General features: G+C 45.0%; 10 protein-coding genes and 1 non-coding gene across 20 annotated transcripts; 5 read left to right on the top strand and 6 right to left on the bottom strand.

The window, feature by feature from the left end:
* Window positions 1-9343: 9343 nt before the first annotated feature.
* On the bottom strand, window positions 9344-38791 carry MEP1A (meprin A subunit alpha). 3 transcript variants are annotated; one of them, XM_065587556.1, is made up of 14 exons: window positions 38702-38791; window positions 38595-38619; window positions 38435-38488; window positions 36732-36772; window positions 36546-36621; window positions 35153-35270; window positions 27099-27274; window positions 20847-21068; window positions 19627-19776; window positions 16794-17009; window positions 14234-14707; window positions 12917-13090; window positions 10302-10506; window positions 9344-9715 (listed from the first exon to the last, which is right to left on the bottom strand). In XM_065587556.1, the coding sequence occupies exons 1-14, from the start codon at window positions 38768-38770 to the stop codon at window positions 9568-9570; spliced, it is 2148 nt and encodes a 715-aa protein (XP_065443628.1). In that variant the 5' UTR covers window positions 38771-38791; the 3' UTR covers window positions 9344-9567. The 3 variants fall into 3 exon arrangements, with proteins under 3 accessions (XP_065443628.1, XP_065443629.1, XP_008161308.3); XM_065587557.1 differs by lacking the exon at window positions 38595-38619; XM_008163086.3 differs by lacking the exons at window positions 36546-36621; window positions 36732-36772; window positions 38435-38488; window positions 38595-38619; window positions 38702-38791 and adding an exon at window positions 35388-35523.
* A 28740-nt stretch (window positions 38792-67531) lies between these two features.
* On the top strand, window positions 67532-68488 carry LOC101931684 (taste receptor type 2 member 40-like). Its single transcript, XM_042848663.2, has one exon. It carries the CDS (start codon window positions 67532-67534, stop codon window positions 68486-68488), a length of 957 nt encoding a protein of 318 aa, XP_042704597.2.
* Window positions 68489-73313: 4825 nt separating this feature from the next.
* Window positions 73314-87896, bottom strand: ANKRD66 (ankyrin repeat domain 66). Its single transcript, XM_005297371.4, has 3 exons — window positions 87334-87896; window positions 82126-82354; window positions 73314-74380 (listed from the first exon to the last, which is right to left on the bottom strand). The coding sequence occupies exons 1-3, from the start codon at window positions 87470-87472 to the stop codon at window positions 74200-74202; spliced, it is 549 nt and encodes a 182-aa protein (XP_005297428.2). The 5' UTR covers window positions 87473-87896; the 3' UTR covers window positions 73314-74199.
* On the top strand, window positions 84655-124333 carry PLA2G7 (phospholipase A2 group VII). 5 transcript variants are annotated; one of them, XM_008163088.4, is made up of 12 exons: window positions 84655-84792; window positions 110450-110589; window positions 113294-113418; window positions 116354-116504; window positions 117199-117292; window positions 118160-118228; window positions 118888-119035; window positions 120437-120550; window positions 120802-120893; window positions 121375-121545; window positions 123303-123451; window positions 123960-124333. In XM_008163088.4, the coding sequence occupies exons 2-12, from the start codon at window positions 110499-110501 to the stop codon at window positions 124070-124072; spliced, it is 1317 nt and encodes a 438-aa protein (XP_008161310.1). In that variant the 5' UTR covers window positions 84655-84792; window positions 110450-110498; the 3' UTR covers window positions 124073-124333. The 5 variants fall into 5 exon arrangements, with proteins under 5 accessions (XP_008161310.1, XP_008161313.1, XP_065443627.1 ...); XM_065587555.1 differs by lacking the exon at window positions 84655-84792 and adding an exon at window positions 94908-95102; XM_008163087.4 differs by lacking the exon at window positions 84655-84792 and adding an exon at window positions 95539-95816.
* On the bottom strand, window positions 98290-98408 carry LOC112058905 (5S ribosomal RNA). Its single transcript, XR_002888078.1, has one exon. It is a non-coding gene; the product is annotated as a 5S ribosomal RNA (ribosomal RNA).
* Window positions 104723-106209, bottom strand: IMP3 (IMP U3 small nucleolar ribonucleoprotein 3). Its single transcript, XM_005297370.4, has one exon. It carries the CDS (start codon window positions 106049-106051, stop codon window positions 105494-105496), a length of 558 nt encoding a protein of 185 aa, XP_005297427.1. The 5' UTR covers window positions 106052-106209; the 3' UTR covers window positions 104723-105493.
* Window positions 124334-128908: 4575 nt separating the features above from the next.
* TDRD6 (tudor domain containing 6) lies at window positions 128909-143308 on the bottom strand. 4 transcript variants are annotated; one of them, XM_065587554.1, is made up of 5 exons: window positions 135036-143303; window positions 134395-134543; window positions 133430-133519; window positions 132492-132552; window positions 128909-129668 (listed from the first exon to the last, which is right to left on the bottom strand). In XM_065587554.1, exons 1-5 carry the CDS (start codon window positions 141796-141798, stop codon window positions 129589-129591), a joined length of 7143 nt encoding a protein of 2380 aa, XP_065443626.1. In that variant the 5' UTR covers window positions 141799-143303; the 3' UTR covers window positions 128909-129588. The 4 variants fall into 4 exon arrangements, 3 of the variants coding, with proteins under 3 accessions (XP_065443626.1, XP_005297430.2, XP_005297429.2); XM_005297373.4 differs by having other exon boundaries at window positions 134395-134513; window positions 135036-143293; XM_005297372.4 differs by lacking the exon at window positions 128909-129668 and having other exon boundaries at window positions 131590-132552; window positions 134395-134513.
* Window positions 143309-146629: 3321 nt separating this feature from the next.
* On the bottom strand, window positions 146630-175595 carry SLC25A27 (solute carrier family 25 member 27). Its single transcript, XM_005297376.5, has 9 exons — window positions 175305-175595; window positions 172142-172333; window positions 167216-167300; window positions 158873-158995; window positions 157017-157129; window positions 152875-152959; window positions 149050-149142; window positions 148480-148582; window positions 146630-146758 (listed from the first exon to the last, which is right to left on the bottom strand). Exons 1-9 carry the CDS (start codon window positions 175417-175419, stop codon window positions 146687-146689), a joined length of 981 nt encoding a protein of 326 aa, XP_005297433.2. The 5' UTR covers window positions 175420-175595; the 3' UTR covers window positions 146630-146686.
* A 7338-nt stretch (window positions 175596-182933) lies between these two features.
* LOC101942552 (24-hydroxycholesterol 7-alpha-hydroxylase-like) lies at window positions 182934-204445 on the top strand. The gene is made up of 12 exons (XM_065587553.1): window positions 182934-183116; window positions 188211-188346; window positions 189857-190031; window positions 190521-190658; window positions 190737-190830; window positions 191425-191520; window positions 196016-196106; window positions 197074-197207; window positions 199299-199394; window positions 199793-199881; window positions 200591-200723; window positions 203346-204445. Exons 1-12 carry the CDS (start codon window positions 182934-182936, stop codon window positions 203415-203417), a joined length of 1437 nt encoding a protein of 478 aa, XP_065443625.1. The 3' UTR covers window positions 203418-204445.
* Window positions 204446-209493: 5048 nt separating this feature from the next.
* On the top strand, window positions 209494-268389 carry LOC101934897 (24-hydroxycholesterol 7-alpha-hydroxylase-like). Its single transcript, XM_005297377.5, has 12 exons — window positions 209494-209823; window positions 237304-237439; window positions 240479-240653; window positions 243577-243726; window positions 244576-244669; window positions 246067-246165; window positions 251952-252042; window positions 254361-254494; window positions 255326-255421; window positions 257998-258086; window positions 264526-264613; window positions 265941-268389. Exons 1-12 carry the CDS (start codon window positions 209641-209643, stop codon window positions 266010-266012), a joined length of 1407 nt encoding a protein of 468 aa, XP_005297434.2. The 5' UTR covers window positions 209494-209640; the 3' UTR covers window positions 266013-268389.
* LOC135982167 (uncharacterized) lies at window positions 210236-217193 on the top strand. Its single transcript, XM_065587552.1, has 3 exons — window positions 210236-210288; window positions 214306-215646; window positions 216571-217193. Exons 2-3 carry the CDS (start codon window positions 215097-215099, stop codon window positions 217032-217034), a joined length of 1014 nt encoding a protein of 337 aa, XP_065443624.1. The 5' UTR covers window positions 210236-210288; window positions 214306-215096; the 3' UTR covers window positions 217035-217193.
* Window positions 268390-272898: the final 4509 nt, after the last annotated feature.

Raw genomic sequence — 272898 nt, 5'->3', positions numbered from 1 at the left:
TGTAACGCCCTGATTCTCCACAACTGTGTCTAACGTTATTGGTCCACAACACTGCAGTGTACAGTTCAGGGGAGTTTGGAACCAGGGTTTTGGTTCAGAACCATTTCTAGGGGTTGGATAGAAGCCTTGAGTGAGTCCTATTCCTCATGCATAGATAGGATCCTAGTAGGTAGCGATGGGAAACACACAGAGATCTTTGAATCTGTCTCTCTACAAAGATAGGCTATAAATCCTGCTCTGCAGAGCGATGTAAGCTGATGAGATAACTCAGCAGTTTGTAGCAGGGCCTACCTTAAGCCAGACAAATATACCCAACAAACCCCTCCCAAGCCTGAGATTTATCCATACCGGGGGAACCTGTGGAGGGGCAAGCAGCAGGGGGGCCTCAGAGGAAGAGGCAGAAAGGGCAGGGGAGGTCTCAGGGGAAGAGACGGAGCTGGGCTGGGGCCAGGGTCCAGGTGCCCCCCTACTTCTAGGGAGCTTTTGTCACTTGCGTGTAAGCCTCCCCAAATGGAAGACTCATACGCCGCCTATGCAGACCACCATGAGTGTCTCGGAGGATCCTGAGACAGAAATGCCTGGATGAACAAGAAGGAGCAGGAAGAGGAGGGAGAACAGGTGTTGTGCAGCTTTCAAAGGCGAGCCTGGGAACTTAAATTCATAACTCTACTAAACACCAAACCCACAGACTTCACAGAAACACTGGTTTTCTGGCTCATTACAACAATTTAACACATCACACTGCCTGCTACCCATATTTACCCATTTCAAACCCTTTATGCATAACAGTCTACCCCCCAGTTGCCCACTTTGTTTCAGTTGACCACCTCCAACATGTAATACCCTTTCTGCTTAACAATCTGTCTCTACTTCTAGTTATAAGAGACACTCTGCTTCCTTCCCCAGACCTGAAGAAGAGCTCTGTGTAGCTCCAAAGCTTGTACCTTCCACCAGCAGATGTTGGCCCAGTAAAAGATATCACCACACCTACCTTGTCGCTCTCATAGAAAAATAGCCCTTTCTGTTAATATACTCCATGATAAGGTGGGCTGCATGCCAGCTGTCACCGCACTGCTGTATGAGAACGCCATTGCTGCTAATCCATCCACTATTTCTTGCCCATTGCCAAGAGTCACAGTTTTGCATAGCAGAAGACAATTAATGGCCTCACATTTGCATGACAACAGCCCCAAGTGTGGCTCTTCCTTCCAACTCCAAAATGATTTCCCAGTAACCAGAAGCAATCCGACATTGTAAGCTTCTCGAGTGCTGTCACCACTCGCTTCTCCCATCAACGCAGCTCTCATTCTGGTGTCCCTGCGCTGGAGCAAGCTCAACACACAGGTCCAGGAATGGGGCCTTTTGGATCTGAAACTTCTTCAGCCACTGCTCGTCACCCCAATCCTGCACTGTGATGCACGCCTACTAGTCTGTGCTCATTTCTCAGGCCCAGAAGCAGTGCTTGACCAGCTGCAACTGTTCCGTGACCATCACCAACAACTTTGAGTTGTTTTTCCACTATGCCTCTCAGGAAACTGGCCTCAAAGATATCCTCATGGCCCTAGTTGTTGTGGTTCTTCTTGCAATATTCATGAGAATGGTGCATACCTCTGCAGACTCCTTATTCTGTCAGAGATGACAGAGACTGAAAAGTGCCATGCGGGTTTATGGATGTTTTTAAAAAATAGCATGACAATTATAGGATATGGCTGGTATTATGGGATGGAGAAAGTTACATACTGGGAACTTGACCCCCTAGCTCCCAGAGATCCCAGGGCAAGTCATTACTATCCCATAAAACATTGTGAAAGTGCCCTAAAAGGTAGTACACCAGATGCTGGTGCATGGCCCACTGAGATACCTACGTGCAGCGCACAACGCTTTACATTGACACCTGGTGAGTATGTGGTTCCAACACAAGCATGCATGTGCCCAAGTGGCAGCTATATTCCTATATAACTTGTGTCAGCCTTGATTTGTAGTGTAGGCATGACTTAAGACCAAGCAGTTGCTAATCAGGTTACAGTCGGGATCCTATCTCTGAGCCACATGTAATAAATATCCTGTCTGATCAACAGATTTATGTGAAATATCAGGAAGTTACTGATCACGTAGACTTTGTCTGCAGTAGAATTTTCTACATAGCTTATCTCCTTCAAGCTGCTTTAAAAGTTATCATAGATCACACCCGCTTTATTAAGGCTGATAGTGTAACAGTCTCCATCACCATTTCAATTAAACAAGATTTTATCAACATTACTGAAGAGTGTCTTCCCACAACTCAGTGAACCATTGGTCTGAAGCAGTAGCTCTCTGTCTCACTTCTCTGTGTGTTAATTTTCACCTTAGTCTTCCTAAACTTCAGGGGCTCAGATCCTTGTTAGGGAGTGTGAGGGGCTTTCCCTTCGCCCCTCCCCTGGTTCGTGTCACACAGACAGAAATCAGAAGACCGGGGAGGGGTAAGGAGTGAGGTTGTGCTTCGGTCAAGGACAGGCATTTCTTTGGCTTTTGGTGTTTCTTATACCTTCTCCCCCATCCTCCTCGCCCCTCCAGACTGGTTACTTGACCTTATCGTGGGAGAGGAGTTGAGGCAGGGTTGTCCTTCAAGTGTATGCTCGTATATGAAACTCCCAGTCTACCCAGCAACACTTTAGCTCTACTATTCCTTCTCTTTTCTGATTATACTAACAAACCCATCTGCTTGTCTTTGTTCTTTGCTCACACTTATTAGTAAGTGTTGTCAGATGCTACCGGTGTGGTGCTTCTGCTTTCTTCTGTTGATATCACTCGGCTGCGTGCGTGTGTTCCCTCTATGTGCTGCCCCAGCTCTGCGCAGATAGCTGACACAGCAAACCTGACGAGAACCCCCAATAACCACAGAGTCTAGTAAGGTACAAAGGCACCTCGGCCAGGTTTATTGCGATCTCGGACACAATTGCAGTTCCCCGCAGATTACTTAGTCTACGGGGCATACTACGAGAAAGTGCCTCTTGGCAAGGACCCGGCTCAGTGGTGGGACTTTCCACTGCCCCCGTGGCCGGACAAAGACACCACCCCAGGGATACATTCTTATACACAGGTACAAACAAGTTACACATCACTCCTGACGTATTGAGGTGCAACCCCCCTACGTAGCAAGGTGCCGCCTCTCACCTTGTACAGATTGGTTCGATCAAAACAACTCTATCCATCATTTTACTCTTTTGCCCCTGTCATTGGGATGGGTCGGCCTGTTCCATGTTATCTGTGGAATGTTCCGGTATAGTGTATCTTGGTACCATGTTTATACTTTAACTATGCGAGGTGAATATATATTTATGCAACATCAGCCCTTTTCTTGCCAGCTTCTGTGAGCAGGGCCTGCCTCTTGCTCACAGCTTAACTTTGCTTTATGTTAGCATAGTCTTGAGCATTACTTTAGTTTGGTTCAGGCCTCAGGCCTCATACTGGGCCTTCACTTACTACAGTAAGGATGTAAGAATATTAAAAAAAAAAAGTCAAACCCAAAATTCTCTCTCAGGCTAACAAACAGGTCTGTATACTAACCAGGGGTCTCTGTATTTGGATTATGTAGCAAAAATTTCCCACCACAGCTATCACTTCATTGGTGCGAGCAACAGTGGGAGCACTCATGTATACAGGTCTCCAGGCAACCACCAGCATCGGAAGCCTCAAAGCAGGTCTACATGACATATTGGTTAAAAAGCTTGCCTATAACAATGCTTCCACCACTGCAGCAGAGCCATTGATAGCCATGGGGGGAAACTTTTGACTTTACCGTGACTTGTATCAGTGTGGAAGAAATAGTTAAAAGGAATGAAAACAGAGGCCAAATCACCTTGGTTATAGGCTACTTGTTAAGTTTCCAGGCCCTTTCTCAAGGGAGTGTCCATGGATATACTCGTTAACATAAGGGTACTAGAATAAAGCAGGTTAATGTCATGAAATGCCCTGGCTCTTAGCCAAATGGTTATTAGTTCACACACATTGCTCCACACTAAACATTTCACTTTGGGGCTCTGAAAGTTGACGGTAACAAGTGCCTGCCAGTTCAGCAGCTGACGCAAAAGGCAGAGTTCACAGCACAGGTCCTGATCCTCAAGGAGGGCTGAGCGGTTCTTGGTGTAGGACCCAGAGACGGGTGGCAAAGGTGGCTGAATGCCACTTTTGTCCTCCCCATGAGCTCTTTGGATATCAGGGGATAATTTGGCCCCCGGTGTGAATTAAAGCTCTGTGACAGAATGTACCCCTGGATCCTCGCCCTACACACTATTATAATAATCTTTGTACAAAGTATGCCTTGTAAAGTAGCATTGGAAAACTCAGAATTTGCTAGTATTGTCCTGGCAAAATATGTGTGGGGCAACATTGTATGTGACATTATAACATGCCACTGTCTGGTGTTAGTAACACACGTTCCAAACCTCACAGCCCTATCCAAACAGAGGCTGGCAAACAGGTCTATCCTAAACAAAGGAATGTGTGCTCTGCTTATTGGCATTTAATCACTAAACAGAGTCATCAAGCAGGAAGGGAAACAAAGAAAACCCAAGCAGGTGAGAAAAAGCTAGCAGGAAACGTCCTTCCACATAGACTCCTAGTGCCTAGCTGGAAAGGTTTTTCCAAGAGAGGGAAAGAAACTAAAAAAAAGTGGGACAAGCATCCCAGGTAAACCTCTCTCCCCCCAACCCATCGCATTCACTGCCCATGTTGTGACAAAGGAAGCATTCATTGGACTTTAGGGGCAAGGGCCTGACCTAGAGGGTTTGGTTAGTAAGACTGCTCAAAGCTTGACTCTAATATACAGTAGAACCCGATTTATCTGAGCCTTCAATATCCAACTCTCCCTATTAACCAAACCAGGCAGCCGGGTTCACGCTGACAACCTGAGCCCCGCCCATTCTCTTGATTATCCAAATGTTTGATTATCCGACCTGGCCCTGGTCCCAGTTTGATCAGATAAACGGGGCTCCACTGTAGTTTAAATTAGATATTAGAAAATGTCTTGTCTTTAGTTTTCTTGTAACCATTTCTGACTTAGGCCTCATTCCTTGTACTCACTTAAAGTCTCTTTGTAGTTAATAAATTCGTTTTACTGTTTTATCTAATCCAGTGTATTTAAACTGAAGTGTCTGAATAATTATTTGAGATAAACTGGCATATTATTCCCTTTAAAGAATAACAGTCTTAAAATATTTCATCCTGTCCAGGAGAGGGCTGGGCAGTGCAGGACATACATTTCTGGGGGGATAATCTGGGGCTGGGGGTGTTTTGGGGTCACCCTGCAGTATAACCCAGGCTGGTGAGAACCAGCGTGTAACCCAAGTGTGGCTGGTTGGTTGCCATTACACACACAACTCAGGGTGTGGCTGGCCTGCTGGAAGGCTGTTTGTGAGCAGTCCAAGTGGGAGCTACTTCAGCAAGTCACTGTAAGGCACCTCAGGTTGCAGGGAAGGGGTGACACAACTGCTTATTAGTCTGGATTGTACCTTGGTATGTCACAAGCACCCTTCGGGCTTGTTCTCCAATAGCATAAAGCCTTCTGGAAATTTGATAACTACAAACCAAATTCCCAGTGTGTTTTGCACTCATGCCAGGCTGACAGTGAACCGTGTATGACCTCTGTTCCTGGTTTCTGTGGGAACGGATACAAATAATTGGTACAGGTGCTAGAAATCACTGGGGAACTAGAAAAGCGAAAGGAAAATAAAGGTCTGTAATAAGACAGTGAAATCTGGTATAAGCATGAGTCAAAATGAGCTCAGACCTTTGGAACAGTGAAAATGTAAGCTGCAAACCTGTTCCCGGATTGGGTCAGGTATTACCCCATTCTGTAGAGTGCTGATCTATTTTGGGTTAATAAACTGATTGAGCCGAGTCAGCTGATGGCTCATTGATCAGTAATTTAAATCAAACCTCCACAGGCTGCTCTAACTTACTCCATCTTGTAATGGCCCTCAAGGAATCGCTGGAACACGGTGCATTCTGGCCAAGTTCCCACCCCAACATCGCCCTCACTTGCTCCCTAGATGAGGCGCCTGGAAGAGGGTGGTGCAGTGCTGAATAAGTTAGAGTTCTTTTGCATTGCTGGAGTGATTCCAAAGGGCTGTATTGCAGGCCTGGAGCATGACCTGACACCTTACACCTCCCCTCTTATGAAAATGGGACAGAATGCAAAGCATAGGGGAGCCTCACATATCCTCCTACGGTTACCATTCAAATTACACTTTGCCTACCAGAGAAAACAAGCAAGCAAACCTGCCGCACTGCCTCCTTCCAACTCCAACCAATGTAATGGTCTCTGTCCAGTTCCCAAGTTTCCATATTGGAAAGCACTGTCATTGCTTTGATCACATACGTAGGGCATGATGCTGCTGCTCGCTATGGGTGGGAGCCGCAGCCTTACAAAAATTAATCCTTTTTAAGGATGTCATGTGTACCATAACTTACAAAATTCCCAGTACGATGATGTGACCAAAAGGCCAAGGTACCAATGAAATCATACTCATGGCAGTACTTAAGTGGAACATCACTAGTGGTACTTCATAGGCCTTTATGCTGGCTCTCTGCATGGGGTGAATTTCACCTGAGTGTATTGATCAGGGAGGTAAGAGAAAGTGAGGGAACAACAAGAGAAAAAGAGATTTTTGCAGAGGAAGAGGATCCCTAGAGCAACATCACAAGGGGCCCTCAAATGGATGCAGGCCCTGAATGAAATAGTGGCAACTCCTCACATCATACTTGCAGGTAGTCTTAAAAAGCAACAGCTTCTGATAATTTACAGGCTGAGGAGAGCTTTTCAGTTCTAACAGATTTACTAGAAATGCCATGCCATATCGTTTGATCAGTCTTTGAGGGGGCCTTTTATTCAAAGAAATAAGTCATTTCTTAAGTAGCTCTTTATATTTATTGCCTCTTTATCTAGGTGGAGTCAATCATCTAACCTGAGGAGTTGACAAATGGTAATTGCATTTGTATATTATCATAAGGTGTAATCTCAGGCCCAGTTGGATAGCCAATGGTGAAAAGTCTGTTAAAACAATATTTGTTTTGATTTAATTCCAAACCAAGAGAGCAAGATAGATGGGGGAAAATAAGGAGAGATTACATTTTATTACATTATTACATGATTTCTGTTTTTCATACCAGGGATTATATTTCATCTCTTAACTTCTACATACGCTCGCAGTCTTCCCCACCATTTATTTACTGATAATGCCCTAATCATATACATGTGGTTCTTTAAGTAACCAGTCTTTATGTACAGGAGCAATTTCTGCTCCCTCTTACCCTGCAGTAAACTCCAGACTGAAAGCAAGTGTAACAGAGTAGAATCTGGCCCACCACATACAACCCATTGCTCACACAGTAGTTGTGCATGCTTGTGATGGGGGACATTCACCTCTCATGAGCACCGCCTGTTGGCTGGGTGTGGTGCTGCAATCTTTTTTCCTGTAGGTTGTCGACCTCACTAGGCAGGTCTTCAGTGTCTCATCTCCCTGGTTAAGTCACACTGTTAACAACAGATAAACCCCTTCTGGGGTAGTCAAGTCCAAAACAAAAACAAACACAAACAAAAGTCTTCCAATCCCTGGCTCAAACTGGACTCAGTCCCTCCTTTCTGAGGGCACCTTCTCTCTTCAGCCACTCTTGGGCTCCTCTAAATTCAGCCTTCTGCTCAAGCTTCTGAAGGAAACTTATCCCCTTCTCCAGTCTTAGTAAAGAGTGACACTGGAACTGTCGGTCTATCCTCACCAGGGCCTTCAGCTCTGTCTCTGGGCCCTTTTAAATCTAGCCCCTTTTCTTGGGCTTCTAAACTAGCCGTGTTCCCTTTCTGGGGCTTAGACCACTCTGGCACTGGCTGCTGGGAGGTCTCAGGTCCCTACAATAGTCTGGGTCCCAACCCCGGGACCCTATATATATCAGACACATATTACTTCCTTTACTGGATTGCTGCTACATTCCCTGGTCCTCTTCACCTCTGTCCACTACCCTAGGGCTAGAGGTCTCATATCCTCTTGCTCCCAGATTTAGCAAATACAGCCCATCAAACTCCCTTTGGCCAGAGCAGAGCCACCTTCCTCCCCTGCTGACTCCAGCCAGGAACTGACATGCTCCGCCCCTGCAGCTCCTTTTAGCTGAGCCTGCTGGGCTCTGATTGGCTGCTTCTATGCAGCCTCTCTAGGCAGGCCTGGAGGACACACCTTCACCGCTCCTTTCCTGGGGTGGGAAGTGGCAGCACCCGGGGCCTCCAGAAGGGGGTCTCGAAGGGTCAGGTACACCCCATCACAGTGCTCCATTTCCCCTTAGCTACAGTTACTCTTTCAGGTGTCCGATAAATATTAGGTGGTGTCATTCCAATTGCTATTGTCTGAGCTTCCATTGTCTTCAAAAGTTCTGTATTCTGCCTACGTGAAATTGCTCTTGGATGAAACTTGGGAAATAAAGTCTCAGATGTGGAAAACAACTGGAACCCCACCTTATAATATATGATCCTGGTAGGTACTTAACACTTCCTACCACCATCAATAGGAACTAAGGGTGTTCAGCATTCACCAGATTCACTCAGCACCTCCCAGGATCAGGACCCACAGTCTCCTTTATAAAACATTCCCACCCCTCTCCCATGAGTCCCTGTTCCATGAAACAGTGACTTTGTTGTGTATTTCCATTGCATTTGAATTTAGCACTAAGCACTGAAAGGCCAAATCCATCCCTATTGTAATTCTGTTGATGTTTTAATGCTGTGTTTTGCTCATTAAGGCCTGATCCATTGATCCACTAAAGTCATTGAGAGTTTTTCCTTTGCCTTCAATGGGCATTGGATTGGACCCACAGAGAAGACCAGCACTGAAATATTTGATAACTCCATATGGAAGGGTCCTATAGAATTTAATAGAAAATGATAACTAGGATTTAATATAAAATTATATCCCGGATATAGAATCCATAGGATGGTTCAAAGATTCATAGAAAGGAGCTTATCTTCTATTACATGCGGTTTGCCAGCCTCTCAGCTGGTCTCAATCAGCATAGCTCCATAGAAATCAGTGGAGCTACATCAAGCTACACCAGCTGAGTATTTGGACCAATAGGTTTTTAGAGTAATTGCTATAGAGGTTTATTATATTTCTAAAGAAGCCCATTGGGTCTGTTCCTGTTGAATTCTATGGGCTTTTTCCATAAGGGAATTTCTCTCAATCATTTAAAAAGTTCTACCAGTTACTTTATCTGAGTTTGAACACTGGCTATTTTTCACTGGTTAGATCAAATGCATGGGATCTCCTCATTCCTGCTTGTCTTAGAATAAACAACAATCTGATAAAAGGACACGCAGAAAAGATTCTCTAGGTTGTTCTCATGTTATAAACTTTTATTAAAACAGAAGTTCTAGGTGAGCGCTCTTTAAATGCTATGCCCTGCAGAGCAAAAGCGTTGTCACTGAAATTTTAGTAGAACATTTTCTATATCCATATCTTGAGAGTTTCTACATATTTTATTCCTGCATCTGTTTTCATTAAAAACCAGATGCTCCCAAGCTCCAGGAAAATCATCATGCTGAAGCATTTATCTTCTAGTTAGCATGGAAACAATTATGATAATTAATACTATTGTTCCGGCAGCTCCACCAACCATCATTCCAAGGAGATTCCCATGGACCAGTGCCGCCTGGCATCTCTCACCTGTATAGAAGAAGGTGTTGCCTGAAGGACACCTGGGAATAAAAGGCAACAAATGTAAAGCCTTGGTGGGTATTTTCCTGCCCTGCAGGACCATTGCAAGATTATCCATCTACATTCAGAACTCCAGAAAGAACTAAGGGACCTGTCTGTTGTAGATTGAGGACTGTTTGGTTTGAGAGAGGATGTTCTATCTAGACACAACCCTGAACAGGATCCAATGGGGAGCCATCCCATCCCAGAGCTGAGAAGGAGAGGGAGCTCAAGGAGGCTTTCCCCCCCACAAGCTGGCTGGGTTGCATGGGGCAGTTCCCAATAGAGGGGTTTGGGCCAAGTCTCCCACATCATCCCCACTTCCTTTAGGGTAATTGACATCCCCTGGGAGCACCCACAGAGGGAGCAGTTTCTGCACTGCCCTGAGGACTGCTAGTAAGAGAATTCCCAAAGGCTGAGCAAAGGAGTACCGTGTTCCTATCACTGTGCCTGACAATGTGGAGGATTTGATATTAATGTCTGTAGTGGTGATCTGAGAGTCTTATCTTCTCCTGAGCTGAATGTTTATTAGATGCATCAGCTAGTGCATGAGAAAGCGGCGGCTGGCAAAAAAGGGGCCCGTGGTACCTGCAGCTTGCTTTCCCTTTCACATTCACACAGACTCCATCATTTTGGCAAGGATTTGGGTCACACGGGTCTCTCATGTAGGATGGCCAGTCTTCAAGGGGGCCAGTGTTCAGGGCTGATCTCCTCTGCCTTTCAAGAATGAGGCCTTTGGTGATGGATTGGGCCGGTTTAATAGGGACTTCAGTCTTTTTGAGATAGGTTAGATCTTTTAAAAAGGAAATAAAGAGAGAGACAGCGGTTAATAGCGACTGACATTATTATACATTGCACTTTTCATCCCAAAGGATCTCAACAATGGCATATTATCTCTCCTTGCTCCACATAGGGAGCTCTCACTGGTATTGGAGGAAGCTCTGCATGTATAAAAAGAGGAGAACATGCCCCTGCTATACACACACACACATATATATATATATATATACACATATGCACATTATATAATATATATATAATGTGTATATGTGTGTATATATATATAGAATGGACCAAACTCAAACCTTAGAGCCTGGGATGTTTGAAATCCAGATCCACATTTTGCAGTCTGAATCCACCACTAACACTCATAGGAATCACTTCACCAATAATTGAGATTACTTGGCAAATGACTTCAATTCAGAGAAAGCTACCATAGAAGCCTTGCAATGTCCTCACACAGGGCTAGCTAAAAGGGGAAACTTCAGGGTTCTAATACATGGATGCCAAGATGGCATAAGCAGGAGGAGTTTCATTTTATTAGGCACTGGGGAATTTTCAGGCTATGCAAAAGGGACAGGTGCCAAACCTGGAACCAAAGTGGAACCAGACTGCTGGCACAGAAAGTTGATGAAGTTTGGAGGCACTCTTTAAAGGAAGATCTTAAAGCAGAAATAGGTGAATTAGAATATAAAGGGCTTTGCTGAAACATGGTGGAGTGACAAACATCAAATCCGTATGGATACAAGTCTCAGGTAATAACAATAGAAAGATATTAACAGGGTTGTTCTACCAGCTTCCAGATCAGGGAAAGGTTATAATTGAGTGCACAGTGCTGAGGGAGGTCAAAGAAGTAACCTATTCTAATAAAACAGTAATCAGTGGTGATTTCAGTTAGCTGGGTATAAACAAATTAAATGTCCTGATGGAACAAGGTTTAGAGTGGCAATTTCTCAACACATTAAATGACTGCTTCTTGGAAAGAGCATGGACGAGAACAGAGGACAGGCTAGTCTCATCTTAGGGTGCATCTACACTTAAAACACTGCAGCGGTCCACAAGCAGCATTGTAGCTGCGCTGCTGTAGTGTTCAAGTGTAGACAAGCTCTTAGTAATACACTGGAGATGGGTCAAGAAATTAGCTGACCCCCAAGACCAGTGGTTCTCAAACTTTTGTACTGGTGATCCCTTTCACATAGCAAGCCTCTGAGTGTGACCCCCTTTATAAATTAAAAACACCTTTAAATATATTTAACACCATTATAAATGCTGGAAGCAAAGCAGGGTTTGTGATGGAGGCTGACAGCTCACGACCCCCCATGTAATAACCTCACGACCCCCTGAAGGGTCCCGACCCCCAGTTTGAGTACCCCTGCCCAAGACAAAAGAATGGAAATTAAAATCCATAGACTCAGGATGGAGGCTATTCAAGCAACCTGCGCAGAGTGTCCCAGAAGGAATGCATACCCCTAAACAGGAAAGGAAGCATGCAGGCACGTAAAAGAAGATTGAAGGTGAAATTTTCAAGGGTCCAAGCAACATAGGCGTTTAAGTCCCATTTTCAAGAAAATTTGAACTCTTAGACGCAGATCCTCAAAGGCATTTAGGGACCCACCTCCCACAGAAATCAGTAGGCATTAGGTGCCTAAATACCTTTGAGGATCTGGGGCCTAGGAGCCTAAGTCCCATTGAAAGTCAACGATTTAGTCTTCTGAGGATTTTGATTTCCTTTCCATTTAAAGTCAATGGAACTTTGGATCTTTTGAAAATGAAATTTAGACTCCTAAATCACTTAAGCTCTCCTGAAAATGTTATCCCAGAAGATTAAATGGCAAGGTTCAAGAGGCTATTCAATCAAAGAGAGATCCTTCCAAAAATGGACACCCAAGCCAAAATTAAGCAATCAAGACATAAGACGGAAATTAGGAGCGGGGTGATTATTGAAAATATACTAGCTCATTACGTCAATCAATGATACATCCTTACTTGGAATACTGTGCTCAATTCCAGACATCTTTTTCCAAATAGACACAGCTGGCCGTATTTTTAAAGGTATCTAGGCACCTAAAGATGCAGATAAGCACCCACTGGGATTTTCAAAATGCCTACATGCCTTACTCTTATTGAAATCAATGGGCGTTAGACACCTAGGAGCGCTTGAAAAAATCACACAAGGTGCCTACCTGCATCTTTTAGGTGCCTAAACACCTTTAAAAATCTGGCCCAGCAAAATAGAAGAGGCTCAGAGATTGATGACAATCATTATTGGAATACCCATCTGAACTGACATTGAAAGAAGAGCCTGTTCAGTTTGATTTAGTTGGGGATTGGTCCTGCTTTGAGCAGGGGGTTGGACTAGATGACCTCCTGAGGTCTCTTCCAACCCCAATCTTCTATGAAGAGAAAGAAAAAAGATTCTGCACCTTTAAATTCTGCAAAAATAATGAGGTCATCGTTTTTCAGGAAATTCCTCTGTCTCAGCTGTTTGTGAGAGATGAAATTACTCCACCCCCAGTCTAAGCTTCTGTTACAGTTGCATGAAGGGTCGAATGTTCCAACAACAGATGGTTTATCCCACATTGAAGTATCATTTTTATCTGCAAAATAATATGATTATGCATGACTTGGTTTTAATCAGCAAAAAGCCTAGAACCAAATGTTATTCAGCAATAGATGTTAAATCATTACAAGGACTTTTTCTGCATTAGTAAACTAGTGGTGAAGTCATGCCACAAAGTCAGATTCAGATTTTGAATACCTGTGTGAGAGTTTAGAGGTTCTGGATTTTATCCATCATTATTGTTCTGTGAAAAATCTTTGTTATTAAAAACATTAATATAGAAAAGATCATACTGAGAAAGGTATGGTGAGATAGGGACTCAGCTGTTGGGGTTTTACTTTGACATCGAACTCTTTTTTCTTATTATTATTAATTTGCATTACAATATCACATAGGAGTTCTAGTCATGGACCAGGACCCCACTGTGCTGGGTGCTGTACAAACACAGAACCGAAAAACTGCCTCTTCCCCAAAGAATGTATAATCTAAGTGTAAGGCAAGAAGCAATAGATGAAGACAGAGATATGGATGGGGGAGGGATTACTGGATATGCTCTGGATGATGATAACTTAGAACTCCCACAGATTTCCAACTACTTTATTATTTATTATTAAATAAACTGCTTTGGATGACAATCTAAATGCAACCAAGCTGTCTCTATTCAAGTTCGCCAAACTGCAAAATCTGCACATTCAGTTGGTCAGTGCATCACGGGAAGGTGATGCTCTTGTGGTGTTGCAATGTCACATTGTGACACACCACTCATCAGATCATCACTGGCTTGGAAGTGTTCTGACCTCCCTGAACCCATTCTAAGAACACAGGCAAAATTCTGGGTCTTGACCTGGTTTGGAAGAACTTTATATATTTAGAGTCAAACTCATATCTCTGGGCTCATTCGCCCCTCTGATAATAAATAATAATTATTAATAAACACCTAACACTTCTAGAGCACATTTTTATCCCAGGTGAGCTTGTAGCACTATTCCCATTTTACAGATAAGGAGCCTGAGGCCCAGAAAATGGAAGGGACTTGCCCAAGGTCACCCAACAAAGTAATAGAAGAGCTGGGAATGGAAACTAGGCCTCCTGACTCCAAGTCCCATGCCCTCTCCACTGGCTCACACTCCCTTTCCCTTGTGCATGCTGCTTCAGTCATTTTCATGCAGAAGCCACTTACCCGGCAAAACTTGGCTCTTGTCTGTTGTGAAGCTCCTGCTCGAGGACATCCTGTTCCTGATGTCAGGGTGCTGGTCTAGCACCGTTATAATAGCTCGTCTGTTCTCAGCAGGCCATTGCAGAACATCATCATTCTCTCCACTGCACAAGTGAAAAGAAATGCGGGCGTAATCTGAAAAGTAGGAATTAGATGTGCCACGAGGATACAAAGTTATACCATAACCATAGCCCTCAGAGCTATAAAACCGGGGACTACGCATCACAGAGCCTGAAACAGAAGTCTGGAGAATGTAAGTGAAGTTCCGAATGAGCCATACAGCACTGGGGCACGGTGTCTCAGTTAGGGTGACATCATCAATAAAAATTCCACCAGATGAGCTGCTGTGACTGCCTCTGAGTCCTTGGAAGACGTATCTGAACTTCTCTTGAACATTGAGGGTTACATGGGCAATTTTCCAATTGTGGTCGCTATCTCCTACGGGAAGAAACGAGAACCAGAGACACAATTAATAACGATATACCATAGGCTTGGTCTACATTACAGAGTTAGGTCGGCACAAGGTGGCTTACGTTGATGTCAGTGTCTATACTAGAATGCTGCTTCCACTGAAGTAAGTAGCCCACTATGGCAACATCATAACTCCACCTCCACAAGAGGCATAGCACTTATGTCAATGTAGTTAGGGCCTCACCCCATCACTGACCGCCCAAATTGTTAGCTACCTCCACTCCCACCCTGGTGTGACAGCCTGAGCTGTCAGCCAGGCACGTGGCTCACCTGGTCCCTGGCTGACAGCTCGGGTTGTCAGCACCAGGGCAGTGGGGCCCCCACCTGTGAGCCCGGCATCTGCCTGACAGCTAGGGCTCTCAGCACTGGGGTGGGGGAGGGCCGTCTGTGAGTCCGGCATCCAGCTGACAGCTCGGGCTGTCAGTGCCAAGGTGATGTGGGGGGGGGGGAGAAGGGGGCAGCTGTTACCCCAGGCAGGGCTCCAGATTCCAGCTCTCAGTGTCCCACAATGCCCCACTTCAGTCAGTGGATGCTCCTGGTGGGGACACACACCACCAACAGAAGGAGTAAGTATGGACGTGAATTACGTGGTGTCTGTACATTGACTTAAGTCAACTTAATTTTGTAGTGTAGACAAGTCTTTAGTAGCACATTTATTGTTATCCAACCACTTATTTAAACCGCATACTAAGACATGTGGATTTCCCCATAACCCTGAAGGGTGGAGATCTCAGGTTGTTATTATTACTATTATACATTTATATTTCAGTATCACCAGAGGCCAGTTAGGCCAGAGGCCCATTGTGCTAGGTGCAGTACAAATATTTAGTAAATGGCAGTCTCTAACCCAAAGAGCTTACACTTTAAAAGACAAGATATACGAGGTCAACGAGACAAACAAGAGGCTCTGGGAGTCTGGCACCAGCTGTCCCAATATCACCCTGATTTTGCTAAGGTACAATCCTTCATCCTGAAAATCCCACCTGCAAGATATTCATAGGTCCCCAAAACTCCCTGGGTTTTGCCACCACAACAGAGCCATTTCACGGTAGCTGAGTTTGTGCTGTTGAGCAAACCCACAAAAGTGGCAACTCTCATCAGTGTTTGGTTTTGCATTTTTTTAACTTGGTCTAAAGTAATCTCAAAATAAACCACCAGGGTCAGATCCTTCGTTCCCTGAGGTGACTCGATGGCAGTCGTTCGAGTGACACAGGGGCTGAATGTTGCCCTTTCTGTTGTAGGAGAGCCGGATTCGGATACCTTTTCTCACACTGAATAGCACATGACTCCTTGAGAAGTCCAATTGATTTCTACATGTCAGGTGCATTGAAATCAGTGGGATAGCTCTTGAAGTCAGGTGTTATTTAGTATGACTGACATAGTAACAGAATCTGGCCTCCTAAGTCCTTGACTTTGTGTGGTGCATATTGAGACCATTTGTTGGCTACCCCTTCGCCCTTCCCTATTATCCCAGGGTGACCCCAGGATGCTCAAAGTGTTCTCTGTTCAGACACAAGTTTAAAGTTTGATGTCAAAGCACTTGTATTAGATGGTGCCACTTTAAGTTCAGTGACTCATTGGAACCGCGTTCCACTGGCAAGCAATGAGGAGTTGATGAATTTTCTGCATGGAAAATGCTCTAGAAGCAAATACATGTGCAAGTGATCAGGAATGAAAGCTCTTATTTGCATTAACAATGCCGGGGATCATTGCTCCTATTTGCATGAGCACAGTGATTAGTTACCCCTCGTGGTGCAAATGTAAATCTTTTACGGGCCTGATTTGCTCTTACCCAAAGCATTAAAATGGTGACCTATATTGTTTGGGACCATCCGAATTTCACCATCCAGGGCTTGTAAACAGCCATCCACGTAGTAGGTATGTTGTGCTCTGATACCAGAATGCTTGCCTGGATAGCAAGATGCTGACCTGATTGGTTTGGGAAAACGCTTGTGTTTCTGAACCAGTTTGTCTCACTTCTGAACACACTAGGATGTCCTCCCATCCCCCACCCATACAATTTTTTGTAGTCGTCTAATATTTTCAAAAATACCTTGAAAGGTTTTGACTTTAACCAGTGTGTTAACAGTCCCGGTGCCATTGTCCTTTCTAACCCAGATGACAAGCTTGTCCGAGGGGCTTCCGGAGATCTTATAGAAGAACTGGAGACACTGCTGAGTTCTCTTTGGGTAAAGGATCCGGGATTCTAGGAGAGCCATATCGTCTGCCTGGCCAGAGCTAGTGTTGAAGTACATGAAAGAACCAGCATCTACAGAGAAAGTGGGCATCAGTTATTGCCTCTTCTTAATCTTTCTGCCTGCTGCATATGACTTGTGGTGGCATAAATGTATGTGCAGTGCAGAAGAAACAGCTGCATGTCTAGTTAGTGGTGCTTTTCTTAAGCCTCACAACACCACTATCTTTTTAGGTATTATCTCATATCCCCATGTCACCAACGAGGAAACTGAAGCACAGAGAGGCTACATAGAAGACCCAAGAATAATATCCCGGGGCTTGACCCTAGCCACTAGACTGTACCGTCACACAGCCAAAGTCCCTTTAGTTACAACTGTGAAATAAAAAATGGGGGTGACATTTTGGGGATCACACACACTGCCTGCCTTGTAACTTTGGGTGCCTTAATGCTATGCTGCTGTAGCTCTGAGCTCCGACACCAGCAGCCAGCCTTCAAGCAGAAAGGGCTTCCACCCACCTAATTACTCCTTGTAGGGTGACCCCAATAGCCCTTCTGCTCCCGAGTCTCCCCATATCCATCTCCTGAGTCCTTAACTACCAGACACTTGGACTTTTCCCTTTGGGATCGTCATCCCAGAAGGAGTGCAACCTGCCCCCCCGTCAACAGATAACTGCTTAGGGTAAAATTAAACAAAGAAAGTGTATTTAATAGAAAAATCACAGATTCAAAGGTGAAATCAAAAGGAAAAGCAAACACATACGAGTTACACAGAAATTAACCATACAGATGCAACCTCAGACTTTACACATCAATATTAGCTATATCCCCTTCTCTAACACAAGTTACCTACTGCCACTGAACAGTTTCCCAGCATGCCCTCTGTCCTAGAGGGGATCCAGTGTTTAAGAAACAGCACCTTGCTTAGATGCTGGCCCTCAGTTTCTGAATAGCCTGCACTTCAAACTCCTTCCCTTTTAACTCAGGGAAAAAACTGCAACCCCCCCACTTTCTTTCAGGCTATAGGAATTCATGGTTACAGAGAGTGGGGAAACACCTTCCTGCCTTAGTCCACCAACCATCGTCTTTCCCTGGGTTGCACAATGCCAGGTGCTTGGAGTTTGTTTCATGTAAACAGCTAGCCTGGGAGGTGCCCTCCCTGCCTGCCTGGTGGGAGGTGACACAGCGGTTGCACCTTTATTACAAGTACAATGTTCTACACATATCTCCACACATACATTCATAACCATAACCATCTGAAGAAGTGAGTTTTTTTTACCCATGAAAGCTTATGCCCAAATAAATCTGTTAGTCTTGAAGGTGCCACCGGACTCCTCACTGATCTCCTAATGACCAACAAGTTTGGGACATTACATGTTTTCATGAAAGACCATACTTAATCTACAGTTCTACTCTGTAACATTGTGTAGAGCCCGTAGATTCAATTGCTTATCCATTGGGGTTCAGACCCCCTGTTCTCTCCTGGGGGTGTCTGGACTTTGATTGTCACAGGAGGGGAAGAATTCAAAGAAAGCCTGCAGGATGTTTTACTGGTGACCCTTGGATTGCTTCCAAGTATCATTTCCCATTCCTAGTTAAAATTGTACCTGATCCTGTGTAACCATTCCTGAGAGAGTGAGAGTCTCGGTGTCTTCTTCACTTTAGTGGCTGGTCCACATAAGGGGATAAGAATGTACCACCACTGCCAGCAAATGGAATTGCTCCTTAAGCTCAAATGATAGTGGCTCATGGTTAGGGTCATTATACCTGCACTTCTTTAGGCAAAATTCCCACTGAAGTCATATTTTCCTGAAGTCTGAGGGAGTTCTGCCTGACTAAGTAGTGGAAAATCAGGCCCTTGGTTGTCAAACAAGCCTTTGAGAATTTCTCTTTACTTTAATTTGTGAGCAAATGCTTCCTGGACTGACACTGCCGGGCTCTGTCACTGGCTCATACTAGGGACTGACCTTGCATTTTTGTGATTCTACTAGTTTGAAAAACAGAAAACTGGGGATTTTGTGTCAAATTATCCTTAAACACTTGAATAGAAGGACCTTAAAAATCATTGTTGTTTGATTCTTTAAAAAATCAAATATTGATCTAAGACTGTTCCAGCCCCAACACACCTCACACTTCATTTATGTTTCAAATGTAACAGTTACCAGAGATTTGTGTGCAACTCTTCACTCTTATGTTGTGCTAAAATCATTGTTAATCAAACTGAGGCAGGTACGGTAGGTCACATTCATTCCAGCATCAGCATATATTTATTATGCCTCTAGTACATAATACATGTTCTTTGTCCTCTTCTAAATTGCTGAGCTGGTCTGGAGAATATAGTGTATGTTGCAAAAAGGTTCTGATTTGGCACTGGTAATATCAGCACCTTTGTTCCTCATTATCAAAAGAAAGCACATTGCCAAGGTGCTGTGAAAAGGGAAAAGGGTGTTAGCGTGACTAGAGTCATAACAAACAAGCCTTCTTTAGAACGGTATCCTCAAAGATAGTTGTTCTTTTCCTGGCTTTGAAGTACTTTTCAGTTTGATCAGCTGCCAAGATTTTCCAAGTGTTGGCTGCAATGTTAGCTTCTCTCCGAAGGTAAAACACAGCTGTCACCCTCGCTAAGGCATGAACAAAGTGACCTTTGGGGTCCCTAACTTTTACTCAGGTACATATTTATTTTTTATTTTACCTTTGCAGCGTCCGAGGAGCGTGTGGTCTTCTTGTCCTGCGAGGCTGCTCTTCTTATGGACCCAGTCTGCGTCATCTCCGGTGCCCTGAACCATGCCACAGATATTGGCAAACTCAAAAGCACACTGGTCCAAAAGGGTGTGAGTTGAAGCTGAAAGAACATGCATATAGTTAAATCCAAAGAAGCCTCTAGTAAATAAAATGTGTTTTAAGGAAGACTGGGATAATGCTGTTCAAATTGTTTTTCCCTTCTGTATGCTTTTCCTGATGGATACGTTTCTATGCAACACATCATATGGCACATAGAGAATCATAGAATCATAGAATATCAGGGTTGGAAGGGACCTCAGGAGGTCATCTAGTCCAACCCCCTGCTCAAAGCAGGACCAATTCCCAGATTTTTACCCCAGATCCCTAAGTGGCCCCCTCAAGGATTGAACTCACAACCCTGGGTTTAGCAGGCCAATGCTCAAACCACTGAGCTATCCCTCCCCCCAATTAATAATAATGGAGATATCCTATCTCCTAGAACTGGAAGGGACCTTGAAAGGTCATTGAGTCCAGCCCCCTGCCTTCACTAGCAGGACCAAGTACTGATTTTGCCCCACATTCCCAAGTGGCCCCCTCAAGGATTGAACTCACAACCCTGGGTTTAGCAGGCCAATGCTCAAACCACTGAGCTATCCCTCCCCCCAACCTTTACCCTCCCTGAGTATTCCAAATGATTCCTTAGGGAGCTATTACACAACTTGGTTCCTGAAGGTAGCAAATAAAATCAGCTATCCCTGACTGATGCACAACCTGACAATTGGCTGATTTCTTGGAGCTGTCACAACCAAGGTGACCCTCAAGCAAGGATCTGAAGGAGGAGAAGGTTAATTCATTGAGGGGGATCCCTGAATAAAGCACAGCATGGAAGGAAGCATAGAATTGGATGAGGGTAAGTCTTTCATTCACTTACTGGACTGCTTCAAAAGCAGTAATGGTTAGCAGAGACCTAGAGAGGGATTGGGATGGGGGAAATAACCTGCTCCACACATCACTCAGCCCCATTAGCACTGCAGTAAGGTAAACTGAGGACAAGTTTTCTATAGTTCCTCCCGGTTTGGATCTCTCGTCTTTTTATTTATTTATTTAGACATAAAAATTAAGGGGGAGCAAAGAAATCCTGTTAAAGTCCAAAAATGCGGCACACTTGACAATGGCTCAGTGTGGACTTACTGCAGTTGTACATGCGATTGAGTCTTTCTAAGTCAACGGAGCTGAAATCCAAGCGCTGCCCAATAATGTCATTAAATGCTGGTATCTTCGCAGTGATTGTTGGGGCACTCTCGTTTTTGTTAAATGAGAACGGCTCATAATGCATTACGGATTCATAGTCGTAGGGGGTGTTCAGGTCGGAGATGAATGTGGCATTGTACTTCACAAAGTTGTGAGATTGGCCTGGTGAAAGAACAAATGAGTGAGTCATTCTTAAAATGGTCAGAATCTTTCCCAAGGCAAAAATGTCCCTGGGATGGACATACTAAAGCTCAAAAGTTACAACATATTAATGCAGAATGGAATCAACATGGTGGATTCAAAGACAAGTACCAGATGGTTAGAATTAGAATCTTACATTCTTGGTTTATGAAGCAATTTTGACAACAAAGTCCTCTTATTTTAGATCCCAATTTTCATTTCATGTGCCTTCTGCTTGTGCACATTTAAATAACTGCCAGACGCAGCTTTTGAGTGCTATCACTTGTGAAGGCAAATGATGGAATTTCCATGCATGAAATATATTTGTGCGACTGTCACTCAACTTGCACCTATAAATAGAGCGTAAGAGCCAACTTTTGCCCTAACTCACACTTATGTAAATTAATTCAATGAGAGCAGAGTCTGAACTTGTGCACATGTGTCTGCATGCACTAGTAACAGTGCTCAGAAATGATGCACGTATATATAAGACCACATTTTGAAAAAGTGTTTCTGAATGTCTTTTCCTTTTCTGAAGGTCCTCAGGCATCTCCTCATTTCAGTCTCATTTGCTTCCCTTCTCTGCCTCCTTTATGCCTCACATTACAGTTCGTCTTCTTCTAGCTATGGCCTCGATCCTGCAAAGTGTGAAACTCTCTGGCTCCAATCCAGCCAAGCATGCATGTAATTGCTCAAATTTACTCATGTGAGTGAATCTATTGGCCTCAGTGGGACTACTCATACGCTTACAAGTTAAGTCCAAACTTAAGTGTTTTGCAAGAACTGGGACGAGGGTGCTCAGCACCTTGCAGGATTAAGCCCTAAGGAATGATGAGCATGCCTCATTCTGGAGCCTTTAATTACTGATGCAAATATTTGCCTGGGTATTTGTTTCACTGTAGAACAACCAGTGGTACTTCTCCTCAGTAGGGGGATGCATGCAACATGCATCCTTATTGTGTAGAGTGCTCCCAGCCCCCGCTGGCCTGCCGGACAAAAGACAACTTCCATTTAGAGCTGAATGAAAATGCAGTTTTGCCACACTACATATTATAATATTTGCTGCAATTTTATCCATTTTCACATCCCTATGACACTAAAACGGTAATTTGGCTGCAGAAGCACATGAAATTGTAACATTTCCATTGTTTTCCTGAAAACAATGTTGCTATAAAAAAAAGGAAAGACCTATTTTTTCAATGAAAATAACCCCTATTTAGTGCAAATAAATCACAGAAGGGACCAATTTCAAGCTTGCAGAGTTTGAGAGAAAGAGAGAGAAAAAAATTAACATTTCAAATTATACCGTGAATGTTTTGGCTGCTTCTCACTGCTATTAAAATTCTTATTCTCCTCAATTAGAAATAGCCTGTGGCTGCACTGAATGAACCATTACTACTAAATAGCTTCAGTTGTACTATTTCCCAGTGTAGCTTATTGGGGTAAGCAGCTACATGCTCAACACAACGGTCTGGGATTCGGCGCTGAGGATTGTCTGAAAGTTAATGTTTATTTCCATTTAGAGATTTGAATTGAGACTTTGACTGGATTCGTTATCAGAAAGGATGTCACTCCTCCCAGTGTAGCACTCTAGCTTTTTACAGCTCGGAGGAAGGTGGTCCATGCAGAAGATCAGTTATAACTTCTAGATGAAGATCTGTTCTAAGAAGACCACGGCACTAGCGGCCAATAAAAGATGCAGCTGGCAGGTTGTACAAATCCAACCTTTGCTGACACCTATTGCCAGTGATTCAGAGCCAGAGATGATCCAGTCTTTATGCAGATGCAAGATATGAGGAGGGCATGTGTGGAACCTTCCACTGTATCCTCCATGCAGTGCCCAGCTGGAGTTGCAGTCTCTCAACTCCCCTAAGGCCTGGTCTACACTGGGGGGGAGGGGAGGAATCGATCTAAGTTACACAACTTCAGCTACGTGAAGCGGTGTCTTCATTACGGTGAGTCGACTGCTGCCGCTCCCCTGTCGACTCTGCCTATGCCTCTCGCTGAGCTGGAGTACAGGAGTCGACGGGAGAGTGCTCGGGGATCGATTTATCACGTCTAGACTAGATGCGATAAATCGATCCCCGCTGGATCCATCGCTGCCCGCAGATCCGGCCGGTAGTGAAGACAGTAAGGCCTGCAGGATTTATCTCAGTGGGAAGTGGGATCTATAGCTTGTAATGACACCTGCAGAACATCGTACCTGCAGTAAATTTACGCTAACATGCACTTGCTATATTTTTTCCTTTTTTGCATTAGGCAGGAGAATGTTATAATGCTCCCAGTCAATTACCGTTTTATTATGTGTGTCATATTTGGGTTGGGTGAAGGCAGAGAGGGGTGTTATTGATCATATGAAAAGAATAAAGAAAACTGATGACTGGGTGGCTCCAGGGATTAAGAAGGCGGATGTGTTTAATGCCTATTTTGCTTCAGTCTTCACTAAAAAAGTTAACGGTGATCAGATAATCAACACAATTAATATTGCCAACAAGAGGGAAGGAATGCAAGCCAAATTAGGGAAAGAACAGGTTAAAGACTATTCAGATAAATTAGATGTATTCAAGTAAGCAGGGACTGATGAAACTCATCCTAAGGTACTTAAGGAACTAGCTGAAGCAATCTCAGAACCATTAGCAATTATCTTCAAGAGCTCATGAAGGACAGGTGAGGTTCCAGAGGACTGGCGAAGGGCGAACATAGCATTTGTCTTTAAAAAGGGGAACAAAGAGGACGCAGGAAATTATAGACTAGTCAGCCTAACTTCGATACCTGGCAAGATACTGGAACAAATTATCAATCAATAAATTTGTAAGCGCCTGGAGAAGAACAGGATTATAAGAAATAGCCAGCATGGATTTTTCAAAAATAAATCATGCCAAACCAACCTAATTTCCTTCTGTCACAGGGTTACTGGCCTAGTGGATGGGGGGAAGCAGTAGATATGACATCTCTTGATTTTAGTAAGATTTTTGACATAATCCCACATGACAGTCTCATAAGCAAAATAGGGAAATGTGGTCTAGATTAAATCAGCATAAAATGGGCACACAACCAGTTGAAGACCATAGTCAAAGAGTAGCTATCCCTGGTGTGCTGTCAGAGTGGGAGGGCATATCTAGTGGGGTCCCACAGGATTCAGTCTTCGGTCCTGTACTAATCAATATTTTCCTTAATGACTTGGATAATGGAGTGGAGAGTATGTTTATAAAATTTGTTGCTGACACCAAAATGGGAGGGGTTGCACACACTTTGAAGGACAGGATTAGAATTCAAAATGACCTTGACAAATTAGAGAATTGGTCTGAACTCAACAAGATGAAATTCAGTAAAGATAAGTGCAAAGTACTATACTTAGGAAGGAAAATTCAAGGTTATTGTTATGCACATGCACAAAATGGTGGCTAGATGTCAGTACTGTTGGGGGTTATAGTGGATCACAAATTGCTTTGAGCAGGGGGTTAGACTAGATGACCTCCTGAGGTCTCTTCCAGCCCTAATCCTCTATGATTCTATGAATGTGAGTCAGTGTAATGCAGTTGCCAAAAAGGCTAATATCATTCTGGGGTGTATTAACAGGAGCGTCATATGTAAGACAAGGGAAGTAATTGTCCTGCTCTATGAGGCCCTGGTGAGGCCTCAGGCAGAGTAGTGTTCAATTCTGAGTGCCACTCTTTAAGAAACATGTGGATAAATTGGAAAAGTCCAGAGGAGAGCAACAAAAATGATAAAAGGTTTAGAAAACCTGACCTATGAGGAAAGATTAAAAGAACTGGGCATGTTTACTCTTGAGAAAAGAAGACTAAGGTGCGAACCTAGTAACAGTCTTCAAATCTATTAAGGGCTGTTATAAAAAGGACGGTGATCAGTTGTTCTCCGTGTTCACTAAAGGTAGGACAAGAAGCAATGGGCTTAATCTGCACCAAGAAACATTTAGGTTAGATATTAGGAAAAACTTTCTAATTACACCTCTACCTCAATATAACGCTGTCCTCGGGAGCCAAAAAATCTTACTGCATTTTAGGTGAAACTGCGTTATATTGAACTTGCTTTGATCCGCCGGAGTGCGCAGCCCCGCCCCCCCAGAGCACTGCTTTACCGTGTTATATCCAAATTTGTATTATATTGGGTCGCGTTATATCGGGGTAGAGGTGTATAAGGATATTAAAGTTCTGGAATAGGCCTCCAAAGGAGGCTGCGGAATTCCCATCATTGGTAGTGTTTAAGAACAGGTTGAACAAACACCTGCCAGGGATGGTCTAGGACTTGGTCCTGCCTCAGTACAGGGGACTGCATTAAAGGATTTCTCGAGGTCCCTTCTAGCCCTACCTTTCTATGATTCTATTGGTAATGGGTTGTGGAGCCTTTCAACACATCTGAAAAATGGGGATAATTCTACTCTCTGGTCTGTCTTGTCTATTGTAAGGATCAGAGACAGTTTCTTACTATGTGTTTATTCAGCGTCTAGCACAGTGGAACCCCAAACTCAGCTGAGGCATGTAGGCCCTATATTTAATAATATTATTATTATATTATACTGCTGGTTCAAATCCAGCCCAAGTTAAAAGCAACTGAAAATTACTGCCATCTGATGACTGTTTGGTGACCTAAGTGAGGCGAGTTGTTCTTAGTTCAGTTTAGTGATGAAAAACATGGTGTGTAAAGCCCCCCATCAACAGTTGGCCGTCTCAGTCATGTTGGCAGTCCCAACACAGATGTTAAGGAAGGAATGGGCATGGATGTTCAACTCCTCTCTCGCTTTTAGAGACCTTTCTGCCACCACCCGGGTCAGACACATGTTGGGGCAGAGCTGAGTGAGCATGCATACACTACTGTTACCCGTTCGGCACAAAATGGCAGCTATTTGGCTTGGAGGACAGAAAAGAGTATTTTTACCATCAGTTAATTAGATAACTGAATTATTCTGGTCCATTTTCTTTCTGTTTGTCTTGCATTTATTTAGTGCTTGTGAAAGGTGGTGGGTGGATAGCCATGGAGATTGAAATCACCGTTTATCACATATACCATGCAGCAATGCTGCAAGCTTCCCTATACAGTCCCATCAACGTACCTCAACACTGAGCAAAAAGAACCACCTCTAAGAGTAAAAGAGTGGCTCATGGTCTTGGTGCTGAGACTAGCAATAAGGATGCCAATGGAGGGGACATTTGTTACATGGTCAGATGGGACAGGTTATTGTTGGACCTCAATTCTTCCATTCTTCTACTTTTATGTATGCATTTTCCTTTTCTTATTATTAATATCACATTAACGTCTAGCACTAGGACCACAATCAGGGGCGGCTTTATGTTTTTTGCCACACCAAGCATGGCAGTCAGGCGGCCTTCGGGGGCACGCCTGCGGGCGATCCGCTGGTCATGCAGATTCGGCGGTGTTTCTGCGGGTGATCTGCTGGGCCCACGCCTTTGGCGTACCCGCCGCCGAATTGCCACCGAAGCCGCGGGACCGGCGGACCTCCCGCAGGCATGCCGCCGAAGGCTACCTGACTGCTGCCCTCACGGTGACCAGCGCACCGCCTCCCGCGGCTTGCCGCCCCAGGCACGCGTTTGCTGCGCTGGTGCCTGGAGCTGCCCCTGACCACAATGTGCTAAGTACTGTATAACTCCATAGTAAAACACTGCCCCGGCCCCAAAGAGCTTCTAATTCAAAAAGAGAATACAGAGAAATAGGGAGAGGGAAAATAGAGGTGAAGAGACTTGCTTATGGGCTCCTGACATCTAGGCCAGTCCCATTCACTAGGCAATGCTGCCTCTCTGATCTGTGTTATCCTCAGGGAAAAAGGTAGAGCTGAGATAAAATGATGTCAAACTATCTACTACATCTAAACGTGCACAAGTATCAACTTTTAGAGATGCCCAATGCTGCACCCTTGACTCTCATCTGGCTCTAAAATTCCATGTCAGGAGGCTTTAAAATCTAGTGTATTAGTGAGAAAAATAAAATACTTTGTCTCTGTATTTCCCAAAATCTGTATTGGCATTTAAAGCTGACCTGGAAGAATTTCATCCCACCAGATGTTCACGTAATCATCCCGGTCTGTCCTTGACTGTTCATGATAAAATCCCATTGCATGTAAGAGCTCGTGTTCTACAATAGCTTTATGGTCACACCGCTCCCCAATGGAAAGGTTTTGTCCAGTCTGTCGATCACCCACCATGGACCAGCACCTGAGAAAGAGAGAGATTGCACAGTCATATAACCATAGAAGTGTAGGACTGGAAGGCACCTCAAGAGGTCATCTAGTCCAGTCCCCTGCACTCAAGGTAGGACTAAGTAAAACTAGGTGTTTGTCTAACCTGTTCTTAAAAACTTCCAATGACAAAGATTCCATAACCTGCCTAGGTATTTGTTCCAGCGCTTAACTACTGTGACAATTAGGAAGTTTTTCATAATGTCCAACCTAAACTACCCTTTCTACAATTTAATCCCATTGCTTCTTGTCCTATCCTCAGAGGTTAAGAAGAATAATTTTCACCCTCCTCCTTGTAACAACCTTTTATGTACTTTAAAACTGTTATCATGTTCCGCTGCAGAATTCTGCATCCAAGGGTGCTAAAGGAGTTGGCAGATGTGAGTGCAGACAGGGGCGGTGAGTTATAGGTGCCCATGGTGCCCGTGCTCCAGCAATATTCAGGGCACAGGGGCCCGGCTTCACCAACTTTCGGGGCCAGGTCCTCCTCCCTTTGGCCTGCTGCCCTGGTCCCTGCCTGTGCCCTGAGCAGAGGGCAGCTGTCCCCTGCAGCACCTGGCTGTGGTCTGCCGACTCCCAGCATCAACTGCCGCCGCAGGGTCCTAGCGTCCCCCACCACTAGTGCCAGGACAGGTTGACCCAGGTTTACCCTGCCCTTCCAGCATGGACGGACAGACCCATCCCTTTTCCGACGGGACCCTCCACCAGCACAGGGGACACCTCTGCCTGCAGTCACCATTCCTGCCCCACGCTGGGCAAGGGGCAGCCCCATCCTCCACCCCCAGTGAGGCTGCAGTGATGAGCAGCAGCAGGGGAAGAGGCGCACATGTGATGGCAGCCCCCACACCCACCACAGAGGAGGCGAAGGGGCTTCCTGGACCTGAGAGGGGCTCTAGGAGCACATGCAGTGACAGCGGTGTGAGGTGAGTGTGCTGCCAGTAGGGGAGAGGACTGCGGGAAGTCCTCTCTGGCCCCAGCCAGAGGCAGTCTGCCTGCAGCCTGGAGTCCTCCTCCCCGGCCCTGCCCCACCCCAGAACCTGCAGCCCCAGCCAGAGCCCTTACCCCACCCCTCACCCTAACCCTCTGCCCCAGCCCTGAGCCCCCTCCTGCACCGTGAACCTCTCATCCCCAGGCCCAACCTCACAGCCTTCAGCCTCGCACCCCAACCCTCTGCCTGAACCCCTCCCCTACTACAAACCCCTCATCCCCAGCCCCACCCCAGAGCTCTCACATTTTTACATTATTTTAAAAAATCTATATTGGCTTACAAGGCAGGTATGTGGGGGCGGGGCAGGACTTGGACCCCATTCTGGGCACCACCAAAAATTATACAAACTGCTGCCCCTGATTGCAGAGCCATTGGCCATTATCTTTGAAAACTCATGGCGATCGGGGGAGGTCCCAGATGACTGGAAAAAAAGGCTAATGTAGTGCCCATATTTAAAAAAGGGAAGGAGGAAGTTCCGGGGAACTAAAGGCCAGCGAGCCTCACCTCAGTCCCTGGAAAAATCATGGAGCAGGTCCTCAAGGAATCAATTCTGAAGCACCTCGAGGAGAGGAAAGTGATCTGGAACAGTCAGCATGGATTCACCAAGGGCAAGACATGCCTGACTAACCTAATTGCCTTCTATGAGGAGATAACTGGCTCTGTGGATAAGGGGAAAGCAGTGGACGTGTTATTCCTTGACTTTAGCAAAGTTTTTGATACGGTCTCCCACAGTATTCTTGCCAGCAAGTTAAAGTAGTATGGATTGGATGAATGGACTATAAGGTGGATAGAAAGCTGGCTAGATCATCAAGCTCAACGGGTAGTGATCAATGGCTCCATGTCTAGTTGGCAGCTGGTATCAAGCAGAGTGCCCCAAGGGTCGGTCCTGGGGCCGGTTTTGTTCAATATCTTCATTAATGATCTGGAGGATGGCGTGGATTGCACCCTCAGCAAGTTTGCAGATGACATTAAACTGGGAGGAGTGGTAGATACGCTGGAGGGTCGGGGAGAGGGACCTAGACAAATTAGAGGATTGGGCCAAAAGAAATCTGATGAGGTTCACCAAGGAAAAGTGCAGTGTCCTGCAGTTAGGACGGAAGAATCCCATGCACTGCTACAGGCTAGGGACCGAGTGGATAGGTAGCAGTTCTGCAGAAAAGGACCTAGGGGTTACAGTGGATGAGAAGCTGGATATGAGTCAACAGTGTGCCCTTGTTGCCAAGAAGGCTAACCACATTTTCAGCTGTATGAGTAGGAGCATTTCCAGCAGATCGAGGGATGTGATCATTCCCCTCTATTTGGCATTGGTGAGGCCTCATCTGGAGTATTGTGTCCAGTTTGGGGCCCCACACTACAAGAAGGGTGTGGAAAAATTGGAAAGAGTCCAGTAGAGGGCAACAAAAATGATTAGGGGGCTGGAGCACATGACTTATGAGGAGAGGCTGAGGGAACTGGGATTATTTAGTCTGTAAAAGAGAAGAATGAGGAGGGATTTGATAGCTGCTTTCAACTACCTGAAAGGGGGTTCCAAAGAGGATGAACCTAGACTGTTCTCAGTGTTGGCAGATGACAGAACAAGGAGTAATGATCTCAAGTTGCAGTGTGGGAGGTTTAGGTTGGATAGCAGGAAAATCTTTTTCACTAGGAGGGTGGTGAAGCACTGGAATGGGTTACCTAGGGAGGTGGTGGAATCTCCTTCCTTAGAGGTTTTAAGGTCAGGCTTGACAAAGCCCTGGCTGAGATGATTTAGTTGGGGATTGGTCCTGCTTTGAGCAGGGGATTGGACTAGATGACCTCCTGAGGTCCCTTCCAACCCTGATATTCTAGGATTCTCCCCTCTAGACTAAACAAACCTAATTTTTTCAATCTTTCCTCATAGGTCATGAGTACCTTTAATAATTCTGTTGCTGTCGCTTAAGAAGAGTTTGCAGGTCTGTATTTAAGGACTATCTAATTACATTATGTATTTTCAAAATCATTTTGGATATTTAAGTAGCCAATGTTATTATTTATTATTTATTAAGGTGCTAAGAATGTGCTCAGTGTTGACCAACACAAAGAAAGAAGGCAGTCCCTGCTCAGAAGACAAACAGAGACATTAGCACAGGCATTAGGCCAGTATATGACATACTCCCCGTTAGACAAGCTCATTACCAATGTCTTAGGTCAACAAGAGTTAAAAACATAAGAATGGCCATACTAGGTTAGACCAATGGCCCATCTAGCCCAGTGTCCTGTCTTCTGGTAGTGGCCAATGCCAGGTGCTTCTAGCAGTTGAAAGTTTAAGAACACCAGGGCTGGCCTTACCATGAGGCGAACTGAGACAGCTGCCTCAGGTGCCAGACTGTGGGGGGCGGGGAGTGCCACTAGGACCCAGAGTGTAGAAAATTGTGGCTGCTGCTGGTGCATATGTATTCTCTCTGCTCTACATGCACAGAGATGGTGGAGTGCTGTGCCGGAGGAAGAGACGTAACAGGCAGGCAAGTGAAAAGGTGAGAGGGAATAACAGAAAGCAGCAGGAGCTGCAGGGAGAGAGAGGAGGAGGAGGAGCCTCTTATGTACCTCTCTAGCACCCCCAGGAGCCTGGACTGATTAACACCTGCTTCTCAGGGAGCTTCCTGTTTCCTGCTGCTTCCCTGAACCCACTTGAGGAGAACAGGCAGTCAACTGAAGTAGTAGGAGCCAGTTAGGCCCTTAAGATGCTTATATCTTCCCTCACTCAGGCCCTGCTACCAGCCTGCTTATTTGTCCCCTTCAACTGAGTGTTGAGAGCCACTATAGCTGGACAGAACAGCAGTCATGAGTGAAAGAAGAAAATGCCCCTCTGGGGCAGCATTCAGAAAAAGAAAGAAAGCAAAGGAAGCTTTTCTATCTAAGCAGGAAGGAGCTCTCCTGAGATACATAGACACAAATGTTCCCAGTGAGCCTTCAGGCCCCAATGAGGATGTGAGTGGTGAAGAGATGCCTGATCTTCCAGTTAGTCAGAGTGCAGGTGACCTGGCAGCTACTGCAGCATCCATATCTCCATCTCAAATGGCTGTAACCATGCACATTCCTGAAGAAAAGTGTAGATCAGAGAAGAGTGTGGAGGAGGCGCAAGAAACAGCTGCTGCTGAGTTTAGTTCCTTAAGTCTAGATGATCCAGGACTGTGGACTTGAGCAGTAGCCCGAGGGACTTCCTTGTACTGCACGGGCCACAGCAAGTGAAAAATTTCATGTTCCCCAAAGACAATAAAAATAGAAGTTTCCATCCAACACATTACTGACATGAAATCCCCAATGGTGACAAAGTGGAGAGGCCATGGCTTATGTACTCAAAAACCCAGAATGCTGCATACTGTTTTTGTTGAAAACTCTTCCAGTCTAATGTTCCAGCCACATTAGGTTCTACAGGAACAAAGGACTGGAAAAATCTGGCTCGAAATCTGGCATGCCATGAGAAGGCAGCAAATCACCAGAGAGCATTCCATAGGTGGAAAGAGCTTGAGATGAGACTAAGGTTAAAGGCCACCATAGATGATCAGCATCAAGAGAAGATTGCATCAGAGTCTCTTTTCTGGCAAAATGTTCTGAAAAGGCTCATTGCCATTGTGAGAATGCTTGCTACCCAAAACCTAGCACTGCATGGCACTTCCGATCAGCTGTATGTGCCAAACAATGGAAACTTGCTTAAAATTGTGGAGCTGATGGCTGAGTTTGATGCTGTACTCCAGGAGCATCTAAGAAGAATCACCATCCAAGAAATGTACACACACCACTACCTTGGAAAAACAATTCAAAATGAGATCACACAGTTACCGGCAACAAAAGTCAAACAGAAGATTGTGGCAGATCTGAAGTCAGCAAGATATTACTCTGTTATTCTGGACTGCACACCTGACATCAGCCATACGGAACAAATGTCTTTAATGGTGCATTTTGTAACAACAACAGAACCTAGTGAAAATGTCCCTGCAATGGTGATTGTCAGAGAGCATTTTCGAGAATGTATTGACATTGATGATACTACAGGAGCTGGTATGACAAATGTGCTTCTTAAAAAGCTGGAAGAAACGGGAATTGCAATAGCTGACATGAGAGGTCAGGGCTACGATAATGGTGCCAACATGAGAGGAAAGAACAGAGGAGTGCAGACACGGATCCGAGAGTTAAACTCTTGAGCTTTTTTAGTCCCATGCAGTTCTCATTCATTCAACTTGGTGGTCAGTGATGCAGCATCAGCTTCTAGTGAAGCTGCTAAATTTTTTAATGTACTTCAAAGCATCTATATTTTTCTCTGCATCAACTCATCGATAGCAAATTTTGAAGCAACATCTGGGAACATCCTCTCTGACACTGAAACCACTTAGTGCCACACGATGGAAAAGTCGAGTGGAGGTGATAAAGCCTATCAAACACCAAATTGGGAAGATAGATGATGCCATAGTTGCCATTATAGAGGATAATGCTATGACAGGAACTGTTTGTGGGAGAACAGTGGCAGAGGGAAATGGAATCACCAGAAACATACATAACTTCAAATTTCTGTGTGGCTTAGTGTTGTGGCATGACATACTGGTTGAAATAAATGTTGTAAGCAAGAGACTCCAAGGTGTTGACCTTGATATATCTGGAGCAATGGAACAACTGGACAAAGCAAAGTCATACCTACAGTCTTACTGGTCAGATGAGGGATTTCAAAACATTCTGAAGAGTGCACAGAAGTTGTCAGAGGAACTTCACACTGAAGCTATTTTCCCACCCATTCAAGAATACAAGAATCACTGAAGAAGAGGACATTTTGATTACGAGGCACGGGATAATCCCACAAGAGACCCCAAACAATTTAAAGTTGAATTATTTAACCAGGTGCTAGATGGTGCAATACAGTCAGTTGAAGAACATTTCTTGCAGCTCAAGGAACACAGCAGTATATTTGGGATACTGTATGATATTTCAAAACTCCTCACTATACCTGAAGAAGACCTATACCAGCAATGCAGGGCACTAGAGACAGAGTTGACACATGATAACATGTGCGATATTGATGCGAGTGATTTAGGTGATGAACTGAAAGCCCTTTCAAGATACATTTCAGCAGGATCAACTCCAGAGGCTGTTCTGGAATATATGTGCACAAATAAGATGACCACTCTCTTTCCAAATGCTTTTGTTGCTCTGTGTATACTTCTAACGCTTCCTGTAACAGTTGCCAGTGGAGAACGCAGCTTCTCCAAGCTGAAGTTAATAAAAACACATCTACACTCCACAATGACACAGGAGAGGCTGGTCGGCCTTGCAACCATCTCAATAGAGCATGAGCTGGCCCAGACTGTGGAACTTCAGGAAGCAGTTCAAATCTTTGCAACCAAGAAGGCACAGAAAGCACCACTTTGATTATTGAAACAGATAAAAATGCCAGTGTTTACTATGCAGACAAGAAAAGTTACATTTGCTGTTCAGGTGTTTGAAAGTTAAGTGTTACTTAACATTTTTGAACAGGCATTTTAAGTTATTAGTTCTCCTTTATTGGGGTAGGTAGCAGAGCAGTACCATGAGAGGAGTAGAACAGGAAGAAGGCAGAATTGAGACCTTTCAAAGTTTTGGCCCAAGCGAGGGGGCATGGGGGCGTCATTTGAACTCCCTGCCTCAAATGCCAAAATGTTGTGGGCCAGCCCTGAAGGACACTCTGAGAATAGGGTTGCGTCCCTGACCACTTTGGCTACTACCCATTGATGGATCTATCCTCCATGAACTTATCTAATTCTTTTTTGAACACAGTTATGCTTTTGGCCTTCACAACATCCCCTGGCAACGAGATCCACAGGTTGACTGTGTGCTGTGTGAAGAAGTACTTTCTTATGTTTGAAATCATCAAGTTACCCCTAGTTCTTGTGCTATGTAAAGGCGTAATTGACACTCTCCTATTCACTTTCTCCATACCATTCATGATTGTATAGGCCTCTATCATATCCCCCCCCACACAACCCTTAGTCATCTCCTTCCTAAGATGAACAATCTGAATCTTTTTAATCTCTCCTCCTATGGTCCCATCTTGGGTGCCATTTTGCAATGAAACACATGGCCAGATTGGAATACACATACAGACACCACCCTCATCAGTGAAGACTGAATCTTCCACCTCTCGTGCTAAAGAAGAATTTGTCACTAGAGGGATTTAGGATGAGAAGCACGTAGGCATCTTATGAGGGAGTATGTAATAGACTGGCCTAGTGTTTGACAGCATATTTCCCTCTAATGTTATAGCAGCACAATGTGCTGGGATCTGAGCTATTGACTGCAGTTCAGTCTCTTGCACCTGGCCAGCAGGGGTTAGGAGTGTTGCAGAGGTAGCATGCTCAGCATCTAAGTGTTGCCACTTTATGTCATTCACTGGTGACTTCTCTGGATGACTCAGAATGGACCCTGATGGGATCCAGAAAGAATATCTTCAGTCTGAAGGATAAATAAGCCAAGGCAGAGTGGAGGACAGGGGAAAATATAATAACCTTTATGACTCTGAAAAGGCCTTTAAGAAACCCTGAGAAAAAAGAAACATACATAAGTGATATACTTGATAAGATTCTTATCTTTTTCTAGCTACCTCCTTTGTACTCAGTGAGCTGGGGATAGTTTATACACAGGAAATAAAAACTGCATTTCAATAACTTGAGCTTTCATGGCATCTTTTCTTCCAAAGATTTCAGAGCCCAAATTCTGCCTCCCAACACCCCTGCAAAATAGGTAAGGAGTGTACATAGGGACCACTTCACCCACCACTGAAATGGAAACACCTCTCGGGAAGGTGGTGGTGGCTGTTTAAGGGTGTGCAGCAAATCTACACAAAGAAAATTAAACAAGAATCTGGGAGGTCATCATAATACTTGCCCATTCGCTTTTTGAAATCGTATATAGGTGCTCTCTCCTTCATATGGCTTGAAATCCACACAAGACTTAAGACGGAACATTTCAAACACTTCAAGTATGACTCCCTTGGCATTCAGATCTGGAAAATATATTTCAAAAAGTACCTTTAATATAGTGTAGAGCACTTGTTTGTGGAGATAAGCTATATGCTGTACATGCATTATGCTATATCGCAGTGTAGTGATGCGCAACTCACCGCTGCGGCGCCTCCTGCTGGTCATCCTGGGAATTAGCTCTGTTTCCAGCTCCGGAGCGCCCTCTGCAGGCCAGTGTCTCGCCTGTCACTGGCCCCCATGTCCCTCCCGGACCCCAGTGCCCCTTCTCTCGGGGTTCTGCCCCCTGCAGAACCCCGCAGTCTCTGGGTCTCCCTTCCCAGGGGAACCCCCAACCCTCTATCCCCACCTCACCTCAGTCTATGGCTACTGCCAGTCACCATCTAGCCCCCGCTCACTGGGGCAGACTGCAGTGTACAAGCCATTCATCATTGGCAAAGGGGGGTTTGGACCTGCTGCCTTTGCCTACCCTGGGCTGCACCTCTGTACCCTTCTTTGCCTTTAGCAAGGCCTGCAGCTGGGGGTTTTCCAGGCTGCTGCTCCCCAGCTCCTCTTCCCTTCCCCCAGCCCTGCTACACTCCAGGTACCTGGCTCAGCTCCCCAGCAGCGAGGCCCGTCTCTCTCAACAGCAAGAGAGACTCTTTGAACTCCTGGCTCACAGCCTTTTATAAGGCCAGCTGCGGCCTGAGTGGGGCGTGGCCCCAGCTAAGGCTGTTTCCCCAATCAGCCCAGCCTTTAGCTCACAGCCCCAGCCCTCTCCCAGGGCTGGCTGTAACTAGGGTGACCAGGTGTCCCGATTTTATAGGGACAGTCCCGATTTTTGGGTCTTTTTCTTATATAGGCTCCTATTACCCCCCCATCCCCTGTCCTGATTTTTCACACTGGCTGTCTGGTCACTCTAGCTGTAACCCTTTCAGGCTCAGAGCGGGTGACCACCCCGTAGGGTGACCAGACAGACAGTGTGAAAAATCAGGACAGGGGGTGGGGGGTAATAGAAACCTATATAAGAAAAAGACCCAAAAATCAGGACTGTCCCTATAAAATTGGGACATCTGGTCACCCTACCACCCCGCTACACACAGTAAGAGACAAACACTTTACATTACATTTTTTGCTGTATCTTTGTGATGCTGTGGAATTTGATCTTAGTGTAATCGGTGGGCCTGCTTATTAGTGTATTTTGAAAAGCTTTGAATGGCATAATGTCATTTTTGTTAGGGTCAAATTCTGGTATCCTGTTACCTCCAATGAGACCAGGATTTGGCCCTAAAATTTGAAGAGTAAAATATAGTCTGCTTTACCTAGATCATCACCCAGAATATAGGGAATAGGGAACTTCCATCTGTAGATCTCATTTCTCAGGGCATTACGCTCATTCTGTTGAAAACAGAGGGAAAGATTATTCCCCCCTGGAATAGGGAAGAGGGCTAATAGTACTGCAAATATGACGAGTACGAATTACGTCCATGCATTTACAAAATACTTACTGGCAGTAAGATATCCCCCTGAAAGAGGTTCAGGCCAGCAGCTGCAAAGCAATTTAGGAACAGATTATTTAAATTAAATCTCAAATACTGTTATTTTATAACCTGAAAAATGCTGAGTTTATGTAACCATGGAAGTTTCAAGTCCACAAGTGACGTTTATGGATAATTATTAAGGGCCTGTTTCTAGTCTCACTGAAGTAAATTATCTGTCCCTAAATTAACAGCAGATGCTGCTACCTAATTCGACAGGTTACTAAAAAGCATGTTATGAGAGGTTTACTCTGCCTTATGGCTGTCTATGCTCCAATGTCTTTGCCTCACTATAATCATAGCTTCATAGATTTTAAGTTTAGAGGAAACTATTCCAATCATCAAGTCTGACCTCCTGTATAATACAGGCCATAGGATTTCACCCCATGATTCCTGCATCAAGCCGATAACTTGTGTCTGAGCTAGGGCATCTCTTTTAGAAAGAGATCCAGTTCTGATATGAAGTCTTTAAGTGATGGAGAATCCACTATGTCCTTAGGTAAGCTGCTCCAATGATAAGAATAGAATAGAATATGCATACATATATTTATCTATATATCTATATATATATATATCAAAATCAGATTACAAAAAATAGAAAATTAAATGAAGTGGGTTCATTTTGTTGTGTGTTTTTCCATGTAATTTCTATACAGTTCAGACAGAAACACAATAAAGCCACTAAATTACTGCCCACTCTCTAGAACCAGCTGTTATGGCGGGGGGGGGGGGGGGGGGGGAAGTGCTAACTGGCTTCTAAAGCTATTCCTAATTGGCCCCCCACTCTGGGCCATACCATCAACTGGAGTAGTATCATTCACTTCAGTGTAAATTCCCCTCAGCTATAGATCTGGCCCAATAGCCCCGAGTCTTCGGGAGTGAAAGGCTCTCACCCTAGTGGATGTTCATTAACATCACAGAATTACCACACAGGTCAGTATGACCCTGTGGTTTTCAGCCAGGAGAAGCCCAAGGCTTGGCCAGCAGGATTGTTGCAGGGCTAAGATTCAGGAATACTAGTGGTGCAGGAGGATGTTCAGTCCTACCCTGCCTTCACTATGTTTGTTTATGTCCATTGATATGTCGGAGAATAACAGAGTTCTCACTCTTTGGTTGGGTACAGCAAAGTCAGATACTTTATTTTCTCAAGCAATTGCGTAGAGGGAGAGAGTGCACTAAGACACAGGGTCTCCCTCTCCTAGGCAGGTCTCTCTACAGGTAAACAATTACAGCAAGCATTTATACCTTTTGTTACAGACAATAATAAGCAACAGCTGCATTTTGTTTATAAATAGGTCATCCTGAGATCTTATTTTTCTCACTTCTTTAGACTCTAGTCTACATTCCATATTATCTACACAAGGTCGCAACAACTTCTCACACAGTTCTTTCCCACTCCCCTCACACAATATTAGCTTCTACAAATCTCACGTTATTAGGATTACAGTTAGCCTGACTCTTGCTAACAAACTGTCATGCATTGCAATCCCTTTCCTGTCAGTTCTTTCTCTGCTTCCACAGATATGACTGCCTGCCCTGCTTGAGCATGTCACCCACTTTTAAAAAAAAATGACTAAAAGAAATTAAAAGCGTCTAAATATTAGAAGATTGCACCAGCATTTTGCTTACAACCATCTCAAAAGGACTGCATAGGAATTAGAAATGCAACCCACCTAAATTTATTGCTGGAATGTCATCCCTCAATTCACCATCATCAGCATCGCGTGCTGTAAGAAAAGCAAATTAAGAAGAAAACATTATGCATCCCCCGCTCCACCCACAGAAAATAAAAGAAAATATCTCAAAACTAGAAATAGTTTATTGAGTCCTTACCATCTCCCTTTGGAGGGTGTCTAATCTGAAAGACAGTAAAATACATGCTGTACAAGATGTATAACATGCTGAAAGAGAAGATCTGGCAATACAAGAGTTAGACTTACCGAGAATGTAGTGCAATAGGCAAAACATAATATGAGACACAGGCATGGGAAGAAGTAAGTGGAAACCATTCTTGCAGTGGAGAGAGAAAACAGAGCATTTACAATTTACAACGCTTTCAATTTATAGAGCAGTTCCTTGAACTTTGCACTTAGCACCGTGAAAGAAACTTTGAACCCATCATTTTTACCAGGAGAGTTATTATTAAAATTGTCAATCTTTTTTCAATTGCATGAGATATCATTATCATTGTTTACCTAAGTCCATTTGCAAGAACATGTAATTGAGCAGCCTGATACCTTTCTGTCTTCATTTCAAAAGCTGACGGGCCAGACCCCAACCTCAAGTACTGCTTCCAGGTCTGAATTTGGCCCAGAGATTAAGGAAGTTATTTCCGTTGCTGACAGGGCCAGCTCTAGGCACCAGCAAACCAAGCACGTGCTTGGGGTGGCACAACTCCAGAGGCGGCATGGCGGCATTCCAGGGGTGGCATTTTTTGCTTCGGCAGTTTGCTCTCGGAGGTTTTTATTTTTATTTTTTGCTTTGGCAGTTGCGCTCTTGGAAGTTGTTGTTTTTTTTTGCTTGGGGCAGCAAAAAAACTAGAGCCAGCCGATTCTAATCTCAGTTACTCTAGCATAAATCCAAATTAACTCCATTTGCTTGAGTGGAATGACTACAGATTTACATCACTGCGAGTGTGACGGCAGAATTTGTTCCAATGCTATAGAAACATGCACTATAAACTCTGCAAGGTGAACTTTGTGGCATTTCCTGGTCTTTCTGTTTCTCCCTATGGGTTTTACCACAGGATGATATAATATACCTACAACATAACAACAACCGCCTTGTTTTCAGATAGTCTGCACACAAACAGTGCAAAATGTATGTATGATGAGCACCTGGCTCAAACTTTGTACAACAGTGGTTGGCTTCCCAAGCTACCTCTTTTTCTTCTTCTTGCAGACCCTTTGCTCTGTACTTGTCGATTAAGGTGTCTATTATAGCCAAAGAATCAGTGATAGCTATAGTTAAGGTTCCCTACATGTTTACATTCTAAGACTCTTTTTCATTTTCTCATAGTTTTCGGAAACTTTCACCTTCTGAGTTGATTTTTTCCAGGTGTGATCTCGGAGTGAGGATGAACTGAAATAAATGTGTCTGATTCTCCTAAGAGAGAAAGATATCAGGCTGCTCAATTACATGTTCTTGCAAATGGACTTAGGTAAACTTGGATTGAAGTAATATTTTTTATGGCACTAACTTCTGTTGGTGGAAGGAACAAGCTTCACAGAGCTCTTCTTCAGGTTTCTCTGATTCTCCTGTCATTCACACTGGTATAAGCCAAAAACAACTCAGTTTAAATCAGTGGTGTTAGATGTATAGAATTGGGGTAAGTGAACGGAGACTCCGGCTCTATGAGGTTCTTTTTATGTGTTAAAAGCAACAGAGGGTCCTGTGGCACCTTTAAGACTAACAGAAGTATTGGGAGCGTAAGCTTTTGTGGGTAAGAACCTCACTTCTTCAGATGCAAGTATTTTATGTGTTGACTTCTTATGGAATTTAAGGGCCCAGCAAACTTGTCTCAGGGACTGGCAGACACATTTATTTAAACTTGGTTAAAAGTTTCCTTTTTAGTGAAAATGAATAAAAACTATTTCAAACAAAATCTTGGAGCAGGTCCCTGGTGAAACCACATTGGCCACTTCTTGCTCTGTGCACTTTTTACAGTGAAATTGAAATCCATTGTGCATGAATTGCCTAAGACCAGCGCATAATGAAACAAAACATTAGGTATATAGATAATGTGCCTTCTATCTGTACATACATTACAATCACCAACAGGTAAGTAATTCAGACAATGTAAGAAACTGTAAACACTTAAAAAAAAAAAGCACAGAGGTGTTTTTATTTATGAACCACCGCCAAGGGCCCATCCAGCTCAAAATAGCTTCTCTGGGACTTCTGGGCCTTGGAAGCTCTATGAGCTTCTGAAGATCACCAGCAATAAAAGCTGCTTCCGAATCCGAAGCAGGGCTGTCGAGAGTGGGTTCGGGCCCCACAGCAAGGCTAAACAGGGCCGACGAGAGGGGAGGGAAGCCGGGGAAGCCGGGCCCCCTTCCGGACCGCCGGGCCCCGGTAATTTGTACCGGCTTCCTCCCGCCCCTCGTTGGCCCTGATCTGAAGTCTATGGTTCAGTGACTATCAGAGATAGCCCCCCCAAGGCAGTGAAATCACAGACTCCCCCCAACATCATCACATGGGAGAGGTGAATTCTCTCTGACTGGCAATCAGCAAAAGGAGATTTATAAAGGGACTGAAGGCAAGAAGACATCTGGATCTCCCAGGATAACAGCTCTGTGCCTGCCAGCCAGAGATAAGCCCACTGAGCCAAAGACTAAACTTCACACCCCCTGTGACTGGAGAGTACTTGAGAAAGTGGGGGGCCTCTGAGAGATCACAGGGTACCTCACCCAGTTCTTCCCAAAGAGGTGAGCAGGAGCCATTAGTGATCAGGGTGACAGAGTGAGTCCAATTCAAAATCCAGGTTGTTGCTCTTTAAATAGGAAAACCTGTCCATCTACAAATGTAACGTCCCTCACAAGAAATCTAGATGGACCAAGGATAGAGAGTTTATTTACATGAGTTCCCCGCCCTGGTGATTTCACAAGATCACAACACACAGGGATTTTTTTTTAAGAAAGGTTTTGCCCTTCCCAGTGGACTGAATTTTTGCCTAAACTGTAGACAGGCCTACTTAAAAGCCTGTATTCCTGGACTTGTGCAGCCTGCATGGTTTGGAAGTGAAGATATCTTTAGCAAGATAGGATCCATTGTTAGCAAAATATTTCCATGGGAATCTTGGTTTAAAGAAACATGTTTCAAATTTGGTTCAGCATATACAGTGTGAGAACAGGACAATCATGGGCAAATTTAAAAAAATGAACAGACAACGGGATTTGCATACATTCAGCACTGAAAATGTATGTGAAAAAGGAAAAAACCTACAACACAATGTGAATTAATTGAAAGTATATCACTGCCAGGTGCCTAAACTTAGAAACAACACAACTACAGCCAATTTTCAGAGAACAATTATCCTGAAAAGATACACAGATGCACTGTTCACATTTTGGATTATAAAGGAAAGTGCTTATATGGCCACCTCATGATATACTAACTTAATTCACTACAAAAAGTAATTTTCCCTCTGTTGATATTGACCCCTTCTTGTCAACTGTTGGGAATAGGCCACATCCACCTTGATTGAATTGGCCTCGTTAGCACTGACCCCCACTTGGTAAGGCAACTCCCATCTTTTCATGTGCTGTATATTTGTACCTGCCTACTGTATTTTTCTCTCCATGCATCTGATGAAGTGGGTTATAGCCCACGAAAGCTTACGCCCAAATACATTTGTTAGTCTCTAAGATGCCTCAAGGACTCCTCATTGTTTTAACGTAATACAATTTATTTTGTATAGCATTTTTCATACAAACTGCATCCCCAAATATTAGTATGGATCAGGAAGCAGAGACAGAGTCAAACACAGCCTTCCATCTCAACTCCTGTTGAAGCCAATGTACAGGTGTAACTTTGGCCACCAAGTCTAATGAAATCTTATCATTCATAATCACCTTTTCCACAAAAGTAAAACCAGAAGTCCCCCCTAAATCAAACCATCTCAGCAACGTTGAACTGAGTCCTGAAATGGATGAGGGTCAGGAGGAGGGCTGTCAGTGAGTTGTTTAAGCAAATTAGTAGTGTGGTTGTATGTTTGAGTACATGGGTAGCAGCATTCTTTATCTAACAAGATTTGGAGAGCTGGGGTTAGAGGAAGCTAGCCAAGAGGGATCTGCCATAGTCAAGATAAAGGGAAATGAAACCATGGATGAGCATCTCAGCAGAAGTATTGAGCAGGATCAATATTGCATGGGTGGGGATAGGTAGATGTACAGATCGTGGAGGAGGAGTTTGGATTCAAGGATGTTGCCAGTATTATGCACAGTGGAGATCAGCGGGAAGACTGAATCATGGAGGAAGGCACAGTTGTGCTTGGAGAAGTTCCTCGTGTCTATGAGAAGCATTTTGAGTTTTTTGAGACACTTAATTAAACAGTTTGAGATGAAGCTACCTGTTTACTTTGCCAAAACCAGCAGAGAAGCTCAGTTTAAGTTGTTCAACTGAAAATGTGCTGGTGTCATGGAACACAACTGTTGTTTAAATCAAACAGTTTATATGGTCTGTAGTGGATGATTTTTTGTTTACAGTTCTCATGATTAGAGTCAGTGCATTTCAAGGATACACTGGGACTTCAGATTTCATCCAAGGGATGAGATCTGTAAGAAAAGATGTTTCAAGAAATGAATGCAATACATACAATACTTCTGGGTTCCAGGCAAACTGTCAACAGGCTGAGTCAAGTGCAAACTATGGAATGAATTTGTAATCCCTCTGTTTAGTTCCACACATAAGGTAATTAAATGTCTCAATGGGATGCTCTAATCAGCATTTCAGGCCTGATCCCGCTCACATGGATCTCAATGGGAAGACTCACACTGACTTCCAGAGAAGCTGGATCAAGCCTTTGGAATTTAGCTGTAGAATACGCACATGCCTAAAATGGGTGTTTATGCTTGTTGGTGCCAATATGAACATCCACATGGAGGCTATGGCCCTTTCATGACGGTGGCACATTTGATGTCTACAAATGAAACTCTGAACTGGCTCCTAAATGGAGAGTAACTCCAGTCCTCCTAGTGCTGCTGTTCATTTCTTAAATATCAACTTGCTTGGCACGTCTACACTAGCAAGTTTTGCTGGCATAGCTATGTTGGTTGGGGTGTGACTTTTCACCAAAATAGTTATGCCAATAAAAGCTCTAATGTCTATGCAGTTATATCAGTATTAAAGTGCTGGTATCAGTATAGCTTACGCTGGTTGGGGAATCAGAATAAACAATACAGTTATATCCGTATAAGGGTACTTATCCTGGTGTCAATATTAAGAGGGTTGTACCGGTTTAACTATACTGGAATGGTTAAACAGGCAAAACCCTCCTAGTGAAGACTAGTTCTTTCAATAGGGCCCTGATTCTGAGCTCACTTCCATTAGTGTCAAACTAGTGTAAGTCCAAACAATAGAGTGCCACCACACGAAGAGCCTTGTTACCCAAGCTTTCACTCAGGATGCAGGGATGGGAAATTTCCATCTACGTGAGTAGTTTTTCAGTGTGCATTTCTCTCTGGCTGTTAAGAAAAAATATGTGGATTTACTTAACATTTTAAAACATGTGCCACAATCTCCCTGAAGCATAATCAGATCAACTACGTGTTTCGACACGATAACATTACCTTCAAAAAAACTGCCTTCCTGTAGCTGAAATGAGATAAACAACAGTTTTCAGTAGGCCAGGGCAATAATACGTTTTATCAAGAAATTCAGTTATACTTTTACCAAACCCAGGCCCTGTTTGTGGGCACCCCATAAACCTCAGAACTGGATCTGACCAATGCAGCTCAGGTCTGTCTCTCTACCTACTCTAACAGTACAGAAATGTATGATACATAAGAATCGTCACACCAGACTGCAGTAAGCTGTCTCCAGCAATGGCTAAATACCAGATGCTTAACAGAAGGAGTAAAATCTCCATAACAGACAATTGCACAGCACCTGCCCATGGACAAAGTTTCTTCCCTAACCTCCAGGGTGTTAGTGGTTGGCTTGTGTCCTGAAGCAGGAGGGTTTATATCCTATATATCTTTTTATGCAATCCAATGTAACTAGAGACGTTCTAGTCAACTATACCAATAGCTAATTGTTTTAGACATTGTCACTTTCCTCTGGTCATTCAGATCAGCACTTACGCATATAAATGCCTGTTTTATGCACCACCAGTATGAGGTCTGGATAGCCTACTAAGGCATTCAAAACCTGGCCCTATAGATATGCCTCCTAAAGGTTTTCTTTTTTCATTTAATGTCAAATATACAATCCAAACTGTGAAATGTTCACCATCAAACTGACTTGTAAGATAGCTTTTAAATAGGGCCGTCAAGCAATTAAAAAAATTAATCATGTTTAATTGCGCTTTTAAACAATAATAGAATATCATTTATATAAATATTTTTGGATGTTTTCCACATTTTCAAATATATTAATTTCAATACAACACAGAATACAATTTTTATTATAAATATTTGCACTGTAAAAATAAAATAAATGGTAGTTTTCAATTCACTTAATACAAGTACTGTAGTGCAATCTCTTTATCATGAAAGTTGAACTTACAAATGAGAATTATGTACAAAAAATAACTGCATTCAAAAATAAAACAATGTAAAACTTTAGAGCCTGCAAGTCCACTCAAACTTACTTCTTGTTCAGCCAATCACTCAGACAAACAAGTTTGTTTACATTTGCAGGAGATAATGCTGTCCACTTCTTGTTCACAATGTCACCTGAAAGTGAGAACAGATGTTCTCATGGCACTGTTGTAGTCCATGTTGCAAGATACTTACGTGCCAGATGCGCTAAAGATACATATGCCCTTTCATGCTTCCACCACCATTCCAGAGGACATGCATCCATGCTAATGACGGGTTCTGCTCAATAACGATCCAAAGCAGTGTGGACCGACGCATGTTCATTTTCATCACCTGAGTCAGATGCCACCAGCAGAAGGTTGATTTTCTTTTTTGGTGGTTCAGGTTCTGTAGTTTCCGCATTGGCGTGTTGCTCTTTTAAGACTTCTGAAAGCATGCTCCACACCTCGTCCCTCTCAGATTTTGGAAGGCACTTCAGATTCTTAAACTTTTGGTCGAGTGCTGTAGCTATCTTTAGAAAGCTCACATTGGTACCTTCTTTGTGTTTTGTCAAATCTGCAGTGAAAGTGTTCTTAAAATGAACAACATGCTGGGTCATCATCTGAGACTGCTATATTATGAAATATAAGGCAGAATGCGGGTAAAACATAGAGCAGGAGACATACAATTCTCCCCCAGAGAGTTCAGTCACAAGTTTAATTAACAAGCGTCATCAGCATGGAAGCATGTCCTCTGGAATGGTGGCCAAAGCACAAAAGGGCATATGAATGTTTAGCGTATCTGGCATGTAAATAACTTGCAATGGTGGCTACAAAAGTGCCATGTGAATCTCTGTTCTCACTTTCAGGAGACTTTGTAAATAAGCGGGCAGCATTATCTCCCGTAAATGTAAACAAACTTGTTTTTCTTAGCGATTGGCTGAACAAGAAGTAGGACTGAGTGGACTTGTAGGCGCTAAAATTTTACATTGTTTTGTTTTTGTGTGCAGTTATGTAATAAAAAAATCTACATTTGTAAGTTGCACTTTCACGATAAAGAGATTTCACTACAATACTTGTACAAGGTGAATTGAAAAATACGATTTCTTTTGTTTATCATTTGTACAGTGCAAATATTTGTAATAAAATAATATAAAGTGAGCACTGTATATTTTGTATTCCATATTGTAATTGAAATCAATATATTTGAAAATGTAGAAAAACATCCAAAATATTTAATAAATTCCAATTGGTATTCTATAGTTTAACAATACGATCAAAACAGCGATTAATCATGATTAATTTTTTAATAGCAATTAATTTTTAAGTTAATGGCATGAGTTAACAGCCCTACTTTTAAAACGTTCACCTTGATAAACAAAATATCACAAGAGAGGACAGTAAGAACTAGCACAACATCCTCCACCAGTAAGGAAACCAGGCACACCACAAAAGATAGATAGCAAGAGATGGCAGGAAATGGAAAATCTCTCTCACAATAAGAGCAAAGTCCCAGTGCAGGGTTCAAGATATTTAAGCTGCAGAAAGATTCCTGCCTATATCTCTGTCAAAGGAGAGTTTAATACCAAGTAACTTACTTAAGATACATGTAAGTGTAAAATTCATGAACCAAATAGATGTTAAATTAGATTCACCCCCTGAGGTTCCCCTACCATTTCATTCTGCAGGACACATTGGAACAGAGGACCCCTTGCTTGAACTACCCACGACTATTTCTCCAATCGTCCGGCTGCGGTTTCATTCTGTGGACATCTATGAACAGGCTCTGCAGACCACTAATTGCCCAGGAGTACTCTTAGGGAAGCAAACTTTACGATGTGACGGGCTCCCTGCATGGTTATCCTTGGAGAGCTTCTGATTGCCTTTTAAACTCTTCTTTGCACCAACACCTCTCTCTCAACCCCTTCTCTCCTCCCAGCTCTACACCCTCCTTACCGGCTATCCTTCACCATGACTGAAAGGTCAGATCTTCTCCTTTCTCCATGGAAGTAGCCAATAAACATCGCACACATTTTCACCTCCTTTGCAGGACCTACTTCATCCATGTTACATGTGGGATTTTCCAACATACTGGGGGAACTGTCTGTCCCCCTCCTGTCTGCAGGTTTTGCTGGTTCCAAAAGTAAGCTCTGATCTAATGTTAGTTTTCATCACACTGCCATATTATTTTTATTTCCCCCTCTTTTTTGCTTACCTGCATTAATTTCTGGGATATTGCTTTTCAGCTGTGTTGCAAATTATCAAATGAATCAACATGTGTCTGTTACTATCAAGATGTCAGTGAACCTTTGCAGAACGATACTGCTTGTACTACTCCCAGCCTCGTAAGTAAAACCCAACCATTTTCCTTTAGGCCTACGTGCAGAACCATTTCGTTATTACCCTTATCTTCAGTGGAGTTTCTGATCTGCAACATAAAAAGCCAATTTCAAAATCGCGGAAGCAGTGAAACCTTGCCCTGCCCTTGAGCCCGAAAATAGACAAAAGGATGAGAATACCATAAAGGTGGAGGTGCAGGTAGCCACAACTGCCAGACACAACAGCCTAAAGGAGTCCATTGTAAAAGGTCAGCTGGTTTTGTATACGCTGGTATACCACGCTGTCAATGATGGTCTCAGAAAGCACTAGTAAACATCAAAAGTACTGCACTTTGTACAGAAAATTGGGTTACTGTTGTATCAGATGCAGCCATAAACCAACTTACTGGTTAAGCTGCCTTCTTATTTCATATTTCAGAGTAGCAGCCGTGTTAGTCTGTATCCGCAAAAAGAACAGGAGTACTTGTGGCACCTTAGAGACTAACAAATTTATTAGAGCATAAGCTTTCGTGGACTACAGCCCACTTCTTCGGATGCTCCGAAGAAGTGGGCTGTAGTCCACGAAAGCTTATGTTCTAATAAATTTGTTAGTCTCTAAGGTGCCACAAGTACTCCTGTTCTTCTTATTTCATAACCATCCCTAATTTTAGACCCAAAGAGGGTTATTTAATAGTGCTCCAAATTCTTCAGGATAAGCTCACTCTTTTTTCCATTCCATGTACTCTCCAGTCCCCATTCTGGCACAAGGAAAAACATGGCTGCTAAGAATGGAGGCATCACTGATTGGATGCTCACAGGTCTGCAGCTTAAATGGATAAATCACTTGAGAGGGTCAGAAAATGGGTATTTTTCCCTGGGAGCATTTTGACAAGACCAAGCATTTTTGTTTTCATCAAAATTTTCAGTGTAAAGTGTCACTTTTTCTTCAAAAAACCAAAAATGGTTTCGCTTTTGGCAACCAAAACTGCAAACTTCCCAAACCCAAACCCTCAGTTTACAGGTTTCTGTTGAAAAAAAGCCGTTGAGGGAAGCAGACCCTTCTGTGAACATTTGTTTCATCACAAATCAAAATTTCTGTTAAAAAAAAAAAGAAGTTTTGATGGACTATTTTCAACCAGCTCCATAATCCACAAAATGGTCAGACTAGCAGCATTGGGGAGAGAAGGCCTCTATTCACCACAGAACTGTGGGAGTCCAAGCATTTACCACATGCTGCCCCTCAACCCTTCTTCCACAGGTGTGTAAATATTTTCATTGTGGGGGGAGAATGCAAAGAGGCACACGCACTATCCCCTCCCCCCTGTCTGCAAGATCCATGCCTCTGTTATCTCTAAGATTGTCTTGGTGCCCTCTACATGGGGCCAGCCTGGAAGCATTAGCTGGGACGGAATACAGCTCTCACAGGGAGCACATTATACCAGTGCCCCATAGATTACAATGGCTTCCAGTAGATATCTGGGTACAGCTCTAGGTGATTGGTAAAGCTCATTGTCTGAGCCACATGCCCCCTAGAGACTGCCTCCCTCTTTGACTTGGCAGTTGAGATCAAGCTGTTTTATTGTAATTTATTGTAAGTGCACTGACAGAAGTTCAACAGAAATCTTGTATAAATATCCCTGTGTCTGGAATAAATGATGTGTGCAATCAAAAATGGAGGTAATTTAAAATGGTGGCTCTATATGACATCCATAGGTATTGCAATGCATTAGGAACTTGGCTCTTGGAGAAACTGCAAAGTGCATGGATTTCAAGGCATGTTAGTTGGTTATTCCAGCTAAGGAAAGAGGTAGAATTGCTACATAGCTCCTAATAAATTCCTTATTCTCTGTTACATCCATCTCCAATAGGAATCTTTCTCTTAGCACAGTCTTCTGCACTGTGGTGGATGAACCACAGGCTCGGAGAGGCTAGCTCCTGGCCCAGCCTGTAGAGATATTAAAGAAGGTACTAACAGTGATTCCCCCAAGTGACAGTGACCCCCCAATAATTTGTCCCCCACACTTTAAAATCCAACAGTTTCACCAAGTACAAAAATCTCTTGGGTCTTCTGTTAAAACTTGTAAGCTACTGTCTGTAGAAACCATTGATTGTATCTGTCCTGTGAAAGATACTTTATCACTATGTAAAACTTACAAACAAGTTAATTGACTTTGTTCTTGAAGTAATTGATACAATGTAAACAAACGCTATAAGCCCTGAAGTGACTTTCACTTCATTGTAACAGCAACGGCTCCTAGGAACAGACCCCCACCCTCTGTGATTAAAAGGCTGGGAGTCTCCAATGAATTAGCACACCCCGAAAGTGGTGGAGACAGTAAATTAAAATATGGTTAAGGTATGGAATGTATGTTGATGAATGCTTGATGTACTTGAATGGTTAGGGAGGTGCCAGCCTAGAAAGGGAGTATCCATCGGCCGAAGAATGTGTAAAGTGGACCACCAGAACCCCCGGAGGGTAAACTGGGACCCACCCCATCACCTGGAAGGATGAGAAACACAAACTTTGGACAGTGTGGAGCCACCAGGAATGTGCCCAGGAATGTGCCATCCGCTGATTGAGTCAGCAACAGCAGGATGAAACAGCTCCCACAGACTAACTTAGGAATTAATTCCTATAAGAATGGACTCTCAAGACTGAGGATTTTGAGTCTCCAGTTCTGCTGCCAACCTCCAGGAGCATCAGGTGCACCTGACACAAACTCAGCTCCATCTTCATGACCAAGCTACCTGGCCAGTAACTTGGCATGAGCAACTTCTAGGCTGGTAACTATAACACCTATACAGAACTTGAATGAATGATTGTGTGAATGAATATATATGTGTGTGTGTGTGTGTGTGTGTGTGTGTGTGTGTGTGTGTGTGTGTGTGTGTGTGTGTGTGTGTGTATAAGAAATAAGTAGTGATAGGAATAAGTAGTCAAACAACGTTGTTTACTTTTATCTTTTGCTTTATCATTATATTTACAATAGATGTGGCATCTTTGCCTTATCCCTCTTAATAAGATCCTGCTGGTTTTTATTCTGTTGGTATAACTAGGGTTACCATACGTCCAGATTTTCCCGGACATGTCTGGCTTTTTGGGCCTCAAATCCCCGTCCAGGGGGAAATCCCAAAAAGCCGAACATGTCCGGGAAAATAGGGAGGGGCCGGCGCTGCTGGGTGCTGGGCCAGGGGCTGGGCCAGGGCCGGCGGTGCTAGGCTGGGGGCTGGCCTGGGGGTGCGGGGCCAGGGGCCGGGCCGGGCCTGGCGGTGCGGGGCCAGGGGTGCCGGGCCGGGCCTGGCGGTGTGGGGCCGGGGGTGCTGGGCCGGGGCCGGCGGTGCGGGGCCGGGGCCGGCAGTGCTGGGCCGGGGGCCAGAGTGCTGGGCCAGGGCCTGGGCCGGGGCCGGGGGTGCTGGGCTGGGGGCCAGGCCGGGGCCAGGGGTGCTGGGCCGGGGGCCGGGGCCGGGGCCAGGGCCAGGCCGGGGGCGCTCGGCCGGGGGCCGGCCCGAGGCCGGAACCCCAGGAGCCGAGCCAGACTGGAGACGCTGGGGCCGGGGCCGGACGCCGGAGGGAGCCGCTCGGTTGGGGGGGCCAGACTGGGCCGTGCCTCCTCCCCCCACCCCCTCCAGCTTACCTGCTGCCTGCTTCAGGCTTCCCGCGAATCAAATGTTTGCAGGAAGCAGGGGAGGGGGCGGAGTTGGGACGGGGGCATGGGTGGGGCTGGAGGCGGGGCCGGCGCCCCGTGGAGTGTCCTCTTTTTGGACACTCAAAATATGGTAACCCTAATATAACAATCCCACCCTTCCCCCTGAGGTCCCGCCCCTCCCACCCCCCCACCACCTTCCCCCGTGGAAGCCCAAAGTCGTTCCCCACATGACCGCCAGCCCCTCTCCTCCCCCTCCTCCCCCCGCAACCCCGGGCTGCCCGAGCACCTCCAGCCCCAGAGCACCAGGCAGGAGGCAATGGAGCTCCTAGCCCTGATCCAATGAGTGGGCGGGCAGCGCACAGCCCTCCCACCTGCCCTGGAGGACCAGGTGGGCAGCACACAGCCCTCCCCTCTCCTCCCCCCCAGCCCTGGAACACTGGGCGGTGCAGCCCCAGTGCCCGGGGCTCCCCCAATGCTGGGCGGCCCCAGCCACCCCAAGTCCCAGCTGTCCTAGCCCCATCTCCCGGAAGAGGAACGGCCTGCCTGGGTGGGGGCCAACTAGCAGCAAGCAGGAGGGGGCTTCGGGGTGGAGCGTGGGCTATTTGGGGAGGCACCGCTTTTCCCTGCCTATGCTACTCATTGCCCATGCTTCTGCCTCAATGGGAATTTGCATAACCCAACACAGTTATATCTGAAAGAGCTGGTACTGAGATAACTAGGCTTGGAAAATAGTCCAGGAGTCACTGAGAACCTAATGGTTTAACTGGGCTACACCTGCACCCAAGGGGCCGATTTTCATTTTATTCTATTGACATTTACATGCAGAGCAGTATAAATGGGTCTTAATGTAAATGAGAATGTTGCCCATAATAGCTATACCGAATGGAGTCTTAGGTCTGATTCACTATGCATGACTCCTGTTTAACTCCAGTTCAGTTCCATCAACGTCAGTGGAGTTGGTGGCAAATAACTGGAACAACATGATAAATCAGGTCAGGGAGAACAAGTGGGATCTGTTAGTTTAATAAAAATGGCCTCTAAGTAGAAAGGGGAGATGGAGAAAGAGGCCTGGGAGAAACTTGGAAGAAAGGCATCCCTGACTGTCTGCCTCCAAAATGCTAGGTGAGTATGAGCTCATTTGTTGTTCTGAAGTAGGTAGAGATTTGTTCTGATGGGGTCTCAGGGATCAGATTATACTTTTTTATTGTGTTTATCTGGAATCTACCGCTGGGTGAAGGGAACTTTCTAATGGAAACTAAACCCAATGTGTAAGCAGCATCTGAATGCGCTTTCCCCTGACATCTAGTGATAAACTGGGGGGAAAGACTTCAGAACCAGACTGTATTTGCATAAACACACCTACTCTGCCCAGGTATTCAGCAGACAGAGTTGTGTTGCCAAAGTGATCAATTTTGGCTGGTGTTGGGTTACAAATGTAAAATGGGTTTTTATTGGGGCAGCATAAGCTTCAAGCCACCTACAAGAACAGTAGAAAAAAAATAACTCTTCAGAGCTCTTCAGACAACATGTAAATATCACTGCATACTCAGTCGGAGAATACTCACATTTACATGCCTCATAAAGCAGAGCTTTATTGGGAAGAGAAACCTCCCCCCTGCTTTTTTTTTTTTTTAAACGTATAAAGCTGTGCCTTTCATATGAGCTATACAGACAGCTACAGCATCTGCCATCCGAATTCTCACAGAGCCTTGTTCCTTTGGTACAGAACTTCTGTACACCTTGAAAAATGGTGGTTACAACATTCCAAAAGTAGACAACTCTACCCCATCCATTGTAATTGCTGTGATCGTCTCGGCAACTGAGGCTGTTGTCGCGATTTGGATATATGCTTTCATTGTGGCCATGAATTGCATTGAGTGGGTCAAAAAAGAGATGCTTGACCACAAGTGATAAGATCTTTGCCAGTAAAGACTTCTCCGGGTTTATATTCTTATGCACATTTATGCTACATCTTTTCTGCATGTCATACTACCCTCGGATGTATCACAAGAACTATGTGTACAAAGCATTCAGAGGTGGCTTCTGGTTTCTAATTTCTTACAACTTCTGCTCTGCTGCCTGTCTTGTTTTTTTTACTGTGTGCAGATTGCAAACTTCAGCCATCCCTTCAATACCTGTGTGACAGTGTACCCCATAAGGCTTTACAGGGAGGGGGTGCTTATAAATGTATGGATGACATAACTGGAATATGTTTTGTGCTGCCTGTGCCAGGTAACATATCTCCGTAAAGGTTATGGTCTACTATATCTATTCATCCTATTTGTACATATATATCATTTTCTACTTGAGGTTAAGAATATGGGCTGTATGCTTGCTTGGTTTCTAAGTAAGCTTTGGGAGGCATTTGGTCAGCTTCTTTAGGAAGGAATTAGCCAGGTTAAGTACCTGATCAGGAAACACTTGGAGAACAATACATCTTGGAATGCTCCAATCCACATAAGAAGTCTTCCTGGAGACATGCAAGATACCATGTGGACAATGGCATTGGCTTGTAAAGACTGAGTCATGCAGGGGCATGTGACTTGCCCAGGTGACTCCAAAACTCCATCTTGGAGCTGGACTTTGCATAGGAGGGAGGAGGGGGGTCCCCACCCACAAGAGTCTATTTAAACCCGTGGGAGACCCCTCCATGTTGTCTTCAGCTGGCTAAAGAAGGAGCCTCTCCACACACCCCACCCCCCCCAGGATACTTGAAGGAGACTGAAACAAAGGACAGTAACTACAGGGGGTGTGAGTGATTGCTGGACCCAGGCTAAAAGGAGATTAGCCTGCAAAAGGGAGTGCTCTGGAACTGGTGAGGAAATTATCTGTATTTAGTTTGATTAGACATAGATTTGCGCATTTTATTTTATTTTGCTTGGTGACTTACTTTGTTCTGTCTGTTACTACTTTGAACCACTTAAATCCTACTGTCTGTATTTAATAAAATCACTTTTTATTTAGTAATTTACTCAGAGTATGTATTAATACCTGGGGGAGCAAACAACTGTGCATATCTCTCTATCAGTGTTATAGAGGGCGAACAATTTATGAGTTTGCCCTGCATAAGCTTTATGCAGGGTAAAACTAATTTATCTGGGTTTAGACCCCATTGGGAGTTGGGCATCTGAGTGCTAAAGACAAGCAAACTTCTGTGAACTGTTTTCAGGTAAACTTGCAGCTTTGGGGACAAGTGATTCAGACCCTGGGTCTGTGTTGGAGCAGATGGGAGTGTCTGGCTCAGCAAGACAGGGTGCTGGAGTCCTGAGCTGGCAGGGAAAACAGGAGCAGAGGTAGTCTTTGCACATCGGGTGGCAGCTACCAAGGGGGTTTCTGTGATCCAACCTGTCACAACCTGAAACCCGAGAATCTCCAGGCTGATGACACGGCTGCTCCTAACTTCTGTGTTTTCATCTTTCCCAAACTGCCTTTCATGAATATTTCCAGAATACACTGTAACCATTCCGTTTCCAGCTTCTCAGGAAATAAGACAATGAAATACATTCCTCTGAAAACAGATTTGTTTATATGCCTTTTTTCCTGATTCACTGGATTTTCCATTGTTTTCACCATATTCATCATGTCAGCCTTCCTTTTCCTCTTCTCTCTCTGGAGACACAGCGGAAAGATGCAAAACAGCTCAAATGCTCATGGCTTGTCCTTCAATACATTCTACTATCTTGAATTTGGGTAATCCTAAACTAGGGCTCTAAATTATCTAAGGTGCAGGAGATTTGTTAGGGGAAGGAATTTCGTAAAATTTCCCTCTGTTGTTCAGATGGACGCAAAGAGAAATTAAAAGATTCATGTAATCCAGAACCCTAAGTGTTGATTTTTCTGTCACAGCAGTGTGAATCAGGAATAGTGCTACTGATTTCAGTGGTGCTGTACCAGTATACACCTGTTGTAAAGAGAGAATTGGGCCCCTATTTTAGCTTTCTAGTGGTAGGTGCTTTGGTTTGCTATTTTGACCTGCTCCTAGCTGTTTACTTAGTATTAAGGGAGAAATCTGGACAACAAACCTGAATTTCTGTAGAATACTATTTTGTTATCTTCCTGCCAAAAAATACTGTTTTGGGGGAGACATGGTTTAGTTATGAATTCATCATTGTCATACCTTTTTTACCCCTTGAAGAGTAAGCCTCCACTCAAGTATGCAGTAAATGGAACATGAAATATCATGAAAAGGGGCTTATGAGAGAGATCTATTACAGAGTAGAATTGTCTGCTTTATTATTATCTTGCATTTATAAAGCACTTTCCATCCCAATGGAACATCAATTATTCACAAACTAGGGCAAATAGTACCACTACATACAGTACCACTGAAATGCAGCTGCCTCTGGGTATAGGATTACACACAATGGTCATATTAATATTAACATAATGTTGCAGTCTATGAATGTTGACCAAGGACACTGAAATACACTCCTTCATTAACATCCCCTCGGACCACCAAACAGACAGTAAACTGCGTGGAACTCAGTGTATCACCTTGAATGGATTAAATGCTCTCTCAATCCTGCCCAGTATTGACCAGATTCATACTTGGGCTTGAGGGAGTTTACATATTTCAAACAAGAGGCTTAGATCAATTCCTTCTTTCAAAAAACAACTGGTGATTTTCAATGTTCTCAGATGACCCCAGAAGCAGAGAGTAATTAGGGCCTATTCCCGAGAGGCAGTGATCAGCCCCACAGCTCACTGTGATTTCAGTAGATGGTGCAGATGCTCAGCACACCTTAGGATCAGGCCCAAAGAGAGTAAGTAGAAAATAACTGATTAAGAAATTAATTCTCTCTCAGAAATTAAAGCAGAAAACTTGGCTTCAGACTTGAACATCCTGGATGTGACATGAGACAAAAGTCTGTTAATATATTAGACAGACAGGGCAGGTGAGGTAATATCTTTTATTGGACCAACTTCTGTTGGTGGAGGGTACATGCCTTTAGGCTACACAGAGCTCCCAGATCCTTGGTTGCATCTGAAGAGCAAAAGTGCAACTGCGGGGTGGAGTATTACAAAGGCCACGTCTACATGACAAAATCATGTCAATCTAACTTACATCAGCATGCAGCCCCCGCAGTTATTAAATTGCTTGTGTGTGCGCACACTCGGTTTCTTGTGTCAGTGGTGTATATCCTCACCAGGAGTGCCTGTACAAGCCATTTACAATGCACACTTCACTTCTCTACAGAAGAAAAAAGACAGTAAGCTATCTAAACTCCTACCTGCCACAGGGGGCTACAACAGTGGTACCCTCAACTCATCTAACAACATTGTCAATCTTTCCAACCACACACTTAGCCCAACAGAAGAGTCTGTCCTATCTCGGGGACTCTCATTCTGTCCCACCATCCCTGAAAATTTAACACCATTAATCTGGGTTTGAATAGGGACTGGGAGTGGCTGGCTCATTACAGAAGCAGCTTTTCCTCTCCTGGAATTGACACCTCCTCATCTATTATTGGGAGTGGACTACATCCACCCTGATTGAATTGGCCCTGTCAACACTGGTTCTCCACTTGCGAAGTAACTCCCTTCTCTCCATGTGTCAGTATATAATGCCTGCATCTGTAACTTTCACTCTATGCATCTGAAGAAGTGAGGTTTTTACCTAAAAGGCCATTACCTGCTTAATTGGACATTCACCAGCAAGCGGGGAAAGGGATAAATAAAGTATTTATAATTCACCTGAAGGACAACTTGCAGAGCAGTATGCAACGGACTGCTGACCCCATGACCCAGCAAAGACTTTTCCAGTACAAAGGGTCAGAGTATTAAAAAGGACAGGAAGTGAAATCCTCACCACCTCTCTCCTTCTTCCCCCACATCTCTGCTCACAGCAGCAAGATCAATTGAAAGACAAAGGTGCATCTTTGAACTGGGATGAGTGGTCCTGGCCTACAGATTTTCCAGCCAGTTCAGACTGTGGAAAGCTTGTGGGTAAGAGAGACCTTTTTGCTTCTTAGCCTTGGTAAAGTTTAGGAATTAGCTTGTGTGTTTATCTTTTTATTTCTTTTGTAACCAACTCTGACTTATATGACTTATCACTCAAAAGCTGCCTTTCTCTTGTTCATAAACTTGTTTGTTGTTTTAGCTAAACCAGTGTGTTTGGGAAGCTTCCATTTGAAACAACAAGGCCGGTGCATATTCATTACCATATTCATTGCACTTTGGTGGAATGATGAACTAATTATGAGCTTGTACGGTCCAGTGGACTACTGAATAGGACAGGATACACACTTCTGGGGGGGCAAGGCGGGGACTGAGGGATATGCAGGTGTCACCCTGTATCTATTCAGAGGTGGCTGGGTACAGCATTTGTGTACTCCACTGGGAGTGACTTTGCATGAGCAGGCTGGGAGTGGCTGTTTGGCCAGTAAAGCAGTGTAAAAGGCACTGGGCTGAAGAGTTAAGGGGACATAGCAGTTCAGGGTTACACCCTGGGGAATGTCACAATCAATTCTTCCAGATTATTCTGGGTTTTCTATTTAAATAGCTATCATCCTCACAGAGCACACAAGCTAATCCAAAATCTTGGCTCCAAATGCCCCATAACTTTTGGGAATGTTTGCATCCAAATCCAGATCTAAACTCGGCAACCCAGGCCTATTGTTGTTTCGTATTACTCAGATATTGACTGCATGGCTTATTCACCAATCCAAATCTATATTCTTTAACACTGGGAAGCACTGTGGGATACAAATGTTTAGGAAAAATGTCATAAAAAGTAAAACTGTTTTGCAGCAGTGCAATGCTCAGACTAGAATTTAATTCACAGCTACCCATAGCATTTTAGTGGGACATTTGGTAACTATTTTTTATTGCAGAGGCATGAACTTCAGGTCTCCTATAAGGCCGTTTAAACATTATTCTGCAGAAGAGCTGGGTACTGAGTTATCAATATTACTCATGGATATTTGCATTGTTATTCAGTAAGAGGATACTCCTCACATCCACTAGAAAGCAGGTGCTTCGTTCTGATGAGACATCTCTGAGGGGCTTTTTTCCCCAGCTCTGTTTTCCATGTGTTATACAGAAAGAAGTGTAATTCAGCTGTCTGAGTCTAATGGCACAGCACTGCAAGAAGATCTGCTCCTCTGGGACAGAACTTCTGTACATCTTCAAGAACTGGAGCCACTGGTATAAATCTTTCATAAAATCAGTATCAAATATAGTTGGCCTGGTGATCCTAGTAACTGAGGCTGCAGTTGGAATTCAGGTACACACTTTCATTGAGACATTTGTGAATTGCATTGATTAGGTCAAACTGAGATGCCTGTCCTCCCAGGCGTCTCCAGGTTTTGCTTCTTCCGCATAGCAATAGTACAGATTTTCTGTGTGATAATCTTTCCTTGGATCTGTTACATGAACTCTACATACCGAACACTCAGAACTGTCCTCTGGTTCACTGCCTATCTGTGTTTTTTACTGTGTGAGGACTGTGAACTTCAGCCATCACTTCAGCCTAAAACTAATAATCTCCAGGCTGGTGCCATGGTGTTCCTCACTTCTGTGCTTTAATCCTTTTTTTCTGTGATATTTATAAAATACAATAAAATCGTACTATTTCTAACCTCTCAGAAATTAAAACTGAGGAAGAACTTACACTGGAAACACTTTTTTTCTCTGTGTGTTTGGGGGTTTTCCCTGTGTTTCACCATCTCCACCATTGCAGCCTCTCTCTCACTCTTCTCTCTCTAGAGACACACATGACAGACACTAAACAGCTTATATTGTTTCACAAACCCCAGCACGGAGGCCCATGTTCTGGCAGTGAAAAGTATAAATGTCCTTCATCATCATCATCAATGTTAACTTTACAGCTATGCTGAACATATGCCAAAAATGCGCAAAAACTGCATGAATCTTCCCTGTTTAATCATTGTAGATGCTTGGCTGTTGAGACAATCCATTATCTTGATTCTGAGCCATCACACACTGAAAAAGGCATTGACTTGGGGTCTGCACCATGCAAGGGGGTGAGGTTGTTTGGGAGAAGGAACTTAACAAAACCTCCCTCTGTCTTTCAGGTGGGAGCCATTGAAAAGCAACTCTTTTCTCTTGAATAGATTGTTGGAATATAGTTGCCACACTATCTGCTAGTGCAAACTGGCTCAGCTCCCTTGACCCTACTTCTTGGGTAGGGTGACCAGATTACATGAACAAAATATCGGGACACATGGGGGGGACAGGTCCGGGGGGGGGGGGGGGGAGGGGGGAGGCAAGCCAGAATATTGGGACAAATGGTGTCCGTCGGGACACAGGACAAACGACTGAATATTGGGGCGGTCCCGATTTTATTGGGACGTCTGGTCACCCTATTCTTGGGTCTTTTCTCAGACTGGTGCAAATCAGGAGTGTGGCAGGGCAGGGGTAAAACCTCCTTTAAAGCCCTGTCAAAATGCTGGCTGCGGTCTGCTCTCTGGCCAGGAGGCCAGGGTAGAGACACAGGTATTCAGCAGTGGGCCCAGCTGCAAGCCCTAATCAGGGCTGGCTCAGAGGAACGTGCTAAGCTGACTGCTGACAGCTGGGCTGAGGCACCGGAGGGCTATAAAAACCCTGAACAAGCCTCAGAGAGGAGCTAGACTGGGAGGAGACAGGAGGGCAGTATCACGGTCTCCTTACCAAACCGGGACGCTCAAAGGCAGGAGACCCTGGGGAGGGTCTGCGGGGTGCTAGCTGTTGGGAGACTGGGGAACTGCATGAACACTGTAAATAAAGACACTGGGGTGATCCAGCAAAAGAAGGTGTGGAAGACTCTTTATTATACCAGCCTAAACTCAGGGTGCAAGCACAAAAGTGGGAGAGCCTGCACAGACCCTGTGACAAGGAGTAAGGCTACATTTTAGTCACAGGTATTTTTAGTAAAAATCATGGACAGGTGTCAGGCAATAAGCAAAAATTCACAGCCCATGACCTGTCTATGACTTGTACGATATACCCCTGACTAAACCTTGGGTGCTCTGGGGCAGCTCGGGAGGTACCGCAGGTGCTCTGGTGGGAGAGGGCGTGGTGGTGCACGGCCCAGGACACCCGGTGGTGCTGGGGGGAGATGGGCAATGGCGCACGGCCTGGGACCCCTGCTGCTGCTCAGGGGGTTGGGGGGCATGTTGACCTGAGACCACCGCTGCTGCTGGGGGGGAGGGGTGGAAGGAAGGGGCGTGCAGCAGCCCGAGACTGTCCCAGTGCAGCTGGCCCAGGGGCTGCTCAAGCTACGCAGGCAGCCCCTAGGCCAGCCACACCGGCTCTGCAGACGTCAGAGGTCCCGTGGCTTCTGTGACAGACTCGCACCCTGAATCAGGAGTAACATGATTGAAATACTAAAAACTACACCAGTGTAAAACTCTTGTTAAGGAAAGGATAATCAAGGAGACTCTCAGTCCCAGATACCCCAAGAGCTATCACAGGAGAGTGAGTCATTTTGTTACTCCCTGCCTCCAGCATGAGGGAGCCTTGTTTGTGCTTAGCTGGATGATCTAATGCCTGATCCCACCAGCCTTTTAGCCACGCTAGCACTCTCCTCTAGACTATGCCAGCCTTTATTTTGCCTTGTAGGCTAACAATAGGTGCACCCCGACCCTCACACCAAGCATCAGAAGCTTAAATAGATCACTGACCTGACTAGTTCAGGTCTCTGTTTAAGATCAGGTCAGGTCTCTCTTTATCTTTCTGATGCCAAGTGGGATGCTGGGTCTCCCACCTGCTCCTAATTTAGTTATTGGTGGGTATAAATTATGCAGTCTCACACATTAGCAGTCTGCACTGTACTTTAAAAACTTTTACAGAATTTAGATACCACATTCTAGGCACATGAGATTAGATTAAAAGATAGAGAAATGGATGATACACCACTCCTAACCACTTCCCACTGAAAGCGTTGTATGCAGCACATCACAAAGCATCCAGGGTAAAGCCAAGTGCTTTCACACTCAAGATGGGCCTGGGGTCTGTTAGAATTTCCTGCTTTACCAGTTCCCTCACGGCATTCCTTGGTTCTAAGAATTCTGAAGATCACTTTGTGTTTTTCTATTGAGTACAAAGTGTATTTTTCACAATCTTTCCATTGAGTTCTCAGCCTCTACCTGTCTGGTTCAATCAAAATTCCTTCTATCCTGCTGCCAGGCTATGGCCTGCAGCTCCTCCACTAAACCTCAGCTCTGGAGAAGAAAGAAAACATCTTGCGCTGAGCATGTGCAAGAGGAATGCAGTGAGCCCACCCCTTTTGGCAGGGCATGCTACTGTAGTTCCCTGACTCTGTTGTCCTTCCAAGTGTCAGGAATAATCTATTCACACCCAAAGTCTTTAAACAACACTCCCCTCACCTGGGGTCTAATTTATTAAAGAAAGTTTGGTTCCCTTACATTCAGGGCTCCAGAGTGCTTCTTGGGACTGGGTGATTTCAACCTGGCCTCTCCACCCTACAAACTCTCCCCTTTGGTGCAGGGTTTTCTCAGCTCTCCTTCTCGCTGAATTCTTCCTCTTGGCAGGCTTTCCTTGGCTGGGGTTGGACTTTCCTGTCTGATTCACCCACCCAATCATCATTTCTCAGGTGGGTCTAATAACCTCAAACACCTGTTGTAGCCAGCTGGGAGAGAGGGAACATTGCGCCGCCCTCTTTGCAGGAACAATAGCCTGGGTTTTCCTACTACTTTCCCTCCCAGACACTAACTATGCCCTGAGACCATTTTTCTTTCAGCAAATGTCCACCTCCCTCCCCAGATGCCTGGAATCAGGTAACTGGCCTTCCAGACTGCCTCCTTCAGCCGTGTTACACATTGTAGATACAATATGTCACACAACAACATTGTTACACATCCCTGTTACACATTGTAGATACAACATGTCACACCAGGTCTCATTCTATTCTATTCTAGTGGTGCAGTGGGAACACATTATAGCTAAAGTTGTATCACGATATCTGTTTAAAAGGCCGACCATTCTAAGCCCCCTAAAATCTACATGCTTAGTTGGATTCCTTTGAAATTTGGAGTGCCTCAGGAGAGTGCAAGGTAAGGTCAGAGATCCACATTTGGAGTCATCTGAGCAAGGGGTTCTGGAGATTTAAACCCTGAAAAAAATAGTCATCTTAAAAAAAGTTTCTAGGTGGGAGTTTTTTTAAACCAAAAGTTAAAGATCAAACTATGTGGGTCAAATAGTTTCAATCAGTTGAGTTTTACCCAAGGTAGTGCATGGCACCCACTAAATATTTGGGGGACCCTAAGGAAGAATGGTATTTGAGAAAATGTATGTTTTTACACTGTGCATGCACCAACACAGAAAAACAGCTAGAGGGTTTCCATTCCCACCATTTTATAAGCTCTCAACTCAACTCCGGTGAGTGCTCTAAAATCTAAATGGTTACTCAGATTTTTTTTAATTTGGCATGAGGGGTAGCATTAAATCATATTTTGGGTCATTTGACCTAAGGGCTCCCAAGTTACAGGCCCCTCTCAAAAAACTGGTTTCCTTCTGCTGCCTTGTACTGTTAGAGATACTGAAGACTGCATGAACTGCAGACCTCCCGCTGGCTGTGAATTCACCCTTCAGATAACATATTGCCTAATATATCAAAAATGTATACGCTTGGACTGAGGCTAAGATGGAAATAGGAGACAGATGTGTTGCAAGTCTCTGGATAAGGATAAAAGGGGTACAAAACAAGGGTGGTGTCATGGTCGGGGTCTACTACAGATTACTAACCAGGAAGAAGAGGTGGATGAGGCTTTTTTTAAAACAAAATCATCCAAAGCACAAGTCTTGGTGGTGATGTGGGACTTAAAACTACCCAGACATCTGTTGGGAAAATAACACAGCAGGGAACAGATTATCCAACAAGTTATTGGAATGTATTGGAGACAATATTTTTATTTCAGAAGGTGGAGAAAGCTACTAGGGGAGAGACTGTTATAGATTTGATTTTGACAAATAGGGAGGAACTGGTTGAGAATTTGAAAGTGGAAGGCAGCTGAGGTGAGAGTGATCATGAAATGACAGAGTTCATGATTCTAAGGAATTGTAGGAGGGAGAACAGCCAAATAAAGACAATGGATTTCAATCAGGCAAACTTTAGAAAACTCAGGGAGTTGGTAGATAAGATCCCATGGGAAGCAAGTCTAAGGGGAAAAACAGTTCAAGAGAGATGGCAGTTTTTCAGAGAGACATTATTAAGGGCACAAGAGCAAATTATCCCACTGTGTAGGAAAGATAGGAAGTATGGCAAGAGACCACCCTGGCTTAACCAGGAGATCTTCAATGATCTGAAACACAAAAAAAGAGTCCTACAAAAAGTGGAAATTAGATCAAATTACAAAGGATAAATATAAACAAATAACACAAGTATGTAGGAACAAAATTAGAAAGACCAAGGCACAAAATGAGATTAAACTAGCTAGAGACATAAAGGGTAAGAAGAAAACATTCTACAAATACATTAGAAGCAAGAGGAAGACCAAGGACATGGTAGCCCCATTATTCAATTTGGGGGGAAAACAATGACTGAAAATGTGGAAATGGCAGAAGTGCTAAATGACGTTTTTGTCTCAGTTTTCACCAAGTTTAGTTATGATTGGATGTCTAACATAGTGAATGCCAGTGAAAATGAGGTAGGATCAGAAGCTAAAATAGGGAAAGGCCTGATGAAATACATCCTAGATTACTCAAGGAGCTGACTGAGGAGATATCTGAGCCATTAGAGATTATCTTTGAAAAGTCATGTAAGACGGGGGAGATTCCAGAGGACTGGAAAAGGGCAAATATAGTCCCAAGCTATAAAAAGGGAAATAAGACCAACCCAGAGAATTACAGACCAGTCATCTTAACTTCAGTACCTGGAAAGATAATGGAGCAAATAAATAAGCAATCAATTTGTAAAAACCTAGAAGATAATAAGGTGATAAGTAACAGCCGGCATGGATTTGTCAAGAACAAATGTGTCAAACCAACCAGATAGCTTTTTGACAGGGTAACAAGCCTTGAGAATGGGGAAGGGAGGTGGGGGAGTGGTAGACATGGTATATCTTGACTTTAGTAAGGTTTTTGATACTGTCTCACATGACCTCCTCATAAACAAATTAGAGAAATACAACCTAGATGGAGCTACTATAAGGTGGGTGCATAACTGGTTGGAAAACAGTTCCCAGAGAATAATCCATCAGTCAAGCTGGAAGGGCATATTAAATGGGGTCCCACAGGGATCAGATCTGGGTCTGGTTCTGTTCAATATCTTCATCAGTGATTTAGATAATGGCACAGAGAGTAGACTTGTAAAGTTTATGGATGATACCAAACTGGGAGGGGTTGCAAGTGCTTTGGAGGATAGGGGATTAAAATTCAACATGATTTTAAGGGGGGAAGGATAGTTCAGTGGTTTGAGCATTGGCCTGCTAAACCCAGGGTTATGAGTTCAATCCTTGAGGGGGCCATTTAGGGATCTGGGGTAAAAATCTGTCTGGGGATTGGTCCTGCTTTGAGTAGGTGGGGTTGGACTAGATGACCTCCTGAGGTCCCTTCCAACCCTGATATGCTATGAAAAAAAAATTGCACACATACAAAATGGGAAATGACTGCCTAGGAAGGAGTACTGCAGAAAAGGATCTGGGGGTTATAGTGGACCACAAGCTACATATGAGTCAACAGTGTAACACTGTTGCAAAAAAAGCGAACATCATTCTGGGATGTATTAGCAGGAGTGTTGTAAGTAAGACACAAGAAGTAATTCTTCTGCTCTACTCCGTGCTGGCTAGGCCTCAGCTGGAGTGTTGTATCCAGTTCTGGGCACCACATTACAGGAAAGATGTGGCCAAATTGGAGAAAGTCTAGAGAAGAGCAACAAAAATTATTAAAGGTCTAGAAAAAATGACGTATGAGGGAAGATTGAAAAAACTGGGTTTGTTTAGTCTGGGGAAGAGAAGATTGAAGGGGGACATGATAACAGTTTTCAAGTACATAAAAGGTTGTTACAAGGAGGAGGGAAGGTGAATTTTTCTCATTAATCCTTGAGGGATAGGACAAGAAGCAATGCGCTTAAATTGCAGCAAGAGAGGTTTAGGTTGGACATTAGGAAAAACTTCCTAAGTGTCAGGGTGGTTAAGCACTGGAATAAATTGCCTGGGGGGTTATGGGAGGTCCAGAGAATACGTAGTCCTGCCATGAGTGCAGGAGACTGGACTAGATGACCTCTCAAGGTCCCTTCCTGTCCTACCATTCTATGATTCTACATCTAAGAATACATCAATCACAAGCCCCCACCTAGGACCAAAGGGGTTTTGAGCTGAGTCACTGGAGGCTGCAGCAATTTGAGAGTCACAGTGGTAATTTCATCTGGGGGGAACATAACAAAAGTATTGGGGGGTGGGGGGATGAGGCATGTGAATGCTTCTTGGTAGGGGAGTGGTATTAGGGGTGTAGAAGTAGTGGAAGGGGCTTGGGGCTTCAGCAAGGGGAGGGTGGCTGCTCTGGGTCGCTGCCTCTGTGCAGCGCAGCGTCTGCCTGGAAAAGCCCGTCTGGGGAGGTGGTAGTGGCCCACCCCCTATGCTCCCTGCCCAGGCCTGGCTACCAGGGAGTGGGGCCGAGCAAGCCAGAAACATGCCGGGTGGAGGCACAGCAGGAGAAGGACAGAGTCTGCCTCCCCTCCCCGCCCCCCCCCCGCAGGTAACTCTGGCCGGAAAGTGTTGGGGGGGTCACTGAGGAAGGCACCAGCAGCAGGTTCCCTCTACTCAGTCCAAGCTAGGGGTATTGCCTGCGCACCTCCCCTTGCTGAGGTGTCTGTGAGGGTGCAGGAGCTCTGGGGAGACACTGAGGTGCTGTGGGTCTGGCCCAGCCTGGCCCAGAAGAATGTTCCCCACTCCTGTGGCGCCAGCCCTGGCCCAAGGAGGTGGGGCTGGAAGGTTCCTCCCAGAGGCAGCACATGGAGCAGTCATGTGCCCCCCCCCCACCTTTACATTGTGTCTCCCGCCTCCCAGTATCAGCAAGTATGAGTTGTCTCTGCCAACCACTGCCTCCACCTTCTAGTGGAGGCACACCTAACACACTGACTGCACCTGGCACGTATGCAAATAATTCCTATTGGCTACTGCCAGCTCCAGGAGAACAGAGGGTAGGTGGCATGGACATATTGTTGGGGTGGCTTTGTTCTTTGATAATGTTTGAGGGAATCCTGTGGGTGAGAGTGAATGGGCTGGAAAAGGAGGTGAAGAATTTGTACATTTCAGCAACTGTGAGGTTGGCAGAGTAAGGGGGTGTGTGTTACTGGTCACATTGGGGCATTGCTGAAAGAGGGAAGAGCTAAGGTTGCCTAGGCATTTCCTGGTTTTCAGAAGTTTGAGTTTTGCTCAACTCAACCTTTTGCAAGGGGACGACATACCCCCAGGTCACCTTCACTCTGTGTTAATTGTAGTTTGTTGCCATTGAATTCTATATAAGTTTATGGGCCAGCCATATCACCATAGTATCTGAGCACTTTCCAATTGTGCATTCAGCTAAGTAAATAACATGTGTCACGTGTGGTTCCTTCTTTCACTCATCTCCATCCTACCGAGAGAAACGGTGTGTGCCTTGTAAGGTTTTGGTAGGGATTTTTTAATATATACATACTGCTCTGTGTTCAAGCAGGCAGGTTGAGGAGAGTGGAGTTGTCGACCACAGTCCTCATGCCGGAGCCTTAGGTAATCTTTTAGATATGCTGGGGTTCAGGACTTTGAGCACCTTGAAGATAGGGACCAAGACCTTGAACTTGTTTCAACATTCTATGGGAAGCCAGCCAGGCCTCATGAACTTTTCATTCATTACAACAGACTAAACACATTGCAAACTGACCATGCAGAGTATTTTACTTTAAAATAATCAAATCTGACCTGCGCAGTTTCCTCTCTTTCTGCTATTATTTAGTACTAGAGGTGGTTCAAAACCAAATCACCTGATCAGAACACCACTGAAATCTGGAAACGTCGGAATCCAGATCTGGACTTTGCAACTGACAGCTGTCTTTTAAATGGGCTGCACCAAGGCCTAGATTCAAATGCTCTTGAACTTTTAGGAATGTTGACATCCAAATCCAGATCTGAACTTGGCAACTCTGGCCCATCCCTGTTTCATAATAGCAATGCATTTATTCCTCTGGTTTCTCCAGTAATGCACATCTTTATTTTTCAGCTGTGTAAATGTACTGAAGTAATTCAGATTTCAGACTAGAAAGCGAATGAACACAAATGTAATATATTAGTGGGTTATGTGGTATATGTTTTATTTAGTTTGTATTATTCGGGCATAAACAGAAGGCCTCCTAAAAGATCATTTTAAAATTGTTTTTACGCTGTACACAGCTCTTCAAAATGAAAATGCAAATATACATTGTAAGAGAATACGCCACAGATTTACATTCCTGGTCAAGCAGATGCTTCATTATGAAGAGACATCTCTGAAGGGTTTGTTTTCCCAACTATATAAAGCTGTGTTGTCTATAGGAGATACACAGACAAGAAGATAGTGCATCTGTCACCCACATTCCAACAGTAAAACGTTGCATGACGAATGTTTATTTCAGAGCCAGAACTTTCTTAAAGAATGGGAGACAATGATTGTAACTTCGTAAAAGAGGATGACATCACTAACTCAAGTATAATTGTCCTGGTAATCTTAGTATGTGAGGCTTTTGTCGGGATGTGGATAAATTCTTTCATTATGGCTGTGAATTGTGTTGAATGTGTCAAGCAGAGGTGCCTGTCCTCAAGTGACAATATCTTGGCTGTCCTGGCATTCTCAAGATTTTGCTTCTTGCTCAAAACAACTTTACAGACTTTTTGCTCAACATTTTACCCAGAGATCTATTACCTGCACTCCGTGTTCCAAGCATTCAGAGCGGTCACCTGGTTTTTGAACTCTTCCAATCAATGGTTCGCTGCCTGCTTGTGTGTATTTTACTGTGTGAAAATTGCAAACTTCAGCCACCCCCTCTTCATCTGGCTAAAATTTAAAATCTCCAGGCTGGTGCCATGGTTGCTCCTGGGATCTGTGCTTTTCTCCTTGTTCAGCAGCCTCCCTTTCCTTAATGCTATTTACAAAATAGAGTGTAATGATTTCAATTCCAGCCTCAAAAGACATTATAATGCGAAAAATGTCACAGTGGAAACATCTGTGTCTCAAGTACTTTCTATCTGTGGCACTGGATTTTCCATGGCGTTCACCATATTTATCATTTCAGCCTCTCTGTTGTTGTTCTCTCTCTGGAGACACACACAACAGATGCAAAACAACTCAAGTAGTTTCAGGAGCCCCTGCATGGAGGCCCACATTCAAGCAATGAAAACTATCGTGTCTTTCTTCCTCATCAATATTGTTAACTTTATAGCTTTGCTGACCTTGTTGACGAATATATATCAAGAAACATCTACTGCCAGCATTGCTTGTACAATCATTGTAGATGCTTGTCCATCAGTACATTCCACTATCTTGATTCTGAGCAATCCCAAACTGAAAAAAACATTGATTAAAGTTCTGCATTATGCAAAGTGCAAGAGATGAGTAGGAGACAGAACATCATAAAATCTACTTTTGTCCTTCAGATGGAATCCATTAGAAGAAACTCAGGCTTTTCTATTAAAAAAACAATTTAATCTAGGGTCTAAATTCTCTGCTGGTGTGAAATGCCACCGATCCATGTGTCTTTCAGCTCAATTGTTCTCCCAAGTCAGTATATTTAGAAGAAACTTAATTGAAAGCAATTGAGCTGCAGTGATGTAAAACCAGTGTAAATGAAAGGATAATTTAGGCACCTATTTTAATATGTCTCCTGGTATGTGGTTTGCTTTGGTGTTTTGAAAAGACTTCTAGCTCAATGGAGGAATCTGGGAAATAAAAATTAATCTTTCCAGAAAATAATGTTGTTGTCTCTCACTTCAGCTGATTGTACCTTGAATTTCCATGGACATATGGGGCTGCTTCTAAGTTCATTATGGAAATATATTTTTGACTTCTTACAGGATGAATTTCCTGTCTAAAAGACTGCAAGTACCAGGTGATATATCATGGCAAGTATCCCACTTTACTGCAAAACAGTTTCCCAAGAGAAGTGGTGGAAATCCCATTGCTTTGAAGCACTTAAAACTGGACTGGACAACTCACTAGAAAATATATCACAGAAAACAATGAAGCATTGTCAGGAACTAGACTAAGTGATTTAATAAGGCTTTTCCATCGCTAATTTGTACATCTTTATGATCCTGTGATCAAAGGCCACTTAATTTTGCTCATCTCATGTACTTAATATTTCAACATTATCTTGCATTTATGAAGTCCCTTTGAGCCAATGAAACTTAAATGCTTTTGCTGTGTACAGTCCTGCGCTCTAAATTGTCCAATGTAAGAAAAGTCCAGCTCAGTCGGTTACATAAAATTATTTATAAAAATCAGCAAAAATTTAAGACAAAAAGAGCACCCACGGACTGTGTTGAGATCATATCTCATGAACAAGAGCAGTGTAGGACTAGAAATCAATGGACCAAAACAGGTATCCTGGATATTTTCTCCACCATTTAGGTCAAATTATGAGGGAATAGGATATTTCACTCGTCACTCCCTTTTGGGGTCCTTAAAAAAGGCTTCAAGGGAAGAATCAAGTCAGCTGGCTGGGAATGAGCTTCCCGAGCCTTCCCCCACTATCTTCTGGGATCCATTGTGACATCTTTGGACCTTCACTGCCTTGATCCTGAGAGATGTCCTGCCCAGTCCTGGCCAGAAAGAGACCCAGATGGCATCAGTACTTCAACCAGCTCCTGCTAAATCCCAAACGCCATCTGAAATGTAAGACTTTGGTTCCTGCTGTCACCCATCTCCCATTCATGTGCCCTTTTCCTCCCTCCCCCCTTTTTTTCTTCTCTTTCCTTTTGCCTAGAAAGAGTCTGGCTTAGCCAGCCAAGACCTTCTCTTCCTACACTGCTGTGGGCCCATGACCAGAGAGGCAGCTAAAACAATGCCCTACACAGTCTGATGCTGGTACAAGTTTGACAAGTTTTGGAGCAGCTAATCAGATCATGTACTGTGGGGGCTGTGTTTCTCCAGCAGCAAGGCTGCAGGTAAGAAGCAGTACTAGAGACAGAAGCTGCATTTTCTATCTGGGCTGATCTTTCCTTTCACCCTTTGTGTCTGTTGCTCTTGTTTTGTCTTCAGGGAAACAGGATCAGATTTTAGCAACAGTAATGACAACAGCTCCAGCCCATCTCAACTAACATCACTTTTCCCCAAAAGGGGCAGTTATTGCCATCTTTAATACCATCTAAAAGATTATCAGACAGGCCTAGTGCCCAAGGGTAGGTCTACACTTACCTCCGGACCCGGAGGTAAGCAATCGATCTTCTGGGATCGATTTATCGCGTCTTGTCTAGACACGATAAATCGATCCCGGAAGTGCTCGCCGTCGATGCCGGTACTCCAGCTCGGCGAGAGGAGTATGAGGCATCGACGGGGGAGCCTGCCTGCCGCGTCTGGACCCGCAGTAAGTTCGAACTAAGGTACTTCGAATTTGCGTACCTTAGTTCGAAGTGGGGGGTTAGTGTGGACCCGGCCTAAGGGAATGGGAATAAGAGATGTTGGTAAAATAAAAGCCTCACTTAATACTTTACATTTCATATGCTTTACCTGTTTTTCCTTCTTTTTCTGTGAGACCAGATTTCATGGTCCATGGTGAGTTTTTCATGGCCGTGAATTTGGTAGGGTCCTGGTGATACCACTACATGAAGTGCCATAAAAATGCAGCCATCTCTGGGTTGCATGGCTATTGATTTTACATGCCATCAAAGTCTACTGATGACTCCAAAAAAAGCTGATTAACTAGAACCAGCTCCTGAGATGTGCTGGGCAACCCCACAACTCCCCCCGATTTCTATAAATTATGCAGCTCTCAGCATCAATCAGGAAAAGGGCCTAAGAGACTCAGTGGAAGATAACATGGTTTAGACGTTAGATTTCTCTCTTAGAAATTAGACCCGCAAATTTGGCTTCACAGATGAGAATACCAAACTCTGCTAAAGATACTGGCTCAGATACTGAGCTGTGTCTGCAAAGCACAAAACAAACTCACTAGCCTTGGAAATATAGCTTTAAGTTACCTTTGCACTCCCCTGGGCTGGCTTTGAGCGGATATAGTTCCCTGGCATTGTAGCAGTTGAAGGTCTGCTTTAAATTATGCTTGCTGTCTATAGCCCAATGGACTTTATAGAAGCAGTGTCCAGAATGCGGAGACACTTCAATCATTCACCCATTTCAACGCCTATGCGTTGAAGGGATGGTGCATGTAGTACCAGCAACAATAACTCTGTGCCAGTGGAGGATCCGCCTGCATTGAGAAATGATTCTGTGAATGCATCGAGACCTTATCTGGAATACTGTGTGCAATTCTGGTCTCCCATGTTTAAGAAAGATGAATTCAAACTGAAACAGGTGCAAAGAAGAGCTAGTAAGATGATACGAAGAATGGAAAACTTACCTTATGAGAAGAGACTTGTTTAGCCTAACCAAAAGAAGGCTGAGGGGAGATATGATTGCTATCTATAAATACATCAGAGGGCTAAATACCAGGGAGGGAGCAGCGTTATTTAAGTTAAGCACCAATGTGGGCACATGAACAAATGGATATAAACTGGCCATCAACAAATATAGGCTTGAAATTAGTGAAGGTTTTTAACCTTCGGAGGAGTGAAGTTCTGGAACAACCTTCCAAGGGGAGCAGTGGGGACAAAAAACTTAACTGGCTTCAAGACTGAGCTTGATAAGTTTATGGAGGAGATGATATGATGGGACTGCCTACAATGGCATTTGCCTGATCTGCGACTGCCAGCAGCAAATATCTCCAATGGCCAATGATGGGCCACTAGATGGGGAGGGCTCTGAGTTACCACAGAGAATTTTTTCCCAGATGTCTGGCTGCTGGGGGTTGTCCACATGCTCAGGGTCTAACTGATTGTCATATTTGGGGTCAGGAACGAATTTCCCCTTGGATCAGATTGGCAGAGACTCTGGTTTTTTTCGCCTTCCTCTGCAGCTTGGGGCATGGGTCAGTTGCAGGTTTAAACTAATGTAAATGGTGGATTCTCTGCAACTTTAAGTCTTTAAACCATGATTTGAGGACTTCAGTAACTCAGCCAGAGGTTATTGAAGTATTACAGGAGTGGGTGGGTGAGGTTCTGTGGCTTGCAATGTGCAGGAGGTCCGACTAGATGATCGTGATGGGCCCTCCTGCCTTAAAGTCTATGAGACTGGATATGGAGACTAGCTGCTTTTTGCCAGTAGCTAAGTGCAAAGTGGTCACAACCTAGGTCCATTTCAGTCTTTGGAAAAGCATTACTTATCCCTCTCCCTCCTGATTCATACTTCTATTCAATTCCCAGCTCTTCTGCTGGCCTGATGGGGGACCTTGGGCATGTCACTTTCCTCCTTGTGCCTCAGTGTCTCCATCTGTAAAATAGGGGTAATGATACTGATCTCTTTTGTAAAGTGCTTTGAGATCTAAGGATGAATAGCACTGAGTAAAAGCTAGGTATTATTACTACATTAATAATATTTTGCTTTATAATGGCTTACTACTGCATCATGCTGTATTTCTTTATAGACTGTTATCTGATTAAAGTTCCATTGACTCATAATTTATGTTAAAGTGTTGTTATCATTACTATCAGTATAGTTATTAGAAGGGTTACTCCAGTCAAACCAATTACATGTAGAGGTTTACGCAGCATAGGAATACTGGAACAGACTAGTGCTAACTTGATTAGATGCATCCCCTGCTCCTAGCAGTGGCCTTCATCTCTTCCTCTCTTTTCATATCTCAGCTGAAAAATCTCTCTTCAATTGCTGTCCCCCTCTGCTATTATTTATGGCATTGTGTTATTAACTCTGTAAAGCATTTCAGGATGCTGTTTGTGTACCAAATAAAGTTGTATTGTACAGCAATGAAGTTAAGGGATCGCTGCGATCTGTGAACTGTTTGTGTGTATATATATATACACATGGCCGCGGCTGTCCCTCCTGCCAAGGCTGCTTCTGCGTCTACCATTTGGAGTCTCTATCTGGTTCTCCCGCCCCACCATACACACACACACACCCAGGTAGAGTGTGGGGAGGAGAGGCACTTTCCTGTCATTTATGTCAACATGATCATGCATAGTCATTGAATTAGAGTATTAAGATATTTGCATGAAATCTCCAGATTTTGGAACCTCTTGCCTATATAGATAGGCTAGATCATTAGATTAGATAGATAGTATTGCAGGGTACCTCCCTCACCTCATCGGCCTCAGCATTTCTCCCTTCGGCAGTAGCAGGGCCTGGAGTAAATCAGTCTGACTCTGGAGGGTTTTTCCCTTCACTAGGGTTTTATTTTTCCTTATTTACATGGTAGGCCTCAGGGTAGGCCCAAGAAGTTCTCTTAAGCAAAAACAAAAAAATCCTGTCCCTGCCCCCTCTCCCTGGTGTTACCCTAGTATGCTGGCTCCTCCTTGCCAGTCCTTCCCCCAAGCAACTGGTAACTCAGTTTCTTTCCCTATCGGGAGGAGAGACAGCCTTTCACCAAGCCTTTCCTTTCTGGTGGTGCCACTACCCCGTTGCAGCCTGTCTCATCTCTCCCCTCCTCACTCTCCCCAGAAGGGATCATAAGGTCACTGACTGCCTTTAACTGGCCTTAACCTGAGGTAACCTTTTTTCAGCTCATAGGGAACAGGACCTTCACCATCCAAGGGCTGATATATCTGCCCTCCACCACTGTCAGGATTGACTTTGTCACGATAGATAGATCCACTACTTCTAGCCACTTCCCATTAATAGTCATATGTACAACCCACCGCACAGACCAGATGCTTTTTCTCTTAGGTCTCCTCTACACAGTTCTTTAATTCACACCAGAGGAGTGTCAATTTTAGTCCCCACTAGTGTGTCATGCACTAACTGACCTACGTGGACCCTCGTGGCGCATACTGAAAGTTCCCACATTAACATAGGCCTGTCTGAAACAGGGCTACGGTAATGCACACCAGAGAACTTTCGGTGCATGCCAGCAGGGTGCACACAAGCCAATCAGCACGCAGCATGCTAGTGCAGACTACAATTTACCCCTCTGACGTGGACTAAAGCACCATGTAGACAAACACTTAGTATATGTTTCATACTCCAGATGTATCTGGGGTCTGTTAGTGTCTTTGACTAGCTCTCTCTGACTTTCCCTAGTTCAAAGGAATCTGAAGATGCTATTGTTTCACATTCTTTCCTCTGTTTTTCTTTTGAGTAGAGCGTGTATATTTCGCCTGAGCACAGGGTGTATTTTTCTTAAGCTCTTCTTTCTTGAGTTCCCAGTCTTCATCTGTCTGGTCCAGTTGAATTCCTTTCAATCCTGCCACCAAACGGTAGTCCCTGCACTCCACCTCAGCTCTACGGAAGAAAGAAAAAACGTTGCCATAACCATTGCACACTGCACAGTCAGACCACGCTTGTAGGACTGCTGTGGACTTTCCATGCAATGAAACAGACTAAAACATTGCAAACCGGTCATACACAAAAATTCAGTTAAAAATAACCAGCCTAAGTCTCTTCATTTCCCCTCTTTCTGCTATCGCTTATTATTTAGAACTAGAGATGGTTCAGAACCAAAACACCAGATCAGAACAGCAAGAAAATCTGAAGAAGTTTCAATCTGTGGCAGAGCTCTGACCTTGTCCCCATGGGTCCTGTGCGTCTAGGCGGTTTATGCTAGCCTCAGTGGCTCTCTGTGGCCCTCCATGTAGCCCTTCTCTCTCTAGGGCCAGGGTTATAGTCTACTGAGCCCTTTTCATCATAGGCCAGCAAGGAGGTTGGTGAGAGAATTCCCACAGTCTCTGTTGTCCCTAGGGCTTGTTTTAGAACAGTTTAGCCTCCTGTCCTGACAGGGGCCTGACTTCCCCTCCCAGGAGGTGTTCCTGTAGTGGTGGGAACCCAGGCCCGCCCTCTACTCCAGGTTCTGGCCCAGGGACCCTAATGGTAGCAGCTGTTGACAGCCAACCTTTCACTGCCAGAGTTGCTACATTTCCCTGGGCCACTTCCCCACAGCTCTCCTGCTTCTCCCTTCTTCACCCTTACCTTAGGGCTCCCTTATCAATAACTTGAGGGCGTCTTCATTAACCAGTCCTTCAGCCACACTTCCTCTCCTCTGCCTGACTGGAGTGAGCCCTTTTTATAGTATCAGCAGGGCCTTAATTAGAGTCAGGTGGTCACATTAGCTTAATGGCCTCACCTGACTCTTTGCAGGTTAATTGGAGTCAGGTGTTCTCATTAGCCTGGAGCAGCCCCTTCCGCTATTCTGCTGTACCCAACTGGTCTGGGTCTATCACAAATCCCAATCTACACTTTGCAGCTGGTGGTGTCTCTAAAGTGGTCTGAACCAAACCTGGAACCATAACAACCCTAAGCTTAATTTTGCATCCAAATCCAGATCTGAATTTGGCAACTCAAGCCCACTTCTTCTTAGAAATATATTGTTCTGCTTTATTCATTAATGCAACTCTGTATAGCATTCTGGGATACAGTTTACATGGAAGATGCTATAAAAAATAAAGCTGTGTTGTAGAAGTTCAAATTTTAAACTAGAAAATTAAAGAAAAATTACCATGGTATGCTAGCAGGATCTCTGGCATTTCTTACATTTAGCTTTAGTGCACTGTCATGAACATCTGTCCTTCTACAAGATGATTTAAAAAATTATTTTATTTCTGTGCATGGCTCTTTGGATGAAAGTGCAGATATCCGTGAGTGACACTGATACTCATGAAGAGGATACTCTTGCCATGTACATTCCTCATTAATCAGGTGATTAATTAGGAAGAGAAACATACACTTATTTTATTTTGTTTAACTATTCAAAGCTGTGTTTTCTGTATATGAGATGAAGACTCAGCGTAGTGCATATGTCAGCCAGGGACAAAACTTCTGTACCTCTGCAAGAATGACAGCCAATAGTTGTAATGTTCAAAATGGAGATAAGGCTATTGTATCCAAGATAATTTTCCTGGTGATCACAATAACTGAGGCTACTGAAGGGCTACCTCTACCCTGCAGGAAGTATCCTTTAAGTTCCTGAGAGTTTAGACCGGATGGTTAAACCATTAATCCATCTTTAAGAAAAGGATTGATGATTTTCTATGGACAAAGCCTAGATACATAACAAAAAATTGAGAATAATAAGGGCCAGCTCCTGGCATTTGCTGATGATTGCAACTCCCGTTGATTTCAAGAGATACTGTGGATTCTGGACACCATTCTGGATGAGGCCCCATCAGGGTTGACAGAAGACAGCTTGACCATGAAGGGGCCTCCTAGAACAGCAACTGTGGCTTCAACATTAAGCACTCTGAAAATGAGATGGAAACACACTAGAGAGCCAGGTTCTCAGCTTCCTTGCACCTTGGTTAGCCATCGGCACCAGTGCAAAATTGGTGTAAAAGAACCCAAGATGGGGAATTTCTGCTGCAGACCAAAACTGATGTAAATTGTGTTTTCGTTGTTCCAGAACAAACTCCAGGCCTCTGACACAAACATTGTTTTTAACTCTGTATACAACTCTCCACGTGACACGCAAATATCAGGGAGTGACACAGACCCTCAGTAACCGAATACACCTCACATTTACATGCCTAGTATAGCAGGAACAATTCCATTTAAGTATACATATTAAGCCATGTTTTGCATGCGTGACATACAGAGAGAAGGGCAGTGCATCTGTTGCCCAGATTCTAACAGAGCGCTGCACGAAAACCTTTGACCTCTGGAACAGAACTTGTGTACATCTTAAACAATGGGAGGCAACAGTTGTAATGTTCCCAAAGCTGTAATTTCCCCCCATCCACTGTCAGTTTCTTGGCATTTCTAAGAGGTGAGGCAGTTGTTGGCTTTTGGCTAAATTCATTGTGGCTGTCAAAAAAGAGAGGCCTGAACTCAGGTGATAAGATCTTGACCATTCTGGGGATCTCCAGGTTTTGCTTCTTGTGCACAGCAATGCTAAGGGTTTTCTATACGGCTTTCTCTGCTAGCTTCTATCCTAGGACCAATGCATAACGAGCATTCACAGCTGTCAGCTGATTTCTAAGCTCTCCCATCCTCTGGGCAGCCTGTTTATAGGTCTTTTACCATGTCAGAATTGCAGATTTCAGCCCCCTTTCTTCATCCACCTAAACCTGCGAATCTCCAAGCTGATAGCCTGGTGGCGCCTCATGTTTATGTTTTTCTCCTTAGTCAACAGCATCCCTTTCTTCTGTGACATCTACAAAATGCAATGTAATTATTCTGTGCCCAGTCTCTCAGAAAATAACATTATGAAAGACTTGATCTTGGAGACAAATTTGTTTTTCTTTTCCGTGGCATTGGATTTTCTGTGGCTTTTGCCACATTCATCATTTCTCCCCTCCTCTTCTTCTTCTCTCTCTGGAGTCACACCTGGCAGATGCAAAACAGGTAAGCCAGTTTCAGGAGCCCCCATTCAAGAAGTGAAAAGCATAATGTCCTTCTGTGATGGGCTGTGGACCCCACACTGGCCCTGCAAGAGCTGGGTTAGGTCAGGAGGGCCCAATCAGCTAATTAGGCTACAAACAGGGGAGTTTTAGGCTGGACGCAGCGAAGAGAGAAGCTCACCTGCAAGGGACAGGTGCGGCTGATACAAAAGATCAGAAAACTGGAAGCAGAGGTTGCAGCGGGGGAAAGATGCAGTCACTCCCTGGGGGAAGGGAGGAGTGTTTGGGTTGAGTTATTCCCAGGGAGGAGGGAGACTGGCAAATACAAAGGAGTGGGAAAGGCCAGGAGGTATGGAAGTAGCTTAGGAAAAGACAGCAAGGTTAAGGGAATGAGCTGGAACCTGGAGTAGAGGGTGGGCCCATGTTCCCCTGCCAGCCACTGTGGGAGTGATACTGTGAGGCAGTGAAGCAGAAGACTGCCTGAGATGGCTGGAGAGCAGGAACCTAAGGGGAAACCACACTAGTGACCTGGCCAGAGGGCTGAGTCAGGGAGAGAACGCTGTAGTTCCTGAGAGCAAGAGAGGGAGCAGAGGACAAACTGATGGGCTGTGAATTGGATAGGGTGACCAGACAGCAAGTGTGAAAAGTTGGGACGGGGGTGTGGGGTAATAGGCGCCCATAGAAGAAAAAGCCCCAAATATCGGGACTGTCCCTATAAAATAGGGACATCTGATCACCCTAGAATTGGAAAGTAAATTTCTCTTTTAAAATATGTATTTAATCAAAAATCTAGGCCTGTATCTCTCACCAGTGAAATGTAGCTGGTTCTCAGGACTTGCATTAAAATTGCCTGGGGTCTGCTTCAGCTGCCTGACTGTCTCACGAAACTGGAGCTGAAGCTGCAATTGCTGTTGTCACCCCATACTCCAGCTTGAGAGGGTGGATGTCACATCACCAGAGAAGGCCTCGGCATTCATCAGCTCCATTGTCTGTCCTTAATCACCAGCATGTGATCTAGCCCAAAGGGTTTTATTTTTAAAAACATTTTGTTTCAGAATTGTTTTTGCCATTGTAACATGTTTTATTTGTCTGAAGGCTCCTGGGTGTTACATGATATATTACTTTGCTTCATAACTCGTGTTAATGTGCTTTGACTATTAATAATGGTGTTGTTTATTAAAACTTTTACTCCAGTAAACTGAATTAAATACGGAGTGCCTGGCTTTCATTTACACTATGTCCCCTTTACACAAAGCGGGGGTGGAAAGGGCATGTAGCAGCGTCCCTGCAGGGCCCTTCTGGCTCCGCCCCTGCTGGGCTGAGAAAGTCACACAGAGACCTTTTGGTGCAGTGCCCACCTGGTGCTTTTATTTATAGGCTGTGCTCCCACCACCTTTCCACCATACAAGTAGTCCCCTTCTTGCAGTCCACCGGCAGGAAAGAGAGGGCTAGCTATCTCTTTCTGCTTCCCCTCACTGCCTTTCCTCTCCTGCCGCTTTCCTCTTTCCAGCTCCCCTCTGGCTTCCTTCCCCTGGGACTCTTAGCCAGCCCCAGCCTGATGAGGCAGCAGGCTTCCCCAGTCTGGGACAGATGGTCAGGGCCGGCTCCACCATTTTCGCCGCCCCAAGCAGCAATCAATCAATAAAAGCTGCGATCGGCGGCACTTCGGCGGGAGCTCCACTGCCGCCGCTTCATCCTCCGGCGGCAGGTCCTTCCCTCCTAGCGGGACTGAGGGACCCGCCGCCGAAGAGCCAGACATGCCGCCCCTTTCCGTTGGCCGCCCCAAGCACCTGCTTGCTGCGCTGGTGCCTGGAGCCGGCCCTGCAGGTGGTCTACCCAGCTCCAATTAGGGTGACCAGATGTCCTGATTTTATTGGGACAGTCCTGCTTTTTGGGTCTTTTTCTTATACATGCTCTTATTATCCCCCACCCCCTGTCCCGATTTTTCACACTTGCTGTCTGGTCACCCTAGCTCCAATTCACCTCTCTTAATTGGAGCTGGAGTGAGAGAGGGTTGGCTAAGCAGTTTTCTGCTTAGCACCCTGTCACAGGGCCCTTAGTGTAGCTGAAAATCAGAGCAGAAAGTTTGGCAGCTAGTTTCACAACATGGAACCTGCACTATTGGAATAGACCAGCGGTCTGAGACAGCCAGATACATATCCTCCCTTTAGTAATGGTGTCACTGGCTCTTCATCTCATTCTGGGATACAATTTGGGTGAAATCAGCTATTCCACATACAGTTGTATTGTATCTTTGAGATCTAACTAAGCTAGTAAAGCCAAAGAAAATTTTTTGTTCAGATCCCAGTTAGAATCATGGCCCATTTCCAGCAGTGAGTATAAATTGGCATAATTCCATTGAAGTCAACACTAATTTTCACCAGCTGAGCATCTGACCTCCTGTTCTAGAAGAGCTTACATAAAATTTGCATGTGCATAATTTGCACATGCGGTTACCACAGTTCCACAAGCAAACGCAAATGGTCAACATACCAAACATACAGATGGCCCATTGGGTCAGTTGAGTGTGGAAATCACATGTGTAATTCTAAATGATAGCTTTTAACAGCGTAAAAAAATTGTATTCCAAAGGTGAGAAACAGTGAAAACTTTCAGCATTACATAATAGTATGCTGACTTGACAGATCTGGCTAAATTTTGAATGGGTACATTTTTGTTTGAATATTAAGCAGGAAAAAATTAAGGATATGTGCTCTAATTTCATAGTTACATATAGTTATTGCAGTGGTGATGATGTACATGTTTCTTTAATGTATTATTTTTTGCCTGCGATTAGAAGTAGAACTGTTTTTTATTCTGAATAAAGAATTTCTTTGATTTATCCTTTCTTTTGCAAATTATTTGTGAACCAATCCTGATTTCTATGAGAGTAACTGATATTTCGAAGTATTAACCAGTTAGCTTGGATGAACAGTGTTCTGCCAAAGGGCTGTTCACTTTACCTATTCAGTGTTCATTCTGTGCAATTGGTCACCTAAGTCACACAATTCTTCCAGCTTCCTCAATGGATGTCTGAGGCTTTTAAAAAATAAAACCAACAACTGGTGAAGAGCGAATGACAAATAGTCCTCTTTATGCACGAATACCCCATTTTTGCATGTGAATATGGGTAGTCATATGAGGAACAACTAATCCCCCCAAATATCTGTGGGAACATAATCCCAATGGCATGAATGTTTGTGAAGAGTGAGGAAAAAGGGGCCTGGCAACCCATTCAGAATTCAAAGACTTGCTAGTGAGAAGCCTTACGGATGCAATGGTAAATGCCAGAGGTAGTTATGAGACAATAGAGCTGGTTGAAACATTTTCCACAAAATGCTTTTTCATCGGAAATGTGGAAAGACACGAAACTTCGAAATCTCAAAAGTCTTCGCAGAATTAAATTGTCACTCTCTGGCCAGCTCCGCACGAGTTAACTCTCCCTTCTACCTTCCAAGGCAGCAGCTGGGATTTCTTGGGTTTAGACCCAGAAAGCAGGAACTGGCTTGTGTAAATTGGACTGCCTAGAGTATTCTATCTTGTTTTAGGAAAGAAACATAAAAACCTCACAGTCCTACTATTCACTCACAAGAAAACTGTGTAGCAGTGACGGCACCAATTGAAGAAAGCTGGTTAGGCTGTTTTCTATTTCTCCCGTCACAGAATCAGGATACAGCTGTAGCTCATCACCCTAGAAGTGAGAACTACGGATATGTCTACTGTGTCAGCTGACGCGGGCTCAGGCTGTGGGGCTATAAAATTGCAGTGCAGACATTTGGACTCAGGCAGGAAACCAGGCTTTGGGACCCTCCCTCTCCTGGGATCCCAGACTGTGGGCTCCAGCCCAAGCCTGGACATCTACACTGCAATTTAATTGCCCCACAAGCCCGCGTCAGCTGAGACAGGCCAGCTGCAGATGTTTTATTGTAGTGGAGACATACCCATAGTTTTTTGAAGACCTCAGCTCCCCTGTAAGCTCCACTGTGAAGCGGCCAGATTTTCACAAGGGCTCAGTACCCAGGAGCTCCTGTTTATTCTCTCTTGAAAATCTGGCCACTTCATATCGGAGCTTAAATAGTCACAGAACATTTAAAATTCAAGCCACTTATTTATGTGCCTTAAGGGGAGCTCCTGGGTACTTAACTCTTTAGGCAGGGCCGGCTCCAGGCACCAGCTTCTCAAGCAAGTGCTTGGGGCGGCTGCTCCAGAGAGGGGCAGGTATTCGGCGGCAATTCGGCAGACGGTCCCTCACTCCACCTGGGAGCGAAGGACCTCCCACCAAATTGCCACCGCAGATCCCGATCGCGTTTTTTTTGTTTTGTTTTTTTGTTTTGGCTGCTTGGGGTGGCCAAAACCCTGGAGCCGGCCCTGTCTTTAGGAAACCTGGACCTATAGCCAGAATACTTTGAAAAAATGGAAAATGATGAAGTGCTGTTCAGTGGCAGCAAGCCACTTAAGATAATTGGCTCAGTGGATTCACTGAAATCAACAAAGGTCTTTCCATTTGCTCACTCCTGTGCAGAAGCCCAGCCGAAGGCCTAAGCACATTTATATGTCACTTAAACCCTAGGGCTTGCACAGGTTTAGATTGAAATGCAAGTCGTGCATAGGCCATTGCGCTGGCCCTCTATAGGAGTGAATTTCACCTTCACTGGCTTCCACTTCTGTAGCTGTGTGCAGAATTCTGTCACTACTTACATTTCTAAGAACTTCACGCAGTCTTTGTGTCCGTAGATTTCTGCAATCCTTTTCGGAGTGTCCCCATAGAGATCTGCTGCATCGATGGCGGCATGCAAAAAATGAAGAGTCCTTAGCACACCTAGTCTTCCTGACTCAGCCGCAAAATGAGCTGGAGTCCAACCCACGTCCGTTCTCAAGCAAAGGCGAGCGCCATGCTGCACAAGTAGCTTTACCATCTCCGATTGCCCTTGTAGATATGCAGAAAACACAGGGAGGAAAAAAATGGTTCAAAGGTGAAATATTCAAGACGTTCTATCCACTCTATGGCAGTGTAAAGAATGTGAGTCCAGGGACAACAAGCACGGCAGTGACGTCACCAGGAACTCTGGTTCCAACACACACAAACCTCTACCACTTGTGCTGATGCTCTGCTAGCTGAACTAGGGTTAGATCTTATAACCTCTGTAGACAGAAAATAGCCACAATCATCTGATAGGGCCTGACCTTCCATCCAGACAATGGTACTGAGGTTCATATCCACACATGTGGTATACGGTATATTACATACTCCCTCTAGTTAAGCAGAGCTTGTCCTCGAGCATCTGGGCTACAGGAATTCAAATCTCAGCAGCTGGACGACATCCACTATGAATGCAGTGCCAAGTATACGAGCTTCAGCTGGGGCGACCATGGTTTATGGCTGTGGATTGGTCGTTGCTGCGTTTCCAGCACTTGCAAATCTGAGTTTTGTGATTTCCTTTTTAGGGCATGGATATTTTTTTTAAATCTTTAGGGACTCACACCAGCATAATTAAAATCTATATTTTGAATACCTTTTTAAAAATAACCAGATCCCCAGTCTCTTTGTCCAGACCTCATGGCCTGGGAGCAGGGCCGGCTCAGGCTTTTTTGCTGCCCCAAGCGGCGAAGGGGAAAAAAACCCGCTGCTGCTTCATTCCTCGGCGGCAATTCGGCGGCGGGTCCTTCGGTCCGAGAGGGACTGAGGGACCTGCCGCTGAAGACCCAGACGTGCCGCCCCTTCCCATTGGCCGCCCCAAGCACTTGCTACCTTCGCTGGTGCCTGGAGCCAGCCCTGCCTGGGAGATGGATAAGCCAATCAGGGTACATCTACACAGCAAAAAAATCTTCAGCAAAGCGTCTCAGGGTATCTCTACACAGGGATAAATGACCCATGGCACAGTCATGGCTGGCCTGGGTCAGCTGTGAGGCTAAAAATAGCAGTGCAGACATTCAGAATCAGGCTGGAGCCTGGGCTCTGGAACCAGCGAGGAGGGAGGGTCTTGGAGTCCATGCTCCAGCCGAAGCCCAACCAACTGCACTGCTCTGTTTAACCCCACATCACAAGCCCTGGGAGCCCGAGTCAGTTGATCTCAGCTCTGAGATTCGCTGATGCATTTTTTTTTTCTGCTGTGTAAACGTACCCTTTGAGACTTACCTTGTTCTATGGCCTTACCCGGAAATACACACACATTTTTGATCAGCCCAGTATAACAAACACTGCAGCACAGATAAGTAAAACACCAAGTTCAGAATTCACCCACAATAGCCCTTAGATACCATCTCTGTGCCATGTTAATTTGCCTCCCAGTCAGGACCCTGCTCATCTGCAGAATATTTAACCACAGACCATTGTATTGTAGTCATTAACTCTTTATATTTCACTGAGCCTTCATCCATCCCAGGTGACATTAGTCAATCACAGAAAAACTACATCTCTCAGCAATATCCTGTTCAGCAGTGATCATGGGAAGAAAGAAACTGCAGAGAGTTTCACTCAGTTCCTAGAGTGCCCTAGTGGCTGACCAGAAAGCAGTGCAGATAGATCAGTGTTTCTCAAACTGGGGTTGCCGCCTGTGTAGGCAAAGCCCCTGGCGGGCCGGGCCGGTTTGTTTACCTGCCCCGTCCGCAGGTCCGGCCCATCGCAGCTCCCACTGGCCGCGGTTCGCTGCTCCGGGCCAATGGGGGCTGCTGGAAGCAGCATGGGCTGAGGGACGTATTGGCCGCCGCTTCCAGCAGCTCCCATGGGCCTGCAGCGGTGAACCGCAGCCAGTGGGAGCCGCGATCGGCCGGACCTGAGGATGGGGCAGGTAAACAAACCGGCCCAGCCCACCAGGGGCTTTCCCTACACAAGCGGCGACCCCAGCTTGAGAAACACTGAGATAGATCCTACACAAAGACAGACAAGCGAGAAGAAGAGAAAAAAGAGAAATGGAGAGGAGACAGGGCACTGAAAGGCAATGAGGAAGGCAAAAAGACATTGGAGACAGGTTATGGGGGACAGAAGTGCAAGTCTGCAAAGCCTAGCAAAAATGGCTCTAGCACAGAAATAAATACTTAGGTCCTTACTTGTTATTCCATTGATTCCAAAGAGAGTTTTGCCAGGCTGAAGGCTGAGTAAGAACAGAGTAAAGACCTCAGGATTTGACTCACAGATTTTTTTTTAGTTTGGGGAGGGAGGGAGGCTTGGGTGGGAGTTGGAAAGACATAGATTTTTCTGTGCAAAAACCTGTCCTTCCAGCTTGTTCTCAGCTTTGTATTCCATCCACGCTTACACATGATTTCTTTCCCTGAAATGCTGAGGGAGAGGGAGAAAACCTGGCTGAGTTCGGACATGAATACAAACCACAGCCCTGGGCTGCACAGAGTGTGAAACTGTTCATCCAGGTCAGTGAAAAATATTGAGGGAAATGTACATTTTATATTTATGTTTAATGCTTTGAAGAGCCGGATGTAGGGTGTTTAGATTTTGTGTGCTGGTTGCAGGGGGTTAGCATTTTGTGTACTATTGTGACACAATACAATACACAATGGACCGGAGCCGCTATTGAAGTCAATGGAGCTATGCCAGTTTACATTAGCTGAGAACCGGCCCAATATCAATAACTTAACCCATACCTTTTATACCCAACTATCATTAACCTGCCACAGGGATATATCACTTTGTTTCCCACCCTTCCAAACTCATATATTTCATTTAACCTTTTATCACTTGTCCTCCTCAGCTACCCCCAATCCCAGGGTTTCATATAATCACATATTCTAACATAGGTCCCAATCCTGCAGGGTGCCCTTAATCCCTGCTGAAGCTAATGGGAGTGGAGAGCACTAGGTAACTGCAGGAGACGCTCAGCAACTTGCAGGATCAGGCCCTTAGAATGTAAGTATAATGCTGATGCTCCAGGTTGGGTCATCAGCAGCAGGGATCAGACCTCTGGATCTTAACACATAAGGCTCTACTGCCTGAGCTAAAAGATGCCGCTCTCTGAGCCAAGGATGTAGCAGGCTCATCAGGTTCTAGCTGGTCTAGCCACCACTAGAGGGGAACAGAGCGCCACGCTAAGTAGGCATCTCTTACGTAAACTAGAAATGGCACTGATCTGCCTCTGCCAGCTGGCACGCTCTGCACATCATGTGTAAGGCTCTTAGGCAGGTAATTAGGGAGTTAACAACAGAGATAAAACTCATGACATGTCTTACAAAGGGATATCACATTAACTGGGATCGAAGGTGCTTCGAGCAACCCTAACTCGGCACTGCTTTTGTGCCGTGTATTTTTAGTGCACGCCAATTAATGTAAGTTTGATCGTATCCCCCTTGCATAAGTCTCTGTTGGCACTTCCCTAAGCTTCCTAACTTTTATAAGGGTTAATCCTTATATGTGATCCAAGGGCCAATGAAGTCCAGGGAACCCTTTTTTCCTGGATTTCAAAGGGCTTTAGATCAGGCCCATAGCCCCCGTAACAAAGTAATTATTTGTTCTGGAATGTGTAGTATTTCATTTCATTCCATCTGGGAACAACATCTCAGGGGAAAGTCCAGCGGCAATGAAAAATGAATTAATAATGATTGAAACAATAAAAGTCACCAGATAAGGTAAGAATTTCTTTGTCCTTCTAGAGGCTCATCAAGGATCTCAAAGCTTTTTACAAATGTTCATGCATTATAATGCAGCTCTACCGCAAAAGATGGCAAAGTGATTCGAATGGTATTGAAATGGTCTGTTTCTTGTGTCTCAATGCCCTGTAGACCACGCGTACTTGGTGAATAAATGTGTTCAGGGTTTAAGCCAATCTCTAACTATGAGAGATCAGCATGAGACAAATGTGGGGGGCAGATTATCCCACATCTGCCTACTGTGAGGGTCTTTCACCTTCCTTTGAAGCATCTGGTACCAGTCACTGTCAGAGACAGGGTACTGGACTAGATGGACTTTAGGTCTAACCCTGTCTGGTGATTTCAGTTCCTATGCAAGTAAAAAGATGTTTGTTTCCCCCCTCATTAATTGCCCTGTAAATTCAACCTGGGATCTGAGGGTCAAGCTGGATTCTTTCCTTCTCATGCACTGTCACCTGTTGTAAAGATTCTGCAGGCTAAATTAAGCTCTCAGTGACTCCCATACAAACCATTTTCTTTTAAAATTAAGTCCTTGGTTACATCCGCACAGTTCCACCCACTGCCTTCTAGGGGACATACCTGGTTGGACCTCAATAAATAGTTCTGATGCTAAAACACAAAACGTCAGGTGCAGGCAGGATCTGGTCCTGCATTGCTGATTTGAAAAATTCAACACTAAAAATAAAAGTGGGAGGATTTTAAATCACTGTGTAGTTACTGTGCTCAATCTGTTTTTCCTAAATGCCCATTGTGTCTACACATTGATTCCCCTTTCACACAGGTGTAAATCAGGAATAACTCCACTCAAGTCAATGCAGCTATTCCAGTGTGAAATCAAAGTGAGGGAAGAAACAGGGCCCTTGTATTGTACACAGTGTGTAAAAATTACACATTATCCCTTTAAAATAATCATACTTTATATAGACAAGAAATGATCATCTGGGGTCCATTTCCACAAGTTCTTTTACAGGCAAAATTCCCTTTTAATTTCAATATTTTGTCTGTTTGGGCAAGGACAGAAGAATCAGAACCTCTCAGTGTAATTATCGGTACGCTGCATAACCCCATTAACAGCCTGCACAGCAGTGGTGCTAGAACAATTTGTATCGTGGGGGTGCTGAGAGCCATTGAACCAAACTGTAAACCCTGTATGTGATGGAAACGACTTCAAGCCAGGGGGTGCGGCAGCACCCCCAACATCCCTAGTTCCAGCACCTATGCTGCATAGTGTAGTATAATAATATGCAGCATTATCTTCTATAACTTCAATGTCAGCATCTACATGGGCTACTGAGTACACAGCCCTCTTACCTTTAGCAGAAGCCCAGTGTAATGGTGTCCTGTCATTCCAGTCCGTATCTTTGTAATTCACATCACAAAGCCCTTTTTTCAGAAGCTCATTCACTAAATCATAATCGCCCAGAGCTACAGCTTCATGAAGCTCTGTCATGTTGCACAGTTCTGACAACCCCTGGTACAAGAACAATAAAACAACAACTTCGTGCAAATGCTTTATATAGCAGTTTTCAGTAACTGTGGCTCAGAAAGCCTCTGCCCAAGAGACAATTTGAATGGATTAGGCAGTGTCCACACTGAAAATTCAGACATTAACCATCTGTAGCAAGATTTTATCGAAGGCCAAAACAACAAAGGCAGAGAGACAAAAAGAAAGGAAGAAAATTAACATCCACAGTTAATTGAACTTAAACCAATCACTGATTACAGTCTGCTGGTGATGTTTGCTAGGTATTTAGTCTCTGAGTCCAGGGAAATCTGTTACAAAGTGCAACTCAGTATATAAAGAAAACCACAGATAAAACCATAGTGCATTTCTCAAAGATGTCGCTGAAGCTCTGCCAGCTCACAACACACATTGGCCTCCAAATCTGTTGTTACTTATTTACCATGGAAACTGGCTCCTCCCTTGTTAAAGCTGCAGGCTTATTATACAGATTTGTTTTTGTTTTAAAGAAAAGCTGTTTCTGCTCAGATATTTCCCATGTTATTCTGGGCAGATCTTGACACACCACACTGCTTATAAAAAAATATAATGCTGTTCTCCCCCAGCGGCACGCTCTGCATTTGTGCAAGAGCCTTGAGGCTATTCCACAGCACAGGCACTATCCTATGAATCCAGCTGGGTGTGAGGCCTGTGCAATGTGTGTTATCACACTTTAGGTCCCCATTGTGTTAGGAGATCACTTAAGTGGCTGCTTTGCTGACAAATTACGAGCATCCCCAGAAAACAAAACTAGCTTTTCTAGGCACCAGGGGCGGCTCCAGGCACCAGTGCACCAAGCGCATGCCTGGGGTGGCAAGCCGCGGGGGGTGGCCTGCCGGTCGCTGTGGGGGCGGCAGTCAGGCTGCCTTCGGCGGCATGCCTGCGGGAGATCCGCCAGTCCCGTGGCTTCAGCGACAATTCGGCGGCGGGGATGCCGATGGCGTGGCACCGGCGGACCTCCCGCAGGCATGCCGCTGAATCTGCGTGACCAGCGGACTGCCCACAGGCGCTCCACCGAAAGCCGCCTGACTGCCGTGCTTGGGGCGGCAAAAACCGCCCCTGTTAGGAACACGGGGTATTTCCTCCAGTGATGTACTCAGCTGGAAGGATCATGGCTAAGGAAAGCTCTCCCTTCTTCCAAGTGCAGAATGCAGTACTCATCTTTTACCAAACAGGGGAGCTAGGAGCCGGGCTTGGGAGATTGATGCAGGTTTTACTATAATAGATGCACAGGGTCTACAAGCATAGCGCAAGCAGAAGGGGTAAAGGGATCATCTCTTTTAATGCAAAGGGTGCCATTCACCCCTCCTGGCACAAAGCCTCAAGAGGGAGAAGAGCCAGTTGAGCTGAGTGAAGCAGCTGGTCCAAGCAGGCACAGAAAGAAGACAGGCTGGACAGCTCAGATACAATGTGTATCAACCCCACCTTCCCCCATCTCCTCCACACACACACTTCACAGAGCAAAGCCAGTGGGGAGGAAATCAGTCAGTGTGGGACAGACCAAGGCAGTGGGGCGTGAGATAACAGGGGGATGTAAGTTGAAAAGTGGGAGATGAGTTTTCAGGGGATCTCTGACATCAGCCCAGGAAAGAATTGTTGGCCAAAGTGTCCAATTCATTCAGCACCGTTGTGCATGGACCACCCCTCTGCTGGGAGGGAGCACACACACTCCTCCACAGCCGTAGAAGGATTGGTTCCACGGTCAGAGAACAGACAGAAGGCGCTAACTAGCAGGCCCTTTCAGAGGTCCTGAGAGGCCCGGGCCACTTCCAGTTTTGGAGGCCCCTAGTCATCATAAAAATAAAAAATGACGACACATGAAAACAAAATAAGGCACCAAAAAAAAGAGTGAGCCATAATTTGAATATTTTTTTATTTAACAAATGCTTTTCTGGCTTTTTTCTGTGCAAATGCACTCATCATTGAGGAAAAATCTAGCTTTCGTATAGTGTCACAGTTGATATTAAGCATGGCGAGCCCATTCAAATGCTTTTGTCCCATAGTTAAATGGTGAATGTTCTTTACCTGCTTTAACACGTTGAAGGTGCATTCACCTCAAGCCCCCTCAAGCTGACAAAAATACGCAGTGCAATTGTGATATTAAGAAACACCCCAGAGCGTCCAAGTTCAAGTATTTCTTGAAACAATTCTTTCGGCTTGCAATCCAATTTAAAGTTCATGGAATGTATTTGTTTGAGGAAGATGACCTTATCACTGAGATCTTTTGAGATTTCTTTGTTATACTGTTGCTGAAATTGTTCAGCTGCAGAAAGTAGATTGTCATTATTCAGTCTGTTGAACTGCCAAAGAAAACCAAAAGGGTACAAATTAGTTGCAGTGACTCAAATTGACATGTAAGACCTTATTGAATAGAGTCAATGATGACAAGGAAGACATTGACCCTATAATGCTGCTCAGCATCGGATTCAGTAGGTAAGTTGCGATTGGTGGAGAACTCAGATGAAATGCCAATATTTTGTGCTACTAATTTGGACTCAGGATCGCATCCCGTTGTTCACGAATCTGTTGAATGTCATTGATAAGACTTGCAGTGTTATTCCTCTCAACATCAAGTGTAGCATTGCATGCTTCAATTACTAGATTAGTTTGGTGGATCATTGTAAGTAGCTTCATCCACAAAGATGACATCAGAATGCATTCAAATTTGGACATGTGCTTCTGAATAGACTGAAGTTCAGTTTGAGTCTGTGCAGTGAGATTGAGAGATTCACGCTCATTTAAAGCCTTTCTCACTGAATTCAAATGCTGTGCAACTGGTTGAACACCATCAATCCATCTAGTTTTGGACAGGAAGATATTGCTTCAGATTTCCCACCTTTGTGGACTGCTACTGAAGGGATTGTACATTTGCTGAACAGTTCCAAAGTAAGTCAATCCTCCTTGCATGATTCAGCACAGTGAACACCTACAAGGTTTAGTGTGCGGTTTCCACAGCTGGAGAAAATAGAGTTTGAATTATGCTCAAGCAGAACTGCTTGTACACCTTTGTACTTCCCAGTCATATTAGATCCATTGTCATAGGCTTGACCAATGCAGCCTTGAAAATCTAACTTAAAACCTTCTAGAATTGCTAGTACTCAGGCAGCAATTTCCTTTCCAGTTTTTCTCGTGAAATTATCAAACAAAATAAACCGTTCTTCAGTTGAAAATTGTGAGCTGTCTACAATCTTAACATATCGAATAATCACCGTAGTCTGTTCCTTGTGAGAACAATCTGGAGTGGCATCAACAATGATTGAAAAATACTTGGCATCTCGAATCTCATCAAGAATTGTTGTTTGTACGAATGACCCACATAGCTCAATAAACTCGTTGTGTATGCATGTGGAGAGATAATGGACTTGCATGCACTTTTGACTCTCTTGCGATTCTCAAACACATTTAACATGCTCTGATAAAAGCGAGTCGTATTTGCTGAGGAGCTCAACTATGCCTAGAAAGTTTCCATTTGCACGATCACCAATACGTTGACTGAACCAAAGAAAGCCAATCCCTGCTCGGAAAGAAAAAGGATGACGTTCAGGATGCGTTCAAGAAGTTTTTTCCAGTTATTAGTTCCTGTAGAGTAAATTCTCAACTGAACTTTCAGCTGATGCTGCCCTACTGGCTGATTTCCATGCAATGTAGTTTTCTTTGTGTGACGTTGAACTCTCATGTGATGGTATTCGGTCTTTCAACTTCCTCCAACCTCTGTTGATGCTCCATCCTGATTGATCAGAGTGAACTGATGCATTTACAACACTTTTGCTCAAAATGAAGCAGGGTGCACAGTACAGAGATTGTATTTCCGTACTCCAGCATAGCCAGTCTCTAGTGCAGGTCTCACCATTTAGAAGAGTTTTGTCAGCAGACGAGTAGGGAAAGCAGGATTATCAGCATCTCATGAAATGTTACTTGGAATTTCAAAACAATGAATTTGAAGAAAAGATTGCATTTGGGCAGCATTGCTCTTGTCAATAATTCCAATGTCAGTCACAGTCAAACCTGTAATACTCACGAATTGCTCTTGCTGCGTAAGATCTACATCTTCCTGTTGCTGTTGAGTTTCTTGATCGTACACAGGATCTTCTGCTGCATCTGTTACTGTTGGCACATCTCCTTCTTGACTACTGTCCTCATGGTCAGGTATTGGCATTGAAATATCACCTGTTGCAGTTGCAGAGTTTTCATTATCAGGAGCATTGTTTGTTGGGTAAGGTGTGTTTTCCAGCGGTTTGAGAAATGAAGTTATTGGCTTTGAGCTCTTAGCTGCAGCTTCACTCAGTTGTTTTCGCCGTCTCTTGCTTGCTCCCCTTTCAAATCTCCTCTTCATAGTGATCTATCTGGTCAATATGTAGCCTATCCACACTTGAAATATTCTGCTGTAAGTAAGTAGCTTATCTACACTTGAAATCGTCTACTGTAAAGATGTACACAAATGCTGAATGGTACACAAATGCTGAAAAGCCTTAAAAAGAAGAAATACTAATTAAGAACATAAAATGAAACAGTCAGACAGATTATTAACCTTATCACTGAATCAAAACTCAAGCACACAAGGTATAATATAACAAACTGAGCTGAAGACAAAGGGATGTCATATATATATAGTAAACACAGACATGGATCCGAAGAATATGCATCCGAAGAAGTGGGCTGTAGTCCACGAAAGCTTATGCTCTAATAAATTTGTTAGTCTCTAAGGTGCCACAAGTACTCCTGTTCTTCTTTTTGTGGATACAGACTAACACGGCTGCTACTCTGAAACAGACATGGATATAGACCGAGGGATATTGTCCAAAAATTTCAAATGTGTGTCCTCATGAAACTCACTATACAAGATTGTCCTCACAAATTTTCACCTTGAATCTGGGCCTATAGACTATGAAAGCCTATGATGATGGCCAAGCTACCAAGCTAGGACTCAACCAACCAATCAGCCACCTCTTTTAGCTACCATCTGAAGATAATAATGAGGAATTCTCACACACAAATAATTCCTTAGTCAACTAGACATAAAACTATAAAGACACTAAAATGTAACAATTCTCTACATTTCAACACGCACTTGATCCAGCACCAGCCACTAGTAGTGGTTTGTTTATATAATCAGCTGATCTGAGAGGACACGTTCATGACAGTCTAATCTTGTGCCATCAGAACCAATATATTTTTATTAATATTTATGAACATTTTTAACTCTTTAATATGGAAAAATCTATATCAGTTAACAAAAAAAATATGTCTTTTACCAAATCATATTTCTTGTTTGCTTAAATTTGCAGCTCTAAGCTGAGAGAGTGTGTCACATTTTGGTCTGATATGGATGCGCATAAAAACAAGCTGTGAAACTTATCAAATGCCAAAAAATTAACAAGTGTCTAAATTTGAGGCCCACTTTGAGCTTGAGGCCCAGGCCAAATGGCCCTCCTAGCCCCACCTCTGATTGGCCCTGCTAATTAGAGAGATGAGGTGGGTGAGGTAATATCTTTTATAGGCGAATGGCCTTTCTGATAACAATCCCTGATATGAACAGACTTTCACAGCTCAGCCGAGCTTTGCGCCAACTGAAAGGGACAGAGAAAAGATGACAGGGTAAAACCAAAGTCCACAAGATTAGGCCCCAAATCCCCACCTCACCCTTGCTTTGTGACCTCCAGGGGCCATATGGGGGGCTTTGTATTGTGGGGGTTTCTCAGCTCACTGCCCCCCCAACTGCCAGTGGAGGGTTACCCAGCTGTTCACATCTGGCCAGAGCATCTGGAATCTTAGGTCCCAGCCCTGGAGTGGTGGAGGTGCAGGGGGAAATCGGGTCTGAGGGCATCTTGGAGGGTCTCTGGGTCACGACATGCCATCAAGGTTTACAAATGGGTTCTGAGCTCAAAAAGATTGAGAACCACTTCTCTAATGGCCCTTGCTGTCTTCTGTGTTTCAGAAGCCACCAGAACCTTGTCAGAGTAGTGTGTATTTATGTAGCTAGGCTGCGCATGTTGTAGAAAGTGTGTCAACACAGTTATTTGGACTCCACTATGTCCATGTGGTTCCTTCATATGATGTATGGTGCCTCAGTTTCCCCATATATAAAATGGGGATAATGATACTGACTGCCTTTGTAAAACACTCTGAGAACTACTGATGAAAAGTGCTAGATAAGATCTAAGTGTTTATTAAGCACAACAGAGACCATGAGTGCATCTAAATAAAGTCCTATGTTGTTGCCATAGGAAGTCACCAAAGTGTCACTGGTTTCAGGGTTTCTGCAGCACGGATGTCACATGTATTGTATGCCCCTCCCCCACCACTCCAACCCTGCTATTGTCCTTGCTGAACCTGTTTCTTGAATAAACACGTCTCCAGGGCTGACCTTTTACCGACATTAAATTCTACCATACAAACTATTGGATGCTCTGTTGGATCCAACCCTCATTTAAGACGACAGCTGGTCAAAAAACAGAGGTAGAGGGGGAATCCTGAAAATGTTCGCAAACTTCATTCCCATTTTCAACCAAAAATGTCATTCGGATTTCAGCCAGCTTTCTGTCCAGTTCACACCTAGTGATATTCACACATGCACTGGGCAGCCGCATCCTCTCCCACCCTCGAGGGAAGCAGTCTCTGAAATCTGTGAAGTTCACTCTGTGGAGCTCCCACTCTCCCCTTCTCACGTGCCACACCCCCTGGCTTGAAGTGGTTTCCCTCATATGCAGGGTTTACAGTTTGAGTCAATGGCTCTCAGCACCCCCATGATACAAATTGTTTCAGCATCCCTGCAGCTGAGAGCAGAATTTGGCTCAAAGTCACTGCCACAAGAAGCTTTCAGTGTCAGAGCTAGATCCTACTCATGTGTGGTACAACACAGGGGTGCTGGAACAATTTGGGGGGGGGGGTGCTGAGAGCCACTGAACCAAACTGTAAACCCTGTATATCAGAGGTTCTCAAACTTTGGTACGTGAACCACCAGTGGTCTGTGAGGTGGTTCGCGGATAGTTCCCTCTAAGGTGCGCACCTGGGCGGCTGCACACGAGAGAACGAAGGGCCACCCACCTAATTAGTGGAGCTGCACAGGTGTGGCTCCACTAATTAGGTGCCTGGACCCTGGAGAAGATGCACATGTAAGGTGAGGTGGTGGCCTTGGGGGGAATTAGGGGTAGGTGGGAGGGGGCAGTGGGGAGAGAAGAAGGGGTGGGGGGAATAGGGTGACCAGACAGCAAGGGTGAAAAATCGGGACAGGGGTTGGGAGGTAATAGGCACCTATATAAGACAAAACCCCAAATATCGGGACTGTCCCTATAAAATCGGGACATCTGGTCACCATAGGGGGGAATTTGGGACATGCAGGGCAGCGGCGGCCAGAGAAAGAGGCAACTTTCTCCAGCTCCAGGGCTGTGGCTGCAGGGGTGAGACGGCCCTCCTTCCCAGCCTCAGCTCTGTGGTGGGGAGAGACCCCCGCTCCTTCCCAGCCCCAGTTTGGGGGCTGCTGCGGCAGGGGAGAGAGGGAGAGACCCCCCCCCTTCTTCCCAGCCTCAGCTAAGGAGCTGCCGCAGCGGGGGAGAGAGGGCACCTCCATCGCATTAGAAAGGTAAGACTACTGATATTAAAATATGAGTTGTGTGCTTTTATTTGTAGAACAAAACAATGTTAATTATTATGAAGTGTTTTTTAGATAGTGCTTTTATCCAAAGTGCTTTACTATAGTTAGCTAACGGTACAAACAACAGTTGGAAAGATCATTCAGTGGTCCACTGAGACCCTCAACAATTTTCAAGTGGTCTGTGAAAAAAAGTTTGAGACCCACTGCTGGACATGATGGAAACCACTTCAAGCCAAGGGTGTGGCAGCACCTATGCTCAGCTGCCCAGGTGCAGTGGGGGCTGGTGGCAGCAGTGGCTCCCTTGTGATGATCTGTAAAACAGCCCCGGGGCTAAAGACCTGAGTCCCAGCCTCGCTGTGTGTAGGTGAGTCCCAGCCCCCGGGCTGTGCGCTGTTACACAACCGCCTGTAAACACACCGCGTCCTAATGGCGAGGCCCTTCATTGGCTTTCCAGGCTCGGGGGGGACGCTGCACAGAAGGAAAAGCGCCCGCTCTGTAAGGCGGGTTGCAAGTCCCTCCCTCCTGTGGCGAGCACGGCAGAGTCCGACAGAAAGAGAAACAGCCCCAGAGCAGCAGCCGGCTAATGCTTTGGCTGTCTCGGGGATCCAGGCGGCTCCAGGACAGCGGCAGGCAGGCGCAGCTCCCCCGCGCCCGGGCAGACAGGAGAGCCGGGAGGCCGCTCCCCGGGGCCCCGCGCAGGAGGTAAGGGGCGTGGGAGAAGGAAGACAGAGAAAAAAGCCCCGGAGGGAGGAGGCTGCCAGAGGGGATCTATAAGGGGCTCTGTTCTAAGCCCAGTGTTTCTAGCTGCCGTCTCTCCTCCTCTTTCTCAGTCCAGCCTGCCCCAGGCTAGCACCTGCCCCACATCCCCCCCAGACTGTCATCTCCCCCTCTGCCCAGAGACTGAGTCTTATGCCAGCCCCCTCCACTCAGACGATCATCTCGCCTCCTCGCCTCCCCCTGCTAGCGAGAGCGGCATGTCCCCCAGCTCCTCACCCCCTCCCGATGCCCCCCAGACTGGCATTTCCCCCCACACACACACACAGACGGGCATCTTGCTACATCCCACAGGGCTAGTCCAGTCCAGAAGTTACAAATCAGGAGCGTTTTGCAGTGTGATTAACTGGGGCTTCTGGGTTCAGTGTGCCACCATCTCCCCCTCAGCTACCCCAATTTTTTGTGCCATACCTGCTGGGGGAGGGGAGAGTCCTTCCTGTTGGACTGGGAGAGCGAATAGGTGGCATGGTTTGTATCTGGTGTATATATATGGAGGGAGTTGGAGGAAGAGTGGATGAAGGCGTCCCGGAGCCGCGGGAAACTACTTTGTTCTGGGGTGTATAAAGAGGGAGCTAGCCTGGGAATCCAGGGGACTTTACATTGTCACCAAAACTTTGCACAAAGCAGCTTGTACCGTACCCGACATGGCCCTGGCATGTGAGCAGTTTACATGCAGTTACTGAGGGAGCAACTGTAGGTAGAAACAGTGGCGACTGTGTCAGCTGGATTTACAGCAGTTATAATATTATTTGTATTACCATAGTGCCTATGAACGTCATTCACGGATCAGGACCCCGTTGTGCTAGGCACTGTACAAACACAGAACAAAAAGACAAGCTTCCAATCTAAGTGCCAGACAAGAGACAGCAGAAGGATTAGTTAGAATCAATTAGTCTTGTTATAGTTGGTATGGCAACACCCATTTTTTCATGTTCTCTGTGTATAGATATCTTCACTAGGTACCATGCATAAGGTGCCTTAGAAATACTAGAGTCAATGTGTTAGATTAGATCAGTATCTCACCAGCCTCTCTACAAGCTGCCAGTTGGGTATTTTTCTAGTAAAGACGAAGAGGCATTAATGTAAGGAACCCTTGTGCCAAAGGAGGAGTTATATTTTGCTACAACTGTAAAGAAAGAGTGAGGGGCAGAAACTGCTTCCGAGGGGTAGAAAGATGCTTTCCAAGTAAATGCACCCAACTGGGAGTCACACGTTTAATTCCTGCATTTGGCAAAGATTTACAATATGACCCTGGGCAAGTCACAGCCTTTCGGAGCCCCATTTTCCCATCTGTACAATGGGGATACCATTACTTCTTTGCTTTTCCTTGTGGAGTTTGATGCTACAGTGATGGCAGCTAAAGACGTACTCAGGCTTAATTTAGTCACTTTGTGTAAGATGCTTTCAAACATCAGCTAGAAGTTGCTATAGAAGTGCAAAGTCTACCAGACTTGGTGCCCAGAGCAGCCCTTTCGTATTTCGCTCAGTTGTGCATGGCCCCCGCAGTACGAAAGCCTTTGGCTTAAGGACATTCTCTGTCCTCAGGCTCCTTCAGTCTGATTCACCACTCATCCATGAGTAAATATTTAATCTGACTAAACTCTTCCTCCCTCTCAGCCTTCCTAATAGTACAACATGCTGAGCAGAGGTTATGGACAGGGCCAAGGTCAGAAAAACTGACAGAGTTTGATTAAAGAGATTAACTTTCCAATCCTACCACCATAAAGTGTGAGAGGTTTCCAGTTACTGGAGCGGGAAGGGGGCTGCTCACAAGTTAATTTGCATGGACGTCACTTACCTTAGCCCCACATTTACCTTTATCTTTCATATATGCAATCCTAACTCAGCCCCGACATTAGCAGTGCTGACTCATGCCATGCTGTAATAAATACGCATGCATTCTTATACACGGTTTCAAAATGAAATTCTTGTTTCCAGCTTCCTTCGCTGCGGCTGTTTTGCATCCTACATTTTAGGTGGGTCATACACTTTAAAGATCTCAGGAACTGGGGAACTCATTCATTTGTATAACAGACTTTGGAGCAAGTTAATGTTCTGCATGGGCCAGTCACAGACACTAAATTGCATTGCACCACTGTAGCCTATATTTATAAACTTCCTTGTGGTCAGAGTCACTCACTGACATTGATGATTGTCCATAACAGACTGAGTAGCTGGCATACATCATAAAAATGAACAGGCAAGGGACTGTCTAATAATAATCATCTAGGGCCTGATCCTGCTGCTCTGACATTGGTGTAATTCTCACTGGAACCTATGGGAGTTTTACATCTGAGCGAACTGCAAGATGAGGCCTAAAATAGCCAAGTGAGACCAGACCCTCATCTGATTCAGCTCCACTGGTCAGTGCTGATTCACTCTAGCTCGGACCGGGAAAAGCTGCCTACGGCACCTGGGATTCCCAGGCGGTCACCCATCCAAGTACTAGCCAGGCCCGGGACGGTTTACCTTCCGAGATCGGACGGGATCGGGGGCGTTCGGTCCGGTATGGCCGTCTGATTCACTCTAACTTTGGATCTAGCTCTTGGGAGTTTAGAAATGAATAGTTACCTTCGTGTATGGTCTAGAGAATACTCAGTCCTGCCTTGAGTGCAGGGGACTGGACTAGATGACCTCTCGAGGTCCCTTCCAGTTCTATGATTCTATGTCTTGAGTACATAAAGGAGAGGCCTCCCTGACTTCTCTCTGCTCCTTTCCGAGGGGCTCTTGGGACCATTTCCCTGAGGTCCTCCATACGGGTGGGCAGTGGTTTGCCACCAGTGAAATTGCAAGAGTAGTTAACATGTGATAAGCAGCAGTCTGGTTCCTCTTGTGTCTGATGCCAATTGACATTCCTCCCCACTTTGCCCCAGCTCTCTCCTTTCTGCACTTACTCCACTAATTCCTCTTCTTGCCTGATGCTCTGCTGCATGACATTTAGCTGCAGACATGTTGCCCTATATTATACATCTGTACACTCACTATTCCTCCTGATTTCAGGCCCACCTGTAATAGTGGGGAGAACAGGCTTGCAACAGAGCATTAAACTAGGAGATGCCTATAACAAAGTTCAGTATAGCAGCCGTGTTAGTCTGTATCTGCAAAAAGAACAGGAGTACTTGTGGCACCTTAGAGACTAACAAATTTATTTGAGCATAAGTTTTTGTGTCACTTCAGTCAAACATTGCCAAGGAAAGGCTCCTGCCAGTATCATGCAAAGTCTAACACCTTTGAATACACTGAAAGGACGTGCTGCTGATTAAATCAAGGTGGTTGTTTTTTTGCTCACTTATTTCCTTTAACTATGTATCTCCTCCTCTGCAGTGCCACAAACTTACTCTCCTTTTACTTAAGTACCAACATGATTGGTTCACATACAGAAAACCCCTTGCAAACAACACTTGAAGTTTATCTGCTTGCTACCATTTCCTTTGACTAGTAACACATATTTTGGTATGTTGCTGTTAAGCATAGGTTTTGTTTGTTTGTTTTTGAGCTAGAAGACATTCTTCATAGCACATTTATACAGTGCTGTTTTTGTAGTATGCCCATATATATGATGCATGGAATAGTTAGAGGTGGGGGCTCATCTACCTTCAGATACATCTCACACATTGTGTATGCCCTGAGCACACGCAGATCAGTGGCAGGATATACTGAAACAAAGTATTGGGCCTTTACTTTCTGACGCAGCGGCTAAAGGGACCACAGTACCATTCCCACATAACACTGAGTCTTTCTGGGGAAATCAGTTAGAAATAATTGCACCTCAAATTAATTGAACTAGCTACAGCATTGGGGATTTAGTCTCTCTGCCTCAGTTTCTCCATCTATAAAATAGGAGTAATATGTAACACATTTGCAGGGAGTATGGGGGTGCTTAGAAGAAAGGTTTAAACGAGTAGTATGATGATAATGAAACAGACTGATGCCCACAATGCCATCAAGGTTAAGGATCAGCATTTCCAGTCCCCCGTTTTATTACTAACTCAGCCACAGAAATGTGTTGTAAGATGACAAGAGGGTTTTTCCTGTGGGATTCAGGCAACCTACTGTGACCACTGAAGTACCACATCATCCTTCAGTGGTTAATTCTGCCCCCCAGAGAGACACCTACATTTCCCAGGGCATCAGCAGGAGTTGCCCGGGTAGATTTTATAGCACAATTGCACCCTTCCTCCTATAAGTAGGGTTCTGGCAACTACAGCTCCCTGCCACTAAGAAGAGAAGTGGTGATTCATGAGCACCGAATGAATGAGTGTTTCTGAACAAACCTCAGTCATGCCCTCAGTCGTGCATGCCCAGGCCTTCTATATTTGAGCCAGGGAGGTCCTCAAGATTCTTTGGAGCTTTTTCTTTGTATTGGAAAGAAGGGGCTAGCTCCAGCTGAGCAATAGAAGACAACAGCGCACTAGAGCAATGGTATAATTAGTGTTATGCAGCTAAACGTGAACTGCAAGTGTATGTCTTTGTTTTTCAAATCCCCAAAATACATTTGTAAAGTGTGATCAGAGCTGCATTTTAACCACACTTGAGACATACAAAATCCAGACTTCTTGGTCTCTGAGCGAGAGGGACAACACAATTCCTACCATATAAAGAGCTTCGAAAGACCAATTCTTTCCTAAACCTATTCTGGTTTCTTGTTTACAATAATCAGAATAGTCATTCACCGTGGGAGAGATTTGTCAGTTTCTTAGGGAAGTAGTTTTGTTAAAGCAGATCATTATACTTTCAACAGCTTCCTCCTCTCCCCACCTCCTTTGGAATCCTAAAAAATACATTTTTCACGTAAGGATTTTTAAGAATTCCTTGCTTTACTAATATCTTGATTAAAATGGAAAGAAGTTTGAAAATCTAGTTTGATCCATTGCCATTTATGGTAGTTTATTTAAATTAGTGCACACACTACTCAGCTTGAACAATGAGATTAGACTGTTGGAAGAAGAAGAACAGGAGGACTTGTGGCACCTTAGAGACTAACAAATTTATTAGAGCATAAGCTTTCGGGGACTACAGCCCACTTCTTCGGATGCATATCCAAAGAAGTGGGCTGTAGTCCACGAAAGCTTATGCTCTAATAAATTTGTTAGTCTCTAAGGTGCCACAAGTACTCCTGTTCTTCTTTTTGCGGATACAGACTAACACAGCTGCTACTCTGAAACCTGTCATTAGACTGTTGGGTTTCACTTTCTGACTCTCATGCTGTCGTATGGTCTGCTGGGTTTAAGTTTCCATCATGAGAGGGGAATGTTTAAAATGCCACCCTTCCCACTTAAAACATTTGTGCAAACCTTTCTATTTATATTCAGGATTGGAACAGAGATGTAGGCTAGTGTCCAGGCACAGGGCCAGCAGTTAGGATTTTTTGAAGTTTACTCCACCTCCAACACCAACTTCCTTGGTTAAAGGTGCAGAAAGAAATTTGAAGATGGAAATTTTATTAGCACCATGTTTATTTTTATATATATTTCTACAAATTGAAATTGGTGTCCATTTAACTATCGGTGATTTCATTGTAAACTCCTGTTTTTAAGATCACCCAGAAGGAAGATAAAGAATAGAGTCTGCTGGCACATTTAATGATCGGTATGAAATTTCAAAGAAAGGCTTACAATTATGTCCAAAAATACATGTAACCTTTTCTGGCATGGCTACAGTTTCACTTACTGATTTTGGTTTGCTCAGTTCCCCCCGGGGAAAGAAAAATGTAACCAGACAATTCATAGCAGATTTGAAAGCTGGGGGTAGCTGATTAGTGCCAATTTGAATTCAACTTATTTTTCAGTGAGGTCAGCTACAAAAACTAATTGTTAATCTAAGAGTCCTGCTAAGACTAGAATTATTGTCAACAGCTTTACTCATTTCAGGGTCCAGTTTATCCAGCAGTTTGTAACATTCATAAGTCAGTGGTGTAAAAAACGAGGGCTGTAGGTTCAACTTGAGCTTACTGGGTATGTGGATTTATCAAAGATACTCAACTCATAATACTTTTAAAGTCAAACTTCTCTTCCATCACCCGTTAGAATCTTTACTAAAAAGTTATGGAGGGTTGTTTTTCATTTTTTTTAAGTCTACCTGTGGCTTAACAATGACAATGAGCACATGGTCATCCTCACTACTTGGGCCTGAGGGATTTTGTGCTGTGTCCCTCTTCTCCTTGTCAAAGGGCCCCTAACATCCTCCCTCCTGAGATGCCGCTCCTGCTGGGAGCCCTGTTGAGGAGCTCACATGTGCATGCTCTGTAATAGCACTGCACACCAACTCCCCAGTTGGCAGCAGACTCCCAGCTTCTGGAAATAGCTGGGAACCTGAAGCAAAAGGGAGGGTGCATGACTGAGTGAGGGTAGGATGTGGGAGGTTCCTAAAACAGAAGTGATCCTATTGGGATCCAGGAAGTGGGGGGGGGGGGGGGGCGGGGGAATCCTTTAGCGAAGCCCGCCCACTGCTAAAGGATCCCCCCCAGCCTAAGGGGGGAATCCACAGAACCTGGAGACCAAAAAATTACGGGGGACAACTAATAAAAGAACAGGGACAGGAGTGAGGTCAAAGGGTCAAACGAAGGGAACCAGACGGGGACACCGAGCAGAGAACCCCGGACAGCGCCCACTGCTCCTCAAAGGTGTCAAGAGAGCCAGTGGATGCCGCCCAGAGGAACTCTGCCTGGATACGTGAACGAACGGAGGACCTGAAATAAAACAGAAGTGATAGCAGGTGGGAGGAAGGGACTTAGAGCAGGCATGAAACCAGGCCCAGTTCCTCCCTCTCGAAACATCCCCATAACAGCAGCAAGAAAGCCTAGACGTTCATTAGCCAGACCCTGTGTGACATATAGAGAGCAGGTAATTTTCAAAGGTCTAAAGCAGCAAAACTAGGAGAGTTTCTCTCTCTGTCAGAGTTCTGGCACCAAATCACTGTATAACATCAGGAGAGCACACAGCCATGAAACTAACAGCATTTTAGCATGTTAGTACTGACCAGAGATAAGGAGGCCATACCATTAGTCCAACTCCTTACACTGTCTCATTGCTTGCTTGGAAGGAAAAAAATAGATCACAACCTTGCTAGTTATGCATTGCTTTACATGCTTTGCTCCTTTTTCTCAAACTCCAAGCCACCAGTATCACGGAAGGATAGCTGCTTCAGTAGAGGAAAAGTTGAAAATTCCTTCATGGTATAAAGTATTAGTGACCCAAAGTTTTCCTGGGCAACTACCCACTCACCTCTTTTTAACATGGCTAGGTTTAAGATTGTCAAAGCACTTTTCAGTTTGTTTAGGGTTTTTTTTGGTTTGTTTGGTTTTTTTTTTGCAAAAGGTGTAAGTACCATCCTAGATAAGATATTTTCTCAAAATTATGAGTGACTTACACTCTGGTTGGCAGAAAAATATAGTTACATCCATGCTACTAAAATACATATAATATTTCTCATTTAATAACTCCCCCTTTTAACATTAAAGGGACAGCAACTTTAAAACAAACAAACAAAAATACACAGTAGCACCTACCTGTGCTACAGTTTGATAAAAGGAAAATATATTTCCCTTGTCAGTTTCATGTTGTAGATTTAACAGCATGTACAGAGGACAACTTTATAATTTCCTCTGTATAGTTAGTTTCCTTTAGTCTTTAAGCTATTTAAGGTTATAAGCCACAAAAATTGTCAGGGAGAGCAAGGTGAAGATACTTTTAACTCAGTTTGAAATTCACTAGATTTCAAGCTGGTAAAGTGGGAGTGGCTTTCACTCTGCCACCTACTTTTAAAGTACACTTTTGTTCAGCTGGATACCCATCACCATCTGTTGATGCATTAACCCCTATCAGCAGAAAGCTAAGCCTAAACTCAACTTTCCAACCATGCCAATATTGAAGAATTGCAACTCAAGTGCCACAACAGTTATAGCACTGTGTTGCCAGTATTCCACTCTAATCCCATGATCCAGGTGTCGAACTTGTGTTGCAAGTGATAATGAATATGTGAGAGGAGGCATGGGGCAGTCCTGAAGCACTAGCCTAGGACCCAGGAGGCCTGAGTTCAATTCCCTGCTCTGTAACAGACTTCTTGTATGAAGTTAGGAAAGACCCTTAGTCCCTCTGTGCCACAGTTTCCCTTCTGTAAAATGGGTATGCTCGTACTTCCCCCACCTTGCTGCAGTGCTGTGAGGATAAATAAAGATGGCCAGACACTACAGTAATAGAATGTAAGTGCCTTAGACAGGTCACAAGCATGTACATTATTCATTCTAATGCCTTATCCACACTAGAAAGGATCTGCTGGTATATTTCTACTTCCTAGTAACAAGGCCAGTTCCTACCAGTTCCCCAAACAAAATAAAGTATACCACCAAAAGCCCTTGTTTGTCTGCATAGTTATGTCCGATTTTTTTTCTCCACACTGCTAACCGACACAGCTGTACCAGCAAAACTCTTCAGTATAGATAAGGCCTTCAACCCTCTAAGAGAAGATTTAGCTTTCTGAGTTCCTTGGGGCAAAATGCCTAGCACATAAGTAGCACTACCATAAATAGTAAGTCTACAAGATGTAATAGGTACTATGCAGCAAAACACGAACAATAAAGAAATACACTTGTGACCATTATGAAGACAGAACATAGACACCTAGGCCAGGTGCCTGAAAATCCACAGACAAATTAATCATGAACCATTTAAAATTTAGTTTTGGTTTAAATTACTGATTAAGTGCCTGTTCCAGTTCAAAAGTGAAACAAGAACATATTCAATGTTATTACTCTAGGGCTGGGGGCGGGGGGGGGGAGAGGGGAAGACTACAGGGAAAGACAGCTCAGCTCTTGCTTTAAAGAAATCAAATGAATGTCCTAAGAAAAGTAATTTCAGTTTTATTAAACAGGTGAGAAAATCATGAGGACTGTTTTAGGTATTGCTGCAGATTACAATGTTAGCGTAACTAGCAAAGTTTAGTTCTGAAAACAGAACAATCCCTGTTTATGTATTTTTGAAAGAGTGACTATTGTGAGAGAAGCCCTTTGACAAGACAAAGTATAAAACCTGTATCTCTTCCACCATCACATTTGAGCAACAAAACTTAAAGCTTCAGTCACCCTCTAGATTGTTTTCCTGGCCAGGAGCGTATTTGTTCATCAGTCCCTTCTAGGTGCCCCTTTGATGGTGACAACAAAATAACACCATTCTGGCTGTTCTGCTAATGGTCTTTGTGGCAGGAGGGTACAATGTCACAGAGGAGTCAGAGACTTGGGGACAGTGACTTATAATATCTGCTTAATAGCCCACCTGTCCAGAAATCCCTTCCTACTGGAGGTGGGTGGTATTGGCCTCAGCCCATCTGGGCCAGGAGTCCCTTCACAAAGAGGTGGTAGGAAGCAAGCATGGTAGCACAAGTGAGCCAAGAGTCCCTTCACAGAGGAGGTGGGTGGTATCAGATAAGGCCCATCTGAGCCCAGGAATCCCTTTGCAGGGGAGGTGGTACACAGAACAACTGGGCCAGGGCAGCACATGCAGGCTAAGCCCCCTCTCCCTGGCATGAAGGGGCAGCATATCTGGGTCCAAAGTCTCCTCCCAGTCTGATGGGGTAGATTAGCCAGCAGCCCCCCAGCGCCCTCTGCCCTCCTAGCAGGCCAGGTCGAAGTCATCCCTCTCCTGGTTGTAGTTCAGCACGTGCTGGCGGATGCGGGAGGAGTCGGTCCAGGTGATGAAATCCTCCATGGCCCGGGTCACCAGGCAGGCGGGGTCGGTCACCACCTCGGGCCCCACCCGCACGTGTCCCTGCTCGATGAAGGTGATGGCGTCGCGCAGCTTCTGGGCCATGCGGAGCCGGAGCAGCAGGCAGGGCAGGCGGCGGCGGCAGAAGGAGCTGGCCGAGACCCGGTCGCACTGCTCCAGCGAGTGCTTGGAGCTCACCAGCCCCAGCCCGTAGAGCTTCTCCAGCAGCGCGGCCGTGCAGCGGGCCCGGAAGGCAGCGTCGGCCTCGCCCAGGTCGCGGATGCGGCGCGCCAGCTCCCGCACGGCCCGGCTCAGCTGGTTGTAGCGGGTGTAGTCCTCCCGGCGCTGCAGGCGGTAGCGCCGCAGCACCCGCAGCTCGGCCAGGTTCCCCGAGGCCGCTTCCCAGCTCACCAGGTCCAGCCGCTTCAGCAGCTTCTGCTCGTGGAACTTCAGCTTCCGCACCATCCTGCCGCCGGCGGGGCCGCGGGGAGCCGCGCGCTGGAGCTGGCGGGACTGAGTCTGGCGCTCGGGAGCTGCCTGTCACGTGCTGCCGCTAGCAAGCAAGCAGCATAGCGACCCCGGCGCAGTCACCGCAACGGGCGGGGGAAAGTGGAACTTCCGCCTCGCTGAGCTGGGAGCGGAAGCGCGCTGCCCTTTGCGCTCATTGGCCAGAAGGAGGGGCAGCCCGCCAGTCACATTTTTGATGGGCGGGGGGAAAGTTGCGGACTGGGAAGGGGTGCATGCTGGGATACAGAGGGACTGGGAGCAAGAGGCTGGGGGGTGGGCGTGGTCTCCAGTGGCGGCGGGTTCTTGCTGCGCTCGGGCCGCCCAGGCAGCACGAGGCGGAGGGGGCCTGGGGCTGCTTGGACGGAACGGGGAGCAGCGTCGCGCAGGGCAGCCCGGCCCGAAAGGACCTGCCCGGGGAGCCGGAGGCTCGGGCAGGGGCCACAGCCCTGGCTACGCTAGAGGCCTTACATTAGCTTGTTGCACGCCCCCGGCTCAAAGCCCTCGCCTGCCTCCCCTTCCGTCCTGGAGCCAGGTCGCCGCCAGCCCGCCTCGCTTCTCCCCTCCTAGCTCTGCCTGTCCAGCGCCAGCCTCCACTACCTCCTGCACATCTTGGTGCTCTGCAGTGCCTGCCAGCAGGAACCGCCTTCTTGGGTCTCCCTGCCTCCTCCAGGCTGAATCCCTCCTGCAAGCTCCTGGCTTCTCCCTCACCTGCACCTGACTCTCTTCCTCTGTTTAACTTTGCATTTGGGGATAAAGTTCATGACAGTGGTTCTAGTATATAACATGTATTATGACATCAGTAGTGGTACTTTTCCCAAAGCCCTTTAGAACCTCAAGAACAGCGTTTATGGAGCCACCCAAGTTTAGACAATTGCATGTTATAGGCAAAAGGCACCCCCACCCCCCTGAAAACATGGTTAAAAGAACATAGGGTGTTTTGCAAGATCCTAGCAAGTTACAGGACCCACTGTTCAGCTAGTACGGTATCTAGAAACATTTAACAGAATTCAAGCACAGAAAAGCATGTCTTAACCAAAAAAATTAAGAGATTCAAAATACAAGTGTCTTCACTAGGGTTGGGTTTCAGTTTTCTGAATGGTATTTGTTTGGCACAAATAACTTCTTGAATATTGCAATCAACCTATCCTGGTTTATTTTTTGCTACCCTGCTTCCTTTTATGTTTAGGGGTATGTATGACTTTTGTGACTGAAGTAGCCTCTTTACTGAGTCTTAAGTGTAACAGTTTAAAGGGTCTCAATGTCTATGAGAGAACACTCTGCGCTTCTGTCGTGCTTTTCATACAAGGCTCTTACACAACTTTATAAATAATGAACGAAGCCTCATACACCCCTGTGAACTAGGGAAGTATTATTCCCATTTTTCAGATGGGCGTCTGAGGGCTTGTCTATGCTTAAAACACTACAGTGGCACAGCTGTCCCGCTGTAGTGCTTCAGAGTAGACATTACCTACGCTGACGGGAGAGATTCTCCTGTTGATGTAGGTAATCCACCTTCCTGGGCTGCAGTAGCTTGGGCGATGGAAGAATTTTTCAATTTACCTAGTGCTATCAACACGGGGCCTCAGGTTGGCTTAACTACAGTGCTCAGGGGTGTGGATTTTTCACATGCCTGAGGCTACGTCTTCACCATGGGGGGGGGGTCGATTTAAGATACGCAAATTCAGCTATGCGAATAGCGTAGCTGAATTCGACGTAGCCGAACTGACTTACCCCGCTGTGAGGACGGCAGTAAATCGACCTCCGCAGCTCCCCCGTTGACGGCGCTTACTCCTACCTGCGCTGGTGGAGTACAAGCGTCGATTCGGGGATCGATTGTCACGTCCCGACGAGATGCGATAATTCGATCCCCGAGAGATCCATTTCCACCCGCCAATTCAGGCAGGTAGTGAAGACGTAGCCTCAGCAGAGTAGTTATGCTGAACTAATTTTCTAGTGTAGATGAGGATTTAGTCACTTCAAATTTAGGTTAGGGCCCTGATTCTCAGCAGCTCTGCAGTCTCTACACCACTCCTTACATACAAAAGTGTACATCTACACAGAACCCCCTCCCACCCCGTGACAGTGAGTCTCAGAGCCCAGGTCAACCGACTGGGGCTTGCAAAACTAAAAATAGCTGTAGATGAAGTGAAGCCAGGGCTTCCTCCCCCTCACAGAGGTTCAGAGCCTGGGTTCCGGCCTGAGCCTGAACATTGTTTGTCACCACAATTTTTAACCATACAGTCAGTTGACCCAGGCTCTGAGACTCACTGTGGTGAAGATGTACCCTAAAGGTATGCAATAAAAGACCTGTGGTATGGCCGCAGTTGGCCCAGGCCACGTAGGCACCGACTCCGTGGATGCTCCGGGGCTGGAGCACCCATGGGGAAAAATTGGTGGGTGCTCCCCGCCCCTCCACCCAGCGCACCTCCGCCTCCTCCTCTGAGCACGCCACGTGCCCACTTTTCCCCCCTTGCTCTCAGGGCTTGCGCCGCGAAACAGTTGTTTTGCGCGGCTGGGAGGGAGGGGGGAGGAAGGGGAGCGGGGACTTTGGGGAAGGAGTTGGAATGGGGGCGGGGCAGGGTTGGGGAAAGAGTGGAGTTGGGGCGCTCGGGGAAGAGGTGGGGTCGGGACGGGGATTTTGGGAAGGGGTCTAATGGGGCAGGGAGGGGTGGAGTTGGGGCGGGGACTTTGGGGAAGGAGTTGGAATGGGGGCGTGGCAGGGTTGGGGAAAGAGTGGAGTTGGGGCGGGGCAGGGAGGGGGCGCTGGGGAAAGTTGGCACCTATGCCAGGCCACCTGATTCGGGCTCACAGGGCTCAAGCTGCGGGGCTATAAAATTGCATTGTAGAAATCTGGGCTTGGGCTGAAGCCTGGGTTCTGAGATTCTGCAAGGGGGAGGAACTCAGAGCCCAGGTGCCAGCCTGACTTTAAATATCTACACTGCTATTTTTCAGCCTTGCAGCCCAAGCCACGCAAGCTCAAGTCAGCTGATGGGGTTCTGAGACTCAGTGCCGTGGGTTTTTAGTTGCAGTGTAGACACGACCACAAGGTCTAGAAAACAGCTAGATTCCCCCAGCACAGAGAGATTCCCAAAGCGGTGAAGGGCCAGCAAAACAGGCTTTCCCCTCTTGCAGCTGTCACTGTAGGGGTTGCTGGGGGTGGTATAGGGCCCAGAAGAGAGGTGCTGTGGGAGGAAAAGTGTGTGGCTGGGGTATTCTCTGCTCCAGCTGTTCCGGGCTTGGAAGGATTAGATTTTTATTGGTAAACATCGATTTCATCACACACAAACAAACAGATAACAAGATATTTCCACTAACAATAACCAAAATTTACAGATAGGCAAAGTAAGAAAAATGCTGCTTGAGAACTTATTAGTGTTTGATTTAATGATATTTACTTTGTATATTTTGACATGTGACATTGACTATTGGTGTTTTAAAGATTATAACACTTCAACTTTTTGAATCTGAACATCTGCTGTCATTCAATAATTATTGTCTGGACCCCCCCCCCCATCCATAATGTCTCACAGCTATGAAAATTTAAATAGATTAAAATAAAAAAATAGAGCCCATCATTTTACACAACGGTGAACATTTAAATCAATGAAAATTAAATATTCTTAAAAATATTTAAGAATTTATTATGGGGTCCCTAGCCACTGTTGGCCAGAAGCTGGGAATGGGCAACAGGGGGTGGATCACTTGATGATTACCCATTCTGTTCATTCTTGTGAAGCACCTGGCATTGGCCACTGTCGGAAGACAGAATACTGGGCTAGATGGACCATTGGTCTGACTCAGTATGGCCATTCTTATGTTCTTATAAACATTGATATCTGTTGAAATTATAAAAAAATAAAAGCTGAATTCTGCCAAGCCTACTAATAGGGGGCCTTGGGAAGCTGCCGTAAAAACCTGCCCAGGGACTGCTCTAAATTATGCTGGAGACTGACTGGGCCCCAATTTATCCCACAATCCAGGAGGCATGAAAGGGGCATACAGTTGCCTTTACCTAACCTCTATGCACTCCCGTGAGGCACAGCACAGAATGTGGTCCTAGGGCTGTAATGACCAGTCAATGTAATTACGATCTGATGGCTCTGTGTGGGGGTGCTATGTGAAAAGAGCTGATGCTCTCAGTCCATGTTGTAGTGAAGCAGGAATTCACATCACAAAAAACCAGCCCCCACAATTGGCTCTCTTGGCAGACTCAGCAAGGATTGAATGGCCAAGGAGACTGAATGAGGCTGTCAATCTTTTGCTAATCCATATGCCACCTTTAAAAGGAAAACAAAAACTAAATTGCTTTTGAATATATGTTGCTTATATGTTTTTAAATTACTTGCTTTGACTAAGGTCATGAAGCTGAAAGACATTCGTGAATAGAAGATACAGTGAATAGAAGATGCAGTCTTCAAAATTTCATTTACTTTTCCATTTCCGTTACTGGTTACTCTGGACTAGCATAGGGAAATTGGGAGAAATTAAATTAGCAGGTAAGAAATGTATCCTTCAATGGTGCAGCTATCATTAATTTGTAGGAGACTAACAAAAAACAAACAAAAAAAGGTCAGAAATGTGATTTTGCACCTGTTACCTCAAAGCTCTTAATTTATGTGTACACTACCAGTTCACTATGCACCCCATTCAGTAACTCCTCCATGCATGAAGTTTCATGCAAGCAGCAGCTGCAGAATTGGGACCCATTAGTGCCTTTGGCTATTTAATGGGACATTATTTTATGAGGAATAATAATCTTGTGGCTATAACACAGGACTGGGAGACAGAAGATCTGATTTGAAGTCCCATCTCTAGCACAGACTGCTGGTGTAACCTTGGACAGGTCACTTAACCGCTCTGTGCCTCAGTTTCCCCACGTGGAGATGATTCTTTATTGCCTTGCATTTTATGTAGTCATCTACATCTATGCAAAGAGACTGCTAGCATTTTAACACCGCTGTGTCTCTATTTACATAATATAAATGACTACAAGGTCCAAGGCAATAGAGAATCTGGCCCAGCAAGGATGGTCTAATGCTCAGTTCATTACTGTTCGTAAAGCACTTTGAGACCCTAGGATGGAGATCATCATAGAACTGCAAAGTATTATTATTTTATTATCACACTTGACCCAAAAATTAGCCCATCCTTATTTAACATTTTTCTTGATCCTGATGTTAGGAATCATTAAAAAAACGGATAGAGAATAAGACAGAGAATATCTTATTGCCCTTATATAAATCCAACGTACGCCCACATCTTGAATACTGCATACAGATGTGGTCTCCTCATCTCAAAAAAGATATACTGGCATTAGGAAAGGTTCAGAGAAGGGCAACTAAAATGATTAGGGGTTTGGAACGGGTATGACGAGAGATTAAAGAGGCTAGGACTTTTCAGCTTGGAAAAGAGGAGACTAAGGGGGATATGATAGAGGTATATAAAATCATTAGTGGTGTGGAGGAAGTGAATAAGGAAATGTTATTTACCTGTTCCCATAATATAAGAACTAGGGGCCACCAAATGAAATTAATAGGCAGCAGGTTTAAAACAAATGAAGTTCTTCACACAGCACACAGTCAACCTGTGGAACTCCTTGCCTGAGGAGGTTGAGAAGGCTCGGACTATAACAGGGTTTAAAAAAGAACTAGATAAATTCATGGAGGTTAAGTCCATTAATGGTTATTAGCCAGGATGGGTAGGGAATGGTGTCCCTAGCCTCTGTTTGTCAGAGGATGGAGATGGATGGCAGGAGAGAGATCACTTGATCATTACCTGTTAGATTCACTCCCTCTGGGACACCTGGCATTGGTCACTGTCGGTAGACAGGATACTGGGCTGGATGGACCTTTCGTCAGGGCTGGCTCCAGGTTTTTTGCGTCCCCAAGCAAAAAAAAAAAAAGGCCGGAGTGCCGCCCCTTGAGAAGTGCCGCCCCAAGCACATGCTTAGAACGCTGGTGCCTAGAGCCGGCCCTGCCTTTGGTCTGACCCAGTATGGCCATTCTTATGTTCTTATCCTGAAATATCCATCAGTTCTGAACAGAATCTGAAACACTGATACAGTTCCATTTTGTCAGCTGGGTAAGCCATTATCAAGCATTCCAGAGCACCGGTCACAGGCATGTGTGAGCTTTGAGACTGATTTTCAGATTGCTGAGCACTCATAGTTACTTAACTGGAAATTGTGGGCACTTCACCGTTTTGAAAATCAGGCTTCCTTTGTGCTGTCTCTTCATTCATCCAATTTCACACAAATGAGACATGCAATCCTTCAGTATGAAGGAGGAAATTTTCCTAATTCTAGGCCAATTAGCCTTTGAGCCTTTGAGTAGCAGACAAAATGCTGAGGTTTGAAAGAAGAAGAAAGAAGCCCTGTCATGCAGATCTCCAGTCCTGTTGGCAAGTCACACATCAAGCAGGTCTGCAAGGATTCTGCTGGGGTTTCTCCTCCTGGCCACCAGGGACAGCTATGTTGAATTGCAGACCCCCAATCTGCCTTTCCCCTGCTCTTGCAGCTCCCCTGCAGGATGCATACCAACATGGAGCACCTGGAAGGAGGAGGTGGTTCCCATTGGCAAGGGAGCCAGGAGGAGGAGGAGTGACTGGGGGAGGAGGCAAGGGGGAAGCTAGCTTGGAGAAGGAGCGGGACAGTCTCGGGATATAGGCTGGGGACAGGATGGGTTGGGGGAAGCATGGGGATCAGAATGAAGCAGGAGCTGAAAGGGGACAGGGCAGGGTGGAGACGATTAATGCAGACAAGGCAGAGTGTGGGGCGGCTTTAAGATAACAAGTGGTAGAATGGGGGAGGCTGAACCAGCTCCTCCATGCAGGCTGCTCCAGGATCTCCTAACCCTGCCCTATCAAACATCGCTCCAGTCCGAATATCACTACTCATCCCCCCAGCAATCCCAGGCTTCTGCCAGCTTCCTAGTCCTCACGTCACTCTGGTAACCCCTGTCCCAGGCTCTCTTATCTCCTCCCCTCATCATTCCCTCCCAGCTGTGAGTTGCCCAGGTGAAAGTCTCCTGGATGAAATTCTATGGCCTGTGATACACAGGAGATCATAATGATCTGTTCTGGCTTTAAAATCTATGCTGTGCCTGTTTCTCATCACCCTGACTGTCAGCTCAGCCCTGAATCTTTAATATCCTATGTCCTTTTCATCAGGTATGAGTCTCATCTTCTGTTTTTATCCCCCAGGCTTGTCTGTTAATGCACAGATGGAAATGGGGAGCAAGAGCTCTGCAAAGTTGAATGGAATCCCCAAGGGGAAGGGGCCTTACTCTGTTGGCTGCACGGACCTGATGACTGATTACACGATTCAGGTATGACAGCCAAAACCTTCCTGTCACTCCCTACTTTATTTTGACAAAAGTCACAAGTCCAACACTGCAGCCTTCATCATACTAATAGGTATTAATTAAATGAAAAGTTCCCCTGGTTCTGATAGGTGGAAATTCACCCATGCAGAGGGGCAGGACAAAGCCTGCTTAAGCCCCCAGGCATTTTACTTTTTGTGAACAAAATGTTTCCTATGAATTAATTCTGTGAGAGTAATGACACAGGCTGGCCACGGTGACACAGGAGTATCACTGGAAGTGTAAGGCTGTAATGACAGGGATATACTGTCAATCAGCAGATTCTGTCAGATACTAGGATATAGATTTTATAAACTGAAATTGGCAGGCAAAAATGTCTGGATATAGACATCATCATTTAACGTCCAAAACTTTGGAGAAGTTCAGAATTGATTCCTTATCTAAATCTAAGCTTTGTAGCTTGGACCCATCTCTAAGTACAATTTAAGAGCCTGATCCTGCTTTCCTAGTTAAGGCAATCCTCCTTAGCCAAGATCCTCAAAGGTATTTAGACACCAAACTGCTACTGAATTCACATAAACAACAAGGAGTCTGGTGGCACCTTAAAGACTAACAGATTTATTTGGGCATAAGCTTTCGTGAGTAAAAACCTCACTTCTTCGGAGCATCCGAAGAAGTGAGGTTTTTACTCACGAAAGCTTATGCCCAAATAAATCTGTTAGTCTTTAAGGTGCCACCAGACTCCTTGTTGTTTTTGTAGATACAGACTAACACGGCTACCCCCTGATACTTGAATTCACATAGCTCATTATAGTGAATTATTTGGAATGGGGCAGGAAAACTCTTCCTCATTGTTCCACGTGGCGCAGTGCACGTGGGAAACGCAGTTTGCCACCTCATGGAATGAGCCAGAGGTCCTTCCCCTGAGATATGCAAGACCATTCAAAGAGAGCCCCCATACCTCTGGGTTCCTGGCACCTGCCCCCATCCTTCATTGGAGCTAAGTTGCCAGGAAGACCCACCACCAAGGTCTCCCATGACTTCAGCTATCCCCATCAGAAAAGTCCCCCTAGCAGGGCAAATGTGGGATGATATATAGCATTTCTGCTGTGTGTTAAAAAGTAACAATTATGGAATGTGTACCTATTTAAAAAGAAAGGTTACAGTCTTCAGAATTGGTGTAGAACCATAACAGAAGGAAGCAATTACATCTCTCAAGTTCCCAAGAATGCAGATAAAGTTATAAGCAGTTAATGGGCCTGCAGCCCATTCAGCCTAATCAATGCTGATTTGCATTTTCAGATACAGTAGCCTCACAGTTTTTCTACTAAAACACTCTTGCCCTTTGTTATTGGTATTTCCTGTAGCATTGGCATTGCATTTTTAAACTCCAAGCAAAGCTATTATGGTGGAATTTGCTTGTAGTGATCGTAGTGAGTAGGGATCATTTGGATATTTTGGTCTGTGAATTTTATAAGGATTTATTCTGTGCCTACATTACATAATGATTGGGTAGTTAAACTCTACCAATGCCAACTGCTTCAAATTAGCTTTCATGCCTTTATTAAGTAAGTGATCTGGATTATTAACATTCTCTAAAGTCTAGATTATGAACTTTACTCACACTGGTAACCAATTATTCACCTGAGTAATGCAATAAGGACTTATCAGGTGAGTAACTCCTCATCACTGTCAGGGTTTTGCAATCTGTTCCTAAATAAGCCTTTGTCAAAAATGATCATTCATTACGGTGTGTTGTGTAAATGGAGAGAAGATTAATCAGATAAGCTCTTCATGTGCGCTGGGTAATAGATCAGAAACTTAATATTCAAGCAACCTGAAACTGTTTTTAAAAGTCCAGTTTAAAATAAGTATTGTTCTTAACAGCCATCTTGCCCCATTGTTTAGGACATTCTGCATGCACTCCTACAATTAATTCACTGAAACACAATATAATCAGAGAGATTTTGGATAGTGTGTTCCTACGTCACTTTTGTCCTAAAGAGCAAGAATACAAACTGTACATACTTTTTATCTGACAGACACTTTATTACATTAAATTACTTGTACATAGTCCCACCCTGTGGTCCTTGCAGAAGAAACATTCCATTGAAAAAACATACCCAGTGGCTTACATGGTTCATAAGAAGAGCAGGGGTGTCCAATTGGAGAAGAGAAAGGACCCAAGAGGAAGGAAATTGAGAAGGGAGAGAGAACAGTGGTAAGAGTTTAGGAGAGAGAAAATACTACTAAAAAAATGCACAAGGGAACAGAGACCACAGCATATATGAAAACATCTTGAAAGAGATTGGTTTGGAGGGAAAAATAATCTGCAACATTTAACAAAGAAGAAACACTATAGAAAATAATGGTAATATTTTGTATTTACGCAGCTTTCATCTGTTGCTATCAAATTGCTTTACAAAGAGGGTAAGTATCACTGTCCTCAGTTTAGACAGAGAAACTGAGGCACAGAGGAGTAATGGGCACACAGCAAGTCAGTGCCTAAGCTGTGTATAAAGGTCAGATCTCCTGACTCACAGTCTGTGCTCTATCTGCTGGAACACATTGCCTGAAACAAGTCTGAGGGAAATGCAGGCTCTGAATATGTCTGAAGAAATATGATGCACGAGGAAAATAAGAAGAGAATAGGGAAAGAAGGAGAAATAAGAGAAGGGAGGCAGCAAATGCTCTAAAGTTAATAGAGAGTTTGTATTGTACATTTTGAAATAATGCTTTAATGGTAGTTTAGTTTCCCAGGTATGAAAAATACAGATACATTTGGTGGCGATCAAAACTTATTTTTTATTGTTAATTTTCTCGTTGGACTCTCTCTTACACCTTGTGGTATCATTTTAACATGTTAAATTCTTTGGTAAAAATATTTTTATTTTTTAGCAGCTTCAGTGAGAATCTATTTCTTTTTCTGATTCAATCACAGGGAAGCTTCTTTCGTCTGTATTATCCTTCACAAAATGGCACAAGTAGTGAAGAAACCAAGTGGATCCCCAGCAGTGAATATTATCGTGGACTTGCTGACTTCCTCAACGTGTACCGGGTGTTAGGAGAGACATTTTTTCAGTACTATGTTGGTAAGATGAGTTTATTTCTAATTTGCCTTACTGGTGAGACGTGTGCTGTGGTCAGTTTAGTTATGGCACCTGTACGTGAGGAATGTGTTAATACTGCAGGAGCTCAAGGGAATTTCCTTTGCAGAACTGTTTCTCCTCCTTTTCCTATGGGGCAATAATATTCAGATGACTGTGACTGTATGTTTCACTGCACCATGTGCCCAAATACCACTGTCATGGGTGTCTGGGAATATTCCCAGTAGTAAGCCCTATGGGTAAAATTCATCCTTGAGCAAAGGGCCATCACTTAAACCCTATAGGGAAGTTTTTTGAAAGCACAAAGGGGAGGCTAGGTGCCCAGCTTTGATTGAAAGTCAGCAGGAGTTGGATGCCTAATGGCCTTTGTGCCCTTGAAAGTCTTCCCCTACAGAATTTAAGTGGGACATAGGCCTGATGCCAGCTCTCTGTATGGGGGGAATTTCACCCTTTGCCTGGTAATAAATTTTTGTAGGATCAGGCTTTATAGTGCAGAATACGAACTAAGGCCTTTACTCTTACTTGCTTTGTGTATCTCCCTCAAATAATCTAATTGAAATCAGTGGGTCAATCTGAGGAGTAAAGCAGCTACTCAAGATAAGGGAGGGTATCTGAATGTCTCTCAAAGAAGTGGTTACGTAAGAAGCCGCACTAACTGCAGATATCCTGTTTTGTCTAGGCTCAGTGACTTGTCCTGCAAAATGGAATGCTGCTTTCAAGCCTGGAGAGAAATACCCCCTCATTATTTTTTCCCATGGACTTGGAGCTTTCCGGTAATGCTGCCGTTTGTGGCCTCAGACCACATGGGGACAAGTGACTCTCCAATGTAACTCCACTGATCGCAGGGAGGAATTTAGCCCAGGAAGTTGACTGTTCTTGAGAATGGTTTTGAACATTATTTCAGTCAAGTTGTGTTGGATCCATCACCGCATTAGCTAAAACTGGTTTTAAAAACCAGATCCTCAGCTGGTGTAAAGTAGTATATCTCCATGGAAATCAATGCCAATTGATAAAAACTGAGGGCCTGCTCCAATTTTGGTTTACTTATGTTTCCCTATTTGAAAATACTTGTTTCTTAGGAGTGTTGTGAGAATCAATTAATTAATGTTTGTAAAGCACTTTGAAGATGTAAAGTATTATGCAGATGATATTATTATATATAATCATTAGTTTCTCTTCCTCAAAAAATCCTCTTCAAAATGGGTGTTGATATAAAGATAGAGAGGCTATATGGCTTAGTGGACTGGGACTCGGGAGACCTCAGAGGGATTTCTGGCTGAGCCATTGGCCTGCTGGGTGACCTTAGGCAATCACTTCCCTGCCCTGTGCCTCAGTTTCTCCATCTATAAAATGGGGATAATGATAGTGACATCCTTTCACAAGCACTTTGAGTTCTATGCATGAAAGCACCATATAAGAGCTAGTTGTTATTAGTAATTATTATTATTTATGTGGGACTTTGAACATGTTTTACAGACTTCCACATAAAAATCACTCCAGTAGTAACTTGAGAAGGAAAGGAGGCATTGAGCTACAATGTAAAATATTAAATTAGGTGTAGTACAAATATGGCCTATATGTTATTTCAGGAGCAAGTTATTGAAATGGTGTATTTAAGCAGTGTATTTTTTTGATTTCAGGACTATATATTCTGCTATCTGCATTGAGATGGCATCTCAGGGTTTTATAGTTGCTGCTGTGGAGCACAGGTTTGTATAGTAAATCTGCTTTTTTTGGCTTAGAAGAGGCGAACAGTTATTTCACAAAGTCCTATGCTTATAATTTGATCTTGCAAGGTGCTGTGTGCAAAACCTGAGACCTTCTTAAATTTGATAAATACGTAAATTTGACTGGGAGAGATTATTTTTCTCAGCAACGTCTTGAGTCTAAAAGACGCAAAAAGAACATAGTGTTTATTGTACAGTATAACTTAGATTTATTTAAAAAGACTAAAATAGTATTAATTTTCTTCAAAACCCAAGTAATTCCCATTGTTCAACTCTCAATCTAAACAAAGAGCAAGTTACTTGAATTCTTTGACTAGGGTAGCTGTCAGTTGTCTATGTAATTTTTTTAAATGCACTATTTGTGGCTGTTTAATATTAAACCCTGTCAAAACAAGGTCTGTTTTCTTTTCATTTAGACTTTATTATATACATTTAATTATAATGCTGCTCTAGTTAGTTTCTTGGTGCCAGGAGCCAGTCTTTCTTGATGGGGGTGAAATCCTAGCCCCATTGAAATCAACGGCACCAGTCCTGTTAACGTCAATGGAGACACGATTTCACCCCTGAAGTTCCTGTGGGTTGAGCACTGTTGGCATGAGTGTGAACTAGCCTTCAAAAGTAACTTTTTTTCTATATTATAGAGATGAATCCTCTTCTGCGACTTACTACCGTAAGGAGAATCCTGTTTTTGAAGCACAAGAAGAGGCTACAGAAAATCTGGAAGACGAATGGATCTATTACAGAAAACTAAAACGAGGTGAACAGGAATTTCCTCTACGCCACCAACAGGTATTTGTTGTGGAATGCTGATCTAACAAATGAGGAAGATGCAATCTAGCACCCAATAGGTGCTAAGGGATTGATTAAAGCTGGCATATTTGCAAGGCCACTAACCCATGAGGCTTCCTACCTCAGGCCAGGTCTATACTACAGACTTTTACCAGCATAGCTATGTTGCTCAGGAGCGTGATGAGGTATGATTTGTGACCAACATAGCTATGTTGGCAAAAGCCCCTAACATAGTTGTGGTTCTAGCAGCACAACTGTGCTTTTGGCAGTATAACTTATTTTGCTCAGAGGTGGGGGAAGCAGGGAGGCCTCGAATAAGCTATATTAGCAAAAGAGCAGCTTTGCTGGCATAAGCTGTGTCCACACTAGGCATGCTTAACAGGTATAGTTATACCCACAAAGCCTTCCAAGTGCAGAGCTGGCTGCAGAAGCATGCCAGCAGTTTTTCTTTCTTGATCCAATCCCCACTTACGTCAGTAGAAGTCTTTCCACTGATTTCAATAGGCTTTGGATGAGGTCCTTAGTGAATCTCTGGTGAAAGTGTACATACCAATAAGGCAACAACTGACATCTCATATATACATCCAATATCCTATTTGTGAGCCTAAATTCATGCCAGTTAGAGAAATGTTGGGAATAACCTGCAGCGTTATCGCCCGTTGGAATGATCTCTCTGGTGGAGCTTAGCAGGTGTTTCTTTCAGGGATTCATAGTGATTTCAGTGGCACAGCTGGCCAGCTGCACGGGGGCGAATTTCACCCTCACATAGAAAGCTGGTTCCAAAGAAAGAGAAAAATATTATTTTTCCTGTTTGGTAAAATATAAAAATCAAAAGGAATGCAAAAACATCTCACAACCATCATTAGGTAATGCGTATACACATAAGAAGGGCTCTCCGACTGGTTCCCACTGAGGGGTTGTCTAGATGAAGACAAGCAGCATATTAACACACTTTAAAGCTCCAGTATAGACAGGGCAAGTTGTCCTGTAACACAATAGCTCATTCAGGCGAACCCCAGAAGAGAGACAAGGGGTCATCTGGACCAGACAAGTTTTAAATACATCTTTTATCCAAGTCCTGACAAGCCTGCTCCTGAAAAGTACTGACTCCATGGGAGTTGCTCTCATGGGGCTAAATTCACTCTTGTGAGCGTGATCTCACTGCCACTTCAGTCCTAAGGGCCAAATTCTCTAAACTAGTACAGCTCCTTTAATTTGTTTCTCTTTATGGATCCAAGCTCGGATTCTGCAAAGTGCTTATCTTTGAACATGAGAGTAATCCCAATGACTTGAAGCTCTAGATGTTTCTAAGATTTGTTCCTAAGTGTTTTAACTGAATGCCGGGTAGCTTGTTTTTTCCGTCCAGAAGAATCATTGTTGTTGTCTTTTATCTATGTCTAGTTGCAGCAGAGAACAGAGGAGTGTATCAAAGCTCTTGACCTCATTCTTGGTATTAATAATGGAAATCATGTAGTGAATGTACTATCTTTAAACTTTGATTGGACTCTGTTAAAGGTGAGTGAAGAGACCCAGACTCCTTTTAATAATAGCTTGATCACCCATCCGTTTTCTCTTTGTGATCCCCACATCAGCCAAATATATTAGTTGTATGACAGTTTCATCTCATGCGATCCTGAAGCTGTGTTTTTATAGCTGCTGTCATTCTATTTCCATTGTAGTAGTCTCTAGCTTTTAAAATAGATATGCCGAAACGACTAAAAGTTGGGAAAGGAATGTTCCTTACAGTATCTTGATTTCTTTTCCAGGAGTCTATTGATGGTGACAGAATAGCTGTGATGGGACACTCTTTTGGTGCTGCCACAGCCATTAAGACTCTTAGCAAAGACGTTAGATTCAAGTAAGTATCATAAAGCAAAGGCAGGTCCCAGGGCTTTGGGATGGTATCATTCTGCCTTTAAGCTTTTTGCTTTTCTTGGCTATGCTGAGATCTCATTTAACTAGTACTAACTGTAATGATTACAGCAATTGTAAAGAAAATGGCTTTGCTTACTATGGACAATTTTCCCCTTACTTTCTCCTGCTTCTGTGAGCTCCGGGGAGCCAGAATATCTGGATCAGACTCACGTGCTTCCTCATTCCTTGGTACCCTGTGGAAGTGTCTCTGCCAGAGCTTCACAGGGCCAGGGACAGGACTGAGTGGAACCACAGCCTGCTCCCCGCCCTACCAAATAGATTTCCAGTCTGAAATGAAAGCATGCTATCCCTTCAGGAATTCTTTTAGCCTGTTTATCCATGTACACTGTAACTCAAAGCACACTGAGACTATCCTATGAACCATTCTGCATCAGTGATATGATCGCATAGCTCCTTTTTCGCAGGTGTGGCATTGCCCTGGATGCATGGATGCTTCCTCTAGATGATGACGTTTATTCCAGGGTCGAACAGCCATTGTTGTTTATCAACTCAGAAAAATTCCAGTGGGTTTCAAATGTTCTAAAAATGAAGAAACTTGACTCCACTGGCAAAATAAGAAAAATGATCACTATCAAGTAAGTATTACAGCACTATAGTCCTGTTTTCTTCTCTAGAGACTGGATTCATTGCTTGTAAAATCTACAGGAGGAAAATTACAGGCTTCTAACCAGAGTTGGTGGTTTACCTGTAGGAATCTAGCGGTGCCAGTTATTACAACCTCACCAGAAGTATTTACCATGCAAGGTATTTTCATTTTCAAATCTCTTCATATAAAAGTCTGGCGTCATAGCAATACAGCAATACAGACTTCCCGTGTCATCCAACCAAAGATGCAAGAAATCTATTCTATTGTATTCAGGTTCTTATGCTGTGGCCATCACCATGGTATCTGCGTAACCTGGCTGTGAGACTGGGAGCTAGAGTAGCAACTGCAGCCCATTGTGCAACACGCAGGTGGAATTTGTGACCAGTGGATCTGCATATCCTAGCCACTTCCCCGGACTACTAACCAATCCTTTCAATTGAAGTTAGGTGCTTAAATACTTATGTAGAGCTGGGTCATGTGACTTGCCCAAGGCCATAAAAAAAGAGTCCTTTTTGAGGCCTTCACCTCTCCTAAGCAGAGAACACCTAAATTCTAAAAATTCCTGACCCATCCACAGAAGGCCCTGAAGGTGATGGGGTGGAGAAGAACATAAGAAGCCCACACAAGGGGTTTGTATTCCTTCAGTGACACAGAGAACAAGGATGTTGATAAACTGGAGAGGGTTCAAAGAAGCTCCACAAGACTGATTAGATTAGAAAACATGCCTTGTAGCGATAGGCTCAAGGACAGTAAGTAGTGAACGGCGAACTGTGGCCACTAAGAGCTGCAGGGGGCCGTGCCTGCAGACAGTCAACGTCTGCAAAATGTCTCGCGGCCCACAATCAGCTTACCCTGATGGGCCGGAGGTTGCCCACCACTACTCAAGGAGCTCAATCTATTTAGCGTAACAAAGAGAAGGTTAAGGGGTGACTTGATCACAGTCTATAAGTATCTACATGCGGAACAAATATTTGATAAAGGGATTTTCAGTCCAGCAGAGAAAGGTAAAACATGATCCAGTGGCTGGTGGTTGAACAAATTTGGACCGGAAATAAGGCATACATTTTCAACAAGGGTAATTAACCTTTGGGACAATTTACTACGGGTCATGGATACTCCATCACTAGCATTTAAATCAAGATTGGATGTTTTTTCTAAAGATATGCTTTAGGAATTTTTGGCAGGAAGTTCTATGGCCTGTGTTATACTGGAAGTCAGACTAGATGATCCCATGATCCCTTCTGGCCCAGGAATCTATGACTCTATTAACAGTTTCAAGGGTCCTTCAAGGGGCATTTGGAGAGTGTGGGGAGCAGATCCAATGAATATGATTATTTGGCTCCATTAGATAACACATCCCAACCAAATGGGCAAGAGCTGTTAGGGGCAGATGATTATTGCAGCCCTAAGGATATCAGATTCAAAGACAAAACTGCGGTCCTTGACTTCAAGACTGCTCATGTAGACATGTACCTCTAGACAGAATTTACCCTTAGGGTTCTTCTACACTTGAAACTTATTCCGATTAAGGCAGGATTTGAATTTAACACACAATAGCTATTCCCAAATAACAGAGTATAGACAAGCCCTGAAGCAGCAGTAGCAATAGAGGAATACAAGTCTCCTATCCCAATTCAGTATATAATCCATGATTAGCTTTGCAAATGACTTGATTTACACACATTACCTTTTATTACAAAACTGCCTTCCTATGAACTTATTTAAAACTCTCTTTTCTGTTTACAGGGGATCAGTACATCAGAGTTTTCCAGATTTTACCTTCCTGACTGGTAACTTTGTTGGAAAGATTTTCAAATTAAAGGGAGAAATAGACCCAAACATAGCTATAGATATTAGCAACAAAGCTTCATTAGCCTTCTTGCAGAAACATTTAGGTAAGTAGCAGTATTAAAAAGTAGTTTTGTTTAAAAGGCTCAGGTGACTATTAAGTCCTTTATGAATAAGCGTTAATCAACTCTTTATTCCTATGCAGCTCCTCAAACTAACCCACTATTTCCTTTAGGCCAAACATTAAAATGTGAATTATCTCAGTACTCTCTTGCTGAAAATGTGTGAATACTTCGATAGTTGACTTTTTTCTCCAGGTTTGTAACTTGACTGTAAAAAGTTTCTCCCAGCTGCAAGATCGGGTTAAAGTGCCTCAAGTTAGGAACATTTAAATTTTCTTCATTTTGTTCATTTCTAATTTATGAGATGTGTAAATCATTTAAGGTTTCCCCACTTCATACTTTATTTTGTTCCAACATCTTCCAAACCAGTTTGATTTAAAAGATGAAATTGGCTCATTATCTGGTAGTTTGATTTTAATTAATCATTTTTGCATTTGTCTCCTTCAGACAGTAGTTGTTTTGGTCCCATTTGTTTTGCTTCCACATTCCACAGGTCTGAAGAAAGATTTTGATCAGTGGGACGCTCTCGTAGATGGCGAAGGACATAATGTCATTCCTGGAACCAACATTGATCTACCCTCAACTCAGCCTGAAACACTAGAATGAAGAAACTGATAATACCATGCATACTAAAGCACTTAAGTCTTCAACAAGATTTTACTTAGTAGTACTGCTGGTCAGCTACTTCCCACAGCTACACCGTTTTTCTTTCTCTTACTGTGCCTCACAGTCACCTGTATTAATATCTCATTGCACTTTGATAAAAGAGTTGCAGGGGTTTAAATTCATACCAGCCTATAAACTTACTCTTTAAAATACTAGAATAAACTTTTGCTTTCTACCAATTAAATATTAAATCATCTATTAGATGGATGTCTGGCTCTAAATTAGGAAAGAAGCAGTGTTGCCTAGTGTTTACATCAGGCGACTTTTGTTCTGGCAAGAGTTTGAGCAAAATGTTTAACCTCTCTGCTCTTCAGCATCTCCATCTTTAACATGGAGACAATACCTAACCAGCATATCCGATGCTCTGAGCTCTCCAGCTGTAGAGTGCTACATAAGTACTAGAAAAAAATTTTAGTAGGCCTAAGTTAGCTTGACGTCAAGAATATCAAACGGGAAGCCCAGATTCAGTTTCTTAAGATTCTGATCCCAAATGGAGATATTTTGTAAAATCCATTTCCACCAGCTACCAGCACCACTGGAAGCCTCCGGAGAGCAATTGTTCTTGGGAGAGTTCCTGTAAGATTTCTGGAAGTTTGGCTCTTCTTGTGAAGTTTCAGTTCCATCTGAACTGCAAAATGAAAGAAGGCTCCTTCTAGTTTTGGATTTGACCCAGAACCAAAATTGCCAGGACAGATTGGGATCTAGGGACTTTAATCACAGTTCTGCCTCCCAAAATTCACACCAGTTTGGATTGTAGGTGCCACATATTGTATATTTAGTAGTTATATACTTTAATAACTGATTCTGTTTTTAGAAGCCACACTGCACATGCTTAAGCATTCCTGCCATGCTCTAGGAAACCAAAACTGCACACAAATTGGCTGAAATGTTTCCCCTCAAATGACAGACTAATAGAATTTCTTGTCAAGATTACAAAACACATGGAGCACTTAGCTGCTTGGGAAAATCCAACCCAAGTGACACAAGCACAAGTCATCGGGACTTGTGCACCTTCTCCATGCAGCTTTTGTCTGCTTTTTAATCATCAGTTGGGGATGAGGCTGATCCTGGAGAGAAAACTGAACTCTCGAGGCAGCGTAGTCTTCATTTTTAAGAGTAATTCTTTTGTGTTCATATACGTTTTCCTGCTTCGTACAAATGCCATCTCAACATATTGAGACATGCACAATTACTATTAGGGATGCTTTTTTACATGTTATAAGAAAACTGTAGCCTAGTTCCAGGACAAGTTGCAGTTTTCTGACATGGTGTGTGCCACTCCAATACAAATCTATGTTTTCAGCCATAAACAAGCCCTTGAACTGGAATTTGCTGTACAAAGGGAAATAGAAAAATTTACTTTTAAGCTACATTATCTCCAACTGAAAATTTTGTTTCCTTCCCCGCAAGGGGTCATTTTGTGTCTGTTAGAACTCAGGAGCTCTCCTTTTTAATTCCCCCCCAAATAAACACCTCCCCCCTCATAGAATCACTATTCTGGCAAAGGACAACTGAACTTTCATAGAGCCATTAGCAGTCAGAGGAAGAGAGCTTTAAGACCATGTCTATTGCACAGATAGAGTACTGTTCCCCAGTACTCAGTAGAGAACCTGTGGAGTGACCTAGGGGCAGGCCATTAGCCCCAGTGCTGTGATAAAATTTCATTTTTAAAACTGCCAAACAGTCATTATTTGTGTTATGTACACGAGTTCCCCAGCCACATTACCACCTACTAGAGATGGTCTATTCCCAGTTCTGCCCATGGCATTGTCACCTTCCCCTTGCTCCCACCCTGCCATTTGGCACAAGTGATTGACACACATACTTCCTCGTCAATACCCATTTGGTTGATATATTTAGAATGCTATAGCTATGATGCCATCTGCATGATCAGCCACTGCCCTTTCCCTTCTATCTTCTCTAGAAGGCATCGTCTGACAGTTTTGTTTTCATAGCTGTGGCAAGTAGCAGCTATAGTACTCCTAGGCTATATCCACACTACAGACCTTACAGCAGCACTGCTGTACTGCTACAACTGTGCTACTGTAAGGTCTCCCGTGAAACTGCTCTTTGCCAGCAGGAGAGTGTGATGGGTTCGGTCACAGAGACCCCCTTGGGACTGTCACATGATGTGCTGAAACTACCTCTGAGCCAGTTTTCCCTGATGGCTTGGGACTCCAGAACCCTGCCTTGTTGAGCCAGGCACGTTAGCCTGCTGCAACACAGACCCAGGGTCTGAACCTCACCCCAAAGCTGCAAACTTAACTGAATACAGCTCAGCAAGTACTCTTGACTCCAGCACGCAGACACCCAGCTCCCAATGGGATCCAAACCCCAAATAAATCTGTTTTACTCTGTATAAAGCTCAAATTGTCCGCTCTCTAGAACACTGATAGAGAGAGATGCACAGCTCTTTGCTCCCCCCAAAGTATTAAGCACTTACTCCGGGTTAATTAATAAAAAAAGTGATTTTATTAAGTATAAAAAGTAGGATTTAAGTGGTTTCAAGTAACAATAGACAGAACAAAGCAAGTTACCAAGCAAAACAAAACACACAAGTCAAAGCCGAATACATTAGGAAACTGAATACAGGTAAATTGTACCCTTAGAGATGTTCCAATAAGCTTCTCTAACAGACTGGACTCCTTCCTAGTCTGGGCCCAATCCTTTCCCCGGCACAGTTCTGGTTAGTTTCAGCTCAGGTGGTAACTAGGATTTCTCATGACTGGCAGCCCCCCTTGTTCTGCTCCACCCCCTTTTATAGCATTGGCCCAAGGCGGGAATCCTTTGTCTTTCTGGGTTCCCATCCCTCCTAAATGGAAAAGAACCAGGTTTAAAATGGATTCCAGTATCATATGACTGATTGTCAATGGGATTTGTGTTCCTAAATCACAATTGCAAGGAAAAATCCTACAGCTTTGTAGAGAATCTACCTTACCTGATTATGGCACAAAACATGTTTTCATCTTAATCTTACCAAACTTGTTAGAATTCTGACATATTACTCATAGCATGGCAGCGTGCCTTTGCCTTTAAGAGAAAATGGTAATATTTAATGAAACTTTCTCTGTTCCATAGCAGTTTCCACACATGCAACAGAAAATTTATTTCACTCACTGTGCTTACAATTCTATTTGAAGGTTTTGTCCCTACTTGTAAAGTGAGAACAAGCGAGTCAGTACTTTTGCATACACATTTGCAGTGTTTGGAAACATTTAGAACAGTGCCAGATGTTGGAACTGGATAATGGGGGATGGATCACCCAAATTGCTCTGTTCTGTTCACTCCCTCTGCAGCATCTGGCACTATCCAGTGTTGGAAGAGGATACTGAGCTAGATGTACTCCTGAGGGAATTCTGTGCCAAAAAAGTTAAAAATTCTGTTCACAATATTTTAAAATTCTGCATATTTTGTCAACAAACATGGAGGCTCCAGCATGGCAGTGGGGAGCACAGTCCACTGGCTGCACGGAGGTGGAAGATCACCCTGCAGTGCTGCCTCCACCCCACTCCCAACACAGACTTGGCCATGAGGTTGACCCAACTTTGACAGTGCAGGGGCCAGGCCTGCCCCACAAACACCCCAGGGCCCTGTCCCTCCATGCTAGGTGCACCAAAATAGTAAGCAAGAGGGACAGTCTCTCACACATGCCCAACTCTGGCCCCCGATCCAGGTGTGGGGCAAGAAGGCTCAGGCTGGCAGGATCCAAGTGTGGAGGGGTTTAATGTGAGGGGATCCAGGTGCAGGGTGAGAGGGTTCTGTGTGGGGTAATCTGGGTATGGGTGGCTTAGTGGGGGATCTGGATACAAAGGGGCTTGTTGAGGGGTTCTGAGTGCAAGGGGAATGGCACTCTGAAGGTGATGCTGGGGGAGTGGGGCTTAGTGTGGTGGAGGTCCAGGTGCAGTTGGTTGGGCTCAATGGGGTGGGCACCTGGGTGCAGGGGGAAAATGGGGATAGTTTGGGTGCAGGGGGTGGGGGTCTGGATGCAGTGAGGATGACCTTGATGGCAGGGTCCAAATGTGGGGAGTGAGGCTCAGCGGGGGGAAAAGAGGGTTCAGGTGCAGGAGGGCTCTGGATGCAGGGGATGAGGTTCAGCAGGGTGGGGGTTCGAGTGCAAGGAATTCTGTGGGGGGGATTCTAGGTATGGGGGGGTCTAGATGCATGTGGGATGAGCAATAGGGGCAAGCAGTAAGAGGGGGTGCAGAGCTTCCTGCAGTCAGGGGAAGTTTCTGGGGGTGAGTCTTATCTGGCCCCGGCGGCTCCTTGGTAAGGGAAGAGGAAGTTCTGGCCTCCCCCCACCACTCCTCAGCCCAGCCAGGACTTGCAGCTGAGCCCAGCACAGGGTAGGAGCCAGCGGCTTGGGTGTGCCCAGCCCATTCCCAAGGTGATTTGCCTCTCCGCCAACTGCTCCAGGTGCCCGAAACGACATACCCGCACTGCTGGGGAGGGTTGCATGACCACTCTTGTGGCTTCCCTTTGCTTCCCCGTCATTTTCTGTGGGGAAGCAAAGAAATCTGCAGAGGACATGAATTCTGTATGCGCGCAGTGGTGCAGCATTGCCCCAGGAGTATAGATGGACCCATTCATCTGACCCAGTATGGCCATTCTTATGCTCTTACGTTTAATATTCCTGGGGTGCTCTGTTACTTATTGGCCCTGTTTTTAAAAAGTGTGTTCATCCAACAGATTGTAGTCAATTAATTATAGATAAAGGAAGTGTCCCTTATACACTAAAGAAAGTAGTGTAGTGGAGAAATCTAAAAGATCAAGACAAGATAACAATGCATCAGCATCAGCTTTATTCCAGCTTGTTCCATAGTTAGTATAGTAGTATAAATGCAGAGTTCAAACTGAAGTAAATATTGTTTACCATAAAGAGAACAAAACATTCAAAGTAACTGGTGCAAAATATCCTCTAATTTTTTTTTAGGAGAGCTTTTCTAACAAAGAAATCTTCTCAGTGTTCATCAGAAAGCAGTGTTGCATAACGTACAGTCGTTTGTATACATCTGAATAACCTTCATTTAAGCAAACCCAAACTTAAATCAGGTATAGTTCCAATAGAAATAAAGAGTTTAAGCAATCTACATATGCAAAAATTTTAACAACAATCTAGTTATTACAGCTACTGGTGCAAAAGACTAAAACATTCAATAGCTGAAACGCCACTGGTCAAGGGCTGCCCAAATTCTTACTTAAACGAAGGCAGCGCAATTTTAAGAAGCTAGATGCCAGCACTATCAAAACATCTATAGATTCCATGTAGGCATTTTGTTGTCTTACACAAGTGTGAAGTGCTATTACAGAAATATAGCATACAAGTTAGACATTATTTGCTCAGCTGCTTGAAAACCATGCTCAAAATACTTCTACAATGTATAACTCAGTCATCTCGGGAAAATACGTGGTCATAAGACTTTTCTTCTCCAACACGTGACGATAGTGAACTAGACGCCTTACTCTGTGGTATTTTCAGGACTGCTGGACAACATATATGGGTCAACCATTACATCTGAGCCACAACTAGCCCTTTTTTCTAGGAAAAGAGGAAAGAAAGACAGAGGTAAGAATAGGACCATGAAGATCCAAAAATATACTTACGCTGTAACAGTCACTAAAGAGTGTGACCTGTATGTTTTTTGGTAGTCTGAAAGACTAGTACAATTTCAGACTAACTTTGTCTACTTCATGGTCCTGTACTAAGTTTACCCCAACAATCACACATTTGAAAGACTATTGTGTACAATTAATATCTATTAACTAAGGCAGCTGGAACTTTAGTCAAAGGTGAAGTGATTCAGCTGGATGCAAGTGTGCGATGTTTACAAGACAGTCTTCAGTTTAAGAGCTAACCCATTCCACCTGCAGGTGGAACATGATAGTCATAGTAGATATTTAAAAAAGTAGTTTAAGATAGTGTTTTATCAATAAAACGTTGATTCTGGTAACATGTACAGTTTGGATCAGTCATTCAGATACTGTGACATTCTGTGGATAGATCAGTTTGTATCTGAAGGTTCTTTAAAGTTAAAACAGTCATTAACAGGACTGAATGAAAGGGAACCGGCCACCATTTGCAGACTTATACACATTTGACTAAGATATTCTGATTAGACCTCGCTTGCTCTCTCATATGCATGCACACAATTTTTTTTTGTAAACACAGAAAAACTGTTAATAGACATTACAGTTAGAAAGTCAAGCACTCGAGAGTTAGGAAATACCAGCATGATGGTTACCTGTGCACTCCTTGTGCATATGCATTCTGATGGTCTAATTACATGATAAGAGGACCCTTGCTTCATTCTATGCACAGGATGGATGATGCTCAATGATCAGATATTCAATATTTTATTTTATCCTTATATAATGCACACTATTCATACTCTGCTCTGAAGACAGGATTATTAATTCCTCTATGGCACTCTTGGGGAGGGTGGTAATATCTGCATTTTACACATGAGGAGTTGAGACAGAGGCCTGGTCCCCACTAAGTCCCCACTTCGGACTAAGGTATGCAAATTCAGCTACGTTAATAACCTTCGAAGTACCTTAGTCCGAACTTACTGCGGTCCAGACGCGGCAGGCAGGCTCCCCCGTCGATGCCGCGTACTCCTCTCGGCGAGCACTTCCGGGATCGATTTATCGCGTCTTAACCAGACGCGATAAATCGATCCCAGAACATCGATTGCCTGCCGCCGGACCCTCCGGTAAGTGAAGACAAGGCCAGAGAATAATGTCAAAGGTATCAGCTAGTTTTGGGTGCCCTGAGACACCTAGGATCTGATTTTTCAGAGTACTTAGCATTATATAGCACTCTACAAGTTCAAAGCACAGCTTCTATTGAGCATTCACATCTACTGAAATCAACACATCAGAAACCAGGGCCTCAATTTGGGCACCCAGAAAATGGAACACAATTAGCGACTGCCTGTGGAAAGTTTGGTTTAAGAGCATCCCACTGTAACCCCAGCATCACATAGGGACTCTATGGCACAGGCAAAGATAGAATCTGGTTCTTCAGGGTAGCATTCACTTACCTCGATCACCAGACCCATTTTCTCTTCCTGCAATGCACTGCCTCATTCACTACACACCTTTCAACTTCTGCAACAAATAATGCAGCAGAAGTTGAAGAGACAACAGTCTCCTTTACCACACAATCCTAATTCATCCCCAGAGCAAGACCATCCTGTACACTGAATGAGGCAAAGGACCTGTGGAAAAAATAATTTGTGATCATGTAATTAAAGACCATAAGAATGCATATGCACAAGGGGGCCAAATTAAGGTTGCACCTTAAGCGTGGCATTTCCTCACTTTTGAGGGCTTGACATTGCAGCCTCAATAATTTTTTTCAATGTAGTTTTGTGTGTAATTTCTCGGGTTTTCAGAAAACAAACTGAAAAGACAAACAAAAAAACAGAAATGCCTTCACATGGCATGTGACCCATCTAGATGTCAATAAGCAGTGTTGGAACCTTTCAATCACCTTTCAATCCACCACAGATCTCTGTCACTTGAACTAATGGAGTGCCTGATAGCAGTAGTAGGTTGCCATCCTCTATGTGTACATTACAGTACTGAAAAAAAAAGAATCCTGGCAATAAACCAGACAAACTTAAGTAAACCGATGCTAGTTGTAGGAAGGTCTATTATACACCTTTGACTCAAATGAGAAAAGCAGATTAGCTAATAGCTTTTTCAGGCACTGTAAAAAGGCAGGAAGAAAGTATCACCAGCTAAGCTTTTTATTTCTAGTATCAGTCAACAAGTTGGCAAGTTAAACCCCATCAGCTCAAAGAAAAAAACAGAAGGACATAAGGGTTTCTTGTACTTTTTTTTGTAAGAAAGAACAAAAATAAGGAAAGAGCTACAAAGAGACCACGTGCCTCAGGTGATCAGTAATGGATACAAAGACTTCCATGTGACAGTCACTACCATTTTACAAAGATTTGGGACCTACAAGACCTGACTTAGTGATCACAGTTCAATTCTCCAAGTGGAAAAGTACGAAGAGATAGCCATAACTGGTACACTCAGCAGAAAGGCCAAGGATTTGACCAGGCATGAAAACAGAACTATTATTTCCCCTTAGGGATAGTCCTCCCAGACAAGGCAATATGCGGGGGTCTTGCACTGTTACTGCCTGTGCTGTACCTGCTAGTGAAGAACCCAAAAAATTATTCCAAAGTGACCAGTTAGTCCAATTGCATTTCACAGCTGGAAGTTATTCTGTTTATAATATACTAGAATATTATGCTTTTAGCTTTTTGAAGCAAAAGACAGATACTTAACATCCAACTAACAATGAACTCTTCATATGGCAGGAGTTTAGAAAGAAAAATTGAAGTACTACCTTTCAACTCTGAGCCCTCCACTGATAACTTGCACTCCTTATCTGTCACATGGAACGCTGCCTAAAACAAAAATAAAAACAGGTTCTGTTGAAAGGGACAAAAGCACAACTGCTTAAATACTTTTTGTATCTGCATCTGATTTAAAAGTAGACTGATTTTTATATTAACACTCAGGTATTCACTCATGCTCAGGTATGAAAATTATTTTCCTATCTCAACCACTAGAACTAGCTTTGTGTCCATCTTATTTCTTCAAGCCAGGCTTCTGTTGCAGGAATGAAGAAGCAGAAAATTGATTCCACCACCTTCTTCATAATAATCAACATGTGTGACAAATGACTCTGGCACAATTCAAGATTAGGTTCCTGGACGTAATGCCATAACAGCACTGTCCTCAAAGCAAAATACAAATGCAAGACCTCTTTAAGATCATTTCTATTACTAAATAGTTATGAAATATTTCACATTGTTCCTTGTGCAATGTTTCTTTAAGTTCTTTGTTAGCACTATACTGCCAGAATTGATGCACCAATAGCATTATTCAGAACTGTCAAGTCTGACAGCAATAAGCAGCTTCTGCACTTGCTGATATTCCTTCTGTGTTTATTCACTTTCAATATCACCTGTTTTCTGGAACTGGATTTCACACAACCCAAAATATTCCTAATCAAAACAACAGGCTGAGGGCTAGCCAGTTATACTCCACTCTTCAGGTTTTAAAAAAGGAGGGCCACAGAGGTCACGTAGACACTACAGTGTATCAGGCAGTCTGATGAACTTTAACATTCAGATTTTCCAGATAAAGGTTGGATAGGTGGGTGGGCGTAGGTGTCATCCCTCATGGTCACACAAAGATTACAACTCATAATTCCAGACACTTGATATTTTATCTCCATTAGGTTTCCCCAAATATTTACCAAGAGCAATAACACTGTACCTCATATGGACTCTTCGTCACTTCAGGAATGCCATTCCAAACATGCTCAGGATTCACTATCTCCTCATTGCCAGTAGAGAGATTCAAAACCTGTTCAGATAAGACATTAACCTTAGTCTAGCAGGTATTACCAGTTCTACAGAATACATAGAACACAACACAACCCATTAATGGAAAAAAAGTCCACAACTGGCATATCATGTAAAGTATACAATCCCTGTAAAATGAAAGGGAGAAAGAGTATGTAGTGTTCAGTTTCTGGTTTAGACATTTATTTGTCTAAAGTGCATAATCAGATATCTGCAGCTACTCTTCAAAACCATTCAAAATCAAACTAGGAAACAAAGCTTTAATAGAAATTTCTTGAAAACCTTTACATTGGCACCTCCTGGCATCCACTTACCAAGTGAATTTCCATTGAGTAAGTCAATCTCCCAATACAAAAGGCAACTGTAACTCTGTATTCTAGAAATCCAGAAGCAGCAAGCAACGCTAACCACAGTAGAACCTCAGAGTTACGCTGAGAATGGAGGTCGTTTGTGTTTGTAACTCTGAAAAAAACGTTATGGTTGTTCTTTCAAAAGTTTACAACTGAACATTGACTTAATACAGTTTTGAAGCTTTACTATGCAGAAGAAAAATGCTGCTTTCCCTTTATTTTTTTAGTAGTTTGCGTTTAACCCAGTATTGCACTGTATTTGATGTGGGTTTTTTTGTTTTGGTCTCTGCTGCAGCCGGATTGTGTATTTCCAGTTCCAAACGAGGTGTGTGGCTGACTGATCAGTTCATAACACTGGTGTTCGTAACTCTGAGGTTCTACTGTAACTGTTTTAATCTCTGTAATTGGAACCTCTCTAATAATCTGAGAGTCTGGAGAACGTGGGATGCACATAGAGCAACTAAAGCATTTCTAATATACGTGGAATCTTTTCTACACATGGAGAGAGCTCTGAAGTCCTCCTTACCTTGGTGCCTTCATCAGATATCTCCAAAATCCGAGCCTCACACCACTTCAGACATGTCCACACCATACATTTGGAGCCAACAGCAAACCCCTCTAGATTACAGGCATGCTCACTTTGCTCTACAAGATTTGAAATGTCACCAAAATTTGCTGTAACAGTTTTAGACTTGATTAAAAACTGTCAATGTATTTAACTGCCTCTGCCAGCTGTCTTTTCTGTCTCTGTTTGCAGGTAAGAAACTACTCCTATTTGTTAGAGTTAGTAATGGACAAATTTTACAGGAGATATTTGCAGTGCTAACTCATTACTAAAACCCAGGAATTTAAGAGGTTTTAAGGGTGGAACAGATGTAAATCAAGAGTGTCTCATGGACCACAACACTGTTCATATATTATTCCTTTAGCAACTATAGCACTTTCTATGCACTTTACCTCACAGTCCTCATTTCCCCATCTCCTCCCCACATCTAATCTTAAAATGTAGACTTATTACAATTAGTTTCTTCTCCAAAACACACCCCAAGTCAAATATTTTATGAAAAATTAAGCTACATTTTGCATTTGCAACTGATTTTTTAAAACAAATGTTACTGTGCTGTACAGTTTGATTCTATAGCTCTTTAAAATAATTAAGGTACATACCTGCACCATGACCAGCTAAAGTTGCATCCTGCTTTTCTCTTATTTCAATTTCTTCTTCATCTGAGGGGTTATGCCTCAAGGACTCCCCACTCACAAGAATAGTTTTATACTCTCTGAACACTTTATGCAAGTCTGATTCCATCTGTTCTGCACAACTCTTCTCTTGCAAAGTTAGCCATTTCTTACATTTTTCACCTCTGCTATCAGCTTGTCCTACACCACACAGCTCTACAGGGCAAGTAGACACTTGTTTTTTTAAGTCAGTTTTGGGGAATGAAAGCTGATCTGCACTATCTACAGAAAGCTCTAAATTAGATGGTTCCAACTCTAGATGGTCCTTCCTTGTTTCATCACCAAGAGAAGCCTGCACTTCCAATGGCATCAGTTCCAATACCTCTTTTCTTTCATCACCAAGCAAAGACTGTACTTTGTGCATCTCTGGTTCCAGCTCCTTTCTGGCTCCATTACTAAGTAAAGTTTTTACTAGGGCAGACTCCACTTCCAACTCAGTTGGTACAGCTTTCATTTGATGAACTTCAAGCAAGTCCAAGTCCCAATCCACTCTCTCCTTTGTTTCTTCACCCAAGGAAATCTGCTCCTCACATGGTATCAGTTCAAATAGTTTCCCTCTTTCATCACCGCATACAGTCTGTATTTCAAGTGATGACTCCATTTCCAACCAATTCTCTCTATTACTAAATGAAGGTGACACTTCAAGTGATTTCAGGTTCATTAGCTCCCCTGTTTCATCATCCAAAAGCTGTACTTGGAGTGATTCCAGTTCTGACAATTTTTCCTTTGTTTCATCGGTCAAGGAAGTCTGCATTTCTAATGACTCCAGTTCCAGAATCTCTTCTTTTGTTTTGTCACCCAAGGAAGGGTACACTTCGAGTGACTCTAGCTCCAGTAAGAGCTTTTTTAGTTCATCAAGTGAAGAGTGCATTTGTAACTGCTCCATTTCCAACAGCTTCACATTCTCATCCAGGGAAGGATGCACCTCAGCTGATGGAAGTTCCAACTGCTCCTTTCTTTCTTCACCCAGGAGAGACTGTACTTCAAGTGATAATTCTAACGTCTCTGCTTTGAGTTCGTCATCCTCCAAGAACTGTGCTTCAGATGGCTCAAGATCTAAGTCCTTTGTTTCACTATTGGCAAGAAGCTGTGGTTCAGATGTTTTTGGTTCTACATATACCTTTGTTTCGCTTTCACTCTCTTTTTTCACTAAAGGATTCTCCACTTTATTAAGTATTTCAAAATTGGTCTGATGCTCATTAGCAGTTTTGAGAATCACTTCTTCAATTCCTGCAGTATTTAGACATCCATTGTCTGTCAGGTGGAATGGTTCTGCACAGTGTAAAGCATCCTGCAGAGCACTATTTTCTTGCTCGGCATCTCCAGTAGAAGCCGCAGCTCTTTCAAGGCAAACAGCACCTGTATTATCTGTCCCTGGACCCTCACTCTTTTCACTGAAAGCGTTCTGAATGTTTGCCAAAGTCGTGTCAGTGTTATACTGCCAAAAACGTTTCATCTCCTCATTAATGTTTTTTCCGTTACATTCCAGTTTAACAACAGATAAGGGAATTTCAGAAGAGTTATCCTTTTGTATTTCCATTACTGTGACCTCTAGTAAATATTCTGCAGTCATGTCATAGAACTTGTCTTTTGCTTCATTACTCCATGAACCCTCTGGGGAATTAAATCCAGATAGACAGCATGGAAATGCTTGCATAGGTATTGTAAGCAATTGATCAGGAATTTGTCTAATCATCTCTCTGCCAACAAGTTCCTCAGATCCATAATCCACATGTCTGACAGTTAGGTTGTTACCTTTTACGCTGCTAACTTTTGCTCTGTAAAGTTTTCCATCTTCACTATACTTTGCTATGCAAATATCACCACTTCTAATACTAGACCTGAAGTCATCCACACTGCTTATTTCAAGTTCTCCAGTTTCCTGTAGTTTTTTTTCTAAGTAGTTTATATTATCTGCGTCAGCCATCTGACACCAAAAGTATTCTGGGCCCTTTACAACAGTGACATAGGTTTCTACAGTCTGAGCTACCTCTGGAATCTTCCAGAAGAATGATTTAGTGTCAGTTATACTAGAAGCTTTATTTTTCTCTTCAAAAGGCAGAGGTTCACACTGATTTGCCACATCAGCACCACTCTCTCTTCTGTCAAGTGCTTCTGTTGACTGAGATTCTTCTCTCATTCCAAAGGTTTCATTAATCAGATCCACTGCTATCATACCTTGCTCGTCATAGAGAACAATTTCCCATCTGTCTTTGAGTTTCTCTACAAATTCACAGTTTATTTTAACTTCACTTGTTCTTTCTGAAAAATAACTCACCGCTTCCTGTGTCCAATTTGTAAACTCTTTAGACTGAACTCCAGCCAGTGAAGAATGAATACTCATCATTGGAATTGATGAATATTTTTCAAGCAGTCTATTTGTTTCACAAACATTAACTACGGAAGTGTTGCCATAATCTATATATTGTACACTTATCTGTTCATCAGATAGTTTTTCTTTTACTACAGCTCGATACCACAAGCCATCTTCTGAAAAAACAGCACCAATTAAGTCTCCTACTTGCATCTGTTGTTGACTGAGACTCTCTGTTCCTGTTTTATTGTTTAATCCTTCTGAAATATTGTTAAGTTGAGGTTCATCACTTGCTAATTGAATATAAAAATCTGAAGGGTTATTTACATGAGAAATGTATACTAAAGTCTTCAGACCAGGCACTAAGTTCCTTGGAGGCAAGTCACATATGCTTTTAATTGGGAAAAGTATACTATTTTCTCCTTGATTTCTAGTTTTAACAGTATCAGGTTTAATATCAGACTTTATCTCTTTCTTTATAAAGGGTAAAGATTTATTTTCATCTACTTTTTTACCTACTAACGAAGTACTTGCTGAGGGAAAAACTTTGTTACTGTTAAATCTTTCCACAGATCCTAGAAACTTGGTTGACAACTCTCTTTTTGCAGCAGGTTGGAAGTGTTTTACATCCTTACATACAAAGCTGGTTTTGGTATTGCAGTCTTCTCCTTGGATTTCAGATCTCCAAGTTTTATTCTCAGACTTTCTCATGTATGTTGATGATGACTTCATGTTTTCATTCCTCTCTTTAGCATTTATGTTTTTAGAATGTAGAGTTTCATTTTCTACATATTTGTTAGACTCTCTATTTCTTGGTAAGCTTAAACTCTCTTTAATTTTTGCATTAATTTGAATATTGCCATCATACAGTTCAACTATCAGCCTTCCATCAGATTCTTTTGCTACCACTATCATCTTTAAAGGCTTATGCAAGACAGCGGTTTCAAACCATGTGGTAGCTTCTTTCGGTACATTAGAGATATCAGATAGTGAACATTTTATAGCTTGCATTGGCAAAAGTAAGATATCATATGCATCACTAGGTATAGGAATCAAGTCTTCTTTCTTTACCACCTGTGTATTCCCAAAGTCTACAAAGATGACTTCTTTATTAGGCTTGGTTTTCAAAACTGCTCCTCTGTACCAGTGATTGTCAGTATACCTTGCAAGATATAGGTTTCCAGGGTTTTGTGACATTTTTAAACTGTGCAGTACTTTGCTTAGTCGACCAATGTTATGTGTGAGCAGTTCTAGGACATTTGCACTTCTGGCAAGTTGGCAGTAAAATTTCCATGGATTGTCAACATGTGTTACATAAATCTCTTCTTCACTTCCAATTTTGATGTCATGTGTAGAATAATAGTAAGAGTGTAGCTGAATGGTGGGTGCCAGAGGTTTTTGAGGCGGTACAGGTCTGGCCAACCCTTTCTCGGTTAAAAAATGGCACACACTCTGAAAAGGTGTAATTAAGTCCACAACATTAAACAGCTCTTTATTGTTTATGGCAGCTAGAGCAAATATTGTACACTTCAGTTCCAAATGATCTGCTGTGTCATCAACAAACTCCTGAAAAGCTTGGATTGCTTTTTCATCCCAAACAAAAGGATCCTGACCATTTGGTTGGATTAAATTATAAAGGCTGCATCTGAAAGCCTGAGCCTTTAATTTCAGAAAGTTTGCATTAATTGAGCAGAGATTCTTTACAGAAACCAGCTCCTTGTTCCCATAGTCAACATATATTACTTCTACCTGTTCTGTAGAACACTCTCCACTAATAATCAAAGCTCTGTACCATTTCTCATCCTCCGAATACTTAGCTAAACACACTGGACTTGCCCAACAATGTGGCTGTGCTGAAGTCTTGCAATAATCCTGAATTTCAGCCATTAATGACTCAAGTTCTTGGTTGTTTCTCCTCAACTGACACCAAAAGTAGCCAGGACTTTCAACATAAGATATTATCACCTGAACTGTACTACCAACTTTCAGCTGACCTTCATAAGGAGATCCTGGTTTTATTTCCAAGTAGTACTGTATAAGAGAGGAGGGCAGATTTAGGTTTCCCTTAATTTTTTTTTCATCAGGAGCTGAGTCACTTGATAAATGGCAATTTTCTGCAGTAGGCTGGTCTTTGACTGTCAAAGGCACAGAGGGATTCAGCGCTATATTGTCTCTTATTGTTTTGGTTTGCACGCCACTCTTCCTGGCTGTTGAACTTACTAGCTCCCCCTCGCCAGCATATTCTTTGGGATCCTGCCTCAGAGACTGAGCAGATAACTTCTGAAGAGTGTCTGGAATCTCAGACCCTTGGAATTTTGCATAGCCTCCTTGGGACAAAATTTTGCTTATATTTTTCTCCCCTGTTTGAGACTGGTCAAGAACTTCAATCACATGCTTGTCACCCTGCGTACCCAACACCTGGATCACCAGCTCTTTGCTCTGCACTGCCCTTTTAAAGTGAGCCACAGACTCTTTACTCCATGTCTCTCCCAGGGGAGACACATCTGCCAAACAGCACTTCAAAGCTACAGCAGGCAGCTCCCTGAACTGAGGCAGCAGCTCCTTTACCTCATACCAATCCAAGATCTCCCTGTTGCCTCTATCCACCAGGTGCACTTCCACCCCATTCCCCAGCACACTGGTGATAACAGCCCGATAGTAGGCGTTCTCCTTCCACTTGGCGCAGCACAGGGATCTCGGCTGGGGCTCCAGGACGATGCCGTCCAGCTTCTGGGCTCGGGAGTAGAAGTCGCTCATGCTCCGCATCAGCTGGCTGAAGGGCAGGAGGTGCTCCTTCAGCCGCAGCCAGAACTCGGACGGGTCTCGGACGAAGGACACCTTGGCATGGTAGAACACTCCCACCTTCACCCGCACGCCCGGCAGGTGGGCACTGGCCGGGTCCCTCTGAGCCGCAGTTGCGGGGAGTGTGTCCGGCGGCGGCCCCAGCTCCTTAGGAGGGGCGGCGTCCTCCTCTTCCGGCCGCTCCTGCGCTCCCTGGCCGCCCCGCAGCAGGCTGTGGGCCAGACAGCCGCTCTGCACCCCGTAGAGGCAGTTCAGGTTGAGGCCGTTCTCCCCATACAGGTTCACGTAGTAGAGGTGCTCGAAGGGACTGTAGGTTTCGATGCGGGCGCTCACCGCCTTGCCCAGCAGCAGCGCCTTGAGCCCGCTGAGCTGGGAGCAGGACCAGCCGCAGCCCCTGTCCGAGATGCCCTGCAGGGCGCACGGGTAGGTCACTACCGGCATGCGGAAACACTCCAGGGGCAGGCGGCGGAGGTTAGCCCCGATGACGAATTCCTTCCTGCCGTAGTCCACGCAGATCACCTGGACCACCAGCCGACCCTGCTCCCCGGGGAAGATCTCCAGCAATAGCGCGCGGTACCAGCGCCCGTCTATGCAGCGTGCGGCGCAAGGGGCGCCCGGCTTGGGTAGCGGATCCTGCTCCCGCCTGGCCGCCGCCTCGTACCTCTGGTGCAAGGAGTCCGAGAGGCGCTGGATCTCCTGGGAGAGGCTCTGCAGCTGGCAATAGACGTGGTGCGGGTCGGAGATCTGGGTCACTAGCACCGGCTCAGTCACCCCCAGCTGCAGCCGTGGGTAGAAGAAATCCAGGGCGGCCGGGCCCGGCTGGGGAGTGGTAGCAAGAGGGTACTGCTGAGCCGACGTAGGGCCGGGGGGCTCCGGCTTGGGCTGGCCGTGCAGGCAGGGCGCTGCCAGGCAGCGCTTGAGCAGGGCTCGGAAGCAGCTGGGAGTGACCTGCTTGGCCAGGCCCAGATGGTGCATCTGGGCCAGCAGCGAAGGCAGCTCGAGCAGGACCAGGCACTGCGGCATCAGCACCTCTCGCACCAGCCCCGACACCTCCTTGGCGTGCAGGTAGTTCAGGAACTCCAGGGCGCCCGCCGTCCAGCTGGCGGCCGGCTGCTCCCCGCTGCCCGCCACGGCCGCCCCGTCTCCCGGCGGCACCAGGTCGGCCAGCACGCAGCCCAGCACCTCGGAGGGCAGGTGGAAGAATTCATCCCTGCCCCGGGCCAAGTAGTAGGCGTCGGCCGCCACCGTGCGACCCTCGTCCAGCAGGAAGACTCGGCAGCGCTGGCCTTGGCGGCTCACGACCCGGCAGCGGTGCCAATGGTCCCCTAGTTCCACCAGGCACAGGTCCCCCGAGCACAGCCCGGCCCCCGCCGCCGGCCAGACGGCTCCCGGGGCGCCGACCAGGCGCGGCCCGGCCTTAGCCTGGATGTCCTGGTGCAGCCGGGCATACTCCTCCCGGCGCTCGCCCAGCAGGCCCCACAGCCGCACTAGCGGCACCTCCGGGTGAACGTCCACGAAGGAGACCCTCAGGCTGATGGTGGTGCCGGGACTGGGGATCCCCTGCACGGAGCACATCCCGCGGCGCTGCGCGGCCGCCCCCTCCGCGCGCCCTGGGAAGGGAGCTAGCGGCCGTTCAGCTGGTCTAGAGGCACGTGACCACCCCAAACTGCCCAGCACGAGACTGACCAGCTACGCCTATAGCGCTGCACTGTCATAGGCTGTTCTTCCCCACGTGACCCGTTCCGTCGCCGCCGGGTGGTCCGTGGGCTTCACTAGAAAGAAAGTCCGTTAAACGTCCGAGCTTTGTGTTAGGAGGGAGGCTGCGTTGGTCTGGTCCATTTTGCCCGGGAGGGGGGTGGGTAAGACCAGGTTGGCGGCTCTGCTGTCAGCGGGGAAGGAAGGAAGGGTGTGAGGGCCAGAAATAACCCTTGGTGCAGGCCTGTGGCAGGGGGAATGGCGGTGGGATAGGCCTGCTCCTGCTCTCTGGCTCACACAAAGCCTACTGGGCTCTGTCCCAACCTGTCGCCTTGCTAGGCTGCACCTGGCTGCTCAGGGTGAAGCATTTCATGCTGAGAGGTGTCTACAGGCTACTGGGGCTCCAGGCAAGCCAGGGCATGCCGGGGCTTGTTTACATGCTACTTGACATCAGGGGAGAGCATTGCATGCTGGGAGGGACCTGCTTTTACAGGCTATTTGGGCTGAGGACCAAGCATTGCATGCTGGGAGCTGTCTCCACAGGCAACTCAGGCTCAGGGTGAAGCATTACTCTATGGGACTTGCCTACAGACTACTTGAGGTCCAGGTGAAGTGTTGGATGTTGGGACCTGTCACTGCATACTGCTCAGGGTGAAGCATTTCATGCTGGGACCTGTCTCTGTAAATGGCAGCTTGGGCTCAGTGTTAAGTGCTGGGAATTGTCCGTGGGCCGCACCCAGCTGCTCAGTTCAAACTGTGGTTGTGATGCCAGTGCACAGTTGGGAGCATGTTTCTGTGTGGGTGCAATCTGTGTTACACCTCTACTAGCAGGATCACATGGTTAGCATGTAACATTTCTCTAAGGCACACAAGCTGAGGGCTGGGTGTTAAGTCCAGCTCCCCAAAAACACAGGACAATAAGATCCTAAAATTAGCCATCAGGTGTCATAAAGTAGTTTTGCAAATTAGCAGGATAGGGACAGCTGTAACTTAAACAGCTTCCCACATCTGTCTGTGGGCCACTGCACCAGCCCAGAATAGCCAATGCACAAATCAAACCATCTGTACCCCAGAGCTGATACACCCCTGCAGCAGGGCTGAACTGGGGCAAGTGAGTATAAGGGTATTACACCACTCCTATGATCTCCAGGGAGTCATCCTGGGGAATTTCTAGATAGGATTATCTATCTGCATTTCTGTGGCATAGAGGAGAGGGAATGCAGCTCAGAAATGAGGCCAGCAGGTCTAAACACATTTTAAAATGTACTGTTTCAAGAAATTTGATACACTACATAATTGGCAATGTTGACCAAGTAATACAAATAAACAAGGTTAAGATTTTGTCACAGATATTTTTAGTAAAAGTCATGGGCAATAAAGAAAAAATAATGGAAGCCTGTGATCTGTCCATAACTTTTTCTAAAAATATCCTGTAGGGGTTTGGAGCTCCAGGATCCCCCTACAACCCAGCAGCTCTGGGGTACCCCCACTGCCTGCAGTGGCCCAGAGTTCTGGGGGGCCCCCACTGCCTGCATCTCCCTGCAGGCAGGGGGACCTTGCAGCTCCTGGCTGCTACGGGCTGAAGTCATGGAGGTCGCTGGAAGTCACGGATTCCATGACTTCCGTGACCTCTGTAAAAAAATCGTAGCCTTACATATAAATGTACACCAAAAAAAATCAAACGTAGGCGTTTAAAACAAAGCACCTAAATAAGAATGGCCTGATTTTCAGAGAGGCTTAGTTTCCCACTGAAGTAAATAAGAATTATGGTCACTTTACATGGCTGAACATCAGACAATTTATTCAGCTGTCTAATGGATTTAAGTGTCTAACTTTGGGCACCTACGTTTGAACATTGTGGCCTGGGTGTTTATTACTGTGCATTAGTGTATTTGGCACTTAACGGACTTACAACTTTTAATACTTACATTTTAATTTATTTGTAAACATAAAGCATGCCAGATATCTGCCATCAATATTAAACTTTATTAAGCATTATGCTTCTTCCTTAAATATTTCTTGCCTAGGTCCAGCTTTAGTAAGAGCCAAACAGTGTCTTTCATCAAAATGCTGTAATACACTGAAGAGTGACTGTAAACATAGCATCTGAAGAGATAGTTACTTATGTGTATCCACAGATACGTCTACTTTGGTGGCCAGACTTGCAGGGCCACTGAAGGTGAGGGCAGAATTTAGCCTGCAGATTTATTATTGATTGTGATGATGTGTGAGAAATAAGGAACTCAGGTTGAGTTTTCAGGACAGTTAGGAAAAAAAATTCTACTTATGAACAGAAAACATTTGACATCAGAGACACTGAGACATGACCCTGGGACCTTGCATTTTTACAGAGCAATTTTTCAGAGCAGGCTTGCACTTTATGTTCCAGCACACTGACCAAATGTTGGCCAGTGTCAGCTGGTTGTATCCTCCCCTCTCCTCTGCAATCCAGACAGCATTTGGAGGGTGTCTGGTTAGACAGGCTATAGTTTTGATCCTCCGATTGCAGAATGTTGTTCAGTTTCCATTCCCCCTGATTAAGATATTCAAAATGTTCATAACATCATTGAACAATTTGTAGATTGAAAATATTTTGTGTTTTATGATCAAAAATCCAGTAACATGTAGGCCAGAAGTGGGCAACTGTGGCCCGCGGGACCCTCCTGCCCAGCCCCTGAGCTCCTGCCCCGGGAGGCTTGACCCCGGCTCCTCCCCTGCTGTTCCCCCTCCCCGCAGCCTCAGCTCACCCCACTGCTGGCGCAGTGCTCTGGGCAGCGGGGCTGCGAGCTCCTGGGGCAGTGCAGCTGCAGAGCCACGGCCTGACCCAGTGCTGTGTGCTGTGCAGTGGTGTGGCTGGCTCCCGCCGGGTGTCGCAGCTGCCTCTTTTGCTGCTCTGGGCAGCGCGGCTGTAGTGCCGCCAGCCACCGGTGCTCCAGGCAGCGTGGTAAGGGGGCAGGGAGTGGGGGGGGTTGGATAGAGGGTAGGGGAGTTTGGGGTGGTGGTCACAGGGGCGGGGGTGTGGATGGGGTCAGAGCGGTCAGAAGTCGGGGAACAGGGGTTGAATGGGGGCAGGGGTCCCAGGGGGGGAAGTCAGGAAGGAGAGAGGGGCTTGGATGGGGCAGCGGGGGGCAGGGATTCCGGGGGCAGTCAGGGGACAGGAAGAAGGGGTGGTTGGATGGGCATGGGGGGGGCAGTCACGAAGGAGACAGGGGGGTTGGATGGAGCAGCGGAAGGTCCGGGGGCTGTCAGGGGACAGGGAAAGGGGAGGGTTGGATGGGGCAGGACCATCCCCCAGGGGGGACCATCAGGGGGCAAGAAGCTGGGGGGGGGGTTAGACAGAGGGCGGGGACCAGGCCACGCCTGGCTGTTTGGGGAGGCACAGCCTCCCCAAAACCAGATGCCACCCTCAGGCCAAAAAGTTTGTCCACCCTTGATGTAGGCGGACTGAGGGCAGGTACTATACATGTTTTTACACCACGTTCTGCTGGTACAAATTAGTCCTGACCTGCTAACTTGCCACTGGGGTTCTCAAAAGACACCTCTGTCCAAAAGACCTGCTGTGGGACTTAAGCAGTCTCTAGTCATTGTGATTCCCTCTGTACTGGTGAATTTAATCAATAGCACAGTAGTGTGTCCAATCAGGTAGTGGTGGTGTGAAGTGGGTATACATCCATTGAGAAATAAGTTGAGCCTATCACTTTCTTTCACGTGTTATATCAAACATATCTGAGGCCAAGTCTGCACAGCTGAATCTACTGTATTAACCTATTACAGCACCTAGTACTTAATGCTTGGTTTGTTAAGAAATGACAGACTTCTAATGAAGAGATAGCTATAGGAGATTTTCCTTTGTGTGTGTGTGTGTCTCTCTCTCTCTCTAATTCTCATGAAAGGCTCCAAAATTTACACTCGAGTCTTATTTATCCACAGAACATGTATAATGCACAATTAAAAAGGTACGTGTTCTATAGCACTACCTAGAGCTCAATCATGTCTCATCCTCATTTACAGGAACCCTCTCTAGGATTAAAAAGGTAATTCAGTGCACTTGCTCAGTAAGTTATTTTGCTTCTGCTGAATCTTGCAGCACGGCTGGTACTTATTGCTAGTTGGGAGTCGTGCTTTTTGTGATGGACACTTATGCCATGGAGACCACCAACTCTGCTTTAGCAACCACCTCTGAAGAGAGACCACCTCTCACATGCGACTACTTGCAGAAGCCACGGAAAGTTTTTACCTTATAATTTAACTGCGAAGAAACTGTAAAGAGAGATGATCTGTCATCTGCAACCAGCAACCACATTTTCTTTACTCCCATTCATAAACACAAACCTGTAGGAGAAACTGATCTTCGCTTCAGTAGGAATCTGGTGTACCGTACCAGGCCACCCTTACTTCTGCACTTTGCTGGAGATGGCACTGCTGGTGAGAATGGCTGAGCCGAGCACCCAGCCAGCAGCCAATGCTCTCCCATGTGCAAACCTTTGAAGAGTGACCACCTCTTACAAGAGACCACTTTTGCTAACTCCCATGAGTGGTCGCTCTGGCAGGTTTTACTGTACTGTAGTCTGTCAAGTGGCAATCAGAAGGTAATATTAAATCACTGTCAACGAGACTGAATTTGAAGTGATGACCTAAAGGTGAGAGACTATTGCCAGTCTCCTAAAATAACCAGTTTCCTTAGGGATGGAGTGTTTTATTGATGATCTACTGGATTTCCAATTCTGTTTTATTTGTTATGTGATTATTAATACATGCTTTCAAGATCTTAAAAAGAACTAACTCCGCAGATCCTTCTAATTTGTTCATAGGTAAGCCAGAATACCAATGACCAAGGAGCCTGCAAAAGTAATCACACAAATTATTACAAACTTAGAACAGAGGAAACATTTTAGTAAGTATTCATTAGCCAGTTTAACAGGGATAAATACATAACTATATTAAAGTGTTTGTCTTAGCTAGATTATAAGAAGTTTATGGAGGGTGTCGTATTGTATGTTGCCTATAGTTAAAGTTGCCCAGCCTTTCCCATAAAGACCCTCTTTCCAATTTATTTTGCTAAAATGTAACCCTTTGGGCTGAAATTTTCCATGCCAGGCATCTGCTGCAGGCTGAATTTTTTCAGAAAAGTTTCAGCAAAAATTGTTCAGCTGTTTCCAAAAATGAAATTAGGGGAAAATTTGACAGGGTGCTTGTCTGTGTCAGAGATGTGCTTTTGCTTTTTTCTATGAAAAATCACCCAAATTTGGCCAAATTAACCTTTAAGAAAAAAAAATCTCAGTTGGCACATGCTCAGTAGAGACTTGTTAGAGTTTGGCTGCTAAATTCTCTGAAGATTCCATCTGTACTGGGCATAGTCTAGCCCAGGGATGCAGTAGCTGAGTAGGACCTTCCTTGCAATAGTTCTTTCCAGCTGCTGGGATACCAGGCACAGGAACTGAGAGCAGAAAGATTTTCTTTCCTGTGCTCTCTTTGCTGGTGCCCAGGTACCCTGAAAGAGGAAGCTGCTTGACTTGAATGCAGAGAACAAGAATCAGACTGGGTGGGAAGGGAAGTGGGGGGAGTAGATTGGTGCCAGTGGGACTGGGACTACTTGGCAAAGGAGACTGGGAGCTGGGGAAAAGAAACCAGGGGATTGAGAATAAGTGGGTGGGTAGAAGACGGACATTGGATAAGGACCCAGAAGAGAGGGAGACTGGAACAAGGAGCCTGGGGGAGGTGAGAGTGGTTGGACAAGAAGACTAGGGCAAGCAGAGTAATAAAATCACATTTGTTTTGGAATATAGTATCCACACAGAGAGTTACACTGACATAGCTGTAGCAGAATAATTATCCCACTATAGCTATGCCTGTCTGCTTCCCTGGGTAGACAAGCACATGGCTTATGAGATCTGAGAACTTGACAATTCAGGATGAGTGAAGGCAGGCACATAACCAGACCCAAAGCTCTGTCAGTACACATCAATCTTGATCTGCAACATCCCTATTATTCCAGGCCTGGAACCTCTTCTGAGCAAACACTAACGGTCACGTCAGCCAATGTGGTTGGTTGGTGGAGTGGACAAATGAGAACTCTAATCTAGCTAAGGAGTTTTTATGGTGCCTATCAAGAAGGTATTTAAACACTGAGACCAGTCTTTCCCACGTAACCGTAGGCAAGGCTTGGGTTCATGCCTCCAGGTTTAAATAACTAGTGTACTAAGAATGCACACTAATTCACTTTATTTTAAAAACCTCATATTAATATTTTCCAAGTTTAATGATATAGTAAATGCAACAAAGGACTATGAAATACATATTTTAATATCAGTATTGCTGTAAGGTGTTCTGTGTAGTTCTCTAATTGTTTTAGGACCCAATCCTGCAGGGTGCTTAGTGCCTCCTACAAAGCACTCCAACTTCAGTTCCCAGCAAAGTCAATGGGAATTGAAGGCATTCAGCATCTGGCAGGATAAGACTCTTAACGCATCTCAGGAAACCCTGTAGTTGTACAACACTGCATTACAAACTATCTAGTTGTAAAGAGTTTATACTAAAAGAGGGGGAAAAAAAGTCATTTACCATTCGCATCCAGGTTGGTAAAAAGCCTTTGTATAGAGAAATAAATCCTTCACCTTGTATAGCCTGAATCAAACAGTCTGCAGAAGACTTGTACAGCAGTCCTCTAGCAATGAGGAAGGAGAACAAAATGAAGTTGGTGTTACAAATACACAAGTAGACTGTAGGAAATGAAAGTGTTTCAGCACCATCACCCCTGCCCAATATAACACCCCCAAATCTTCCATCAGGGTAGCTCCTATGAAAGGTTACATTTAGAAACAAGATCCCCAGCGTAGACTCTCTGAAGTCAATGAAGCTATACCAGGGATTAATTCAGCCCAAAAAGTAAACTATATGTAAAGTTGTCCTTTAGTGTAAAGTATAGTTATGGACCATTACTACAAAAATAGCTTTTCTATGCAAAAATAAACACCAAGACAATAAAGCAGAAAGATAAGAGTAGACTAGAGATCCAAGGCCTATTGTATCGAAGAAATCAATGTGAATCTTTCCATTGACTTCATTGGGAGTTCAGTTCAGGTCCCAAATTACTACTGAAGTTGGGAAATACCCTCTCAGAAATATCCATACCTTCCCTGTTTATCTCTTGGTTGGTTCATTATCCGTGTTTTGACGACATCAGCAGGAGTTCCCAGGATAGCGGCTACCAGGCCAGAACACACACTATCAATAAAAAACACTATTTGAAGAAAAAACATATCAAGGTTTATCATCCCAATTCAACCACCTAGATTTCAGTTTCAAAAATAAAGACATTTGTAGGGCTGTTGACATTAAACCATGATTAATGCCTTATAAAACTTAATGTGGGTTTCCCAGTTAGGACAGAGCTGGGAAAAACTGCCTCAGCTCTGACACTCATGTATCTCCACTCAGAACCAGTTGCCCTGGCTTCATTGGTACAATGTGAGGCATGCAGGGTCAAGTGCCCCCCTAGATTTCTGCTTGGCCTGCCTGGTGGAGGAAAGGAGAGGGGCTCCCTTCTCTTGCTGCGGGTGCGCCCCAGCAAGCTCCACCCTTGTCTCTGGCAGCCGAGCCTGGGCGGGGAGCAGAAAGGGCAGGACCAGCAATTCTGTGCAGCACAGAAGCTGCCTGTGAGAGCCTGGCTACGGCAGTGGCCTGCCCTGCCCCCTCTGCTCCCCACCTGGGCCAGGCTGCCAGGGACTGGGCCCGAGCAAGCCAGAAATGTGATGGGGGAGGGAGGGCTCCAGCTCGCTCAGCACTTGTCTTGGGCAGCCAGGCTGGGCGGGGAGCAGAGGCGGTGGGCCAGCCTGGGCCACCGCCCCAGCCAGGTTCTCTCTGGCAGCCGCTGTGCTGCACAGAGTCAGCGACCTGGAGTGGCCAGTTTCAGCTGCTGTAAGAAGCGGCTCCATCCCGCTCCCTGCCTGGGCCCAGCTGCCAGGGACAGGTTCCGAACATGCTTGGGGAGGCGCACCGGGAGAAGGACAGAGCCCCTCCCATCCCCACTGGTAACTGCTGGAGCGGGGAGAGCGGGGCAGCCCCAGGTAGGGTGCAGGGCAGGGAGGTCGCTGGGCAGAGGAAACACATGGGGTGGTCATGTGTCCTCCCATTAGATTGTGCCCCTTTCCCCCCCACAGTATCAGGAGGCACAAGTCATCATGAGGTAGTACATATCCTTGAAGTACAGCTGGAAATCTTGTGGAGCATGGGACCTTCCTAAGGGAACTACATGCACAAATACTCAAACACCAGGAAACTCTCTCTGGGAAAATACAGCATATGTAGGTACTGTAGAATCACACCATAGTAGTTCTGTGGAGCCAAGAATACAAGAAAATAGAACAGTAGGTTATACTGGGACAGAGGAAAAATGAATAAAGACCAGATGGGATAATGGAAGGTAACTGGTATAAATTAGCATTGCTTCACTGACTTTAACGGAGCTATACTGATTTACAACAGTCAAGGATCTAGCCCGTCACTGACAATTCCCAAAATGCAATCCTAATCCATTTAAAGTCTTGTAATTTTGGATACATGTGACTAGTGAAATTAAGGCATCCATGGAGATTACAGTGCATCACAAACTGAATGAGCCAAACATGTCATGCAGTTGTGAAAAAAGCTAATATTTTTTCAAGTGTATTAACAGAGTGTCATGTGTAAGACACATAGGAGGTAGTTGTTCTGCTCTACTCGGCATTGATGAGGCCTCAGCTGCAGTGCTGAGTCCACTTTTGGGCACCACACTTTAATAAAGAAGTGGAAAAACTGGCAAGCCTCTGAAGGAGAGCAACAAAAATAATAAAAGATTTAGAACACCTGACCTATGAGGAAAGGTTCAAAAAGAACTGGGCATGTTTAGTCTTGAGAAAAGAAGACAAAAAGGGGCCCTGGTAAATCTTCAGATATGTTAAGGGGCTGGCATAGAGGACAGTGATCAATTGTGTTCCCTGTCCACTGAAGGTAGGGCAAGAAGTAAATCAGCTTAATCTGCATCAAGGGAGATATAGTTAGAAATTTTCCCCTAATATAGTTAAATACTGGAATAGGTGACCAAGGGAGGTTGTGTAATCCATCATTGGAGGTTTTTAAGAACAGGTTAGACAAACACCTGTCAGGGATGGTCTATGTATACTTGGGCTCACCTCAGTGTAGGGGGAGAAGGGAAGAGACTAGATGACCTCTCTAGGTCCCCCCTCAAACCCAACATTTCTATGATTCTGTCAGTCAAAGTGATTGGAAAACACTAGAAGTGACATACTCTGCAAGATTAATGGTCTTTCTAGTTTAGGAGCCAATCTTTGACAGGGCCAGATACTTCAAAGGAAAATATAAAAGCATCATAACAGACAATTATGCAATATCATGCCTGAGGGAGAAGTTTCTTCCTAGTCCCAGTGAGTTAGTGTTTGTTTTCTATCCTGACATATTAGGGTTGATATTCTTCTCTCTCACCATTTGGCACATTTAAAATTAGACTGGACAAAGCACCAGAAAAATCTAGAAAAGGGAAGAATCCTGCAATGGCAGAGATGAGGGGACAGATCATCTTTTTTCTTTTTTTCCATGTTATGGGCCATATTCTTTGCTGGTTTAAATTGTCATAGCCACACTGACGTCAATGTAGCTATACCAGTTTGCCCCAGCTGTAGATCTGATCCTATGATTCTAGGACCTAAAATGTGCCAGGACTGAGGGGGAAAAAAACGATTTAAGGACCAAATAAAATTAACTGGAAAGAGAGTTATCTGCATGACACATCCACAATTTCTATAACTGGGGGGGAACATGCTGCTACTGAACCTGTTAGTATCTGGGTCACGAATTGATTACAAGACATGTATAAGGCAATTCTGCTTAGGTCAGCCATAGCACTGAATGTAAGAACAGGGGATGATTCCCCACCAAGGAGAATTTCAAGGTGGGTAAAACAGTAAGCAAAAGAAACCACAAATTTCCTAAGCCCTGGAGGGGGCTCATGTCCCAGAGATAAAGCCCTATGTGCTTATTATGAAGCGTTGCCATGTACATGTAGAGGGCAGAAGACGAAATGCAGATAAAGTAGTTTAGGACCTAACCCTACCAGATCATTTAAGGTATCACCTAATTTTTCCATACACACAGATTCATTGGTCTCCAGAGAAGCAGCCTATGGAGAGAGGCCCAGAGAGCCATCTACAGTGTGTCTGATTTTAATATTCTTTCCATTGAGCAGATGGAATGAGATGGGGAGAACTAGATCTCCTGAGTCCCAGACCATTGCCTAAACTGCAAGACTATCCCTTCCTTCCTCTCTCCTTAGGATCCTTTAGGATACTGACACCTTTATTGGAATATTATTTGCCTTGGTACTCAAGAGGCAGTATACCATCCTATTCTCTACATCTGGCCCACTTCTGCCTAGGATCAAGTTCTTCACCATGGAGACACCTATCAACATTAGGTGCGTCTCCTGTTCTTTCTAATAGTTCCCTTTCAGTTCTTGCTTTTTGGTTACTGGTCAGCTACTGTCTATTCTCTGTCTGCTCATGCTCTACCTCCAGGCAGAATACTTAGTCACAGAATTCCAAATATACTGTGTATAATTTAACAACACCACCAAGCACTTTCATATGCAATCTCAAAGTGCTTTGCAACATTGGGTAAGTAGCATTATTCCCAGCTACCGCATGGGTAACTTAAGCAACAAGAAGTGAAGTGACTTGCCCACGCTTACACTGCAAGTTACTGGCAGAGCTGGAAATAGAACCCACATTCCCAGGTCGCAGTTGAGTGTCCTGTTATGGCTACCTCTGAAGAAGCAATAATTGGAAGACAGAGGGAAGCAGCAATGTGATTGTCCTTAAAATTATAACATCACTGAGTGATTAGCTTGTGGCTAAAAGTTATCTCCTTAGCGATGTGGGAGGGGATAATAAAATAATAAGGCACCTTGCAATGCTGTGAGTCACACTATTGTCCTGAAGTGGTGTGTTCAGAAGTAAAAAATGTTTCACTGAGTCATAAGTAGTCAGATCTGTAAAGAGAGTAATTAGTAGAAAGAAGAATAAATGAGAAGTTACATGGTATTCAGCCTCCTTGTTATTGATTTAGGAGATAAAGACCTGAGCTAAATAAATCCCTGGTGTAACCATTGACTACAAGACTTGCACCAGGCTGGCATATACCCTGTTCCCCTTTACTACTGCCATCAGCTACATCTAGAGCAGTGGTTCCCAAACTTTAACAGCCCACGAACGCCTTTCACTAAACTGTGAAATCTCATGAACCCCCTCCTAAAAATGAATATTTTCAGGGATTTAAGTTTAAATTTCCTCAGTGTGATGGATACCCCAACTGCCCGGCTCCGCTCTTCCTGGGGCTCGGGCTGCCAGTCCCGCGCCAAGCGCTGGGGTTCGTGCTGCCGGCTCCCCCACTGAGGGGGGCAGGGCTCAGGCTGCCAGCCCCAACTGCCCGGCCCTGCTCTCCCTGGGGCTTGGGTTGTCAGCCCCACATGGGGAGCGCTGGGGTTCGGGCTGCCAGCTTCCCTGCTGACTGCCGGGACTTGGGCTGCCAGCCCCAACTGCCCGGCCCCGTTCTCCCTGGGGCTCGGGGTGTCTGCTCTGCAACCAACCGGGTCCTACCTGCTGTCTCCAATGCCCAAGGTCCGCTGTCCGCCATTAGTGAAATTTTTCTGGCGAACCCCCTGTAACGTTCGGCGAACCCCAGTTTGGGAACCACTGATCTAGAGCCTCCTCTCTGCTTTCCCCCTGTCTCCATCACAAAACATATTATTGGAGTATGCATACAGAATAATTGAACTCTCTCTCTTCCCAAAACCACCCACCTCTCCTCCTGTTTAACATGAAAACAGTAACTTGGAAAACACATTTCCAAGAGGAAGTTGGGCAACAATGTTGTCAAACAAAATTGGAAACATTCACATAACTCTAAAAAGGATTTTTTTTTTCTCTTCTCTGTCACTTCTCTTTCTCTGGGTAAGCACCATTATCCCCATTTTGCAAATGGCAAAAATGACAATAGAGGGCATAAGAGAGTCTAAATTGGGATAACTTGATAAGGGGTTAGAAGGAAGTGTAAGTTAAAGTGACTAAGGATTTAAATGAAGACCAATAGTCTCCTAGAAAATTAACTGTAGATTTAGGAATAGAAGACAGGTGTCCTGACCTTAGATTTGGTGCTTTATTTACAGAACCATCCTGACTTCCTTAGTACTTTATAGTAGGGCGGTCAAGCAATTAAAAAAATTAATTGCTATTAATTGCACTGTTAAACAATAGAATACCATTTATTTAAATATTTTTGGATGTTTTCTACATTTTCAAATATATTGATTTCAATTACAACACAGAATACAAAGTGTACAGTACTCACTTTATTTTGGATTACAAGTATTTGCACTGTAAAATAAAAAAAATGTATTTTTCAATTCACCTAGTATAAGCACTGTAGTGCAATCTCTTTATCATGAATGTTGAACTTACAAATGTAGAATTATGTACAAAAAAACCTGCATTCAAAAATAAAAAAAATGTAAAATTTTAGAGCCTACAAGTCCACTCAGCCCTACTTCTTGTTCAGCCAATCGCTCAGACAAACAAGTTTGTTTACATTTGTTTACAATATCACCTGAAAGTGAGAACAGGCGTTGGCAAGGCATTTTTGTAGCCGGCGTCGCAAGATATTTACGTGCCAGATGTGCTAAAGATTCACATGTCCCTTCATGCTTCAACCACCATTTCAGGGGATGTGCGTCCATGCTGATGATGGGTTCTGCTCGATAACAATCCAAAGCAGTGCAGACCGACGCATGTTCATTTTCATCATCTGAGTCAGATGCCACCGGCAGAAGGTTGATTTTCTTTTTTGGTGGTTCGGGTTTTGTAGTGTCTCTTTTAAGGCTTCTTTAAGACTTGCTCTTTTAAGACTTCTGAAAGCATGCTCCACACCTCGTCCCTCTCAGATTTTGGATGGTACTTCAGACTCTTAAACCTTGGGTCAAGTGCTGTAGCTATCTTTAGAAATTTCACATGGATACCTTCTTTGTGTTTTGTCAAATCTGCAGTGAAAGTGTTCTTAAAATGAACATGTGGTGGGTCATCATCTGAGACTGCTATAACATGAAATATGTGGCAGACTGCAGGTAAAACAGATGGGGACATAATTCTCCCCCAAGGAGTTCAGTCACAAATTTAATTAATACATTATTTTTATAACGAGCATCATCAGCATGGAGGCATGTCCTCTGGAATGGTGGCTGAAGCATGAAGGGGCATATGAATGTTTAGGATATCTGGCACGTAAATACCTTGCAATGCCGGCTACAAAAGTGCCATGCAAATACCTGTTCTCACTTTCTGGTGACACTGTAAATAAGAAGTGTGCAGAATTATCTCCTGCAAATGTAAACAAACTTGTTTGTCTTAGCATCTGGCTGAACATGAAGTAGGATTGAGTGGACTTGTAGGCTATGAAGTTTTACATTGTTTTGGTTCTGAGTGCAGTTATGTAACAAAACAAAACAAAAAAATCTACATTTGTAAGTTGCACTTTCAGGACAAAGAGACTGCACTACAGTACTTGTATGAGATGAATTGAAAAATACTATTTTTCATTTTTACAGTGCAAATATTTGTAATAAAAATAATATACACTGATTTCAATTACAACAGAGAATACAATATATATATGAAAATATAGAAAAACATCCAAAATATTTAATAAATTCAATTGGTATTCTATTGTTTAACAGTGCGATTAAAACGGTGATTAATCACAATTAATTTTTTTAATCGCAATTAATTTTTTTGAGTTAATTGCGTGAGTTAACTGGAATTAATCGACAACCCTACTGTATAGTGTTTTTCAGGCCAAATTTGTAAGGTAATAGAAGTTACAAGTTAGTAAACAGATGTAAGTAAATGTAAGGAAGTCTGAATTGGTATAGCTTTTGTTCTGAGGGATGGAAAGACTAAATTAAAGTGTGTGTGTGTGTGTGTGTGTGTGTGTGTGTGTGAGACCCTAGACATGAGCACCCTCCAGTAACCAACCTCAGCAACACAGGCATAAAATTGCATAACATGTTTAACCACAGGCGAGGATTTCTATACAAGAATTCCACCACTCTTTAGCTGTTCTGACAACCAACCTGGTCTTCTTTATTGGCACAATTTTACCTTCTTACTCCCACAATCACAGGAGGATTTCCCACATTCAAACACCCAATGTACAGACACAACAACAGGCTCTTCTTCCCCAGAGAGTTCTTCCAGTCCAACCATTCCTGGGCTCTTCTTCCTTAAAACTGTCTTAAACCCAGTCCTCAATAACTGTACATCCAGACTCCCTTCCCAAGGTGGTTCCTCTCAGGGCTTTCACCAGAGGCAGGCTTCTTCCCTAAGCCCCAATCATTTTTCTTTCCCCAAGTCAGGGATTCTTGGTGCCCCTCACAAGGCCCACCCTGCTGGTCCTTCCAATATCATGCTAGCCTCCTTCTTCCTAATAACTATCACATGATCCCCCTTAAAACTTAGTAAGAGATAATTAGTTGGTCACAGGTGGACAAGGCCCACACATTCTTAAAGGACGAATTTCACCTGTAACACAATATATACTTTAACTTTTATACCTTCTTGTTAGTTGTTATCCTTTCCCTAGCCCTTACAACACCCTTAGTGATGTATAACGTATGCCACCTCTGACACTGGCCCATCAATCTTAAAAATGGGATTTATATACATCAGCAACAAATACTTAAAATAGCCTTGGGCCAAGTGGCCTAGAAATTACCAGCCATTCTGCTAAGCAAATTCAAACAGGCCAATGAAAAAATGACAAAAGGCCAAAAGTAAACTGATGCAGAGAAAGAGACCTTCTACTGAGCATTGGGACATTGAGGGACATGCTTGTGGAGGGAGTTCCTTAGGCAACATCCCTGAACCCAGAAAACCTCACCATCCTACAGATAAAACCTCAGGAAGGATGGCAAAGACAACGCAACTTATCTCAATGGTCTTGGAAGGACAAAGGAAGAGAATCACTTCAGGAGCTCAGGCCCACTTTATTATGTTTACCTCCCATGTTTACCAGAGCAGCTCTTTGGACATTTGGCACCCAACCAGCCCAAAGGCCCCGAATTCCCCCTTCAGACAGAATCTTCACAAATGCATGGTGTACTCCACGAAATCTGAAATAAATAATATTTGACATTTCTCTAGCATCTCACACGTCTTTACAAACATTCATTCATTCAGCTAATGAGTAGAGAATTCAGTGATGGACACACTTCTGTTGTACACATGCCAGGAGGATTTCTTGTGCTTTCTGTAGCACACATTTAAAAAAAAAAAAAATTCTTAGGAATGTTTAATGCTAGTAAAGATTATCGACCTGACAGCCCTGAAGACTGAAGTCCTCTATTTAGCCACAGAAGAGATCCTTTACATTAAGGGCAGTGATAATGCAAGCTTCCCCACCCTGCCCCACCAGTGTGCCTCAACCATGACTTCAAGGAACTGTTTTGATGGGAGTTCAGTCTCCAGCCAGATCCTTAGCTCGTATAAATAAGCACAGTTCCATTGACGGAGCTATGCTGAAATACAGCAGCTGAGGATCTGGGCTCTTTGTGTCCGTTTAATCACTTAAGCTCTGTGTAACAGCATTCTCCTCTGTAAAAACAAACAAACAAACAAAAAAACCCTTACCTAACCACAGGGTTTTGTACAGTAATGGTGTGTATAAATTAGGTGCATATATAGGCATATATTTTTGCACATACAGTAACTCCTCGCTTAACGTTGTAGTTATGTTCCTGAAAAATGCGACTTTAAGTGAAACGATTTTAAGCAAATCCAATTTCCCCATAATAATTAAGGTAAATGGGGTGGGGGGGGGGAAGTTAGGTTCCAGGGAAAATTTTTTCACCAGACAAAAAACTATACATTATATAGATATACACACAGTATACGTTTTAAACAAACAATTTAATACTGTTCACAGCTATGATGATTGTGACGCTTGGTTGAGGTGGTGAAGTTAGAGGGTGGAAGAGGGAGGGATATTTCCCAGGGAATGCCTTGCTGCTAAATGATGAACTAGCACTTACTGAGCCCTCAAGGGTTAACACTTTTTTGTTAATGTAGCCTCTCACACAAGGCAGCACGAACACGAGGGAGGGGAGACAGCATAGCAGACAGAGACAGACACACACCTTGTGTGTGGGGGAGAGAGAGAGAGATGCACATTGCCCCTTTAAGTAAGCTGACCCACTCTTAAGTGCATTGTCTTTTAAAGTGGATCAGGAAGTTGAGACAGCAGCTGCTGCCCCAAGCTCTCTCTGTCTCTCTCCCGCCGTGTCCCCCTCCCTGCTCTATATGGAGAAGGGGTAAGCGGGGTGTAGGAGCAGGGGGAGGGGGACACCCTGACATTAGCTCCGCTTCCCCCTTCCCCCCCCGCACAGCAAGCAGGAGTCTCTGGGAGCAGCTCCAAGGCAGAGGGCAGGAGCAGCACATGACAGTGGGGGGAGGGACAGCTGAACTGCCTTGATAGCTTGCTGGGCAGCTGCAGCACAGGGAACTTAGGGAAGTGGGGAGCTGATAGGGGGCTGCCAGTCCACCCTGGTTACAAGCCCCCACCAGCTAGCTGCAACGGGCTGCTCTTCCTGCAAGCAGTGGACAAAGCAGGCGGCTGCCAAATGACATCAGAAGGGAGCATTGCACAACTTTAAACGAGCATGTTCCCTAATTGATCAGCAATGTAACAACGAAACAAAGTTAACCAGGACGACTAAGTGAGGAGTTACTGTACAAAGTCCTAAAAATTTGTCCCACACTGCATGACAATTGTCAACATCCACAGAACAACCACTCAAAAAAAAAAAAAAAAAAAAAAAAAAAAAAGCCAATTAAAATTAGCTTACTTGAGAACTCACCGTAATGGTTTCCCTTCTAGTCTTCTCTTTCCTTCCATTTGCATCTGCACCTTCACCAGATCAGTTGGACTGGCAAAAAACTGACCAATGGCACCAGCTGACATCCCTCCAACTACAGATCTCCTGTACAAAAGTAAGTGAGACCTAAGCTCCCATTTTTCTCCAGAATACATTCAAGATGTTAACAACTATGAAGCCACAATGCCTGTTTCCCCAATGAAAATAAATGCTTGACTTAACGAACTCTGTAGCATCTTCCAGGTGAAATGGAATCTTAAACAACCACTTTTCATATGAACAGCCAGAGCTTAATCAATGATTGTAGTAACTCCAGATGGCTAATATAGTCTATAATGTTCTCGTCAGTTTTATGCAGTGTTAAAGGTAACTTGGAAATAAAATATTTAATATACATCACCAATATGTGGTGCTTGCACTCAGGAACAATAGAAATAGCCAGAAGTTAGTTCCTTCCCCTTGTGGCACCTGAAAGACTAACTAAATTTATTTGGACATAAGCTTTCGTGGGCTATAGCCCACTTCATCAGATGCATGGAGTGAAAAATACAGTAGGCAGGTACAAATATACAGCACATGAAAAGATGGGAGTTGCCTTACCAAGTGGGGGGTCAGTGCTAACGAGGCCAATTCAGTCAGGGTGGCCTATTCCCAACAGTTGACAAGAAGGGGTGAATATCAACAGAGTGAAAATTACTTTTTGCAGTGACCCAGCCATTCCCAGTCTTTATTCAAGCCTAATTTGATGGTGTCAAGTTTGCAAATTAATTCCAGTTCTGCAGTTTCTAGTTGAAGTCTGTTTTTGAAGTTTTTTTTATTGAAAAATGGCCATTTTTAAGTCTGTTATTGAGTGTCCAGAGAGATTGAAGTGCTCTCCTACTGGTTTTTGAATGTTACAATTCTTGATGTCTGATTTGTGTCCATTTATTCTTTTGCATAGAGACTGTCCGGTTTGGCCAATGTACATGGCAGAGGGGCATTGCTGTCACATGATGGCAGAGGGGCTGTCTGTCTGTCTCAGCTCTTGTCCCCTAGAGCTCCTAGAATCATAGAATCTCAGGGTTGGAAGAGACCTCAGGAGGTCATCTAGTCCAATCCCCTACTCAAAGCAGGACCAACACCAACTAAATCATCCCAGCCAGGGCTTTTCCGGATCTTAAAAACCCCTAAGGATGGAGATTCCACCACCTCCATAGGTAACCCAGTCCAGTGCTTCACCACCCTCCTAGTGAAATAATGTTTCCTAATATCCAACCTAGACCTCCCCCACTGCAACTTGAGACCATTGCTTCTTGTTCAGTCATCTGCCACCACTGAGAACAGCCTAGCTCAGGGGTAGGCAACCTATGGCACACGTACCAAAGGCAGCACGCAAGCTGATTTTCAGTGGCACTCACACTGCCCAGTCCTGGCCACAGGACCCGGGGCTCTGCATTTTAATTTAATTTTAAATGAAGCTTCTTAAACATTTTAAAAACCTTATTTACTTTACATACAACAATAGTTTAGTTATATATTATAGACTTGTAGAAAGAGACCTTCTAAAAACGTTAAAATGTATTACTGGCATGCAAAACCTTAAATTAGAGTGAATAAATGAAGACTTGGCACACCACTTCTGAAAGGTTGCCGACCCCTGGCCTATCTCCATCCTCTTTTGAACCTCCCTTCAGGTGGTTGAAGGCTGCTATCAAATCCCCCCTCACTCTTCTCTTCTGCAGACTAAATAACCCCAGTTCCCTCAGCCTCTCCTCGTAAATCATGTGCCCCAGCCCCCTAATAATTTTCGTTGCCCTCCGCTGGACTCTCTCCAATTTGTCCACATCTGTAGTACGGGGGACCAAAACTGGATGCAATACTCCAGGTGTGGCCTCACCAGTGTCTAATAGAGGGAAATAATCACTTCCCTCGATCTGCTGGCAATACTCCTATTAATACAGCCCAATATACCGTTGGCCTTCTTGGCAATGAGGGCACACTGCTGACTCATATCCAGCTTCTTGTCCACTGTAATCCCAAAGTCCTTTTCTGCAGAACTGCTGCTTAGCCAGTCGGTCTCCAGCCTGTAGCAGTGCATGGGATTCTTTCTTCTTACTCTGCTTGTGCTACATTGATGACATCATAATCTGGACCCATGGGAAGGAGGCCCTTGAGGAATTCCACCAGGATTTCAACAATTTCCACCTCACCATCAACCTCAGCCTGGACCAGTCCACACAAGAGATCCACTTCCTGGAGACTACAGTGCAAATAAGTGATGGTCACATAAACACCAGCCTATACCAGTAACCTACTGATCACTATACTTACCTACATTCCTCCAGCTTTCATCCAGACTACATCACAAGATCCATTGTCTATAGCCAAGCCCTAAGATATAACTGCATTTGCTCCAATCCCTCAGACAGAGACAAACACCTATAGGATCTCTATCAAGCGTTCTTAAAACTACAATACCCACCTGGGGAAGTGAAGAAACAGAGCCAGAAGGGTACCGAGAAGTCACCTACTACAGGACAGACCCAACAAAAAAAGTAACAGAACACCACTAGCCATCACCTACAGACCCCAACTAAAACTTCTCCAGCACATCATCAAGGATCTACAACCTATCCTGAAGAACAATCCCTCATTCTCACAGACCTTGGGAGACAGGCCAGTCCTCGCTTACAGACAGCCCCGCAACCTGAAGCAAATACTCACCAGCAACTACACAACATACAACAAAAATGCTAACCCAGGAACCAATCCCTGCAACAAACCCAGTTGCCAACTCTGTCCGCATATCTATTCAAGGGACACCATCACAGGACCTAACCACATCAGCCACACCATCAGGGGCTCATTTACCTGCACATCTACCAATGTGATATATGCCATCATGTGCCAGCAATGCCCCTCTGCCATGTACATTGGCCAAACTGGACAGTCTCTATGCAAAAGAATAAATGGACACAAATCAGACATCAAGAATTGTAACATTCAAAAACCAGGAGGAGAACACTTCAATCTCCCTGGACATTCAATAACAGACTTAAAAGTGGCCATTCTTTAACAAAAAAACTTCAAAAACAGACTTCAACGAGAAAGTGCAGAACTGGAATTAATTTGCAAACTTGACACCATCAAATTAGGCTTGAATAAAGACTGGGAGTGGCTGGGTCACTGCAAAAAGTAATTTTCACTCTGTTGATACTCACACCTTCTTGTCAACTGTTGGGAAATGGGCCACATCCACCCTGACTGAATTGGTCTCGTTAGCACTGACCCCCCACTTGGTAAGGCAACTCCCATCTTTTCATGTGCTGTATATTTGTACCTGCCTACTGTATTTTTCACTCCATGCATCTGATGAAGTGGGCTATAGCCCACGAAAGCTTATGCCCAAATAAATTTGTTAGTCTCTAAGGTGCCACCAGGACTCCTCGTTTTTGCTGTTACAGACTAACATGGCTACCCCTCTGAAACTTCAAATGGAGTCTTCTGTTTGTTTGTCTGTTTGAACAGTCATCCCAACTTGTGCATCACTGAATCTAGCTCCATTGAGATACCCCTGAATGTTTCTACTGATGTCAACTGTGCTAAGCATGAGAGATCAGGCATGTGGTGATTTTTAGCATATGATGCCCTTTTCTTTGTCTCGATAAAAATATTTTTATGCCCATACTTCCACTTAAAAAACGAAGCTGGTTTCTGCGATGGAGAAGAAATAAAATCCTCTGAAAACCTCTTACATTTAGGGTTTTTCCCACACTTACAATTTAAAGGCACAATGACAGGATAAAAAATGAACATATCATTTACAAATAAGTCCTTACTTGTGCTCCATATATTACTAGTATAACTGAAAGGTATTACTAAATCTAAATTACTTTCACCAGAAAAGGTGACCTTAACAGAGGGTTAAATGTTGGGGTGGGGGGAGACATGGAAAATTATAATAGGGTCAAAGGAGCAAGAAGAAGGAAACGAGTAGGGGAAAATATTGGTATAGAGGGGTGTAGCTTGTTCAGAAAGCACAGGCAGGGAATAAAGGGAGGAGGGTGGCATTATGCATAAAGGATATATACTTGTTCTGAGGTCCAGAAGATGGTGGGAGGCAGACCAGTTGAAAGTCTGGATAAATATAAAAGGGTTAAAATAGGGGTAATGTCATGGTGGGGGGGTGGGTCTACTAGCAACCACCCAATCAGGAAGAGGAGGTGAGCGAGGCATTTCTAAGACAACAGAAATATCCAAAACACTGAACCTGGTAGTAATGGGGGACTTTAACTCCAGAGATATCTGTTCGAAAAAGTAATAATGGTAACATGCACAATTTCTAACAAGTTCTTGGACTGTATCAGGAACAACTTTTTGTTCCAGAAAGTGGAGGAAATAACCAGGGAGATGGCCATTTTAGACTTGATTCTGACCAACACAGAGGGATTGGTAGTGAATCTGAAGGTAAAAGGCAATTTGGGTGACAATGATCATGAAATGATAGATTTTGTAATTCTAAGGAAAGAAGGGAGTGACAGCAGCAGAATAAGGACAATGGACTTCAAAAAAGCAGACTTTAATAAGTGCAGAGAACTGGTAACTAAGGTCCCATGGGAAGAAAATCTAAGTGAAAAAGGAGTTCAGGAGAGCTGGCAGTTCCTCAAGGAGACAATATTAAAGGAACAACTGCAAACTATTCTGATGCAAAGAAAAGATAGAAAGTATAGTGAAAAGCCAATACAGCTCCATCAGGAGTTCTTGAATGACCCGGAATCCTACAAAAAGTGGAAAGATGGTTAAATTGGTAAGGAGGAGTACAAAAGAACACCACAAGGATGTAGACACAAAATCAAAAAGGCTAAGGCACAAAATGAGTTATACCTGGCAAGGGACATAAAAGGCAATAAGACGAGCTTATTTAAATACACTAGGAGCCAGAGAAAGACAAAGGAAAATGTAGGTTGTCTACTTAGCAGGGAAGGAGAGCTAAAAACTAGGGCTACGAGTTTGTCACAGGGGTCACGGAATCTGTGACTTCCAGAGACCTCCATGACTTGGGCCCCCCGCTGTAGGGTCGCCGTGTCTTGGAACTATGGGGCCTGGGTTCCCAGCCACAGAGGGAGACAGGGGTGCCCTGCAGCTCCCAGGCAGTGGGGCTGCTCTGTGAGCTCCCGGACACGGCAGGCACTGGAGCCCCTGGGAGTTCCCAGCCGCCGCGGCCGCTCTGCAGCTCCTGGCCCCATGGCTGGCGGGGATGCCCAGGAGCACAGAGCCACCGCAGCCAGCGGGGGTGCCCGGGAGCACAGAGCCAGAGCCACCACAGGTGGCATGGGTGCCTCAAGTTTGGAGCCACGGGTGATGTGAGGACCCTGCAGCTCCAAGCCAGGCAACCCTGGGCAGTGTGGGGAGCCTGCAGCTCCCCATTTTGTGATGCATATTTTTAGTAAAAGTCACGGATAGGTCATGGGCTTCCATGAATCTTTTCTTTATTGCTCGTGACCGGTCAGAGACTTTTACTAAAAATATGCATGACAAAATCTGAGCCTTACTAATAACCAATGACGTCAAGAAAGCAGAGATGCTTAACGCCTATTTTGCTTCAGTCTTCACTAAAAAGGTTAATGGTGACTAAATATTCAAACACAATTAATATTAACAACCAGGGAAGAAATGCAAGCCAAAATAGGAAAAGAATGGGTTGAAAATATTTAGATAAGTTAGATGTATTCAAGTCAGCAGGGCCTAATGAAATTCATCCTTACGGAATTAGCTGAAGCAACCTCAGAGCCATTAGCAATTATCTTTGAGAACTCCTGGAGGACACGAGAGGTCCCAGAAGACTGGAAAGGGGCAAACGTAGTACCAATCTTTAAAAAGGGGAACAAGGAGTACTGAAGGGAATTACAAACCAGTCAGCCTAACTTCAATACCTGCCAAGATACTAGAGCAAATTATTAAACAATCAATTTTTAAGTACCTGGAACATAATAGGTTTATAAGGAATAGTCAGTGTGGATTTGTCAAGAATAAATTATGCCAAACCAACTTAATTTCCTTCTTTGATAGGATTCTTGACCTAGTGGATGGGGGGGAAGCAGTAGAGGTAATATACCTTGATGTTAGTAAGGCTTTTGACACAGTTCCATATGACATTCTCATAAGCAAACTAGGGAAATGTGGTCTAGAACAGCGCTCAGGGCTGCGGGAAGCGGCGCGGGCCGAGGGATGTACTGGCCGCCCTTCCCGCAGGCCCCATCGGCCTGGGACGGCGAACCGCGGTCAGTGGGAGCCGCGTTCGGCCAAACCTGCAGACACGGCAGGTAAACAAACCGGCCCGGACCGCCAGGGGCTTTCCCTGAACAAGAGGTGGCCTGACTTTGAGAAGCACTGGTCTAGCTGAAATTACTATAAGGTAGGTACACAACTGTTCGGAAGATAGTACTTGAAGAGTAGTTATTAGTGGTTTGCCTTTAATTTGGGAGGACACACCAAGTGGGTCCTTGCAGGGTCTATCCTGAGTCTGGTACTATTCAATATGTTCATTAATGTCCTTCACCTACCTAGGCAGTATCATCGACCAACAGGGTGGCACGGACGCAGACATCAAAGCAAGGATTGGTAAGGCAAGAGCAGCTTTCTTACAGCTCAAGAACATCTGGAGCTCTGGAGAGCGGTCTTTGGCAACAAAGATTAGACTGTTCAATTCCAACGTGAAATCAGTCTTATTATATGGAGCTGAAACCTGGAGGATAATTAAAACAACCACCAGGAAGATCCAGACCTTCATAAATAGTTGCCTTAGAAGGATTCTCCAGATCCGCTGGCCAGACACCATCAGCAACATCTACCTCTTGGAGAGGACCCATCAACTTCCAGCAGAGGAAGAAATTAGAAGGAGAAGGTGGGGTTGGATAGGACACACACTACGCAAGCAGCCAACCAACATCACTAGACAGGCATTGCAGTGGAACCCCCAAGGCAAGCGGAAAAGAGGCTGTCCAAGAAACACCTGGCGACGCGACCTTCAGGCTGATAGCATAAAAATGGGCTATACCTGGAACCAGCTAGAGCAAATGGCCCAGGATAAAGGACTCTGGAGATCTGTGGTTGGCGGCCCATACCCCAACTGGGGTGATGGGCATGAGTGAGTGAGTGAGTCATTAATGACTTGGATAATCGAGTAGAGAGTATGCTTATAAAATCTACCGATGACACCAAGGTGGGAGGGATTGCAAGCACTTTGGAGGGCCATTTTAAAATTGAAAATGACCCTGACAAATAGGAGAACTAGTCTGAATTAAACCACATGAAATTCAATAAAGACAAGTTCAAAGTACTTCACTTAGGAAGGAAAAAATCAAAAACCACAACTAAAACATGGGGAATAACTGGCTATGCAGTAGTACTGAAGAAGAGGATCTGGGGGTCATTTAGCACTTCTGCCATTTCCACATTTTCTGTTATTGTTCCCCCTCGCTTGCCCACCACTGAATAACAGGCCTACCCTGTCCTTGGTCTTCCTCTTCCTTATAATGTATGTGTAGAATGTTGTTATTCTTTATATCTCTAGCTAGTTTAATCTCATTTTGTGCCTTGGCCTTTCTTATTTTGTCTCTACATGCTTGTGTTGTTTGTTTCTATTCATCCTCTGTAATTTGACCTAGTTTCCACTTTTTGTGGGACTCTTTTTTGAGTTTCAGATCCTTGAAGAACTCTTGGTTAAGCCAGTGCGGTCTCTTGCCATACTTCCTATCTTTCCTATGCAGTGGGATAGTTTGCTCTCGTGCCCTCAATAATGTCTCTTTGAAAAATTGCCAACTCTCTTTAATAATAGAAAGATTCATTGCAAATTACTGACTTGGCAAGTTAGTGATTTAGGATTAAATCCACTCTGTGCAAACAACCAATGCAAGGACTATATACCACTTAAATCTTCAAAGTAGAGATCGAATAGTAACTTACACGTTGCATAGGCCTTGTGTTGGCCAACAGCATATGAATGAATTTCACTCCAGGCACTTGTCTACACAGGAAAGTGGCACAGGTTTTTAAACTAATTTGGTCAAACCAGTGGAAACCCCTGTGTGGACACTTCTATTTCAGTTTTGCTCAAACCTGTTCCCAGTCAACTTAAACCAAGGAAAGCTTCTCTTCAACTGAAATAAGAGTTCCTCACAGATGTTTGCACTGGATTAATTAAATCAATTTAAATTCACACCTTAGTTAAACCAGTGCAGCTTTCTTGTGTAGACAAGCTGTGAGTGACAATTTTCCAGGGCCTATAGAACTGCTGTAACAACAACCACCACAACAGTAAGCAGTAGCGCATATATACAGAATTACCAAAGAGGAAAGCTCTCGTCTTCAGCTCTACCAAGCACAGAGTCACGAATGTGCTCATATGTAACCATCCGCACTCCGGAGTATACTACAGAAAACAAAACCACAAGAGAATTTTTAGAGCAGCCCTCTCTTTTGTTTGTACTATAATAGAAAACCAAGAGATTAATTGTAAAACATCTACCACAATGGGACCGTTGGTCCCAACTGAGGCATTTGGTTGCTACTGTAATAACAAATAATCCAAAAGGAGAGGAAGAAGAGGCTGAATGGAACATTTGCCCTAGCTATGAACTTGTTAGTGTAACAGAATCTCTTTTGCTAAGTGAAAAGCAACAGAGGGTCCTGTGGCACCTTTGAGACTAACAGAAGTATTGGGAGCATAAGCTTTCGTGGGTAAGAACCTCACTTCTTCAGATGCAGGTAATGGAAATCTCCAGAGGCAGGTATAAATCAGTATGGAGATAACGAGGTTAGTTCAATCAGGGAGGGTGAGGTGCTCTGCTAGCAGTTGAGGTGTGAACACCAAGGGAGGAGAAACTGCTTCTGTAGTTGGATAGCCATTCACAGTCTTTGTTTAATCCTGATCTGATGGTGTCAAATTTGCAAATGAACTGGAGCTCAGCAGTTTCTCTTTGGAGTCTGGTCCTGAAGTTGTTTTGCTGTAAGATGGCTACCTTTACATCTGCTATTGTGTGGCCAGGGAGGTTGAAGTGTTCTCCTACAGGTTTTTGTATATTGTCATTCCTGATATCTGACTTGTGTCCATTTATCCTCTTGCGTAGTGACTGTCCAGTTTGGCCAATGTACATAGCAGAGGGGCATTGCTGGCACATGATGGCATATATAACATTGGTGGACGTGCAGGTGAATGAGCCGGTGATGATGTAGCTGATCTGGTTAGGTCGTGTGATGGTGTTGCTGGTGTAGATATGTGGGCAGAGTTGGCATCGAGGTTTGTTGCATGGGTTGGTTCCTGAGTTAGAGTTGTTATGGTGCGGTGCGTGGTTGCTGGTGAGAATATGCTTAAGGTTGACAGGTTGTCTGTGGGCGAGGACTGGCCTGCCTCCCAAGGTCTGTGAAAGTGAGGGGTTGTAGATCACTGATGATGCGTTGGAGAGGTTTAAGCTGAGGACTGTAAGTGATGGCCAGTGGAGTTCTGTTGGTTTCTCTTCTGGGCCTGTCTTGTAGCAGGAGGCTTCTGGGTACACGTCTGGCTCTGTTGATTTGTTTCTTTATTTCCTTGTGTGGATATCGTAGTTTTGAGAATGCTTGGTGAAGATCTTGTAGGTGTTGGTCTCTGTCCGAGGGGTTGGAGCAGATGCGATTGTACCTCAGTGCTTGGCTGTAGACGATGTTCTGAGGTTCTTACCCACGAAAGCTTATGCTCCCAATACTTTTGTTAGTCTCAAAGGTGCCCCAGGACCCTCTGTTGCTTTTTACAGATTCAGACTAACACGGCTACCCCTCTGATACTTTTGCTAAGTGGTATTTCTTGTCACAGATATGAGGCGTCTCAGCACTTTAAGACACTTTACTTCGCTGGCCATCTCGCCACCAATCTGTGAGATTTGTTTCATTTCCAGTAAACTAGCCATTAATGAATCCTCTATGTGCGTTCCCTCCCACAGGTGCAATCCCTTTAAGATTTGCTGCTGTCAGTGCATTTGCAATTAAAAAAATACAAACCAGCTATCTCTGAGAACCTCTTCCCGCTAACGAGAAGGGCATGTGGGGCACTAGACTGCAGTTCAGATTTCATGGTTTCAAGTCCTGGCCCTGCCATGGACCTGCTGGGTGACCTTGGAAAAGTCACTTCCCTTCTGTAAATTGAGGGTAATGATATTGACCTCCTTTGTAAAGCACTTTGAGACCTACTGATGAATGTTGCTGTATAACTATCCACTTCAAATTCCAACCTTTAGTTAATTTGGATTAATTTTCTTGGATGTCTCCATGTAGACAAGCCCTTTGAGTCCTGGACCTCAATGGAAAAATAGGGGGTTTAACTGAAAATGTTTGACTGTATGATTTGACTGCACATTCCAACTCAGGCAAGGATGTAAGTAACAGCGAAAAGGCTCGGAGATGGAGCACTTGGGTCCCTCTAGAGGCTATAATTAAGGCTGTGAGTGTCACGGAGATCCCGGATTCCGCGACTTTCCGGCACCTCCATGACTCCTGCAGCAGCTGGTACGGCTGACCCCAGGGCCACCCAGGCAGCTACTGCTCAGGCAGCCCTGGGGCCAACCGCACCGGCTGCTGCTCAGGCGGCCGGCCCCAGGGACCACCAGAGAAGCAGCAGTCCTGGGTGCTGCCCCGAAGCAACAGTGGCTCACTGAGCTGCCTACCCCCCCAGAGCAGCAGCAGCGCCCTGGTTTGCCTCCCCTCCGGAGCAGCAGCAGCACCCCAGAGCAGCAGTGGTGCCCCAGGTGCACCTAAGATTTAGTCAGAGGTATTTATAATACAAGTCATGGGCAGGTCATGGGCCGTGAATTTTTGTTTATTGCTCTGTCCACGACTCTTACTAAAAATACCTGTGACTAAATCTTAGTCTTAATTATAATGTTGTTTACTCAGTTCTACGTACTGTATTGGAACTAGCTTATATTTTGATTGCATGAATGATAACACATTGTAAGGCATTACAAGTAGTACAATCTGGTTAGGGAATGCAATTCCAGTTCAGCAAGGTAGGGTTGGGAGAACTCCACTCTAAAGACCAGGAGCTTTATGCCAGCAAGCACGACTAGGGTCTAGTGTTCCTCTCCATTCTCTACCTGGAGGTTCCAAACCCTGCGCAGAATGATTCTGTAGGACTGAACTGATGGCAGTGGCAATGGCGATGAAGCCACACTGTAAGGCCTGACTAAACCAGCTGTGGCAGGGGTACCAGAACTGACTTCACAGCAACACCTGACCAGACCATCTGTGACAGGTCTGCAGAACTGACTTCACAGTGAGGCCCAATTGGACAAGCTGCGGTGGGGATGCAGAACTGACTTCATGGCAAGACCCAACCAGAGCAGTCAAGTTAGGCAGGCCATTCATCCAGTTTTAGGTCAGACAGCCCTGTTTTTAAATTGTTTTTCCCCTACCCTGTACTGAGACAACACAGGATGTGGTTTTGTCTGGTCTCATGGCTAGGGGCTGCCATTTTGAAGAGCACACTGCCCCACCCCTGCCTACGTGACCTAACATGCCCGATGCAGGCCAGTCATTCTGGCGAGGGTGGAGATATGCAGGCGGGGGAATGTCCCATCTTCTGGGGTTGTGTAAGTGGCATTCTTGGCACTCATTCAGGGCACGTCTTCACTAGCAACATTAAAGCACAGTTGTGGCAGTGCTTTAACGTGGTTTGTGTAGTTGCGGCAGACCACTGAGAGAGAGCTCTTCCAGCGCTATAAAAAACCCACCTCCACGAGGGGAGCAGCTACCAGCACTGGGAGCACAGCTCCCAGTGCTGGTGCACTGTCTACACTGGCACTTTACAGCGCTGAAATTTACAGCGCTCAGGGCAGGGATTTTTCACACCCCTGATCAAGAAAGTTGCAGCGCTGTAAAGTGCCAGTGTAGACAAGCCCTCAGACAAGCCCTAATTAGAGCTGGGAGTGAGGTTTCAGGTGGGTGGGAACTGTTGTGCGATTAAGATGGCCAGTTACTGTTTGGGTCTGCAGGGTTGACTGAACAACTGACACACTAACTGGGTTTGGGTTGTCATATTGAATGTAAATATATGTGCAGTGATCATGCTTTAGGACTTTTTTCTTTCTCTCCCCCCCCCCCCAAATAAAAGGAACCAGTGGTTCCAGGATCCCAAGGATGCTGAGTGCCTGTGAGTGGGGAACAACGACCTGCAAAGGTAACTGGGGCGGTTTTACTTTAACTTCCCAGAAGTCAGAATACAGCTCTGGGTGATAGCTCAAGCCATAGTTTAAGAGGACCGCTAGGCACATTGAATGACCCCTTGTGCTGCCATTGGCACTTGCCAGAAGGGTTACAAAGAGACATGGCAGGATTATGACACAAGACAGCATAGCTGTGGGACACAGCACACAGCAGTGGTTTTCAAACTGCGGGTCGCAACCCACGACTGGGTTGCAGAATGTAAGGCACTGGATTGCAGCAGCTCTGGTCAGCACCACCGACCGGGCCATTAAAAGTCCTGTCAGCGGTGCTGCCCGGCTAGGCAGGTTAGTTTCTACCTGTTCCGACACCGCGCTGCGCCCTGGAAGCAGCCAGCAGCATGTCTGGCTCCTAGGAAGGGGGGACACGGGGCTCTGCACACTGCCCCCGCCCTGAGCATCAGCTCTGCACTCCCATTGGCCGTGAACTGGCCAGTGGGAGCTGGGGGAGCTGTGCTGGTGGGTGAGAGCTGCGTGGAGCCGCTTGCGCACCTCCGCCTAGGAGCTGGAATGGCTGCTGGCCGCTTCCAGGGGGCAGCGTGGTCCACAGTGCCAGGACAGGCAGGAAGCCTGCCTTAGCACCCCTGCTGCGCCACTGACCAGGAGCCGCCCGAGGTAAGCCCATGGCCTAACCCTGAACCCCAATCCCCTGCCCCAGCCCTGAGTCCCCCCCAAACCCAGAGCCCCCTCCTGCATCCCAAACCCCTCATCCCCAGCTCCACCCCAGAGCCTGCACCCCCAGCCCAGTGCCATGACCCCCTCCTGCACCCCAACCCCCTCACCCAGCCCAGAGCCCCCTCCCACACCCTGAACCTCTTATTCCCAGCCCCACCCTGCAGTCCTCAGCCCCACACCCCAACCCTCTGCCCTAGCCCTGAGCCCCTCCCACACCCCAAACCCCTCATCCCCAGCTCCATTGGGTCACGGGCATCAACAATTTTCTTCAACTGGGTCACCAGAAAAAAAGTTTGAAAACCGTTGGCATACAGCATTCTGACTCATTGCTATGGGACAAGATAATCACCTATGTGTCTGTAGACGGCCGGTGTTGCTCCTTGCCAGAGTTTTAGTAAGCCTTCCTCTTGAACAATCCCTGCTGCAGTACGTAGCATGCCACGGTAGGGTACAGCTCTTCCGGCAGCAGGTCCATACCGACCAACAGCAGCTTCACCTTGGATCTGCAGTCGCGTTTTCGTGAGATCCAGGGGAAAGGTTACTAGCAGAAAATAACAGGGAACACAGCTGAACAAAGGCCACATCCTCCAGAACACAATGTTGCGAAACGCAGGCTGGCAGCGTTTGATTTGCCGCAGGCGCTGTTAGCAGGTGCACATCCTGACTGAGACAGGAGGCTCATTATTCATGGTGCCTTTTGACAAGATAGCAAAAATACATCAATCGCCTTTCATTCTATCCCAAGTTCTTTTCCTTCCAAATCCAATGCTTACCACCTGCCCCGCTTTTGAAGTTTCTTTGAAGAAGCATTTGGAGTTTCTGGAAGATTCTGGAGCACCTTAAATCCTTGTCAATTACTTCCACCCTTTTACATACTTTGTGACCAAGACTCTGGTGTGCACAATGCAGTTGGGCAGGTCAGGCACCCCCTCATTCTCAAGTGGCCACTCGGCATTTCCAGAGGGAAAGCACACTCTGCAGAGCCATGCAGGGGAGCATGAAATGGGCAGATGTTTGACTGCTCCATCCCACAATGTGGGGGAGCGGTTTTGAGCAGAGAGAGAAGCAATCTTCTATTGGTGTGGATCAGGGGTCGGCAACCTCTGGCACGCGGCTCGCCAGGGTAAGCACCCTGGCGGCCGGGCCAGTTTGTTTACCTGCCGCGTCCGCAGGTTTGGCCGATCGCGGCTCCCACTGGCCACGGTTCGCCGCTCCAGGCCAATGGGGGCTGCGAGAAGCCGCGGACAGAACACATCCCTCGGCCCGTGCCGCTTCTCGCAGCCCCCATTGGCCTGGAGCAGTGAACCGCGGCCAGTGGGAGCCGCGATCGGCCGAACCTGTGGACACGGCAGGTAAACAAACTGGCCCGGCCCGCCAAGGTGCTTACCCTGGTGAGCTGCGTGCCAGAGGTTGCCGACCCCTGGCGTGTATTAATAGACGATTACTTTTTCCCTTGGAACAAAGCAGAACCAGGGAAGAGAGTGTCCCTTAATCCCTTCCCTGTGCTGCTTCTTATGGCTACATAAAAAAAAAAAAAACTTGACAACAGCTAGGCTGCTGGTGTGCTGAGACCACCGCCCCTTATGCTAACAAACACTGCCTTGTATTTCCCAGGCTGTCTGTATCCATCGGTTGTCTCTTGTTTTATACTTAGATTGTAACGTCTGTGTAGTACAGACTATCTCTTGGTTCTGTGTTTGTACAGAACCTAGCACAATGGGGTTCTGGCCCATGAGTAGGGCTCCTAGGCACTACAGTAATACAAATAACAAACAACACTAATAATAATACTTAGGGATGCCAGTAAAGTCACAGTATAATCCCATATTATAAATTATTATTTCTTGTATTGGATATCTTTAAACAAAAGAGAACCCTTAAATCACTAGGACATTGCACCCAGTTTGCATGTACAAATTAATAGTTTACCCTACATAGATATTACAAAATATCAAATTATTTATCACAGTGCAGCATTGTATAGGCATTCCCTCTTCCTTAAACTTCTGCTATCTCTTTGTTGCACTGACACGTCTCTAAAGACAGCTCTGCTGTAATTAGAAACATGAGCTTCCCAACTAGATTAGATCTCTTTTTGGAGAGAAGGGGAAGCGCTACTCTAAACTAACTGTAGAAGGCAAATTACTCCCACAGTCAACTTCAACTGATTGTTCTGCCTTTTTGGTGTTCTATCAGAAAAAACAGTACATTGCACATTTAAATCACTCAGAACTTGTCTTGGTTCACTATTGCATCCCACTTTTCTCAACAGCAAAGATTTAGGGATAGTCTACACTGGCAACGCTAAAGCGCCACTGTCCCAGCACTATAAAAAAAACCCACCTCCACGAGGGGTGTGGCTCCCAGCGCTGGTACACTGTCTATACTGGCACTTTACAGTGCTGAAACTTGCTGCAGTCAGGAGGGTGTTTTTTCACACCCCCAAGCGAGAAAGTTGCAGCGCTCTAAATTGCCAGTGTAGACAAGCCCTAGATCTGAAATACCTACCGCGGAGCAACACCAAGTTTGCAAAGCAGCAGACCTGGAGAAACCATGTGATCAGAGGAGAAAGTAAGCCAGTACTGTCTGGACCAGCTTCCCCAGGCTGGTGAGTTAAAGGGTCCGGGACTCCCTACAGCGGCCAGAGCCCCGGCCCTTTAAATCGCCTCCCAAATCCTGGGGTAGTGGCGGCAGGGCTCCGGCAGTGATTTAAAGGGCCCAGTGCTCCAACCACTGCGGGGAGCCCCGGGACCTTTAAATCACCGCTGGAGCCCTGCCGCCGCTACCCCGGGGCTCCGGCAGTGAGGCTCAGGCGGCGCTTTAAAGGGCCCAGGGCGCCTGCTGCTGTGGGGAGCCCTGGGCCCTTTAAAACACCACCTGAGCCTGGCTGCCGGAGCCCTGGAGGTAGCGGCGGCAAGGCTCCGGCAATGATTTAAAGAGCCAGGGGCTCCAGCCGCTGTGGGAAGCCCTGGGCCCTTTAAAGTGCCGCCTAAGCCCTGCTGCCGGAGCCCCGGGGTAGTGGCAGCAGGGCTCCATCAGCGATTTAAAGGGCCTGGAGCTCCACTGCTGTAGAGGTGGCTGGCGCCCCGGGCCCTTTAAATCGCCCCAAGCCTCAGGGGCTCCCAGCCACCCCTGCAGCTGGTGGGTCCCAGGGTGATTTATAGGCCCCAGGGCTCCCAGTTGGAGCCCCGGGGCCTTTAAATCTTGATTTAGAGGCCACACCTCTTCCAGTTGAGGCCACGCCTGTGGTCAGGACTCCAGCATACTAGTAAGTCCTTTAAGTTACTTTCACCCCTGCATGTGATGCAATATATTTTTCAAGCTGCACTACACAGAAAAGCATAAAGAGGAGAGTCCAGCGTAACAAGTTCCCTGCGCCCAGAAGTTGTTGAATGTTGAGGCAGCAGTGAACAGAGAGCGGAGGGAAGGGGGCTGAGCATTTTCCCTACCCCCCACCCCACCCCAGTCAATCACGACTCCCTTCCCTCTAATAAAATCATAAGGGCTAGTACCTAGTTCTGCAACAGCCGCTGCACAGGCTGACAGCGCGAACTTGCTGGTTCGGGGCCATCTCTCTGGGAAAGGCAAACTCCTCTTCTCCTGGGGGGAGCATTCAGCATGTAACATAACAGGCACACTCAGTCACCCACCCACCCAAAAGACTCTGGAAAGAATTAAAAGTCAGTGAGTCACTCTCTTGAGGTCATTTTCCTAAAGTTCTAGCAGCACCAAGGAGCCCGCACCGCCTTCCGATAAGCAGACTCCAAAGTCTCTGCTCAGTGACATAACTAAGTCCTACAGAGAGGCTTCTGGGAAATGTAGTCTTTTATCCAATCGCTCTCTCACATGCGGTAGTGAAAGCTGGTTTTTAAGCACAGTTATTTATTGCCAGTCACTGATATTCAAAAATCATTAGTCAGGTCCCCAAAATCATGAGATTGATTTAAACATAATGAGGCTTTTAAAAGAATATATTTGCCTTCAGCTATTTGAGTGGTTAAAGTTTCAAACTTTGCTCTGCAATCATGAGGGCTAGAAACTTTTTTTTTTTTAACTGAGAGCTAAGATTCTCACATAGTCAGGACAGGGGTGCCATTTCAGATTTTAACTGTGATTTCAGAGGCTATTTAAGCACCTGAAAACTCTAGGTGTGGTTTTTTTGTTTTGTTTTGTTTTGTTTTGCAGATAAATTAGAAATTAACTGATGGGAACACTGTATCTAATTCCTACATAAAGAAAGAAAAAACACTAATTAGAGCCATATTTTAAGTTTATATGTCAATTTAGAACAATCAGGAGATAATACAAGATATTTCCAAACCCACGCATTGAGGTATCCATTTTGGAGCCTTAGCACAGATATCAGAAACACAAGTTTGATACTTTGTACACCATCTTTAGTAGAGATAAATAAAAATAAATAAAATTTGCCTAATATTTGCTTACTTTCTCTGACACACTCTGTGTTACTGCTGTTATCCACTCTGTCTTAGTCAATTGTTTTTTCACTCCACTAAAAACATACCTACTTAATATTAACATGCATGATTAAGCCCCCCCCCCTTTTATTAAGAATGGGAATTTATTTGTTTAATTATTCTGGCATTTCTGTTTACTGATCACAATCATATATGTGACTCATTAATATTTAAATTCATCATTACTATTAGTATCAGACTTGAAACTGCATTTATTTTCCTACGAATTTTAAGTTATTTACAGATATAATTAAAATATAATTTGAAGATAAGCGACCTTCATCTGCACAGTGTTTAGCTTTAAAAAAAAAAAACTGGCACTGCTAAGGTGAGTACAAGCTAAATTTACATTCTGGAAGGATACTATTACTTGATTGTGTGTGTGTTGGGGAGAGTGTGTGGGAGACTGAAGGTGTGTGTTAGGTGGGAGTGTGTGTGTGAGATTGTGTATACTGAATGATTGTGTCAGCACACTGTCTCTTTAAGCCAAGCACGCAGGAGTCTGAACACTTGGTTCAGTACAGCAGCAGCAGCTCCCATTCCTGAGCCAGAGGCACCTGAACAGACAGGTGTCCTGTCCCCACCTCCCCAGCTCAGTGGAGACCCACTCGGGCACAATATGTCCCCATATCTACTCTAGTGACACCATCAGAGGACCCAACCACATCAGCCACACCATCAGGGACTCATTCACCTGCACATCTACTAATGTGATATATGCCATCATGTGCCAGCAATGCCCCTCTGCCATGTACATTGGCCAAACCGGACAGTCTTTATGTAAAAGAATAAATGGACACAAATCGAACATCAGGAATGGTAACATACAAAAGCCAGTAGGAGAACACGTCAGTCTTTCTGGACATTCTATAACAGATTTAAAAGTAGCCATACTGGAACAAAAAAAACTTCAGAAACAGACTTCAAAGAGAAACTGCAGAAGTAAGGCCTGGTCTACGCTGCCGGGGGAAGGATTCAATCTAAGTTATGCAACTTCAGCTACATGAATAATGTAGCTGAAGTCCACGTACTTAGATCAACTTAGGGTGACCAGACGTCCCGATTTTATTGGGACTGTCCCGATATTTCCTTGTTTGTCCCGCGTCCCGACCAACGTGCGGTCGGGACACTGGACAAACAAGGAAATGCACCGGAGCCAGGAGCCCGGAAGTGCTTGAATTCCCCCCCCCCCCCGCCCCGACTCCACCCCCTCCTCCCCCGATTGGCTCCCTCCCCGAATCCCCGCCTCTTCCCCAGGCTCACCATTCCTCCTCCCTCCGCAAGCGCTGGAGGGAGGTCCGGGAGACTCAGAGGAAGCGAGACTCAGGGGAAGCGCGGGGCCAGGGTGAGTAAGAGTCTGGCCTGGCCCCGAGCAGGCAGGACTCAGTTGGGTGGTAGGGAGAGGAGGGGGGCTGCCCGCGGGGCCAGGCGGCGGCTGTTCTCCCCCCCGGGCAGCGGGACTCGGGAGCAGCCGCTGCTGCAGCTCCCACTGCCACGGGGGAGGAAGCGGCCATGGCGCTCGGCGGCTGCGGCTCTGGCACCCCCAAACCTCCCGAGCCTGGGCCTGCTGCGGGGACCCAGCAGCGCGCACGCTGTGCCCACCCCTGGCCAGTCGCGTCTGGGCTGCTGCCCAGGTGCTGCAATCCCGCGGCGGCCCCGGGTCAGAGGCATCGGCAGCCCAGCCCCGTTCGTTCCCCTTCGGGACCTGAGCGGGACGGGGGGGCTGGGGCCTGCTGCCCCCACTCCGGGGCCGCCACGCGATAGCACCAGCTGGGCAGCAGCCCAGACGCGACTGGCCAGGGGCTGGGCTGGGCGCAGCATGCGCGCTGCTGGGTCCCCGCAGCAGGCCCAGGCTCGGAGGGTTCGGGGGCACCAGAGCCGCAGCCGCCGAGCTTGGTTATGGGCCGCTTCCTCCCCCGTGGCAGTGGGAGCTGCAGCAGCGGCTGCTCCCGAGTCCCGCTGCCCGGGGAGGAGAACAGCCGCCGCCTGGCACCGCGGGCCTCCCCCCTCCTCTCCCTACCACTCAACTGAGTCCTGCCTGCTCGGGGCCAGGCCGGACTCTCAGTCACCTTGACCCCGCGCTTCCCCTGCGTCTCCCGGGCCTCCCTCCAGCGCTTGTAGAGGAAGGTTTTTTTTTTGTTTTTTTTTGTTTTTTGCCCCCCCCCCCCCCCCCCGCGTCCCCCTCCCCCCCCCACATCCCGATATTTGACTTGGGTGATCTGGTCACCCTAGATCAATTTACGGTGGTGTCTTCACCGCAGTGAGTCGACTGCTGACGCTCCCCCGTCGACTCTGCCTGCACCTCTCGCCGAGCTGGAGTACAGGAGTCGACGGGAGAGTGCTCGGGTGGGGGGGGGGGTCGATTAATCGTGTCTAGACGCAATAAATCAACCCCCGCTGGATCGATCGCTGCCCGCCGATCTGGCGGGTAGTGTAGACATACCCTAAAATTCATTTGCAAATTTAACATCATTAATTTGGGCTTGAATAGGTTGGGGTTGAATAGGGACTGAGAGTGGCTGGCTCATTACAAAAGCAGCTTTGCATCTCCTGGAACTGACACCTCCTCATCTATTATTGAGAGTGGACTACATCCACCCTGATCAAATTGGCCCTGTCAACACTGGTTCTCCGCTTGTGAGGTAACTCCCTTCTCTTCATTTATGCCTGCATCTGTAATTTTCACTCCATGCATCTGAAGAAGTGGGTTTTTTACCCGCAAAAGCTTATGCCCAAATAAATCTGTTAGTCTTTAAGGTGCCACCGGACTCCTTGTTGTTTGTACTCGGGCACGGCCATCTCTAGCATCAGATGAACTACTCCAATGCTGCACCACCATGGATGAGCTTCCCAGAGAAGAGGAGACTGCCAGGATGGCGGGAGCTGGGCAGCCGGAGAGTGGTGGTTGCTGGCTGGCAACCAGCTCTGGGAGGGATGCTCCGGGGGGGGTGAGACAAATTTTGGGGTGGCTATAGTCCCCACAAATCTCCCCTTGCGCCACCCCTGTTTGTAAAATTATAATGTGGTACGAAACTCGGCGGAGGGGCCAGGTCCCCACTTCCCTCCCTAAATGGCGCCCCGCTCCAGGAGCTGGGGCTTCAATAAAACGACCCAAAATTGCGAGGCTCATGAAAAAACTAACAAGAGTTGGCAACACTGTTGGACTAAACTCTATAATGGAGATCTGCAAAACAATAAACAGCCATACTTTGCACTTTACAACCATAGATCTGAAAGTACTTTACACAGAAGTAGAAGCATTACTATTTGTATTTTAAAGATGGGGAAACTGAGGCACAGAGCAGGTGTGTGAATTGCCCAAGGTGACACAGCAAGTCAGTAGTAGAACCAGGAAAACAACTCAGGGCTCTGACTCTCACAACCATATCTTTGCACTTCACCAAGCTGCTTCCCAAGAAGTAAGCATGCTACAGAAAGCATAAGATCTCTAGTTCCACTGACACCCCTTCCTGTCTCCAAAACTGGGCAGCCTCACCTTGCAGAAATGATACAAGGGACCCAGAAAGGGGGCACGTCATGGAACCACTTCTCCCCTTCTATGCCCCTAAGCTGAGTTCTCCTTGCTTTGCATCCTTTCCTGCCATAAAGCACGGTGGAGAATCCATCCCTTTGCAATTACGTGCCTTTGATTAAATAAAACATTCTGATGACATTAGGGTGTGGCTCCTACCAGCCTCCTTCTACACTCCTTACTTATGATGAACCTGTATTTCATATAATTGGAATTACATGGGTGGATAAGATGTTACTCAGCATCAAAGTAAGAGAATAATAATTGTATTATTATTTATAATTTGTATTTATCGTAGCCGAGCCAGCCAGCCTAGGAACCTAGTTATGGACCAGGACTCCATTGTGCTAGGTGCTGTACACACATAGAGCAAAAAGACAGTCCCTGTCCCGAAGAGCTTACAATCTAAATATAAGGCAGAGACAACAGATGGATACAGACAGATGGGGAGTACAAGGAAACAAATGAGACAGTATTGGCCAGCATGATAGGCTGTCATCTCAGCACTCCAGCAGCCTAACCATTGCCAATTTTTGGTAGGGATCATGACCAAGGAGCGTTAAAGGGGTTTTGAAGGAGGACAATGAGTAAGTTTTACGGATGTTTACAGTGAGCTTCTCCCGAGGGTGAGGGGCAGCTTGGGAGAAAGCACAAAAGTTGCCGGTTTGCCCTTACACCCAGTTCCTGCATGTATTTACATAGATTAGGAGCTTTGCACACGAGTAGTCCCACTGAGCACAATGGATCTACTCACATGTATAAAGTTACTCACATGTGTAAAAAGCAACAGAGGGTCCTGTGGCACCTTTGAGACTAACAGAAGTATTGGGAGCATAAGCTTTCATGGGTAAGAACCTCACTTCTTCAGATGCAAGTGAGGTTCTTACCCACGAAAGCTTATGCTCCCAATACTTCTGTTAGTCTCAAAGGTGCCACAGGACCCTCTGTTGCTTTTTACAGATTCAGACTAACACGGCTACCCCTCGGATACTTGACTCACATGTGTTAGGCTTGGTCTACACTAAACCCCCAAATCGAACTAAGGTACGCAACTTCAGCTACGTGAATAACGTAGTTGAAGTCGACGTACCTTAGTTCGAACTTACCGCGGTCCAGACCCAGCAGGCAGGCTCCCCCGTCGACTCCGCGTACTCCTCGCGGCGAGCAGGATTACCGGAGTCGACGGGGAGCACTTCTGAGTTCGATTTATCGCGTCCAGACAAGACGCGATAAATCGAACCCAGAAGTTCGATTGCCTGCCGCCGAACCAGCGCGTAAGTATAGACAAGCCCTAAGTGTTTGCTACAGTGGTGGCTTTAGGGCAGAGGGACAGCTTAGTGGTTTGAGCATTAACCTACCAACTCCAGGATTGTGAGTTCAATCCTTGAGGGGGCCAGGTAGGGATCTGGGGCAAAAATCTGTCTGGGGATTGGTCCTGCTTTGGAGAAGATGACCTCCTGAGGTCCCTTCTATTCTTGACATTCTATGTATATTCTGCAAAACCTCTTGCTTTACATAGATCAAAAATGTGTTAAAAGCCATAATGTGAATATTACATTTTTGCTGCTCAAAGGGGTGTACACTAAAGGAATTTGTTTTAAAAACTCTGGCCCAATCCTTCAGCCACTGAACTCACTGGGAGTTTGTAAATGACTTCAGAGAGAGCTGAATCCCATTGCAATGCCAAACAAAACTAGCAAAAGGTTAGTCGTCTCAAAGGGATGCTGTGATGTATTTTGCAATGTTTTATTGTAGAGTGTAATCATGACTCTTCGCCTCGAGTGTTGCTCTGTGTACAGTATTTTGATGTACTTGTAAGAGTTCATTTTGATTCTCCTCTGCTGTCCTGTTGAAGATGCATCCACTTACCTGAATAACAATCCCATTAAAGTTAACTTGACACCTTGTTTGCTGAGATTTGCTAAAGGACATTTTTCTCTCTTCTGTACAGACAAAAAACTAAACTCCTCAACCCAAAGCACCTCAGAGTGATAAACACATAGTGCCAAATTCTTATCTAATTTATACTCCCTGCTGCCAATGTCATCATCAACATCTCTAAATACAGGGCTCAGTACAGGTAACAAGGTGAAATTTTATGGCCTGTAATATACAGAAAATCAGATTAGATGATCTAATAGTTCCTTCTAGCCTTAAAAAAAATCTATGAATCTAAACTTTGTCCTTTATTCTCTATCCCTGTTCATTTCTCATATTGACAGCTATAACCTCCTCTCTCTACTCCTCAGTCTAGTCTATCCAAAATGGGGTTGATACAATCATCTTCCTCTCCTGTCATTCTGACCTTATTTCTTTATGATACTTATTTGGCTTCCATCACCATTGAATCTTAGTACCTCACCATTTTTAATACATTTACCTTCACAGTGTCCCAGTGAGGTGGGGAAATGCTATTATTCCCGTGCTACAATTGAGGCATAAAGAGATGGAGTAACTTTCCTAAGGTCATAGAGGAAGTCTGTAAGAGGGCTGGGAACTGAACCTGGTTCTTCGAATTCCTAGGCTGGCAGTCTAACCACTGGCCATCCTTCCTCTATTTGTTCTAGCTTACTTCGCCAGCTTCTGCATCAAATCCAAGCTCTTCATCGTCATAGCCCAGACTACAAAATTCCTTACATACCCGCACATTTTTCCTTCTACACCCATACTACCATTAGCTTCTCCCGTTGGACCTGATCTAAGGCCCATGGAACTCAAAGGGAATCTCTCCATTGACATCAATGGACTTTGGATCAGGCTATATCTGTCCTGCATCCACACCTAGTATTATGTCTTCTTCTAACCCATAAATTACAATGGGAAGAATTTCTGAATTAATGATCAACCAACCCTCCTCTTTTACACTATAAACATTTTTCACAGACCCACCCACTCCACCACACATGCTAAGTTACAGCCACACCCCATTTTTCATGTATCTTATTCAAAACAGTTCCTCAGTTCAGATACATTCAGCACATCTACCCTGTGTACAGCCCTATATACACCCACGTACGCTATATAAATACTACAATACATCAATAAGGGAGCCTCAGAAGCAGCAGCAGAAGCCAGTTTGGAATCAAGAGCAACATTTCTCTACATCATCAGTCATTGGTGTTGGGGAGGAAATGGACACAGATGTTACTGTTGTCTTGTCTTTAGTCCTTGGACTTATTATTATCATGTATTTTTTGTTTCAGCCAAGAAATCCAAATTCCCCACCTTTTATCCGCGGCTGGATCCCTTGGTTTGGAGCTGCATTTCAGTTTGGGAAAGCTCCTCTGAAGTTTATAGAACAAGCCAGAATCAAGGTAATAAGCTTGTAGATTGTATGAATAAGTAATGTATTATTGGAGAAATGGGATATTACCATATAACTGAAGATTGTGTTGTAATGTATAAGCAAAAGAAAGCAGACTTCAGGTTGAATATTTAACCTTCATTTTTGCATTTCCTGACTTTTGACCATTTAAATTTATACCATTATCTGAGCTTTTCTATTCTAATTTCCATACTTTATTTTTAAGTCTATTGTTATTAATGCTGAGAAGAATACAAGGCTCCCCTTCCCACTGATCTTACAAACCATGCTTTGAAACTGCTTCCTTTTCCAGTACAGCAGTGGTTTTCAGCCTGTGGTCCGCAGACCCCGCGGAGTCTACAGACTATGTCTAGAGGGTCCACAATAGGTTGTCATTATCATAGAACAGTGGTTTTCAACCTGGGGTCTGCAGACCCTTGGGGGTCCGCAAACTATATCTAAGATTTCCAAAGGGTCCACATCTCCATCAGAAAATTTTTAGGGGGGTCCGCAAATGAAAAAAAGTTGAAAACCACTGCTGTATAGGTTGGAAGTAGATCTGATGAAACTTTTTCGGCTGAACAGCTTTTTATTGGAAAATGATGTTTCGTCAACATCAATTTTTTTTTGAGGGAACATGTCAATTTTTATTGACATTTTGACCAGAAAACATTTGAAACCTTCAAAATCAGAATGCAGTATTTTATTTTGACTTTGTTGTTTCATTTCATTTTGACATTCTTGTTTAGTTCAGCTCTAACTCTCATTTCATTTAGACTTTTAATTTAATTTTTTTAAAAAAACTTTAATGTTATTATACTTATTTAAATTACACACGCATATATTATATTTAATAGTGTAATGTTTCAATGTTATCAAAATGAAAACTTTTGATAAGGTCATTGCAATGTTTCCAAATTGAAAGAGTTTGAAATTTCCATTCCACAAAATATTTTGAGCTTTCAACTGTTTGTTCTGATTCGGGATGATTCCCCCCCCCTCACACACACACACCGTGCAACACATTGGAATTTCCCACTGGACAGAAATTCTGTTTTCTGACCAGCTTAGAAGCCATTTGGGCAGACTTTATAAAATCTTCCAATGGCATCACAGCCACGCACATACTTAGAATTGCCTAGCTAGAAGTCAGGGGGTCAGTCATAGACGACTCGTTTCCCCCCATACTGGGGGGACACAATCTAAAGGGGAGGACACATGATCACCCCACGTGTCTCCTCTGCCCAGAGACCTCCCTGCCCTGCACCCAGCCCGCTGCCGTACTGTCCCCACTCCACATTACCTACGGGGGACGGGTTCTGCCCTTCTCCTGCTGCGCCTCCTCCCCACCCCCCAGCACATTTGGCCACTCTCCCTGGCAGCCGGGTGGGGAGCGGGATGGAGCCGTTTCTCATGAGTTTGAAGCAGGCTGCTCCGGGTCACTGCTCTGTGCAGCGCAGCAGCTGCCTGAGAGAGCCTGGCAACGGCCCACTCCCAAGGACAGGGGCCGAGTGAGCCAGAAACATACTTGGGGGGAGAGGGGACTCTGACTCACTCAGCCCCTGTCCCTGGCAGCCGGGCCCAGGCAGGGAGCAGCCTGCTGCTCCCAGCGAGGTTCTTGCAGGCAGCTGTTGTGCTGCACCAAGCCGCGACCCAGAGCGGCCAGCACAAGAAACGGCTGGTCCCGCCCCCTCCATTCCCCGCCCAGGCCCGGCTGCCAGGGATAGGGGCCGAGCATGCCGGGGGACAGGTGCAGCGGGAGGACAGAGCCCCTCTCCCTCCCCAACCTCACAGGCCAATCGGGGGTGGGGGAACACTTAACCACACATGGCCCCCTACTCATCTTCTCTGGGGACTGTTGCCGCCAACCACAATCCCATCTATATGCTCCACTTTTTGCCTCACCCAAACTTTGCAGGATATAATATGAGCACACATAATGTCCTGTATGCTGACACAACTCCTCCTCTCTCCTCCACTGAATTTTTCTGAAATGATGCCCGTTAGAGAGAGATTTTTTCTGTGGAGCTCAGGATCACCACAAGACAGAGAGATTTCAGAGTAGCAACCGTGTTAGTCTGTATCCGCAAAAAGAACAGGAGTACTTGTGGCACCTTAGAGACTAACAAATTTATTAGAGCATAAGCTTTCGTGGACTACAGCCCACTTCCTTGGATGCATATAGAGTGGAACATATATTGAGGAGATATATATACACACATAAAGAGAGCATGAACAGGTGGGAGTTGTCTTACCAAGGCTGAGAGGCCAATTAAGTAAGAGAAAAAAACTTTTGAAGTGATAATCAAGATAGCCTAGTACAGACAGTTTGATAAGAAGTGTGAGAATACTTACAAGGGGAGATAGATTCAATGTTTGCAATGGCTCAGCCATTCCCAGTCCTTATTCAATCCTGAGTTGATTGCGTCTAGTTTGCATATCAATTCCAGCTCAGCAGTCTCTCGTTGGAGTCTGTTTTTGAAGTTTTTCTGTTGTAAGATAGCCACCCGCAGGTCTGACATTGAATGGCCAGACAGGTTAAAGTGTTCTCCCACTGGTTTTTGAGTATTATGATTCCTGATGTCAGATTTGTGTCCATTAATTCTTTTGCGTAGAGACTGTCCGGTTTGGCCAATGTACATGGCAGAGGGGCATTGCTGGCACATGATGGCATATATCACATTGGTAGATGTGCAGGTGAACGAGCACCCGATGGTATGGCTGATGTGATTAGGTCCTATGATGATGTCACTTGAATAGATATGTGAACAGAGTTGGCATCGGGCTTTGTTACAAGGATAGGTTCCTGGGTCAGTGTTTTTGTTCAGTGATGTGTGGTTGCTGGTGAGTATTTGCTTTAGGTTGGGGGGTTGTCTGTAAGCGAGGACAGGTCTGTCTCCCAAGATCTGTGAGAGTACAGACAACCCCCCAACCTAAAGCAAATACTCACCAGCAACCACACATCACTGAACAAAAACACTGACCCAGGAATCTATCCTTGTAACAAAGCCCGATGCCAACTCTGTCCACATATCTATTCAAGTGACATCATCATAGGACCTAATCACATCAGCCATACCATCAGGGGCTCGTTCACCTGCACATCTACCAATGTCAAACCGGACAGTCTCTACGCAAAAGAATTAATGGACACAAATCTGACATCAGGAATCATAATACTCAAAAACCAGTGGAAGAACACTTTAACCTGTCTGCCATTCAATGACAGACCTGCGGGTGGCTATCTTACAACAGAAAAACTTCAAAAACAGACTCCAACGAGAGACTGCTGAGCTGGAATTGATATGCAAACTAGATACAATCAACTCAGGATTGAATAAGGACTGGGAATGGCTGAGCCATTGCAAACATTGAATCTATCTCCCCTTGTAAGTATTCTCACACTTCTTATCAAACTGTCTGTACTGGGCTATCTTGATTATCACTTCAAAAGTTTTTTTCTCTTACTTAATTGGCCTCTCAGAGTTGGTAAGACAACTCCCATCTGTTCATGCTCTCTTTATGTGTGTATATATATCTCCTCAATATATGTTCCACTCTATATGCATCCGAGGAAGTAGGCTGTAGTCCACGAAAGCTTATGCTCTAATAAATTTGTTAGTCTCTAAGGTGCCATAAGACAGAGAGAGTTTCTCTCCATGCCCAGCAGAGTTCCACAGGAGAGGGGATCTTCTCCTACAGAGATCTTAACTCTGCATAAGCATTCAGGCAGATTTGTTCTTGCATTGAAATCTGTCTACAGAAGTTCTTATGGGTCACGTCAAATCCTGCCGAGTTATGCAGTGAATGAAAATTGTTACATTCAGCAGTTTATGTGAAAGGAATTGATTAATACGATTCAGCTACTAGCTGAGAAGTATTTAAATCACAACAACTATCCTCTTAATTGACTTGTTTGGAGTCTCAGAAAGTCCAAGTACATAATTTTGATCCCAGGAGCAGATCAAATTTGTATTAGTATCATACCTCACAGTACTGTATACACTGATAGAATAAAAACACCGGATGTTATTAAAACATCATGAGGCCAGATTTTTAGAAGTCGGCCTTGTTTTTTCAATTTAGGTTATTTAGAGGCCGAAGTAGCAGATTGCATTACAAATAATTGTGAAAGCAAAATAGTATCCATAAAAACAGGCCTCATGAAGCTCAGGCTGAACATTTATCCTAATAGTTGTAGCAATGCATAATTGGAGCTATTTTGGCTTTTTAAACTTTTTTTTAAGTTAACCCTCAACCCAAGTCTCAAATATTGTTGGCCCAAAATTCTGAGTGCAGTTAAATTGTTCTCACAATTGGACCCAACCCTCTGATTTATGGGTGCAGTCAGTTAAGTCGTATAAAGGTGGTCAATTCATATTGCTCACTGCTGGAAATCAAAACATAACTGCATTGTGCTAGTACAGGAAAACAAAATAGTGAAACTTACATGACTTATTGCATTATCCATGGAAATATAGAAGGTAAACCCAAAGCATTCTGGGCTGATTCAAAACCCCATTACTAGTAATAATATGGGTAAGAACTCCATGCACTCCATGCATCTGAAGAAGTGGGTTTTTTTACCCACGAAAGCTTATGCCCAAATAAATCTGTTAGTCTTTAAGGTGCCACCAGACTCCTTGTTGTTTTTATGGGTAAGAACTGGTTTTAAATATTCTCCATTCCATTAAACCACTTTTACATTGGTGCAACTCCACTGAAAATGTTGACACACAAAATGTTCCATTCAATAGAGTTAACACTATCGTGTTTTTGTGGACATTATTTTGCACTCAGTTATTTGTGGATGCAGTCTGCTATTTAGGTATCTAAATGACCTAAATTACAAAAACAAGGCCAACTTCTAAAATATTTGGCCTCATAATGTTTTAACACCATGTTTTATTATGTAAAACTGTAATAACAAAGTGCAGAATTAGGCTCATAATAATTTTCATCTTGACATTGTCCATTTGAAGTGGGTTTTAATTCTTGTTTAATTGGCAATTGCTGAAGTTATGGGAAATATCTTGGTCTTCTATAAAATACACTAATAATAAAAAAATCCTGACAAATATTGTTGTATTATTGTTTGTTCTAGTATGGACCAGTGTTCACCGTGTACATTCTAGGAAATCGATTCACCTTTGTGACGGAGACAGAGGATGTTCTTGAATTTCTGAAGTCTAAAGAAGCAGATTTGGATGAAGCGGTGCAGCAAGCCGTCCAACGCACAGGTACAGGATATTCTCTTATGTAGACCTCAAATCAAGTCACATATCAAGATTAAGAAGCTTATTTGGATCCAAGGTCACAAACTTTGGGAGAAGAATCCAGTACACAGAAATACTGGGCTAGATCCTTGGCTGATGTAAATTGGCATATCTCCATTGGCTTCTAACCCATTATTTTAGTAGTTCCCAAAACCTCAGTCAAGGCCTCATGGGGTACATCTATACAGCGATAAAAAACCTGCAGCACTGAGTCTCAAAGCCCAGGTCAGCTGACTCAGGCTCACAGAGCTCAGGCTGTAGGGCTATAAAACAGCAGTGTAGACATTTGGGCTCGGGCTGGAGCCCAGACTCTGAGACATTTTTAGATGTAGATGTTCTATAGCCTTGGGAGCCCAAGTCTGCTGACCTGTAGCCAGCTGCAGCCATGCCATGGGTCTTTTATTGCAGTGTAGACGTAACTTTGATGTTAGATGTTGAAAAACGGAGGAAACAGTTTGCCAATGAGCTTTGTTCTGGTCCTCTACATGGAGTTGATATAACCTTTTGAGCACTCCTTATAGAATCAATGAAATGTAGGGAGCCTCAAAAGGTCATTTAGTCTATCCTCCCATGCTGAGGCAGGACCAAATATACCTAGGCCATCATTGACAAGTGTTTGTCTAACCTGTTCTTAAAAACCTTAAACAATGGGGACGCCACGATCTCTCTTGGCAATCTATCCCAGTACTTTATTAATCTTATAGCTAAAAAGATGTCCCTAATATCTAACCTAAATTTCCCTTGCTGCAGATTAAGCTTATTACTTCTTGTTCTATCTTCAGTGGACCTGGAGAACAATTGATCACCTTCTCTTTATAACAGCTGTTAACATATTTGAAGACTGTTATCAGGTCCCCTCAAGTCATGTTTTCTCAGGACGGAACATGCTCAGGTTTTTTTATCCTTTCCTTGTAGGTCAGGGTTTCTAGACTCTAATTTGTCCATATTTTTCTTAAAGTGTGGCACCCAAAACTGGATACAATACTCCAGCTAAGGCCTCACCAGAGCTTAGTAGAGCAGGACAGTTACCTCCTGTGTCTTACATAGGACACTCCTGTTAATACACTGCAGAATGACATTAGCTTTTTTTGCAATTGCATCAAGTTGTTGGCTCATATTTAATTTGTGATCCACTATAACCCCCAGATCCTTTTCTGCAGTATTACCACCCAGCCAGTTATTCCTCATTTTGTATTTGTGCATTTGAGTTTTCCTTTTTAAATGTAGTACTGTGCACTTGTCTTTATTGAATTTCATCTTGCTCATTTCAGAGATATTCTCCAATTTGTCAAGGTCATTTTGAATTCTAATTCTGTCCTCCAAAGTGCTTGCAGCCCCTCCCAGCTTTGTGTCATCCACGCAAATTTTATAAGCATACTTTCTATTCCATTATCCAATTCAACAAAATTCTGCTTTGGTGGGTGGGGAATTAACTTGCTGGCTTCCAAAAAATGTTGTATATTTTCTATTTAAGTTTCAATCTCCAAAGAAAGCTTTCATCAGAACCGTAGCATGTTCTTCAAATTGATGGTACAACAACTGAGTTCCTCTAACCTGCATCAGTTCTCTGAGGCTCTGTGTAAAGAATTCAGCGAGCACGTGGAGCATTTGGGCAAAGAAGGAACTGAGGATCTCTGTGACCTAGTAAGGTTCGTAGATTTACAATCCAGCTTTATTGCGCAGATATCCAGTATGTTTATTAAACACATAGATATTTATTTATTGTAGGTGAAATTCATCTCTGTGTTGAGGGTCAGCACAAAAATCTATGTGTCACCGAAGTCCCACCTAAGACTGATTTTGGGAGCTTAATGGGGACTGATGTGATGCAAGGCCGTCTGGAGCCAATTTCACCCTGAATGAATTGTGAGCCAGAATGGAATCTAGCTCACTTTCCCATGGCAGTGTTGGTTCTGCAGGGCTTACAGGAGTAAAAAGTTGTTAATGTATTTCAAGTCAGCAGATCTGATTCTATTATAGTCAAGTATCAGATCTGCCAAGTGAGAAGGTTCCATTTTACATAGTCACTTTTCTCACCAGAGTCACTCTTAAATACTCTTATATTGCTAACCAAAGAGATTACATTCTTGCCTTAAAAAGCGCTTGAATGAATGACTTTTAACCTTCTGTTTTCACAGGCATATCATGTATCCATCAGTAATGAAAACCCTGTTTGGGAAAAGGTTCTGTCCAACAACTGAGGAGTTTGAAAGGCATTTTCAGAATTACGATGAAGGATTTGAAGTCGGGTCCCAGATGCCTGAATTTTTTTTAAGGTGAGTTTTATGCTTCATAAATTGTTCCTTAAGATGCATTTAAAATCCATTTCCATTTATTATCTCCCCCTCTCACAGGAACTGGTCTAAATCCAAAACTTGGTTACTTAACGTATTTGAAGGGATTGCAACAGACATAAAGAAAGACAAATCTTCAGAAAGTGGCTCTAAGGTAAACCTACCAAAGGATTTTTTTAATAAAATGCCAGGGTAGCATTGGTATAGTTAGGGGCTAAGTTATGGACATGGGCCAAGGTTTTTAAAAATGACTAGTGCTTTTGGGTGCCTCCATTTTAGGGTGCTCAAGTTGAGACACATTTGTAAGACCCAAAGGTCTGAAAACTTAAAAGGATAGAATTCTCTGCTACCTCTATAGGAGAAAAGTCAGCTCTGACCAGCTTCAATTACGTGAATTTAATGTTGCTTGCCCATAATTCCACCTACCAAGTTTTGTTGCTTTGGTTGGAATTTCTGTATGATTTGATTATTATTCCTGTATTCATGAAAGGGAGTGAGAATTGTGCAGGATATGCCCTGGAGTGAGTGGTCTCTCTGATTTAATAAATAGCACCCTTTGGAATGGTAACAAAACTCAAGCCGAACAGGAGGGAGCGGGAAAGGGCTCTATCCTCAGACCGGGAACTGTTAAATAATAGGACTTTTTTCTTCAATAAACGAATGTGATAATCCTGTAGACAGAGTATGTTAGCAAACCATTCCTTTAGACAACCTCTAACGTACATATTCATTCTCTTGTTTATGAGAGACGCTAATACAGCATGTCCTGGACAATTTGCAAGGAAATGGAGCGTCCAGTTATTTGCTGCTCTTGTTCTGGGCTTCCCAAGTTAATGCTGTTTCAGTAAGTATACTAGTTGAGAAATGCCTTCTTGCATCTCTGATTTGTTGGGAAAAGACAGGAAAAAATAAGGGTCAACATCTGACAGATTTATTAAGGAGTGAAGAAGCTTGTAATGTGTTCACTCGACAGAGAGATTGAGGGCTTGTCTACATGAAAAATGCTACAGCAGCGCTGCTGTAGTGTTTCAGTGTAAACACTACCTACACTGATAGGAGGGATTTTCCTGTCGGGGCAGGTAATACACCTCCCCGAGAGGTGATAACTAGGTCAATGGAAGAATTCTTCTGTCAACCTAGTGCTGTCTCCCCGGGGCCTTAGGTCGGCTTAACTACACCACTCAGGGTTATGGATTTTTCACACCCATGAGTGATGTAGTTATGCTGACCTAATTTTCTAGTCTGGACCAGGCATCAGCAACTGATATAAAGGAATTCAAATTCAGTATTGATAAGGAAAGGAAATATTTTTTCCCAAAATGTATTTCTTCCTGGCACCTTCCACATTCGACAGCCAGTAACAGGCACAAAGAAATAAAGGCTGGCAGGCAGTTTGTGCACAGGAAACTCAGGACTTCTCCAACTTCCCCTGGTAGAGCAGGGTCTAACTGGCTCACAGGCAACAGGGAAATCTCCCAGGAGGTCCCTGGTCCCCAGCCAGACACAGCTGCAACAGAAAATCTATGCGCTGTGAAGGCAAGAACTGACTCTTTACTATTGCTAAGAGACAGGCCAGTGCTCTTGGCACTCTTCCCCCCACCTTTTGATGGTGCTAACACTGCTGAAGACATGGGCGGCCGGTGAACTGACTACTGGGGGAGGCTAGCTCCTGGCCCCTCCCCTTCTGCCCAAGGCCCCAACCCTTACCATCCTCTTCTGCCCCATCTCCCTTGCAGGAGCCCAGAGCACCCCCTGCGCCAGGCCGCCCCCAGCCCTGAAGCTCTGGCCAGGCCCCCAACCCCAGCCCCAGAATGCAGGGCAGGCGGCGCAGCCCCAGCCCCACTTACCCCGAGTCCTGGTGGCACGCCAGCCACCACAGCCCTAGTCAGTCCGGGGTACGGAAGAGCAGGAACCAGGAAGGAACTTCAGGAAGGGGCCTAGGGATGGAGTGTGGGCGGAGCCACACCAGGCTGTTTGGGAAGGCACAGCCTCCCCCAGCCTATGATACCTGCCACCCATGGCTGAAGAGCACTGCATAATGCATTGTCAGTGCTGATACCAGGGAAGGGAGGATGCTGCTGACATCTCACAATTTTTCTACCACATCAGAGGTTGCTCCACAGGCCACGAACTTGAAAATCTCGTTCCGCATCTTATGCGGAATGCCTCACACAGCATAGGGTTACCATACGTCCGGATTTTCCCGGACATGTCCGGCTTTTTGGTCATCAAATCCCCGTCCGGGGGGAAATTCCATAAAGCCGGACATGTCCAGAAAAATAGGGAGGGGTCGTGGGGCTTGGATCCGCGCTGGGGCCGGAGCCGGAGCCGCTGGGGCCGGAGCTCGGCCGGTGCTCGGGGCCGGGGCCGGCGCCGGGGCCGGAGCTGCTCGGCCGGTGCCCTGGGGCCGGAGCCGCTCGGCTGGGGCCGGTGCCCATGCCCCAGGGCCCGAGCCAAGCTGGAGCCACCGGGGCCAGGGCAGGCTGGAGCCGCTCGGCCGGGGCCAGTGCACTCGGCTGGAACCAGGGACGGTGCCCTGGGGTCCAAGCCGAGCCGGGCTGGAGCCGCCGCAGCTGAAGCCGCTTGGCCGGAACTGGTGCCCGTGTCCCAGGGCCCAAGCCGAGCTGGAGTCGCCGGGGTGGGCTGGAGCCGCTTGGCCAGGGCCAGCGCGCTCGGCCGGAACCAGGGACGGTGCCCTGAGGCCCGAACCGAGCTGGGCCGGAGCCACTCGGCCGGGGCTGGTGCCCGTGCCCCGGGGCCCGAGCCGAGCTGGAGCCACCGGGGCGGGGGTGGGCCGGGGCTGGCACACTCAGCCGGAACCGGAGCCGGTGCCCCAGGGCCCAGGCCGAAGCCGCTCAGCCGGAGGGCCGGACTGGGCCGCACTGCCTCACGCCCCCCCGCCCCAGCTTACCTGCTGCCTGCCTGTTTCAGGCTTCCTGCGAACATTTGATTCGCGGGAAGCAGGGGAGGGGGAGGAGCAGGGGGCGGAGCGTTCAGGGGAGGGGGCGGAGTTGGGGCGGGGACTTTGGGAAAGGGGCGGCATTCGGGTGGGGCCGGGGAGGGGAAGGAGGCGGAGTTGGGGCGGGGCCCCTTGGAGTGTCCTCTTTTTGTTATTTTAAAATATGGTAACCCTAATACAGCAGAACAACATGTTCCCTGCCATCAGAATGGCTGGTATAAAAAGAATATACAACATAGCTTGCTTACTGGGTTCAGTAGCTGGCAGCACATGGAAGAAGTTTCAGTGCTTGCTCATGCTCTCACATGATGCTTTCACAACACTGATGAATGTCTCACTGAAAGCAACCACTAATTTTCTGTCACCCCTTTTTGACCCGAGTGACTAGTCAAAGTTCCGGGCCTTGGGGATGTTCCAGCTGGGAGTAGAAATTGATGATGGAGTTTGGTATTTTCTTGGATACAATCTTGTTTATCTGCAAGGAATGTACAAGGTTCTGCTTCTTCAAACTCAGGCCTTTTTAGCCAGCATCAGACCCAAAAAGCTCTCTCTCTAGCTTCTTCTAGGGCCATGCCATGCTTACAGACTTCTGCTTGGATTTCTTCAGGCTCACTCCATTGCATACATGGCCTTATCCAAAACAAAATTCAGCCCAAAGCCCTCCCCCAACACCATCCAAAACTTCTGGGCAGTGTCACATAATCCTTTTGTTTTATATGGGGGTATGTGATTAATTTAGCCTTGTACTTATGTTAATTGATGGATGGGATGCATCCTTCAATCTCAATGAGGTTTTAATTCAACCCCTAACGAGGTTTCACCCAGCTCACAACATTTCCATCCCATGTCTCTTGGAGATTTGAGAATGTGGATAGTTGAGTACCTGTGGGGGAGGATTGCCTCTTATTCTCTCTTTTTGGTATCAGTGTCCATTTATGTAGGTGTTGATACTATTCTCATCTGGTTGCCAGGTGTACACACCCTCAGGAATTAAATAAATAATATAAAGTAAATCCATCTCTGAGCTGGGCTGTAATTGGATCTTTAATTGGGCTGAAATTAGATACATATTTCTAATAGCTCAGCCTTCAGTGGTGGTTGGATCCTCAGTTTGGTTAAACCACTTAAAAAGATAGGAGCCATATGGAAAATTCATACTTGAATTGGGATTTTGAACAGCCCCAGTGTTTGGGGATGTACAGGCTGTTTGGTTCAGGGCCCATCAGTAGTTCTGGATGGTACAAGTAATTTTCTCATTTGAAATAAATGTGTTGGAGTAGGTGACTTTCCTAGTCGGATTCAGGGCTTATAAACCCCTCCCATTGAAGCTGGTGGCAGTAAAGCTATTGATTTCAATGGGAGCAGGAATGCTATCCACAGATCTGTGCAGAACTTGGCAGTTTTCATTTACAAGGCTGTAACAGGGTCAGGTGCCTCCTGCTCATGGACAGAGGTAGCTTTGCAGTTACTAGCCTCGATTTTCATTCTTGGGCTTCCCTGCAGGAGCCTCATTCACTGTGGCTCCTGGTGCTCTTATAGGGGAATCACCTGATGTCTGTCAGGAATGCCTCTTCAGTAGTCAGGCTTGGCTGGCCCCAGGCCTCTAGGTCTTAAAGGGCCAAGCCGCCCTGTTACAAGGGAACATTGTGGGACAGATTCACCAGTACTCTCTGGCTGCTTTACACCACTCTAGTAATGCAAAGCAGCCATAAACCCTGCTAACCCTGATCAAAGGAACATCCCAAAATAGTTGGAGCAAACTGGAGAATCTGGCCCCTGTGTTTGGTTTTGATGCCTGTGCTTTTGCATCACTTGAGTTCTGTTTTGAGTTCTACATTTGTGCAGCCTGCAAAGCTCAGAGAATACTGTTGTGTTTCAGCTCATATCACACTGAAACCATGAAAAACTGTGAAATACTCCATAAACCACCCCCCACCCCAGAATTCATCTGAAACCAGGTTCTAGTTCACTGCAATAGTTCATAATCTCAACCTTATGAATCCAGATAAGTGACGTGGTGCTTTGTTGTGAAAACACCGTTCTAGCTGCCAGCTCCTCTTCTTTTGCTCGTTTGTAGACATTGAATGCCTGATTTTCACAGGTGCTGGCCTCTCACTACTCCAGGGGAAGGTAAAAGGGGCTGTGGGTTCTCAACTCCTCTGAAAACCAGGTCCGTAACATACTGCTTTCTTTTAAAATGTTTTAAATAACATGTTATATTTAATTGCATAACCAACTCTGCCCACCTTACTCACCTGCCCTGTTAAGTAGATGGGGATTACTCATGTGAGTAAGATAAGCGGGCTCTGACCCATTATAGTGACCTAGTTTTAATTTACCAGAATTTAATATTGCGGAGGTAATTTTTGTCTCTCTTTAGGGTGCCTTTTGGACCCTGGCATTTATACTATCCAACCCTTCTGTTTACAAGAACATCATGGAGGACATAGGTTCTGTTTATGGCAAAGCAGGTAATAAACCAGAAATAAGTGACTGCAGTGGTATGGTATAGAAAGTAAAACCACAGTTAACATACGACCAAAACCCTCACTCAGTTTTTGCTCTGTCGTTACTCAGCCTGATCCCACTGAAGTCCATGCGTGTTTGGCCACTGGCTTTTTGGAGAGTTTGTCTGAATAAGGTGTTGAGGCCCAGATCCTGAAAAGTCTTTAGGTGCCTCACTTTCCTTAATTTGAATGGGAGTGAGGCACCTTAATACTTCTCAGGATCTGGGCCTAAGTAAAATCAGGGTAAGTATTTCTGGATTTAGCCTCTACTGATTTGGCCTTTATATTTGTGTAATATCTTCAACTAAGGGCTTGTCTATACCACCTGCTGGATCGGCGGGCAGCAATCGATCCAGCAGGGGTTGATTTATTGCGTCTAGTCCAGACACGATAAATCGACCGCTGAGTGCTCTCCCATCGACTCCGGTACTCCAGCGGAGCGAGAGGTGGAGTCAACGGGAGAGCGTCAGCTGTTGACTCGCCGCAGTGAAGACACCGTGGTGAGTAGATCTAAGTACGTCGACTTCTGCTATGTTATCCACGTAGCTGAAGTTGCGTAACTTAGATCGACCACCCTTCTCTCAAGTGTAGACCAGGCCTAAATGACATTTCTTTCATGTGTGCTGTTCCATGACTTTTCCATGGGCTTTTAGGGATTTCTGTGAGGTTCAGCCTTTCTGAAGTTAATAGGACCCTTGTGGTACTAAACTCAAACAAGTAAATGGGATAGCCACAGTGGGTCATTATTACTGGTTTGGGCCAGGTACCCCAATGCAAAGTGATCTCAGCACCAAGGTGAAATATCCCTTCTCCCCACCATGAGTACAAAGTGGGTTCAAATCCCTCCCATTATGATTTGAAATTTTCTAAATTGAAAGGGGGCTGACGTATTACTATTGTCTATCTGTGTCATGCCATCTTGTTTCAACAGGGGAAGCTAGGATTGAAGTCTTTGAAGATGACCTTAAGAAACTCTCATCAATTAAGCAGTGTGTTTTGGAAGCCTTACGGCTAACAGCCCCAGGTTCAATCATAAGGAAAGCAATGAAGCCACTAAAAGTTCAGGTGTTGTATTATTTTAAATGGAGTTTGTATTTTCTTGTAAATCTTCTGGAAATAGATGTCACCAGTTCATTCAACTTGTCAAGCCCATTATTTAGCACTCTGCTGTAGTTACCAAAAAATAAAATAAAATAAAAAAAATCTAACAATAAAAATGGGTCATGGTGAAACAATCCAAAAATTTGTATTTGTTTTGACCTGACTCAAAATTTTCTTCAAACGTTTCAATTTGCTGAACGCAAGACCAGCCATACTAGGTCAGACCAATGGCCCATCTAGCCCAGTATCCGGCCTTTCGACAGTGGCCAATGCCAGATGCTTCAGAGAGAATTAACAGAATGGGGCAATTATTAAGTGATCCTCCCCAGTTCCAGAATCTGGCAGTTAGAGGCTTAGGGACACCCTGACCATCTTCGCTAATAGCCATTGATGGACCTATCCTCCCTGACTAATCTAATTCTTTTTTGAATCCATTTATACTTTTGGCCTTCACAACATCCCCTGACAACAAGTTCCATAGGTTGACTGTACATTGTGTGGTGAAGTTCTTCCTTTTGTTTGTTTTAAACCTGCTGCCTGTTCATTTTGTTGGGTGACCCTGGTTCTTGTGTTATGTGAAGGGGTAAATAACACTTCCATATTCACTTTCTCCACACCATTCATGATTTTAGAGCCCTCAATCATACCCCCCCCTTAGTCATCCATTTTCTAAGATGACCAGTCCTAGTCTTAATCTCTCCTCATATGGAAACTGTTGCATACCCGTAATCATTTTTGTTGATTCTCTGTACCTTTTTCCAATTCTAATATATCTTTTTTGAGATGGGGCAACTAGAACTGCAGGCAGTATTCAAGATGTGGGCATACCATGGCTTTAGATAGTGGCATTATGATAGATAATAAGATAGAAACTATCCCTTTCCTAATGGTTCCTAACATTGTTAGCTTTTTTGACTGCTGCTGCACATGGAGCGGATGTTGTCAGAGAAGTATCCACAATGACCCCTAGATCTCTTTCTTGAGTGTTAACAGCTTAGACCCCATCATTTTATATGTATAGTTGGGATTATGTTTTCCAATGTGCATTACTTTGCATTTATCAACATTGAATTTCATCTGTCCTGTTGTTTCCTAGTTTTTCAAAAAAGTTCCCCCAAAATTTTTTGGAATTGCCAGCAAATGGAAAAAACCCTTATTCGCCCAGCTCTAATTACGGTAGCATGTAGGCATGCCAATCAAGGATCCCATTGTGTGAAGTGCTGTCACTTGACAAGTGCAAACAAGATGGCCCCAAGATGCACACATTCTATATTTTTCATATTCATTATATCCTCAGATCTAGTCCATGCTTCCTACCCAGCATCAGCTTAATTGTTAAGGTGAGTCAGCTATTTAAAGGAGAGCACGTTGATGGTATTATTATTTATATAGCACGCCATGGGCCTGAGATTCTGTACAGTGGTAAAGTGCGGAAACTGCCTTCAAGAGTTTACAGTCTACTCGTAAAAGTATATAAAACAGTGAATATACATTCGTGATGAAAATACTGGACACATTTCAAAAGACACAGGAGGATGCATGAATTATTTGTCCACTTTTCCTTAAGTCAAGGAGGTCTTTAAAAAAAATCCCCTTGTTTTCTAGTACTAGTTTTCTAGTTTTGTTTGACTTTTAATTAGTCACTTAAGACAGTGGTGTCTCCTGTCGGCAACGCTTCAGTCCTAAAAGAAGTGCCAGAACACACTTCTGGTATTTCCAGTAAGTGATAGTACTGCAATACTGTTACAGCCCCCCCAAAAAAGTGCCAGAATGGCATTCGGGAGCATTCCAGCAGGACTTGAGCCCTATCTGCAAGTAGTCTTTAGTCCACACTTCACTATAGTAACACTAACAAGAACACGTATGGTTGATCCCGCTGCCACTGAAGTCAATGAGAGTTTTGCCATTGGCTTCAGTGGGAGCAAGATGAAATATTCTACACATCATCCCAGGATTTCCCTCCCTTGCACAATTTTTATTAGACAAGACGTTCTGGTAGCCCATTGGGCTTGCAGTTATGTATTCCTTTGCTGAAGCTTTTTGTTTCTCATTTAGAATTTTGTCATTCCACCTGGTGACTTGCTGATGGCATCGCCTTATTGGTTGCACAGGAATCCAAAATATTTCCCTGAGCCTGAAATATTTAAGCCTGTAAGTTGTTTCTTTTGAGACATGTATTTTGCTCTGTTTTGCCCTGGGCTGGACAGATGGAGCCATGTGAAGGGCTGAAAGGCCAGCAAACAGTGGTAAAGTGTGCAAACTCCCTGGAAGAGCCTCCAGTCTCAGTATAAAACTGAATAGATATTGCCTGTTCATGAAGAAAAATACTGCAATACCCCCATAATTCATTGGTCAGACCTTGCTACCACCCCTCCCTCTCCTCTTGTGAGAGGGAACTGGAATTCATAACAGATTGAAAATAAACCCCAGCAACGATAGTTTCATATGCAAGGATTAGCTGTGCAAGGTCATTTTTAGCTTGGAGAAATAAAGTTAAGCCTATTTATACAAGGCTTATTTGGAAAAAAAAAATGGTTTTCTTCCCACAGGATCGTTGGGAAGAGGCAACGTTAAAGAAGAATGCTTTCTTGGACGGCTATTTGGCATTTGGAGGAGGAAAGCACCGGTGTCCAGGAAGGTCAGTGAAACAGCTGGGGTTTGTTTATTCCTAAATTCAGTGGAAAACAGCTCCACTGGAGGGGACTCCTCCTTTATCTCCAAAACATTCTCTTTTTGCACCAGTGATCAGTAGCATGCCATTTCTGGGGGTCTCTCCAAGGTCAGTCTATGAAAAGACTGTACACAAAGGAAGAGAGATTAGTTTTTTGATGGATGGAAAAGCAGCATAGAAGATCAGGAGATAGGGGTTCTGCAGAAGAGGAGTCAAAAGTCAGCCCAGCTCTGCTGTTCTCCCAGTGTCTTTTCATCAGTGGAAGGTTATTTCAAATACAGGATGTGCCAGTTTGAGCTCATGGCATTGGAGTGGCCATAAAACATCCTCTGCCCTTGGAGTAAGGAATAATGCACTAATCTAAGGGCTTTTCTTCATGGGAAAGTTTTACAGTTATGGTTTACCAGATTGAGTGTCCACAGGGGAGGTTATACTGGTATTAGGGGTGGCTTTTTTCAGTTTAGTTTAAAACCCTCCCCAAGCGACATAAACTAAACCAAAAACAGCCCTTTAATATGTGTCATTTGAAATGAACACCTAAGGTAACACTGAAAAAACTCCTCTGTTTAGAGCTTTAACTTTCTTATCCCTTCTGTCCTTTGTGCAGAAAAGGAAGTAGGATAAAAGATACCAGGAAAAAAGCATACAATAGAATATGATAATTATACAGAAAGAGTGCTAGGATCACGATGGATACGCTTTTTCTTTCTTTTTCTTTCAGATGGTTTGCTCTAATGGAGATTCATATGTTAGTTATTATACTCCTTTATAAATATCAGTTTACTCTTTTGGACCCAATGCCAAAGCAGGTAACATCTAACTGCATTTAACACTGTCAGTATCTGGATCTATTTTCTTTAAACACTTAAATCTTGTACCCTCAGAGCTTATCTACATGCAAAAGTTGCACTGCTATACCAGCATAGTGAAAGCAGTGTAGCCACCTAATAGCATAGATGCAGTTATACCAATATAGCTTATTCCATAGAGGGAGGAGAATAAACTATACTGGTATTGGGCACTTTTATGCTCGTATAACTGTGTCCACTATGGGTAGTACCAGTATAACTATATAATAATAATAATAATTAATAAAAAAATCACATCCTTACCCAAAATAGTGAGGTTACTACACAATGTGTAGACCAGGCCTCAGTTGGAATGTTTATCATTTTGTAAAAAAAGAATTATAAACAAAACACATAAGGCCAAATCCTGCAGCCTGAGTACCCCCTGAGGGTGAGTTAGTAGGACAGGCTGGCCCATTCCCACACTCCTTTATGCAGACAATCTGGTTGTGTCTGGACTAACCGGCCAGCTTCCTGACCCATCCACATTCCCCTTCACAATGTGCAACTTCTCCACAGCCTTACCCTTCCACTCAGTGTCAACACCCCTGTGGCCTTTTCGGAGCATGGGTGCCAGGCCTGCACAGGCTTTGTCTGATAGCAAGGGATCTAGCCAGCTAGATGCTTGAAGCAATGTGGCATTCAAGTGTAATTGCTAACTGCTGTCCCATGCCAAACCTCTTAAGGTTCTCAGTAGTGCAGCACATGTACCATGATCTGGGGGGCAGGTGTAGAAGGCACTTCAGTGGCCTCAAGGTCCCAGGAACACCACCACCTAGCCCTTTTCATAAGTAGATCTCAATGCACTTTGCAAAGGATGTCAGTATCACTATCCCCATTTAACAGATGTGGAAGCTAAGACACAGAGGTGAAACAACTTGCCCAAGGACACCAGTGGGAGATCTGGGAATAGAACCCAGATCTCCTGAATCCCAGTCCATTGCACTATCCCCTAGGCCACACTGCCTCCCACCTACTAAACACCTAGACGCACCTTTAAGTGAAGGGACATTTATCAGGGCTGGCAGAAAAGGGAAGGGTTGCAAATACCCTAGGCACGCAGTGACTTAAAAAGTTACATTTCAGGGTAAAACATTCCTAGTCTGGCCCCTGGGGGTATCCAGTCCAGGGTTAGGCCTATTGTCTGGGATGTCCTCTCCCTCCTCTGCTGCCTAGTCACCCTGCAGCTGCTGTCCTGCCCCAGAGCAAGGAGATTTCCTGGGGCAGAGTCTTTCAAAGAGTTTCTCCTCTGTTGGCCAGGGGAGGAGGATGTGCCCAAGCTGGAAGGTCAGCAGGGAGGGGTTTGATGGGAATTCATCACACAAGTCTTTAATGAGGCCTTTAGAAGGAAAATTTTCATCTGACCCTATTTACAGTAAGGAAACAAACTTGTGTAGGCCAGAGATGGATTTGGATTTAAAAATCAGTGTCAAACCTTGTTATGGGGAACTGTTAACATGTTCCTCAAAACGCTGCACTGTCAGACTGTGGTTATAGAAACCAGAGACTAATGGCTAGATCTTCAGAGGTGTTAAGCACCCACAATTTCACACTAACTCCAGTGAAAATGGTGGGTGCTTGGCACCCCTGACTACCAGGCCTTTTTTATTGGTCATCCTAAATAGGGATTTCGGTGTCCAATTCTAAGACACCCAGGTTTGAAAATTCCGGCCTAAAGTGTTAGTCTTATTCTTCAAATGGTATCAGAGAACAGACACTAACCCTCAAAGTTAAGCTCAGTAAAGGCTCATGAACATAAATAACTTGCCAAACAAAACAGAGACTGTCAGGCCTTGGCTACACTTACCGGCAAGTTCGACGGCTGGAAATCGAACTTCTGGGTTCGACTTATCGCGTCTAGTCTGGACGCGATAAGTCGAACCCGGAAGTGCTCGCCGTCGACTGCGGTACTCCAGCTCGCCGAGAGGAGTACCGCGGAGTCGACGGGGGAGCCTGCCTGCCGAGTGTGGACCAAGGTAAGTTTCAACTAATTCGAAATAAGGTACTTCGAACTTCAGCTACGTTATTCACGTAGCTGAAGTTGCGTACCTTAGTTCGAATTAGGGGGGGTAGTGTAGACCAAGCCTCAGTGTACTGTATCATCAAATTGTGATTGACTAATAAAGGGCCCTGATCTCATGCTGGTTTTACATGTCCTCAGTGAAATTGCTCTTGATAACATAACAGAGCAGAATCCATCCTAAGGGGACAGATTCTTACAGTGTAAGAGAGTAGATAGTGCACTGGACTGGCACTCTGGTGACCGTAGTTCTATTCCCAGTTTGCTCCTGGATAACCTTGGGCAAGTAACTTTCCTTTCTGTGCTTGTTTCCCTATCTGCCAAATGGGGATAATGATACAGACCTTCTTTGTAAATTGCTGAGACCTGCTGCTGAAAAGCACTATGTAAGAGCTAGGTATTATTATTAATTACACGAAGGCACCTTTACACCACTCCATGAAGTACTGTCAAATGTCATTTATTCCCACTTTATGGATCCTTTACACTGCTCTGACATTAATTTGTGTAAACTTAATATGTATATATATTTACAGGTTTCTATTGCTTGTGATTTTCTACAGAGTCTTCTCCAGTTATCAAGGGTGTGTCACCCCGATGGACCATGCAGAGTGCAGTATAAACTCAGAGAATGAAAATTTTATTTTATTAACTTGGTTTCCTGTACCAGCCACCTCCAGAGTGATGGACCATTTGGCTTTTCTGATTTGGCATTTCTTTTGTTCCTTAATGAATTAAGTTTTAACACTTTTAATAGGAAAAGGTTCATATGCTGAGAATGCTCAGAGTCATATCTTCCAATGGTGTTAATCTATGTATCTCCATTGATGTCAGTTGCCTTCAGTGAAAGCTATGTAAGTTTACACCAGCTGAGGACCTGGTCTTTAGTATCTAACCGAAGAACAAATTATTGTGAATGGAATGTTTTTGTGAACAGATTAATAGATTCCAAGGTCAGAAGGAACTACTCTGATCATCTAGTCTGACTTCCCGTCTAAACGCAGGCCATAGAATTTCCCGGAAATACTTCCTGTTTGAACTACAGCATCTCTTTTAGAAAAACATCCCATCTTGATTTAAAAGTTGTCAATTATATAAGATTCCATCATGACCTTGGTACATTGTTCTAGTGATTCATTACCCTTATTGTTAAAAGGAAGGATATCTCAGTGGTTTGAGCATTGGCTTGCTAAACCCAGGGTTGTGAGTTCGAATCCTTAAGGGGGCCATTTAGGGATCTGGGGCAAAAATCTGTCTGGGGATTAGTCCTGCTTTGAGCAGGGTTGGACTAGATAACCTCCTGAGGTCCCGTCCAACCCTGATGTTCTATGAAATTTGCTTAACTTCAACTTCCAACCATAAGATCTATTATACCTCTGTCTGCTAGATTGACGAGCCCATTGTCAAATGTCTGTTCCCCATGTAGGTACTTATAGACTGATCAAGTCACCCCTTAACCTTCTCTTTCTCTGAACCCTCTCCATTTTATCAACATCCTTCTTCTTGAGTTATGGACATCAGAAATGACCACAGCATCCTAGCAGTGGTCACACCAGTACCAGATACAGGTGTAAAATAGCCTCTCTACTATTCAAGATTCCCCTGTTTATCCAACCCAGGATCACATTAGCCTTTTGACCATAGTGTCACACTGGGAGCTCACGTTCAGGTGATTATCCACCATGACCCCTAAAGCTTTTTCAGAATTACTGCTCCCCAGAATAGAGTCCCTCATCCTGTAAGCATGGCCTACATTCTTAGTTCATAAAAATATTACAGAAAATTCCCACTTTCGACACATACACATCTCTGAACAATCTGAAGGAATCACTCTATCACTTCGGCCTTGCTACTCATTGAGAGAAGAAACTGGTTTTCTCCCTGTGACATAGGAAATTGGCTAGATATTTGAGACATATAGCTACTAGGACTTCTGCCCTGAAATCAACACATTGAATGGAAGACCCTACAGAGATGAGGAAATCCCAATGACAGAAAATTAACACCTTGCTGCAGAGGCAGCTAAACTTGTGAACATGGCATGGCTGTGTCCAGAGAACGAACACAAGGGGTGCCTGATGTCTGTGTTAAGACAGTCAGGGCACATCCAGTAGGGCCCTGTGTGTAACTGAGAGACAAAGGAGACTGGGTGAGCAAGGATGGCTCAGAGAGCAGAGCATTATGACTCCCTGGCTTCCACCAACAGGAACCGTATCACAATCCTGCCTCTAATGCTAGGTCCCTTTGGGAATGTGAAGGTCTCGTCTCTGTAATGCACCTAGACAGAGACTGTATGCAACAGAGAATAGTGCAAAAATGACTTGTGACACAGTCATGGGGCACAGTACTCACTGCTTGTCTGGTACCTCCTCCTGGTCACTCTTGGGATTAGCTCTTGAGGCAGACACCCCTTCCCATGGTCACACGCTATCATACCTTCTCTCTCTAAGGTATGCAGCTCCTCTCTCATGCCAGGAACTGCAGAATCCTCTTCATGATTTAGCTCTCTGGCTAGGTCACTCAGCATGTTCCCCCTCTCCCAGGGTACAGTCCTTCAAATTCTCTGTCTCTCCCACTGTGACCCATTCACTGCCCCACTAGTGCCATTTCCCCAGTGGCAGATAGGGGAACTCAGGCCCGCCTTTTACTCCAGGTTCCAGGGACCCTCAACCCAGCAGTTCTAGGCAGGGCCAGCTCCAGGCACCAGCGAAGGAAGCAGGTGCCTGGGGCGGCCAATAGAAAGGGGCGGCACTCCGTCCGTTATTGGGACAGCACGTCCGGCCGGTCCTTCAGCAACTCAGTCTTCGGCGGCAGTTCGGCGGCAGGTCCTTCACTCCATCTCGTCCTCGTCGGCAGCACTTCGGCAGCAGCTCAATCGGGTTTTTCTTTTTTCACTTTTTTTTTTTTTCGCCGCTTGGGGCGGCAAAAAAGCTGGAGCCGGCCCTGGTTCTAGGCTTCCTCACCCAGCCCTCACTGCTCCTTCCCTGGACTGCTTGCTACCACTCCTGGCTCTGGGCGTACCAGCTCCAAACCCTCCTCCCAGGGAGGGCCTACAGCCTACATATCTCAGCAGCCACCCAGCATGCCTCCCTCTTCCCAGGGCAGGGAGTGATTGCCCTTTCCCAGCAGCAGCCCATCTGTGGCAGCTTCCTGGCTTGATAGGCCCCACCTGTTCCTGCACAGCTGAACCTGCTTGCAGTCAACACCTTGCTCCCTGAATCTCCTTCCAGATGCAGCCTGTAGAGTTAATAGGCCTACCTGGCCATCTTAACCCCTTCCAGTCCTGTGTGGGGTGGACACTGAATCACAGATACTTATTAACCAGATAGGACCACGATAAGTGCAATAGAAAAGCCCCTCCGGAAATTAATAATTTAGTGTTTTTAACACTGACTGACCCAGGTCGTTGGTGGGCAGGATCACACCGGGGACATCTGCAGCTAAATGCGTGAGTCTCTACTGCATGAGCTAAAAGCCAGGTGGCCCTTAGCTAAGGCTGTAGCAGACTCACTAATCTCTAAGTGGTCTCGGTGCCACTAGAGGGGACCGAGCACTACACCCAGGAGGTGTGTGGGATACATGTTCACAGCAGGTTCAAATACCTTTCCATGAGTACCATCCATCCTGTGCACTGAATGAGGCAGAGGTCCAATGGAAAAAATGTATGTGAACATGGAATTAAAGGTTGTATTATTATGCATATGCACAAGGGGGATGAAATAAGCTTGCACCAAAAACTTTAATTCTGGCACTTCCTCACTTTTGAGTGTTTGGGGAGAGGAGGAAGCATAAGTAGAAAAAATAGCCCATGAGAATGCCGCAGCCCCCATGTCTTTACTATCATTTCATCAAGCAGAATTCAGTAAAATATTTAGAATGGGTAATACTGAGGGCTTGTCTACACTACAGGGAAAATTTGATTTAAGCTATGGAATTTGAGTTACATGAATAGTGCAACTCAAATCAACATAGCTTAGATCTACTTACCACAGGGTCCACACTACACAATCTCTATGGTAGACAGTTTCCTGTCGACTCCCCCTACACTTCTCAATCTGGTGGGGTACAGGAGTCAACGGGAGAGTGATCCGCAGTTGATTTAGTGGGTCTTCGACCACCGATGCATCAATTGCCGCTCGACGATCCCCCTGTAAGTGTAGACAAGCCCTGAGAGACACAGTTTCACTATTCCTAACCACAGCATGAGAAAATACATGTAATTTATGAGTGTGAGGCTATTATCAGATTACAAATATGGAGTAAATTCCCTGAAGCCATTGGACTTATTCTTAATTTATGTTGTCTTAGCGTAGTTTAGAGCTCTCTCTACAATTTTGGATTCAGCAGTGAATGAGGTAGGTCAAATAGTAACCATTGATACTGTGGCACCTTCCCCTGGGGAAGGGGTTGCGACGTTCCCCTGGTGTTATCTGCTCCGGTGATCTACTAGGTCACTCCAATCCTTGACTCTGGGAGCCAGCCTTACCCTGCTCTGCTGTGAGAACCCCCACTCCTGAGCTGTTCACACACAGCCTCTGGCATGCAAGCTGCTTGGATTGTGCAACCGAATGACACTAGCCAATATCTCCGGTCCCAGACACAACCCTAGGAACCTCCGTCTTGCAGTGTTCAGTTATGCCCGCCAGACACTGCAAGCTTATATGAGTTTGTCAATTTAACAAAGAAATTGATATGCTTGTTATCCCAAGGGGAGTTGACACACTTCAAACCAAATGCACTGTTTCAGGTAGAATAAACAAACAAATTTATTAACTACAAAAGATAAGTTTTAAGCGATTATAAGTCACAGCACAAGTTGGATTTGATCAAATGAAATAAAAGCAAAACGCATTCTAAGCTGATCCTAACACTTTCAGTGCCCTTGCAAACGTAGATGCTTCTCACCACAGGCTGGCTGGTTGCTCTTCAGCCAGGCTCTCCCCTTTGATCAGCGCTTCAGTTGCTTGGTGATGATGTCTGTAGACGGAGGTGGAAGAGAGAGAAGAAGAGCATGGCAAATTTCTCTCCCTTTTATCATGTTCTTTCTTCCCTCTTGACTTTACCTCATCGTAGTCCCTGACTGACCAAGGGAAAGGGAGTGACTCACTCAAGAGTCCAACAGATCCTTTGTTGCTGCCTAGGCCAATGTCCTTTGTTCCTGTGAGGCTGGGCTGGATTTGTCCCATACATGCCCTGATGAGGTGTGAACTGCCCCTCTGTTCCTGGAGAGTTTTGCCTGAGCTTGTTTTAAGCCATGAGGACACATTTTCAGCCTCATAACTCTATACATGAAATTACAACCTATAACATTACTATAAAAACAATGCGCAGTGCATCATGAGCCTTCTGAAGACACCAGACATGACAAACTTTGCATTGGATACCACACAATTGTATTATGAGGATGAACATGGGGGTTTAGGGTGTTCCCCTGAGATACAGAGTTTCACAGGGCTGTAACCCTGACTCAGGTCAGGTGACAGGAATCAGGAAATAAAGTACAATACCACTATCATGTGTCAGGTGCAGTATCCATTGACTCCAGTGACCACTTGTACATCAAGGGTCTGCTTCATGGGCAACAGGTGCAGTGAATGAGGCAGGGGTCCAACTCATTCATCAAAAACAATAACAATAAATGAAAATTGGGTTTCAAACAGTAATTTTATTGCAACCTTAGCTATGGCGCAAGTTTAATATAATTAAAGTATGTGTTAAAGGCACATTATTAGGTTGCAAAGTCAAGCACTTGTAATATAGGAAATGCTGGAAATGCAGCAAAGTATTTTCATTTATTCAGAGGTTTTTTTAAAGTTTTTTTCCCTACTTAAAACATTTCAATCAAATGTGACATACATTTGCAAATCATTTCAGTATCACCAAATCTGCCTCATTCAGTGTGCAAGTCGGAGCTTGTGCAGTGATTGGAGTTCTAGCATTAAAGTTGCTTGTAGAGAAAAATTTAACCCAGCTCGACACGCCGCTTTAATGCTAGAGCTCCAGGTATCCCATTCACTGCACAAGATCCAACTTGCACACTGAATGAGGCAGGAATGCTGCGGAACTAATAGGAACTTCTCTCCTGTCAAAAGTCTGTGATTGTGTAACTAAAAATGGGCTCGGCGTGCCTTTGCGCAGAGTTAAAGCTGGACAGGTTGCCTTAACCTCACTGCTGAGCACTTCACTTTGCAGTCTCAACATTCTTGTAACATCATTTAGTTTAAATAGAAAAATAATAAACCCCCAACTCCCTCGCAACCTCTGTGCCACTAGTTCATGGGCGTTCTTGGTCTCAGGGTCCGGTTCCCTAAGGTTATTTTCCTAAAGCTCCAATAGCTGCATCAGCAGAACCTTTGTGCAACTACAAATCTCACTGAAAACTGCTCTCAAGGCTAACTCTGTGCAATAGCATCACCGAGTGCTGCAGATGAGGCTTCTGGGAAATGTAGTTCCTCAGCCACTTGTTATACACATACACACCCGGTTTGTTAGGAAGTTTCTTTGTATATATTTGTGATTGAGTAGCTCACAGCTGTTGAAATAAGTTTCTAACCCCTGCTTTGAAGATAGATAACAACAAACATTTGCAATCTGAGCCAATTTAAACTGTTGTAAATCTCTCACCCACTGATGAGAAAGCAATTCCCTCCCCCCCCTTCCACAGTGGGCAGAACAACCCGGCTGTGTTTCTTGCCTGGGAATCTTGTCTCCATGGCAGTGATCAGCCAGTGGCATTGACAGGACGGATAGGCCTTATCATCTGTCCTGGACTGAGCCTGGGCAATCTTTCAAGCTGGGAACCGCAGCAGCCAGTTCAAAGCAGCAGGAGGAGCAGCTCCCCAGTCAGTGTGCAGGAAAATGGACGTAACTATGGCTGTTCTGTTGGCATTGGTTCTGGGACTTCTTATGGTCAAGTTTGCTTTGTTTCAGCCAAGAAACCCAAATTCCCCACCTTGCGTTAGTGGCTGGATCCCTTGGTTGGGAGCTGCATTTGAGTTTGGGAAAGCTCCCCTGGAGTTTATAGAACAAGCCAGAGTCAAGGTAAGAATTATAATAGGGTGCATGCATCTGTGTGTTGGGGGAGGGGGTGCCTGGGGCAGTATAGGGAGACAGATGAGGAACCTTTCTGCATTAAATGAATCCCTTACAACATTAAGAAGTTTTCTATCATTTTTATTGTAACTCAGAAGCCTCTGGCTGAAAAAGGTAATATTTGTGTCAACTGATTGGCAGGTTACCCTAGATACCTTGGATTTAATATTGCAATCACTGTTTTCACACAATAGTATCTGGGCACCTGATCGGGACAAACAATACATACAGCTTTTCTTCATCAGCTGGGTACTGACCTGGGTTCCACATGAGGGGAAACACGTTGTGAAGTGCATTGGGACTGTAAAAGTTTGTACGAGCTAATTGTATGAGGAGTTTTTTTATTTGCCTCCTTTTTTAGTCTTTAGGGTTCCTGTTTTCAAGCTGTTCTCTGCAACGACTTCTAGAAACTTGGTAGGGTTTGTGTCCCCTCTCCCTCAGCCCACCCCATGAAACCTGAGATTAAAACATAATCTCATGACTCCAGGAGCTGGAGCTTTAAGAAAAACACTAAATATCGCAAGACTTGCAATAAAATAAAACTGCAACAGTGTTAGTTCAGGATGAACCACACAACAAGTTCATACAACCTAGCTGAGCTGCAGAAAAATTCCCTGACCTCTGAGTGCATAATATTTCAACATTAGTGTTACATAATTGTAAATCTCTCCCTCAGATCTTATTATTACATCTAATGTAAATCAAAGGGCAATGTTAGAGCAGGTGCCTGCTGCCATCCGGAATGATTCATTTTGCAAAAGAGTTGTTTCCAAAACATTCACTTGGAGGACTGAAATTTTCCCATGGTTTATTTCTTGCTGCATGTGATTTCTTTTGCAGGAAGTTGGAGCAATATCCCTGTAGATACTTAAAGTTGAAGCTAGCGACTGGGCGTGGATTAGACCTCATTGAGGATTAATGATTTGGGTTGGAAAAAAAAGTTGTTTGAAATGAACAAAGGCAATTCAGACCAAGAAATTGCATTAGAAAATGTCTTTAACATTGAGCAGGAGTTGTCCTATTAGACTCATGGGCTTGATACTTATTTACCCCAAGGCCATTTTACTCCACTCTGGTATTGTAAAAGGGCCTTAACATGGGAATAAATTACATTTACACTTGGTTTAAGGCTCTTTTACACTGTTAGCATGGGGTAAAGCATCCTTCAGGTAAAGGAGAATCAGGCCCATTGGGACTACATTAAAGTTAAGCATATGCATAAATCTTTGCAGGATCAGGGCCGTAGACACAATGTGCTGTGCATTCCTGCCCAACTTGCTAAAGGGCTACTGGTAAAAAAAAAATCTGGAATAAAAGTCATGAAAATTTAGTTCAAGTTTTTCACTTTTATTGAAATTCAAAGCTATGATGCAAACTTTCAGTTGAAAAATTGAATTTTGGAAAAGGTCTACTGTCAATTTTCAGATACTGCCCCTGCCAATTTCTATATTTCATAAGCACATATTTTTTTATTTGTTTTAAATTGGAAAAACCCACAAAAATAGGGTTGTCATCTGTCCAGGTTTTCCCAGGATTGTCCCTTTTTTGAAGTAACTGTCCCTGGAAATCTGTAAGGGTGCTCAGTATAGTTTTAGGGGCTCAGGATCATCCCAAATGGCCCAGTTTTTTGTACCTCACAGTGGCAACCTTACACACAAGCAATAGGGGAAATTGACTATACCAAGGAAACAATGAAACTGACTACCCCAAGGGCTGTCAAATGCACAAACTAATAAATAGAGAAATATCCTTTTCTTCTCTACTCTCTTCCAGTTAGAGTGATCTTGGGTGTTATTTGTAACAACACTACATATAAAAAGTGTAGACAGATTTGTAAATTGTCAATGTCTTCATAATTACTTATTTAGATTTAAAAAATGATGAAGATGCCTACACATAGCTCTAGCTGCCTTAGAAATAGTATAGCATAACCCCAGCAGCATTCAAACAAGGATTCTGCCAGACAGACACTTAGAGACTTGTTTTGACCCCTTCATCCATCAGCGCTGACTCAATAGAGGCTCCAGGGCTGGAGCACCCACAGAAAAATATTAGTGGGTGCTTAGCAACCACAGGCAGCCAAGTCCCCCCCCCCCCCGCTCCCCAAAATCGCTTCCTGCCCGCCAGCGGCCTCACCGACCAATTCCTCCCCTTCCCTCCCAGCGCTCCCTGCATGCCACAGAACAGCTGTTCTGTGGTGTGCAGGAGGCGTTGGGAGGGAGAGGGAGGAGTGGGGACAGGGTGGGCTCGGGGGGCGGGGTAGGAAAAGGCTAGGCAGGGGTAGGGGCTTGGAGGAAGGGGTGGAGTTGGGGCAGGCCTGGGACGGAGGAGGGGGGTGTCCCCACCTCCACTGCCGCACATGGAGAGGAAGTGGGCGCCTATGTCTTCATCATTCTGGGAAATATCCCTCAGCCCTTTCCAGAAACCCTATCAAACAGATGTCTATTGCACAGGGCCGGCTCCAGGGTTTGGGCCGCCTCAAACAAACAAAAAAGCCGCGATCGTGATCTGCGGCGGCAATTTGGCGGGAGGTCCTTCGCTCCCAGGCGGACTGAGGGACCATCCGCCGAATTGCCGCCGAATACCTGGACGTGCCGGCCCTCTCCTTGACAAGCTGGTGCCTGGAGCCGGCCTTGCTATTGCAGCATGCCTGGAAGATCACCAACTTAATCAGGCTATTTCAGATCAAGGGAGAGAGAGCAAGTTCCAGAGTCCTGAGTGCCCTGCCACTATCCCCCCTCTGTTATAATGGTAGGGAGTGCATTCCCCTGGTAACTTCACTAAAAGTTTTGGGGGGAGGGATAACTCAGTGGTTTGCACATTGGCTTGCTAAACCCAGGGTTGTGAGTTCAATCCTTAAGGGGGCCATTTAGGGATCTGGGGCAAAAATCTGTCTGGGGATTGGTCCTGCTTTGAGAAGAGGGTTGGACTATATGACCTTCTGAGGTCCCTTCTCACCCTGATATTCTATGATCATAACTGTGGTAGTATGGCATAGGAAGACATACCGTCTCTGGTAGGCAAGTTCTAGGCCATTTAGACCTATCTAGGTCAGAACCTTTAAATGCATTATTAGGTGCACACTGGTTTAAAGAATGTACAATTTCTGCAGAGACAAGGTGGGTGAGGTAATATCTTATATTGGTCCAACTTCTGTTGGTGAGAGACATAAGCTTCCAAATTACACAGAGCTATTCTTCCTGTCCTGTTGGGTTCTGGGAAGTGGGTGGATACAAGCGCATCCCATCCCACCCCCCATGGCTAACGGCCTCTTGCCCAGCCTAAGGAGAGGAGCCACTTAGTCCGGGACTCAAATAGATACAGGGGAGAACAGAAGAAAAAACAAGGGCAGATGTGAGGATCAAAGAGTCAAAAATAAGGAACCTGAAAGGGACACTGCAGAGAACCTCAGACAGCACCTACTGCTCCTCGAAGCTGTCAAGGGAGCCAGCAGACATGGTCCAGAGGAACTCTGCCTGGATAAAGAACAGGAGTACTTGTGGCACCTTAGAGACTAACAAATTTATTAGAACATCTAATAAATTTGTTAGTCTCTAAGGTGCCACAAGTACTCCTGTTCTTTTTGCGGCTACAGACTAACACGGCTGCTACTCTGAAATCTGCCTGGATACCTGAGCAGAGAGAGGAACAGAAACAGGCCCCACAGTCTCAGAGAACTCCTTTGGCTAACATCCTCTCCCTGCCAGGGGAAGGTACTAATAGCATCACAGCTAAACACAAGATCAAACAGATAGTTTAGCACAAGTAGTTAGCACATGTTCTAATCTGAGGGATCATTCAAGGTGGAGCGGCCCATTAACACCCTGTAGTCATAGGACAAAAAGGAAGGTCAATTGGCTACTGATTGTTGTAATAAGCCATAAATCCAGTGCCTTTATGAAGACCATGATTTTTAGGGCTAATCTACACTGGCAGCGCTAAAGCGCTGCTGCGGCTTGTGTGATCGCAGTGCAACCACCTCCACGAGGGGAGTAGCTCCCAGCACTGCAGCACTGTTTACACTGGTGCTTTATAGCACTGAAACTTACAGCGCTCAGGGAGGTGTTTTTTCATACCCCGTGAGAGAGAGAAAGTTGCAGCGCTGTAAAGTAACAGTGTAGACAAGCCCTTAGTGTCTCACAAAGTTATGAATTTAAGCCACAGGCGCATCTTTTGAAAGTGTTTTGTACCTTCTGGCTCACCTCCCTCTCTGGGTTTGCCAGCTGCACAACTCCTTCCTCCCAGAGAGTAAACTGTAGGCTACCTGCCTCTATAATACCAAACAGACCTCCCTTCTTACTGAGAATGACTACAGTCTACTTCCCTACAGTTCCTTTCTGCTCTCAGCTCCTGGGCTTTATACAGGCCCGCTCTGTTCCTGTCTACCTGAGTCACATATGATTAATCCCTGCTCCCTGGCTTCTCTTCCAGGTGCAGCCTGGGCAATTAATTGGCCTACCTAGCCACCTTAACCCCTTCAGATCTTGTGTGGGGTGGACACCCCATCACTCCATTAAAAGATATTACCTCACACAGACCTTGTCTCGCTAATATCCTGGGACCAAATGGCTACAACAACACTGCATACAGTTCTGCAGCTAAGCCAGGAGAGCTTGTATCCTGTGCAAGGTGAAACCAGTGGCTGGAGAGGAAGCTGCACATGTTCTACTTAGGGTCATCCTAGCAATCATGGTGTTAACTTTTGTGTGCTTGATCTTACAACCTTAATGTTGTCTAAATGCTCATCTTTCTGCACTGATTTGTAGCACAAGTCAAATTAACAAGCACTTCCTATCTTCAAAGTGTCTGAGCAAGCTCTGTAATTAAGCCTTTCTAAGGCCTGGTCTACACTACGAGTTTAGGTCGACTTTAGCAGCGTTAAATCGAATTAAGCCTGGACACGTTCACACGACGAAGCCCTTTCTTTCGACGTAAGGGGCCCTTTAAACCGGTTTCTTTACTCCACCTCCGACGAGGGGATTAGCGATAAAATCAGCCTTAGCGGGTCGGAATTGGGGTAGTGTGGATGGAATTCGACGTTATTGGCCTCCGGGAGCTATCCCACAGTGCTTCATTGTGACCGCTCTGGACAGCACTCTCAACTCAGATGCACTGACCAGGTAGACAGGAAAAGCCCCGCAAACATTTGAATTTCATTTCCTGTTTGCCCAGCGTGGAGAGCACAGGTGACCACGCAGAGCTCATCAGCACAGGTAACCGTGATGGAGACCCAGGATCGCAAAAGAGCTCCAGCATGGACCGAATGGGAGGTACGGGATCTGCTCACCATATGGGGAGATGAATCAGTGCTAGCTGAACTCCGTAGCAGTAAAAGAAATGGCAAAATATTAGAAAAGGTCTCCAAGGCCATGAAGGACAGAGGCCATAACAGGGACGCACAGCAGTGCCGTGTGAAAATTAAGGAGCCAAGGCAAGCCTACCACAAAACCAGAGAGGCAAACGGAAGGTCCGGGACACAGCCGCAAACATGCTGCTTCTACGCGGAGCTGCATGCCATTCTAGGGGGTGCAGCCACCACTACCCTAACCATGTGCTATGACTCCTTCACTGGAGAAACACACAGGGAAGAGGGTTCGGGGTACGAGGAAGAGGAGGATGAAGATAATGTGGATAGCTCACAGCAGCAAGGAAGCGGAGAAACCGGTTTCCCCAACAGCCAGGATATGTTTATCACCCTGGACCTGGAGCCAGTAACCCCCGAACTCACCCAAGGCGTGCTCCCAGACCCTGAGGGCACACCGGGGACCTCTGGTGAGTGTACCTTTGTAAATATTACACATGGTTTAAAAGCAAGCGTGTTTAATGATTAATGATTAATTTGCCCTGGCAATCGCGGCCAGTACAGCTACTGGAAAAGTCTGTTAACATGTATGGGGATGGAGCGGAAATCCTCCAGGGACATCTCCAGAAAGCTCTCCTTCATGTACTCCCAAAGCCTTTGCAAAAGGTTTCTGGGGAGGGCTGCCTTATCCCGTCCGCCATGGTAGGACACTTTACCACGCCAGGCCAGTAGCACGTAGTCTGGAATCATTGCATAACAAAGCATGGCAGCGTATGGTCCCGGTGTTTTCTGGCATGCAGACAACATCCATTCCTTATCACTCTTTGTTATCCTCAGGAGAGTGATATCATTCACGGTCACCTGGTTGAAATGGGGTGATTTTATTAAGGGGACATTCAGAGGTGCCCGTTCCTGCTGGGCTGACCAGAAATGTTCCCCGCTGTTAGCCACGCGGTGGGGGTAGGGGTGAAGTGATCATCCCAGAGAATTGGGTGTGGCGGGGAGGGGGTTAGTTGGGTTTGTGCTGCATGTTAACCTGGGAACCGCAGCCCCTCCTTTTACATTGCAAACCCATTTTAAATGGCCAACCCAACAGGTGCTTGGTATGGGAAATGAGGGTGCTACTGTTTGAAACCATTCCCACATGTTAAGAAGGTGAAAAAAGCCAAAAGATTGTGGCTTACCATGGCTGCCTGCAAGCCAAAATCTGTTGCCTGGCACTGCGTGAGTGATCTCTCAAACTGGCAGGCCCTCAATATAAGAGGAAAAATGCGACCTTGTAATGAAAGCACATGTGCTGTGTAATGTGAACAGCAAAATTTAACGTGAAAGAGTGTACCTATTGTTTTCTAAAATGTGTCTTTTTTAACCACCTCTCCCTTCTCCTCCACCAGCTGCAAATGTTTCTCCTTCACAGAGGCTAGTGAAGATTAGAAGGAGAAAACGGCGGAGTCGGGATGACATGTTCACGGAGCTCCAGATGTCCTCCCGCGCTGAAAGAGCACAGCAGAATGCGTGGAGGCAGTCAATGTTGGACTACAGAAAAGCACAGTATGAACGAGAGGAGAGGTGGCGGGCTGAATCGCGGGATGAACAGAGCAAGTGGCGGGCTGAAGATGATAGGTGGTGTCAGCTTGCAGACAGAAGGCAAGAGTCGATCCTCCGGCTGCTGGAGCATCAAACTGATATGCTCCAGTGTATGGTTGAGCTGCAGGAAAGGCAGCAGGAGCAGAGACCGCCGCTACAGCCCCTGTGTAACCAACAGCCCTCCTCCCCAAGTTCCATAGCCTCCTCACCCAGACGCCCAAGAACGCGGTGGGGGGGGCCTCCGGCCACCCAGTCACTCCACCCCAGATGATTTCCCGAGCATCAGAAGGCTGGCCTTCAATAAGAGTTAAAGTTTTAAACTGAAGTGTGTCCTTTTCCTTCCCTCCTCCCCCACCCATCCCGGGCTACCTTGGCAATTATCCCTCTAGTTGTGTGATGAATTAATAAAGAATGCATGAATGTGAAGTAACAATGACTTTATTGCCTCTGCAAGTGGTGCTCGAAGGGGGAGGGGAGGGTGAGGTGGTTGGTTTACAGGGAAGTAGAGTGAACCGGGTGGGGGGGGGTGGGGCAGAGGGTTCATCAAGGAGAAACAAACAGAAGTTTCACACCGTAGCCTGGCCAGTCACAAAACTTGTTTTCAAAGCTTCTCTGATGTGCACCGCGCCCTGCTGTGCTCTTCTAACCGCCCTGGTGTCTGGCTGCGCGTAATCAGTGGCCAGGCGATGTGCCTCAACCTCCCACCCTGCCATAAATGTCTCCCCCTTACTCTCACAGATATTGTGGAGCGCACAGCAAGCAGCAATAACAATGGGGATATTCTTTTCACTGAGGTCTGAGCGAGTCAGTAAGCTGCGCCAGCGTGCTTTTAAATGTCCAAATGCACATTCCACCATCATTCGGCACTTGCTCAACCTGTAGTTGAACAGGTCCTGACTACTGTCCAGGCTGCCTGTGTATGGCTTCATGAGCCACAGCATTAAGGGGTAGGCTGGGTCCCCAAGGATGTTGTAGGCATTTCAACATCCCCAACGGTTATTTTCTGGTCCGGGAAGAAAGTCTCTTCCTCCAGCTTTCGAAACAGACCAGAGTGCCTGAAGAAACGAGCATCATGTACCTTTCCTGGCCATCCCATGTTGATGTTGGTGAAAAGTCCCTTGTGATCCACCAGGACTTGCAGCAGCATTGAAAAGTACCCCTTGCGGTTTATGTACTCGGTGGCTTGGTGCTCCGGTGCCAAGATAGGGATATAGGTTCCGTCTATCGCCCCACCACAGTTTGGGAATCCCATTGCAGCAAAGCCATCCACTATGGCCTGCACGTTTCCCAGAGTCACTACCCTTGATATCACCAGGTCTTTCATTGCCCTGGCAACTTGGATCACAGCAGCCCCCACAGTAGATTTGCCCACTCCAAATTGATTCCCGACTGACCAGTAGCTGTCTGGCATTGCAAGCTTCCACAGGGCTATCGCCACTCGCTTCTCAACTGTGAGGGCTGCTCTCATCCTGGTATTCTGGCTCTTCAGGGCAGGGGAAAGCAAGTCACAAAGTTCCATTAAAGTGCCCTTACGCATGCGAAAGTTGCGCAGCCACTGGGAATCGTCCCACACCTACAGCACGATGCGGTCCCACCAGTCTGTGCTTGTTTCCCGGGCCCAGAATCGGCGTTCCACGGCATGAACCTGCCCCAGTAACACCATGATTTGCACATTGCTGGAGCCTGTACTTTGTGAGAGGTCTATGTCCATATCAATTTCCTCATCACTCTCGTCGCCGCGCTGCAATCGCCTCCTCGGCTGGTCCTGGTTTTGCTTTGGCATGTCCTGGCTCTGCATATACTCCAGGACAATTCGCGTGGTGTTCATAGTGCTCATAATTGCCGCGGTGATCTGAGCGGGCTCCATGATCCCAGTGCTATGGCGTCTGGTCTGAAAAAAGGCGCAAAACTAGTATCTGACGGATGGAGGGAGGAAGGGAGGGGCGAGTGACGACATGGCGTACAGGTACAGGGAATTAAAATCAACAAAAGTGGCTGTGCATCAGGGAGAAATACAAACAACTGTCACACAGAATGGCCCCCCCCAAAGATTGAACTCAAAACCCTGGGTTTAGCAGGCCGTTGATTTCACGGAGGGAGGGGGAAGCAAATGAATACAGAGCAAATCTATTTTTTATATCTTAAGCTGGCAGACGACAGTGCAGCATGACTGATAGCCCTCGGCATCTTCTGGGTGCTTGGCAGAAAATACTGGGCACTTGGCAGAAAATAGCATACTACGACTGATAGCCATCATCGTTGAGACTGCTCAGGTGCCCATGATTGACAGCCACTGCAGTACGATGATGACGGATACCAGTCGTAATATACCATCTTCTACCAAAAGGCAAGGGGCTGCTGTTGTGTGCAATGCAGCCCCACGTTTGCCAGCCCCACGTCTGCCAGCACCCAGATCGCCGATGAAGGCTACCAGTCATACTGCACCGTCTACTGCCAAAAGGCAATTAGCTGCTGCTGTGTAGCAATGCAGTGCCACGTCTGCCGGCACCCAGAGGACATATGGTGACGGTGAGCTGAGCTGAGCTGAGCGGGCTCCATGCTTGGCGTGGTATGTTGTCTGCACAGGTAACCCAGGTAAAAAGGCGTGAATCGATTGTCTGCCGTTGCTCTGACGGAGGGGAGGTGCCTGACGACATGTACCCAGAACCCCCCACGACACTGTTTTGCATCATTCAGGCATTGGGATCTCAACCCAGAATTCCAATGGGCGGCGGAGACTGCGGGAACTGTGGGATAGGTATCCATAGTGCAACGCTCCGGAAGTCAACACTAGCCTCGGTACTGTGGACGCGGTCCGCCGACTTCATGCACTTAGAGCATTTTATGTGGGGACACACACAATCGGCTGTATACAACCGATTTCTATAAAACCGGCTTCTATAAATTTGACCTAATTTCGTAGTGTAGACATACCCTAATATAGTGAAGGAAGGTCACACCTTTGAGGATGTTTAAGGGGGTTGTTGAAATAAGCTGTCACATCTCAATGCTATTATTAACAAGTATTTAAATACAATATCCCCAGCGACTGACACAAGAGCCCTGGCAGAGCTCAGACTCAGCCATGTAACAATAAGACACATATAATCAGTTCATAGAAAAATGGTATGTTATTGTGAGGGATAGCATGGGATTAGGTAATTAAAGACTGTGTTGCAGTTAGGACTTGTTGGAATTTTTTTTTTCCTTGCAGGAAATTTTGATTTTTTGTCAAACAGTAAGAAACCCCAGACTGAAAACTGTTCTGTTTTCAGCTACCAACAATTGAAGATTTTCACCCCAAACCAAAATATTTTCAGCTAAAAACTGAAAATGTTTCAGCTGAAAATTTTTGGCTTCTGGGTTTCTGGGGTTGTTGCTGGTGGAGGTCTTTGGTTTTTTTAAATAGGAAAACAGACATGTCTGAAAAACTGTTTAGTCAAAATCCAAATTTCCATGAAAAAAAAATTGTTGATGGAATTTTTTTGTACTAGTTCTAATTGCAGAGCAGATGTCCAGGATAACACAGCTATGGTTGCACATGCAATCTTAACTTTAGCACTTCATGACTCAAGTGCTTAACCATAGAAACGTAACATCTTCTAAATATATGGGGCGGGGAGAGGCAGTTAAAGGGAATTTTGCAGTTTTTAAAGAGAAAATAAATTACATATGCAAAATGGTTTGGCTAGGCTGCACTGGAATACCTACCCTCATTCATGGTGCATCACCCAGACCAGCACAAGCAGAGCCGGCTCCAGGCACCAGTTTCTCAAGCAGGTGCTTGGGGCGGCCGCTCTGGAGAGGGGCAGCACGTCTAGGTATTCGGCGGCAATTCGGCGGACGGTCCCTCACTCCGCCTGGGAGTGAAGGACCTCCCGCCGAATTGCCGCCGCAGATCATGATCGCGATCACGGCTTTTGTTTGTTTGTTTGTTTGTTTTTTGTTTTGGCTGCTTGGGGCGGCCAAAACCCTGGAGCCGGCTAGGGTGACCAGGTAGCAAGTGTGAAAAATCGGGACAGGGGGTGGGGGGTAATAGATGCCTATATAAGAAAAAGCACCAACAATCGGGACTGTCCCTATAAAATCGGGACATCTGGTCACCCTAGAGCCAGCCCTGAACACAAGGCCTAGAGAGCTCATAAATTGCACTTAAGCCCACAGAGGCCCTGTCTCGTTCCAGGCAGCTCAGGTGATCTGTCTGTTCATTACCTAGCTGAGTCAGCCAAACATCTTTGCATAACACAAGCCTTATTTTGGCAGCTCAGACGCAGGTACCACCAGCGCTCCAGTTTGTTTAGGATTGTCCCTAGCAACGTCTGGTGGCTATGGATTTCATTTGTAAAGGACATAGCTATGGGAAATGGGAGAGCGAATCACAGCTTTTATCTAGTGGTTTCTTATTCACTGGTCATTCTCTTACAACCGTACCCATGGAAATCTGTGTCAGAGGAAGGGCAAGGGAGCCAAAGTTAACCCCTTGTCCACTAGGGCCCCTGAACTCTATCACAGAGGGATTCTGGGTAACCCCTGGCTTCATTGAAGTCAATGGGAGTTTTACCATTGACCTAAATGGGACCCGGGGAAGTCACCCTTTGTACCTTTTCTGAAAATTTAAAAGAACGATTGGCTACCTCAGCCTCCCTCCCCCTATGGTTCACATTTACCAAAAGGTCTAGAGCAGAGGTATTATGATCAGGAAGGAGGGTGATCCAATGTAACTATTCCTGCTCATGCCCAGCGCGTGTTGCAATTGTAATACATACAATTGCAATCTTGGCAAGTCACGGCTGATTATAACAAGTGTCAGCAACATGCTCTGGATGCCATAAAAGGCATGCAGATTAAACACCGCCCCTCTCTTTAATAATTTACAATCTAAGGGCCTGATCTAAAGCCCATGGAAGTCAATGGGCCAGGGAAGTCAACAGGAGTCTTTCCCATTGACTCTAATGGATGGATCAAGACCCAAAAATGCAGAGACAAATGAGAAAATCCAGGCTGGGAGACCCAGAGGCAGGCGTTTTACCATTGACCTCAATGGGACCAGGATGTCACCCTTAGATTAGATAAGCAGCATAAGGGTAAAGGGTAAAAGCACCAGTATGGTATTTGATGAAACAAAGTTTGTTTGGCAGCACGCTAACGGTATAGTCCAACTAATTCAACTATCAAGGTCAACACCATCATTTTAATCATAAAAATGATCTTTTCCCCACCCTAATCAGCGAGGTATCCTGAAATAGAAAATTCTGTAAAATCTAGTTACAGACTGTACATCTGCCAAACCCTTTTATACAATAATCCTGAAACTTTAAAACTGGACATGCTGCCAAGAGATCATGGTGTATGTACAGATGTAACTGTTATGCCTTTGCTTTCTAAGACTTTTGCTTGTGTTCAGTGACAGGAACCATTTTGTCCTCAGAGTTTCTGAACCAGGTTATAAAGGAGACACACACACTGTGCTCTTGTAACTTATTGTTCAGTGTGAAGTACATGCTCCATCCTTCACCCAATCAATAGAGGATGTGAGTCTATTATGGGCCCAACCTACAAGGCATGTTTTGTTTGCTCAAACTGTAGTAGGTCCAAGTTTTAGCTATGGAGGTCCCTCAGTTCAATTGCCAGCCACAACCCAGACTCATGGAGACTTTATTTTTGTTCCTTCTTGGTTTGTTGTTTTCCTTACATTAAAATAAAAGACATTCAGACGGAAAGCATATGGTTTACTGAAAAAGAACCAGTGGCAGCTCTTGTGAAGAGGGGATTGGGGCACTGCCCCACCAAAGTAGCAAGCCCACATATTTTTATATATTTGTGTGTGTGTCACTCACGGGTATGATGTGAACAAAGACAATCTATAGCAGCCATGGCGCATTCTTCTTCACTGCCCCCGTGGCACATGCATAGTGATGATTTACAACGTCTGAGTCAGGAGTGTGTTGCGGTGATTTCAATGGGGTTTGGGGAGCACTGGTTCATCACCAGAAGTGGTCAAGCTCCCATTTCAATGTTAGGACTCTCCTGCAGCACCCAGCGGGCTCCCCCATTTTGCTGCTGCTACTGTCATTGCTTGAAACAGGCTCTTGTTTCAGGCAGCAGCTGCAGGAAAAGGGGGGAGACCACTGGACACCACAGGAGAGAAAGAATCGGTGCAAAAGTGTTTTCATCATCAATATGGTGTCATGATTTTTTTCTGCTACACTCCTCCTGCCCAAAGTTCACCTTGAGGGAGGTAGCCCTGATCTGCTCTTCCCCTGCCAAGACTCCCCACACACCGCTTGTCTCACGTTGTGCCCACTGCCGTTAGGTGACGTTTGCAGCATGCACAGAATCCTTGAATTTTTTTTTCTGCAGAAAATGTGCTGCAGTTCTGCCTTTTGCCTACCAGAGGCCGCTGTGGCACCAGAACAGCCTGAGCTGGCTGAGGCTGACTGGTCTGGTGGGTGGCGGCGAACAGCCAGCAGGCAGGTGGTGGGTGGATTTTTCCTCAAGTGAAAAGTCACAGCAGCCTTCTTGGAGGCCAAGTGGGCCACACAGGGCTGCTTGAGTCACAGGGTCACATGGGAACATGGGGGCTCCAGGCATGGCCACCTGGAGAGGCAAGGGGGGGACTGAAGATGCTGTGCCTAGGGGCGCGTAAGATGTAAATCCGTCCCTGCCAGTACATGGCTGTTTGGTTGCTTATCTGAAGTGGGTTGGTGACCCTATCTCATCCATAGGGTGGCCTGGAGGTAGCTTGTCCTGCTGCTAATTTCTTATAGATATTAGAGCTGGTCAGAAAATGGGGAGTAACTTTTGCTCTTTCTCCCTTTTGTGGGAGACAAGTGATAATTTTTAATTGTGGTGGGCACCAAGTAATTTTATCCCCAAAATTACCAAAAATATTTAGTCTAGAGAAACAAGAAATGGTTGGCCAGTCTTACTAATTCTCTCTCTCACTGACAATTCAGGGATGTGACTCCACTGTTAGTTACAGGGGTTCTTTTACATACTTTAGGGGACAATAAAAACCAAGCAAAATAACCATCGTTCATAAGTGTGATTATTTTATTATTAAAGAAAGGAAAAGAAAACATTAAACAAAACACAAATGACAGAACACAAATGATACACTGGCTACTTCTGTTGCAATCTCTTCTTTATGCCTCTGTGGAGAGTTTTTAACAGAGATTACACTTTTCAGGGTGAGCCCACCTCTGGTGGGCTTTTTGCTCTTGGTAAATTGAGGCCCAGGTTGTCTTATTGTGAGTCCGGTCTTAGTATCTCATAGGAAACTACAAGCTGTTTATGGATGGACAAAATTTTAAGGCAGATGGATCCTGTCAGGTTGTCAAAGACATAGGCACCGACGTCTGCTGGCCGCTTGACCACCCCTCTGCACCCGGCCCTGCCCTGACTCCACCCTGCACCGCCCCTATTCCAACCCCTTTCCCAAATCCCAGCCCCGCCTCTTCCCTGCCCCCTCCCCTGAGCGTTCCGCATTCACACTCCTCCCCCTCCCTCCCAGAGCTTGTTATGCCGCGAAACAGCTGTTTTGTGGTGACAAGCACTGGGAGGTAGGCGGAGAAGCAGGAATGCGGTGCACTCAGGGGTGGAGGTGAGGTGAGCTGGGGCGGGGGGCAAGGAGGGAACTTGGCTGCCGCTGGGTGCAGAGCACCCACCAATTTTTCCCTGTGGGTGCTCCAGCCCTGGAGCACCCATGGAGTCGGCGCCTATGATGAAAGATAACCTAAACTAGTTTATAAAAAGGCAGAGTAAGCACTCTTAACTAACTCCTATCAAAGTTGTTTAAATCAGTTGCTAAGAAGAAGACATTTAAGGAGTTCTCTTAAGACAGGCCATCTAGCAAATATCTTAAATCCAATTAAACCCACTGTTTCTCTGTTTACAGGTGTTTAGCCTCTGTCTCCTCTCCAGGAATACATGGTCTAACCATTTGGTGATTAACAGGAGAAGCTGTCGATATTTTAGATTACAATATCATTTCAATATCCAAATAAAATCATTACAAGAGTTTTCTAATCTAATCCCTTGGCAGTGTTTTTGGCGGCTTTCACCTCATCTGTGATGATTGTCTTTGGGTTGGAAGATAGCCTTTCTTTGCTATATACTGTGTGATATAGTTTGCTGCTTTTTCTTAGTTGTCTGTGGCCTCTTGCTTGTGGAGGGACTGGATGAGTTGAGGAATGCTTCAGCATAGTAGCAGAGAGTGAGTGAACAGTGCTCACTTCAGAATTTTATACTCTTCTCCTTCTTATTTTCATGAAATTACAGGAAAACACCTCTTTCAGACTTGTTTAGATTTAAATTTGGCTGCTGTCATCCTTTCCTTGACTCCACGCTTTTTTGGTGGTATCTTCAGCTCCTGAAATTGCGTCTGATTAATGAACGTGCAACACACTTCTAAATGTTTTTGTTCTTCTGTGGCAGGAAAGTATCAGAAAACTTTTAAAGTTTTTAAATTCTTTTTATTCCTTCTATTTTCTGAGGTATTTTTTCAGTTTTATTAGAGTTAAACAGGAAATGAAATTCTGTTTTCAAAAAGTCCAAACACCCCTGCGCTTTACATAAATGCTTTAATTCTCAAAGCAATCTTTTTAGAAGGCAATAATTTTTAAAGAGAGTTTTTTTGCTTAAAATTTTATTAAATAATTGTTTGATTCTTCATAACAATTTTGTAGAGATTATTCTTGTCTTCCTGAGTTGGGTGAGTAGCTGCATAAGTTTGCTAAATAGCTAAATAATTAATTCCCCAATAATATAAGTACACTCTATTTAAATGGCCTCTTACATTAGTAATTAATTTATCAAGGACATTAGATTCCATGATGGTCCATCAAGCATTTTACCATTTACAATGGTAGCAATTATATTAGGAAATTACATTAGAAGATTTGCATTTAGTAAGCGTTTCACAAGGGCATTCCATCTCCACATTTAAGAAATAAACAAAGGTTTTCTATAATATATTTCTCAACTATAAATGTTTTTCTTAAGGTTTACAGGAGGAAGATTTTACAGTGATTACAAAAGAATCTACTTTACTGCCTATTTTATGGTTCTGTTAACACACCCTTATGTATCACTCCTTTTTGCTCTTAACATCCTCTTGAAGTCTGGACCTAACTTCTGTGCAGGGTCTGTTATTTGAGATAAAGCCATCTCTTTGCCAACTGATGTTTTAGGTAGGAGATGTGTCCTTGTGAGGGAGTGCCCATCCCACGCAAATCTTGAATGAGTTATTGTGGGCCAGGAGGGGCCAATTAACCTTAGATACTGAACCTAGAGGGGAACCAGGGATTGATAGAGCCTAATGGCAGATGAAGCCCTGGTGGCTGAACATTGAAACTGACGGCAGGGGTGGAGGGTGGGAGTTGCCTTGGGCAATAAAGGAGAAGCAGCAGGGGATGAGGAATGGTTTCAGATCAGGAACAAGAAAAAAGACTAGATATATCAGGATCTGAAGATGAAGGAATCCATAGAAATGAAAAACAAAAACAGGAAAAAAGTCAACATTTCTTAATTGTCAAATGAGTGTAGGTCTGCTGACGGTGGTGGGGGTGGGGCAGAAGAGGGCAATTGCCCAGGGGCCTGGCGATTTAAAAGGGCCTGGGGGCCCCCAGCTGCCACCGCTGCTGTGGCCCAGAACTGCTGTCTGCAAGGCCTGAATGAGTGTCAGGAGATGTGAACACAGGAGACGTTGACACTCTGAAAATGGCGGCAAGGATAAAGCAAATGTTCGTGACGTACAAAGAGCTAAAAGCATGCAGGTTGGAGATCTATTGATAAGAATGCAGACATATGGAGCAAGATGAAAAACTTTAAACAGTAACCTTAAAGAAACTGAAAGTTATTTGTCAACTGCCTAAATTCATGACAGAAGCATCAGGGGTTATGTATGAAGTGCTGCTAGAATTGTCTGAGGCTGATATCAAAAAGAGTATAAGTGAAGATAAAGTATTGTTTTTAAAATGGCTACTTTAGTACAAGAGAGGGAGAAAACTGGCCATCTATGGCTGGACGTATAACACTTCTGAATAGGATCCAAATTGGGTGTCAGTCTTGTTGGGTTAAATCATAGGTGTCCCCCTCTCCCCCCATCCCATGATGTGCTATAATTGTCCAAGGTTTGGACGTGTGGCAGCGAATTGTAAGGGAACAATGAGGTGCAGTAAATGTGGAGGAAATCACTCCTATGACGACTGTGTAGAGAGCACAGAACCTAAATGCAGCAAAAGGTACCCACTGCAGCAAATAGAAAAAGAAAAATATTCAAGTAAGAGAAGAGATGTACAGGGGCAGCAGAACATGAGTGGAATGGGAGATCATGTATTGCTTATAGGTATAGAGAAGTTTATAGCATTCATTACAGAAGTATTTAACTGCACCTTGCAGATCGGGGGGGGGGGGGGGAGAGACTGAAAAAATTAAAATCATAGCAAAAGCAGCAGAAAAATATCTGAAGGTAGAGAACCTCTCAATAGACCACATTCATATGATTTAAATGAAGGCAATAATACAGCTTAAATAACATGGTCTTAAGAATCCTTAGCTGAGGTGCAAATACACCTCTACCCCGATATAATGCGACCCGATATAACATGAATTCAGATATAACGCGGTAAAGCAGTGCTCCGGGGGGGCGGGGCTGCGCACTCCGCGGATCAAAGCAAGTTCAATATAATGCGGTTTCACCTATAACATGGTAAGATTTTTTGGCTCCTGAGGACAGCGTTATATTGGGGTAGAGGTGTAGTTTAATAATGCATGGACAGGAATTTAAGAAAGCTGTCTTTGAAATGGGAAAAAAGCCTGATATAATATATGTGCAAGAACCATGGCTAACAAGTAAACTTGTTTTCAGTCTATGGGGATATGATATACTCCAGAGGGATCAAGAGGCTGCCAGAGTAGGAGTGGTCTGTATATTTATAAAAGAGGGTCTTAGATATGTCAATATGGATGTGCAGAAACTAAGTTTTGAATATAATGCTATTGAGATTCCCATACAGAACAAAAAGTCTGATATATGTATTTATAATGTTTATAATCCATATAAAATTAGTTTATTTTAGATTTAGAAAAGCTAGCTAATGTAAAAAAATCATAATTTGCAGAGACTTTAATATTCATAATGATCTATGGGAAAGAAAACTGACCTAAGTTGTAAATGCTAGAACAATTTGTTGATATGCATAACCTGGTAATATGGAATGCAGGAGCATCTACTAGAATTAATTCAGTGGATGGACCCTTTTCTGTTTTGGATTTGGGAAATTCAAAAAGAAGATGGAATGGGAAGTAAAAGTAAAAGTACCAAGGTCAAGGAAATGTCAAAAACGCAAAATAGATTTCCGACCTGGAATTTTTGAAAAGTTAATCGGGGCCTTTTCAAGATTAATCTGATGAATACTTATGTAAAAAGCAACAAACACTTATGTAATGACTGTACAAGTGACAACAAATGGCTAGCATTGCTAGGTGTCTGATTTTAGACTGGAATGCCCGGTCGAAAAAGGACCCTGGCAGCTCCGGTCAGCACCACCGACTGGGCCGTTAAAAGTCCTGTCAGCGGTGCAGCAAGTCCCTACCTGTCCTGGCACCATGCTGCGCCCTGGAAGCAGCCAGCAGGTCTGGCTCCTAGGCAGGGAGTGCGGGGGACACCATGGGGCTCCGTGCACTGCTCCAAGCACCGGCTCCGCACTACCATTGGCCAAGAACTGTGGCCAATGGGAGCTGGTCCTTGTGCCGCTGGCCACTTCTGGGGCACACTGTGGAGCCAGGACAGGCAGGGAGCCTGCCTTAGCCCCGCTGTACCACCGACTGGGAGTTGCCTGAGATAAGCCTGCGCCCCAACCCCCTGCCCCAGCCCTGAGCCCCCCCAAACCCAGAGCCCCCTCCTGCACCCCAAACTCCTCATTTCTGGCCCCAGCCCAGAGCCAGTACCCCCTCCCATATCCTAACTCCCTGCCCTCAACCCACAGACCCCTCCCACATTCCGAATCCCTTGGCCCTACCTCCCAGCCTGGAACCCCATACTGCACCCCAAACCCCTCATCCCTGGCCCCACTCCAGAGCCTGCACCCCCAGCCATAGCCCTCACCTCATCCCCTCCCCCACCCCAACTCCCTGCCCCAGCCCGGAGCCTCCTCCTGCACCCTGAACCCCTCATTTCTGGCCCCACCCCAGAGCCCACACCCCCAGTTAGAGCCCTCACCCCCTCCCACACCCCAACCTCCTGCCCCAGCCCAATGAAAGTGAGTGAGGGTGGGAGAGAGCGAGCCACCAAGGGAGGGGAAATGTAGTGAGCAGGGAGCGGGGCCTTGGGGAAGGGGCGGGGCTAGGGTGTTCGATTTTGTGCAATTAGAAAGCTGGCAACCCTACAAATGGCATGCAGATAGGAAGGTATTGATGATGATGTATAGAGCATTGATAAGACCAGTTTTAAATATGGATGCCAAGCTTTTGGTTCAGACTCAGAAACAACTCTTATGATATGCTGGCCCATGTCAGCTACCTCAGACTACAGGACTTTTATTGCCATGTAGACATTTGGGCTTGGGTTGGGGACTGGGCTCTGAGACCCACCCCCAGATAGGGACGAGAGCTCAGGCACCAGCCTGAGGCTGAACATTTACATGGCCACTGTACAGTCCTGTAGCCTGAGACCCACGACCCTGAGTCAGCTGACACAGGCTAGCAGCGGGTGTTTCATTTGCAGTGTAGATCTAAGTTCCCTCTAAGCTGTGCGGCTGCGCAGCAGCCTAGGAAGCGCCGCTCAGGCACTCACGGCTGCGGCAGGGAGAGAAGTCTCTCCCACATCCCCGGACCTGCCGCAGCGCCCCTTCCCCGGCCCCAACTCAGCCCAGCCCGGACAGTACTGGGTTTATAATGGCGGCAGGCCCGCGCTCAGCAGGGTCCCCGCTGGCCTAGCCTGGCGTGCCACTTCACTAGCGTTGGCTCCTCTCCTCTCTGGCCCCTCCCCTGCACTCTTCTAGGCCTGCCGGCCCAGGACCCCGCCTCCACCCACTTGCTCCTCTCAGCCGGCCGTCTGAGGGCTCCTCTCTCCACCCCCGCCCTCAATCACTGGCAGGCAGCAGCCACTGGTTGCCTGCCAGTGACTGGGGTGTGTACAGAAAGGAGTCCACAGCTGTGTTCCTCTGGGCCGGCAGTGACGGACAGTACGCTGCTTCGGGCTCCCCTGGGAGCCCGAAGCCGCAGACCATCACCAGTGGCTCAGACCACGGATGGACCTGCCACGGAGGGGGGGAAAAGCGCCCCTCCTAGGCCCCAGCCTGGCCCAGATCTGCCATGGCGGGAAGAGGTGCCTCTCCCCCACCCCGCCCCAGCCCAGGTGCTGCTGCGGGGAGAGAGAGCTGGGGGAGTCCTCTCTCCCCACTGTAGCCCTATGGCAGCCTGCACCCCAAACGCCTCCTCCCCAGCCCACATTCAAAGCCAGCACCCCCAGCTGGAGCCCTCACCCCCTTCTGCACCCCAAACCTCTGCCCCAGCCCTGAGCACCTCATCCTCGGCCCCACCCCACAGCCTGCCCCCCCAGCCAGAGCCCTCACTGCCCTGCACTCCAACCCTCTGCCCCAGCCCTGAACCCACTCCTACACTCCAAACCCCTCAGCCCCACCCCCACCACATGAATTTTGTTACGTGCACCAATATGGAGGTGATGTGTGTCACAGAAGAGTCTGTAAGAAGAGAAGAATGAGGGGGGATTTGATAGCTGCTTTCAACTACCTGAAGGGGAGTTCCAAATAGGATGGGTCTAGACTGTTCTCATTGGTACCAGATGACAGAACAAGGAGCAATGGTCTCAAGTTGCAGTGCGGGAGGTTTAGATTGGATATTAGGAAAAACTTTTTCACTAGGAGGGTGGTGAAGCACTGTGTAAGGGGACGGTTGCCCCCTTACTAACATTCAGTGGGGGTGTTTTGGTTGGCTAGCTCCCAGCACTAAAAGGGGAAGGGTCGATGGCAAATCAGGAACCTGAGACTGACAGTCCCCAGGAACAATGGGGAGAAGCCAATGCTCCAGATCAGCCTGATTGACAGGGCGGGCAGCTAATCAGAGAGTCAGGAGGCCAGGGCGGGGGTCCCGTCCTCTGTGTGAGCTGGAATGGCCTGAGTCAGACAGAGTGGGGCCGAGCTAAGGAGAGAGCAGGGACCCGAGCTAAGCTGCTGGAAGCAGAGCTGCAGCCCCAAAGCCAGAGAGAGCAGAGCTGCCCTGGGAACAGAGCTGCAGCAACCGGAGCCAGAGGGGCCAGACAAGCAGCCAGGAAGCAGGTCAGTGCTGGGAGCAGAGTCACAGAAGCAGCCTGCAGAGCCGACCTGTCCTGGGGGCAGAGCTGCAGTAACCAGAGCCAGAGAGGCCAGAGAAGCAGCCCAGGGAGCTGAAGGCAGAGCAGCAGCAGCAGCTGGGCTGAGGCAGAGTGGAGCTGGAGCCGGGGCTGGAGCAGTCCGGATAGGGTGACCAGATCACCCAAGACAAATATCGGGACGTGGGGGGCGGGGCAAAAAAAAAAAAAAACCTTCCTCCACAAGCGCTGGAGGGAGGCCCGGGAGACTCAGGGGAAGCGCGGGGCCGGAGTGAGTAAGAGTCCGGCCTGGCCCCGAGCAGGCAGGACTCAGTTGGGTGGTAGGGCGAGGAGGGGGGCTGCCCGCGGGGCCAGGCGGTGGCTGTTCTCACCCCCGGCCAGCGGGACTCGGGAGCAGCCGCTGCTGCAGCTCCCACTGCCGCGGGGGCAGGAAGCGGCCATGGCGCTCCGCGGCTGCAGCTCTGGCGCCCCCGAACCCCCCGAGCCGGGGCCTGCTGCGGGGACCCAGCAGCGCGCACGCTGGGCCCAGCCCCTGGCCAGGCGCGTCTGGGCTGCTGCCCAGCTGGTGCTATCCCGCGGCGGCCCCGGAGTGGGGGCAGCAGGCCCCAGCCCCCTCGTCCCGCAGGGGAACGAACGGGGCTGGGCGGCCGATGCCTCCGCCCCGGGGCCGCCGCGGGATAGTACCACTTGGGGAGCAGCCCAGACGCGACTGGCCAGGGGCTGGGCCCAGCGTACGCGCTGCTGGGTCCCTGCAGCAGGCCCCGGCTCGGGGGGTTCGGAGGCGCCGCAGCCGCGGAGCGCCATGGCCGCTTCCTCCCCCCGCGGCAGTGGGAGCTGCAGCAGCGGCTGCTCCCGAGTCCCACTGCCCGGGGGGACAACAACAGTCGCCGCCTGGCCCCGCAGGCCGCCCCCCTCCTCTCCCAACCACCCAACTGAGTCCTGCCTGCTCGGGGCCAGGCCGGACTGTTACTCACCCCGGCCCCGCGCTTCCCCTGCGTCTCCCGGGCCTCCCTCCAGCGCTTGTGGAGGGAGGGGGAATGGTGAGCCCGGGGAAGAGGCGGGGATTCGGGGAGGGAGGCAATCGGGGGAGGAGGGGGCGGAGTCGGGGCAGGGGGTGGCGCGAGCACTTCCGGGCTCTAGGCTCCGGGGCATTTCCTTGTTTGTCCAGTGTCCCGACCGCACGTCGGTCGGGACGCGGGACAAACAAGGAAATATCGGGACAGTCCCGATAAAATCAGGACGTCTGGTCACCCTAAGTCCGGAGCTGGGTGCGGTGAGCAGCTGGCGAGAGTGAGGGGGACCCTGGGCAGTGGGCCCAGCACAGGGAGACGCCTCAGCCAAGAGGCCTTGCAGGCCAGACTTGGAGGGGGGATCATAACCCCGACTGGGCAGGGGCGACGCTGGGAAAAAGGGTCCTGCCACCTAGAGCCTGAGAGCGTGTGGCCACCGCCAGAGCAAGTGTCCAACCCACAGCGTTTCTGCAGCACAGCGAGGGCCTGAGAAGGAGCCTGGGACCTACAAGGAACAGACTGAACTGCCCTGACGTTCCAGAGACACTGTTTGGGATGTTCCCTGCCACAGAGTGGGGTGAAGTGTTTTCGTTTAACCTTTCCCATTTTTCCTTATTCTTTTTTCAAATTAATTGTTAATTAAACAACTTGTATTTGCTTTAAATTGTATGAAATGATCAGTGGGTCAGGGAGGTGCCCACTGCAGAGAGAGTACCCCGGAGTGGGGACACCCTAGCCCCTGTCCTGGGTGACCACAGCAGGGTTGGGGGTCGAGCCCCCCAGGAATCCTGGGCCCAGCCTTGTCGGGGTTTACAAGGACTCTGCCAGACAGGAGAGTGGAAGGGGAGTCCTCAAGGGCAGGGAGGCCTCTGGGTAAAGGAAGTGGGAGCGAGGACTCGGATCCTTTCGCTAGCCCACTTCACCGGGGTAGAGCAGAAGCCAGGAAAGTTCCCCACAATAGCGGGACCATTCCCCCGCTTACAACTGGAATGGGTTACCTAGGAAGGTGGTGGAATCTCCTTCCTTAGAGGTTTTTAAGGTCAGGCTTGACAAAGCCCTGGCTGGGATGATTTAGTTGGGGATTGGTCCTGCTTTGAGCAGGGGGTTGGACTAGATGACCCCCCTGAGGTCCCTTCCAGCCCAAATATTCTACATCACCTCTGTATTGGTGCACATAACAAAATTCATTCCGCACATGCTTGGGAAAAATTAGAGGGAACACTGGTAGAACACTGGGAACATGTCGACTTGGGAACTGCTACAAGCCCAAGCTCTGTGATTGGCATGTGGCACAATGCTACCAGTATTAGTGTGTGTGCTGCAAATAGTCACTGGAGAAGCACTATATAAATCTAAGGATGAAACTATTAGATCTAACCTTTTGGGCAATAGTAAAAGGGAATCTTGGAAATAGAAGTACACAGCAGATTTATGAGGATTGCTGGGAGCTTGGTAGACAAAATTATATGGATTGAAACAGACTTCCTTATACTATTGGGGTAAAAAAAAATAGGTAAATGAGATATGTAAAAAATAAAAATTGAGAAAACTAAAAAAATTTGTAGTCATGGGAAATCAAATTACATCTGGACAGTTATTCCCCGATTTGTGGATTTGAATTGTATGAAGAAACTGAGGGAAGCCAAATACCACATATTCTGACCAATGACATTTCTGAATATATCAACAGTTTTGCCAAGTCTTTATGGAAGGATCTAAAGGTAACAGCGTCGGTTGAGTGGGAACAGGCTTTTGTGTACCTAGTCTTGGAATGCAGAAATCTAAAAGGCTGTTGAATTATGCGACTGTTCTGACAGCTTAACTAATGAGGATGTTGTTGGCACTAACCTTCATAATTTTATCTGATTCCTCATTAGGCAGTATGACAATCAGAACAGGGGCTTGGGAAGCAGAAATGACATAGTAAGTGAAATAATGTTTCTAACCATGGAAATAATGTACGTAGGTATCTGTGTAAAAATAGCATGGATTACATTGCATTTCGGAATGTCTGGAAATGAAACGGCTGATGAAGCATCAAAGCAAACTCTAAAAAACAAGGAGGTGGATATTAAGATTTCCTTAAGCAGATAAGAATTTAAAAGCATGGTCACGAAGGAGCTTGCAAAGGAATGGCAAGAACTATGGACTAAGGAAACATAAGGACAAAGGATTTATGGTGTATGCTCAAAAATCAGATAATACTATACTCCACAGTCATGATAGAGAAAGTGAAGTAGTCGTTTTTAGAGTGTTAGTAGGTCATTGTGTCTTAAATGATAAGTTAAACTTATTTAAAAGACATAAAGATGGGCCGTGTAATGTGTGCAAAACCAAAGAACCCGTTGGTCATTGTGGGCAATACTCTTTGGAAAGAAAGTTTCTTTATGAAAAACTGACTTGGCTTGGAATCAAAGATTGCTCCCTAACAGGACTAGTGAGAATGGAATAATGCAAAAAAGCCTTGGTGCATTTCCTTAAGGATACTGGACTGAGCGAAAGGACATAAAGAGAAAAGGCTAAACATGAATGAAGAAAGTGTCGGTCATTGCCTTGTATGATGAGGCTGCTGTGCCAAAAAAAGAAACAAAGACAACAACAAAGGAATGGGCTTCAGCGAAGGGGCCTGAAGTCACTCCCTCCAGGGAAAGGGGATTGGCCAGGGAGGAAATCCAAGGGGAAGGTAATCCCTGGGTCCTGCCCTTGACTAGGGAATTCGACAAGAGGGGTGAAGTAGCCACAGGGGAACGGAGGATGCTTCAATGGTGAACCCAGAGATAGGAAAGGAGATAGAGAAGTGAGGTAGGAAAGAGCTCAGGGAAACAGCAACGGGGTCTGGGACTGAACAGGTTGCTAGTCCTAGAGTCCCTGGGCTGGAACCCACAGTAGTGAGTGGGTCCAGTGAGTGTGAGTGAGTGTTCCAAAGTGGCACAAGACCTGGAGATGGAACAGAAGAGTGCTGGAAATGGTATATGGACAGCTTGTCCAATGCGACTTTGTTACTCTGGAAGAGGGCGCTTATATAGTCACCTGGCCAGAGGGCTGAGTCTCAAAGAGAGAGAGAGAGAGACCCTCGAGTCACTGAGGGGGGGCTATAGCATGAGCAACTGACAGAAAGGGGTGCCAGGTGGGACAAAAAGCTAATTCGCAGCTCCATCCCCAAGGAAGTGCACTTGCCACGAGTGGACCTCTTCGCAGTCCTGTTCTGTGATAAGATGCTCTGGTTGGTTGGTTAGTCTTTTGACCCAGCACTTCTTACAGCGTTCACAATTCGCAATTAAATATTTTATACAAAACACAAATTGCAGTAAACATTGACTATAATATTGTAAAACAGAGCATCAAAGCAAATAATACAGCATTAAAGTAAAATAGGAATGATAAAAGCTGCAATTTAGGGTTTGTATAAATATAGTGTTATCTTCCTTGACTCATATTGACAGACAACAAAATTCCTAGGAATTTCCTTAGCTTGGATGTTTCATATAATTAAATAAACAAAAATATATGCAGGTGAGGTACTTTTCTCCAAGCACCATATGTATGAAAGTAATTATATGTATCTCCTAAGACTCAGTAAAGGTGCAGACATGTTTGTAATGACCTAACATTATAAAAATAAGTTATAATAATTTTACTAATATCATTTTTGCATCAATATTGAGGTCTCTTCCCTACACTTTCCACCCACTCTTTGTCAAAAAAATGTTATGATCAACTCCAATGGATAGTGAGGACTTCTTTAATCTCTGTCTGGTATCTCACAAGCACTGAATTCATGTTGCTACTGCTCTCTTGTGAAATCTATTTTAGGTGCTTCTATAGTCCCCATTACCATAGTAATCTGGGCACCACACATCCTTTAATGCAGTGATTCTCAAACGTGTGTACTGGTGACCCCTTTCACATAGCAAGCCTCTGAGTGCAACCCCCTTATAAATTAAACACACTTTTAAATATATTTAACTCCATTATAAATGCTGGAGGCAAAGCGGGGTTTGGCGTAGAGGCTGACAGCTTGTGACCTCCCATGTAATAACCTCACAACCCCCTGAGGGGTCCCAACCCCCAATTTGAGAACCCCTGCTTTAATGTGTTTATCCTCACAACATCCCTGCAGAGGAGAACTGTTATTCCCATTTTACAGACGGGGAACTGAGGCACAGAGACTGTGTTTTAACAAGGTTCACACAGGACATCTGCGATACAATGAGGAATTGAACTCAGTCCTCCCAAGTTCTAGACTAGGGCCCTAACCACAGGACAATCTTTTCTCTCTAGAATTCAGTGTGTTGTTATAAGTCTACTTGAAAATATTTTGCCTGTCTCCCTAACATAAACTTAGGCTCCCAAAGACAGCTCTGCTGAACAGACCACACAATAATTACAGCCCAAATGAAGTTCAGAGACAAAAAACTGGTGAAAAGTAATGCTCTAGCTTCCAAACAGTTGGGAGAATTTGGATTGTGAGTGTAGTGGGTTCTCTCATTGCTGGATGTTTTGGGAAAGAATTGCGTTGGATAGATATGAGATGTTAGAGAAGCTAAGTTCAGAGAAAAGTTACAGCAATGATTTGTGGGATGGAAAACACATATTACAATGAAAAGCTTAAGGACCTCAATCTATTTAACTTAACCTTGTTTTGATAAGACGTAGTCTTTAAATACTTACACAAGAAAAACATATTTGATATTAGGGGGCTCTTTAATCTAGCACAAATGCATAACAAGATCCAATGTCTGAAAGTTTGTTATAAAAATTCAAATTGGAAATAAGATGCAACTCTTTAACCGTGCAGTCGTGCAGTCTGTCATTTGGAGTCTTTAAATCGAGACGGGATGTCTTTCTAGAAGTTATGTGATAGCTGAACCATAATTGTGCTCTGTGTAGGAATCACTGTGTGAAATTCTGTGGCTTGTGCCATGCAGCTGGTCAGAGGAGATGATCACAAGAGTCCCTTCTCACCTTAAAACATATGAATTCAAATCTAATTTATTTACGTCTGTATGCTCTTGAACAAGGATTTTAGATAGTGAAGCTGCACCCCTCTACCCCTGCTTTGGTTTTATTTTCTTTCTCTCTTAGCATCTCAACATTTCTATTGTACTGGTGCAATTCCTGTTGCAGGATCAGAGCTGTGGTCTCCCATAAAATGTCTTTGCAAAAGTCATTAATTTTTTAACTCCTTGTTTTTGCAGTATGGGCCAGTATTCACAGTGTTTGCTCTGGGAAACCGATTCACCTTTGTGACTGAGGAAGAGGGGATTGAAGCATTTTTTACATCTAAGGACATAGATTTTGAGCAGGCGGTGCAGCAAACGGTCCAGCGCACAAGTAAGGGATATCTCACTTTCAAAGAAAAGCTAATCTAGCCACCCATCAAGGTTAAAGACGTGATCCATAGCCCATGGGTCTTTGGATCAGATCTTAAATGCATATCTTAATCCACAATCAAAGCACAAAGTTAAGGGGCAAATACAATACACAATGTTGTTGCCTGGGCCAGTCCTGCTCTCTGGATAGACACGAGTCTATCGTGAGGGTATCCAACTGCAGGGGCCACTAAACTCCCTGGATCTGGATAGTGACAGATCATTGTTCCCAGTTCTGGGACACTCAGGGGCACTCTCAAGGTGCAGACCCCATGTCTGACATCCCTCATGGCAGTGGGACACTGCACTCCAGCCACCTAGACCCTGGAACCTGTGCCCCAGTCCTCCTGAACCCCCCAGCAGCAGTAGATAAGAGTCACTCGCAAGCTCATATTCCCTTGGAGCTGGCTGGATGACGCTTCTTGTGTTAGCTCTCCCTAGCTTGAGAAATGTCACTACCAGTCCTGTCACTACCCAACCCCGTCCTCTCTGGCTTTGTTATACATCTGGAGCAAGCTACACATATGCCAGTTCAAAATGATGCTCAGCGCCAGACACAAAAATGGGTCATATAGAAAATGGAGATTCTAACCCACAATGCAGGTTACAATCATAAATGATCCTCACAAAACTAAATGAAATTTATGAATTGACACCAACATATTCCCCAGACTGTCACACACAGATGTAACTATTTGTTGTCCAAGGCCCTGAACATGTATAATGACCCCAGAACATGTCATCAATAGATTTTTGAACCAACAACCCGTATTGTTGTTTGTATTGCAGTAAAACTTAACAGCCCCAACCAGGTATCAGGGCCTCTTTGTGGTAGGCACATAGAATCATAGAATATCTGGGTTGGAAGGGACCTCAGGAGGTCATCTAGTGCAACCCCCTGCTCAAAGCAGGACCAATCCCCAGACAGACTTTTGCCCGAGATCCCTAAATGGCCCCCTCAAAGATTGAGCTCACAACCCTGGGTTTAGCAGGCCAATGCTCAAACCACTGAGCTATCCCTGGGGTGCAGAGATTAGAGGCCAGGAGTCAGATCCCCAGGCCCCCCCTTCTAGCCCCTAGGGAGACCCCCTTGCCATGACGCACTGGCCTTTCCTCCATCGGGGGTTCCCCCATACCATTCTTTTCCCTACTATTCACAGGAAAGAGCAAGCTAGAAGGAAAGAAGTTCTTGGTCCGCCTTGCTTTTCAACATTAAGCCACTAAAGCTAAGACCATATTAGAATGACCATAATGGAAATGATCATCCTCTGCTTACTCATAAAAAAGGCACAGTACTGGCAGTGATAATGCAGCCATTCCCACCCTACCCTGCCAATTTCCTCAACCCTGTGGTAGAGGATATTTCAGTCTTTGGCCAGCTTGCTAAAGAGACCATGTAAGAGCTTCAGAGCCATAGGACAGACTTCTACCACTTGAACAAAAGGAGAAACTGTTAGCTGGTAGCAATAGTAAGCTGTTCTCCTCTAGCAGAAGAGGCAGTAGAGGAGAACGCAGGACACACTTTGCTGGTGTGTTATGCCAAACTTGAATCCCATTCACACATCCTTTAAGCAATGGTAAGTGGAATGAGTTGATAGAAGATTAGATGTTTTGCATGTTTGCAGTGAGGAGAACCAAAATAGGGCAGTTCTGATCACCCTAAAAATGGGCTTGGATGGTGCAGCCAGCAGCTGTCTACTGCAGGCTGCATTTTCCACCTCCAAATACATATGGTGCAATCTGACTTTGCTAGCCATAAAACGACAATGTGCCAATGGACGGCAAGAGTTTCCCCTGCACCGGTGTTTAATCACCTATCCCAGTATTGCCGATCTCAAGCTTTCAAAATCATGAGTCAGGTCCCTCAAAATCATGAGATTATTTTCAGAATAATACATTTCAGGGTTGCTGCCTTTTGGGCCACTCAGGTCACATTTTCAAACTTTTATTCACAGCCAGGAGGGCCAGAAACTTATTTTGTTCTCAAATGAAAGCTGAAATTCTTATGCAGTCATTTGACTCCAACACCTGGGGCATCAAGATATTGTGAGAGTTGGCAGCATTGTTAGACACCATGAAATGTATTCCCACATATTGGCCCTGCGTCTTCCCTCACGAACACCACACAGGGGAGAGGAGTGAAAACTGGGAGAATGGAATCAGGCCCATTTACTATTTCAAATATTTAAAAGCACGTACATTGCTTAAACTCCCCACAGAAATGGTGCTCCTCATAGGGTCCTGGGACCTGCTGTGATGATACCTACTATTTAATACAAGGCTTGAATAAAGTGACCAGATTATCAAAATGAAGAAATGACACCTGTTAATGTCCTCAGCTGGGCCCCGGTGATGGTGGTGTCACCCCCATACCTCCACCAGGCTTCATCTCAATGCACTGCTGTCCGACTGTCCCCAAGGGCTGAGACCGAGGGGAATGGCTTCCCAGAGTGCACAGCGGCACCTGCTGCAGAGGAGAAAGTGCGGGGAACTGTTGAGCAATAAACACTTAGAGCCCAAACCACTTACAACTTTTTAGATTAACAGTAACTCCTTGAACTCCCCCCGTATAGCCCCATCCCCCCAACCCTAGCAGGTGCTCAGTGCAGGTAATGGAGCAGCGATTCGGTATGCTCTCGACATGAAGCTCCAAAACATGCCTTTGGAACTGCCTGACACATAAATCAGGGGAAGTGTCTGGCATATTTATTTACAAGACTGAAGCTTTATAAGGCAGAAGGAGGAAGTTCCCTACTGAGCAGGAGAAGTAAAACTTAGTGGGGTCTGGGTGTTAACCACTGCTGATCCCTTTACAAGGTCAGAAATGCAGGCTGTGGGAATAAAATCTTCATGGGTCTGAATTTCACCCATAGAGAGTAAGATTACAGTAAACTGAAACCAGTATCACAAGTAATATACAAAATAGACACTTTTGACATTTAAAATTTACCTGGGCTAGTTTCCAAAACCTTTACACTTCCTCCCTTTTTTGTATTTAAAGCTTCAGTTCCTGCAGAAATCTTTTATCGGAACCGTAGCAGACTCTATAGCATGATGAAAGGAAAAATGGGTACCTCTAGCCTGTATCTTTTTGCTGGGACTCTGTGTCAAGAATTACACGAGCACATGGACTGCTTGGGCACAGCAGGAACTGAGAATCTCAGTGATCTAATAAGGTATGTGACTTTTATAATCGTGCTCTATTGAACAGATGTCCATGTTCTTTGCTAAATAAATAGTAGCGGCAGCAGTGACCGTATTATAAAGTCTGCAGGTGGAGATTGGGCTGTGGGATCCCAGAAGAAACTCCTCCAGGAATGCAGAGCAAGCCATTCATTGCCTCGCTGTGCCTGGTGGCTTAGAGCTGGCTGGTGCAGCTCATAAAGTGATTGGGTCTGGAGAGGGTGGAGGCTGGGACTGGCTGCCACGGAGAAAAATCTGTTAAAAGTTTTGAAAAAAAGTAAGCACGGCCTCCTCTACTTAGCAAGGTATTTGCAAAGGGGACAAGGCTTCACATGTCTAGGAAGCTTCTCAAGTTATATTGACAAGCCCTGGCTCATGTACCCCTTGGCAGAACTAAACAATTCCCATAAAGATCAGGGGTGAAACCCTGTCCCCAGTGAAGTCAATGAGAGTTCTGCCATTGATTTAAGTGGAGCCAGGATTTCGTGCCAGTTGCGCAAGAAGTACCTGATAGTCTAATATTCTGTACAGATTTTTATATCGCACTCATGACCACAGTATCTAAGCACCTTCTTATAGTTGCATTAAGCAATGTGACTAACATCTGTCATGTGCATTTGTTCTCTCATCCTCTCCCTAAGGGAGAAGCGTGTGCAGTGGAGTGTCTTTTTGGTAGGGAGTGGGCTTTTTTTTTAAAAATATATATATATGGCGATATACCTCTCTCAGAGAGCTGGAAGGGACCTTGAAAGGTCATCAAATCCAGCCCCCTCTCTTCACTAGCAGGACCAAGTACTGATTTTTGTTTCAGATTCCTAAGTGGCTCCCTCAAGGATTGAACTCATAACCCTGTGTTTAGTAGGCCAATGCTCAAACTACTGAGCTATCCCTCCCTGTATAAATATACCTGTTGCTATATTAGAGAAGGCAAGGTCAAAGAACTACACCTTGCACTCGGCGTGGAAAGTGATGAGGTTTATGATGGATCTCAATTCTTGGGGAAGTTTATTCCATATTTGCCTGGGCAGAGCCGTACACGTCTCACCTGTTGATAACGCAGTGCTTTTTCCCCAGTTGTGCGGCTCATATACACTTTGGCAGGCCTGTGATTATGTGGAAATTAAGCTGATCCATATTTGTAAAGTGAGGCATTCAGATGTTGTAGACCCAATGCCATTTGTCACAAGGTACGTCTGCTCTGCACAAAACTTAAAGTGGCGTGTAGACAGGGGCGGCTCTATGTATTTTGCCGCCCCAAGCACGGCAGTCAAGCGGCCTTCGGCGGCACGCCTGCAGGAGGTCCGCTGGTCCCGCGGCTTCGGCGTAGCCGCCGCCAAATTGCCACCAAAGCCACGGGACCCGGCGGACCTCCTGCAGGCATGCCGCTGAAGGCAGCCTGACTGCCGCCCTCACGGCGACCGGCAGGCCGCCCCCCACGGCTTGCCGCCCCAGGCACGCGCTTGGTGCGCTGGTGCCTGGAGCCGCCCCTGCGTGTAGAGTACAGCTGCTCTTCCCCCAACCCCAGCCTGGGTATAAATAGCAGTGTGGATGGTGAAGCACTGCTTAGATGCGTAAAGACATGCCTGAGCCCTGTGGATTTGTACCCTATTTTTAGCGGTGTACTGTCCCACTGCTGGAGCCTTTCTCCAGCACCAGGGAAAGGCTCCAGCAGTGGGGAAAGACTCTGGCATGGGGGAGGCAGCCGGGAAAGACTGGCAGTGGGGAAAAGCTCTGGCATCTCCCCACCTTTGCCTCCTTTTCCCCACCACAGGCAGCTACCAGGGCCTTTCCCTGTTTCAGGGAAAGACTCTGGCAGAAAGAAGGCAGTGTGGAAAGGCATTTCCCACTGCCTCCCCTCTGCCAGAGCCTTTCACTGATGTGTGTAGCTTACTCACTGCAGTATGGAAATGGCTTGTTTTTCACTAAGGCTGATAATTACACATATTCTAGCCACCCCTGCCAGTGGTGTGCAGTGCAGACATATCCTAAAACTTAACAAGCCAATTAGGTCATAACTAAGATAATCAACTGCAGAAACACATAAGGGGAATATAATAAAACTTGTGCTGTACACCTTTATTACGCGCCTTTTGTTTGTTTGGTTGGTTATAAAATGGGGGCTGAAAGAACTGAAATACACACTGGTTGAAAAATCTTTATATAGCTGACCTGGAGCTGAAATGCATTCAGCCAGCAGATGGCTCTAGAGAGACAGCAGGAGAAATGTTGCTTATGATATTTAGAAAGGCAAACAAAATGAAACCATCTCTGTCTCTAATAGTCATTAAACAGTAGCTGGAGTTCAGGGGAAGATGTGTGAGGAATTCATAGATCTAATGAACCCCAATGAAATCCGCTGGGGGTGTATGCAGAGGGAAGGAACAGACATGAGCAGGCTGGAAGGGAGGTGAAGAGGGGGGGAAAAGCATCCCCTAGCCCAGCAGGACTCAGGATGGGAATGTAATGCAGCCAGGTGTGGGGTTACATTTCTAAGCCCCTGCTGTGGGCATCACCCAGGAGAAGAGGTTCTGCTGCAGCTACTGACTAGTGAAGTCCTAGCAAGGAAGCTCATTTGGAATCCGACTGATGGATAATGGGGATGGGGAGAGGGTACTCCAATGCACAGGGCCATCCTGCGGCTACTCAGGAGAGTAAGTGCTGACTAACTGGTAACATTTGACCACAAGCTGAGGGCTAGTGCAGGGGTTATTGATCACATAGGTCCCACTTAAACTCTGTGTTGAGGGCTTAAGTCCTGCTGGCCCCTCTACACAGGGGAGAATTTCATCCTAGCATGAGGTAAGGTTCCACAGTTAGGCTCAAAGAGTTTCTTTTCTGTTGGTAATCAAACATACCTGACAAGATGCTAGAACAGCTTCCCATTGGCCTAATGCTGCAGTGCTTCTGTTGTTACAGATCTGTCATGTATCCAGCAACCGTAAATATCTTATTTGGAAAAGGTGTCTGTCCAACAAACAAGAGTGACATCAAGGAGTTTGAAGAGCATTTTCAGAAGTATGATGAAGATTTTGAATATGGGTCCCAGATGCCTGAGTATTTTATGAGGTAACGGAGCAGGTGGGGGAATGGGGCAAGTCTTGCAAACCTATTGGAAGTGTCTTATCCTGGTAACCTAGCAGCATTTCTCCGGAAAACAATGTTCTGCCTTTGACTCCGTTTCAGTCAAATGCAGTGTTAGTTGGGCTTTAAATTTTGTCCATTAAAAATTAGACTCCTGAATCTCCTCTAACCTATACCGGTGTAAAACAGGGATAACTCCACTGAAGTCAATGGAATTACACCGCTGCATGAGGGTGCTGGTTTTGTAAAAGACGTCCCATCCTGTCATTTTATTCTCTTGGGCCAGCACTTCAGTATTCAGTGCCCAACCGGAGACATCTTGGGCCTTATTTTTAGTTGTAAGCACCCACAGACCTCACTGCCTTCAGATGGGAGCTGTGGGTACTCAACAGCTCCAAAAATCAGACCTTGTTTTCTCAGATTGGACACCCAAAGACTGAGGCACCCAAAGTTAATGGTCAGTTTTGGAAAAAATTTGGCCTAAGTAACTTGTCCAAGGTCACACAGGAAACCGGTAGTAGAGCTGGCAGGAAAATCCAGGAATGCTGAGTGTCAGGTCCCGGTTCTGGCCATCGGACCATGTGTTTAGCTATTATGGGTTTCAGAGTTGCTGAGCATCCGCTGCTGGTGTTGACTCCAGTTGACTCAACAGTACTGAAAATCAGCTTGGTACATCTCTCCATCCATGGAATAGTACCGAGGTGCTCTGAGAAGGCTTGGAGAGAAAGTGAGGAGTCCTCCTCCGTGAAAGTGAGGTTGTGCTGTGCTGCCTGAATTGTTTTCCCAAATGCATTTCAAATAATTCCTCTTTTATTGTTGTTTTTTTCTTCACAGAAACTGGTCTAAATCCAAAAAATGGCTTCTAAAAGTGTTTGACAAAGTGGTATCAGATGCTGAGAGAGCCAACCCGCCAGAGAGCAATTCCAAGGTAAAGCTATCAGAGGATTTTAAATAAAGTGCCAGATCAGCATTGCTGCAGTTATATTTTGTATGCAGGGGTAAAGGACATAAGGCATTTCAGAGCAGGAAGAGACCATTAGGCCTACCAAGCCCATTTCGCATAGATACACTTTAAAAATGTGATAGTGACTTCAAAGGCAGCAGGTTCAGGCCCATCATTTTTAACCTCACCAATCAGCTTAGTTTATTTTACTAGACTCTTGACTTGTCTATATGGCGATTTAACATGTTGGAAGCTGGGGTGTAAATATCCACCACACCAGCCTGCTGTGCACAAACTGGCCATGTGGCCCCTGCTACTGCACACTAAAAGTTTTGTAGTGCACTTGCAGTCGATCAAAACACACTATGGAACTTTTAGTGCAAAATAGCAGGGTCCACACAGTCAGTTAGTGCATGGCAAATGCAGCTCCGTAGAGTCACATCCCAGTTTAGTGCACACTAAATTGCTGTTTAGACAAGTCCTTAGATGTCACATGCTGCTCTTGAGAGCTCTGAGCTGAGTTTGGCCATCAAATTTCCCTCCCCACTTTCAGAAGTCACCAGCGGAAGGAGTCAAGAGAAGGGCTTCTTCAGTGTTTCCTGCTGGGGGCTCTGGTTTGTGAGCCATGTAAAATCTTTTACAAGGTATTTTGTAAGTGCTGGTGTAGAGTGGGTAGATCCTCAAACAGGTATTTAGGTTAATAGATAGAAGAAGGTGCTGGTGACTAAGTAGATCTGAAGCCAGGTACACTAAGTTACAGCTACAATAGAGGGTTTGTTCCTCTACTACTTATTCTGCTTAGGTAATGGTGAAAATTCTCGTCAATGAATATTGTTACATACAAGGGCTGCCTGGGTCAGAGTACTTGAGATGATGGAACCTGCGTGGTAATTGGCCTTTTGTTTTTGAGGAAACAGTAACAATTTCAAGATGTGGATCTCCATTAACAGTAACAAATACTCATGTGCCAGTGGACATCTGGGCATCCCAGGTTATCATTGATATATACCAGTGGTTGCTAGCTTTCATGTCTCATATCAGACCAAGAATTGTGAATTTAAACTTGACTCCCTTGCATGTCCACTATCTGCTGTGCTTGTAGGATCTTGGCCTCTGAGCCAGGCTGATGACTTGTGGATATATACATTCTCTCAGCATGAAATTCACCCCATACACATACCAGCACAAGGCCTCTACACCACATAAGTCACCTAGAGTCCTCACAAGACCTCATGTTGGCCCTCTGCACAGGAGTGAATTTCACTTCTTTGGGAAGCTCTTGTCTATCTAATTTGGCATTGAAGATTGTTAACTAGCTTTATTTTTAATTGATAAACTGGTGGAAGGATGTACCCAATTATTTATGCTTTTACTTATAACAGACACTGCTGCAGCATCTCCTGGATAACTTGCATGGAAAACATTTAGCTCCCAATTATGCTCTCTTATTGCTCTGGGCCTCCCAAGCGAATGCTATGCCTGTAAGTATGATGGCTGCAGGAACACTTTCTTTCTCTTTGATTGGACCAGATCACTCCATATCTGATTTTATTTTTCAATACTCGTCCTCAAAGAAAACCTGCCCAACACCTTGTTGGCGGGGGGGCTCCTGGCAGCACTGTCTGGTGGCAGAACTCTGGGTTATGTTGCCTAGTGGCAAGCATCAATAGCCGGGGGTAAGGGAACCCAGGCCACCCCTGCTCCACCAGGTTCCAATCCAGGGCCCAATGAAACAATAATTCAAAATGTGCGGCCTAGGGGGTAGAGTGCCTCTACGCCTGCTCCCTGGGCCACTTGATACCCTGGCTTCTGTTTCTCTGTTGGCGTCACTGGGAGCCTCTGGAGCCCTCTCTGTCCGTGGTTCAGTGGGTCTTCCTCTCGCAGTTGCATCTCTTCATCATCAACCTCTTCAATTGAAAGCTCTGGGGTGGCCTGTTGATGAGGCCTGGCCCCGCTGCGTGAGGCCTCGGCAGGTTTTCAGTAGGAGCCTGAAACACACAACTGCTCCATCCACCCTGACTGAGCTAAGCTGCTCCCTTTTGAGCTCATTCTTTCCTGTGAGGCTTTCTGGGCCCAGAGCTGCTCCTTAACCCTTTTGTCACCAGTGTGGGGTTTGTACACCCCACCACACACCTTCAAAAGGTGAGCCTGGGAACTTAAATTCATAACTCTGCAAGACACCAAAAACTATGCACTCAAAAGGGGTGCTGCTTTTATGGCTCATTAAAACAATTTGTAACACACACACCACCTGCTACCCTTAATTGCCCAATTCAAACCCCTTATGCATAACATCTATCCCTCAATTTCCCACTTCATTTCAAGTGATCACCTCCAACATGCATTACCCCTTATGCTTCACAATCTGTCCCACCTTATATTTAGCTCAGACACTGTGATTTCCTTCCCCATACCTGAAGAACAGCTCTGTGTCGCTTGAAAGTTTGTATCTTCCACCAACAGAAGTTGGTCCAATAAAAAATATTACCTCACCCAACTTGTCTCTCTAATATCCTGGGACCAACATACTATAAACTTATTAAAAACTGCTTTATTGCAAGTAACCTCTTCAGGTGGGATTTTCAGGCTTTGTCCACACTAGAGAGTTTTACCGCTTTAGCTAGACTGGTATAGTTATACTGGTACTCCCCACCCTGGCATAGTCCATATAAAAGTGCTTTATACTAATATAGCTCTTCCTGTAAGGGAAGAGGAATAAACTATACTATTATAAAGCACTTTTTTTACCAGTATAACTGCCTCCACACTAGGGGGCTATTCTAGTTTAACTATATCAATAAATAAATCTCACCCCCAGCTGAGACAGATACCTGTACAAAATCTGTATGTAGACCAGACTTTCTGCTTAATCAGCAAGGGAAGAGATGCTCTAGGTTTGAAGTAGCGCTGCTTTTGATTTCATACTAAAGGGGATTTTCTCCTCATAAAGTATAAACTACTTTATTTTTAACTCCATGCATAATCAGTTAAAACTTCATATCCACAAATTCACTTTGTTTTGCAGGTAATTAAAACTTTTCTTTGACGCCACTGCCATACAGATATGACTTACTAGAATAATGCTCTGCAGATTATTATATCCAGGGTTATTTTAGCCATGTCGGTCCCAGGATATTAGAGCAGAGGTCCCCGAAGTGTGGGACGCTCCCCCCAAGGGGGGCATGGAGGAATGTCTGGGGGGGGGCACGATGGGGCCCAGGCCTGCCCCCATGGGGCGCGGGCAGGAAGTGCCACCCAGCCCCTCCCCGCCTCCAGCTCTGCTCCGGTCCCGCCCCCAGCCACGTCCCCGGCTGCCGGCCCTGCGCCTGGCCCGGGTCCCAGCCTCAGCACGGCTCCACTCCCAGCCCTGCACCAGCCCCCAGCCTGTCCGCATCCCCCTGCCCCTCCCCGCCCAGAGCCACGGTCCTGCTCCCATATTAGAGAGACAAGGTGGGTGAGGTAGTATCTTTTATGGGAACAACTTCTGTTGGTGAGAAAGACAAGCTTTTGTGCTATACAGAGCACTTCCTTATTAGGTTATTACGCTTACCTATCTTATAGGCATTAGTAGGAGTTTGGTACCTAATTGCATGCAAAGCATATGGCATACTAATTCATTTTAACGCCTGGGTATCTGAAATTAAAGAGTGAATGTAGGCACTGTGTATTTCACAGACTCTTTTATAGTTTAAAGTAGAAACAGGAAAAGGCTCATTTAAGAGGAATGTGTAAGTATTCAGCAGAGGAGGAGACCGAATTTTACCAGGACTGTGAGCTCTCTTACTCCCACTTTTAGGGTTACTCACCCAACCAAGTAGACCCATGGAAATCATTGGAATTAGTCCGGTTAGTAACTGGTCAACAATAGCAACAAGAGTTCACAGTCTGGCCCTTAATCTTTTGTCAGCTTCTCATCTGAACTTTTATTAGAGGCAGATTTTCACAGCTGGGTACAAGCATTGTTCCCACAAAATGCATTTACACCCTGTGATGGGGTAGTCTGCCCCTTAAAGGCAGTGGTGCCTAGTGGTCAATCCAGTCCACCCTGTGGTATTGCCTTTTAAGGGTTTGAAAAGTTCTACCTCTTCTATCTTCTTCTAGCGTTGGTCCCATCTCTATGGGGTTGGCTCTTTGAGTCCTTCTCTATTCCAGTCTGTACTGAAGCAGTTCCTTGGAAATGCCACAGCTAATATATATAAAATATGGACCTAGGGGGGACATGGAGAGACCTAAGGGGGGCAGTCTGTTGTGATAATTGGACCTACAAATTTACCATAAGTATAGGCTCAATTGTAAATGTGTATGAAAGTTCATAAGCTGTTACAATAACCTATAATAAATGTTGGTGGAAAGTAGGTCTAGTTCTTTCAATAAGAAATATTATAAACAGGTGCAAAGGAACCAGACAGACTAAATTAGTCCAGATGAAAAAAGGCCACGCTGATATGATTCAAGGATTATGTTGAAGTCCACCTTGGTGAAAACAGAAGGTGTGGAACTGGAAATTAATGAACCAAAACTTGTATGTTGGATATTGGGCCTAACTGGCAGACAAAATAATGAGGGGATGGGTTATTCCAGCCACTGCCTTTTGGTCCTTAAAGAAAGGCTTTGGCGGGAGAAAGAAGATGTAAGAACAGATGCAGACTATTGGAGTGAGCTTCATCCCCACTGTTTCCTGGGACCCCAGGCCTTTGTGATCCTGAGAGGTGTCCTGACCCGACCAGGCCAGAGAGAGGGATCCAGATGACATTGCCAGCCCTGCCAGCTCTGACTGAATCCTAAACACCAGCTGAGATGAAACGGGATCGGACTCAACAGCAGCTCCAACCCATCCCAACTAACTTCTTTGCTTTTACCCAAAAGGACAATTATTATCATCTAAGAGATTGACAAACAAGTGCACTTTTCCTCCTAAAACTCTCTGCAGCTAAAGGGAACGAGAAATGTTGTTAAAATGACAGTCTTACTGCATATTTTACATTTCAAGTGCTTGAACTGTTTTTGCTTTTCTCCGTATCTCTAATCAAACATTAAAAAGATTTTTAATGGCATGTTTGCCATGGTGTTAAGCAGGCTTAGGTCTCTATATACCAAACCCTGGACCTTATTTAGCACTGTTTAATGTTGTACAGTGACTGGGTTATGTTTATACCTTTGGCCAATATATTCCAGCGAAATTAATAGAACAGCTCCCAGGAAGGATTGGTGCCAGGGAGAAAATTCCATCACTGTACCTTTAAGTACCCTGGGCCAGGAGTTTTGCAGAGAGGGTGAGCCAAGATTCCTCTCTGTCAACCCAATGGGGAATGAGCTGGGAGAGGGGGACTAGCATATATACTGCCTATTCCCTCCAGGGCAAAGGCCGGGGATATCAGCAGAGAAACGCTGGCCTGCTGAGTGCCCTGAAGGCTAATTAAGGAGAAGGGGGCAGCTGAGGGAGCAGCTGGCAACGGCCTTACAACAGACTAGCCCACAACTCAGCTGCAGGGAGGAGAGCTGTGTACAAGACAATTTAATTAACAGGACCCAACTCCAGAGAAGAAACCTGTTTAAGGGGACAGAGTGAGAGGCTAAATTAATGCAGCCACACTCCAAGGAGGAGAGCTTAGGGAAAGATTGAAAAGGAATAATCTAGGCCTAGTCTACTCTACAGAGTTAGATTGATATAAAACATCTTATATGTTGACCTAACTCTGTAAGCATCTACACTACAATGCAGCATCCACCGATACAACTCACCCACTCTACCAACTTAATACTTCCACCTCCCTGAGAGGCATAGCGCACAGGTCAATATAGTTAGGTCAACGCAGTGTCAGCGTAGACACTGCGTTGCTTACATCGACTGTTGCTGCCTTTCAGAAGCCAGCCCACAATGCCCCACACTGACAGTTAAGCCGGTGCAAGCGCTCTTGGTGAGGACGCACACCAGCGACCCAAATAGCATAGAGTGGACATGCAAAAGGGATTTAATTACTGCAGTGGCTGTACGTTAACATAAATTAGGTCGACTTAATTTTGCCCCTAGAGAAGGAACTGGGAAGGGTTCCATGAACAGGCTGGTTACAGATGCAGGAAAGAAGAGTCTCATGAAGGAAGGAAACAGAGATCACTAGTTGGACTAAGCCTGAGATGATGAACGTCCCCAGGTGTATTTGTGGCTATGGCTACACTAGAGCGCTTACAGTGGAGCAGCTACACCGATGCAGCTGCACCTCTGTAAGCTCCCTAGTGTAGCTGCTCTAAACTGTTGGGAGAGAGCTCTCCTGTCGGCTTAATTAATCCATCCCCAGTGATCGGCAGTAGCTATGTCAGTGGAAGACACTCTCCTGCCGACATAGCGCTGTCCACACTGGCGCTTAGGTCGGAGTAACTTACGTCACTCAGAGGGGTGGCTTATTCACACCCCTGATCGACGTAAGTTATACCAACATAAGTGGTAGTGCAGTCATAGCCTGAGTGAGCTCCTACTTAGGGTGATGGCTCTTGTTAATATAATAAATGTGACCCTTGAAAAGGGTGTGCTCTTTGATAAAAAGATTTGTATGGGCTTGTTTATAAGCTGGGTGAAGGGAAGTGTGGTGCCACTCCTAACTGAAAGGGGGTACACCGCAGTGACCCCAGGTCATCACACACCCACAAAAGGAATTAGGTAACTGTGCACAAACATTCATTTTGTAAAAGGAAAGCTTTTTAATATGAGACAGGTGCTCCTGTGTTTTGCATGCCCAACAGTTTTGCCCTTCCCTGCATTTAAAACTTGAATTGCAACTCATTGGTTTGCAAATGCATTTCAGCATTATATTCTCGCTAATCACCTGACTCTCTCTTGCACTGGCTTTAATAGCCACTTCCATCTGACAACGGTGTAAGTGGGATGAGACTCAGGCTCATTATCCCAGGGCCTTTGGCAATCTCTCAGACCACTTAGCAGTTTTTGAAACTCCTTCGCATACTCTCCATGTCCATCGTGAATCAGTAGAAGTCACACATTGTTTTACAGTGTCATCCTCATCTGCTTTCCATGAGGAAGGGGCCCACTCCAAATACCCCTTAAAACTTAGGGTGGTTTGGATCTGGACTTGAGCTTTGGGACAGATGTGGGACTGGATGAGACCTTGAGAGGTCGGGTCCCAGCCCCCTAAGTATACCTAGATCACCCCAGACAGGTGTGTCTCTAGCCTGTTCTTATGACCTGAGACTTTTACAAGTTTTAATACAGCTCTATATTTCTGAGGTAACTTCTTTCAGTCTCTTTCTTTAGGTGGCATTTTGGACCCTGGCATTTATACTATCCCACACTTCTATTTACAAGAAGATCATGGAGGACATCGTTTCTGTTTTTGGCAAAGCAGGTAACAAACCAGAAATAAATGACACTAGTATTCTAGAACATACATTTAAAAAATAACAATTTGTTCTGAATTTGTACAGTGCCAAGCCCATTGGGGTCCGGCTCCATGACTGGGGTTACTAGGCATAACTGCAATACAAATAATAACTGACCAAACCCTGAGATCTTTACTCAGGATTTGCTCATTCCTTACTCAAGCAAAACTACCTGTTGATGTCAATGCAAGAAATAAATAAAAATTAAATAAGAACTCAGCAAGGATCTACGGACCTGACTCTTCAGGCTCAGGCCTAGCATTTGGATCAAATCTCTCATATCTTCTAAGGGTTTTCTTGTCAAAGGAACAAGGCTTGATTCTGACTTCAAAGCTGTTTCAAACTGTTATACTCCATTCACTTCAGTGGAGTTACTTCTGGAAATAATGTTTAAAACATTATTAAGGCCAGTGCCAGAGAAAGGGAGAGAATTCAGGACTTCCTGGCTCCAAGCCCCATGTTTAATATATGATCATATGTCTTTTAGGAAGCACTACTCACTCCTTCTTCTCAAGTCAATGGAAGGGTGGACAGATCTGCCTGTAATGGCTGTGCTCATTCTTGAAGGCAAATTCCTTGTGTCCCTATTGTATTTGGGCTGAGACTGCTTTGATCTTGCTTCCATTGACTCACTTAGGACTAGAAAGCAGGACTTTTCCTAGTGAAGGAAATTTTCTTGTGGACTCCCTTGTATTGGAGGTCTATCTGTGTTCTTTGTTGGCTGCAATCAGGGCATGCTGCAAGTCCTACTTGTTTTGGTCTGTTTACTGTGAACCATTTATGCCTCCTATCATGTTTGATTTATTTAGCATTTGCCAAAGTCTCTCCCCATTTTTTGTGTGTGCCCAATGGGAACCTTTGTGGATGGCTGGTTTTCCTGAAGGTTATTGTATGCCATTGGGACACGGAGTATTTCAGTGATGTTGCCTTGCTCTGCATTTAGTCTGGCTGCCTTTCCTTTTTAGATGTTTTATCATCTCATGTTGTCATTCCTGCAGAGTACTTCGTAGCCTTCAATAGACACCTTATAAACTGCTTACATTTTTAAAACTGTCCTGAGAATCAGTGAGCCTAACATAGTACATAAAAGTAAGATGTATAAACTTACTCAAGTATCTATTGTCTTACAATGGACTCTGTAAACATACAACAAACCTAATGAAATCAAATAAAGAACCGGGTGAGGACTGAAGTGCCAGTGGAGGAGGTTTAGGTTGGATATTAGGAAAAACTTTTTCACTAGGAGGGTGGTGAAGCACTGGAATGCATTACCTAGGGAGGTGGTGGAATCTCCTTCCTTAGAGGTTTTTAAGGTCAGGCTTGACAAAGCCCTGGCTGGGATGATTTAGTTGGGGATTGGTCCTGTTTTGAGCAGGGAGTTGAACTAGATGACCTCCTGAGGTCCCTTCCAACCCTGATATTCTATGATTCTATGATTCTAATTATTATTACTATTTTAGTGCCCAAAATTGTGCTTGGATGCCCCGCAGAACAAGTCAAAGCTGCTGCCCCAAAGAGCATGCCATCTAAATTCAGTGTGACACAGCAAGTCACGGTCATAACACAGATACAATAAAAGAGTAGGGGAGCAGAATCACACAGATAACAGGGTCATGTGATTAGGCAGTAAGGAATGTAACAAATTAAAAGGTCTGTGAATTTAATGGGTTTTAAAAATAGGTTCAGTGAGATTCTGCACAGCAATAATACCTTCTATAACACTTTTTATCAGCAGATCTCAAAGCGCTTTACAAAGGAGGTCAGTGTCAGTCTCCCTATTTTGCAGATAGGGAAACTGAGGCAGATGTGACTTGCCAAATGTCACCCAGTGGGGCAATTGCAGAGCCAGGAACAGAACCAAGGTCCCCTGAGGCCCAGTTCAGTGCTTTAGCCACTAGGTCACAGTAGCCATCTACACACATTGTTTAACATGGTTTAAAACTAGAACTGGTCAAAATTTTACATACACTTCAAAAATTACCATTTTTCATCAACATTTTATCAAGTTTTTGTTGCACTATCACAAGTCTGAAACTTATTGACCAGATATATTAAAAACCCTTACATGCTAAAACAATATCAAAGTGGCTTAGCCAACCAGAATATAAAATCATGTTAAACTGTTTGAGGAATGCATTCTAGACAACACTGGAAATTCTAGAGGCACTCTACCAGAAGTCCTCTAGCAAAACGTTTCAGTGCATGATGAAATCTCATAACCCATGTGAAATCTTGTACTTCTTACTGTCTTATCCATACGATATTATTTCTTATAATGCAACAGGTAAAGAGAATATTGAAATATCTGAAGATGACCTTAAGAAGCTTCTCTTAATTAAATGGTGCACTTTGGAAGCCATCCGACTAAGGTCTCCAGGTGCAATCACTAAGAAAGTGGTGAATCCAATAAAAATTCAGGTGAGGTTTGTTTTTACGTGGCTGTCATAGTACATTGTAATCCTTCTAGAAGTCACCATCCCAAATGTATCTGGACATAATAAATTAGGCATATGGAACCCCAACCTTATTTAAATCGGCTGTTTAAGACTGATTTTGCTCCCCACCCCCATCTTCACTTTCTGATTGAAGGAGCTGGGGAATGCTGCACTGATGGTATACAGGACAGGCACCACCAGGGCAGGGTCCAGCAAACAGATCGGCAAAGTCCCATCAGCTGTTGGAGGACTGAACCATGCTTTACTTCCTCTAGCTCTTCTTTCTCAGTGCATTTTTGAGGGAAGGCGTGAGGATACTCAGGAATCTCCTAAATAAACATTTGGGAGAAAAGCTATCTTGGTTAAAGAACTGGCATTACCATCCAATTAGGATATAATCCAAAAGTATTTGACTTCAACAGGAGTGTTTCTATGGATTTCACTAGGTTTCGGATCAAGCTCTTAATGAGAGGATTACCTAGAGTTTACAATCCACTTCTGAATACAGTCCTTCAGCAAGAGCCAGGGAAGACCAGATTTAACATTTCTGTTACCTCTAACGTTAAAAAACCACTTCAGGCCTTTCTTATATGTAATAAAGAAGCAGCAAAAACAATAAAAGGTGCAGACCCATTTTTCCCTTGCATCACACCCTTAATACACATGAGTGCTTTACCAGCTGCACTTCCTCTCTAGCAAGGTCTTTCATTCTGTTCTTGGTGAACCAGTAGCATTCATAATAGTATGTTTTGGGAGCAGACCGAACTTGCAATTTTCTATTTCTTTGCTTCAGAATTGTTTCTCTTGCTTTTAGACTTTCACCATCCCTGCAGGTGACATGCTGATGTTGTCTCCATATTGGGTGCATAGGAATCCAAAATACTTTCCTGATCCTGAAACATTCAAACCTGTAAGTTGCCTCTTTTGATGTATTTATTTTGCTCTCTTTTCTCTTTTTTGCATGTAATTAAATCCAAAACGTATTGTTGAGTGCATCTTCCTTTAAGATTTCTTTCAGGAAGATATTTATCCTATCCCTAGACTGCTCACTATAAGGATTAATGCCCTAGTATTTATAGGGGAAGAAAGCATGCACAAAGAAGAGGGACCTGCTGAAATGAGCAAGGTCCTCCAGTTCAAGAACATATTTATGTTTAAAATATTTTTGTATAATCACCGCCACTCTGAAGTAGCAAATTGTATCTTACTGGTAAATTGCAAATACATATAGGACTTGATCCAAAGCCCATTGAAGTCAGTCAATTAAAAGCAACAGAGGGTCCTGTGGCACCTTTGAGACTAACAGAAGTACTGGGAGCATAAGCTTTCGTGGGTAAGAACCTCACTTCTTCAGATGCAAGTAATGGAAATCTCCAAAGGCAGGTATATATCAGTGTGGAGTTAACGAGGTTGGAGATTTCCATTACTTGCATCTGAAGAAGTGAGGTTGCTTTTTACAGATTCAGACTAACACGGCTACCCCTCTGATACTAGTCAATTAAAAGACTCCCATTGGCTTCACTGGACTTTAGACCAGGCTCAGTGCATTCCTCCACCTGACGTCTGTTTTATATCTCATCTCTATGTATTTTACCCATCTGCATTGGCTTCAAGTCCCTCCTCAATACTCTCCTTTGCCATGATACCTACAAAGTACTTGCATCAATTAGGCTGCTGGTGTGCTATGACCACTGCCCATCACCAATATGAGAGAGACAAGGTGGGTGAGGTAGTATTTTTCATTGGACCAACTTCTGTTAGTGAGAGAGACAAGCTTTTGAAATTACAGAGAGCTCGGTTCCATGACTCTTAGAAGAGTCATCTTCTGTGGCAGAACAATTTCACCTCTTTTTGAAGACATGTGAAAGATTTACTTAACCACAAGCTTCCCCTCTAGCAAAACTTTTCTACATGAAGGCCCTCTTAACAAACCATGAGTCAGGTTTGAACCATTACCCTCTCTGATTACATGGAAACTATCAAATCCAAGCACTTTCCTTTCCTCACAGAAGGCATTCCTATGTGCCTTGAATCCAAAAGTCTTCACACATCAGTTGGTTGTGACTACTGGCCTCCTCTCTTCTCCTGTGTTTGTCACTAGAAGGATCCCCAGGAAGATCACCAGCCTTCATTTCTCTGCCAAGCACTGTTCTTGATTCCATTGAGTCTGCTTTCACTGGTGTAACTTCCCACATGGAATATTAGTGGGAACTCTCCAGCTTTCTTCTCAGCAGCCCTCACCATTATTAGCATAACGCTTGTACTAGCATTCCTGGAGGCAGCCTCGCACCCTGTTCCCCTCACCTGCATCACAGATATCTTAGGCCAAGTTCTTCAATGTATAGTCACCAGCCAGGCCGATCTATTTCAGTGTCTCCCTTACAGTGATTATATCTGGAGGTATGGTCCACCTCAGTCTATTTTGCCCTTAACAAAGACAGACTTCTTGTTGAGGCTGACTAGATTGAGTGGATTTATAGATTTTTACCCTATTGTTCCATAACCATCCTATCTGTGGTCTCAGACCTCAGTGTCTATGGGAGTGCCTCTTAAGGTGCTATCCAGTTTAGCTTTCCTTATTTTGCCTGGTGACCTCAACTATTGTGTTAAGCCTCTCCACCTACTCCAGAAAAAAACCCAATTTGTTGTTCATACATATGGAACTTAGCTGTCTTCACCAGAGAATCCTGACAGTACGTTGCTTCCACATTGGATTGCCTTGGTCTGTTACTTCAGAGACATCTCATCACTTGTTAGGATGTCTTGATGCTACCAAGTTTCACCTTAAGAACACCCCCACCCTTGAATGCTAAGCTATATGGCTGTTTGGGGTTTTTTTCAACTCCTGTCTCTGTCAGTCAGTACCTTGATTTACCTAGTGAGCACCTAACTCTCACTCACTGAAACACTACTTTTATTTGGACTCATTATCCTTGCCCTCCTCTCAGCTGGCCTCTGTTAAGTGTGTTGTTCAGTAAGTGTGTGATTTTTCTCTGCAAAACTTTTTGGGACACAGCTTGTACGAAAGATGCTATGCATAATTAAATTTGCATTGCCTGGTAGTACCTTGCAATTCAGGGAGAACTAAGGACAGAGTGTGAGCCTTCACTCTGAATCAGCTTGCTCCTGTAGGGTAAGGGCCAGACTTTTAAAGGCAGTTAGGTGCCTACACATGCAGGTAAGGTGCCTAGTTGGATTGTCAAAAGCACCTAGGTGTCTAAATCCTACTAGGCACCTACCTGCTCCTTTAGGGGCCTAAATATCTTTGGAAATCTGGGCCTAAATTCCTGTCTTTAAATGGGCTTGACTGAATTACCTTGTTTACAAATCCATATGCTAGCAACACAGTGGCCAAGTAATCTTAACAGGTTGAAGGGAGCTTTATATGCCAGGATTAGCTGTCCCAGGTCATTTTTAGCCTGGAAAAATAATGTTAAGCTTATTTATACAAGGCTGATTTGGGAAAAAAATGTTTTCTTCCCACAGGATCGTTGGAAAGAGGCAAATTTAGAGAAGAATGCTTTCTTGGACGGCTTCGTGGCATTTGGAGGAGGGAAGCATCAATGTCCAGGAAGGTCAGTGAAACAGCTGGGGTTTATTTATTCCTAAACCCTGCAGAGAACCGCTTCCTCACTGTGGGGCTCTTCTTACTTTGTTTCCAGATATATTGACATTGGTCAGTGATCAGTAGTTCAATACTCTTTGGGCCTTGCCAGAGTTGGTCTGATAAGAAGTTGCACACATAGGAAAGGTAGAGTTAGCTGTGAGATAAAAGTCGAGTCTGAGACCAACATTTTCAGGGCTCTGCATCTTGGGAGACAGAAGTCAGCCCAGTTCTACTGCTCTCCCAGCATCTTTTCATCAATGGGAGGTTATTTCAATTACAGGGCATGTTAGTCTATGTACGTGGGATTGTGGTGGTCATAAATTCTGTCATTGATGTAAGGAATGTTTCTCCAGGCTAAACCTCTTCTCTCATTCCTCATGATAAACTAGGCTCCTTGCCCATCAGTCCAATCATATCACAACCCTCTTTGAATCTTGTGGCTGGCTTCCCTAAGTTTAAATTTCTTGTACTTGCCTTCAAGGCCCTGTAAAACTATGCCTTGTTTCATGGCACAGATGTCATCTTCATCACATCCCCTTTCACTCCTTCAGCAAGCCTTGATGCCTCCTTCATGCCCACTTCTTGGTTCCATGCTGTCCCCCGCCCCCCATTCATGGAACAACCTCCCCGTCCCAGTGAGCCAAGTGCCCACCATTTGATGATGATGTTCTTCAAATAGGTAAAAGGTTGTTATAAAGAGGATGATGATCAAATGTTCTTCAGGGTAGGACAAGAAGTGATCGGCTTAATTTGCAAGAAGGGCAATTTAGGTTAGTATGTTCGGATGTGCACCCCACACTGGTATACACAGGGATAATTGGAGCCAGAGCACAATCAGTGCACCTGGAGGATGGGCCAGGCCCAATTACTGATGAATCCCAGCTGGGGTTTACTATAAAGGGAAGAAGCCAGATGAGAGGGCAGTAGACGAGAGATAATTCTGAATTCCCTCCCTGGGCAATAGAGAGGCCTGCAGGAAGCCTCCTGCTAGGCCAGCAAAGGACTTCATGACAAGAGGGGGAGAAGGAAGCAGAAGCCCAGGGGCAGAGCTAGTCTTGGTACCCTCTCCTGAGTAGAAACCTGTAGCAAGAGGCTGGGAGAGACACAGAGAAGTTCCTGGGGTAGAGCAAACTCTGGTGGTTAGTCTTGATAGAAGGGCAGGATCTGGACCTCCAGTCAGAGAGCCCCTGGAAAGGGTTCAACTGAGGAAGAGAGCATAGCGGAGACTTGAGCGAGTTGAAAATTGAAGCCCAAGGAGGACAGAAGTGGTTTAAGTTTATATTTTTATTTGAGACTTATGGGGAACTGCATGGGGGAGCCATGCAACCCCCCGCCCTCTAAGGAGAGTGAGTCTTAGAGGTCATGGAACCTGGGAAGAGTACAGAAACACAGTGAGCCCAAAAGAAGGCTATGGAGAAGGCTACAAGCAGGCTGAGATAGGAAGAAGCCCAGGAAGGCAGAAGAGAGTCCAAGGGAATAGACCTTGCCTGCTTGCTACAGTGTCGCTGGGCTGGAACCAAAAGGAAAGAGGGGAACTCAGGATTCACCCCCTGTCCATTGCAAAAGAGAGCATTACGGTGACATAGATCTTTAAGGAAAAGGAGGAGATGGAGAAAGAAGATGAGATAATGCAGGGCAAAGGTGAATGTGTGTGTCACATTTTGCGGTGCAATCCAGATCAGTGAGGGGTTGTCACCACCTGCCCTGCAAGTTTGGCCTCCCAATGCTTTGCTGTTGTAGCTCCCAACTGGGGCCACTCACAAACAGCCAGACTGCATGCAGATCACACCCTAAATGGCTGTGTATAGCTGCAGCCCTAGTCCAACAGCTCTGACCCCAGCAGCCAGTCAGCAACACTCCAACCACACCCTGGCTTTCACCAGCCTGGGTTACTACTTGAAGGGTGACCTCAACACACTCCAAATCCTGATTTTTCCCCAAAATGTGTGTTCTGCATTGTCCAGCCCTCTCCTGGGCAGTTCAGATATTACATGTCTGTTGCCCCTGTAAAGGGCCAATATGCAACAGTTTGCTACTTCACCTTGAGTTACCCAAATAGCTCAGTTTAAACTCAATGTTGGATTAGTTTTTGATTAAAAAATAAAACAAGTTTAACTACAAAGAGAGAGATTTGAAGTGAGTACACGTATCAAATATTAAAGCCAGAAATGGTTAGAAGAGAAATAAAGATAAGACTCTTTCTAGTAGCTAATCTTACCTAGAACCAAATCTAGTTTGTTTAAAATCCTTACCACAGGAGCCCAGCAACATGGCTGACCAAATTCTCAGGTCAGGACCGCCCCCAAAGTCAACGGCGCTGGTTCCTTTGTTGTCTTAGGTGAAAGAGAGAGAGAGAAATCCTGGGGTGTTTTTACCCCTGAGTTTTATAGTCCAGTCCCCCTTTGAAATGCATTTTCCTCTGGGTTACCACTAGATAAAGTTCCTTCCTGCTGTATGGACGGAGACATGGAGTCTCGTGGTGAAAGAGGTTCCATGCTAAAATTGCTTGCTAAAATGCAGATTGATCTGTTCCTGCCCCCACCTTTGCTGTCAATAAAAGGCCAATGGACAGTGATTGCCTATTAACCTTGATGACACCTGGCCAAAGGCATCAGCTTGTCCTTTATCTTCGAGAAACCGGTTTAGCCCCCTACAGTCTCGAGGACCTTGTTTACTACTTGTATGTAAATTGAGCTAAACAAACATTTATTTGTTTAGGACAGATCTGTTTAACAACTTCCGCCTAGTCAGGGCTGTGTGGGTTTGAACACATGCTACCAACCTCATACAGAGGGAATGCATAACCTTACATACAATGTTACTACAGTAGAACCTCAGAGTTACAAACACCTAGGGAATGGAGGTTGTTCGTAACTCTGAAATGTTCATAACTCTGAACAAAACGTTAAATGATTCTTTCAAAAGTTTACAACTGAATATTGACTTAATACAGCTTTGAAACTTTACTATGCAGAAGAAAAATGCTGATTTCCCTTTATTTTTTTGTAATTTACATTTAGCACTGTACTGTACTTGCTTTTTTTTTTTAGTCTGCTGCTGCCTGATTGCGTACTTCCAGTTCCAAATGAGGTGTGTGGTTGATTGGTCCGTTTTTAACTCTGGTATTTGTAACCCTGAGGTTCTACTGTACATACATTTCATCATGATATTATTGACCAATGAGTTATTAGTTTTCAAATAATACCTGACAAGGCTTATTTTTTACAGAGATTATTACAATAGTGTGTAGGGTGTGAATACAGGGTGCATTTGGTCACAATGTAATAATGGCTGTGCTTGCTGTGAAATAACAGGTAATATTTACATTTTTATCCTCATATCTGAAAGCACATTCCAAGGTGTGTAACATTATCCCCATTTTGCAGATGGGCAAAAGGGTCCTGAAAGGCTGTCCCATGTCACAGTCAGTAGGTGGTAGAGGCAGGAAAATAACTCAAGCTAAAGTGAATCTTCATTTAATTTGACACTGGCATTTTATAGTTTAATGATGTGTTTATAATTTTTCTGTCTTCCCACATTATAGAAGTTCCACCTCAAATGAAATTCCAGTATCAACATAAATGAAAATAGCCCACTTGTTAAACTATCAAACAAGCACCATTGTGCTTTCTCCCAGGCTGTTCACATGTGAGAAGAGCTCTTCATAAACATCCACACAGCCACCTCACTGTTCTCCTAACTCCTTTGCTGTGATGTCTATTAAAAAAACACAACAACAACTGAGTCAGTGTGTCTCAGCACACCAGCTGCCTACCAGTAATGGTCAGCATTTCTCATTGTTTCTTTGTACTCTCCATATCTATCTGTTGTGTCTTGTCTTCTACTTAAATTGCAAGCTCTTTGGGGGAGGGACCACTGTTTTGTTCTGGGTTTGTACAGCGCCTAGCGCAATGAGGTCCTAGCCCATGACTGGGGCTCTGAGGCACTACCAGGTTACAAATAGTTAATAATAGCCCAAGTGTTACCCAGGGTTTTGAGAACCCACAGCACTTGTAACTTAACTGTTTCACTCCAGGCGGTGCCAGGAATAAATCAATGGGAACACAGTGCTCCGGCTGATGAAAGATTAACACAAGTAAGCGTGCTCTTATCTAAAACTACAATTTATTATATTTAAGTGCCCACAGACACAAGCAATAGGTTTAGAACATCCCAAATATTTACCTAAAATATGGGACAGTATTGAGTAATTACAGCAGTTCCGTGATGGCCAGTTGTTTCCCCACTGGGGAGTAAGGTGTCAGGAAGAATGTCACTCAGGATGGCTTCAGAGGACTGCTCCAAAATACACTCTATTAGCTAGTCCTTTTTATAACTAGCTTTTACAAAACACACAGATCATCGTGACCCCTACTAAGTCATCACTTCTCCTAATATCAATAAACTACTTATCAACAAACATTCCTTACAGTCTTAGTTATAATAAGCTTCTATGTCAAAGGCACCCAAACTCCAAGGTTCTTGTCCACTTATTCCCTTTCAATCTCAAATTGTTGATTCTTTCTCTCCCCTCCTCCCATTCTGATTAGCGGAGTCTGCAAGCTTGCAGCTTGTTCTGACCTCGCCTTCAGAAGCCCTGCTTTATTCAAATTAACCCTTAACTATGCGGTGTTCTGTCTTATTAGTTCATTAGTGGCTGAATGCACATAATATGGTTGCAATTGGCTTAATCACATTCTGAGGTACATGCACCCTTTAAATTCAGGGTAACACAAGAAACACAGAACATCTGATCGTCTTTACTAAGCACATATTGTCACTATGAAAAACAGGAAGGAGTGAACTCTGTGCAGAATTCTGAGAGGAAAATAGCTCTGAGGCCCTATCTTGTGAGGTGCTGAGTACAACCTGGAAGAAGTCAGTGGGAGCTGAGGGGGTGCTCAACCCTTTGCAGGATCTGGCCCATGCAGTTACAGAACTACTTTGGTTTCTCTTCTCAGCAGTGTGGCCTACTGGAGAAGGCACTGGACTGCGACTCAAGGGATTTGGATACTATTCCTGTCTCTGACACTGGCCTGCTAGGTGACATTAGGCAAGTCACTTCACCGCTCTGTGCCTCAGTTGCCCCATCTGTAAAATGGGGATAATGATACTAACCTTCTCTGTAAAATGCTTTGAGATCTATTGATAAGTGTACTATAAGAGCAAAATATTATTACATGAGACCCTGATTCAGCAAGGTACTTACGCATGTGCCTAACATGTGAATTGTCCCACTGACTTGGCTTAAATGTGAACTGGGCCTGAGCAGTAGAGAAAATTCTTGTACAGATCCATGGAGGGGAAAACACAACAGCCAAGACTGAGACTGTTTGAAGTCCTCTCCAGACTGACTAATGGAGAGCTCAGCGATTGTTAGGGCACATGGGAACGGATCTAACTGTTCATACCTCTCACCAGGTTTTGATGTTGACATGCTAACTAATAAGCTGCATTCTCGTGGTTACTCTGTTGTCAGGCTCCCAGCTGTACTGTACAACCTTCTATGTCACAGTACCCATGTAGTATTTTTCTAGGTCATTCCCCTCTCACTATCGTGTGGTTCCTCCTGGCTCACAACAATGTGAGAGGAGAATAAAGGCAAATGCTGCCAAATGAGTAGGGCCCTAACAAATTCACAGCCATGAAAAAAGCATCACGGACCGTGAAATCAGACCTCCCCCAGGAAATCTAGCTATTGGAGGGGAGGGGAGAGGGAGAGAGAGGGGCGGGGGCAGGCTGGGGGCTCCTACTGCACTGGGCTCCAGCTGCTAGTCCCAGCCGGGCTGGGAAGGAACGGGACTTCCTCTTCCCCTGCACGGGGAGAGATCAGACCCACCTCCGGGTACCTCCCCCGGCTGCAGAAAGCTCCGTGGCTGTGCTGCCTTCAGAGTCCAGCTCTGAAGGCAGTGCAGAAGTGAAGGTGCCAATCCTGTAACCTCCCCCTTCAATAGCTTTGCAACACCCCCTCCACTCCCTGATCCCCTTTTGGATCAGGACCCCCCACGGTTACATCATTGTGAAATTTCAGATGTAAACATCTGAAAACATGACATGGACTCATTTAAAAACCCTATGACCGTGAAATGGACCAAAATGGACTGTGAATTTGGTAGGGCCCTACAAATGAGCATACAGACCCTATTTTAAAACAAACTCTCGTAGCAGAGAAGTTGAGGACCACCGTGAGCAGTTGTTTTACAGTTTCACAGACAGGAAGGGGAAGCTACAACAGCCATACCCTTTACCTGCTAAAAGGTCATCAGCATCTTTTTCTGCTGGAGGTAAACTTGTGTGCAGAGACAGGCGATGGACTCTAAAGTGTACAAAAGGGATTCTGTGTTTTTTCTGCTAATATGGGGTGGTCAAGCCAGAAAAACCACTGTTTTCTCCTTTGCCTTTTTTAGGTGGCTTGCTATAATGGAGGTTCACATGCTAGTCGTTTTGTTCCTTTACAAATACAAATTTATTCTTTTGGACCCAGTACCAAAGGAGGTAAATACTTGTATGTTTAATCCAAATCTTTAAACACTGTTTCTTTCCTCTCAATTGTAATGTTGTTTGTAAAATATGTAAGGGGCAAATTCTTCCCTCACTTCTAGCTGTGTAAATCCAGAGTAACGCCAATGGAGCTACGCTGGATTTACAGCAGTGCAGCTGAGAGGAGCACATTTTGGCCCCTAGATAGATGGCTAAACCTCATCATAGCTTCTTATTTAATGACTTTGTGCTGTTTGCCTATGTCCCAGTACTTAGCACAAGGTAGAGGATGTAGAAATGTCTTCTGACTGTCGCCTCATACATAATCTTATCCATGCCTGATGGGCTGGACCCTTGCTACGTTACGTGCTCAAAGGTTATTTCCAGGTAGGGGACTGGAAACTACAAGGGACTGTTTCTCCATTGCCTTTGCACTCATGTGGCAGAGGGATAAGGACCAGATGCAAGTGCCGGGGGCATCTGATGGCACAGCAGGACCACTAATTATTGAGCCTGAAATATCCCTTGCTAGTGAGTGACTGGCTAAGAGCGGCACTGGCTGCAGCTGTTCCTTGTCCGTGTCTGCATTCCTCCCCACCTGGCTTGTTGGCTAGCATTCCCCTTCGCAAACACGGTTCTCTGCATAACAAACACATATGCCTGCTACGACCCAAATGTGCCATTTGCCTTTATATCTAAGCCGCCGTAAGTGAGGTATCGAACACCAGGAGAAGAGATGGAAGCTTGCAATGACCCAGGATTTATAGGAGTTGCCCGTTAGGCTGGCATATCAGAGGAACGGCACTCCTTGATTCTGGTGAAAGAACCTGGGCTGTTGCTCCCCAGTGGTGGACAGTCCACCCAGGATGGGGGTTGCGGTGGAGCCCTCAAAATGGGTAGGGCAGCCAGGGAAAGGGGCATGGCCCCAGTATCTCAGCCAGCAGCTCCCTCTTCATGACTGGAGCAGCGCTGGTGTCTGTACTCCCACTGGAGAGAATTGCACCCTCTGTTGGCCACCACAGGCCATCATGCCACTGAAAGTAAATTGAGTCCCTTAGAGTTCATGTTTCATACTGTATTAGAGCCAATACTGACCTAAAATGAAACATGGGAGCCAAAATCTGGTCCCGCTGAAGACAACGACAACTCCAATTGGCTTCAGTGGGAGTAAGAATTGGCCTTAATATTGGTTCTCAAGTCTGTGTAACAAGGCAAAGCAAATCTCTATAAACGATGCTTATAACCTTAATGTCAAAGCAAACTGAGACCAGGGCTGTGTTCACTAAACCAACCCAGGTGCATATTTACCATGTCTTCCTACTGCTTTTCTATCTTTTTGCAGAGCCTTCTCCATTTAGTGGGGACACAGCAGCCCGTGGGAGCATGCCGGGTTCAGTATAAACTCCGGCAATGAAAGCTGACTTGACTAAGTCTGGTTCCTTTGCCAGCCGCTGTCTGTGACGGACCATTGCTCTGTTTCACTTTGGCATGTCCTATGTGCCCAATGTAGTCAGTGCCATAAGCAGATTTTTAAATAGTTTCAAATGCTGTATGTACTCTGCGTAGTTTTTATATCATGCCCATCACTGTGGTAGCTAAGCACCTGGGCCTGATTATCTAGGACACTATTTAAAACGCAGCCTTCCTTTATGTATCTGCAATTTGTGGGTGCAATCACTGGCAGTGTGTAGCTATCTAACTTGCTGACTGCACCCACAAGTCAGGCATTTAGGGGCCAGATTCATTATGCTCACTATTACTTTGGGGCACCAAGTGGGAGGCTGTGCTGGGAGCTCTTTGCAAATCAGGTCCTGTTGGCTCAATTCACAGTTGTGCTGCATGTTCACTTAGACCAGTGCAAAGTGGCTGGTAAGCGTTAGCGGGTCAGAAGCACTGGTGTCAATGAATGCACAAAGTGCAGGACAGTAGTGAATTGGGCCCTCTGGATCAAATCCTCAGCTGGTGTAAATCAGCATAACTCCTCTGTCTTTGCTGGAACATTCCTGATTTACACCAGAGGAGGAGCTGACTTGTGTCTAAACTAAGGCTAAATGATTGTAAATGAAATATATGAAAAGTGAAAGTGATCCTGCACCCTTGGTGCAGCCAAAACTCCCACTGACTTTTGTTGGGCTTTGGTTGCTCCAGGGATGCAGAATTGCCCCCTACCTTATAGTCCAATGAAAGCCTTGCCATGATGTTTGTTTTCCATTTTATACTTTGCAAGAATTTGCAAGAAAACTTTGTCTAAGGTCTAGAAGACTTCTGCTTTCTTTTAAGATTTACAGCATGTGAGATGCCAACCTTTTTTGGCTGTGGCACAAATCTAAAAATATCTAACCCTAAAAAGAAAATCTGGAATAAAGCACTGTTAGAGGAAGCAGTTCAACAAATTAAAAATGTCTTTTAGAATATACAAAATTTTAACTGCTGTCAGATTTGATACACTATAATAGCCTTGTTTGTATATCTTTAGTTTTAAGTAAAGACTACTGATCACTTTTACAAATATTTGCCCCCAAAAAGGGCATTTAAAAACACTAAGAACTACAGAATAAAGTTCCATAGGGAAAAAAGTATATAACAGTTAAATTGATGCACTAAATTGATGACCGGATCCTATCTCGCTTGGTTTATGGATCTGACAGTATTGCAAGCTAGCCACATGGTTGGCTAGTGATTTTGGTAGTGGTACATTATAGTGGTCTCTAGTTGTGCTCATTATAGTTACATCTGCAAGAGAGTTTCCACTCTCACCTCCTGTTTTTAGTTGCTTAAGTGGTTCTGAAACACTTACCTTTAGAGCTGATATTTTCATGTGTGGTCACTGCCTAATAGTATGTGTCTTTATATATTTTTAATTTTTGAAAGTTTGAGCAAAATCTGTTCCGATATTTTGCAATCACGAGCATGGAAAATGTCTTTCCCGTTGCTTTAAAATAAACACTCTCCTGTTATTTTTCCCCAAAAGGGCAACATCACACTTGATACACCAGTAATCCCTAATGAGCAGTAATGACACTATGTGCTATGAACATTTTTTTTTTTTTGCAGCAGAGTTATGTGTTACCAGATTTGCCTGTTACTTTGGGGTATACTCATTTATTAGGATTACTTTTCTGCGGGGAAGGGGGTTTCTGTAATTCTATCAATGTACTGCTTGTGTCACTTGTGTTCTCATACGGAGCTCTACTTCTCCCTGCTGCAAGTCCCCTCCCAATGGAGCTATCCTGCAGGGCCTAGGTTACCCAGGGCTGGGTTCCTCCAGCCCCAGAATCGGATGAACACACACACACAGATTAACAGAGTGCATCTGAGTGGACCAGGTCAATCAGCACTCCCAAGCTGACCCTTTATATGCCCCTGGACCTGGAAGGCTGGATCGAGCAGCACTTTCAAGCTGCCACCCTCCTATGCCACAGGTTCAGCATGTCCCTATCCCCACATTGATGTTACCATTGTTCTGGTAGTAACCCACTTGATGAGAAAACCCCACAGGATTTTTGGGCGCTACCGGGATGTTTAGCTTAGGTAAGAGGAGCATTGCTGCAGAGCAAACAGGGAAGCCAAAAACACAAAACAGAGAGAGAGGGAGGGAGGGAAGCAACCAGCTTAACCATAAAAGTTATTTATTGCCAGGTAATAACCATACAAGGGGAGCCAAACAAACAAAACAGTTACAGTATTAAATCTAGCTTAAATCTGATTACAAAAGTCAGGTTTAGAAAACTAGATCTGATCACACAAGTCAGGGTTAGAAAGCTATACCTAGAGTAGAAAAAAATACAAAAGAGAGAGAGAGTTGGGTTCTCACCACTCCGTGAAGCTTGAACCGGTCGGGGTTCCCAGGTGGTGGTGGTAGCTGAAGGTCCAGAGTGCTGGAGACAGGCAAAGCCCTGAGCACGATCACTCAGGAGAAGATGAGGTCCCAATGGAACTGATGCAGATTTTGGATCCAGGCATGAGAACACTTACTTGAGCGTGGGTAGGGGTTTTTGTAGGGAAAGAACAATGGTTCAAGGGAGAACACTAGATTTGTTTATGGGTAAACTGATGACTCAAGGGAGTGAACTAAAGTTGTTTTGTTCAGGCTAGGCAATAGGAACGGATCATTCCTGGCTATGGGGGGTGTTCCTTCGAGGGAGCTCACAAGGTAATTAGGCAGCTTCAGTATTTTGGATACCAATAAAGGATTCATTACTAGAATTGGTCTGATAACTGCTGAGCTGGGCGTGTGCAGCTGTGGGTTCATTAACATCTGGAGCAGAGATCCCCCAGGATGCAGTGCTTCCCTGCTTTTCTGGTCCCAGAGTTCAGTGGGGATCTTGCCTTGGAATCTCTGTTCTCCATCCTGTATGCTAACGGAGAAGCCTCCCTGTCCCATCTTCAATGCAAATGAGGTTAGGGGAATTGCCTTAATCCTGTCACCTTTGTCCGGAGGGGTTTAGATGTGTCTCTCCCTGCCTTTTCATTGCTTTTTGTGAGTCTTCTGATCGGTTTTGGTTCAAGCAGAAGCTGGGAGGGGGGTCTTTCGTGAGTCAGACAGGCTGGATACTGTGCCCTGGTTCCCTAAGAACACAGAGCTGACAGATAACATATGAACATTTGAAAATATATGCACATGAGTTCCGATCTGCCTCGAGAGCTGGGATAGCTTCGGGTGTCAACTTCAAACCTGCATAACACTCGCCCGGATCGTTTAGTTTTTAAACTTCACTTGATGTCTAGGCCTCTGAGAACTACAAATGCTTTTCTTCAAACCCTCTAAAAACAACCTCTGCACTAAGATCAGATAGGAGAGGGTTTGTCCTATGAGAGTTCTATTTGTTCTAGAAAGTTTGAGTGATTGCAAATAGGGGTTAAGGATAAAAGTACTAGCTCAGCCTTAATTGTACTATCAGTATTGTAACTAACCTGAGAATTGCTAAATATTCTGATTTATAAAGCAGTGTGCAATAACTGTATCACATTAGTGGGATTTTGTCAGGCACATTGTGCTAATTTAATCTGTCTTCGTTGTATAATTTAGGCTCTTAAATTGCCAAGGGAACTGTATGGGCACATTCCTACATTTATATGGAGTCCAACTGTCTGCAATGGGGCATAAGGTTAGATTGTAAGCCCTCTGGGCAGGGACCATATCTGTGTTCAGTACAACACGAGACACACTGTTTGCACTTAACAAGCAATATAAATGGTTTTTAACTCTTTCCCTTTTAGTCATTCTAACAATAAATGTTCTCTCCCTGTTGATTTTTGGCCTCCCTTTTGCCTAATATTTTCTGTTGCTGTTTTTCTCAACGGCACTGGCACCAAAGCTGTAGCACTTTTACTTTATTGCCTGTACTAGTCATGTGGTACTTGAGAAGGAACATACAGAGAGCTGGGACACTAGTTGCATCTATGCACTTGTGCTCATTGTTTCTTTTTTAACATGAAAGTAACTTGCTAGGTCCTGATCTTAGAAGGCATTGGGCACCTACAACTTCCAATGACTTCAACGGCAGTTGCAAGTGCTCATCATCCCTTGGAATCAGGCCCTTACTGAGGATACAAAGCCTGTTTGGGGCCTTGAAAAGACTCTGATTGACTTCAGTGGGCTTTGAGTCTGGCTCTTAGTTTCTTGCTGTAGCGGTAAATATTGTGTGGGGTGTTCAGGTAGCCAGAATGCACACTGAGCCAAATTCTACTCTGCTACTGTGACTAATGGACCTGTGCACCTGTAATGGACAGCAGAAGGTGGGACTGTATTTTGTTTAACACCCTCAGACTGGTGTGCTTGGAGATTTTTAAAATTCAGTGATAAGTAAGAATAAGGTCATATCTTTTGCATGTATGTAAAAGAGAACTATTAAGTAATATCCTGTGGGCCATGTCCCACCAGACACCTTAGAACTCTAGGTTCTGATCCCTTCTATCATGACACAAGCTGGATCTATCTCCTTACAAAGTGACCAAAGCCCTCACTCTGGCTTGGCAAGAACTCTAGGAGCTTGGTGCTCATTTGTTTAGGTGTAAGTATCCTTCCTTGCTGACAGCAGGAAACCAGTGGTACAGGTTGTCTTCCTGGCAAGGAATAAAATACAGGAAACCAAACCTGATTTGTCACAGGACCCTGCTCTCTCTGATTTTAGATGGGTGATGGGAGACTCACTGTGAATGAGACAATACTCAATTTACTAAATCCTAACTCAAAAAACATTACAGCCAACACTGGGGAATTCTATAGTAGACCTCATCTTGACAGAGGAAGAGGAACTGATCACAGAACTAAAAATTAACGGTAATATAGTGTGATGGTTCTTGGAGTATGCAGGACTGTGAGTCACTTTGTTACCTCTCCCTCGCCTCCAGTGTGAGGGAGACTTGCTTGTCCTTAAGTTGGGGGTCAGCTCCCTGCCACCAGCAGCCTGTTAGTCACACAAGCACTCTACTCTGGGTCGTGCTAGCCCTTCCTTTACTTTGCAGGCTATCAATTGGTGCATCCCGGTCCGAGGGGCCCTTTGGAGCATTCCCCGAGAGTGTCCAGCCCCGAACACGTACAGAAATACCAGGTCTGCTGTTCCCAAGGGACGAGAGGACACAACAGCTTGTATGATTTAACTCGGGATCAGCACCTTGCTTAATAGCACAACACTTATATGTATTACAGTGAAAACAAGAATAAGTTTATTATCAAAGATCCAAGATTAAAATAATAGTGAGAGAGGATAATGGAAACAACAGATTACAAAATCATATCCCACTTTCATGAATGTAAATGCACCTCCTGTTTACTTCCTGGTTGTTGTCTTTGTTCTCCAAATATAGTCCAGCAAACCTTAGAAGTGTAGCTCAGGAAAAAGTTCTTTTCTGCCACAGTGTTTCTCTACCTGCTAGTTCTTTTCTGAAATTCTTAGTCTGTTGTCTGCATTCAGTTTAGATGGGTGGTGGGAGACCCATTGTGAATGAGACAATACTCAATTTACATTTCAATAGTAAGACAGCTGTCTTGTCTGACAGAAAAACCTGTTTGTCAATGCTGCTTTGATACAGACTTTAAAACATATTGTGTGTGTGTGTCCTTACATAGTAGCCGTACATACATTTCATACTGATATTAATGACCAGTGTGACCCTGCATTTCATTAAAGACCTCACATGACATTTTTTGGTGAACCAGAATGTACATACCATAATTAGCACATTCCTATAACCTCCTTGCCAGTTGGCAGGAAGGGGTTCTTGGGTCATGCATGGGACTTAACTAAGCACTTCAGTTTAAGTATGTGCTTAAGTACTTTGAATCAGGGCCAATTGCCTTAGACAGCTAATGAATTGATCACATATATAATGTGCAAACAGAATAAAGTCGAGAACAATAATACACTTGGTGCCTTCATGATGCTGAAAACAATTATGAGCAAAATCAATTGAGAGGAAGAATTTAATCAGAAATATGTGAATGAGACATGGGAATTGTTTAAGCACACTTTACTAGATGACTAAAACGCCATCTAGGAAAAAGGTTTATTGGTTTAAAAAAATGACTTGGTTTAGAAGGGAAATGAACAAATGGAAGGAAAGGAAAGTTGACAGTAATGACTATAAATCAGAAGCTAGGAATTGTAGAAAATTGATAAGGGAAGCAAAGGCACACAAGGCGAAATCTATGGCCCGCAGAGTTAAGGACAATAAGAAGGAGTTTTTAAAGTATATTAGGAACAAAAATAATTCTAACTATGGTATTGGTCCATTACTAGATGGAAATGGCAGAATTATCCATAATAAAGCAAAGGCAGAAGTGTTACATAAATATTTCTGTTCTTTATTTGGGAAAAAAATCAGATGATGTAGTCATGTCATGTGACAACACTCTTCCCACTCCACTAGTACCTTAGGAAGATGTTAAACAGAAGCTACTAAAGTTAGACATTTTAAAATCAGCAGGTGCAGAAAATTTGCATCCAAGAGCTGGCTGAGGAGCTCACTGGACTGTTGATGTTGATTTTCAAAAAGTCTTGGAACACTGGGCAAGTTCTAGAAGACAGGAAGAAAGCTGATGTTGTGTCAATATTTTTAAAAAGGTAAATAGGACAACCTTGTTAATTATGTCTGTCTTTCTGACATCTATCTTTGGTAAGATAATGGAGTGGTTGCTACAGGACTCAATTAACAAAGAATTAAAGGAGATTAATATAATTCATGCCAATCAATATGGGTTTATGGAAAATTGATCCTGTCAAACTAACTTGATATCTTTTTAAATGAAATTACAAGTTTTATTTATAACACTAATAGTGTTGATGTAATATACTTAG

The sequence above is a fragment of the Chrysemys picta genome, chromosome 3 (assembly GCF_011386835.1).
Source record: "Chrysemys picta bellii isolate R12L10 chromosome 3, ASM1138683v2, whole genome shotgun sequence".
Lineage (NCBI taxonomy): Eukaryota > Metazoa > Chordata > Testudines > Emydidae > Chrysemys > Chrysemys picta.
The sequence above is the reverse complement of the archived record's forward strand: the minus strand, read 5'-3'. Positions and strand labels throughout refer to the sequence as shown.

Excerpts from the sequence above, each read along its gene's own strand:
- MEP1A (XM_065587556.1), bottom strand. The coding sequence starts at position 38,770 with ATGGTTTCCACTTACTTCTTCCCATGCCTGTGTCTCATATTATGTTTT. Across the intron at positions 35,271-36,545 it reads TATTCTGGGTGATGATCTAG|ATCTGAATGCCAAGGGAGTC; the intron begins GTAAAGCAGACT and ends TATATTTTCCAG. Across the intron at positions 17,010-19,626 it reads GCTCCTCGGACGCTGCAAAG|ATGCTGGTTCTTTCATGTAC; the intron begins GTAAAATAAAAA and ends CTTTCTCTGTAG.
- LOC101931684 (XM_042848663.2), top strand. The coding sequence starts at position 67,532 with ATGGGAGACAATGATTGTAACTTCGTAAAAGAGGATGACATCACTAAC.
- ANKRD66 (XM_005297371.4), bottom strand. The coding sequence starts at position 87,472 with ATGACAGAGCTTCATGAAGCTGTAGCTCTGGGCGATTATGATTTAGTG. Across the intron at positions 82,355-87,333 it reads ACACTGGGCTTCTGCTAAAG|GGCAATCGGAGATGGTAAAG; the intron begins GTAAGAGGGCTG and ends CATATCTACAAG. Across the intron at positions 74,381-82,125 it reads TGCGTGAAGTTCTTAGAAAT|AGCTGAGGTGGAGTGCAGGG; the intron begins GTAAGTAGTGAC and ends TTTCTTCCGTAG.
- IMP3 (XM_005297370.4), bottom strand. The coding sequence starts at position 106,051 with ATGGTGCGGAAGCTGAAGTTCCACGAGCAGAAGCTGCTGAAGCGGCTG.
- PLA2G7 (XM_008163088.4), top strand. The coding sequence starts at position 110,499 with ATGCAGTCTTCAAAATTTCATTTACTTTTCCATTTCCGTTACTGGTTA. Across the intron at positions 119,036-120,436 it reads TTCCTCTACGCCACCAACAG|TTGCAGCAGAGAACAGAGGA; the intron begins GTATTTGTTGTG and ends ATCTATGTCTAG. Across the intron at positions 123,452-123,959 it reads CTTCTTGCAGAAACATTTAG|GTCTGAAGAAAGATTTTGAT; the intron begins GTAAGTAGCAGT and ends CACATTCCACAG.
- TDRD6 (XM_065587554.1), bottom strand. The coding sequence starts at position 141,798 with ATGTGCTCCGTGCAGGGGATCCCCAGTCCCGGCACCACCATCAGCCTG. Across the intron at positions 133,520-134,394 it reads TATCTGATGAAGGCACCAAG|GTTTTGAATCTCTCTACTGG; the intron begins GTAAGGAGGACT and ends TTATCTGAACAG. Across the intron at positions 132,553-133,429 it reads TGACGAAGAGTCCATATGAG|GCAGCGTTCCATGTGACAGA; the intron begins GTACAGTGTTAT and ends TTTTTGTTTTAG.
- SLC25A27 (XM_005297376.5), bottom strand. The coding sequence starts at position 175,419 with ATGTTACATGCTGAATGCTCCCCCCAGGAGAAGAGGAGTTTGCCTTTC. Across the intron at positions 167,301-172,141 it reads GGCCGTCTACAGACACATAG|TATACTCCGGAGTGCGGATG; the intron begins GTGATTATCTTG and ends TGTTTTCTGTAG. Across the intron at positions 146,759-148,479 it reads TACCAACCTGGATGCGAATG|GCTCCTTGGTCATTGGTATT; the intron begins GTAAATGACTTT and ends TTACTTTTGCAG.
- LOC101942552 (XM_065587553.1), top strand. The coding sequence starts at position 182,934 with ATGGACACAGATGTTACTGTTGTCTTGTCTTTAGTCCTTGGACTTATT. Across the intron at positions 196,107-197,073 it reads TTCTGTTTATGGCAAAGCAG|GGGAAGCTAGGATTGAAGTC; the intron begins GTAATAAACCAG and ends TTGTTTCAACAG. Across the intron at positions 199,395-199,792 it reads AGCCTGAAATATTTAAGCCT|GATCGTTGGGAAGAGGCAAC; the intron begins GTAAGTTGTTTC and ends TTCTTCCCACAG.
- LOC101934897 (XM_005297377.5), top strand. The coding sequence starts at position 209,641 with ATGGACGTAACTATGGCTGTTCTGTTGGCATTGGTTCTGGGACTTCTT. Across the intron at positions 237,440-240,478 it reads GCAAACGGTCCAGCGCACAA|CTTCAGTTCCTGCAGAAATC; the intron begins GTAAGGGATATC and ends TTGTATTTAAAG. Across the intron at positions 264,614-265,940 it reads TGGACCCAGTACCAAAGGAG|AGCCTTCTCCATTTAGTGGG; the intron begins GTAAATACTTGT and ends ATCTTTTTGCAG.
- LOC135982167 (XM_065587552.1), top strand. The coding sequence starts at position 215,097 with ATGGAGACCCAGGATCGCAAAAGAGCTCCAGCATGGACCGAATGGGAG. Across the intron at positions 215,647-216,570 it reads GGGCACACCGGGGACCTCTG|CTGCAAATGTTTCTCCTTCA; the intron begins GTGAGTGTACCT and ends CTCCTCCACCAG.